The 288358-nt window shown below is 42.5% G+C and overlaps 1 protein-coding gene across 1 annotated transcript; it reads left to right on the top strand.

Moving 5' to 3' along the window:
- The first annotated feature begins 7648 nt into the window (after positions 1–7648).
- Positions 7649–203860, top strand: COL4A1 (collagen type IV alpha 1 chain). The gene is made up of 52 exons (XM_090047161.1): positions 7649–8074; positions 80798–80848; positions 105027–105116; positions 106159–106203; positions 108326–108370; positions 108484–108546; positions 108644–108697; positions 108831–108857; positions 110406–110486; positions 110590–110652; positions 111819–111854; positions 113689–113730; positions 116675–116764; positions 119401–119436; positions 119575–119634; positions 125215–125259; positions 125592–125645; positions 126064–126105; positions 127167–127260; positions 128222–128248; positions 131637–131798; positions 137287–137385; positions 139735–139818; positions 141313–141383; positions 149862–150053; positions 150347–150515; positions 151122–151214; positions 151326–151430; positions 151842–151939; positions 152305–152455; positions 152833–152946; positions 154357–154524; positions 156260–156349; positions 157376–157528; positions 159952–160050; positions 160143–160232; positions 170674–170813; positions 171379–171509; positions 171614–171690; positions 172461–172559; positions 175036–175086; positions 178543–178728; positions 179593–179726; positions 185057–185129; positions 187125–187196; positions 187548–187676; positions 188953–189051; positions 194199–194411; positions 195577–195754; positions 198369–198483; positions 199617–199789; positions 202371–203860. Exons 1-52 carry the CDS (start codon positions 7649–7651, stop codon positions 202450–202452), a joined length of 5361 nt encoding a protein of 1786 aa, XP_089903287.1. The 3' UTR covers positions 202453–203860.
- Positions 203861–288358: the final 84498 nt, after the last annotated feature.

Consider the following 288358-nt stretch of genomic DNA (forward strand, 5'->3'; position numbering starts at 1 on the left):
AGACTAGACATCAAGAGGCACTTCTTCACTGTCAGGGCAGCTAGGATCTGGAACCAACTTCCAAGAGAAGTGGTGCTGGCACCTACCCTGGGGGCCTTTAAGAGGAGGTTAGATGAACACCTTGCTGGGGTCGTTTGACCGCAGTACTCTTTCCTGCCATGGCAGGGGGTCGGACTCAATGATCTGCTCAGGTCCCTTCCGACCCTACCAACTATGAAACTATGAAACTATGAAACCATGGAATAATTTGTCCAGGGGAGCTGTGCAATCTCCTTCACTGGAGATTTTCAAGAAGAGCCTAAATAAGCATATGCTTGGGATGGTTTAGGAATAGTGCATCCTGTACAAGGGGTTGAACTAAGTGATTCTTGAAGTACCTTTCAATTCTATGATTTTCATGTTGCATCACCCACCACGAAATAATTGATTACAAGAGTCTACCATGACAGGTAGTTCAAATAATTAAAGAAACAAAGCTACTTACCGGCAAAGAACATGAAAGTGTAAAGTTCTCATCCTTGCTCCCTCTCCCATATTCTGCAAGGCTGGAGTCAGAAATGCTGCCATGTGCCACGGCATGTCTTTTAAAAAAATGAGAGAGAAATAAGTCTAAGCCACATTTCATTTTCATGCCATTTACCTTAAGGATAACATGCATATTATTTACATGAACATTTGAGTATCACTGTTTGTATGTAGTTTTTATCACTTTTATAGCTGTATGAAACTGTTTGAGACAATTTTGTTAAAATACTCTGATGACTGGAAGCTTGGGGTGAAGTGAACCACCAAGTCTAGGGACAGACATTACACATAAACTCATTTAAGTAATCAGAAACTAATTTAAACCTGTAACAGTTTAAAAACAGCTGAAACCGGCTTGAGATAAATCTGGTTGAATATAGTATCAGATTTAACTGAGTTGGGTCAACCCTGTTTATGCAATGTGTGTCCCAGACCCTTTGCTGGTTTAAGATGAACCAGAGCCCCCCAGCATCCTGGCATGCTCTTGGGTTGTGCAGGGCTCTCTGCTCCACAGCAGGGCTGGCCCCTCCCCTCTGCTTCCTAGTGGGAGCTCTGGCACAGACTGAGAGATGCTCCTCTCCCTCCCACTCCCTGCTAAGCAGGAATTCTCCCTCCCCTTTGCCTTGCAGAGAGGGGTCTGTGTATTAGCTAGCATGGCTAGGGTCCTTGCTGAATCAACAGGTAGAATCAAAAGGCAGAAGCAATAGATAGCTGGTAATGTTGCTCTGTTGTTTTCATTAAGTTAGGGAGTGATAAGCACTGTTATAAATTCCCTGCTGGGCTAATCAGATTGCCCTGTCCAGGTCTGGCCATGCCCTGCCCCCAGCTCAGTGCTGTAGAAGGGATGGGAGGGCTGCTATAGCACCCCCTAGCTTCTAGCCTGACCCACTGCAGGCATGTGCCTGCATATCTGGGATGTCTGTGCAGTTACAAACTAGTTCAGACTAGCCAGGTTAGACTAACCCGCAAAAATTGAATCAATTCAGGTTCAGGCTTTTGAATGCCTGTCCCTAGCCCAACAGGTATATTTGAGAGAGGGTGCTTAAGTGAATTATCCCCAAATTGCTCAAGGTCAGATTTCGCTAAATAGTGCTGCATTCTACTGTGGCGAGGATTAGTGGGTAAGGGCAAGATATTGCAGTCTTCTTAGAGAGATAATGACCTAGTTTGGGCCTGTTGTACCATTTAGGCCTCTGTACAGGAGGAGAAAAGAAAGAGAATCTATACAGAAGTGTCTCCTTATTGATGAAAATATTTGGTTTAAGTCCTACTTACTATTGATTCTTCTCTTAAAGAGCAGTGGTCTGATAGAGGCTGCTTTTAAGTAGCTTAGGATTTCTTTAAAAAAGCATTCAGTTTCAACCTAAACCAGCCCACTACAAGAAGTTAGATTATTCTTGTGGGGAGGGACGGGGAAGGGGTCAATCACTATACCACTCGCTACTGAATCATCATTCAGTCTCCCATGACATTCTCATTAACAAGCTAAGGGCATAAAGACTAGATGAAAGTACTGTAAGGTAACTGGCTGGATCATTGTGCTCAATGACTAGTCATCAATAGCTCAATGTCTAATTGGGAGGATATATGAAGTGGGGTTCCCCAAGGGTCAGTCCTGGGTCTGGTATTCTTAGAATCATAGAAAATAGGTTTGGAAGGGACCTCAGGAGGGCTATTTAATATCTTCATTAATGCTTTAAATGATTGAATTGAGTGCAAGCTTAACAAATATAAAGGTGACACCAAGTTGGGTGGAGTTGAGAACACTGTAGGGCAGAGAGAAGATATCGAATGACCTGGATAGACTAGATAAATAGTATGCAATCAACTAGATGAAATACAAGAAGGACAAATGCAAAGTACAAATAATTGCAGGTACAAATACAGACTGGGGAATGACTGGTGACAGTATTGCATAGTAGGACCTGGGGGTTGCAGTAGATCTTAGCTGACTATGAGCCAACAGTGTTCTCTCATTGCAAATAAAAAGCCAACATCCAACTACGCTGTATTAACAGGAGTATTGTCACCTGGAAATTAAGGGAAGTGATTCAGCACTGGTGAGGCTTCACCTGGAAGACTCTGTTCAGTTTTGTGCCCCACACTTCAAGAAGGATGCAGACAGATGGGCAAATGTTGAGCAGAGAATGACAAAAATGAACAGAGGCATGAAACGCATGACTTACGTTGAAAGGCTGAAAGAGCTAGGGTTATTTAGTTTGGAGAAAAGATGACTGAGGCAGCATTTGATAACAACCTGCAAATAGCTGAAGAGTGATTACAGAGAGGATGGAGATGGGCTTTTCTCTGTGGCTGTGGGAGAAGACTAGGAGCAATGGCCTGAAGCTATGAGAGAGTAAATTTAGGTTGGAAATTAAGAGGAATCTTCTGACTGGGTGGCGAAGCATTGGAACAGCTTACCTAGAGAAGTTGTGGAAACTCGATCCCTAGAAATTTTCAAGAGTAGGCTAGGTAAGCACTTGGTTGGAATTGTTTAGTCAGGAATGATGCTATCCTGAGCAGGAGGCTGGAGTAGATAGTTTCATAGTTGGTAGGGTTGGAAGGGACCTGAGCAGGTCATCTAGTCCAACCCCCTGCCATGGCAGGAAAGAGTACTGGGGTCAAACGACCCCGGCAAGGTGTTCATCTAGTCTCCTCTTAAAGGCCCCCAGGGTAGGAGCCAGCACCACTTCTCTTGGAAGTTGGTTCCAGATCCTAGCCGCCCTGACAGTGAAGTAGCGCCTCCCGATATCTAGTCTGAATCTACCCTCTGCCAGCTTGTGACTATTATTTCTAGTGCTCGGGAGAACAGGGACTCCCCCAATGCCTGCAGGTCCCCTCTGACTAGTTTGTAACAGGCCACTAGATCCCCCCTCAGCCTTCTCTTGTGGAGGCTGAACAGGTTCAGGTCCCTTAGCCTCTCTTCGTAGGGCTTGCCCTGCTGCCCCCTGATCATGAGAGTGGCCCTCCTCTGGACCCCTCTCCATGTTGTCCACATCCCTCTTGAAGTGCGGTGCCCAGAACTGGACTCAGTACTCCAACTGCGGTCTGACCAGTGCCGCATAGAGGGGGAGTATCACCTCCTTGGACCTGCTTGAGATGCATCTGTGGTTGCATGACAAGGTATGGTTGGCCTTCCTGACTGCTTGCCCACACTGCCTGCCCATGTTCATTTTGGCATCAATTGTAACTACAAGATCCTTTTCTGCCTCTGCACAGATGAGAAGGGAGTTCCCCAGTCTGTAGGTATGGTGCTTGTTCTTCCCCCCCCATATGTAGTACCTTGCACCATATGTAGTACCTTGCACTTGTCAGTGCTGAAACCCATCCTGTTCTCATCTGCCCACCTCTGTAACCTGTCTAGCTCTGATTGCAGCCTATTCCTCCCTTCTAGCGTGCCCACATCCCCCCACATCTTAGTGTCATCAGCAAATTCAAACAGGGTGCTTTTTACCCCCTCATCCAAGTCACTGATGAAGATGTTGAACAGTGTGGGTCCGAAGTCTGAGCCCTGGGGGACCCCACTTGATGACCTTGTGGGGTTCCTTCCAGTCCTACTTTCCTTTGATCTTACATTTTGATACCTAGTCTATGTGCCTGGGTGGAACAGGCCTCTAAGTGCCACAAGGGTGCCAAGTGCTGAAAGCAGAACCTCTGGGACCCAGCATTAGACATGAGTTAATTAATCAATAACCCCAGAATTACCATGAGTGCATATCTAAATGTTCAGGAACATGCAGAATGCACAGGGCTTGTACTTTATAACACCAGTTAACCCATAACACCAGATAATGAAAGGGTGAGAACGCTTCAGCCTCCATATAGAGGCCGGAAAAACTCTTAGAGAAACCTGTTGTTAAGAGAGCCATGACCTCTAAATGAATAGATCATGTCAGGCTGAGTGAAGTTCAAAGGGGAACATTATGTAATGAACTGTTACTGATCAAATTTTTGTTTGTAGAGCAGCAGGAACTCCATTATAACTGGCTTATAAAAAGGATGTCTGGAAGGAAGAGGAAAGGCAGATAACTAAGAAGGCCTGTTAGACCAGGGGTGGGCAAAATATGGTCTGCAGGCTGGATTTGGCCCACCAGGGACTTTGATCCCACCTGTGGGCACCCACCAACCCACCAACTAATTGTACCCTGCCCAGCCTGCTCACCTCACTCCCACCCTCATGTGCAAAAGGATATGGGCAGCCAGCTTGCAGCTTTTGGGTGGGGCTGCTGCTCCCACTGCTGCAGCTGCTGACAGACCTGCTTGGCTTCCCTGGCATCCTGCTCAGTCCAAGCACCAGGTAGGGAAGTGGCAGGGGTGGGAGCTGCAGCTGGGTGGAAACATGAAGCATAGGGCTGCAGCCTTGTGCTAGTGTCGAGCACGTGCCCACGGAGGTGGTGGAAATGTGGAGCTCAGGTGGGCAGGGTGTGGGTGAGAGGGAGGGCAGGGGCATTTGGGGACCACCCATACACTCCACCCCATGATGCACAGCTCCTGCCATCAGGGGCAGCAGCAGCAGCAGGCTTCAGGCGCTTGGGGCACTTGTGGCCTGAGCAGGCACTGCTGCCTAGTGGTGCATGGCTCCAGCCAGTGCTACACATGGGGGCAAAGAGTGCAGCTTAGCTGGCCCGTCTCTATCATGCAGGGCTCTGTGCAGTACATGTGCAGCTCCTGTACTTGAGCGCCACTGGAGGAAGCCCATGTAATGGAGCTGGCTGCCTTTGCTGCTCCCTGCCATGCAGGTCCCAGGATTCTGCTGGGAAGCAGGAGGCGAGCCTCCCCTCCATTTCTGGTGGAGTACCGGGCCCTGCGCGACAGGGGGCAGGGAAGGTAGCCAGCTTCATCGCGCGGGGTTTCTTTCAGTGACATACAAGTGAGGGAGCTGCTCATACACCATGTGGAGCTCTGTGTGATAGAGGCAGGCCAGCCAGGCTGTGCTCCTTGCCCTCACATGCAGCTCTGGCTGAAGCCGTGTGCTGCCGGGTGGCAGCACCTGTGCAAGTGCTCACCACCTGCTGCAAGTGGCAGGGGGTGTGCGACATGGGGAGGAGAGTGTGTGGGGGGGTCCCCACACCCCCCACCCTTCCTCACACACCACAAATGCCATGCACCCACATCCTGCCCCCAAGTATACACCTCAAAATACCCTATTGCCCCCTTACCCATGCATCCACACCCCCACACACATCCTTCACACCCCACCATATGCACACACCCATCCCCAACCACACCTCCCACTCTCCACCCCACATTTCCCCCACACTCTATATACAAGAGTAAGACTTTATTTTTGAGTTATTATGCAACCACCCCTATACACAGTATGCAAACTCAGATCATGACAAAAATATTTGTGTAATAAAGTTACAATGTATTATAGTAGGTATTTGACTTTTAGCACATGATTTGGGGTTTTTTCTGTTTCCAAGATGGCAACCCTCCCCTCCAAAAGGAGCACTTCTGAGGGGGAAGGGGAGGGATTTCTGGAGACAAAGGTCAAGGGTTAGGGGTGGGATGGCACCTGCCAAGATGGTGACCAGAGGGCAGGGCACCTGTCAAGGTTCAGGGCCCTCAACAGCTTGCCAAAACTCGTTAAGCACCCCTCTAGCCAAAATTATTTCCTGCCCCTGTGTTATACCCCCTCTGGTATCCCCAGCTCCTAACACTCTTTTGTGGTATCCTTAAAAAATATCTCAGGAGATGCAAAGCTCTGACAAAGCAAGTTGCTGTGGCACAGAATGGCTATGTATGGCCAATCAAAAAGCCCGAGGCTGAATTGATTCAGTCTTTGCAGGTTAGTCTAAACTGCAGAGATTAAACTGAGAAACAACTGGACACACATTCACTTTTGATTCAGGAAATTGCAGCCATATTCCTGCAATGACTCATGCCAGAAACCAGGGGGTGCTAAAGCATGGCTCCCTGGCATGTACCCAGCATGGGCTGTGTGTTCACTTCCTCTCCTTGCTGCCCCCATGGTCTCAGGGATTTGCAGTCCAGAACTACAACAACAGGACTCTGCAGTCATCATTTCCTCTTCCTGCTTCTAGGCACCCCTGGGATTTGTAGTCCACAGTTGCAGCCAGCAGTAACTTTCAGTAAGTTTAGCAGGGCAGGACAGCTCTGTACTCAGGGGAGTGGTGTTTAACAAGGGGAAAAGAGGTTTTAACCCCCTTCCCTGGCCCCAGACCTTAGCCAGGTTTTGCCTGGGGGTGGGGGTAGTCCCTATGTTTTCCCCCTCCCCCCAACACTTTTCTGCTGGATCAGACAGCCCAGCCCAGCCCAGGGTTGGAAAGCATGCTGGGATGTTGGAGACTCTGATTTAACTTGAGCCAGGAAGGGGTCTGGCACAGAAGTTTCATAAACTGGTTTGACCCAAATGAGTTATGTCCGGTACTACATCCTACCAGGTTCACTTTAAACCAGTTTCAGCCATTTTGAAACTAGTTTCTGTGCACTGAACTTCTGTTCTGCTACAGGTGTAAACCAATTTCTGATGACATCAACCAGTCTGTGTGTAACTTCTGCCCCTATTCAATGTGGTTTGCTTGGAAACTTCCAATAGAAGGGGGAGCATGCTGCTGGGACTGGAAAGACATCCAGACCACTCCTTCCAGCAGAGAAGTGATCATCCATTCCTGCATCCTTATAGTATGATACCGAACCATTTGATTCGGGGGGATTCATTCATACTTGCGGAACAGAAAGACTGCCTGCCAAAACAAGGCTGGGAGAGCCAGGGAATTCTTGCTACAGGATTGTTCACCGGGCTCTCTAATCCAGCGGGCTTTCTTTCCGGGTGTGCTCCGGGAAGATTGCTCTCCAGGCTGGCAGATGAGGTGTACATCACTCGGTTCAGACACTGATGGCCAGTGGCAGCAGTACCGAATCTCATAGCCCGGGGGTGTCAATCCCCCCTCCTTGCGGGCCGGGTCCGGCTAGAGGACTGGGCAGCGGGGCGAGTGGCACCGGGGTTCACGCAGGCGCCCCCGCGGGGCGCTGAGCCCCAGAGCGTGGTGGTGGGCGCCGCTCCCCCTCCTTCCAAAGCCCCGGCTCCTCTGCCCGCCGCAGGGGCTGGATCCAGCCGAGGGGCGGTAGTTTTGACAGCCCTGCCCCGAGGACCCGCATGCTTCCCGTGCCTGGAAACAAGGCGCCCGCGCCCGCGCCCCGCACTCACCCTCCCGCTGCCTCCGCCGAGCCGAGCCCCGCGCCAGGCGCCCGGGCGCTGTGTGCGGGGCGAGGCAGGAGCCGGGCCCCCAGGCAGAGGAGGAGGAGGCGCAGGAGGAGGAGGAGGGAAGCAGCAGCAGCCCTGAGTGCAGAGGGGCCGCGCCCCCCGCCCCCTCATTCCTGGCTGCTGGGCGGGCGGAGCCCTCGGCTTCCCCGCCGGCCAGGCCAGGCGCAGAGGCAGCCGCCCGGCGCGGAGGGCGGACGACGCGACGGGACGGGACGGGCCCCGCGCTGCAGCAGGATGAGGCCGCGGCGGGGCGCGGGGCTGGCGCTGGCCGCGCTGCTGCTGCTGCTGAGCCGGGAGCCGGCCGGGGTGTCCGCCGCGGTGAGTACCTGCGAGGCCAGGGGCGATGCTGGGGCCTCTGGCCCTGCCCTGGCGGTGGCGCCCAGCCGCGCGGCGCTGGGAGGCGCTACGCGACCCCCCGGCTTGGGCGAGCCTTGTGTCGCGAGCGGCATCCCCCGGCCGGCAGGACCCCAGTGCTGCTGAGCCGCCTCGATAGACAACCTGAGGGTTTCTCTGCGGCTTCGTTGACAAAGAAATCCAGCGCCGTTTGAAATAAGTCCGAAATATAGCCCTGATTGACCCAAATGTGCTCGTGGTTGGCAGCAGACAGAGCCTGAGAGAGAGAGAGTCAAAGTAGTATATCTTCTCAGTCAGTCTATCATTTAGTATTTACTGTTGCCCTGGGCTTTTATTGCCCTGATCTTTACTATGTAAGGCAGGAGTGGACAATTATTTGGACTGGGTGGCCACATTGGGAGTTTTGATGAGCAGCTGCGAGCCAGGTCAGCATCCCTGCTGCAGCCCACCAAAACTTCTCACCTGGGATGGGCTGCAGGCAGGCCGGGAGCAGGGTGGGCAGGCGAGGCCAGGGTCATTGGGTGGGGACACAGGGTGGTGACAGCAGGGGGCAGGGCCCCTCACATCCTGGGCCCTGGCCCTGGGTGCAGCTCCCCACTGGCTCAGCCATGGGCCCTATCTGCACAGCTCCCAACTGGTCTGCATGGGCACCCTGGGCCAGGGCTGAGGCAGAGCCACAATCTGCTTGGGGCCTGCCTATGCCCTGTGGGTGGTGTGCAGGGGGTATATGCGTGTGTGTGTGTGTGGGGGGGCTGCCAGGGTCTTAGGTCCTGGGAGCTGGCTGGGGTTGAGGGGAAGAAGGTGGGGAGGTATGTGCAGCACAGCTCACCCAGGACCCTGTGTGGTCCATGGCTACCCCCACTACACTCTGCATGGGGCCAAGCAGTGCCCCCTCCTGCTGGGACAGCCTACACCAAGCTCCTACCCATGCCCGCCAGCCCAGCCCTGGTCAGCATGCACAGGTTATTGGTTGGGCTCTCCCAGTGCAGCTGCAGCTGCCCAGGTGATGTTTATCTTTCCTCGCCTGCAGCAGCAGCTCCACCCCCTCCTGCCCCTGCCCCTGCCCCTGCCGCGCAACTCTGGAGGGGGGGAAACTTCAGCTGGGCGGCTTCTGCTCCAGTGCACAGGGCTCTGACTCCAGCTTCTGGCCACCTTCCATCCGTTTTATCCGCCTGCAGATGGTTGCTTATTGCACCTGGTAGGTAGAGAGCATGGAAGGGAGTTGGAAGTGTAGCCCTGTGTGCTGGGGCAGGAGCTGGGCAGCTGCAGCTTTTCTCCTGCCTAAAGTGGCACAGCAGGAACAGGGGCAGGAACAGAAAAAGGAGTTGCTGCTGCTGGAGGTGAGGGGAGCTGAGCAGCACCTGGGTGGCTGCAGCTGCATTGGGAACAGCCCCACTGTCTGAACCGGGTGGGGATCAGCCCCATGTGGAATGCTGTGGGCAGCAGCTGCCAGGATGGATCCAGTCAATTGGCAGGCGCCCCGCACTGGCCAGATCCAATCAGTTGGTGGGTCAGATCCAGCCTGTGGGCTGTATTTTGGCGCCCCCTGATTTAAGGTACTTATAGTTTTCGTATCTAAGCAATGTCTGCTCCCCGCACCTGGGCCAGTGTCATTTTACTCTGGGATGGAATGGAGGTAAGTTGTACCTGGGGTGGTGGAGTGGGGGGAGGGGTGGCATAGATGAGCTAGAGAAGGTCCAAAGTGGGGCAACCAGGCTGGTGAGCGATGCAGAGGAAGAAACACTAGGTTGGTTCAGAAAAAGAAGCTGAGGGGGATGGGGGAAAGGGGAGGATATTGGGGGCGGGGTACAGAGAAGGGTTTCTACAAAACTGTAGGGTGAAGGAAGAGTAAGACAGGATGTATTTGTTACCTTCCCTCTCACCAGACAAGAATGAGTAGGGTGACATGAACCTAGTCCATTGAAAACTAACAGGAAACAGTTCTTTTTCATGCCCTGGGTCATTCCAGTATGGATCTCACTGCCCCCAGATGTTGGGGGGAGGTGAGAGTTTAGCCTGATTCCAGAAAAAAAGGGGATGGGAGATCTTGAAGGAAAGAGGCAGTGTGAGTTACTGAGTAGGGGAGGGAGGGACACAGCTTTGGCACTGCCTAGACCAATGCTGGAGGCTTCAAGTGACAGAGGAGCACTGAGGAAAAAAACCCAAACACTGGTCATCCCCAGTTTACTCTCCCCTTCAGCATCTACTCTGCTGTGTTACACAGGAGACTGGGCAAGATGGATTATAGTCTGAGCTAGTAAATGGTAATCCTTATGGTCTGTATGTTCTTACAATTGGCCACTCTCTAAAACAGCTGCAGATGGCTTTTCCCCTCTGGCTGGTCCAGTAGCCTTCCTGCCAGGGGAAATGTTCAGGTACTCCTTTGCTGGGGCATCTGTGCATGTGTGTAAGTACTGACGGAATACATTCCTCCTTCCACTTCCTTTTTTAGGAGTCTCTGTGCCAGTGAGAGTTCATGTCACTCAGGAGATCTGGGTGGCAATGTACTACCATATTGCAGTTCATAGCTATGTGCTGAAGCCTGTCAATGCTGCAGCCAGGATGTGTGAGACTTTGCAGGCTACACTGTCTCCAGCTCTCTTCTTGTCCTCCCCAGGCTCCCGCATTATGCTCTTCCCTGTGATCTAGTGCCTGGGGTGGACCATGCCAGAGCAAAAACAAGGGGCCTCACACTGCAATTTCTATTGAAATCATAGTAGTTTTGCTTTTCCAGGCATGACCATGCATTGAAACCGTGATTTTTTAAAAAAAAGAACTAGCTTACCCCAATTTCTATACAGGCTTCTATTATCTCCTGTCATGAGCAGTATTCTGAAGACTTCAGACTGAAGAGCCAGTCCGAGGGAAGAGGCTCTAGTATCTTAAGATTTTTGAGCCTTCACCTATGAAAACAAGTTCCAGCTACCAAGGATGACATTTGTTGTTAAAGTTTCTCCCAATGCAATTAGTTTTTCCCAGATGTTTATCTTGTGTTAGTCATAAAATATGCTGAGTTTTGCAGCATTTTTGAAAAGTTTGCCTAGGTACTTGAGACTGAAATAATTTGATTCTGTTTGTAAAAATCTAGATGTCTTGGTTCAGAAATAATACCTTCTATTAGACTAGCTAGTGTACCAAATACATCCTTGATTCTCTTTCAGCACTTACCAGTTATATTTATTTCAAATAGTACCCTTTGAAAAGAGAACTTTTTATTGCCTCCTTGGTTTCTTGCATTAATTTTAGGTTTATTTTGTAGTAGTCGAGTAGTTTATTACAGAAGGTGACAGACTTTTGATTTTTGGATGTGGGCAGATAAATGAATCATTATTTTTCAGATTTCCTAGGAATTTAGATTTGGTACTTTAAAAAAAACACTTTTGTGCTTCCTTTCTGATTAACTTAAGCAAATTTGATTTGTTAAAAATATTGACCTAAAGATACAACAATCATAGAAGACTTGTATTTAGTCAAGGCAAAACAAAAGCTCTGTACAACCCCAGTAAATTCTCCCTGTGCCTGAAGAAGAGTGCTGTGCTGGAAAGCTTGCAAAGAACGATTTTCCCAACTATTTAGAAATTTTAAATTTCTTCCTATTTCCATTCTTGCTGACATCCTGTCAGTTACACTTTTAGCTTCTCTCATTACTTGGAGTGTCAGAACAGCAGAGACTTCCTATATCTGAAGAAGGGTGATTGTGCCTGATAGCTTGCTAAGAACTTTTTTCCAACTGCTGAATTAGTTTAATCACATCTACTCAAAGAACCTTGCCTCGTGTTAAGTAGAACACTGTGAGTAAATTGTTCCTTTGAAATTTATCTACAATGTACAGATACTTGTTTCTACTAAAACTACGAATCTGGATGAGAATTAAGGCTAATCATGATTTTGTTTTCATTTGTTAACCAGCTTTTCTTTCTGTTTTGCATTAACTCAGCTAGACTGATTTCCAAGCATCATGCCATAAGGCAACAAAAGCATGCTTTGGAAATGAGAATTGCTGCATTTCTGTGAACATAGATAAACTTCAAGCCTTCTATAGGTATTCTTTCTTAAGCCAGCTTGCTGTATCGGTATCCCACCTCCCCCTGCAAGACTCCTGACAGCAAGTACAGCAATAATCATAACATCTGTGAACATCCCTGAAGACTTTCAGCATTGACTTGACAATCGATTGGGTCCTCTTTGGTGGTCATTGTGGTTGACTGCTGTTTGTTTACTGCATCCATAGGGAGAGGTTTACTTGTGGTGGTAGAGAGTTGGTACAAATAGCTCATAAATTGAAATGCTTGCATGGGATTTAGAGCCATCCAAGGAGCGGAACTTTGCTGTAGAGATGACTGCAAAGTTGACAGGGTGATCCCTATTTATTATTTCCTAATATGTTCAATTTGCAAGATTTTTTTCCCCGCTGTAAACTCAGCGTAGGCTCTGGGAGTCATGCTTGGCTGCTGCTAATTTATATAACAAACAGTAAAAGCTGTCCTGTAGAATAATATTGGTCACAGTCTGATTGGATTTGGCTCATGCTTTCAAGGACACTTGTAGAATCCCATTACTTTATATAGAGAGGCACAGATGGGTAGGCTTGTCTCTTGGTTTCCATCCAGGGCCACAACAGTCAGATGCTGCCTTGTTCTGTTCACAGCATCAGAACAGTCTCGCTCATTACACTGTGTGCTCACGACTTATATACCTGTTTTGCCAATTCCTCCACTGTGGTCTTTACTGTTGTACTTTGCAGTCTTTTAGTCCTTTGGCTCAGAAGTTCTAGTTTTTTTGGCAGCCAGACTACAGTTATATAGTTCCTGCCCTTCTCCACTGAGGGGATCCTGAAAGGGGCAGGCTTTTTAAGGCCTCAAGGGATAATCCATCTACTGCTACCCACGTGGTTTTGCAAAGGGCAAGGAGAATCCGTCCATCCATTCCTTCCTTTACTTCCTTCCGTTACAAGTTGTAATTGATTGGAACGGTAATCAGTTCTGTTGATGGGGCAGAAAATGTAGCAAAATCTTGTTCACATTAATTTAGCTATATTATTTCTGTAGGATAGTAGGAATTAAAGAGTCAAAACTCATTCTTTTCCTTCAAGGACTAGAAGATGTGACTGAATACACACAGAGAGAACATCTTCTGAGTGGGATGTTGTTGCTCTTATAAAGAGCCATATAACTTAAATCAGGATAACGTGCCTCAAACCAGCAAAATGAAACACCCCTTGACAGCTTCTGTTGATGACTGTCAGGTATTAGTTTGGCATTACTAAATGTACTTATTTATAGCTTTATACAAACTCATTGTAATTTAGAAGTATAATTGGCAATATTTTTTAGTTACTGTTAGATTTTGATTCCAAAACTTGTAAGTACACTGAAGTGAAAACAAAGGGCAATTTTGTGTTCACATCAGGCTGAGGGACTGTTCCCTTGAGTTAAGTTACATAGGAAACTTGTTTTATGGAACTCTGCAGGAGTTGTCATTTCCAGCACCCTTAAGGCTGTGGTTTACTTTGAAGTAAATCTCTAGTTCTTTGAACTGGAATTACTTAGCAAAGAGGACAAAATGCTGTAAAAATCTTAGCTAGTGTTTTGATATCTTGTCTGTGCCACAGCAGTTGGATCATAAAATTCTCCATGCTCTTTGAACTAGAACATATCTTTAAAGTATGTTTAAATGGTAGGATGATTTGACACTGATATAGGAAGATTTAACAGTGCTGATCTTCAGTGATGTGAAAGAGATGCCCCTATATTTCAGCTGCATTTAGCATTCTCTTTGAGATCCAAATACACCTCTCATTTGAGTTCAGTGGAAGTTTTGCTATTGAAATAATGGAAGTGAGAGAGAGAACAATTACTATTTAACCTGACAAGAAAGGTGGGCCAGAAAAATAATAAACAAGCACAACATTTTATCATATAGTGCTATTGCCAGTTTCTAGTGCCGTTTCAGTTAAACCAAAGTGATGCTAACTCACTTTTGTGAATGATTTTATTCATTTATAAAAAAAAATTATTCTGGTTGCACTTATGGGAAAAACCTAGCTTTAGAGCATCCTCATGGTCCAAACCAATTTTAAAGATTTTTCTTTTCTATTACAGATTTATTGATAATAAAGAGTGTAATGTAACTAAGTACTATAGCATTCAGTGCATAAATCAAATAAGAAGTGCATGATTTATAGAACTACTGTGATATCTAGTTATAGCTTTCACCCATGCTAAATAATTCTCAGTGTTGTATATATTAATATATGTATTGTTTATGGCTTATTGTAGACACTCATTTTATCTGAATGTAGAGATTGTAACTGAGAGGAGTTTATGTAAAAACAAAACAAAACAATTAAACCCCGGTCTTGGATAACCTCAAACATGCCATTTCTTGTGAATACACTCCATCATGAATATTGTTCCTTTTGTGAGAATAGACTAAACAAAGGAGGATTTAAAAACCTCAACCAAAAAGGGAGAGAGAGAAAGAGAAATTGCCTTCCCAGTGTTTAAAAGTTCTGTACCGCTGCTTTCTCAGAATTTCTGCTGAAATTCCCATAAGCAAGTTCTTAGCATCTTGCAGCGTCTGGAGTAAAGTGAAACATTTGAGGATGGTCTGTTGTCTGGCTAACTTTAGGCAGTAACCACTATGGAAAACTTACTGGACACAGATCACATTGGTAGGAACTTCATTTCCATTTTTGAGAGGATGTCATTGAATGTTTCTGGGCTGAATGCTGCATGTAATTACATATTACTAATTTTTCTTGAGTTGTTATTCTGTAGAGGTGTACAACCTTATGGCCCTGTAGGCCAGATGAACAGTTCAGGCCCAGTCTGAAGTCCAGATCAGGCCCTGGGACTTGGCACTATGTCCTCCTATCCCAGAGGACTAGGATTGGGCCTTGAGGGCCTGGCACCAACCCCTGATTGGACCCCCAATCCCAGCATCCAGGGCCAGGTGGAGACAGCATAGAGCCCCAGTGCTACCTCTTCCATCCCTGTGTGTTGAGATTGGGTCCCAGGGGCTTGGTGCTGTCCCTTCCTGGCTCCCATGCACAGGGATTTGGTCCCTGGGGCTTGGTGCAACCCCCTCTTTCCCCCACAAGCTGGGACTGGGCCCTGGGGCCCTATGCTGTCTCCACCTGGCCCTGGATGCTGGGATTGGAGGCCCAATCAAGAATGTAGGGCATGGGGCTTCCCATGGGTCCATAAATTTGGCAGCAGGGGAGCGGTACCATCCATGGGCTGGGGTTTAAGCACTCTTGTTACAGTGCAATACCTTACACCAAGGGTGCTCAATGTCTGGCCCATGGGCCAGATATGGCTTGCAGAATCATTGCACTAGGCCTGCAGGGCTCCTCATGAGTCATAAAATTGGGCAGCTGAGGAGCAGTGGCTATTAATATGGCTACCCTTCTCCCTGCCAAATTCCCAAAGCCCAAGTCCCATGCAGCCGGATGGGGCCAAGCTGGGCCCCAACCCCTTCTCCTGCAGGGCTGGATCATGCCTCTACCCTCCTGGGGACAGACTGGGGCCTAGCCACGCTTCCCTATGGGGCCAGGCTATGCCTTCTTCCTTCTTTTCTGGGACCAGGTTGGGGCTGGGCCATTCCCCCTTCCCCTTGCAAGGCTGGGGCACACCCTCTACTCTTGGATCAGAGTCATGTTTCTTTTTCCTGCAGGCCTATGTTGGGGCCAGCTTACTCCCCACGCTCCTCTGTGCAGCCAGATGGTGACTGCTGTTCCTACAGGGGTGCCAGATCAGGAGCATCAGCTGGATCCAGCACATGGATGGACCCGGCCCTGCCAGTCTGGTCCACTGGGCAAAAAGGTTGAGCACCACTGCCTTAGACTTTAAAATAGAGCAAACATACATTCAGCAGGTTTTAGCCTAGTCAGTATTTGTCACTTAATACTATACTTATCTTTCATTTAATCTTCTTTCTCTTGTTAGCTTTAAATCTGTCACATACTCATTTCAGCAGGTGTCCCTTAGTTCTAGCATTCTGGGATTTGGTGAACAACAGTTCCACACCCTTCATGATTTTATAGACTTTTATCATATTCCTCCTCAGCCTTCTTTTCAAACTGAAAAGTCCTAGCCATTTTAGTTCCTGTCTTTCTCTGTACCTTTTCTAGTTCTAGTACATCCTTTTTAAGATGTTGGGACCAAAACTTTGCACAGTATTCAAGATATATGCACACTATGGATTCGTATAATGGCATGATGATGTTCTTTGTTTTGTTTTCAGTTCCTTTCATAATGATGTCCAGACAGCAAATTCCCACTGTTCACACAGGTTCCTATCCTGTGTACAGGACTTCCACCTGATGCAGGAGATACCTGGTCCCACTAGGGGGAATGCCTTACTGGACCTGGTATTGGCAACAAGGGATAACATGATAGGGGACCTACAGATCAGTAGTCACCTGGGGGACAGTGGCCACCAAATAATAGAAATCATCATAAGGCATAGAGTGGGTAAGGTAACTAGTAGGGTGGAAGTTCTAGACTTCAGGAAGGCCAACTTCAGTGAACTCAGGTGTTTAGTCAATGACGCGCTGCGGAGTAGCAGATTTGGTGAGATGGGAGCCCAGGAAGGGTGGCTGTGCCTTAAGGAAACAGTCCTTTGGGCACAGAGGGAGACTGTTTCAATGCGGTGGGGAAAGAGCTAAGAGGCTTCCTTGGCTGACCAGAGAAATCCAGACTAAGGGCAAAAAGGGGGACATATAAGCAGTGGAAACAGGGAGAGATTACTAAAGAGGAGTATGTCTCCTCAGCTCGCAATTGTAGGGAGGCAGTTAGAAAGGCCAAAGCTACCATGGAGCTGAGGATGGCATCCCAAGTTAAGGATAACAAAAAATTGGTTTTCAGATATATAGGGAGTAAAAGGAAGGCCTAGGGTGGAATAGGACCACTACTGAAGGGGCAAAAGCAATTGGTGACAGACAGGGAGGACAAGGCTGAACTCCTCAATGAGTTCTTTGCCTCAGGCTTACTAAACGAGGGGCAAGACAAGTCTCACATGGTAGAGAGGCAACAGCTAGGCACCAGACTACCAAGCATTGACCCTGAGATGTTGCAGAGTCACTTGAAAGGACTGGATGTATTTAAGATGAACATGAGTTGACAGTGTGATGAAGTCATCAGAAAAGCTAACTGCACTTTATTGTGCATCAGCAGATACATGTCAAACAGAACCAAGGAGGTGATACTTCCCCTCTATCGGGTGTTGGTCAGACTGCAGTTGGAGTACTGCATGCAGTTTTGGGTGCCACACTTCAAGAGTGATGTGGTTAACCTGGAGAGGGTCCAGAGGAGGGCCACTCATATGGTTAAGGGCTTGTAGGCCAAGCCCTAGGAGGAGAGACTAGGGCACCTGGACCTCTTCAGCCTCCGGAAGAGAAGGTTGAGAGGTGACTTTGTGGCTGCCTATAAATTCATCATGGGGGCGCAGAAGGGGATTGGTGAGGCTCTACTCACCAAGGCACCCCTGGGGGTCACAAGAAATAATGACCATAAGCTAGCAGAGAGCAGATTTCGACTGGACATTAGGAGGAACTTCTTCACAGTTAGAGTGGCCAAGGTCTGGAATGGGCTCCCAAGGGAGATGGTGCTCTCCCCTACCCTAGGGGTCTTCAAGTGGAGGTTGGATGGGCATTTGGCTGGGGTCATCTGAACCCAGCACTATCCTGTCTATGCAGGGGGTCGGACTCAATCTATTGAGGTCCCTTCTGACCCTAACATCTATGAAACTATGAATTTTGTTGGCTTTTTTTAAAGTTGCCAGTGCACATTGAGCTGATGTTCTTAGAGAACTATCTGTGAGGACTCCAGGGTCTCTTTCTCAAGGCATAATGGCTTGTTCAGAACCTAGCATTGTTTACATATGGTTGAGGTTATTTTACCCCACCTGCATTACTTTGCAGTTGTCAGTGAAGTTCATCTGCCATTTTTTTTTGCCCACTTGCTTAGCTTGGTGAGAACTATTTGTAGCTATTCTTCATCAGTTTGGGACTTGGCTGCCTGGAATAATTTGGTCTCATCTGCAAACTTCGAGATTTCACAGGTCATTGATGAAAATAGACAAAATAGGGCGTGACAGAGCCCTTCAGGACTCTACTTTTGATCTCCCTTCATCCTGAACCGAGCCTATTTAGCCTTACCCTTTGCTTTCTATCTTTTAACCAGTTCTCAGTCCACAAAAGAACCTTCCCTTCATTCCTGTGGCAACAGTTCATTTAGAGACCTTTGGTGAGGGATCTTGTTGAATATTTTTTGGACAACTGTTATGTCCCATTCTAAGGCTGTCATGCATCTGTGAAAGAGGAAGGATGAAATAAAGGATGCAGCAATGGTCTTTCCTTCGTTTTTCCATATTCAGCACTAACTTCCCAAGTGTAAATTGATGCATTAGGGGAAGCTGTGATTGCGTATATCAGTGGTTGACAGCCTGTGGAATGGGCAGCCTCTGTGTGTGGCATGCAACAGACTGGAGAGGGTAAAGACCACACAGTAGCAGATAGGGAAAGGAGCAGAAAACAGAGCAGCAGATCAGACAGGGAGAACAGGGCAGGAAGCAGAGCATCTGATCAAGCAGGGGAAGGGATTCTGAGTTGTACTTAGGGAGGGTGCAAGGATAATTTATGGCACACCTGCGAAAAAGATTGGCCCCCGCAGGTGTATGTTATTCCATCCCCAGGATTGCCCTGAAATGAACAGCTGTGCATTTCCACTCATTGAAAACTGGCTAAATCTCACAATCTTGCACATGGTGAATTGTGTATGATGTATCATATATATTCCGTATTTTGAAATGGTTAGGGCTAGTAGAATAATGTCTTATATTAGCATTAATTTCTTAAAAGAGCGAGGTCTGTCAAGTTTACCCAAATGTAATACCACCTTACTTCCCCATGTAGAATTGGATTATTTGTGTAGTAATACAAATCAGAAAGATGGCATTACAGATCCCACAGAATGATTGCTATAGACGATATGATACTATACTATACTATACAGAACATAATAATTTACGTTAAGGCTTTGAACTCTCACATTAGTGACCATGCAGTAGCATTTGAATAGCATAAAAAAATCTTGTGTTCAGTTGAATCATGATACTCAGCCTAGCCTGTAAACTGTATACTTAGATGTTTCCATGTACACTCAGGAAGAAGATATTCAGACAGATTATATTTTCCCATAGAACATAAGGGTTTGAATAGGTGTTTTACTGTAGACTAAACACAACCTTAAAGTATATACAACCTTAGCAGTTTAGAATAATGGTTTAGAAAATGAAACAGAAATATGAACACATTATTGAAAGTTTCTGCTATCTATAATATCCTTATCTGCTATCGGGATAACTGAAACGGTATTAAGATCTCTTGATTTGAATCTTAAGAGACTTGTAGTGAATACAAAAGGCAAATGTAGTCTATATAAATAATGTATACAAAATGCCTAGCAAGTTAATTTGTTCTTCCATTATACTTTGACACATACAAATGGATAACGTATGAAAAGTGATTTAAGGAGACAGAGAACTGGTCTTTGCTTTTTTAACTTTAAGCTTCTATTTAACATTAAAGGAAAGACGTATGTATTACCAGTAAACATAATGATCAAATTTATATTTTGCCTCTACAGTGTCTTTGCTTTAGACTTGGGTACCTTGCTCAGGAGAGCTGTGTTTATTCCACCTTTAAGGCATCTATCTAGGTAATTGAGTGCATTCCTCCAGAGGCTGATCCTGTTCCATTATATAGAGAGGCATAATTCTTCCATTCTAGAGTTAGGCAGAAGGTAATCTTTGCACTTCCAGAGAGTGAACTTGTTTTGCCCCTGGGAGACCTACTGGGATTTACTGGGTTCTTGGCTACCCTCACCCAGAAGGGTTTGGTTTGAACTGACATCTGCTGTGACAGGGCCCTGACCAGCAGGCTGTGGCCTAGGCAAAGCAGATGGCATTCTCCATTCTTCTGGTTACATTTGATCATGGGCAGCACAGACCCATTGTCTCATGAAAAGGTCAACATATTGCCATTATGTAATTCACTATGTTTTCTTGTCATTATGTAATATTGTGTTGCTGCCTAACTTTTTTGGAAAATTACGGATTTTTGTACAAAGAAAGGATTCTCTTGAAATTTAAATTTTTTAAAATGTGGATCCAAGATTAGGAATACCAAATATCCTTAGGTCCACTCCTTTCCCCTCCCCCTGCTTTCTCTGTACATAGTTCTGCTTATTTCATTTTTGTTCTTCATGTTACTGGCAAAAAGCCTCTTGCAAAGCTGAAGGAAGGGTGTACATCATTAATAGAACAATGAAACGGGGAACGTAATAAGTGATGTCAAGTACACAAAGTAAACACATGAAAGAGAAAGAGGCCTTTAAATATGTCTTTCAATTATTGTGATTTAGTTAAAATCAGAACCGTAACTAAGTTTGGTGCCCACAGTGGCAGCCTGCCCTCACCCTGTGCACAGATCTGGGGGACATGCCTTCCCCCCATGGTTGCCTAGGAGTGTGTGCAGCAGTGGGAGCCATTCTTCCCCCATTCCTGCACCCCCCCCCCCCCAAATGAACTACTCGTGGCTCCATCCCATGCTCCGCTCTCTAGCTGGGCAGTGCTTGCTGGCACCCCTTCACTTTGGTGCCTGGGGCAGTTGCCCTGCTTGCCCGTTTCCCTCCCTCCGGCTTTGCTATGTTACTGGTTAAAATTGCAGGTACAGCATCTCTAGATGACACTTTCTGAGTTGGCTAAAAGATCATAGGATCATAGAAAATTAGGGTTGGAAGGGACCTCAGGAGGTCATCTGGTCTAACCCCCTGCTGAAAGCAGAACCAACCCCAACTAGATGATTCCAGTTAGGGCTTTGTCAAGCTGGGCCTTAAACACCTTCAAGGATGGAGATTCCAGCACCTCTCTAGGTGACTTGTTCCAGTGTTTCACCACCCTCTACATGAGAGAGTTTTTTCTAATATCTGACTTAAACCTCCCTTGCTGCAACTTGAGACCATTGCTCCTTGTTCTGTCATCTGTCACCACTCGGAACAGCATAGCTCAGGGGTGGGCAGTTATTTTGATCTGCAGGCCATAGAGGCAGTTCTGGGGAGCTGCCCTCTGGGTACCCCACCCTCAGCAACAGCCTGGAGCCTATGTGCCCTGCGGCACCACCGCAACAATGCACAGCCCCAGTCCTCTCTCCCTGGCCTGCCTTGCACCTGCTCTGGACTCACCTCAGCTGGAGCAGACCAGCCAGAACCCACACACACAGCCCTGCCTCCAGCCCACTCCATGCTTGCTCCGGACTGCCCGCCTATGCTGAGCAGAAACAGTGACCAGGCTGAAGCTGCTGCTTGGTGAAGGGGAAAAGTGTCACCTCCCCTTCACCACTATCAGGCCCTTCTGCTTGCAGCTGCCTAGAGCTCATGCCCGGGCTACCCTGCAGCTCTTCTCTGCTACCATTGCCACTGCCTCCAGTTCACCCAGCAGGGCAGTGGTGGTAGTGCAGAGTATCTGCATGGCAGCGCAGGTGTGGGCTCTGGGCGGCAGCAGTAAGAAGGGCCCAGCAGCAGTGAGGGGGAGGGGCTGCTTTTCCCCCACTCTGAGCAGCAGCTTCTGCCCAACCGCTGCTGCTGCTGCTGCTAAGCATGGGTGGGTGAGTCTGGAGCAGGTGTGGGGTAGGTCAGGGTCAAGGCTTTGTGCAGGGGTAGCAGCTAGTTTGGAGCTGCTCTGCTTCATCAGGCTGAGTCCAGAGCCGGTGTTGGGTAGGGTGGGATTGGGGCTATGTGCTTGGTTCCCCACCAGTACCATGGGGCTGGGACCAGTGGCAGCAGCATGTGCAAGGAGCCACCATAACCTCGGCTGCCTAGAAAGGCAGCAGTTCAGCTGGGGAGCTGCCCCCCCGCAGTGTGCCCAGGGGGCAGCAGGATGTGCCATGGTCCGGATGGCACCTGGGCCAGGCAGGACCAAGGGGCCACTGAGGACTGGAGAAAGTCCCTTCATAGGCTGGATCTGCCCCACAGGCCATATTTTGCCCACCCCTGGTCTAGCCCTTTGGAATCACCCATCTGGTAGATAATGGCTGATATCAAATCCCCTTTCAGTCTTCTCTTCTGCAGACTAAATAAACCCAGTTCCCTCAGCCTCTCCTCATAAATCATGTGCTTCAGCCCCAGAACCATTTTTGTTGCTCTCCATTGGACTCTCTCTAACGTGTCCATATCCTTTCTGTAGTGGGGGCCCAAAACTAGACACAGTACTCCAGATGTGTCCTCACTAGTGCAGAATAGAGTGGAATAATTACTTCCATTGATTTGATCGCAATGGTCCTACTAATGCAGCCCAGTATACTGTTAGCCACCTTGGCAACAAGGGCACACTGCTCCATCTTATTGTCCATTGTAACCCCTCAGTCCTTTTCTGCAAATATGCTGCTTAGCCAGTAAGTCCCCAGGCTGTAGCGGTGCATGGAATTGTTCTGTCTCAACTGTGGGACTTTGCACTTATCCTTATTGGACCTCATGAGATTTTTTTTGGCTCAATCCTCCAATTTGTCTAGGTCACTCTGAATCCTAACCCTACCCTCTGGCATATCTACTACACCACCCAGCTTGGTGTCATCCACAAACTTTGGACTATATGACCTCTTGAGGTCCCTTCCAACCATAACTTTCTATGATTCTGTGAACTTGCTGAGGGCACAATCCATCCCATCTTCCAGATCGTTAACGAAGATATTGAACACTTGATAGCGGCATTTCGCTTGATACCGATTGCCAGTGAGACATTGAGCCATTGATTACTACTCATTGAGCCCAACAACTTGCCACCCACTTCTACATTTCCCACTAATTCTTTCCTGTTTGTGTGCAGTGGGTCAAGAAGAAGAGCATGACCCCTAGTTGGTTTCTCCCACCACAGCATCACCCCTGTTGCTTTCCCCTCTGACCTATACTCAGAGTCTTTCAACAGGACTATATCCAAGTTCATACTGGAGCTCTGAATGATCATACGGCTCTTTTGCATACAGCACAACTCCTCCTCCTCTTCTCCCCTGCCTGTCCTTCCTGAACGATTTGTACCCATCCATGACAGTCAACCTATCCCAAGAAGCCTCTGTTGTTCCGGTCATGTCATAGTTCCTTGAATGTGTGAGGACTTCCAGTTTCTCCTGATGATGATAATAAATAAAAAGAAGTTATTTTACAGTACAAGCTGCCTTAACCAGCACCTTACAAGAAGGCATGCTTTATTAACTGGCATGCCGGTGTGTAAGGTAAAAGTGAAACTGGAAGTGCCTACTGTGGCACTTCCAGTTTTGCCAAGTCCCCATGGCCTGAGGCAAAGCAGCCTGTGCTGCAGAGCCCCCAGGGCCCGGGGCATAGCAGCTTGCGTGGGGCCCCCCTCCCTGTCCCTTGGGGCCTGTGGGAGGGTTGGCGATGCTCCTGATGCGGTGGGAGAAGCGGTGGCCTGAACAGGCAAAGATACCTGCTCAGGCCTCTCAATTAACCGGCATACTTTGTTATCCGGCACTCCCCATTCCCCATGGGTGCTGGATAACAAAGCTTTTGCTGTATATAGAAAGAATAGCTAAAGCAGGAGGCCAGAAAGATGGGGAAAAAAAGGAAGTGAAACTATTGCAATTAAACTATTTTTAAAATCATCTTTCACCATGGGATGTTGGGAATTGTAAAAAAAAAACAAAAAAAAAACCCCACAACAAAAAACCCAAAACCAAAAAGCAAAAACACTTTATAATAAAACTGAAAACTGGTTAGAAAGTTAGATGCCAAAAATAGATTAACAGTTTAAAGAATATCAGGTTCCAGATCCAGATAGTAAATTTTCAAGAGCTCTTGAGGAACTTAAGAATGGAGAGATGCTTACAAAATTATAGAAAAGGTTAGTAAAATCAGTTACTCTACCAGAAGACTGTAGTGTAGTATATTTACATTTTTAAAAGGTGTTCTGAAGATTCTGCTGGTCATTGACCTGTGAAGCTTACTTTAATATATTCCAGATTGTAAAAACTGAGATTAAAATTAGGTATGCAAACATGTTATGACAAGGGAGAAACCAGCACTACTTATGTAAAGAAAAATTGTGCCTTTATAAAGGTATTTTTGAACATATTACAGAAGAAGGAATAAGAGGCAGCTACTGTGATTTTGTAGAACATGGAAAAAACAATTTTGTTTTTTTGGACAGGTGAGGGACTGAAAACTCAAATAATACTCTGTATGTGTTTTATTTTTGCCTGGGGGAAAAGCCAGCTTTTAATGAGAAATGTGCCCCCCAGATTTGTGCATGGGGTGGAGGTGGTCTGCCGCTGCGTGCTGGGCTCTGCACCCTGCTGCCTTTTCCCCAGGAACTGCATGCTGGCTGTGCTATGTCCCTTGCCTGCTCGGTGGCGGGAGGCATAGCATGGCGTTGCACAGCTCTCATAGTAACAGCAGCAGGATGCAGAGCCCGGCACGCAGCAGAAGCTGGCCTCTGCCTCACACACAAATCTTGGAGGCATGTGTCCCCCATGCCTCCCCTCAGAGTGTGCACAGTAGCTGGAGTGTGTCCCTGGATCAGCCATCGCTGTGTCCCATGACCTGCTCCAGCCCTGGGGCCCCATTCACCCTAGCCCCTGTCCCTACCTGTGTCCCACTCCCGCCTTCATTGTGGTGGCTTTGATCTGCTCCCATGCCCCTTCCCTCCCTTTTGCCTTTCCTCCCCCAACACTTATCTGCTAGTCAGTGTCTGTGTGTGTGTCTGTGCGTGTGTGTCTGTCTGCCTCTGACTTGAAAGCCACAGCCTTCCCACCCCTGCTGTTGCCCCTCCCTCCTGACCCACAGTACCCCACATCCTGCCAGGTTATGCGGGAACCCCCCTCCCTGGGCTCCAAATCCCACACACACACACCCACAGCCCCCCACACCTTCATAAATCCTGCCCTGCACACCCCCCCAACCATACAAAGTACCTACATAATTTTGCATAACTTTGAGTTTTTCCATGCATAATTGAGGTTTTTTGCTGTGTGATTAAAATGGTGATTAGTTGTCCCAAATGTTTTAATTACACAACTAACCATGATCAATTTCTTAAATTGTTTTGACAGCACTAGTTTAAACAGTCTAAAATTAAAAATTAAAAAAATATTTTTTCAAAGAGATGATCAAGAAAACAACCTGATCCTGAGGTGAGCACTGCCAGGAATTAAAAAAAATTGTGAAAAGACTAATGCAGAGGTGAAAAGACTAACACAGAGGTTAGGGACAAATTAATTTTCACCATGGCAAAAGTTGTCCTAGAGTCTAAACTGGACTGGTAGCATTTACTAGATTTATTAATATCTGAAAAAGAGGAATAAATAGTAAAATTGTAAAAGGTTTAGGTGACACAAATTAAGTGAATTAGTGAAATATTGAGAGGAGATGTAACAGATAGAGTTTGGATAGCTAGGTGAATGAATAACATAATGACAGGTGGAAGTAGTACTTTGGGCTACTTATGTACATTGCTGGATTCTTGGATGACAGTCACCATTTTTGGGGTGGGGGTGGGTGCGACTTAAACCATTTTGCAGTGGTGTTCTATCCTACAGCAGAGTTTCATAGATTCACAGTTAATTCAGTGTGCCCTAATACAGACGGTGATGCTAGTTAGTCAGCTCTGCAGTAAAGCACATGTGTAGATGCATTCACAGTGTAGAATATTGTGAGTTCTACAGTGGGAAAGCATCATACAAATGCAAGGTATTATTTTTTCTTGTTGGAACAATTTTAACTCATTCTGAATAATACTTTCCATATATGGAGTTTTTACATGTGACAACTTTAAAATGTGTACCGATATTAACAATTAATCCTTAAAGCACGATGTGAGGCAGCATCTTGCAGGTAGAATACAGTAAAATATTCAACAAAACCCAGCAAATGGTTGGAAGGAAAGGAAAATATTGACTCCAGTAGAAACTGCAGGAGGAACTTGGTGTCTGAAGCATATGATCCAGAGTTGGTAACAAAATATTGGATTAGGTATCCTTAGCCTTGAAGAAAAAGGAAAGGGTTGTGGGATCTCAGATGACTGAAATGGACCATTGCCTTTGTTTCAAAACTCATCCACAAACACCACCTCCAGCAGTACAATATTATACTGGCATCTTCTTTCAATACTGACTCAAAGGGAAAATATGTCACCAAGTTGAATCAGTAATGTATCTTCCTACAGCATCTAAGTTGTCTGTGGTGCCTTCTCATTTAGGACTTGCCTAAACTCAGTTTGGCTTAATTTGGGGAAACGAGGATTACCAACAAGGTAATGGATATTCAGAGAAATGTAACAATCCTGCAAAACAATCTTGTTTTGAAATTCTTAAAGGAGTAGAAACAACCTTCCCCCCACCCTAAGCCGTACATACCGCGTCATTTCAAGAATCAGTTTCTAGAATCTAGCTACTGCTGATGGAGTTGAGTGAACAAGTTGAGAATGTATGAGACTAAGTAGGTGCCTAAATCCATTTTGAAAAACCTAGTCCTCTATGTGCTTTTATAATTACTGCCCTTCTACCACAACAAGCACTGCTACTTTTACTACTATATTCCATTAGGTAAAAGCATCCTGATGATTTACCTTACTTTGCTGCTATTAGGCTGTATTGTATTATCTGAAAGGGAAAGTCACAAATAAAGTTCTCATTTAGTAGGCATATCTTTCAGTGAGGGTAAAAGTAGATATGTAGGACCTTAAGTTCATTTAAAAATTAACTTGTATAAGCAGAGTTGGAAATTATGTTTTAGGGGAAAAAAAAATGTACTCTGTCCTTATGAGCTAATTGAGGTGAAGTGAGTAACAAATAACGGGTTCTTTGTATTCTTGAGGGAGAAAAAGCAAAGAAGGCAATGGAAGGAATTGAGATGCAGCTTGCACCAATGCTTTATAAGCACCCTTGCTAGTTCTGACCTAATGAAGTTTTTTATTTCAGTGTCAATAGTGAAAGAAGTCGGAGGTGAAGAGCTTTGCCAGTTTTTAATATAAATAAAGTAAAGGAAGAAGCATGCTGAAAGATTAATGCTTTGATGAGACTATGATCCATATCTGAACTGAGAGTTCTTGGAAACCTTGAATTAGTTGTAAATTGAGGGTGTTTATATATGTGCTCCAGGAGTGGGGGAAGGGGGCACTTCAAGTAGAACAGCTCCTAGCGCCACTCCAATTAAAGTGCTGGAAACATCTTGTGTTTCAGTGCCTCCGTGCTTAAAAAATGGTTGCAGGGGAGCTTTAACTAAAGTTTGTCAAATGAGCTTTAGTTAAAAATGGTGGCAGGGGCTCTTTAAGTTTGGGGATGCTGATACACATGACAGTGGAGTCTGCTGGAGCATGGAGATTACCATGCTGCAGCAGATTGAGTCTGCTCCGACATGCTGCAATCATAACACCTTGGAGCAGCCTCTCTGCTCATGTATAGGCACACTTAATGATGAACTTTTAAAATGTGCCTGAAGTCTGGCATTCCTCTTCAATATATGAAGCATCTTTAGGTACATGGCAACTAGTGGTCTAAGAAAAGAACAGTTCATTCTGGGGCTTTGCTTTGTCTCTGATTTTCATCAGTGCAACCTCATTGGAGTTTATAATCCTCTCTCACTACATGGGAAGTCTGGATTTTCAGTGGTACCATCATACCTGTGACACAGGCTGGCACTGGATGCTGTCAGGTACACCTTTTGAGAGACACTCCTGAGGTGTTCTCACAGTTTCAGGGGTTCTCTTCAGGCCCCAAACCCTCTCCACCTTTTTCTGCTTGACCACCAAGAACAGACTAAGATGCTATGTAGCATCCCTGAGTAATGGAGCTACAGCTTTACCGACCTCACCTAGGTCTTGCCTGCTCTTAGCAGAGAGGATCTTGCCTGGCTAGAAGAATTTCACCCTTATATTAGTGTGCACTCAGAAAAGAGAGATCCCTTTTCCTTGGACAAGACCTGCCTGTATGGTTCTTAAATCAGTTGTCACTGAAAATGAGTTGTAAAAGATAACAAATATATTTATAATAAAAACAAGAACAAGCATTAGAAATCAGAAGCCATATGTTGAGATACAGACAATCCAAGAACAATCCAACAGAAAATGCCATAACAATAATCTGATTTGACCCTGCATCTTAAGCCCAACAATGCAGCTTCTATTCAGCCTGTCAGCTGACGGCCTAAGATCATTTCAGTTTCCCCAGGCATAGGAGGTCTAAAAAATGAAAACTAAAACCCCTGCTGTCATGGCAAGACTTAAGTTGGGTTTCTTATTTAGTCATTTCCATATAGTATCCAGTGGATTCTTGGGGATCCCATACTATGCATAAAACTCCGTGCTCCCCAGGAAATGTGGGTTCACTAGATGAGAAGTCTTTTCTGGTATGGTTATGACCAGGAGAATATTTGCATCCTTTCAAAGAAAATGAAAACATGCAGTCACTTCATTTTCCCCACTGTCAATAGCTTGTTCACAGGTGATGCACATGCTAGAGTCTCTCCTTTAAAAATGTAAATTCCTCATTGTCTGGAAGGACCTGGCTCATGGTATGCCTTGAAGCAGGGTCTCTTTCAGGGTCTATTTGTCAGGCTGTTTGACATGCCCATGATAGATACTAATTTTCTGTGGTTACTTTCTTCAGCCATTTAGGTTTTGAACCTCCCCCAGGTGTGAAGGAAATTCGTTGTTTATGGAATGACACTTGAAAATCATTATCGGGCTTTGCAATCCCAGTCTTAATATAACCTATAAGAAATGCATCACATCTGAAATAACCATAGTGCATATAAATGTAAGGATGATATAGCTGAACCCAGCTTAATGGGAAGTTAGGTATTAGGAAAAACCTCTCAGTAGGAGGGTGGTAAAGCACTGGAACAGGCTACCCAGAGAGGTTTTGGGATCACCATCCTTGGAGGTTAAGACCCAGCAAGATAAAACTTTGGCTAGGGTGATATACTTGGGAATAGTCCTGCTTTGAGCAGTGGGTTGGACAAGATCAAGGGCTCCCAAACTGTGATATGCATACCCTGGGGGTACACAAGACATCTCAGGAGGGTACACAGGAGAAACTGTGATGGCAGATTCAATTTTCACTATAATAACAATTGGCATTTAAGGGGTTAAAATATAAAAATGTATGCTGGTAGCTGATAAATCTGGAAGGGGGTAGGCAATAAGAAAATCTCTGTGAACTTCTGTACTAGATGACCTCCTGAAGTCCCTTCCAACCCTAATTTTCTAGGATTCTATAGTGCCATATCAGTAAAACAAATTGGAGGTGATATCAAAATATTGTGGGGATAGTGATAATACCTTTTTTCTAGCCAGTATGCTTTCCAGTTATGGCCTTCCTCTGTATTATGACAGTGCATTGATGTTGAACCACTAGCATCAGAGTTTACTGGGTAGAAGTATCTTAATTTACCAAAACATTTTAGTCTTTTTTCATGGGAGGATTATTTATATGACTCTTTAGGATAGGATTTTCAGAATTGCTCGGGGGGGTGGGGAATGGTTTTGCTGGGAGCAGAGTTAAGCCAATTCTAAGCACTTTAAAATCTCTCTCGTTTCATGCAATAACAATTCATTTTGCTTCCCAAAAGGAGTATGGTTGTTATTTCTGCAGCTCAGTACAATGTATAGTGCTTAACTCAGAACAAAGCAGCTAACATGGTTTGTACCGTTAGAATATGGGTGTTCCAGACATTTGAATGTTTCAATTACAACTGTCATATAAGAAGTTTGACTTTCTGCCAATTTGTGTAAATATTTTAGTCTGATGAACCCATTATCTAGTTGAAGAAAATCTCTTTTCTAACTTGTTTTTAGTGACAGTCTACAATAGTCTAGAGACATTTGTTTCTCAAGACTGAAGACAGTAATGAAACCCAAATAGAGCTGTGCAAATATATTGCTATAGATTCAAGAGACATTAGGCAATTGGAACAGGACTGTTTGGGAGTTTGAAGAAGAATTGAATGTATTAATCAATTGCGCAAACAGTTTATATGCTAAAGGAAAAATAGGCCGAGAGAGAGAGAAGGCTCAAACATCCTAGGAATTTTCAGATTGTGCCGTGTCCCTTTTATGGCAATGACAACTCTGGTATCTGTTAGTGCAGCGGTTTGCAAACTCTGACAGATTGCACACCACCAATTTAAAGGGATACAACCTTCTGTACCACCAGCAAATTTTTGTTATATAAAATAATGATAATAAATCTGTTAACACATACCATTGACAGGTTGTACCATTGGTGGTACCCGTACCACAGATGGGGAACCGCTGTGTTAGTGGAATAAGAAGAAACAGTTCTGGCTACCTTGCAATATATGGATGCATATGTAAGTAAGTAATTCACACCATAAACTCAGAAATGTTGCACTAAAAGTGCAAGTGTTTGTTGGGGGATGAGACGAGGTTTAGTTAAAATGTTTGAAGTCTTACAATCCAACCTGAGTAACTAATATGATTCTTTTCTTCTGGAACTAAAATAAACAGGATGTATAAAACCAAGAGACAAAGCTTAAGACAGCACTTCACAGGATTATATCACTTAGTTTCTGGGTAGCAGAGGCCTGTGTGTGATATCAGGGATCCTGGTTTTCTCTATTTAAAAATAGCAAATTCTCCGTTTAAAACTCCCCAAAAATGATGTTTTTTCTGCAATGAAAATGAAACACCACCCTATAGATAGGTATCAGTTGAACACAGTGTTTTATTGATCTATTTTACAATTTTAAAGCAATTTGTAAATCAATCAGTGCCTCAAACACTATAATACAATACATTCTAAATATAAATTTGGCATTTGTTTATGGGTTTTTTATTATGGGGAAAAAAAAAAATCAGAGTTTTCCCTGTCTCTTTTGCTCACCAGGACGTGGGTCTAGTTGCAGCTGTCCCCTGCTCCTAGGGCTGTGCCCTCCCATTAGTGCTGTGCGAAGCTTTGGTTGCTGATTTGATTTGGCAGAGATTTTGCCCAATCTGGTGGCCGAATCTCTGAATCTGTATTTAATCAAGAGACCCTTTAATCTCTCTAACTTGAATTGGAACTCTCCAGATCAATTCGGAGAGATTTGTAAAGATTCAACAATTTGGACATAGATACAGTTTTAATTTTTTTTTTCTACATACCTCAGGCGACTCATGAACGCTGCAATGGCGGGGTGGATGGAGTATCCCACAGGAGCACAGGGGATCCTCAGCGCACTCGGTGATGGGCCCGGGAGTGGGTCAGAAGCACTTTCGGTCCACTTCCAGGTCCGCTGAGGAACACACAGGAAACCATTCCTCCGCCCTCGGGCCCGGTGCCTGGTGCCTCCTGGGTCTGGGGGGGTGGCATGTCACGGGATGGGGTCCTGCAGGATGGCCGTGATCTCCCCAAGGTCCCCTTACCTTGGCAAGTTGGCCCAATGGGCACCCTCTATTTTCGCCTGCCACATTTTTGATGGAATGTTTAATAGTCCCTTTAAGTCCTCTTGGGCATGGTTTTGATTGGTTCTGTGGACCCCATAGGTTCCCAGACCCCTGGTGCGTCCCACTTCAAAATAGAGGTCACGATGGGTGTTTCGGGGCACCCTAGCCTTATGGGCTACGCGTGGCTCCAGCCACCCCTTTACCATGCCCCAAGCCTAATGTTTCATAGACCTGGAAGGGACCTCGGAAGATCATCGAGCCCAGCCCCCTGCCTGAGGGGCAGGAAGTCAGCTGGGGTCATAGGATCCCAGCAAGATAAGCATCCAATTTTCTCTTGAAGGTGTTCAATGGCCTGATTTGCACACCCCTGCTGGCCATGCCATTGCCCCTCACTCCCAAGTCACAGATGGTACCGACATTGTTTTGTCTAGACCTTGTTGTAATTTGGCCTCCTTGTCCTCCCTGGGCTCTCTGCAGCCCTGTCTTGCTCAGTACCCCACTGGTGCCTGGGGTCTGTGCACCCCAAATGCCACGCCCTCTCTGTTGCCGGGGTCCCTAACACTGCTGTGGGTCCCCTAGGAGGCCTCCTCCATCACCCAAGCCACCAGTCTTATACAACAGTAAACAAAACACAAGCCCCTGGGCTGTAACATAAATTCAAGCTACCCGACTACAACGTTATTCAAGCCACACCAGGGTACTCCGCCTCTTAACAGTATCAAAAGCTGTACCTGTAGCCTGGCCTCTCCCCTTTGCTTGTTCTGGGAAAGCACTGTTCCCCTTGGCTGCTGGCAGGAAATTGCCTTCTTGGCCTCAGCCCTGGGTTTTATGTATGAGCCAGGCCCTGCCCCTTCCAGTCAGCTGACCGCTGGCAGGTGTGTGCCACTAGCTCGTTCTGGCTGCCCTGGTAACCAGCAGCTGGGGCTTCCAACTCACTGCCAGGGCTCTTCCCCTAGCAGTTTTAGCTCTTTAAAGGAGCAGGGCACCCAGAGTTCCCCCTCACCCAGTTGCAGAGGTGGGGGAGCTTCCTCAGTGTGCTTAGCAGTGGACCTGAAGTACTTCCAGTCTACTTCCAGGTCCTCCACTGAGCATGTGGGCCCCGCCCCACACACTTCTTTTGGATGCTCCATCTGCCCCACCAATGCAGTGTTCATGAACTGCACCTGGTACCTTGAGGTATATAGAAAAAACATTTAAATCTGTGTCTATGACTGAATTGCTGATTCTCTGAATTAACGTCAAATCTTCAGATTCAGATTCGGCCAAATCGAATTGGGGACAGTGATCCAAATCAGTGAATCGAATCACTGTCCCTCGATTTAGGCTGAATCCAAATCCAAATTGAATATGGCCTGATTTGCACACCCCTACTGGCCATGCCATTGCCCCTCACTCCCAAGTCACAGCACCCCTACCCCTGTTGGTGCCCCTCACTCCCCACCCACAGCCCTTTGGCCCTACTGATGGCCCTCACTCCCCACCTGCACCCTCCTACCCTCCAGCTTTGGTGGAGGGGGGGCCCCTAGCTGCCAGGAATATAGGGCCAGGGACCTAGGTCTGCAGCCCCCTGCCCTCAGCAGTGATTGAGTCCTGGCTGCTGCCCACTGGAGGTGGTGGCTGCTGCAGCCCAAGTAGAGACTGGCTCCCTCACCCACATGAAGCATGACTGGAGTGGAGCCCATTGTGAGGTGTTGATGCTGGCTGGCCATTGCAGGCTTGCAGTCCCTGCCCTGCTGCTTTTCCCCTGGGGCCTCTGTGGAGCAGCAAGTGGGACCTGGTGTGGGAGGCCAGAGTACAGCTGGGCAGGGAGGCTCCTTGCCACTACTGGGAGCCCTGTGCCACCATGGCGAGGTAACCCTGCCCATTAACGGGGGCAGGGGGGGGCACAACTCTAAAAACAGAAAATCTAGGTTTTTCTCCTTAAAATGAGAAAATCCACTTTTTACTGCGTTTTTCTGTGGCAGATGGAAAACCCAGATCCCTGGTAATGATCTAGGATAGGAGGCCCTTTCTAATGCTATGTCTTAAATCTTATGTGGAAGGTAAAAGGCAAGGTAGAAGTATGCACACTGCTTGTGGAAGGTAATCTTGCCTAGTATAGAATTTATGTCTGTTCAGTTTCAGCTGAGTATGGCATGCAGTCTTACTTTTGTTGTAGCCCATGTATCCTTCTGAGCCAGAATGGACTTCTGCAGCAGTCAAATATGTAGTTTTTGTATATGTTAGTAAAAGTTTGGTCCACTGACTGTTTTGATTTAATTTGTTATTAAAATGATTTATGTGTAATACTCATTTAGCACAAGAGCAAGCAAAGTTCTTGGCGACCTCTGTTTCTGTTAGCTTCAAATAGTTGAAGGTGCTTGATACCTTGCAGGATTGAACCTTTAAGCAGTACTTTGTTGACATAAATTCTCACTTGTTATGATAGAGTGTGAGCAAAGAATGAAGAGCTCTAGAGTTCTCCTTTTGCACGTAGTAAAGTACATTCCATTTTTACAATGTTAATGTGCAATTACATGGCAAGGGTTTTCACATTGAGGAGTGTGTATGCTGTCTAAAGGAAATGTATGAAATCAATTGACATGGTACTATTCATTTGTGATTAGGTCATGTCTTGTATTGTTTTCAGTTACTGTCCCAAATTTCAGATAAATGTGGTTCAGCTGTCTTAAAAGCCATGAAAAAATTTGAAACATAGATGTTATATGTAATGGTTATGTAAGACATAAATGGATCCCCTGTGAAATTTCACTTTGAAAATATTCATTTTGGAATATGCTACTGAGAAGAAACAAACATTGAACTGTACATAAAATACCATTATCAGTGTGAACATCTTGCATGCTTTGCTATATGTGAAAACAACAAAACTTTTTAGAACGTTATTTGTAGTTTGAGTGGTATCTTGGTAGTACTTAGGGGGCATGTCTACATGTGCAATTAATGTGAAGCAATAAACTCTGGAGTGTATTGCTCCTGGGTGTGAACACGCACCCAGGACTACAGCATACTGAGCCAGGTCTGAGCAGCCCCAGGCGGCAGGGGACTCTAGGGGTCAGCCTGCCACCTTAGAGCTGTTCCCCCCTGTTCAGTGCAGCACAGAGGGGAAGGCTGGGGCACAAAGGTGCTACATTATGGGGCTAGCTGGCAGACAGCCCCAGCACTGGAAAACCCTCATGTGCCAGCTAGCTGGGGTAGCATCTATATGTGCAGTGCTGCGGAGTAAATTAGTTTAATCCATCCTAATAGGGGTGCATGTATAGATGTGTGATGTTTACTGTGGAGTTAATTAACCTACTCCACAGTAAATGTCTCGTAGACATGCCCATTGTGCCTCTTCATATGGCATGAACTTTTCTTCAAGTTACTGATTTTTTGCATTGTAAATTATGTAGTATTCTTGCATATGTAGATCTGGAAACTGCATGGATGCTGCCAACATAGTTTCTTCTCAAAATCAACTTATGGTTAAAAGCTGAAATCTTACACTTCATAATTAAGCAAGTCTATGGACTTCTTTTCCTAATGAAAACTATAAGCCTACTATACCCAAACAAGTAGTATGGCTAATGGTACTTTTCCATACTTACTTACTTCAACGTTTTACCGGTATGAAAATCATCTACTTCCCTCCCCTCTTACAGGAAGAACTGAAGTAATAGTTTACTATGAAGCTTATTCATATATCCTATTTTACAGTTAAGTTGTACTTATTATTTGAAAATACATACTCAGGCTTAGTATCGGAATAATTTCATTGAATATACTCAAACCCAATGGGAGTCAGGCCATTCTGATGAAAAACTATGAACTAGACACAAAAATGTAAGGAAAGACTTTTAAACTTCCCTGAAAACAAACTTTTCTTTCAGGGCCTTGTTGATCTCAGAAATATAGACATCCATAAAGCAAGTAATCCCAGCCACTTGCACCAGGGCAAGAGAGAGAGGAAAAACCCCCAAACCAAGCTTTAAAAAAAAGCCAAATCTATGGTACAGTAAATTTTCTATAGAAAAAAATTGCTTCCGAGCAGCTCTTCAAAGAGACATCCTGAATCATACTAGAAACTGCCACTACCCATCAGTGGCAGGCTCCTGTGAAGGATTTTCACTGTCTCAGTTCTGGATTTGGAGCATATGGAGAATTAGTGGATTGGTGGAAGTGGGAGAGTGAGGAGGGGAGGAGCATACAGAGCACAAGCAAATGGGCAGGGGGGGTAGGCAGTAGGCAGGGGAGAGGTGATGGGACCTTATTTCCAGGCAGCAGCCTTCAAAATGGGGTAGAGCAAGTGTAGACTGTAAAGTCACTCCAGTGGCAAACCAGTACTGAATTTTCCCCTTGCTGACTGTCACAAGTCTGTCCACTTGCTCAAGAGAGTGAGGTCAGAGTCTCAGGTGGTCAGTAGGGGCAGCAGGATTTGAATAACGGTGGAGCTTGGGGTGAGCAGCACCCCCCCCATAAGAGAGGAGAACTCCCTCACGGGCCTGTCAGCCCCGCTTTTCTCTCCTCCCCCTCAACAACCCAGAGCCCATGTGCCACTGTGCAGAGCCCTTGGCCCACCCTGTGTCATTCTAAGCAGCCCAGGTGACAGCAGCTCCGTCTGGCTGCCACCACCACTGGCCCCAGCCCTGCGGTACTAGCAGGGACCCATGCACGCAGCCCCAACCCTGGACAATTTTTTTTGTAGACCCCGCCAAGAGTCAAAGTGTAATTTGAATCCTGAGGGGCAGAGATGTTCCTACTCTCTTTTGACTGTCTTTCTATGTTGCTAAGACATGCAGATAAGCCATGTTCAGCTGTCAGAATGGGAGCCTTTCAGGAGAACCTTCCTCCTACCTTTGGACAAAAGAATGCCTGGCTAAATGCTTTGCATCCTATGCCCCTATTGTGACTATTGAAGCTTGATTCTAGTGCGGGTTAGCAGTCTATATTTGAAATATTGCTTAGTCTCTGGGATCAGTGTGGATCGGCTTTTGAAGTTTAATGTGTCTGACTGCAGTGATTGAAACTTATGTCATTATGATTTCAACAGTTTACTTATTTCTTTAAAGAATGAAATGATGTCCAGGAGAAAAAAACATGGAAAATGCCAGTAACATTCTCTCTGTCTCTAATAGAAAATAGTAATATTGGCCCAGAAATTTAGAAATTGTGATATGTTATTTAAGAATTTCCTCTTGAATTAAAGTATATTAGTAGTCTACTCACACTGTTCTTGGGGCAAAATACTGAGTTTTTCAGCCTGATTGTTTGTGGATTTCTTTTTAATAATACACATAGAAAAAAAGGATGACATTCCCTTTAAAGTTGTGCTGTTATGATGAGTGTTATGTTTCTGAGGGAGTTTTTTGTTTTGTATAATTTGTGCAGGTAATTAAACTGGTAATGGCAGACTGACATCTGCTTAAATGTTAATTAAACTGTAGAAGGCAAGTTTAAAATATATGGTAGTATCTTTATTATTTAACATGAAGAAAGCATAAAACCTCTGAATGTTTTGACATCTGAGAGAACGTGTAGGAAGTGGTCAGAGTACACTAGCAGAACATGAAGATTACCTTACGAGGTTTTAACAAAAGCTGATTAATTTTATTGTTGCAAATAAAGGCTCCTCTTCCTTGATTACTGAAGAAGTGAGACATTTTCTATCTACCTTTCATAGGACTTCTTATAAGCCCCACCACTCTGTCACTTGTGCATTTAATAGTAACTTTTAAACACTGACCTATGAGAAGCTGAGTGAACTGGGTTCATTTAGTCTGGGGAAGAGAAGACTGAGGAGGAATTCAGGGAGCTGCAGACCAGTCAACCTTACCTCAGAGGGTAACAGTCAATGGCTTGATGTCTGGTTGGCAGCTGTTATCAAGTGGAGTGCCCCAGGGCCTTTAGCTACCTGAAGACTGGTTTAAAAAAAGATGGAACTGGACTGTTCTCAGTGGTAGCAGATGACAGAACAAGGAGCAATGGTCTCAAGTTGCAGCAAGACAAGGTAGGTTAGATATTAGGAAGAATGTTTTCACTGGAGGGTAGTAAAGCACGAGGACAAGTTACTCAGAGACGCTGTGGAATTACCATCCTTGGAAGTTTTTTAGACCCAACTAGACAAAGCCTTGGCTGGGTTGATATAGCGGATGGTCCTGCTTTGAGCAAGGGGTTGGACTAGACGACCTCCTGAGGTCCCTTCCAACCCTAATTTGCTATGATTCTATAACTGTAGAGCAGACTCTGCGTCACTCCATCCCTTTTGTGCCTCACAGATAGGTGCAGACTTAGGAGAGCTATCAGCAGGCAGGAGTCTTGTAGCCATCACAGGAGCAAAAATGTGAAGTGGTCCAGGTCACTGACAACTAACACAAATTAGGGCATCCTAAGAACAACTCAAACTTGCATCAGGACCCAAGGATGGATAAGAAGGAGGAAGCCAGGAAATATAGTAATCTCTTACTGGTCTTTTAAGGGCTGCTTAAAAAAACACTATGAATGAAACTTCCCCAAGATCTCATGTCTTAATGGACATTAAGATGGCAGATGGCTCATTTTTCAAGCAAAATAAAAGTCTTTTTATTTAATTCATGCAAGCTAAGTACAACCAGTCTAAAAGCCTGAGGCTAAACTGATTCAGCCTTTGCAGGTTAATTTAAGCTGCAGAGGTTGAACTAATCAGCAAATAAACACACATTGACTTTTGATTCAGAAAATGCAGGACAGAAGCCCCTAACCCTCCCCCGGCTTCTGGCTTGAGCCACTGCAGGCAAGTGGTTGCTTTTCCTGAATCAAAGGTAAATGGCTGTTTACTTCTGTTTCATAGATTTCATAGACATTAGGGCTGGAAGGGACCTCGGAAGATCATCGAGTCCAGCCCCCCGCCCGAGGGGCAGGAAGTCAGCTGGGGTCATAGGATCCCAGCAAGATAAGCATCCAATTTTCTCTTGAAGGTGTTCAATGTAGGTGCTTGAACCACCTCCAGTGGCAGGCTATTCCAGACCTTGGGGGCTTGGACAGTAAAGAAATTCTTCCTTATGTCCAGCCTGAAACGGTATTGCAGTAGTTTATAACCGTTCGACCTTGTCATCCCTTGGGGCGCTCTGGTGAACAAATGTTCCCCCAGGTACTGGTGGTCACCCCTGAAAGCTTATAGGTGGCCATCAGATCACCCCTGAGCCTGCGCTGTTCCAGGCTAAAGAGCCCCATAGCTCTCAGCCTGATGTAAGATCTGTTTTTCTGACCTCTGATCATGCGCATGGCTCTTCTGTGGACTCTGTCAATCTTCTCCATATCCTTTTTGAATTATGGGGCCCAAAACTGGATGCAATACTCCAGCTGTGGCCTCACCAAGACTGAGTACAAGGGGAGAATGATGCCCTGGGATTTGCTTGAGAACCATCTATGGATGCAAGCCAGCGTTTTGCTCACTTTACTAGCTGCAGCATTGCATTGAAGGCTCATGTTCATCATGTGGTCAATGATGACCCCAAGTCTCTTTCTTTCATAGTGCTAGCCAGTGTAGCACACTGGCGAGCCTATAAGAATGCTGCAGGTTTTTCCTCCCAAGGTGGAAAACCTTGCATTTTTCAGCATTAAACACAATCAAGTTCATGTCTGCCCATTTGCCGAGCCTGTCTAGGTCAGCCTGGATCGCCCTCCTGTTTTCAGGTGTGGATGCTTTGCCCCAAAGTTTGGTGTCATTGGCAAACTTGGCCAGTCTGCTTCTGACTCCAATGTCCACATCATTAATGAAGATGTTGAACAATATGGGTTCAAGCTTTGGGGGACCCCACTGGTCACAGGGTACCATGACAATTTACTTCCATCAATTACCACCCTCTGGGTCCGACCACGGAGCCAATTTCCCAGCCAGCGGATTGTGGTGGACCCAAGGCCACAATTGGCCAGTTTCACCAAGAGGTGATCATGGGATACCAGATCGAAGGCTTTTTTGAAGTCAAGATATATGACATCAATCTCTTCTCCCTTGTCCAGGTGATAGGTTACCTGGTCATAAAAGGTAATGAGATTGGTCAAGCAAGACCTACCTGCAACAAACCCATGCTGGCTATCCCTCAGGATGTTGGCATTGGCTAGTCCATTAAGGATGGCCTCTTTAATAAACTTTTCTAAGACCTTCCCTGGGATAGAGGTCGGGCTGATGGGTCTGTAGCTTGCTGGATCTACTTTCCTCCCTTTCTTGAAGATCGGCACCACATTGGCCTTCTTCCAGTCTTTGAGCACTACACCAGAGTGCCAGGAGTTCTCAAAGATCCATGCCAGGGGCTGGGCTATGATGCTCGCCAGCTCCTTGTGTACCCTGGGGTGTAGATTGTCAGGGCTAGCTGACTTGAAGGTGTCCAGCCTCTCAAGGTGTTCCTTCATGAGGTCAGCATTGATGGAGGGCAGGGGATCTCCCTCACCTGGACCTCAATTTATGCAGCTTAGACTAACCTGCAAAGATTGAATTGATTCAGCTGCAAGCTTTTTGTCTGTACCTAGCCTTTGACTGTCTGTATCTACTCCTGGTGATATTCAGGATTCTTGTTTTCTATTCCAGGCTGGTGGAAGGAAGTACATTCTAATGGGTGCAGATTCTTTTACCCATTCCTATTAAGTGTAACTTGATTTTGAGACCCCGTTTCCCATTTACTCAAACTCAGTTTCCCCTTCACATACTGGCAGTGCAGCTAGGCCCAATCTAGCATAATGAAGTGTGGTTATGAAGTTTCCAGTTCTAAAACATCTGAATACTTTACTGTTTAAACTTTGATAGACCAGTACTTCAGTGTTCACAGATTACGTAACTTTGACGTACCCGTTACAGCATTAGTAGCTTATCTGTGTTTTTATTAGTATTCTAGTCTTTCTATTGGATAAAATATTGCCAGACACATATTTTTATGTCTGTAAATATGGAAAGATTTGATGGAACAGTTTTTCCCCCCCTGGAAATTTTCCAGTCAATTCTAATTTTAGCACTGCACAGTTTTGCTTTTATTCTTATCATCTCCAGTGCTTAACATTTAGCATAATAGAACAGAAAAATCAAATTATTCAGGCCTTCCATGTGGAGCAGCTTTGCATCCCATCAATATGAAATTGTTAAAATTAGCTAAATGCTTTGTTGAAACAGCTGAAGAATGATAGAATCACTGAATGCAGCTAAAGAAACAGCAGAACTGCAACAGTGTTTTTTTTTTCTTGAATAGAGGGAGACAGATTTTTTTGCAACTTGTTTCATGATATTTATAGTAATAGAACAGTAGTTGCTACTAAAAGTATAGAACTTCAAAAAGAATTATCTCAGATGCCTTTTGGATTTATTTCTTTTTTCTTTCACTGTGTCAGCACTACAGCAAAACACATTTATTTTTAATAACAGGCCTTGTGAATTATTGGCAAAATGTAGCCTGTGATATCTGCTGCACATAGTCTGTCATTTAGTACATCAAGAATTGAGTATAAACTGTGATTTCCTCCTATCATGGAAATGCTGTTGAGATACTTTGTGCTTTCTGTTTCATCAAAAGAGAAAGTATTTACAATTAAATCGCATCTTGGCACATAATAATAAACATCACAGAACTGGTCCGATGCAGAGACAGTACAGAAGTAATAAGGAACACAGAGGGCACGTCTATATGTGTGCTTTAATGTGCAGTAGTTTATTTTATCGTGCATTAAAGTGCCACATAAAAAACTGTGCAGTTATGCTAATGCACAGTAAAATAAGCTACTGCATGTTAAGCACCAATTAAAAAAAGTGTGCACTTTTGGTACTGCACTTTAGGGTAGTCTAATGCGCATTTATTTAGTACCTCACACTGGAGGTACTAAATTTAATGTGTATTAGGAAAAGTGCATTAATGTAGATGTAGGTCTACCCAGAGTACTCTTAAGTAAATAATTAAAAGAAAAAAATACTTTGCGTGACAAAGTAGTGCTTATTTATCATTGAAAACAAAAAGGAGGTAAGTGATTTTCAAAATGATCATTTTATTTTACTGCCTAACAAATTTTCTTATATGTAGAGTCAAATTATTATGCGGTCTGATCCAGACATAATTGGAGTTTCAAAGCTTTATAAATAAACTCTAATGTATTACATTTAGGCTGTAGTTTCACTATTCAGGGGTTTTGGAACTGAAGTTTGTTACAGAAACTTAACCTGTAGTTAAGCATGACAGTATGAAAAACTGAAACAAAAATCTATGTATGTGAAAGGAATTCCAACTGATCTTAGTACACATTTTAAGCTTATCCAGATCATAACATATCAGCTCCATAGAGTAAGTGTCATTATAGAATGGTAGAATTAAAGAGTTTGTCTTGGGTATTTAGTAATTATTCGAGTCAGTTAGTTGCAATGTGATACACCCTGAGCAAACAGCATAATACGACTAGTAGAGAAATTGATAATTTTTGCCAGTTTGAAGATGGTAAAACAAAAGGAAAAATAACATGATTTAAAAATATGATTTTATACACTAAAAAACAGTTTGGAAGTTTTTAAACACTGAAAAAATATTGGAGGGGGAGGAAAAGGAGGCTAAGGGTAATGATTAATCATATTCCAATGATACAATATTTTTATTTGTGTTAAATATAAGAAGTAAATCCTGCTAAAGGTATACATGAACACATGTAATATACAGGACACACAGGATTTCAAGACCATGTTTTTGCAGGAACTCTCTTTAAGTAGAAGGATATTTGATAAGTTTTTGAGAGGTGATGTGGATAGCTGATTTGACTGCTACAAGAAATGGAACAAGAACCAGTACAAACAAGTGTTTTTTTGAATGTAGACGAATGTTAGACTAGAACACACTCTCTGAATATTTATGAGTGTTATGACTTCTTTACATGGAAAGTGATCAACTAAAAAAATGCTTTCTGAGCAAGGAAGTTTAAAATTCTCATTGTTGGTATTTCATTTTTTAAAGGAATATTTCTTTTTCTATAAGTGGGATATTGTTTTACATTTTCAAAGAAATAATAATGACATTGTGTTGAATTCTAGATAGTTCAGATTTTAGGAATGTGACTTTTATTTTAAGGTTGCATGGGATCTCCCAAAGGCATTTCACTTATGACCTTTAGATGAAATTAATGGATGTTCGTTTTTTGTGGAATGGACACAGTCTGCTAGTCTAGAGTAAAGGCATTTTTTTGTTCAGCACAAAGCCTAGCTGTATGTGAAGAATTAGATAAACAGATTAAATAACAGTATTAAAATGCACTAATGACAAACATGTTCCCTTAAATAAGTTTAGATCTTGTCCCAGATCATCATTAGTTATTTATTTCAGTGTTTCATTAGCTTTGCCTTTAACTCTTTATTTTACTCCTAATATCACATTCATAATTTCATGGCAACAAAGTTTGAAAGCTTAGCTCTCTCATCTTCAAAAGCAGATGAACCTACCACTAAACTAAGTAGAATATGAATTAGGAACTCTAGATCTGTAGAGCTGAGCAGTCTTGATCACATCTAGAAAAGGGTGAAGGTGCAGAGAGAGGCTCAAGAGCCAGGTCATGAAGGGCCTGATTATATCTAACACTTGCATGTGATCTGTGGAGAAAGGGAAAATGCGAAGACACTGAAAGGTGTTGAGAAACTGGTAGTAGTAAGAGTAGTGCCCTCACTGCTTCGTTTTACATTTGGCTAATGAAGTAAGTCCTACATACAAATTAAATACCCTGGAAAGCCTTTTTAAACCCTTCATTTCAGATCTGCATATGGGTAGTTTGTGGAGGGATCCCTGAAGCTCAGTCTTCTCCTGGAATAGGGGAAAGCCCTGCTGGTCAGTCTGGTTCACTAAGTTAATGTCTCAGTTTCACCTTAAAATGAAGATTCCCATGGACGATCTTACCGTCTACTGAATAAAACAAGACTTTGAATCAGGATTTAGAACCTCATTCCTTGACCTCCTGTGTGACTTAAGCTAGGAGCAGATGTTTAATTTTTCCCTGGATGGCTTGTGCTTGTGTTTGTCTCAGAACAGAAATATTCCAAAACTGGCTTGTATATGCATCACCCTTTTAATCTGGGTTTAGTGAGCAGGTGAATGTACTGCTTTTCTTCTATTGATGCAATGATGCAGCCCCAGGATAACTATTTAGACACATTTTGTGATGTCTCAGAATAAACTGTTAGCACTTCTTTTCCCATGAACCTTTTTTAGGATTTATTCCAGGACAATGGACATGGCTGTTTGAACAATTGCACTTGGTTTTGGGATAAAATGGTTTATCCCGAATCAGATGCAGCAGCTGTTTTAACCTAATGATTAAATGTTTTAATGTATATGCTAATTTTTGGTGGTGCACTTGTAACAATTAGTTTATACAGAAGCATGAAGCACCCAAAAATCCAGCGGACTTCAATGGTGATTGTAAGTACCAGTTCATGCACTAGGCATGTCAGTCTGGCCAGGTGAAAATTAAAGCAGCCAGATTTGGTAGACATTGGTTAAATTTGGGCCTTTCTTTTATTATAGTACATGCTTGTCATGTACGTGTTCTCATATCCTTTCCCCAGAGAAAAGTACACGTACAGTGGTACATTTTTGGTTTAGGTTTTTTATAGTTGTTGCCTTCCTGTGGCCTGGGGCAGCCGTGATGCCACCCCTTGGTAGCCATGCAGCCCCTCTCTGGCTCCAACTTGACTGCAGCCCTTCCCTTGGATCACTTGCCTTTTTGGAGGTTATATAAGGGAGGCTGCTCGTGGGCTCTGAGCATGCCTGAGCCTGTGCCAATCACCACTGGGCCCCTTCTAGATCCCTTAGTCACCGTCCTGCACCCTCAGGCTAGTAGACCCTCTCGGTCTGTCTGCACCTCTTCCCGGCACCTTTTACCTTAAGGGCTCATTGTGTGGCTCTGTACCTCCCCTACATCACGCCTAAAGCCTTCTGGGTGTTTTTTCTCTGTGATGTTGTTTATTTACATATTTAGCCCCCCTTGGGCCATTGGATCCCCCTTTGGTCCCCTACACAGTCTCTTCCTGAACTTCTGCCTCCCCCCCTCCAGTCCCTCACACCACTCCTTCTCCAGACTCCCGGCCTCCTTATCCTGCACACCACACTTCTCTGGGCTAAGGGACTCTTTGAGGGTTGAAAATAAAACAAAGGCCACTTGCCTGTAAAACACTGACTTCCTCTGCATAGGGACTTGCCTGTGCTCCCTAGCCTGCAGGGTAGTTTATATTAACTTGAGTCCCTTCAGGAGCCCTTTTGCCAGGAGCTCCTCACCTTGTGGGTGCCAGGGAAAGATTGCCTGACCAGCTCAGGCTCTGGGTTTACGTAGCTCCAACCTGAGCCCTCTTCTGGTCAGGTGAGTCTCTCATTAGCCCCCTTTGCCACTTGCAAGCAGCCTTGTAGCCTGCTAGCTCCCTTAAAGGAGCAGGCACACCCCATTGCCCTGCTACAACAGTGTGCGTCTGTGTATGTATGTGTGTATAAATATAATTTATATATTTATATGCGGTCCTATATGTTTATATTAGAGAAGGTAAGATCAAGAAAATGCACTTTACACCAGGAGCAGAAGGTTATGAAGTTTGCTGTGATGGTCCTCGGTTTCTGGAGGAGTTGATTCCACAATGTTGGACTAAGTTCCTATCTTGTCATGGCTTCACAACTGTAGGGTGTAGCTGCACAATTTCTAAACACTTTCAACTTGAGAGTAATGGTGGAAAACCATTGGTTTTTAATTTTATTCCCATGGTTAGCAATGCAATATGCAGCTGAGAGCTGCAAGGCATTTGGATCAGCACTCATACCAGCCTCCGCCTTCCCACTCCCCAACAGGTACTACATGTCTGCAGTGCCTGACCAAATCCTGTTCCCAAAGAGAAGGCAGGTAAAGGAAAAAGGCAGACCCGCTAGCTACAAGGTTAACAGTGTTAGTAGTCACATGACTGTCACAGCCCATCAGATTTTTTGGCCATGGAAAGAATATATTTTCCAAGAAGTCTTTGCTCTAATGACAGCAAGGCTTCAATGGATTGTAATTACACAGTTATAAAAGCAATAGAAATGATCAAGCTATGTACATCATCTAAAATTTGTGCAGCTAAAATCTGCACTAACAATGTAAGGGTTACTTTCTTGGTCTTTAATCTACAATAAATAATAACAAAAGATAATTGTGTTCCTCCTTATTGTGTTTATTGTTCAGCCAAAACCTAAGATCAGAAGTAGCCCAAAATATGAAGTTCCATTTTTAGTAACTTTGTTTATATCTAAAAGATACACGCTTTAGGAGAGAGGTTGGAAAAATAAACTATTGAGGAAGCTATCAAATATGTTTCTAATTTTTGTTCTGAATAACCTGCTAACATTTTTGTATTAAAATGACAGATGGTCAGTCTGTTTACCAGGAGACTTATCACCAGGGATCTTGGTTTTCCGTTTCCCACAGAAAAACAGAGAAAACCACAGATTTCCCATTTTTATCAGAGAAAGCATGGATTTCCCCCTTGTGCAAAGAGCTCTGCAGGCTGGCAGAGTTCCAGCCTCTAGGAGCTGTTTGCAAAAGGGGCAGGGAAACCCTCAACCCTGCTGGGAGGGGAAGGAAGTGGGGAAGGGCAGGTCCCGACACACACACTTACCGGAGGCTGCTTCAGGCTCACCCCTCCCAACTGAAATGCCTGGCCAGCTGCAAACCCTGGTCACAAAAGCTGTGCTCCCTGCCTTGCTGTCCTCTCCCAGGCTCTCCAGAGTGCAGCATGTGTGACTGGTGCAGCAGGGCAGAGTGGGACCATGCACGAAAGCTACCTGCTGCTGCAAGCTCCATGCTGCCCTGGCCACACTTCCTTTGTGTGCATGGGGACAGTGCACATCTGCCCTGCCTCCACCCCCCCCCCACAGATCTAGGGGTTGCAGGTCCCCGCAGACCCGGTTCCCTGGCCCCACAGCTCTGGCAGCTGGGAACCCCCTCCAGCAGGGTTGGGGGGCAGGGGCTGTGGTGGGGGGAAAAGGAACAAGCAGGGTTGGAGGGCTGGGGCTGGGGAGTGAGGGAGTCCAGGAGGGCTGTGGGGGTGCATTTAATTTTAACCACCAATTTTGGGATTTTTATCAGAGAATTTGCAATTTTTTATCAGAGAATTTGTGATTTTTTTTATCACAGAAAACCAGGATCACTGGTAAAGCGCCATGAGTTAGAGCCCTTCCAGACCAGCTGCCTGCACTTTTGTACATGCCCACAGATATTATTTAACCATCCAAACAAGGGTTTCTATGGAAAAAGAGGGCCTTCTAGAATTCTCTTAGGGTATTTGGTGGTCATAAAAGATCTACTTTTCGTATTTTAATTTAAAGTTCTTTATTGAGCTATGGTGCTTACCAGTCTGGTTTCGGAGTGCTCCTTGCAATCTGGTTTCAAAATCCTCTCCTTCTTGCCTCTGCTCCCCGACCTCCTGACCCCAGTTGTAGAATTAGGCAATTCAGTTAAGATTTAAAGATCTAAGACCAAATTCTAAAACAAATGTAGGTTGCCTAATTTTATAGTACTACTAAACACAGTGGCCTGAAACATTTTAATGGTAGAACAGCTGCACATACATAAAATAGAATTAGAGTTTTGTATAAGATAAGGGAACTGCAGATACAGGATTAGTAAAGGAACAAAAGAAAGGACATAAGAAATAGTATCCCATTATGTGGTGTATTGGAGTACCTTTTGACTTAAGGTAAAGTAGGAAAAACCTATATTTATGATAAAATTCTAACCATCTAGACTTATTTGAATTATAGATGTGTGGGCTCTGGAGTTTTCCTATTCCACCAGCAAGCTAACAGCACACCTGTAGGAACAACAAGGTGGAAACTTGGAAAATTCAGATTTGCAGAGTGTCCTGTTCTTAACAGGTAGGGATGGAAGTTGCACATAAACTGGTTTAAGTGATCAGAAACTGGTTTAAACCTATAACAGATCATAAGTGTCGTGAGTATAAACCAGTTTCAAAATGGCTGAAACTGGTTTAAGATGTACTGGATTGAAGATAGTATCAGACTTCAAACTTCACTTCATAAATCTACTGGATAAAAAAAATTACGGACTCAGTATAGACATTGGTTTTATGACACATTATAACCTGCCTGACATCTGATTCACCAGGTATCTGTCTGACCTTACCATTTACACTTTTCTTTCCCCTTCTTCCTCCCCTCTCCCCCTCTTCTACTCTTTGTCTTCCTAATTTCCAGCAATTTACTTTTTCACAGACTGCCTCTTTTCTGCCTTGGAAAACTCAGCTACAGATGAGTCTTCCTTACTTACCTTTGGCGTTATTTCCCCCTCGTTTCCCCCTCTCCCTTCTCTACCCTTTGTTTTCCTAATTTCTACCAATTTACATTCTCACTGACCTCCTGGCACACTTTTAGCTTCTTTCATTCCTTGAAGATCTCAGAACAACAGCAGAGACTCCGTTTGCCTGAAAGTGGAGTTCTTGTGCCTGAAAGCTTGCAAAGCACTTTTTTTCCAGGCCATGGGGGAGGGCGGAGAGGCTGGGGAACCAGACGGGTCCTCTGCCACCTGTAAGCACAGAGCCAAGCCCTGCAGGACCAGTCTGAGAGGTGGGAGGTGTTGCCAAAGACCTGACACAATCAGCACGTATATGTGCTGGAGACGGATCTAAGGGAACAGGAGAGGGTTGCAGGTAGCTTGAGCTAGTGAGACAAAAGAATGCAGAGAACTACATTTACATTATAAAGCCTAAGCTGTAAAAGGTGGGAGACTGTAATACCTAAGCAAGGACTTGTCTTTCTGGTTTATTACATTTCATTTTAAGTTAGACTAAGCAGAGTGCATGCTCAGTGTTTTATTGGGCTGTATCTTAGGTGAAGGTTATTGGTTGCTCTGTCATGTGCTTGAGGTTGCATAGTGGCTGTGTTCAATACATGCTTGCTTCAGAGAAAGGACTACAGTATAACCTCATAAATTTGGTTATCAAATGTCTGGAATTCTCAAAAATCTGGCACTTTTTAAAAGTGCACTAGATTGGGGGGTAGCAGCAGCTGGTCCTGGAGCAGTGGAGGAAAAAGCTTGCACGTGGTGACTGTCGCCACCATCCACCATCCCACACCACTGCTCTGCATCTGGGAGCTGCTCTGGGACTAGCCAGTGCTGCCCTCCCCCCACTCTCACCTGCTCTGGGACCAGCTCCCACTCTGGTTTAAAAAATCCCGAGTTTTCAAATTTCCAGCAGGTGCTCGGTCCCAAGCATGCAGGATTCATGAGGTTATACTGTGTTCTTATTCAAGCTTTTATGAATTCAATGCTGCTACCTTTTCCTCCTCTCCCCCCTCCTCAGTCTGGTAGTGGCTACCCCTGCCCAAGTGGCAGTGGGGGTGGGCAGAAGCCTGGCAGGCCCCCCAGCTGAGGCAGAGCCTGGAGTCCCGTGAGGGCCAGGGAGGGGATTTAAACCCCCACCCCAGCATGCTAGCCCTCAATTGGTGTCTGGACATGCCCCCTCCACTCAAGCAGGGAGGGTGGAAAAGTCTTTCTCTTCTCCCTCCCCTTTGGCAGTGGCTGGCTGGCAGGCATGCTCTAACACCCCCCAGTTTCTTGCTTGAGCCATTACAGGGATGTGGCTGCATTTCCTGAATCAAAAGCTATTGTTTGTCCATTTGGTAATTGGTTAAAGTTGTGCGTCTTAGACTAACCTGCAAAGACTGAATCGATTCAGCCTCAGACTTTTTGACTGTCTGTATGTAGACAACAGAAGGAAAAGCTCATATAGGTGATATGCCACAGCACTGTGAATCAGTAGGGTTCAAAATACAATTTCCCATTTCACAGAAATTATGAGTTTAGCAACTTCCCACTGCACTAAATTATGTTGGCAGCATAAAACATTCTTAAGTTATTTAGAGTATTTAACCACTCTAATGTTATGATTGTGAAAAAGGCAGAAAGAGATAGAGACCATAAAAGGAGAGAAATGGTAGTTATGAAAAGCAGAGCTATGTACTAGATAAATATAGGCAAAAAGTAATTTTCACTTTTTTATACATTCTAATCTTTAAATCTGTAGTGTCTGTCTGTGACTTAAAACCAAACAAAACATTGTAATGGTGTGTGTTTGTGTGCGCATATGTGCATGCTTGTATGATCTTTATGATCATGTAGTTTCAGTATGTCCATAGTAATACCACTTGATTGGAAATTTTGGATGGCTAAGGAATGCAGGATAAGCCTCTTAATGTATTGCAAATACCAAATTTCACATCTAATACTTTAGGGTTACTGAGAAGGTTGGTCAAGAGGGACTTTTCCCCTTAGGCCTTTCCTGTACTACCTGTCAAACATTAATCTATATTGGTTAAATATACAACTTGATTGATGGAGCACAAAACTGCTTCAATAAATGAAAAAGTACATAGTCCTATACTTGTAGCTTACAGTAATGTCTTGCTTTTCTTTTCTGAGTTAATAAGTTAGTATGAGAGTTATTGGGTTAATATGGAATACTTGAACACCTGGGTGTTTTGTTGCATCAGGACAGAGGGGGTAGCAATTGCCCAGCCAAGCCAGTGATACTTTTGTAGGGTAGTTGATGGCACTTGCTTTGACTTTATATCTCAAAATGCTCTTGAGGTATGTTAGTGTAAGAGTGATGTCATAGTCATGAGAAATTCTTGCCTCTTGAGGTATCATATTAATAACAGCTTCTAGTCCATAGTGGCTGATTGCTATTTTTGCAGACTCAATAGCATAATGATCAGTCTTAAGGCATTAGACGCAATGATTACTTTGTTGGTTTCAAAAGATGTGTTCAGAAGTGTATCTTTTGTGTTTAAGCTGTGCAGTTGTTAGCCAGTGCTTGCTACTTTGGGGAAATCTTAGAGAACATACTGTACCCATGTGTGAGCCATGGCTCATTTATTTTCAGTGAGATGTTCTAAATGCACTATTGAGAGACCATTGTCATCTTTGTGTAAAATGGAAAAATATAACAGGTCAAAGACGATGAATAAATCCCCTCAGTATTGAAAATATGCACGTTGTTCTGGGGTTCTTTTTAAGGCCAAATATATATCTGGTTTGGAAAATCTGATGATTGTCAAAGGGGGCTTATACTACAGAATAAATCAGCTTGAAAATACTGACTCCTTGGCTGACTACAATGACATTTTTCCATCTTGTGTCAAAGGAAAAGTTTTTTAGCTTAAAAGTGATTAGTATTATGCATCTACTTCATTACTTGAATTGAATAATTTACCAATTGATTATATTTTTTTGAGAAATTCTGTGTTTACTGTAGCTTCCCATGTTTTCAGTAGCTCCCTATTAATTTTTGTAGATACTGTCTAATATTTGATTGGTGAAAGACACTAACTGACAACTTATTCAGAAATTATTCTTTTCATTTAGTCCACAGTAAAAGCACACTAATATCAGTCAATCACAATGACTTCAGTAAATGCTATAATTTATAGTTCTTGAGATTTGCTGTAACACCAATCCTATAGTATCTTGCACTGAGGGGAAAACAAGCCTGACAATAAGAATAGCCTTTTGCCACAGAGAGAAAAATTATACTTTTTATTATGGAAGTAGGTTGATACCACCCAGATGATTTTATTTTCGGTTTTTCAGTAATTAAGCTTATAGGATAAGAATATCTTAAAATAACTTCTGTATGATAATCTTTCTTTAAATTTAAGGTTATATGGTGGGAGGGATGAAAATGTTCTGAGAAGTACTGTTTTGCCTTAGTAATTTACAACTTTCCCAAGTAATTCAATAGTAGTGCCTGACTAAGTTTTTAAAAATACTTCAATTATAAATGCTTCATTGCTTCTACAGTTATAAGCTGAATTCCACCATGGTAATAGAAAAGTCCAGCTCCCATTCATTTGATCCTACAGCCCAAAACCAACCCCATGTTTAGATGGGTATTTGGCATTGCAGACCATTAGCACAGGTCAGACATCCTACTCTACCAAAGAAGGGGCGTAACTCCATTTAAATCACAAAAACCAGAGGAGGAGGGTCCTCCTACCTTTTAACTCATGATGCCAGTGGGACTTCCCAGGGAGTGGGAAACCCAAGTTTTAGCCCTTCCTTTCTCACTTGTATTTCTACTTCCTGGAAAAGTACCCTAAATATCAGGCCATGGGGCTGACAGGTTCAAGAACAACAGTGTTTCTGCATTTTGCATTTCAAAGTCATTGGATTAAATTGATACACAGTAGTGGGCCGACTGGGAGTTGAATTTTGGCCCTGCATAGTTAAAGCACTCTCATAACACTTGTTAGTGCAGTGTCTTTTGGCTGAGTGCAATCCTAATAGTTTACTGCAGCTTGCTGTACAGATTACAATATATCATATAAATTTTGTATGCTTTTTCAGAACGAGTGAGAGAGTCTAATTCCTCTCCAGTTTTTCAGTAACATAAGCAGTGATATCTTCGTGGAAGCAGAAAAATTTGAACTAACAGACGGCAGCATGCTGTTGTTGCCCATCATGACAATAATCACAAGGTTTTACAATACTGTACTCATACATACATATTTCTCTCAGTCTGTTTTCCTCTTGAAACCTTTATATTATTTAGGATTGCACGTATTAATGTGTATCCTGTAAAACTGGAATGCAAAATAAAGAAAACAAAAGGTATAACTTGAGAAGAAACATGAATCTTTTCTAAATCTCACAGTCCATCAGAGTCAAATATATTATACTACCAAAAATCCGTATAGGTTTAGTGGAGTTACAGAGATGAGAAAAAAAAATTAGGTTTTGGTTGTTTGGATTATGGAGTGAGACATGGCCAATATGAATGCCAGTCACTTTTGTCACTTTGGGCTTTTGGCTGCACAGACTGGTATACCATGCCATAGTCTGAATGCCTGCTGGGTTGAGACAGTTCATAATCCCAACCCAACTTAAGTCCAGTGAATACTCAGAAAACAAATTAAACTTTTTCAAGTGTTCCACATAGTCCTCTGCTTTTGTAGATGCACATATGCTTTAAACAGGATGCCAGAGATGAATTCTCTTTAAACATTCACTTTTTTTTGGCTCTGGAGAATTTCCTGGTTTTAAAAGATCATAGAGTCATGGAAAACTAGGGTTGGAAGGGACCTCAGGAAGTCATGTAGTCAAAGTAAGAACATCCCTAACTAGATCATTCCAGTCATGGCTTTGTTGAGCCAGGCCTTAAAAACATCCAAGGATGGAGATTTCACCACCTCTCTAGGTAACCCATTTTAGTACTTCACCACCCTTCTAGTGAGAGAGTTTTTACTAATATCCAACATAAACTTCCCTTGCAACAACTTGAGACCGTCGCTTATTGTTCTGTCATCTGCCACTACTGAGAACAGTCCAGCTCCATCTTCTTTGGTACCACCCTTCAGTTAGTTAAAGGCTGCTATCAAATCCCCCATCAGTTTTCTCTTCTGCAGACTAAATAAGCCCAGTTTCCTCAGCCTTTTCTCGTAAGTCATGTGCCCCAGCCCCTCCCTCCCTCCCCCCACCCCCAAACTGTATTTCCTAGGCTCCCAATTCAGTTGTGAGCCATTATATATTTTTTTATTTTGAAATGTAAGGCTTTGTGACTTCAGCCACAGGTGCTGACAGCCATGTTCCCTTTGAGGTTGTTCATTTACATATAAAATGTTCAATCTAAGAACAAAGAAGCTTAGTATTGCAAATCTGTAATGGTATTACAGGCAGGGTAAGGATGCTGCTATCAATGGACAATTTTTGTTACTAGACCTTGTTTTCAGTTGTTTCTAATCTTGCCAAACTTAAATTGTTTTGACTGATTCTTTTTTTTTTTCTTTTAGAAAATATGTACAAAAATGTTTTAGTTATTTTTTCAGAACCAGATGAAGTGCGTGTGTCACTGGGGGTGGGGGGCTGGAGGGGGTAAGCATTGGCTTGCAGCTAGTAAAGAGAGAAACAGCTTGACTTCAATGCAGGAGAGGAGAAGACTGGTTGGGAGCATATGGGTGGTGAAGAGGGAGACTAGGACAAAGAGCTGTCTCTCAGGATAGGGACTAAAATAGTTGTGGAGTTGACAGGGAATTTGAATTAGGCACCAGGATTTGGGGGATACAGGATAAGGATGCAGAGTCAGAGTGGGGATTGAAAACGCTAGAGCACAATTCTCAGAATCTGGGATCCAACTCCAATCTCAATATTCCTGCATCAGTAAACACTGGAAAGTGTCTCTCTCATCTTCCCCCTGTGACTATATAACAGGTTAAGAGGGACTTGCATTAAAGGCAGCATTTGAGCTTTGACCTTGCAGTGAAGATGAGCTTTGAACGAGCAGCTATGAATTCCATCCCTATTCAGCATAAGCTGATAATTTTAGCAGTCAGCCATAGCACTATCAAGTGCAAATAACATTTTGCCATAACTTTAGTCCTTAACGCAGTTGACACCTGTCTGCTATTGTCTCATTAAATCAAGAGCTGGCCTAATCATTTAAGGAAACACTGGTAAGATGATTCTAAGAGGTGCATCTGAACTTGAGTGAATAACTAATTGTTAAAATAACAATACTAATAACAATCCTTGACTATAAGATGCTTAGATTTCCTTTGAATCTTGTGCTCCAGATGTGGAGTCCAGCTGCTTTTTCTTTTTGACCCTTGATTTACATTTTCAAAATAATCTCAGCAAGCAAAAGAGAGCCACTTTTTACAGTTTTAAACAAAATAAAAATGAAAATTATGTTTCATGAGAAAAACAAGAGGGTTCACACAAGACCCTTTTATTCACCAGTGCATGCCACTCTTTTTTGTAGCTATATTTGTTGCTTTTCAGAGTCTAGTCACTCTACATCCTTGTGAATTATTATTTTTAATGGGGAGTTTGCAAGGGAGTTATAAGGAAGTGAAAAAAATTCATGAAGGAAACTGAATTGAGTAAAGACCTAGTTTGGAATAAAAGGAAGCCTAATGACATTTGAGAACACTGGAACATTTCTTACTAAATGGATGTATGTAGTTAACCTTCAAACTGATTTGAAGCAGTAACTCCAGTATCTTTTAACAGACTTTTACCTCACTCTCTTTCCTTTTCTTTCTCTCTCACACAGTTTCTCAACATTGCATACTTTTTACAGAACACATAAGCAATTTAGCCAATATATTGCTGTTTTCTTGATATCTCATTTATTATCTGACTGTGCGCATATCAGTAATATGGTTTACATTAAATTACATTAATGTATAATAAGTTACTCTACCTATTTAGAGAGAAATTTATTTTTGATAAAGCTAATACTATTGGGAAAAGGGAAATTTCATGATCTCATTAACATGTCTTTGTAATTTGAGGTGATAGATTTCTATGCAAAGCTGACACTCAGTGTGTACTTTACAATAGTCATGATTTTCTAAACAGTAGAATAAAATTAATTGTTCAGCTTGTTATTACTTTTTCTTTGCCATTTAAGCATTAAACAACTTTGCTTGTTTCCCTTCTGTGTATTTGTATATTTGTGTCTCTAACTTGTATATACTAGTGTCTCTAACTTGAGACCCTGAACCAAAAGGTCTAGTAAGTCTGAAGAAGAAAAGGGGTTTTTGCATCTCCACAATTCTTGGAGACCCATTTTGCACAATCTGTCCAATCTGTGTAATCATTAATGTAGTACGCTCTTGTGCAAGGAACATAGAAATCTCTGTAATTAGGGGCTCTTATTCCTTGAAATGTCAGCACTAAGTTTGGTAATTGTAACTTTATTTCAGTTACCAATTATTTTCAGCTGACGTGTATTATATTCTAAAGTTAGATTTTTAAGTATGGTGGTAAAAGCTTTTGTAGCTGTTGCCTTACCACTATTAAAATTAGATAAATGTCTTTTGAGGATAAACTCAGTAAGCAAAATTTTTCCCTAAAATAACCTCTTCCAATGACATTAATATCTGCTTTCCAGCTTAAATTTTGGCGTTCTCAACAAAAAGTTATATTAAAGGCATTTTTTCCTAATCTGAATAGTCTTTTCATGATTTTATACTTACTCCAGAAGCTAAATACAAATATGGTTCCCATTAGAAGAGTGTTAAGTATTCAGAGTTGATTAACTTGACCTGGTTGATGACATGAATCCTTAAAAAAGATGTTTCTCATGAAATTCAAACATAGGTCCTGGGTCATAAAGCTGCATAGACTAACTGATTGATCACAGTTAAGAAAATTGCGGTGTTATTTGAACAAATATGGTTAATGATGTGCACAGTTTACAACAATCTTCTGTTTTCAGTGCCTTGTAAGTTAATCTTAATCTTTTTTGGTTTAGAGTACCTGCATTTTGGGAGATAAAATCATACCTAAGGAGTAATTGAAAAAAGAAAATACAAAATGACTCAGCCATTTTTGTGACAATAAAATGCAGAGTACAATGTTTGCTGCTTTGATGGTTAACATTTGTTGATACCACAACATTTTAATCAGTCAAAAATGTTCATTTTTGACAAAAATGTTCTTTTGGACAAGTGGTCGCTGTTTACACTCCTCTAGAAATCCTGGGTTTTTTTTCCACTAACGATAATCATTTTAAGACTAATGTCCAATTCCAAAAAGTATTAGCTTCCTAACTCTTCCTTATAGTAGGTAATGTAGCTCCCATTACTTTCAGTAAAAATTATAAGTGAGATGCCTTTTTGGATATGGCCACAAGACTTTGTAGCAAAATCTTTTTCTATAACTGGTAACACTATCCCCTAAAAATCAAAAACAAAGGTCAAGTTAAGAATTCCCAAACTGACCTGTGAAGTGTAAGGGTTTTTTGAAAGTCCATAGTTTGTATTAGTGTAAAATCTAATATGCCCATGTGTGACAGGGCACTTGGCAATCTTGTCACTCAAAGAGGAAAGTCTGTGGGAGAAGCAGCCTGCAGTTGTAGCAGGGAAAATTTGAAAGTCACCAGAACAGAAGGGGTCTGGGCTTGAGGCATATAAGCCCAGGCCTGAGTTGGTCATGGAATATAGCCCTGGCAGGCACAGAGAGAGGAGCTCCTTGCAGCAGGGCTGCAGCAGGGCTTCTAGCAGAACAGCTGGGCTGGGATAAGCAGCACAGAGCCTGGGAACAGGGCAGAGAGGGCCAGAAGTCTGGGAGCAGTGTTTGAAGCCTGAGTCCAGGGCAAACCTGGGAACAGGGCATAGAGGGCAAGATGCTTGAGAGCAAGGCTGCAGCCAGGAATAGGGCAAAGGAGCCCAGAGATCAGGGCCAGAGGTCCATACCCTGGAGAAGGGCAGAGCTAGGGCAAAGAGGCCCAGGGATATAGGCAGAGGAGCCTGAAGATCTGGGCCAGGGACCTGAAGCCCAGCAGGGGCACAGGCAGGAACCCAAAAGGGCAGAACATGGTGCCCAGGAGTAGCTTAGAGATGAAGTGCCCAGGTGAGGAACTCAGGCTGGGATGCTGCACTCAGGAGTCACTGTAGAAAGGAAGATCCCAAGTGGAAAAGATTAGCATAGAAACTGCACCTGGGAGTAGCTAAGCTAGGCAAAGTTCACAGTAGTGAATACAGGCAGGAAGACTGCACCCAGGAGTAGCTCTGAGAAGTGAAATGCCTGAGAGAAGCAGGGAAACCTAGAAAACACACCAGGGAGTAGCCAAAGTGAGTGAAGTCTGCAGGCAGGGAGGCCTAGTCATAGGGGTGGACACAAATCTTTTGTTTTGCATATTGATAACTGAAATCTATAGATTGGGAGGCAGGGGAATGTTACATGCTGATAATTGAAATATACAGATTGGAAGGAGAGGAATTAACTTTTTCTGACATTTTTAATTAACATTTTATTATTTTTTTCATTAGACCTTGAACAATTTATGAAACAGTTTGCAGATTATGCAGAACAAGAACTTTAAGCCTGCTGTCGTAAGGTTATAATGACATATAACCTTACAACTGGAAGGAGGTGAAAAAAAAATGGTAACTTCCAAGAGAAGTGGTGCTGGCTCCTACCCTGGGGGTCTTTAAGAGGAGGCTAGATGTACACCTTGCTGGGGTCCTTTCACCGCAGTACTTTTTTCTGCCATGGCAGGGGGTCAGACTAGATGATCTGCTCAGGTCCCTTCTGACCCTAGAAACTATGAAACTATAAAACTAAAGGGAGCGGTCCAGTATCCTTAACGAGGAAAACAGAATCTTCTGTGATGCTTTAATTCCTGATTGTTCCAGCTTCCCACAGATTCTATTTTTATGCTTATGTTTTCCAGTAGATTAAATGTGGATTCCATGTCCCCCAAAATGTCATGAGTTAGTGTTTTATCAGACCAATACTTTTGGTCATAGAAACACAGCAGCCTTAATGTTTAATACAGACCAAAGATTTTTGGGGGCAGATATTTAAATCTCTCCTGTGACCTCATGCTAGTCAACTAATTTCAGGGGGAAAAACCTCATATTGTTACTACCTTAAATGGCAGCCCTTAGAATTTGGTCTTGATTACATGGATTCTTTCAAAATATCTCTTTGGTGTGGATGTCATTTTTAGGGAGAGTTATTTAGCATTTTTTACATGTTAGATATAAAATTACTATATTCAATCTGTATCGGGGGCGGGCAATTATTTTGAGCGGAGGGTCACTTACTGAGTTTTGGCAAGCCATCGAGGGCCACATGGCAGGCAGCCAGGGGCAGATAAATATTAATTTTCTTAATTTTGGGAAGCGCAGTGGGCTGTATAGAATGGCCTGGCGGGCCGCATCCAGCCTCCGGGCCACATTTGCCCACCCCAATCTATATTAAGTACTATAGGAATAAGTAAGATGATAAAGTAGAGATCCTGTAGTGAGGATTTAGGGACTACAAAACAATTTCCTTTTTTGGTTTCCTTCTGTTATGTCCTTGTTACATTCCTTATCATTTATTCAAACCATTTGCTGAAAAAAATTGGATGACATAAAGTTATGAAAATTAGGTGGCCAAAGGTAACACCTGAAATCTGAATTTAGGCACTGAAATAAGTGCCTTCATTTTTCAGACCTACTCAGCAGCTCCCCTTAATGTCAATGAGTCCTCCTGGGTCCTCAGAAGTCTTGCAAATCAAATAACTTATGACAGTGTCTAAAATTGGATGTATTTGAGTCTAACTTAAGGCCTGTATTTTTATAAGAATTTTGGCCAGTGTCTTTTCCTGTCCTACAGCATTGTTTTGGACATTTCCTTCTGCCTCTCAAGGTATCTTTCCACTCTGTGAATATTCTTGTTTAGCTTGCCAAGACTTGTTGAATGTTCAAAACTCTGTGGAGTCTTCTGAGCTTGTAGTTAATAAAAAAATGTGCTAGCTATTCCTTTTTTGGGGTGAAAGGAAGAATTCAGATAATGTTTAAGAGCTGACTCATTTAAATTATGGGTATATAAAAACTATGTTTTTAAAACATAGTTACAAGAAATTGCATAGACATCTCTGAACACATTTCAATCTCATTTGAATTTTGCCACCAATCAAGCATTTATCCCATTGCTGTTAAGTTTTTTAATTCATTTTAGGATGACTGTATTGCAAAAAGTGATATGTAAATATATAGGCATGTGAGTCAAGCTGGTGGAAAGTACGTCACTGACTCCTTGAACTCTGCCTTGAATAATATCAAAAGAGTTCTAATCTTTGGCTGGGAGGAAAGGAACAAGAACACATGCCGCACAACATAAAAAAACAAACAAACCAGAACCATAATCCTGATCCTCTAGGGAAGCCTAGAAAAACTGTAAACTTCAGGCCAGATCCACATTTTTCTCATAGGTGGCTACTCTTAGGTATTGGAAGACCTAAAAACTAGAGGCCTAGTCCCAAAAGGGCCATCTAAATTCACAGGCTTAAACACCATGGAGACAAATGTCTCCAAAAAGCAATTCAGAATGCCTAGGTACTAATCAGGGAAGTGCCTAGAGCTAGCCAGCAGGAATTGCTAGGTATGTGTCTGAACTTCTGTTCTTCATCAGAATTAGGTGCCTGAGTCAGGGCTGCACAAAAGATAGCTCCCTCAAAGGGGATGCTTAATTGATTAGGATGTCTAACACAGACAGCAGCACTGAATTCAGTACCAAGAGCAGGACTGCATGGTTATTCATATAGTAGTGTAACTGGAGGAGTATGAGGGGGCAATATGGACAACTGGGCACCCTGGGCACTGACCTGGGGGAGGGGATGTGAAAAAAATGGCTGCTGTTGGCAGCTACGCATTCATGATTGTGAACCTGAAGTTGCCACTTCTGCTTTGCCTTGGGTGCCTGGCCATGTCCCTACACTGCTGCTCTAATATGCAGTGTATATGTGGTGGTGCCCATTTTTTGCACAGTGGGCTGATAGTTAGATCATCTATTTGGGAAGTGGGAAGTCTAATTCAGCCTGAAGGGACTCAGAGCCATCTCTCAATTTTCTGCGGAATGGCCTAACCACTAACCTATAGTATAGTCTGGGTGGGGATGTGCAACCCTGCTGTTTGAAGTTAGGTTAGCGGAAGGCAATGAAAATGGTTAGGGGGCTGGGGAACATGACATATGAGGGGAGGCTGAGTGAACTGAGCTTATTTAGTCTGGACAAGAGAAAAACAAGGAGGGATTCAGGGACCGATCAACCTCACCTTAGTCCCTGGAAAAATCATGGAGCAGGTTGTCAAGGAATCCATTTCTAAGCTTTTGGAGGGGAAGGAGGTGATTAGGAACCGTCAGAATGGATTCACTGGGGCAAGTCATATGTGACTAACCAGATTGCCTTCTATGATGAGATGACTGGCTCTGTGAATGCAGGAAGAGCAGTGGCTTGACTTTAGCAAGGCTTTTGATATGGTCTCCCACAACAGTTTTGCAAGCAAGCTAAGGAAGTATGGGTTGGATTAATGGTGTGTAAAGTGGGTACAAAACTGGCTGGATCATTGGGCTCAGAAGGTAGTAGTGAATGGCTTGATGTTTGGTTGGCAGCTGTTATCAAGTGGAGTGCCCTACAGGTCGATTCTGGGACTGGTTTTGTTCAGTATTTTCATCAGTGACCAGGAAGTTGGGGTGGAGAGAAAACTTGCAGTTTGCAGCTCAAGTTTGCAATCAAGTTTGCAGCTGGGGAGAATAGTAGATATGCTCGAGGGTAGGGCTGGGACTCAGAGAGAACTCGACAAATTGGATGATTGACCAAAAGAAATTTCATGAGGTTCAGTAAGACTGGGCTTATTTAGTGTGGAAAAGAGCAGACTGATGGGGGATTTAATAGCAGCCTTCAACTACCTGAATGCTGGTTCCAAAGAAGATGGAACTGGACTGTTCTCAGTGGTACAGATGACAGAAAAAGGAGCAATGGTTTCAAGTTGCAGCAAGGGGAGTTTAGGTTAGATGGTAGGAAGAATGTTTTCACTAGGAGGGTAGTAAAACACTGGAACAGGTTACTCAGAGAGGTTGTAGAATTATCGTCCGTGGAGTTTTTTCAGACTCGGCTAGACAAAGCCTTTGCTGAGTTGATATAGTTAGGGATGGTCCTGCTTTGACCAAGGGGTTGGACTAAATGACCTCCTGAAGTTCCTTCCAACCCTAATTTTCTATGATTTTATAACCAACAGTGCAAGATGTGAGCACGCATATAAGCATGTATGGAAACTGACATCAAGGTGTATACTTTTAAAGCAGACCATTATAATTGCTATACTTCCCCTTCAAGATGGGTGAAAAATGGGAATTTATTATGAAATATTCAATAAAAAGTGTCCTCCTTTGGTGCATGGGAGTTCCTGGTTCTCTTACAGGGTTTCTCAAGCTATTACGCCTATTTTTAAGGTGTAATAGCTTGAGAAACACCTATATAAAATATACTGGGTCTGTTTTTAAAACAGAAATGTGGTGTTCTCAAATCCACCAAGTGTTAAGAAAAATAGCTAATTTTACGTGACTCATGATAAAGTCAGAGTTGACAATACTTCTTGGTTATATTAGTTACATGCTTAAATTTATGCATGTGCTTTGTGGGATTGGAGCCCTTTTTGTTAATTTAATGAATTACTCTTCTTCATGAGCAGATACAGTGATTTAGAATATTTTTATATTATTGTGGAGCTGTTCTTTTATTCTTGATATAAGGTAAATTCAGAGTTTAAAAATATCAATAGATTCCTAATTTAAAAGTGTGTTTTGTTTTAGAGAGCAAATTGGGAATACATCTGGTGCATTCAAATTGTTGCCATGAGAATGAGATGTTCTGAACTTTTAATTTTTGTACGACTTTTGCAGATGTGCTGGCATTGAAAATGAGTCTCGTGATATATTTGTGGGTGGTTTGTTTTATAACTATCCCTTTAGCTCCTGTTCTTTTTAAATATACACATGCTAAATTGTCCATATTTGTTTTGCTTTTTCTAGCAAAAATGGATAAAATGCTACATTTTAAATTAATGCACTTAAAATGTTTTAAAACCTTAAGATAAAACTAGATTTTGTAAACAAATTTACAATTGGCACTGATATACAAGGTGCTTCCCATTTAGTGGTTATTAAATTCTTTCACATTTCCTTCAGGTATAGAAATGTGCTGTTCTGTTAATTGTATACAGTTCCTATGTATTTATACAGAGAGGGAGACGGGACACAAATTTAATGGAACCACCTGAAGGACTTGCTTTTTTGATGATAGGAATCTACTTAAAAGGCGTTAAAGGCTTATGGAACTAAGGGTCAGTTATACTAATGGTGATTATATCATTGACTTGCTTTGAGACCTTGAGTAAGTAGTTTAATTTTTGGTTCTTCCATTTTCCCATCTATAAAATAAATATAATATGCTTTACTTCTCAGGATGGTTGTTAAGGTAATGATTCTAAGACAGTAACCCAGTGATTCTGAAACTTTTTAGACTCAAGGCATCCCTCCAACACTTTTCTGAATTTAATGGCACACCTGTTGAGAACCACTGTTGTGCTACCTCAGCTTAACTCAACTGGCGTCCTGCTACTGCAGCCGCATGAAAGTGCCCAATGCTTCTTGTGTGGAGCTAAATTGGGAAGCAGGTGCAGCAGGACCTGACACTCCTGCCTGCATTGTTTTATCTGATAAACATGCTGCAGTTCTTCCTAGGCTGACCCTGTGTGCTCCTCCTGGGAAGAGGCGCATAGTACAATTTCATATGGTGGATCCAGGAAGGGCTGTAGCAGGTGTGCTGTCTTCTGCCGCAGCCACTTCTTGATCTGGCTCAGCACAAAGTATGTGGGGCAGTTTCACTTAGTGACGGTGCTGCTGCAACACTCCTGAACAAATCTCATGGCACCCCAGGGTGCTGTGCCTCTACAGTTGAGAACCACTGAATTAACTCTTGCAGAGATGGATTAAGCAATAGCACTTGCTCCCACACTTTCAGATTGTCAGAAGCTGGGAAAGGAGGTCATTAAATAAAATTGCTGCTCTTATTCTGAAATGGATGACTGTTTATACCTGGCTGTAGATTTTAGGGCCAGAGATACCTTTATGATCATTTAATCCACAGACGGTCAAATTTCTTACCCCTTCTAGCTGCAAACTAGGACATAGCTCAGAATGCCAGGACTCAAAGCTTTTGAAATGAGCAATCTTTGCAGCATAGATTGCAGAGCATAAGTTCAGCAATCTGTGCTGAACTTATGTTCTGCTATAGGTATAGTTATAGACTGGTGTCCTATCACTTGTACCAGTAAAAGTGTAAAATACCTGACCTAAATTATGTCTTAGAATAAATAATAAGAAAAATGAAGAAAATAAAAAAGTAAAAGAATAATTAATCAGACAAATAGGTATGATTTTATTTAACTATGTCTCTTTTTCCAGGATCCATATTTACATTGCCGAAGAGCTATGTGCATTTTGTGGGCAACAAGTTGCCCACCCCTGATTAAGTTTGTCCTGATTAGGACAGGCTACAGCAGTTGCAGTAATCAATTCCTAGTTCAAATCCAAAAGTTGTTCTTGAATGCTAACATTTACTTGTTTTTTTGGGGGAGAACAGCGGTGGGGAGGGAAACATCCGCTTATGATTTAAACCTATCCAGTGATAAGGAATCACAACAACCCTAATGGAGTTGCTTCCAGAGTACCCTTCTAGTTAAAAAAAATAATTTCTTATTCTGGATTTGTCTAGTTTCTACTTCTAGCTATTGGATCTCTTTATAACTAGGCCTGCTTGATTGGCTATATCAAATATCTGTTATCTACCTATAGACTGTGAAGGTGAATCCCTTAATTTTCTCTTTTATAAGTTAAATAAACTGAGTTCCAAGAGTCTCGATATGTTTTCCAACCCTGTAATCATTCTCTGAAAAGGCTCCCCTTTCTCAACATCTTCCTTGAACTGTACTTACTGGAACTGTGTGCAGTATTCTAATAGTAGACCACTGTTGCCAAATACTGAAATGACTCCTGCTAAACATTCTCTTGAATAGCAGGGCACTGTTGGTGCCTGTCACTTTAAGAGCGGTTTCAAGCAGTCAGCAGGTGCTTGATTGCAGTGGCTATTTTAGAACTCTGGCTGCCCATATAAACAGGGCAGTTTGCTGTTGGCAGGTGAGGCAGTAACATTGTCTGGCTGCAAGGCTCCATAATATCCTGGAGGTAAGGGTAGGAGCTGCAGGGGATGGTTTGGAGGCTCCTGGTCCTGGGCATGACCTAAAACTGCACCCTCCCCAGAGTGGGTGGCCTGATGGGGCTCTCAGTGGTGTGGGAGCACACAGAAAATGGTGAAAGGTGGGTAGGGGTGCCTTAACTCTAGCCCTTATCCTTGGATGGGTCAAGTAACACCGGAGGTAGTTGGGGACCAGGCATGGCTGTGACCACCTGAGCCCTGTGGGGTGTAGGACCCTGAGGAAAGGTAGTTGGGGCCAGGCACGGCTACTGCCACCTGATCCCACTGGGGAGGGAAGCCATGTGGCCCCAAGTGAAGGGGCAGAGATGTGGAGCCCCAACTGAAGAGGGTGGCTCCATGTGAGGGAAGTAGGCCAAGGTGCCTGAGGCTGTAGTTTGGGCCAGAGGCCAAGTAAGGGGGCTCAGTCTGGGAGATAGGGGTGAGTCCTGACCCCATTAAGTCCTCCACCATTGGAAGGCCGAGTGTGGGTTGAAAAGAAGAGCTAGATTAGAGCACAATGACATGCTGCTCCAGGGAGGAGTGAGAGTCTCCATGAGACCCCGTAACACCAGTCATGGTTTGAGTTATTCCAGCTCCCACAACCGGGTGGGTTAACCCCTAGTAAGGGCAAGAAGATGGACCCAAGAGGGTAAGGGGGCTAGTGGCAGAGGCCTGATGTAAAGTACTCTCAATTGGTCAATGCTGGGGCCAGGACCAGAACGGTCAAAAGGACCAGGGGCCCATCATGGAGGACATCCAGAGCTGAGGGCCTGGGGTTCTGACTGGCCTTGGAGGGGAGGCTAGGGCCTGTGTGGCCCAAGATCCCGGGGGAGGGGGGGCACCACACTCGAGAGGGGAAATAGTTTTAGGGCACTAGGTAGCCCGAATGAAGGCAGAGTAAGCCTCCGAAGTGGAAGGATCCAGTAGTGGTCCGGACTGAAGGATTCTGGGGCCCAGTGTGGGGCTGGTGAGATTATCATCCATGGATGCCATCTGTAAGGCTTGGGCTGCAGTGTAGGGGAGAAACGGAGCTGCAGATAGCACCCCCTGGCATCAGGGCAAGAATGGGCAGCCTCATGCCCTAATTAACATCCTAGTTAATTAAGAACAAGGCATGGCAGGAGAGACAGGTGGGTGATATGCCCAAAGGCAAGTGAGGAAACTAGCACTGTGGCTAGTCAGGGAGCCTCACCTTGCCACATCTTGTTTATGCATCCAAAATAATATTAACTCGTATATAACTGATTATCCACCAAGACCCTCAAGTTGTTTTCAGAGTCACTGCCTCCCAGGCTACATTCCTTCAAGTTTTTAATACGGGATATGTTTCTTGTTCTTAATTACATTTGGCCAAATAGAAACCCATAATGTGATTTTTATTCAGCTTATGTTCTTAGTTGTTGTGCTCTTCCCTTTTTAACAGCTTCCCAATCATTATTTCACTTGAAAATATTATTTATTGGTAGTAATGTTTTCTTCTGAGATATTGATAAAGATACTAAATAGCATGGTACTAACAACCAGTTCCTCTGACACCTACTCAATTATTTTGTTTACAATTATATTTGAGACCTATTAGTTAGCTAGTTTTGAATCCATTGTATGTCTGTGATGTTGATTTTGTATCATACTTGGTTTTTAATCAAAATAACTGGCAATTTCAAATCAAACACTTTATTAAATCCATACCTTTACTAACAAAACATAATCTTGTCAAAAATACCAAGTTCAGTAAGATATACTACCCATAAAATTGTTAATTGGCATTAATTCCATTTGTTATTTTAATTCTTTATCTGAGTTCCATATCAGCTGTTCCATTATGTTGCAGGGATGTAGTCAAGGTGATAATAGTTTGTATTTATTCAGGTCATCCTATTTGGCCTTTTAAAGTATTGGCATAGTGTTATTTTTCCTTCCAGTTCTGTGAAATATTTCTAGAGAATATTCTTAGTGTTCAAAGATTTTTTAAAACAATATTATTGGGCCAGTAAGCTTCTTGGCCATCAGTTATTAAACTCATACATGTAAGTTACCTAGACTTACAAATTTAAAAATGTTTAACTTTGGTACCAGCTGTTTAATGTCCTTCTTCAGTTACTAGTGAAATTAAAACTATTTTTGTCATCAGCCTAAGATGTGAATGCATTACCTGGCTTTTTCTTGAAGACACAGAAGAAATATTTATGGAATTTTTGCACAGATTTTGTATTACCATTGAAGGTTGTACCATATTTGTAGAATGATGGACACTGTTCCAAACTTCAATTTGGCTTTTTTTTGTTCCTGATAAACTTATATTTAAGAAGCATTGTTGTCAGTACCAGTATGCACTGGTGTCAGTACATTCTCACCTGACACAACACTGTCCAGATTTGCAGTCACATCTCAATTGACTTTGGTCAGTGTGGTCTTCTGAAAAGGATATAGAGCAAGTCAACACATCCTGACAGCATAACCCGCCCCCCCCCAAACAATTAAAATAGTAGTGAAAGAAATAATGAAGCAGTAAAATGCAGTCAGGATAGACAGGTATAAGCTCTGTGTCCTGTTAGTCTAATGTCAAAAGTGTATTGGTAGAGGTCAGTGGAAGTAGAATTAACCTTCATACTTAGTGTCAAATGAGAATCTGTCCCATAATAATTGCTTTAAAGTGTGATAATTTGTGGAGCTCAGTATCCTTCCTTTCAGGCATGGGGGTGGGGTGAGAGGAGGGAGGGGCAAGGGACATGGGCAGCCTCTGTGTGTCGCGCATGGCAAATTGGGTAGGGAGCAGGCAACAGAGTGGGAAACAGGGTAGGTAGCATACAGCATAGCAGCAGATCAGGCTGGCGAAGAGGATTGGAGTGGCACTCAGAGGCTGGGGAGGGGGCACTGGAACTATCTTTAAAAAAGATATTGAAAGGTATTATAGGCTCATTGGCCTACCATAACTACTTGCATACTGTATCTGTGTATGTCAGTGCTAAGAGATGAAGATGATACATGCCTTAGGCAATAAAGTATTTTTTTCCTGTGGTAAATTGTGATGTAAAGGATTGAAACAAGATCACAGCTGACTTTCTTTAAACTTGCTTCTCCTGGGTAGCGGAGACATGGAGGTAAAAACATTTCTGAAAGAAAGTAGTGATGCTTCTGGCTCACACTTGGGTTAGGGGCAGAAGTTACTCATAAACTGGTTTAAATGAGCAGACACAGGTTTAAATCAGTGGCAGAATAGAAATCCAGTGCATTTAAACTGCTTTCACAATGTCCAGAACTGGTTTAAGATAAACCTGGCTGGATGTAGTAACAGACTTAATTGATTTTGGGTTAAATTGGTGTATTGAACTTCTGTCCCCAACTCCTTCCAGATTCAAGTTAACTCAGTCCCCCAGCAACCCAAGAAGCTTTGTATCTCCCCCACAAACCTCCGCCCCCCACCCCCCACAGGGTGGACCAGCTAGCTTTGGCCTAAGGTGCCTGTTCCAGCTAAGCAGCGAGACATGCTCTAGTGCCCTTCCCCCCCACACTTGCTTCTAGCCTGGGCCACTGCAGGCATGTGGCTGCATTTCAGTAATCAAAAGTGAATGTCTGTTCACTTGCTTATCGGTTCAATCTATGCAGTTTAGAGAAACCTGAAAAGATTGAAACAATTCATCCTTGAGCTTTTTGACTGTCTGTACTTAGCCTGGAGGTACATATTTTTGAGTGACACATAGCTGGTATGTGTTTACCTGAAATAAAAATGTTTCCCATATTTTCTTAATATAGTAAAGACAATTTGCATTCTATGCAAATCAAAAAATAGAAGACTCTATATAAACTTTATTTCTTTGCTGGATAAATCCTCACAATATCCTATAGGGTAGGTATCCATCCTCCTCTAATGGAAAAACTAGAGCAGAGAGATAAAACACCTTGGCTAGACGAGATTTAGAGTTCAGGTCTTCAGGGTCCTGTTTCCAAAATTATACCATTTATCTCTTCAGAGCAGAGATTTTTTTCTTCTTAATTGTTTGAGACACAGTAAGTTCACTTTTACTGCCATACAAATAGATAATAGTCTTCTTGCTGGCAGAGTATTTTCTGCATCAGGGCTCTGGAATTGTTATCCCTTTCTCTCAAAAAGTCCCGATACACATATTGCAGGGCCTATTTTATTTCTTGTCATCCTAGATAACGGATTAGGGTGCTAGTATTTAGTTATGAGCTGTTACTTGATAGATGGACTGAGCTGACTGTAAAACGTATGTTTTGTAATTCTAAATAATTTATGGGGAGCACATGAGGCTATGTAGGGCTATTTTATTATTTATAAACAGAAAGGCATAAAATAGTTGCACGTTTCAGAACTTTTGTGTTTGTTTTCTTAAAATAAATGACATAGAAAAATATTTATGTCCATACTGTTACCTTGATCAGTGTGTTCACTAGGGCTGTGTGAAATTTTGCTGGCAGTTTCATTTTGATGTTGTTTTGAGCTTGAAACGGCAATACTGAAACAAAACATAGAGCTTCGAAACAGCTTCAAAATGGAATGAGGCAAGTGAACTTTTTGAAATGATAAAAAATCTTTCTAGTTTCAAAGCTCAAGCTGGGCTTGCCTGCAGGGAAACAGACACTAAATTAAGGGCAGGGCGGCGGGGGCGGGGAAGGAGTGCTCTCATTATTGACTGTGGAGCTGGCCAGTGACTGTCACCCTTCCCTGAGAGCTCTTGCAATCCCAGTGCTCTGGGAAAGGGATGGAAAACCTGCATAAAAGCAGCATTGTTTGAACTGGGCTGCTTTCTACCTTGCTGTTAGTTACTGAGCTGTGTTTTCCCTGTTAGGGTCCCAGAACTCAGACTCCCCCTGCACCTATCTCCTTGACTGCTGGCAGGCTTCGTGGCCACAGCAGGGCCTAGGAGGCCTGCAGTGTTCACCCTGCTGTGCCCTAAGACAGACACAGTCAGTTGCACAAGCACCCATGTCACAAGTTTTGCCTGTCAGCAGTCAGTGGTGCAGGGCCCCAGAACCCAGAAGCCCCTGCTCCTATCTCCTTGACATTTGGCAGGTTTCATGATTTCAGAAGAGGCTACCATTCCTGCAGGTTTCATCCAAATCAGGCTAGAAATGACAAAGTTATAGGCTGTTTTGAGCTTCCCCATTATAGCCTATGGTCAAAATGTCAAAACGGCGTCAAAACAGAACAGTGGTTTTGAATCAGAATGAAATTTGAAATGAAACACCGTTCTGTCAAAACACAAGTTGAAACAGAACGGTGCCATTTTGCACAGCCCTAGCGTTCACTGGCACTGATCTCTGTATGTTCAATGCAGGCTCAGACAAATGATGGTTTTTACCTAACTCTCTTTTCCTGCCAATCACAGACCTGCTGTAGAAAAGAATTATTTTTAGTCACAGTTTTGAATGGACTGTTGTTTTGGCTTGTTCCATAAAAAATATTTAAACTTAATTTTGTTTAAACTTTTTAGCATGTTGTTTTTTTTGTAAACCAGATATTATTAAATATTTCCTTGGTTGATTATGAAACATGTTTTAATTTACCAAACATGATGACCAGCTCAACGAGAATAATAAAAGTTTTACTTTTTTTTTTTTCAAGGGGAAAAGGTCAGATTTTGCCAGCTTCCTGTCTAGTCAACAAAGGAACATGAAAGAACAGGGGCGATTGACAATTTCGTTTCCTTTAACCTCTGGCAAATGTTATTCACTAAAATAAGATTTCCTATGACAGTTTCACTCCACCCTGGTTATATTTTAACTTCTAAATCATTATTGAAACTCAGTTTTCAAAATTTGGGTTTTGAGGAAAAGGTCTTTTGAGAAAAATGTGGATGTTTTTACTTTTGACTAGATTCATAGAGGTATAACATAGATAATATTTGAGCTACTGGATAAATGGAGTAGGGGAGGGGGTGCAGAGAAAAGAGGGGAACATAGTGTGGCACTGTCCTGGCTGGGCCTGGATAGCCTTCAGTTACCAGCCACCTTCTCCCATCACTCTGTCCCTTGCCCTGAGTCCAAGTGGGTACCACACTGTGTTCCTGTGTACTGTTTGGGACCCACATGGGCATAGCTCCTGCCTGACCCAGCCATGTTTTGGGGACTCAAGATGAGGGAGGGGGTACAGGGAGAAGGGGTGAACAAAGCTTAGGTTCCCCAACCCAGGGATAGGCAATTATTTGGGCTGGAGGGCCACTTAGGGAGTTTTGGTGAGCTATTGCAGGGTGGGAGGGGGGTGGGGGGCATGCTTATTAGGGCTGTGTGAAGGTTCAGGTGCTGATTTGATTTGGAGGAGATTTGGCCTGATTCGATGGCCGAATCTAAATCAAATCGGGGAACCAGTTAAAAGGCCTGAATCAATTTGAAGCTCTCTGAATTGATTTGGAAAAGATCTGGAGAGCTTTGGCGATTTGGGCAGCCCCTGCCTGCTGAAGCAGGGAGCTGGATCCGGACTTGGAGCTGGTAAGTAGCAGGCAGGGGAAGGGAGGCTGAGTAGGGGGGAGGGGATCATGGGGGGACCCCTGCCAGGAACCATCCCCTACCTGCTTCCCCAGCTCCCCGACTCATGCCTGCTCCCCATGCTTTAAAAAAAGCCCCCACTCATCAGGTGCTGCCAGGTGGGGCAGGCAATCCCCGCTGCCCCCCACTGGCCCATGCTGTGTATGGGGCTCTGCTATGATCCCCCCAACCCCTGCCTGCTTCCTTAGCCCCCCCCATGGCTGCCCCGCCCACCCCAGCTTCAGCCTTTTAAGAAAAAAACAAAAAAACCCTGGTCTCACCAGCTGCTGCAGAAGCCTCAGGGCTTCTGGGGACTTGTGCAGAGCCCCCCTCATCAGTGGGGAGCAGCAGGGATTGCCCCCCACTGCGCAGGACCCAGTGAATCCAGAGTTTCTTTGGGGTTTTTTTCCCTTAAAGGGCTGGAGCTGGGGTGGGTGGGGCAGCCATAGGGGGGGCTGGGAGAGCGGGGATGGGGTCCAGGGGTTGTGGCAGAGCCCCCCACACCACGCAGGGCAGTGGGAGGGAGCAGGGATCAACCCCCCACTGGGCAGCACCCGGTGAGTGTGGCCTTTTTTTTTTTCTTCCAAGTGCCAGGGGCTGGGGTGTGCAGGGGAGCCATTGCCAAGGCTGGGAGAGCAGGCAGGGGGTAGGGCCTCTGCGATTCAGAGATTCGCCTGATTCAGCAGCAGCCAGATCTCCGAATCAAATTCGGCCAGATTGATTCGGGATAGTGATTCAAATCACCAAATTGAATCACTGCCCCCCAAATCAGGTGAATCAAAGTGAATACTAGCCATTTTGCACAGGCCTAATGCTCATCCAACCTGTGACAGCTCACCAAAACTCCCTAAGTGGGCTTTCAGCCCAAATAATTTCCCACCCCAATCCTAAGCCCTTTTTTAAAGGCTACAGTCCTCTGAGGCAAACCTTAAAGAGCTACATCTCACCTTGTGCCCTTTGGGGGAGGAGAAGTGGGGGTCAAATACCCACATCTGTCTCAAGCATTATTGATGGTTCCTATGACTCTATCAGGAAACTAAATGCAAAGTTAATGTTTTTTTAAATTTATCTATATAGGAAAGATTCTGTTGCCAGCGTAGTCTGTCTGATGCTACAGGAATTGAAGCACAGGGTTTTGCAGTAACTAGTCTGTAACAAATATTTCATTGTATTATGTTACTACTGTTCTTTTATTGTAACAATAGCAGTTCATAAGATGAACCCATTTGGAAGTACTCTGAGCTGTGCATGAAAAAAATAGGTTTATAAAATGAAAATTACTCTTTTAGTGGATTTTGGCTGGTGAGTGAAGTAGTCTAAACACACTACTTCCCTTTTAAGGCCAATGTTTGACAAGAAAGTTAAACTGTTCAGGTTGCTACTGCTATTACCAGTATACCTTATAATTCTTCTGCCAGAATGCATTAATTGCTAATAAGTCTTTCCGTATTTTATTTAGTTTCATGGTTAGAGTATTACTGAGGACATGGTACCAACTGTATGTAGTAGTAGTACCAACATTTAACAATGTTTTAATTATTTTTTAAATGTCACTTAATTAAAAATACAAACACCTTTTGGCTGATTTGAACAAATGGGGCTATAGGCGAGAAATGTATTGTCTTAAAATAAATCCTTTAAACCAGTTTATTGTCCTTTTGTAAGTAGGAGTTCGTCCGAGTGTTTCATGAAAGCTTTTAAGAGAAAATCCTATGATCTTTAAGCAGGTCAATAGGAGTTCCCTTTACACACACAGATTCACAGAAGTTTAAGGCTGGGAGGGACCTCGTGAACATAAGAGCTGTAGAATTTGTCATTTAGGGTCAAATGCTGGAACACAAAATGAATCCATGTGTCTAGGCTATTTGCTTGGAATTGCTACATTCCATGATCACTGCTGCAATCTCTGTATCTAGTAGCTCCCTCAAGGTTGGGATCATCTATCCATAGAGTGTGACCAAAGGTAAACCAGGATCACCTGACATGATTTTAAACACAGATGTTCTTGTCTTTATTGAATTTCATGTATATTCAGCATCATTGTGGTTAGTTTGTCCCATCCCCTTGGATGACAGCACAGGTTACTACACCCTGATTACCTGGGGCTAGTTTTTTATATCTGAAAACTGGGGATTTTTTTTAAATCAGAGAAAACCAGGATCCCTGCTGATTACTATAGGTTGACCTTCTACTAATTTACAGCAGCCCACCAGAAAGATTCTGCTTTGTCATCCAGCATACTTAGTCTCTGTGAAAGATTGCTTAGGAGAAACCCACTATTTCAGGGCATAGGTTGGGATCTCATGTTTCCTTTAGATTTATTCCTAGGCTATTTATTAATATCGTGCGGTTAAAAAATAAATCTCAGGTAAATGAGCTTTGTGAGAACACTCAAAAAACTTGCCATTTGGACTGATAATGTGCTATTCCTGACATGCATCATACTGACCAATATTTTCTCATTGTTTTGTTTTGTTTCCCTATTCCTTCTGTATCTATCTGTAGTCTTTGTACTTAGACTGTAAATAATCTGGGTTAGTTACTGTCTTTTTGTTCTGTGTTTGTACAGTACCTACCATTGGTGAGGCCTTGTATGTGATGAGAGCTCTGGGCTTTGGTAATAAAAATAAAAAGAATGTTAGCTGACATACTGATTGGGCTTGACAAAATTGAGATTACACCCTCTGAGAACAATAGTAATGTTTATGGTCTACAACCTTAAACTGGCATTCAATAGACCCTAGCTGGGGTTGGGGGCAGGGGAGCAGCAGTGATACCATTGTGACTTTAGGATAGCATCCAAAACTGGACAGTAGGCATTGTATGAATAGTCTCTATGATTCAGCAGCCACAGAAACCACTGTCTCCAAAAGGGAATATGAAAAAAAAAACCAACCCAAAACCTTGTGAGTTATCTCTATGGGCAGGTTTGTGTTGCAAAACAATATAATTAACACTTAGGACAGTAGCTGTTTGTTCATGTGGTGTAACCATTGTGATAAACCACAAAGTGGGAACCTCTTTGAATGCTGCTTGGGATTATCTTTGTGTGAGACATTTCCCTAGGGAATTAGTACAAACATTTGACAGTAATTACTATTGTGGTATGCCCAGTTTGAGACCCTGTGGGCACATCTACACATGCATTTAATGCAATTCAGTAAACTCTGATGCAGCCCAGTCAGCCTTCCAGCAAGGGGCTTCTCCAGCCCAGCTCAGTGTGCTGCAGAGGGTCTGTCTGGGTCACCAGGGTGCTCCAGTGTGAGGCTAGCCCCATCACCATCTACACATGCATTTCACTGCACATGTTTACTCAGGTGTAGGATAGTACTTATGTTGGACAGTAGAGTTAATTCATTTACTGTGGCCTAATAGTGTTGCATGTGTGGAGAGCGATGCGTTATTGCAGAGCTAATTAGTCTGCTCTGCAGTAAAGCATCTTGTTTAGATACACTCTGTGTGCCAGAGTTTCAAGTGGTGCTGTGCACTTGTCATTTACTTTGAGTCCAGCTGAGATTGCATGTATGCGGTGCTACAGAAAATCAGGGCAAGAGTGTCTCAAGTTTAACACAAAAGGCCAGTCTTGACAAAGACCTTGTTTTCTACTAACCGCCAGTAGAAAGATGGATTTAAGCAGTTTGCACCTATATTCCCAACAATTGCATAGACAATTGCCTAGGTGCGGGCAATTATTTCAGACAGAAGGCCGCTTACTGAGTTTTGGCAAGCCATCGAGGGCCGCACGAAAGGCAGCCGGGGGTGGATAAAAAATTTAGAAAATGAATATTTAAGGGCCTCACAGGCTGGATAGAATGACCTGGTAGGCCTCATCTGGCCCATGGGCCACATTTAGCCCACCCCTGGCATAGAGGAAACTTTGTACAGATCCTGTATGGGCTAGGAGAAAAGTAGTCTCAGACTCAAATAACCAATTTCAAAGGCTATAAGCTGTCTTTTTTCATGAAAAAAATGGAACTTGACACTTATTCTCCCCTCAGTTCATGTGCATAGACACTTGTAATGCTAATTATACTTAAAAGCATATATAGGAGGTAGAATATTCTAGTTCATGTCACATAGGAAAAGGAACAAATTGCTTTTTGGTTCTAGGATAATGAAGCAAACTGAGGATGGTAGTGCTTACTGTAGTCAATAATTTTGCAACACAGCAGCTTGCATACAGGCTATTGGGAACTACATAGGTTAGATTATGACTTGAACTCCTCATCTGTGTTAAGTAAATGAGTTTGCATTTGATTTAACACTAGTTAATAGTTAACTTCAATTACAAAAGGTATGTGCCCTATCAAATGAATTTATGAAAGTGATTTTAATTACTAGAAAGTTATATTTCTTTAGTAGATTTTATAAAGTAGAGTCTAATTCTGAATTGTTGGTGAAGAAAAGTTGCTACTCAGTATCTACATGATCCTATAATCTATTGACATTCAGGATTTTTCACATCTCCTTTGGAAATATAACTGAAACTGGAGTTCTCAAAAAGGAAATAAGATTGAAAACAAGTGGATAAACAGACCAGTGGCAACCATAATCTTCTTTGCTTGTCCATCTAAAATAATCTTACATTCTGTAGGAATGAGTCTGTGTGCATATTCAGTGGTACTTATTTTACATTTCTTGAAAGTATTAATTTTAATAGTGTTAGACAACATAATATTTAGTAAATCAACCAATTGTCTTGAGCTGTGTTTGAGAAACAGGAGGCAGGTATTCTCTCATATTCTGAAATTTTCGGTAAATATTTTAATTTATGAATTATTGCTAGAATTGACCAAATAGCAGGGATTCTATCTGTAGGAAATGTCATTAAAAAAATTGATTTCAATCTGAGTTACGCCATGCAACCTTTCTGGTTTTGGCAAAGGTCCTTAGACCTGCCACCAACTGCTGAATGATTTTTTTCCTTGTTGTTACTTTCTTTATTTTTTAATATTAAACTAAGTTTAACTTGAGCAACTGCAAGGAGTTTCCAGGGTATCAGATGCACAGAAATCTGATAAAACCTCAATGAACCAGAGATGTTTTGAACAAAACATTTTGGTCTTAACAAACTGACATTTTTCAAGAACACTTTATCAGAAAATTTCTGGCCAACTTTAATTATTACAGAAAATTCAATTTTTTGTAAATTATCTTATGATCATTAACCCCCCCCCCATTCTTTACCCAAATGGCCAAATTAGTAATAACACAAGAGCTCTCTTATAGAAGAGCTCTCTTCTGTCTAGACTTCTGGGAACATCTGTAGAATTCTATGATGAGGATTAGAATTTTCTATTATATTAGATGGGACAATAAAAAATTAAACCATAAAAAGGTTATTTTTCACTAAATTCCATAGAACTTATTCATAAGAGTAATCAGTTTGTTTTATACATAAGAGTAATCAGCTGGAGACCCCCTTGGAGTCACTAGGAACAGTGGCCACAAGCTGAGGGAGGATAGGTTTAGGTTGGATATTAGGAAGAACTACTTCACTGTAAGGGTAGTCAGAGCCTGGAATAGGCTTCTCAGAGGGGTGGTGCTTTCACCTTCCCTGGAGATCTTCAAGAGGAGACTGGATAGGCACCTGGCTGGGGTCTTATGACTCCTGCCACCCCCAGTGCTCCTTCCTGCCCATGGCGGGGGGTTGGACTAGATGCTCTGTCTAGGTCCCTTCCAACTCATTGATTCTATGATTCTGAAAACTGGACCAAAACTGTAAATAATCAAAGCTGTGCAAAGGATTTAACATTTACCCTACATAAGAAAGTTTTCTGATAATATTTTTAATTACATGCCATCTTTCCCAGGTATATTCTTTGTGTTAAATTAGGATTGGATGTGGATAGAGTGCCTTTATATGCCTTAAACTCATAGACAGGAGAGGTACTAAACTGACAGCACTGAAAAATGTAGTTCCCTGTTTGTCCAGAATACTATCCCATCTATTGAATGTTTGCTTCTAGTCTAAACATAACACTAGGAAATGCAGTCTAGAGAACAATCCTGTATTAGCAAGGTCATTTGGTCATTACTGAAAATAGCAGGTAATTTTCAGGTAATTACTGAAAATAGCAGTGACGTCCCCCCGATGTACATCAAACTTGATTGACAGAGGTCATCTCCAGGAGAAAGAAGGGTGTCCATTCTCTTTATCTATCTGATTCTTAACTTCTGAGATTGCCAGCTGATGTTAGCCACAATTCTGGGGGTGTGGGAAGGTGGCAGGGAAAAGGGTTACAGTTAGGGTTAGGTGTGTGGGGGAGGGCAGGGACAGCATAATTCTTTCAAGTTACGTGAACACTGAACCCACAAAGAATGGAAGTGGAGCAATCTTGCTTATTTTTTTTAAACATTATTATGTGAAATTAACTGTTAGTTATCACTGACTAAATCTGAACTTAATGATCTAGAAGTGAATGTTATAAAGAATCCCTTGGTTCAAGCAGTTCCCCAAACAGCAATAATTAATATTAACCATAGTTAGCTGGAAAGCACACAAATGAAAATGAATTGTCAGCATTTTTATGCTGTGGGAAGAAAAAAAGGAAATGGTCAATCTGTTGATATTAACAAAAAACAAAAAAAATCCCATTTCCTCTGTTTATTATTTATTGGCCCATAGACTTCTCAGACTGATCATTCTGAAAAAAATAAATTAGATTAGTGCTATTTTTTCCCCTCAACTTCCAGTCCTTTCTCAGTTGGGAGTACTGTGGTAGGGAATGCCTGGTCTAAATTCCTTTTCCCCAGCCATCTTGAGCACTGGAGTTGAAATTTACTGACCCTGCAAAAGGTCCAAGTAAATGGGTTTTGTATGGGAGCCCAAGGGGATCGAGGAAGAGGCTGGAATTCTCACATTCAGTATACAAGCAAGTCCTAGTGCTGAAATGCAGCCTTTGTGCTGTTCAGCCAAGCCCTAGAATAACAGCCACTGGTTTTCCTCAGCCCAGCGCAGAATATCATGGAGACTGATACACAACATTTTATCACCTAGTCCTCTTCTATTTTCATACCTTACGGCATAAAATGTACCAATTCCCTGCTTTAAGCTTTTGTGCACACAGCCTACCACAGCTTCTGTGCAATGTTTATGTTATGCCATTTGAATTCTCCTCCTTGCTGTAATTGATGTTGAAATGTGCCATGCATGGCGGCGTAGTTCCAACAGGAGACACTGAGAGCAATCTATCTCTTCATACCTACAGCTAGCATTATGATCAGGACACTAGCTTGGGAGGTAGAGATTTAAATCTAATGGTCTCAGGCAGAGAAAGGATTTGAATCTAGGTCACCCCTGTTTTTGCTGAAACTCTTCATTCAACAATAAATAAAAGTGTGTTTTTTAGTGGATCCTGTTTTCCTCCACCTCAGAAGAAATTGGGTTGATTTTAGCTGACAAATCAATTTATTTGTGCAGCCAGATTCTTAAGAAACATGACTGTATGCAGGGCAAATTGTTCCCCCTAGACTTCATCTTAACGGATAGCATGTAAATGCACTTTTAATCCTGCCTATACTAATGTTTTAAAATGCATTTGTGAAAAAATGTTCAATAACCTATATTAATAGTATGCCTGTTGTCCTTGACAGTACACAGTTGCAGACTCATGAGTATGTTCCACTTTGATCTTCTTGGAGAACTAAACTACAGATTTCCTATCTGTCTCAGTTCAAGATTTAACCCTCTATACATATATGCACTATGGTGACATATAGAAACAAGTAGGTTGTCCTGCTTGAATGTTTATTGGTGGAATGATTATTTCTGCCTCAACATAGTAAAATGTTTCCAAAATTCAAAAGAAATATAAATAACCATAGAACAACTGATCTTTGTGATTTCCTGTAGCAAGGTTTTTTTTCTGTGCTACTTTTTGTGGTTGGTATCTAAGGAGAAAGGTTTGCAACTATATAAAAAGGTAATGGATTAACAAATTAAGAAAAATATTCAAACATTGGTAGTTTTAAGTTGGCTGTCTATCCCAGGGATCCTCTCTCATAATGCTTTTCTTTTATGAAGGGGAATTGTTCAGCTAATTTCAGTTCATCTAAAGGATACAGGCTAGATCAGTACTATTTTTACACATGCTCTGGGAGGCATGTGGGAGGGATGTGCTTTAATTAGTGAGCCACACTAATTAAAAGCATCTGAGTGTCACGTGCATCAGTGTCCCCCGTGCTGATAAATGGTGGTGGGGCACTTTGAACTAAAGCTCATTGAACAAGCTTTAGTTCAAAGTGCCCAGCCACCATTTTTTCAGTGCAGGGACACTGATACATGTGATACTAGAATCTGCTGGAACACAGAAATGTCCAGCAAATTGGAGCAGGCTCCATGCCTGTGTATAGGAGCCCACGGTCAGGAAACTTTTGACATTTTGAGTAGAAAAGGGAATGTGAATGGAATTTAGGAGGTAAGACATCCTTTGGTTGGCAGCAGTTCCATATTGTCCTATTTGGTGGGAAGTGAAATGCAGGGTGCTTACCAAAGTTATAAAGGGCACCACAATTACACTGTAACTTTTTGTGTTTTATACAAGGCTCTTAAGTTACAGCATCATTGAAACTTAACATACGTGCAGCTCCCGTGCACGAGGGCTTAGTGCCTCCATGCACTGACGGAGGCACTGCCGCTTGCTTTGTAAATCAGCCAGGGCTCTGGAAGCCCTACACTGGCTGTCGGTGTGAGTGGGGGTGCTCTGGGAGATTCTGCACCCCCAGAGCCTGCTGGTGAAAGCAGGCGCTGGGGATCCTATCCCTAAAGAGGGGACCTGGCTAGTGCCCCCCAAACCCTGATTGCTGGCTTGATTGCTTGGCTTGCTTGCATGGAGGCAGCCAGCTGGATGTTTGAGTCTCCTTGAACTGTCTGCCTCCTCCCTGTGGCAGACCAGGTGCATGACACTTATTCCTCACAGGGAACTGTATAGACGTTCCCTATGGTCTCTTATTTAGAGCGCCTTCATTTACTACCTGATTTAAGGAGTGTATTTTTGCATGATCAGCCATTTAAAAGTGGTCTGCAGCCACGTGTGTTATGCCATGGCTGTAGAGTGCTTTTAGGGTCCTAGTTGCAAAAAAAATGCCACTTCTGTCTTCACCTTCACAGACAAGCCCTGTGATGCAGGTTGACTGAAAATCACACGCTGTAAATCTACCTTATACACCTGTGTACAAGAAGGTAAAACAGCATCATATTTTGTGTTAAAGTAGATCTGACTTCTCTCTCCAAAGGGACTCAGGGAAAGTTAAGAGATGCATACATAAAACTTTTATTCTTTTACAAATAGCTGAACAAATCAAATAACTATATGATTTTAAATTACAGCAACTACTGTAAATAGACATGATTCTAAATTATTTTTTTGCCCTGGACAATTTAAAGAGTTGGAATAAAAACCTAAATTTCTAATTGGAGTAGCTAGATCTCCATGCAGCTAGATGGCTTTAGTTTACAGGAGATCATGCAACACACTCTGTTTTATTCTGAGAGAACTTTAATGGTTTGTTAGAAATGAGCTGTGCCCAGGTTCAGAATAAAAAAGAAGGGGAGGACCAACTACCTTCTACATAGTTCTTATTCCAAACCATGTATTAGCTTATGTCCCTGAAAATGCTATCTGATAATAGATAGTGAGATGAGATTATAATGATTTTTTCTACTAACTGAATGAATTAGGCAGCAATTAATAGATGTAAAAAATCTATCATTATTTAATAGATGTAAAAATCTATCATTATTTGTTACCCACCCACATTCAAGCCTATTTATTTCAGCCATATGCAGTAGCATGTCTTTCAGAACATGGACCATAATTCACAGTAAATTTCACTGGCCTCAGTAGGAGTAGATTTAAGCCAACACTAAATTCTTTTAAAAATGTCACTATATATGTTTTGTGCTAAGGTTACACAACACAATTTTTTCTGGTAAAAGCACTAAAGCATAATTAACCTCCCCCCCCCTTATATTGGGATGAAGGACAAAACAAGGAGGAAGTAGGGGCATGAAGTTACATACCTACATTAACTTAGTGTTATCAGATTACCTGAGTTAATTGCTTAGTGTCCTCAACATGAATCGCTTTTTGGGAACTTGTGTTTTTAATGTAGGATACTGAAGAAATCCTTATTTCATAATCAACAATTTGTTTTGTGTTGAAAATATCATCTAACTGTAGAATTTAATTCTTTTCCTCTTTAATTTACAGGGATGTAGTGGCTGTGGAAAATGTGACTGCAGTGGAGTAAAAGGGCAAAAAGTGAGTACCTAACATCTGACTAAACACTTTTGTCAGTGATGTGATACAAAATTTTAAAAAGCTAATAAGATGCAGTTGGAAATGTTTTCATAGCAACCAGTTTAGTGTATTTGTTTACATTCAGGCATTCCTACTTAAACAAGCTGCAATATAATTTTGGGGGTGTCTTAGTTATTGTAGCGCTTCAAGCAATTTCCAAGCCCTTGAAGAGTACTGAAGGCTACATCTGGAGTGTGGAGTTATATCATCTGGGCCATGGGGCTGCCTACAGGGCCAGAAATTTGGTGACAGGAGGAGTGGTTACTGCCATACCACAGTTCTGGGAGCTGTAGTAATTAATGCTGCCCACAAATTGCAGCCCCATGGGCCAAATGACATAGCTTTGTGCTCCAGATCCAGCCCATGGACTTTCCCACACCACTCGCATGTTCTGTGGGTCCAGATGAGTGTGGCACCACTCCTCTAAAGCAGTGGTCTCCAAAGTGGGGTGTGCTCACCCCAGGGGGTGTGCAAGAAAATCCATTGGGGTGCAGGAAGAAAATATTAGAACTTCTATTTCTATTTATATAAATATACATATATTGGGGGTGCGTGCTCAAAAATTTTTTACTGATGGGGGTGCACAATCAAAAGAGTTTGGAGACCACTGATCTAAAGGGATGTAAAAACCCAGAATCTGGGAGGCATTTTATTTCAGTTGTGTAGACACAAGGCTCTTCTGTACTTTCAGTTAGCTTAATTACATAGCCCTTGCACTTGCTGGCTGTGAATCCTACTTTTCACTGCAGGAACACACAAGCCTCCCATCCATTTCAATGGACAGCACTTACGCCCTTGACAGAGATTGCATTTGTTATGTGATTAATATGACTTTTGCGCCTTAAATTATAACCTGCCAGATATTAAAGCAATTTGTCGTTTGATAAAAATGGCAAACCTGCCTCAAAGAAGTTACTCATTGAAAGTGAACTTCTGTGTGGTGTGTAAGTATCCCACATCAATTTTGACACCTGGCATGTTACTTAGACCCTCCACTATTTCACAGTGATCTGCTCTCTCCTACCTGCCTCCAAGGGAGAGAGAAGGAAGAAAAGCAGCTAGCTCCCTGACAGCCCACCCAGCAGTGAACTGTAAAGCAGATTTGCACACAGCCTGTTGCCCAGGTGGAAATGGGGACAGGGTAACCACGGCAGCCACAGGGACTGGGTGACAACTCCCCTCCTCTAGGTCAGCCCATACCACCTGCTTAGGCCTCTTGTAAGCAGTTCTAGGCCTAGGCTTTCTATCCTCCCTTTAAACTCCTGGTGCATGAGCAGCCTGGGACAGGAGAGCCAGTGCTTGGTTCTGGGTCATGTTTCCCAAGAGGTCTCTGCTGCATGAAGAAATATTGTAAGGAGGGCTGCCACTCAGTTGGAGTTGGTGGAGTGCTGTGTGTGAAGATAGCTGCATTTTTCCTTGAATGTTGTTTACGTAGTTTTCCAGTGACTCTGTGATATAAATGCACAACAAAATTAGATCCACAACTCCCTTCTTCTCTGCTGGGGCAACATCCTCTTCCCTGGGCCAAAGAGTCAGGGTCTCCTTGCTTAGCTGCCCCATGGTTGTAGGTTTAAGAAGAAGACACCCTGTGCTGCTTGGTCTGTCACCTAGTGATTTAGGTTTTTGCCTTGTGTTGTGGGACATTAAGATTCACATTCTGTTCAGGGGGAGGTAAACCTAGAGCCCCCCTATGTCTCCCTTGTCATAGGTAGGTCTGTATCCTTGGCAGAGTTGCAGTGGAGCACAGATGGATATAAGTGACTCTGAATCAGGTCTAAATTGCCTGCAGTCATGCAGTGTCAGGACCATCATGCACATTGGATAGAACTGTAAGTGTTATTCAGGTGTCAAGTGAAACAGGATGCTGTTAGGTTACTTGGACGTTTAACAACTGTGTAAGTTAAATGTGTTTTAACAAGGAAAGAGTTCTCCTGTAATACTCAGTCATGTTGATAATATCTATCTTAATATAATTTTGGGGTGAAATCTTCTGTATAAAACGAGAGGGCATTTATACACAGGCTTGCACCATAGCACTGACACCTTTAAAAGCACCTGGTGCTGCGGTACATGCAGTTGTATAAGTGGTGAAATGCACTTGAGCTCTGAGAAAATGGTGGCGCTGTGCTTTTGAATTAAAATGCATCAAAGGTGTGTAAGTTCAAAGTTTAAAAGAGCACCACTGCCATTTTCTGCATGCTGACATGCAATTCGCCACTTATACAACTACATACGACGCAGCACAGTGCGTGTCAGCCCGTGTGCACAGCAGACTCGATTAATCAAGTCTGCTATGACCTGCAGATCTCCAGTGCATTGTGGGATGAAAAGGTATGGCTATAAATGCCCAGAGTTACTAGAATCTTTGTAGAACAGTGTGGGTAGTTAGAATGTAATTGAAAGCAAGTGTCAAAGGTATGTATCTACAACCCAGACCCTTCATTGCTGCTTTACTTGTCTGTGAGTTCCTTAGCATTGCAAATGATTACGTGTCATTCTCTATCCCCATTCTCTCTTTCTTCTTCTCTTTCAGTTTCTGCTATGCAGATTTTAACATATACTTTGCCTGTTTGTATATGTGTGCAGTGTGACTAACAAATGTAAGTTGGTGCAATTAAAAGGTTTTCTCTTTATGAATTGGGGATGGGCCCATTTTACAAGAATGTGTGTGTAACGGAATGCTACTAAAGCTATTTTGGTATAGCACATCAATCCTGTATTCTGTTCTATGCTGCATGCTATGAAACAGGGCCTTAAGGATATTTTGGAGAGTTTTAAACTTGTCTTTTAAGGCTCTACTAGGTTTTTTTTTCCTAAGGGAAAGCCAAACCTTCCATGGAAGTCAAGATCTGGTGAGTCAAAGATAATTTTGTTGAAAAGAAACAGAGATCAAACAACACAGGGGTAAATAAATGGTTTCAAAGCATCTTCTGAAGGGGAGTCTGCTATTTTTTTTCAACCAACAAGTAGCAGAGAACCAAGTCAGACAGGCATTTAAGTAAAAAAAAGCTCTCCGGTCTTGAGCTGGCAGGGGGCACCGGGGTCAGGCCTGGGCTCTAGGAGGTGGGAGAAGAGTGGGGAGGAGCTGTCCAGCCTCAGGGACAACTGCCTCTCAGCCCTGTACCCCAATTGGCAGGGATGGGGCCTGGGAAACAGACCCTGCAGTTGCCTGTCTCCCAACCCCTGCTCTCATTTGCAAATCAGGGTGAGGGCTGGGACATGTTCATTGGGCCAGGGCAGATGCCTGTTTTCCCAGCCCCAGCTCTGATCTGTGGATTGGAGCAGGGACAGCAGAGCAGGCAGCTGCCCAGGACAGGGGACAGTGTCCCAGCCCCACCTGAGCAGAGCCAGTCCCCTTACCCTTTGCTGCCTACATGTGAGCTACTGCATAGTAGCTACTTCGCAGTAAATCTGTTACCTGTATCTACAGGTAGTAGCCAACTGCACAGTACAGTAATTCATCACACAGTAAATACAGTTCACATGTAGATGGTGATGTTTTACTGCACAGTAGATTAGTATACTGCGCAGAGTGGCATCTCATGTAGATATGCCCATTGTGTAGTGGAGTTAAACAAACTTTCGAATGCACGGCATTCTTCACCATAGATGAATGAATATCTGTACCTAAATGAAAATTTTTTTAAAAAGTTTAAAAATGTAGTAAGGTTCTATAAAATGTACACTAAATATTCCTTATTTTATTAAAAGCAAAACAAGAGAATATGAATATAAAAATTTGAGTGAATACCCACTTTTTTGGAACTGGTTCAGGCTAGCTCTGCTTTTTAGTCTTAGTTTTCTAATGATTAAGACTTATCTAGGGCCATATATTTTTAACTTTAATTCCAAGCCTGGTGTGCTTGAGAAATTATGCAGGAGGAATGAGGAAAGCTACTTTCACAAGAGCTGCATAGCCACCTGAGGGAGGCTAGCTCAACCCGATGACTGAATCAGCTTTTTTTTGGACATGGCCCCCCTGTTAGAAAGAGGACTTGAAAATTCTTTTTGTCTGTTACCCTTAGCTTCATCCTCACTCTACATATGAAACCCTGTTGATCTGCCTTCCATTCCAGACCAGTGTACAAGCTGTAAAACTCCAAATCCACCCATTTTTATATACTGCAGCCACATGAGTCTGCTGCTGTGGGAGCTTTGGCTGCTGCGGAAGTGGGTGCTGGGTTTGTCCTTTTAATGCCTTAATTCATAGCATCTGGAATTATATTTTTCACAACAGTGTGGGAAGAGTTTTTCTGTTCTAGAATTTTTGTTTTTGTTATAAATTAACATTCAGATTGCCAAATCATTGCATTAATGATCTTGCCATACAAATGCAAATTAAGGAAGAGCTTGTAATGTACCGTATGAAATGTTACTTTACCACATTTTCAAACTGAGAAATATATGTATTGGAATAACTGTTTTTCATTCATTGTATGAGAATCTTTTTATCACATTGGTCACTTCGTATTGCCATATTTAGAATGTGTTCAAGTACACTAAATAAAATCTCTCACTGGACTACATCCAATGTAAATTGCATTTCTATGCCAAAATCCTTTAAGCTGAATCATACTTTGTCATGGACACATTATTGACAAAGCCTTAGTTTAATTTTTTCCCCAGATATCAGAAATGAATTTCACTTAAACACATAGTTCCTAATATATAAAATCTTTGTTATTCAATTGAGCTGCAGTATATAATAGCGTATAGTTGACTGTAAGTTAATGGCAAGTATGAGTTATTTATAAGGTACAATAGTTTTAGATCACCATAGTATTCTGAATAAAGTAACAGCTTACTATTCTCTATTAGGTTGGATCTTTGTTTGCTCTTTCTTATTCCATTAGTTTGGCCTTGTACACAGTAACTTATTATTTTTTAACCTTGCAATAGTGTAGGATCTGTTTAAACTGATTAGAATTTTGAACACTTGCCTACATTTAATATGATTACTCACAAATAGAAGCTGTGTTCTTCTTTTCATGCTAACCTGGATTTAAGATTCATTTGGGAACATCTGGAGAGGTAAGAACCTGCTGGGAATTATTACTGGATAAAAAGGGCATTGTAAGCATTTGATTATTACTTAGGGCAAACTCTTAGAAGAGATTAATAAAGCTCCTTGTGGAACCAAGAAATCTTCCGAATACCTTTAGTCTCTTAGGTGAAAATACTCATGATGATTTGCTATCATTTTACTGGTTTTTTTTAGCATTCTACTTCAAAGTTTAGTATAATTTCTGGCCAAACTTCCATAAAAACTTAAGACCAACCTTTTAAGGCCAAAACTTCAACCCAATCCCAAGTATTTGTGGTATGGCCATCATGTATTAAATCCCTTGCAGTTTATGTGGAATGTGGAAAGGTGAAAAAAAAATAAAAAATGAGGATAGTTTAATTGCTGCATAGTGGCTGGGGAACTGGCTCTGTGGTTGGACCCGGGGAGGGGATAGTTGATGGAACTGGATCTGCAATGCTACACTCACCAGACAAGGGAAGACAAGGTCTAATGGTCACAAACTGCTGGAAGACCATTTTAGACTGGACATAAGGAAAAAAACTTCTTTACCGTGACTCTCCGGAGTATGGAATAGACTACCCTAAAAGTGGTGCAAGACCTATTCTGGATACCTTTAAGAAATGCTGGGATGCTTATCTTGTTGGGGTGGTCTGACCCCAGCTGACTTCCTGCCCCTTAAGCAGGGGATTGGATCCAATGATCTCATGAGGTCCCTTCCAGCCCTAATGTCTATGAAATCTATAATTATGATGTTTGTCAATTTAGCAAATTGGAGTGAATGGTGCAAAACATTTTTTCTCAGCATGTTTTTATTCCCATAATTTGAAAGTTTATCTTCTCTTCTTATACCAATTTCTGTATAGTTAGAAAATGGACTTTCCAGACAGTAAGGGCCAGTCAAGGCTGTTACTGTCATTTTAATTATCTAGTGATAAAGTATAATATTTAAAGAATAAAAACAATGTAGAAACAATGCAGTTTGATATAATATGTTTATTGGTTTTGAGTGCAATTCCAACACTGCCAGCTGCAACAGTAATGGATTTGGTAATGGATGTGAATGGATTGGTAATTAATACTAAGTGATCAAATTAATGCTATTCTTACTATTAATTGCATGTCAGAACACATTTATTTCATGCTAAGCACTCTACTATTGTGCACAGCTAATTCTATACTCTCTTCATGGTCTTTTCATGGGGGGAAAATAAAAATTATACCCAGAATTTTAATTTAGTTATCTATTCCATGGGTTTGTTTATCAAAAGTTGGGGTTTTGCAAAATTTCCTGGTGTTTCTATTAACAATAGCTGTTGCTTAGATGAATCTTGATCCACAAGACACTTCAACTATGGTCTTAGGATCCATGGTTCTGAAGAAATTAGGGGAAGTTAAATATGTGGCTGTACCTCAAGGACCAAAGCCCATACAGTTGACCTGTACTGTGATTTTGGTTATGGGAGGAGATAGTGGTTTGGTAACATTGTCAATTAGTCACCAAAAGCCTTTCCCAGACGTTAAACATGGTATGATGATTATTGACAGGGCAAGTACCTATTTCACAGGGCAAATACACAAGTAGTATTTTGGGTTCCTGAACTTTACCTTCTTATAAAAGGTCATTAGAACCATTTTCTACTAAACCACTCTTCTACCCCAATCAACTTCAAGTTTTATTTATTTGGCGTATGCAGTGCCAGCCATCTTAAGGGAATATCATCACCAGTGTGAAGAGCTTGAAGGCCACCAGGTAGCATTGTACATGGACATGAGTCAACAATGCGGAACATGGTTTGAACTTATCCACAAAGGCATTTGCTGTCATTGTAAAGGCCCCATTGGTATAGACCTGAGGAACAGTGGCTCTGTCCAGTTTGAAAATGGTTGAGAAGTACCCAATAACGGTGTGGCCAGTTAAATTCTGATTGACTGTAGAGTCAGAGATAATATGGTGATTGATTGGTGCTTGTGCTGACCGTTCTTCATGCCATTAAGTAAGTAAGCTTCAAGTAGGACAAAATGTCTCCTGCAAAAAAGAATAATGTAATAAGATACATTCTTACATTAGGCATATTAACTTTGGTTATGCTTTGTTATGACAAACAAGGGATTCAAAGTCATGTCCAATTTAATTTAAATATTTCTATGGAGAGCCTTCCATATAAGCAAACATCTCAGAGTCCCCAAGTAATGCAATATCTTTGTACAGAATTCTAATGTTTTTCACATAATGTTATTCCATTTGGCATTACATAGCTTTCTTAAACAGCTGCTGCCAGTTGCTTACTTGCAAGACTTTGCTTGTATAGGTTTTTGTATGATATTCTCAGACTTTTCATTGTGGAGTACAACATGCCACATACCCATGTAGAGTTCAGTTTCACTGTTGTTTAACTGCTGCTAGTGTAGTGGTTCTGTATAGCCAATTCTGATGTCATCTCTCTATAAATACAGATCAGTAGAGTTTCAGAAATATAAAACCAATGTAAGATCAAAACAGGCATGTAACATCTTCACTCTACTCACCTAATAAAGACATAATCCTTCTTTCCCAATGTAACATCAGCGTTAAGTGACTTTTAAGTGGCATTACTTCAGGTGTAAAATTATTTCATTTCAAATAGACCAAGAATATTAAAGGCATGTAAGAACATACAGCTTTTTCTATATCTTGTTATATGTATGGCAGCCCCTCTACACTGATTCTGTTTTTCTTAATGTGCATTACTGCCTGAACTTATACACTAATTCCCCATGCCATATAGACTATGTAGCACGCGCACACAGATAAAGAGGCTGGCAGAGAGCATATATTGGGAACAGCAGCCACATTCTATTGCTTTTCTTTTAGGCTGCTTTAAATTGTTCTTTCAGCTAATTTACACATTTTTTTTTCTGGTAATCTCATAGACGTCAGGGCAAGTTAGCCATTATAAATGGTGTTTCTGTTTGCCAGTTTCCCACACAGGGATTTAGAGGTGTTTGCTGCAATTAATCATTCATCTCCGCCTACACTTTTCTCTACAACAGTGGAGAAAAACCTGGAATGAATAACCCATTATTAAGATACCATATTAATGCTGTAATCACTTTACATTTTTTATTGGTCCTTTTGCCTTTCAAGTGCATGAAACTAAAAGAAGATACAAAACTGCTGCAGTATCATATTTGGTAAAGGTACCAAGTCAGTATTTTTTATTCCTTGTTAGCCTTTATGTTTATTTTTCTACTTCACTATGTAGACTCCTAGAGACTTTAACTCTTTCCTGTGCTCTTTCTGCCTCCTGTTTCCCTTTTTTATATTTCTCTGTAATGTTAGGTAATGCAGAACAACCTTTTCCTTAGAAGAATGTTATCCCTCCTTCTCTTCTGAGTTTGGGCCTTTAATTTTATTGTCATCGATTTTTTAAAAATTTGTCATTGACATATGGGATAATGGTTCTTATCAAAAGTCACCATTGATATGATCAGCCCCAGGTATATATTGGCTTAAAGTATTGGGACATTCCCAACAGCGTGGCGGTTGAGCTCAAAAAAACCCTTGTCTTTCTACATGTATTTGGAAAACTTTTTAGTAGTTTTCTTGTTTTGCCAATTCATTGCAACTAATGTGCATGACTGAGAATTTGCCACAGATCGTCCTACTGATGAGACGAACAGCAGGAAAAAACCCCCGAACTTTACTCCATCACTGTGTCAAAATCACCACTAATGCAACAATGTGTCATTGTGGTCTCAGGAGAAATTCACAGAGGGCCTGAACAAGGCCTGTGCATGATACAAGCCCCACACAAATCCTACATATGACTTATATGGGACATAACTGGTGCATACTGTATGCTGGGTCCCTCTCTTTAGAAGGATTGCATCATGGTGTGCTATAGTTTTCAGTAGAGCTTTCCATTTATAATAGACTAAACACCTTCAAGGTGCTGGAAATTGCACCTTGACATGGCAGGAAGGTTCGTGTGCTCCAGTAACCATGAGAACTAAGTTTAATTTCTGTTAAGCCAAATCAGAAATATAAAGGGCCAGACTACGGGCAGTCTGTTCATCCTCCAAGTTGGGGTTTTTTGGGCAGTATGTCTATAATTTATTATCATGTGGTTATAAAAGTAAGTTATAAAAGTACATTCTGCCATCTGAGCAAATGATATGACGAATTGAATTGACCCTGCCTTGGCAGAAATGATGAGTCTTGCTGACAAAGAATCTGAGAAGTTCTTTAGTGAAAAAAAGGGAGTTTCTGGAATATTAAAAGAATGGCTGTAAACACAAAAACCTGTTCAAGCAATGAAATATATGGACAAATATAATATCTAAATCCTTGGAGTAAACATATATTAGTAGCCATGAGCTATTAAAATCATAATATACTTATAATATAGTATAATAATATGCTTATAACATGTCTGGAAAGACATACATACATATCATACAGATATACAAGCAGTAATTATAATCTTAAATGAGGAAAAATGGCATATATACCTAAAGCCGTTTGACAGCCAGTTGCTTCAAATTTGAAACACCATACACGAAGATGAATATTATAAAATGATATGTCCCATCAAGCACTTGTGATGATGAGATCAAAAAGCCTTCATATAATTGGCTACAGACTTTGACAATATCCTCTGATATAATATCTGATTGGTAATGGGGAACTCAGTATCCAGGCTGTGCATGAAAACGGTGAGATTAAGAATGAAAGGCATTTATACACATGCTCCAGGAGTGGGCAGGAAAGGCGGGGATGCTCAGAAAGCCACTCTAATTAAAGCGCCCAGAGCATCTCATATATCAGAGTCCCTGCACTTAAAAATGGTGGGGGGGTGCTTTAGCTAAAGCTTATTTACCAAAATTTAACTAAAGCACCTCCACCGCCATTTTCAAGCAGTGGGACACTGATACATGAGACACTTGATTCTGCTGGAGCATGGTAATTACTACGCTCCAGCAGACTCAATTAATTGTGTCTGCTCCAATGCATTGTAATTAAATCTCATTGGAGCAGCCTTGTTACTTATGTATAGGCACCCAGATCCATGGAAGACTACAAGAACTACTTACAAAGGGACAACTCATCTGTCTTAATATAAAGGACATGCATAGATCAGCCCAGGATAGAAAATGACAATAGAATCTTGTTTGTGCCTTATGCAAGGTTTGATGATACAGATTCAGAAAAGGCAAAAAGTCTTAGTTACTGCTTGTGCTACTGACTAGAATTAGCTGTAACAGAAGGGATAATAGTTGTTATATTTGGATCCAATAGTTTTCTATCCAGTTTTCATTCAAATAAATTAGTTACTCTAATGGTTGATTCATTTTTCTGGAAAGTGACAATACCGGTTACACATTTATATTTATATTTATGTTTTTTCCCCACTTTTGACCCAAAGGAAGATGTTAATGAAACGTTAGCAAAGGATCAAGTTCTGTCTGCTGTCCAGCATTGTGTTTGACTTGTTCCTTCTACATACCAACAAGAAAATGCTCTTTGTTTGCCATTATTATTAACAGAGATTGTTGCAGCTTTACTGAAAACTCATAGTTGCCTATTAGGGCTGTGAGAAACAGCACTGTTCCACTTTGACTTCTGTTTTGATGTTTCAACAGAACAGGATTTTGTTTTGAGTTTTGTTTAATTTAGAAAGCAGTGTTTAATTTCATTTTGTCAAAACTGTTTTGATGCTGTTTTGATGTTTTACCCATAGGCCTCCTGGGATCTGGCAGGCAGATCAGGGGCCCACACCCCCCAGGAGGAGTCCAGCACAGCCCCCGCAGCCCTCCCGGGGATGTGGGCAAGCCCCTGATCTGCCTGTCGGATGGTAGGAGGCTGGTGCTGTTGGCTGGGGCCAGCAGCAGAACCAATCTTTCCAGCACGAGCTGTGCCCTGTGCCAGTCCCAAGCACCAGCCTTCTGTGATCCAGCAGGCCAATCGGGTGGGGGAGAGGGCAGCACCCCCAAGAGGAGTTGGCAGAGCCCCGTAGCCCTCCTGGGGGTGCTGGAGGCCCCTGTTTGGCCTGCCGGATCACAGAAGGCTGGTGCTGCCACCTGGGATGGTGCTGGGTGCAGCCTGCACCCAGTGCCAGGAAGATCGGTGTTGCTGCTGACCCCAGTCGGCAGCACCAACCTCCTGTCATCTGGCAGGCAGATTGGGGGCCCACCTGCACCCCCCTGGAGGGCTGCGGGGGCTGTGCTGGACTGCTTCTGGGGGTGTGGCCCCTGATTTGCCTGCTGGATGACAGGAGGCTGGCTCTTGCAGGGACCCACTTCTGCCCTGGGATTAGGGCAGTGGTGGGTTCCCGCATGTGCTGATTTGCCCTGGGCCCCGCACCAGAGCTGACTCGATCTTCCCGGTGCTGGGTGCAGGACTGATCTTCCCGGCAGTGTTGGTTGTGCCCAGCACTGTCCCAGGTGGCAGCACCAGCCTCCTGTGATCCAGCAGGCCGATTGGGGGGCCCCCTGCACCCCTGGTGAAGGCTGCGGGTCCCTGCCAACTCCTCCCGGGGGTGCGGAGGCCCTTGATCTGCCTGCCAGATCACAGGAGGCTGGTGCTGCTGTCTGGGACTGGCACTGGGTGCAGACCATGCCAGGAAGATCAGTGCTGCTGCTGACCCCAGCTGGCAGCACCAGCCTTCTGTCATCTGGCAGGCAGATCGGGGGCTGTCCCACACCTCCGGGAGGGCTGTGGGGTCTGTGCCGGACTCCTTCCAGGGGTGTAGGCCCCTGATCTGCCTGCCAGATCACAGGAAGTTGGTGCTGCCAGGTAGGGCCAGCGGCAACACCAGTCTTCCTAGTGCTGGGTGCAGGTTGTGCCCAGTGCCAGTCCCAGCCAGCAGCAGCAGCCTCCTGTCATCTGGCAGGCAGATCGGGGGCCCACACCCCTGGGAGGGTCCAGCACAGCCCTGTAGCCCTCCTGGGGGTGCGTGTAAGCCCCCAGTCTGCCTGCCAAATGACAGGAGGCTGCTGCTGCCAGCTGGGACTGGCACTGAAGCCAAGTAAACCTGGCTTCAAAACATTTAGAGTGACCTTGTTTCATTTTGAAGCTGTTTCAAAGGCTTTTGTTTTGTTTTGATTTCACTGTTTTGAGCTCAAAACGCATCGGAACAGCTTTGAAACGAAACACTGGATGAAATTTCACACAGCCCTGTTGCCCATGGTAGGTTATTGTCAGGTGTCCTATAGGCATCACACTTAATAGCCTTCTGTGTAGTTGCTGTCTTCCACTGCTTCTGCTTGGCTTAGCAGGATCTACAGATGAAACCCTGACTTAAAGTTTGAGGCATAACACTGTTTACTTTGAGATACTTTAAGACTGAAAAAGCAGGATATTTGCTATAGTTATATCCAGAAGCTGCTATCTTGCTGCTCGGCAACTATAAAAAAAATTTGAAATGGTATTTCATCCAAGCCTAAAAGAACAAATGAGTTATCTAGACTAACAGTATCTATCTGTTATGTAGCCTTAAAGATAAGAAATTTTATTTTGTGAGAACTTATTGAAGTTTGCAGTTTCTAGGATGAGCAGTCCATGTTTTTTTTACTATTTATGATAAATATTTATTTTCTATAAATATATATATGAAGTCACATGTCATTCCAGGTCTGACACCTTAATAATAGTGATAATGGTGGTGGTGATGGTCATCCTTAAAATACAAATTGTTTTTATGCATATATTTTTGAAATATGATGAGTATTTAAGATATACCAAATCCAGACATATGCAAGTTGTGTTCAGTAATTAAGGAGGAAGGGAACATTTTCTCCCCCTACTTACTGGCTCTTCAACATTGCAAAGTGTTTTTAACACAATGTACAATGAAAAAGAGGAAGAATTACTCAGCGCTAATGAACTAAACAGATGATCTCCCCAGGAAAAACAGCACCCTTTCATTTAATTTCTCTTCAGCAGATGGAATTTCCTTTTTCACATTGCTTTTACCTTTGCCCTTCCTCTTGCCAATGTTCTTTAAACTCTTCTTGGACCTATGGAGGGTGCTCCCGAGGCATGAGGATTTAATCAAGAACCCAAGTATGGTTTAGACACGCATAATGTGTACCTTTTTATTACTTATCCTCAGAGGTAAAAGGGTTACTCCCTGTCAGAATGGCTTGTAATCACATATCCGTCAACCAGCATAAGTCTTAAAGATAAATTGGAGAAAATGTACCTAGATCTTCAAGTTCCCTATCCTTTCTTAAGTAGGCCCAAAATACTGAATTTAAAAAAGCAAGATAAATATTCTCACCTTTCTAAAACTGTACTTCTGTCAGCTTTTGTCTGTTAAACGCGTCTTTCTATTCCTAATTTGTTGTGCGTCAGTCTTATACTACTGTTCTGATTCGTTATGTGCTGGAGGTCTTCAGCTGTAATTTTTTTTTTAACAAGTTTGATATGACCGTACCAGGTAACCTCTGTAGTAATATTTTGACAAGAAGGTTGTCATGCTCTTCTCACGTACAGGTCCCATTTGCTGGCTCAAGAATGTTCCAGTTTTGTTTAGTAGACACAGAATATACCAAATGCAGAATAATTCAAAGGTTTGTGCTGGAGTTTCCACTGTGCAGTTTCAGGACCTAAACTTAATATGTAAAATGGAACAGCACTGTAGTTAAAACTGTACCCTGTTTTCTTCATTGTTAGAAGCTTAGAATCCTTTGATAGAATAGAATAACCACATTTAATAGGTTCAGTAGTGGCTCCTTACTTAATAGAGAAAATAAGCAGGGCAGGAAACAGGTCAGACTAGATTAACATAATTGTCCCTTCTAGTCTTAATAGCTGTGAAACTGTGCATAGCTGTACAAGCAAGTTACCATGAAATAAACTGGGGTGTAGACTTAAAGCACATCCTGTATTCCATACTAATGACCCATGTGCATGCTTTTAACCTTGGATGTGTGTAAGATAAGGTATCCATTTTAATGAGGGTCAGGCTACATTACATACTATGAAGTAAGAGTGCACGTGAAGGAAATGACCTTGCTCTGATCAGATATTCGTGCCTGGCAATGAACTGTTAAACAATGATCTGGCAACCTGAAATCTATCTGAATTGGCTATCTTGGGAATTCCCTGGCGTGTAGAGTGAGTGTAGTATAGTGCCTTTACACCAGTCTCAACATGGCCCCTGGTGGATATTCTTCAGCATCCAGGAATAACTATAACAGTTCCTTGGTGCCATAGGCTTCTGGGCACAACTTATACCCTGAGAATGCTGTAAGCCAGCGGTTGCTAACCTTTTTAGATTGGGGGTCAGAATGACCCAGTTTGGGTCAGGGGCAGGCAGGCAGGCAGGAACACTGCTGCTACCATCATTTCTCCTAGGCATGGCAAGAGGGAACTGCCTGTTGCTACTGCTTTACCCCACCATGGTGTGGGACAGAGGTGGGCAAAATGCAGCCTGCGGGCCAGATGCGGCCCACCAGGCCATTCTATCCGGCCTGTAGGGCCCCTAAAAAATTTAGAAAATGAAGTTTTTAGTTATCTGTCCCTGGCTGCCTGTCACGCAGCCCTTGATGGCTTGCCAAAACTCAGTAAGTGGCCCTCCAACCAAAATGATTGCCTGCCCCTGGTATGGGAGGATGCCCTACCATCAAATAGAGCTGAAGTGTAGCTGAATGCTGCCATAACCCTGCGTCCACAACTGGATCCAAAAGCTCCAAGGCTGGGATTTGGCTTGTGGGCTATAGATTGCCAACCTAAGTCATGCAGAAGGCTGCCTAAGATTATGGAACTGCCCAGGTCATGCAAGGCCACCTTGCTTGCTTCCCTCTTCAAACTTCAGTTAGTGTAGCTTGGCCATTTCAGAAATACTGAGCCAGATTTCTATTTGCAGCAGTTTCTTCAGGATCTTCTTTTTGAGGAAAAGACATAGATCTGTGCCACCCACAAACTGGCAGGGGGTCAGCTCCAGATTCCGCTCTGTGGTTTATGTAGTGCTCCTGCACAACTGTTTCACATATATTTAACACTGCCATTTCTGTAACTTACACAAGTCCATAAATTCCAGCTTTGGGAAACAGACAGTCTAAAGCTCATCATGTTTTGCATTTTAAGTGTCTTTAAATACCCTTGTTGTGTGAATACATAGGAGTAACAATAATTACTTCTTTATGAGTGATCCTGTACTTTACATTTTCAGTAAATACTGTAAGAGATGGGTGCAGTTAAGGACAAGCAGCTGAAATTTATTTATTTATTTTTAATCTGGAAAGATGTTCAGTCATAGCTCTCCCTCTTGTGGATGAAAAAATAAAACCATCTAAATTGAACTGTTTTCAACACCTGTTCTTTGCTGGAGTTATTCTAAGCCACTGGTGGAAAACGTGCCTAAGAGGATGGCAAATGAAGGCCAGTAATTCGACAAGTGTCTAACTCAGTACTGAGACCAGAGCATAGTCTTAACCTATAAGCTCTATATTGTGAGACGTGTTAGTCCACTGAAAAGCATTTAGATCATAGATTACCAGTTTATTAGAGTGTATACAGGTAAATCAACTGGATGCAGGTACACAGGGTTAAATTAAACTTTTATATGCAGCTTGCTGACTCTATTGAGTTTTACAAGGCTCTACTGTAACTCTGTAGGTTCTATAACACAGACCCTAGAGCTAAGCAGGATTATAGTACTGTTAATTCTGAAAGGTTTCAGCATATAAGGATTTTTAGTAGTTTAATAATTGCACTTAAGCCGAAAATGAGATCCACCAAAACCAACATATTCTTAAAATAGAATTAAGGGAAATAAAAATTACAATTAAGTACTAAAAAGAATTCATAGCACCTTCTTTTTTAAATACTCATCTCAAAATAGGTTAATCAATTTTGCATAAAACATTCCAGGAAAAAAATGCTATGTTGGTATAGATGCTGCCCTGTTATGTTTCAAGTAGGTCAGTTTAGCGTTAGTGGAAATGTCTGTGTAAAAGAGAGAGAGAAAAAATGGTTTACTATGGAATTATACAGGAAACCCTCACTATTTACGGGTTCGACATTTGCAGTTTCAAATATTCGCGAATGCTGAACCTGCTTCTTAAATGCACTTAAAGGAGTGCCTCAGGAGCTCCATGCTTGCTCCCACTGCTGCCACGCTCCTGCCACCGCTGCAGCCGCATTTCCACCATTGCCAGAGCGGCCATGTCCTCCCTCCTCACAGCCACCAGGGGCACTGGGTTCATGAACGCAGATGGTGATCATGAATGCAGTGCCTTATTCTTAGGGGCTATTCGCAGGGGTTGTGAGAACGTATTCCCCGCGAATGGCGAGGGTCACCTATACTACATTTCGGTTTTGATTCAAGCTGCTATCGTCTCTACATCAAACTCAAATGTTTAGCAGTGCATTTTTTTCAGCACCTTCAGTGATAGTATTACAATTGTATTTGGGAGCCTTTGCTTGGCCTTGATCAGGACTTGCATGATAATCCTCTGTGCAGAAAGTAGGAGTAAACACAGAGTAAGTGCTCACCTGATGGGCTTCACAATCTGGACTACAGTAACTGCAGGCTATAGCTACTCTTCTGATTAAATAGTTAACATTCAGATGTTTGCTAGGGAAAATGCAGTGCCTGTAGGTGAAATCATTTGAGTAGTGTAACCCTCAAGGCTTATGGTAAATAATTTGTTTCCATTAAGGTTTTTTGTTGTCCTTCTCAGGAATTGCTTGCTAAGTAATCAGTGTATTCAAAATCTGTTTTTATTGTGAAAGGACTTAAAAATATATTTATTCTGTGGCATGTACTGATTTATTGTGAATGAAGAAATGAGTAGTGATTCATGTTGCTATCATTCCTGCTTTCCAATAATTGCTTTTTTCATCACCTAAATCAGAGATGAGAGGCCCTTGACTTTGGCCTTTATTATTTTATGTAGCAGATTCTTTTAATCTAGAAGATATGGATTTTTAGAATTCTAGCTAGCTAAACAAAAAGAAGACAAAAGATAAGATTAACATGCTTCAAGACAGTTACAATATTAATAAAATATCTATGAATATGTGATTGTATTTCATTTTTTTGAGTCCACAGGGGGACATAAATCTATCAATTATTTTGGGATCCTACTGGATGAAAGATTCCATATAAATCTGAATGTTTTTGTACACTTCTTACCTCTTCCTGCAGGTCAACCGACATCCCTTCTCTTCCAAAACATTAATAATATTTCATTAAAAATAAACAATACTTATTAGAGAAATGGGAATTGATAAAATTAGCTACTCTCTAAGCATCAGTTAAAGTAGGCATCCAAATGGTAGAAAGTACAATATCTTAGCCAGGTATGTCTACACATCGTTGCAATCTCACCACACTGCAGTGTAAACATAACCTAAATCTCTAGTAAGTATTAATAGGCATGTCTCTTGCAAATCAAGAGGAGTTATTTCACCACTGTATTCAGCACTGGTTAGGTCTCACTTGGAGTATTGTTTTAGACCCCTTGCTTTAAGAAAGATGTTGACAGAATGGGCAGAGTCTATCAGAGAGCAGGCTAAATGAACTAGGGGTATTTAATCTGTAGAAGAAAAAACTGAGGGGAAGTTGGTTACAGTCTTAAAATACTGTAAAGGTGATTTATAGAGTGGAAGGAGATATACTTTTATGTGTCTAGGGCAGTAGCCTCTGACTTTTTTACGGTGGAAGTCACTTCTTAGAAGTAAAGGTTACCCCAGGATCTACTGCGACCCCACCCTGCCCCACTACCCCATGCACCCATGGGCCGAGGAGTGTCCCAGACCTGGCCAGGCTGGGACCAGATCCCGCCCTGTGCCGCAGCTACACTGAGCTATGCCCACCCAGCAGCCAGAGGACTGTGGCATTGGGCCAGAGCCCGGCCAGGTCTGGAAGACTCCGTGGTCCAGGGGTGTGTGGGAGGGGGGCCTTCCACCCCTAGGAGCACCTGGCAAAGGCCTGGGGGCCAGTGCCCCCCAACCTGTGCTCAGGACAAGGTGACTGCTGCTGCAGACTGTCTGCTGTGCCATAAGCACAGGTGGGGGGGCATGGTCCCCAGGGCCTCTGTTTAAACACACTTTAAACAGCACTTTTATACTTATTTATATATAGTATAAACTGGGCATGTCTATGCATGCAATTAATATGCCTGAATTTTCTTTACAGAAATTTCAGGCTCATTAAAGCACTTTATGGTGCATGTCTACATGTGCGCCTCCATTGGAAGCAAATTGTACATGACAGGAGAAGCCCAGTCCAGGTCTGCTCTTACCCTGCTCTGGCCCAGCAGAAGCCATAATGACCCCTTATATTTGAATAAGCCTGGTACTTACTGCATGCAACTATCTTGAATAATGATCTACAGTTGTTTTATGTATGAAACACTGTTTCACGGCTGATTTGGAAGGGATCGTGCCAGTCAGCTCAACCTGTGTGGTTCTAGTCTTAATGTGCTTACTTCTCTCTAGAGGGCTGTTAATTTGCTTATAATTTTGACTTTCTACATTTGCCAGTGTTGCAAGGACATGCTGATGTATTGTGCAAGGGCTGGGCTATAAAAACTTGTCAGTCAGTTTCATCCAACATGTAACAAGTACTTATTTTTTTTAAGCAGCCTCTCACTACTCTTAATACAAAGTTTATGCTTTCTGTCTAAATTTCTTCTCTTGAGTTTTTCTCTTCCTTCCTCTGGTATACATTGAAACAATAGAGATACAGATAGATGATTACATGGTGTTGGTTGCATCTATTTTAATTTTTGAGCTTTATGAATTTCATTCTTGGTAGCAAAAGCCAACTAAGTGTTACTTTTGAAGATTTTGCAGCTGTATATGTTGGAACTGGAACAACTGTATATGTAACCATTAAACTCAGATCCTTGTGCCCTTTGTACATAGTCACTAGAGATCTGAATACTTAAGAGAAAATAAGCGGGAGAGCAGCAGTCATCTGGTGCTTGCCAAGTTATATAGTGTCGATACTTGTTGTGTCACTTCTTGTTCCAGTTCTCAGGATAAATGTATATGAGTTAGATGTCGAGCTATTTGTTTGAACAAAGAAATAGAACAGAAAATTATGGAAAGGTTTTAAGCATTTTGTTGTAACGTAAGTTGTTTACTTTCTGAAAACTCTTATTTATTGAGAATGGTGACACTATAGTGTAGGTTAACCAGAGCTAGCTCTGAGTGAGACAGGTCAGATCAAAGAACCAATATTGTTAGGGCAGAGCTGTGTGTGGGATAAATTACCCTGCTAAGAAAAGAGTAAATTCCTTTATGAAGACCTTGATGTTAACATGGTTGTAGTGATCCTCCTGGTCCCTGAGATACATAGGTGAAGCATAGGGGGTGCACGTGCACTCCCTGAGAGCACTGGTGCACCCCCTGAGAGTGAGCGCTCAGGCAGTGGGTAGGCAGACCTATAGTGCTCCCCTCCTCCACCCCTCCTGAGAAGTGTTGCTGGCACTTCCAGGCTCGGCGTTTGGCTATGGGGAGGGCAATTGGCCACGGGGGGACCCTCTCCACACCGCCAACACCAAAGCAACTGCTTGTGGACAGTCCCTGCTTGGTCCACCCTCGCTGCCGATGCCCATGTTGCCACCTGTGGGCGGTCGCCCAGCCTCAGGAGGCACCCGTCGCCTATGCTGAGATACCTGAGCTAGTTCTAAACAAGCTATCTTTTTGCCGCCCAACAATGTGTATCTGTAGACGGACTGAATAGAACTTTACGTTGTGGGTGGGTCCATTGAGCCAACGGTCTACAAAAAGTATTGGGAGCTTTCCCAGTGTGTTCCTTAGGGACACTACTTCACTTGGAATTCCTTGGTATACTGCTCATATACAATCTGAACACAAGTGCTTCATTTTTTAACTTTTATTTAAGAGGAAGTGGGATCAACTAGGGCAGGGGGTAGGATGGCAAACCTCCTGAGCTGCATGGATTCACTAGTAATTAGATTGTCCCCAATTTTGCTTGGCTGCACAGGAAAGTGTAAGGTGCCCTTAACTCACTGCCTGGTCCTGCCTAGATGACTGCAGTCATTGGGAGAAGCTGGGAGGGAGGATTTGGGGTTCCTTACTCAGTATTTCCTTTGACAGAAAGTGGGTAGGGAGGGACAAAATGAGGAAGCCCTGGCACTTCTACTACTCGCTGCTTCAGGCAAAAGGGTGAGCCAACTTACTCCTGGCTCACCCACTTACTCCCAAACCTCTGAGAGTGGGATCAAGGTTGAAATTTTGACTGAGTCACAAGTCTCTGACCTTTCCTGGGTCATTACAGCACATTTACTTTACACAGAGCAGATTGGAAAGTGGCAATATAGCCTTGGATGAGATGAAGCACTGGAAAGGAGCCATTAAGAGGGTCTTAATATAAATGGAAATTAATCCTATAATCATTCAGTGCAACTGGGAGCTGGGGAGATGGCAGGCTCTAGTGCGGGGCTTCACCTGCTGCAAGGGCTGGAGCTATAGGCACAGGGAACAGAGCCTTGAGGATAAGGCAAGCTCCACTCCCTCCTCCATGCAGCACTGGCCAGAGCCATGCCTGCATCAGGCACAAGTGCCCTGCCCTCCCTGCCTCCTGCTGCTGCCGCTGCCAGGGAATGGGGGCTGCATGCCACGGGAGAGTGTGTGGGGATCCCTATACCCCTCAGCCTCCCTCACACACCCACACCCTGCCCAGCTGAGCTCTGTGCTTCCGCTGCCCCTCTGGGAGGAAGAGGAGGGGGAAGAGTTCTCTCCAGCCTGCTTCTGTCCTGGGGGATAGGGAGAAGTGGGGGGAAGAGTCCCTGTCTGGGGCTGGGCGGCATCCCATACAGCCCCTTCCTCCCCTTCCCTCCCTACCCCACCCTACCCCACCCCACAGTGATGGGGGAGAAACTGGGGGAAGAGTCCCCCTCTGGGGTGAGCCAGCCTCACAGAGCCCCCCTCCCCATCCCCAAACAGGACCCTCCTCCCAGCCCCATAGCAGTGGGGGAAAGGTGGGGGGGAGTTCCCCTCTGGGGCTGAGCAGCCCTTGCACTTGCAAGCCAGTTCACTCTCTGCAGGTTAGACTAACCTGCAAAGATTGAATTAATTCAGGCTCAGGCTTTTTGAATGTCTGTCCCTACCCTTGGTGTCAAAGTGTCTAGTTTTCTTCTTGTTGCACATTATATTTTTCATGAGCAATGGTGAACCGTGTCATCTGTCTCTCCTCTCCATCTCCAAGCAGGTCATGGGAGCAAATATCTAGGATTCCATGTAAAATCCTGTTCTTAAATTATACTATATCTGTTTTTATAGATAGACTTGTTACTAGAGTACCAGTAAGGCAGCCAGTTTTAGAACTGTGGTAATCTATTTAACATTTCAGATATCCTCCAAAGATTTTAAAATAATTACTTCCACATTTCTTCGGAAGTCTCTTCTTGGATCGTGACCCTTTTTTCATTAAAAAAAAAAAGTGTTTTCCAAATCAGTCTTAGAGTTCAGATTTTATAGTTTTTGACTGGAGACTTTCTTGTTTTGTTTTTGTTTTCTTTTCTCTTTTGTGTATATAATCTTTTACCTTCCCTGAGATTCTAGCAACCGACAGCCTTGAGCAAGCATGCTGGGTAATAGTAGTGACCATTACATTTAAGCATTTACTGAAAGAAAAAAAGACTTTTTATCAGAGGATTAGTTTTTTGATTAAATAATGCTGGTTTGTGTACTTTTCAGGGAAATTTTTTCTTTTTGAGAAAGTAAATATATTGTCCAAAATTAAGTATTTTTATTTAGAAATACTGCCTAGATGTCTCATACCCTTTGATATGTCATGGCCAGAGGTCCCAAGATGTAGTGCCTTCCATATTCAGAATGATACATGATTGTGGGTGCTGTCCAATCAGGAGACCTGGCCTCCTGAAAATAAATGGAATCAGAAGTACAATTTCTATGAGCACTGCTTGTGAATTTCTAATTAAATATTTTCTAATTTCTAATGCAAATATTTTGGTGAAGAACAGAATTTTTTTCCAGGCACATGCCCCATTTTCAAGTACCAGTATGTCAGGGAAGAGGATTTTTTCACTGCTTTTTTAAAAAAAAATTCCTCTTAAAGGGAGGAGTAAGGGGCAGGACTTTGACTACAACACATCCAACTTTCATGAGGACCCTTTGGACATAGGTCCACAGGATGGCATCTCTTTGGGAGTACTGGGTCTCTACACATTCATAAATGCACTGTAGTTACTGTGCATTAAGTTTAGTACTTGTATAACCAAGTACTAAACTTAACACACAGTAACTGGTGCTACTGTGCAGTAGTGTTGGTGCATGACTTTTTAGGGATGCTAACTGCACAGTAGTGTATTAACATGGGTTTTGCCTTGCACGGTATTACGCAGTAGAATTAGGTTACTGCATTGCTATCACCTCATGTAGATACATCCACTGAAACCCTTCCCCTTAGCATGTGGGTTTGGGGGAGAAAGGAAATTCCCGGAAGATTCCATCCTGTAGGCCAGAGGACCTCCTGCTATAGGAATAGACATGGAAAGCATCACTTTTCAGAACCCTTGGCCATCAGGCTGGTTTTTATACTTTTCTCTCTCCTGCCTGTGATGACTGCTTTAATCCTCTTATGGCCCCTCTTTCATGTCCTCACCACCTCAGTTTGATTCTACCTGACCCTCATATTCTACTCCCTCTCTTCCCCGTCTTTTCTCTGGCCATGTTGCTTCTATGCCCTTCTCTTCTCTTTCACCTTTCCATGTAGCTGATACCCTCCTTGTAGAACTCAACACAGACAATTAATCCTCCCCCAAACACCAACCTTTTCCCTCAAAAAAAATGTGCAGCTAACGTGACATCTGTCAGTTACCCCTTAGTTCATTGTATATCTGTTTTTTTCCCTTTTCTTGCCCTCTGTATTCCCCATCTACTTGGATTGTAAATTCTCTGAGATTGGGGTAGGCTCTTACTCTGTGGGTGCAATGTCTAATATTATAAATCAATGTTTTTGGTTGGCCCTGAGGTGCTACCAAAGAATAAATAATTAAATAAATAATCCTTATGCAGAGCAAGCAGTGTGGGGTGTCTTTGCTCTTCTACCTAAGCTGTGCACCTACAAAAAAGTCTAGTTCCAATTTGGTTGTATGTCAGTTTAAGTCATGTAGTACTTTACAGTTTCTCATTTTGCAGTTTCAGTTTTGTTGATTGCATTTATCTGTGTGTGTGCACACGCGTACATGCAAGCACGCTTTGAAAATATGACATTTTCAGTGTCTGCTTGGCTTTCAGTTGTCTATAGTGAGGCGCATTTTCCTTTGCCTTTTTGCATATCATAATTGTTTTTCTTCTCAAATGTACTGCAATTTCTCCCTACTTTACATGGTAGTTTAAAAGGAACAGTATATTCTGTGTGGTTATGCTTCCTCTTGTCAGTTGTAGACATACCAATATATTTTTCTTTTCCTTCTGTGTAAATTCTGCAATCCTTGATCAGGTAAAGCTGCTAATGATTTCATTAGTGACATGACAGTTTCCATTAAGCAGTATTACCTGTTGCTTAATGGAAATAATGTCTGCCAGGGGCAATGGAGTTCTAATTCAGTGAAAATTTAAGTAGCTAGAGCATTAGTCCAGAAAGTGATATAGATTTAGTTTTAAATCTGTTAACAGAAGATTTACCTGATTTAAATAAATATAGAGCTGTACCCATCATTAGGAGAAAAAAGAAATCTTCAAGCCCAAAGGTTGTGAAAGTCCATCTTTTGGCCCATATTGCAGGAAAGATTCCAAAGGGTGAAAAGGTTTGTGTACCGAGACACTTGGGAGGTGATTTATCACAAACTTTCCTGGAGTTTAGCTCCACATTACCTGCTCATGCCTAACTGGCAAAGTCTATAGCCCCAAAAGCTGCTGGAATAACTTGTTTATAAGAGAAGTGATGGTGATAGTTCTAAACACAGACCCCCATCTGCAGCTTTTCATCTTCTTTTTACTGGGTTTGGGTATTTAAATTACTATTCAATTTAGTAATAGCTGCATAGGTCTACAGTTAGGTCAGGATGGAGGGGTACATACGGATGGACTATAAAGTCTTAGGGTAAACGGATATAGACACTTCAGTGGTTAGAAGTGCTAGAAAAAGTGTCCGATGGCTGATGTATCCTTTTTCTTCATAGGGTGAAAGAGGTTTGCCTGGACTTCAAGGTCTGATAGGGTTTCCTGGAATGCAAGGACCTGAAGGTCCTGCTGGGCCGCCAGGTTTTAAGGTAAGTTGTATTTAATATTTTTGTGTATGTCAACACTGCACAGGTCAGTCCCATGCAGCGATACCCTGAGATCTGCAAGGGGTACTTCTATTAGTGCAGCTGTATTAGCGCAGCCCAATCTAATAAACCCTGTTTCTCATTAGAGCTAATTCACCCAGCTGCAGCACTGTGCTGATATGGCTGTGCCAGTTGTGCTTAACCTCCCATCCAGGGATCCATGTTATTTGGCTCACAGGGCTTCTCATAGGTGTAGAAATTTGACAGCGGGGGAGTAGTGGCAGCGTTAATTGCTGCAGCCCTGGGAGCAATTAACTGCCACTGCCAAATTCCTGGACCTGTGGGGAGCTCCATGGACCAGATGACATGGCCCTACATGCCAGATCATGTCAGCATGTGCTTGTACCATGGCTGGATCCAGTGCTTGGGGTTCAGCCAGTGCACAGTGTTGTGCGACAGCCAGGTCCAGCATGTGGGCTTGTGTTGTGGACCAACCCCACGCACAGGGGCATGCCAGATCAGCCCTGTAGACCAGCTCCACATGTTGACCAGCCTCATGCTGATCTAGCTTGCAGATCAGCCTCACACCACTTATCTAAGTAATGGGTTTGGAGAGGTTGAGCGCCACTAAGTTGAGCACCCCTGGGTTATACTGTTTCCAATTCCAGAGCTAGCACGTGGAGAGCTAGCAAGGGTGTCTTATACATGGCACTGGCTTGTGCCATATAGTCACACCTTTATATGATCAGACTTCTTCAAAGCAGGGGTTGACAACTTACAGCCTGGGGGCCAGATCTGGCCTGTGAAGAGATTGGATCCGGCCCGTAGCAGTTCAGTGAAATGGCAGCTTGCTCCAACCACAGTGGCAGAGGAGGCATCCTCAGGATTCTAGTGGCTGCCTTTTTCTATACAGTTCTCTTGCAGCATCTGCTAACAGCTGAGGAATGTGGGTTGTCAGCAGTTGCCCTTAGTGATAAAAAGGTTGCCAACCCTTCATCTAAACCATTGTTGCCGTGAAAGACAAATGCATTTGATTTTCTTGCAGGGTGATACTGGAGAACCAGGGCTGCCAGGAACAAAGGGAACACGAGTGAGTACCTGCTTGTATTTGTTTAATAGTTTGTAAGAAAGCTTTCTAGGAGATGACATCAAGTGAGGTTCCCCAGGGGAACTGAAATCTGTTCTGGGTCCAGCATTGTTCAATTATCTTCATTAGTAATTTAGAGAATGGAATTGAGTATTCACTTAGTAAATTTGCTGATGACAGCAAGCTGAGTGAGGTGACAGACAATTTAGAGAACACACTTAAGATTCAGAATTACCTTGATAAATTAGAAAAATTGTCTGAAATGAACTATATTCAGGAAGGATAAGTGACAAGTAGTGCATTCAGGGTGGAAAAACTAGATGCACAAAATGGAGAACACATGGCTAGATTGCAGTACTGGGGATTTACAGTGGATTGCAAGTGCTTACAAGTCAACAGTAATATCTTTGAAAAATAGTTAAAAGCATACTGGAGTGTCTTAACAGAAGTTCTATACTCAAGTCATGGGAAGTGGTTCTTCCACTCAGTTCAGCATTGGCAAAGTCTAAAGTAATGTGTCTGGTTTTTGGCACTGCATTTCAATTTGTCTACATATTTATTGGAAAGAATCCAGGTTAGAGCAACAAAAAAAATTTAGAGGTCTAGAAAACATGACATAAAATGAAAAGAACTGGAATTATTTAGTCTGAAGAAGACGTAGGAGGGCTTAGAATACAAAAAAGGGTTGTTACAAAGAAGACAACAGTCAATTGCTCTCAAGTGTTCACAGGGGACAGGGTAAGAAATAATGGGCTTAACTTGCAACAAGGAAGTTTTGATTTAGGTGTGAGGTAGATCTTTCTACTCTGAGGGTGCTCTAACACTGGAATAGGCTACCCAGAGAAATGGCAGAATCCACATGATTAGTAGTTTTTAAGTGCTGGCTAGGCCAAAAATTATCTGGGATGGTTTAGACAGCTTATCCTGTCTTGAACAGAGATATTGTTTAGATGGCCTCTTCTCCAGTCTTGTTTTTCTCTGCAGTCCTGGTCTTCTGCTACTATCATGGTGTTTATCATTCCACCAATAATACCAATGGCCCCTGGCCTTGCTACTCACTTTGCATCCACAGGAAGAGCCCTCCTTAAACTGTATCACCAAGCTGCCTCTATTACCTTATTTAAAACCACCTTGCACTTCTATCAAAACACCAAGGCCCATTTTAGGTATTCCTATGATATTGCAGCTGTCATTCTTGCTATTGTCAATTCTGTATGATTGTGACACATCTTACATTTTTGTTGCTTGAAAGAGAACCTGAGATGTTTTTCTGCTGAAGGCTATCTTGCTTTGCATTTTGCAAAAATCTACATACAAGAATTCTGCTGACACATTTTGTGGCCCTCCATCCCTCTCTAGTGGCTCTACTCTATAGAGGTTGATAATCAGTTGTAGGCTGTGAACTAAGGGAGTCTTAAGCTATCAAGAGATCCACAATTCAATCCCTGCTAATGCTAATAATAAATCTAGTGTTATGCTGATTTGGATGCATTTTACGACTCTGCATGTTCACCACCACTGACAGCTTGTTCTTTTACTAGTACTAAGAAGTTTCAGGATAAAACTGTATCACCTAAGCTAGAGTGAGCACATGTATCTTTCTGGTTTGCTAGGACTTAAGTTTGATAACATTAGAAGACTAAATAAGTCAGTAGCATGAGAAGGACGCCATCAGACAAAATTCTGATTTGTTAAACCAGCGACTGTTTGGTAAAAAAAGAATATAATCATTTAAATTCTGCAATTGTTAGAGTAATCAGAATGAAATAGCTAAATTAACATGACTTATGTGAGATGAGGAAGCAACTGCAGTAGTGTATTACCATCATCTTTTATTGCATAAAGATAAATTTATAGTAGATTTCATAGTATGAGCGACTGTGGTGAATGTGCAAAACTAGAACTGCTTAGTTTTATTACCTGTGCTTTAAAGTTTTTATCGAGTCCCTATTGTAGAAAACAGAAAAATAAGGTTTTTCAAAATTAAAGAAAAAGCCAAATTTATTTATTTATTTTAATTTGCCTATTAAATAACATAGTTAAAATTTTGGGCTAATTTTGTGATTCTGTCTTATAATTTTGAAATGTTTATGTTCTCCTCTTTATACGTTTTCATTAATTACAGGGCCCACCAGGTTCGTCAGGATATCCAGGAAACCCCGGCCTTCCGGTACGTATGAAGCATATATATATTTACAAAGAATGTCAAAGAACATCAAAAATTACATCCTGCCTGGATCAACATTGCCTTGGTAACTGTTTCTGCTTTTGTCCTAACTGCAGGGTATCCCTGGACAAGATGGTCCACTTGGTCCACCTGGTATCCCAGGTTGCAATGGCACAAAGGTTGCAATTTACATTTTTAACTATAATTTTCTTGTGTATAATTATAAACCCCAAGAATGCATTTTTTCAACAGAGTCATTCTTTTTGCTCTCTTTAGGGTGAAAGAGGTCCCCTTGGTCCTCCAGGCTTACCTGGATTGACTGGGAGCATAGTAAGCAAATATTTTGATGCATACTTCACCCCTTCCGCCTGTGATTCTTTAAATTTTAAATATTGTGAAACTTGTATAGCAATAACAATGTATGCTTCAAAAAGGGAGTAATTTTAAAGTATTTCTTTTGCAGGGACCCCCAGGACCTCCTGGAATTAAGGTAAATTTTGTTCTTAAAAATGAACGCACTCATATCAGAAGTAAAAATTCAGATTACCTATGCCTACTAAAATTAGCAGCCCTTAGTTTTTGGGCTGCAACGTTTTTACACATAAAATAATTCCATTGCTCACAAAAAACTCAGATTATGTTCCTGTGCATAAAGTTAAGCACATGCAGAAATCCTATGTATAGAATAAATATTATAGCTGGGCTACAGTGACAGAGCATAAAGTAAATCCTTTTCAGTATGTATAACCAGCCTGATGCTCACCCTGTAGCACAGAAATCCTTAACTTCATTTTAAGATTGAAGCATATATGTATTTTGAAGTTATCAGGATAACTTCAGCATTTCACCTGCTGAGTCAGTTTTCCACAGAGATTTTCTTGAGATACAGCTTGACAGCCAGAAACATCAGCCAGGTCTTTTACCTATTAAGTAAACAATTGAATTTTAGTATATATGAAAACCGACTGTATAGATAGCTAAGTATGTGTTACATTCTCTTTCATTCTAAAAAATAAAATATTAAATCAAAAGGGTAGTATTTCATACTTGGGCCATGTCTACACAAGTGTGGACATTTGTCCAACACCTTGTACTGCTGCAACTTGTCCCCAAGGACCACCTGTGACAAGCACCCTCTAGTGGACTGCAGTTTACCCCAGGCGGGGTAGGGGAGACTGGGGCCAGCACTGGGCCTGCCCTAGCAGCCTTACCTGGGGTCCTGGGAGCCTCCATGACTCCAGCTGGTTGGGTTTTGATTTTAAGTGGCATACACTGTCCCCATTGTGCACCGTCCTGCTTTTTTGTGCAGGTTTTTTTGACCCAAGGAGATCTACCTTGCAGTGCAGAAAACACCCGAATGTGTGATATGTGGTGCCACAGACGTGTCTGTGGTGTCACATACTGCACAGCTACGCTTGTCAGGATGTAGACTTGGGTATAAAATAAATGGGTACCTTTTGAAATGGCAATCAGATGTAAATCGTAAGTGTAATCACAATTTTGTAGTGACAAGACTATTATCTCTTTCTCTCATATGGAAACAAATGGCTCATAGTAATATAACATTTTGGCACTTTGGTGGGGTTTTCCCCCCATGCATATGCAGAAGATACAACTGAAAGAATATGACTTAATCATAAAGTTTTGTGACCTATTCAGAATATATGAAAATTACATTTATTTGATACCAGAAGAGTTAATGAAAGATGTGAATTAATTCTGGGAAATGCTATTGTTTTATTTTGGTTGTATGTTATTTAGGGAGGGGGAAATAGACCATTTTTTCCCATAGCCTGTTTAATTTTGAACTTATGTTCTCAGATGGGGTGAGGTAGTATATTCTAACAATAGAAAGGTTTTCTCAAAGTCTAATCTAACTTTACTTTGCTATCATTTAAAACAGTCTTCCCCAATGATTCTGGATTTCCATGTACATGCTATATTTTGTACTTTACTTCAGGTTTAACATCAGTGCTTTGAATGCTTTATTTGTGTGCCTGTAAATGTTTTACCTTTATTTTATGTTCTTCAATCATAGGGAGATCCAGGCGAAGTAATCAGCATCAGACCACCTACCCTAAAGGGTGAAAAAGGCTTTCCTGGCCATCCTGGACTACCAGTAAGTCTTAACTAAAGAACAGTCAGTCTTAAACTAGATAAGCAACGTTATATTACCTAATATGCACCTTCTTATTAATGGCTTCTTTTTTTTTGTTATACAGGGTATACCAGGATTTCCAGGAATCCAAGGGCCCACTGGGCCACCTGGGATTCAAGGAGAACCAGTAAGTATTCTTTTATGATGATTTATGCTATTCTGCTATATGGAAAAGGTCTGCAAGGAAGGGTGGTCTAGCAATTAGAAAGCACTAGCCTACAATTCTCAAGGCTCTGATTCCATTCCTTGCTCTGCCAGACTTCACTGTGATGTTACAGTAAAAGGGAATAATTTTACTTTATCAGTAAACTCATAACTCCTACTTACTCCAATGCTAGTTAGAATCTACCCTTCTTTTTTCATTTTTAAAATAAACTCTTAGAGTTTCTCCCATCTTGAACCCCTGTATAATATATTGCTGGCTTTGCAGCCTAACCTGAATCAGAATGCTTGCTGAGGTTGTTATTAGATATACCATTAGGAACAACTGCAAAAGGAACTCCAATTTATGTAAAAAGTCTCCTATTGTGTTAAAAGTTCAAAGCATTTAAATGCTGACAGGTATAGTAGATGTTGAAATTCTGGGTTTTTACGTTTTACGGACACATATAACATCAGGTAGGAACTAATTAATCTCATCTTTTTAAGTCAGCATACTTTATTATAATGATCTGTGTTCAGGCCAATCTCTTTTATGATTCCAGTCCTCTGGATCTCGTGCTGTAAAATTATTAGGAAACCCTGGTAAAGTGGATCTGTTCCTGCAGTAATGTAATGATGGTAGAGTTTGGTCATGGCCATTGGTTACACTTCTTGCATTAACAAGGATTTATCCAAACAAAGAAAATATGAGATTACTCAGTCAGTTCAAGTGGCCTGCAGTTTTATATCTGATTTGAAAAAAATGACACTTTCCATGGTACAGTTGTCATAAGACTGGACTTTCAAGAATGACTTGAATGAACAAACACTGGCTTCCAAATCGCTAGCACCGCTTCCTACATGTTAGGTTTCCAACACTTCTTCCAACACTTCTTCACTGTGAAGTGGCAGTCTCATGCTTCTTGTGGCATATTATAGACAAATAGTACTCGCTTTTTATTATTTGCATTAATTCATGAGCTGAAGCAAATAACGGATCTAATTGCCATTTAAAAGTGTTGAGAAAAAAAAATATATTTTTCTCACTCCGCTAAATGAACTTGTGAAGGGCTAGCATTTGCACTGGCCAACATCAGTTAAAAAGTATCAAATGTGATATGCAGAACTAAATTAAAATGTCCTTTCTTACAGGGTCCGCCAGGGCCACCGGGACCTCCAGGAGAGAAGGTGAGAATTTTCTCAGATAGAATTATCACTGCAAACATTTATGCTATTATTTTTACAAATCAGTTTCCAGATAGGCTGAAAACTAAGTTCCCAAAGAGGACAGATAAATTGCTTGCCTTCTGGTGTTTTTTTTTTTCTAAATTAAAAGTATATATTAATTAACAGTACCTACAAAGGGGCATTGTTTATACTGCTCTTGAAGTCTGTTCTCTTATGTGACCAAAACACCACTAAATTTTACATTCTATGACCATTTTGGGGAACAAATTGAAATTGTCAATATTGGACACTGTCAAACTTTGGGAACGTTTTACTATATTAACATGTATTTTTCATCCTATTTTGATTACTCTTATTTTTTTATATTATTATTTCAAGAGTCCTAAGAACTCACTTGAGAATATTTGGACCTTCACTGACCTTATACATTTTTATTGAAAAAAACCATAACCTCTCCTAAAGACCTTTCAATGTAAGTTATTGATAAGAAGTGACAGGTAGATTAAAACAATAAATGGGCTTGTGGAGGGGAGAGGTGGATAGTGAGGTATTAGTAAAATTATTATGAAATGGTATAATGGCCATTAGTCATAATTTGACATCTGCCATATTGCATTTTGTTGCTGAATTATTTTGGTCAGAATCTGTGGAACGGTTGAAAGGCAACTCCCGCTTTCTACTTAAACAGTTTGCATGAATATTTTAAAATGTGAATTTCAGCAGTCTGCAGCCACTTATGCCCTAAGCAAACTCTGGATGACCTATGTTTGTTCTTATTCTCCTGATGGTGGCCAGGAGTGGCCAATGCAGAGTATGAAGGAGAATTCTGTCATAGACTGCTGCCGCCTCAGGCTTTACAATGAGAATTGTTATTTCTTTCTTTTACTTCTCTATGCAGTTCCCTTCTTCCATACTTTCTGTCACCTTTGATACACCTTGTTCTGCCCACTTTGGGGGATTATCTGTTCCTTTGCATCTCTCATGGGTATTTGTAGTCTCCACCTTGAATCACCCCTTTTCTTTCCTCCTGAGTTGCAGTGGCTCCTCATGGTTGTTTGCAAAAGTGGCAGAAGCTGCAGCATCGTCTGGTATCTAGTGGGAAGAAAAAAAAACATTTGCATAATTTACCAGTCCTAGCTGCCAGAGGGTAATAAGAGCAGAGGAAAAGAATGTGGGACTGTCACGATCCAAAAAGTACTGCTGCAGATATTCTTGGAGCTACTACACAGGCGAAAGGGACCTGGTGTCCAGTGTTTGTTCCTGACATTTATTTGGAGGCAAAATATACATGCTAGCTCTGATCCCACCATTACCATGTTTGTTAAGTTGAACTTGTCAGTGAGCTAAAGACAAAAGACATTGATAAATATTACAGTAAGGCTATAGAATCATTTGGGATTGGTTGTACATCTGTATATTTACATCTCAAAAAAGATAAGCATGAGAAGAAATGTATTTGACTGACAAAAACTTCCTACCCACGTATGCATGTGCTATATTTTAAAATTTTTATTATATGCATATTATCATTGTAAAGTCATTTTACCTGTCAGTTTTTCTCTTCCCTTATGTCCCATGTCTTCTGTTTGCTTTTTAAAAAAATTATCCAGTCTCATTATTGTCATATGTGCTTTTTATGTTTGGAAAATGCCTAATACAATGCAGGCACTACAAGAAATTAATAATAAAAATTGGGGTTTGTGAGTAACTAATTTAAGTCGGAAAAACAGTGTGGGTTAGATGAGTTTCCATATATTTATATAGAGTAGTTTCTATTTCAGACAAAATATACATTTAAATAAATGTTGCTAAATCAATAGCATTTTTTTTTCAGGGTCATATGGGCTTGAGCTTTCAAGGACCAAAAGGTGAAAAGGTAACTCCCTCTTTTTTGGAATCTTATAAAATACAACTGCTAGCAATGTCTTTGGGACTGTGCTAATTTTAAAGACTGGCTGTTGTGGTGATTTCTTTATGTTTTAGAAAATTTAAATCACCACCTAATAAGTAAATTAATTACTATAAAGGTTCACAGAATATGATTTGCCTGAAATAGGTTCTGACATTCATCAAGTCCAGTGCTGTCTAAAACAGCATTTAGTATCAGGTGTTTCAGAGAAAATTATAAAGACCTTCCAGTAGGCACAAATGCCTTGAATGTTATGTCACATCTCAACCATGAAGTTTACTATCCCTTTCTAATTTATGATAAATTACTGGTATGGTGTATCTAGTCTCCTTTTGGATGTTGCTTCATTCTTCCCTTCAACAGCTTCCTATGGTAATGAGTTCTACACTGTTTGGAAAAATATTTCCTTTGAACAGCTAGCTTTTCATTTTCTACCTTTTTAATTTCTTTGAAGGTCTCCTTGTTTCGTTTCCGATTCTCTAGGCCACTTATTATTGTATATACTGTTTGTCTCCTTTCTAAGGTAAACAGTAATAGCTTATTCAGTTCTGCCTCATGAGAGGCTTTTGATCATTTTCTTTGTGTGTTTCTGAATCTAATTCTGAAATTTCCTTTTTGTGTTATAGTGACAAAAACTGTTTCACAAGAGACTGCAACATGGAGTTATATACTGGCATTGTAATGTTTCTCTGTATTAATTGCCATTTCATTCCTTGTACACCTTGACATCTTATTTGCTTTATTGACTGGAGCTACACTTGAAACAGCTGCATTCCATGTAGGCAACTCATTGACACCAATGTCCTTCCCTTGAATTGATGCACCTTTAAAGTGAATGAGGATTTACATTTTTCCATACTGTCAGGATTTTGCTTTTATCAGCACTGAATTTCATTAGCCATTGTATTGTCCATTCATCTAACTTGCTTGGGTCCATCTAACCTGCTTTCCTAAAAGAAAGCCCATGGTCAGGTATCATTTCCAGGTAGAATGATTCTTGCACATGACAAATTGTGCTCCTTCCAGGTTATAATGTGTTGTTTTTCCTCTTATGTTTCTAGCAGTAAAAAAAATTCATTTTTGTTTTAGTCAGATTGGCATTCCATTGGTTTTTGATGTAGTAGTCGGAGCCCAGAGAGCACTGATATTAACAAAGCTTTGACTTGAGAGGTCAGCGATTTGGGTGGTGATACATAAGTCATCCATATAGATAAAACTTCTTGTCCTGGGAGGGACTAGTTGATTATTCATGTAGATGTTTTTTTCTATAGGTCCTTTATGGTATGCTATTTCATTTTCTGCAGTCAGCTATGCTTGTCCACAGTTTTTTTTAGAATCTCCATTTTTTGGAATGATCTCTTGTCATTCTGCATATTTTTGGTAAGGAATCTCTGGTTGTTGATTATCAGATGCTGCTGACAAGTCTGGTGGGAGGACAATACAGCAGTGTGAAGGCAACCCAGGGAGTTTATGGAGAGTGTCAGGGACAACTTCCTGGTGCAGGTGCTGAAGCAGCCAGTTAGGGGCCATGGTCTTCTTGACCTGATGCTCACAAACAGGGAATAATTGGTAGGGAATGTAATAGTAGATGGCAACTTGGGCTGCAGTGACCACAAGATGATTGAGTTCAGGATCCTGAGGAAAGGAAGGAAGGAAAGTAGCAGAGTAAGGAAGGAAAGTAGCAGAGTAAGGATCTTGAACTTCAGAACAGCAGACTTTGACTCACACAGGGAACTCACGGGCAGGTTCCCTTGGGAAGCCTGTAACAGGAGGAAGATTAGGGAAAGTATGGGTCCCTTACTGAATGGGGGAGGCAACCTAGTGACAGAGACTGCAGAAAGGCTGATATACTTGATGCCTTTTTCACCTCAGTCTTCACAGTCAAGGTCAGCTCGCAGACTACTGCACCTAGAAGCAAAATTTGGGAAAGAGGTGAGCAGTCAACTGTGGCAAAAGAACAGGTTAGGGGCTACTTGGAAAAGCTTGACATATACAAGTCCATGGAGCTGGATGGGATGCACCCAAGGGTGCTGAGGGAGCTGGCTGATGTGATTGCAGTCACCAGCCTGATTGCCTTCTATGATGAACTGATGTGCTCTGTAGACACAGGGAGACCAGTAGATGTGGTATACCTTGATTTTGGCAAGGCTTTTGTTACAGTCTTCCACAACATTGTACCAGGTCAGCTAAGGAAATATGGGTTGGATGAATGGACTGTAATGTGGATAGAAAACTGGTTGGATCATCAGGCTCATAGGGTTGTAGTCAATGGCTCGATGTCCAGTTGGCAGCCTGTATCAAGTGAAGTGTCCTAGGGGTTGGTTTTGGGGCTGGTTTTGTTCAACATCTTTATCAATGACCTGGAAGATGGCATAGAGTGCACCGTCAGCAAGTTTGCAGATGACACCAACTGTGGGGAGTATTAGATGTGCTGAAGGGTAGGGTTCAGATTCAGAGTACCCTAGACAAATTGGAGGATTGGAACAAAGGAACTCTCTTGAGGCTTCAGTAAGGGCAAGTGCCAAATCCTGCACTTAGGATGGAATAAACCCATGCACCATGGGTTCTCATTCTGAGGGAGATGCTCAAACCATTTTGTATTCTTTCAGAAATAACAAGATGGGCCTCCATTATGAATCAGTACTAATTACTCAGCAATTTTGGAAGGTTTGTCTCCTTCTCTGAGAATAATGGAGAGATGTCTTAGACTGCCACCCTGTTACATGATTGCTTCTTTTGCAATTAGATATGTAGTCTTTAGGGTTATTTGATGATTAGTTTTGCTAAAGTAATATTCTGTCACTTCTTAAACAGTAAATGGTAGTCCCACATTATATTGTTGTTTTTTATTTATAATTGTTTTCAGAGTAAACATTATTTCTAATTATAATTTTCCATTTTGTTTTACTAGGGTGAACAAGGAGTTACAGGTCCTCCAGGTCCACAAGGACCTGACTCGCAACGGAAAGAGAAAGGGAGTACAGTCATATATGGAGAAAAGGTGAGAAAAAGAATATTTGAAGCTAAACCCAGTTTTGTCACTTGGGCTAGGGACAGACATTACATACAAACCGGTTTCAATGATCAGAAACTGGTTTAAACCTGTAACAGAACAGACATTCCATGCACAACAGCCAGTTTGAAAATAACTAAAACTGGTTTGAGATAAACCTGGCTGAATATAGTATCAGACTTTACTGACTTGAGTCAAACTGGTTTATGCAATGTCTGTCCCAGGCCCTTTACTGGTTTAAGTTAAATCAGAGTCCCCCAGCATCCTGCCATGCTCTCTGCCTGGCCGGGGTTCTCTGCTCTACAGCAGAGCTGGTCCCTCCCCTCTGCTCCCTAGCAACAGCTCCAGCAGAGACTGCAGGCACAGAAGAGTCTGCATGGCTTCCCTGTGGCCCCACCCCTCCCCCACCACTCTCTGGTTAAGCAGGGATCCCTTTCTTCTCTCTCACACAGCATGGACCATAGCCAGCATGTGGTATGCTAGCTAATGCTGAGAGGTGTCTGTGTAAGGCAAATAGGACAGTGACCACTTAGGGCTTTTCGGAACTAAACAACAGGTCAGCTGGTAATGTCTCTACATTCCTTTCTTTGGAAAAAGTTGTTTAAATAGAGCTTGAGCTAATGAGCAAAGCTGTGTTTTCTGATGGGGTGCTAAATGCTGATAACAGAGCTGACAAATGCTCTGTTATCAAGGGGGAGTGGGGGGGGGGCTCCCTAATCACAGCGTTCTGTTGGAGCCTGGCCATACCTGCCTCAGCTCAGCACTTTAGAGGGGAAGGGAGGGCTCCCCTAGTACTCTCCGACATCTATCCTGAGCCACTGCAGGCATGAGCTGGCTTTTTTTCAGTCCAGAGGGGATGTATGGTTACGAACTGATTTAGCCTAGCCAGGTTAGATTAACCTGCAAAGATTGAATCAATTTAGGCTCAGGCTTTTTAAATGTCTATCTCTAGGCTTGGGCTTCAGAATGGATCCTGGAGAAATGAGCTCAAATTTTAGGCAGAGTGACTGGTTTTAAGTACCTAGGATGTCAAACAGTTAATGGTCCAAACTGTACGTCAGAAAGGAAGAGTTGCAACATTTGAAGTGCTTTAGCTGTGGACAGATGACAGACCCTTGCTATCTCACCTGGCTGGAGTCCTTCAGAATCCCTGTGGCTGCAGATGACTCTGCATGCTTTCCAACCAGGAAGCATGATAGGGGGCTTTTGTATCCTGTAGCTCTGCTTTTTTTCTCCCCTCCACATGAATACACAGGTTTTGACTATGCTCAGTGCAGTTGGTGTGAGTGAGATATGCATGGAATATGCATAATGGATCAGGCCTGTCTTAGGAGTTTAGATGTCTTTCTAGCACCCATATTGAAAGAACTTAGGTAGGCAACAGGCAGTTAGGTGTTGGATCACGCCCATGCATAAACAGAAGCCCAGGTGTAGGCATTTATGAAACTTTGCTGTCTAAAATGTAGGTACCAGATAGACTTAGTTGCCTGAAGTGTTTTGGGGCTGCAACCTGGATGCTTCTTTGGAAATTAGTCACCTAAGTTCTAATAAATTTCCTCCTCTAGGCATAAATAACCAATTAAGATGTGGCCCATATAGTACTATTATTGAATTTTTTAATTACAGAATACTGAGTGGTGATCAAGGTAACTAATGAAAGAGAAGTGAAATAGTAATGAGCAATCTACATCTGATCATACAAATTTAATCCACGTGCTTTGCTTAATAATTGTTGGTTGGGGTTTTGTCGATATTTTGCATATGGTAATACTTCATGAAAAGTCACATATATCTCTAGCAAAAAACTTCAGTAACATGTTCACACATTAAAGAATGTCCTCTTAGACCTATTTCAATTTGGATGAAATATCACGGTAGAAAAAAGAGGGGCAGTCCAAAAACGGACCAGTTCAGTTGTTGTAGCCTCATCTTCACATCATATTCCTTTCCATACCTCCTTTTTCTGCACATCGTAGATTGTAAAAGATGGGTGCAGTAAGGGCACTAGTAGTAGCATTACATGGGAAATACCCCTGTCGCCAGAGAGATCAGATGACTCTGGAGGTACAGTTAAAATCTGCAGAGCTGGAAACTTTTTTAACACAGAACTCCCCATTCCCTGCATCCTGTCCTGTCAGTAGCCACAATCTGTGGATATTGAGTAGGAAGTTACGGTTAAAATATTGTGGCAGAAATGCTGTACCTCTTACTGAATAACACTTCACCATCTCATGATTTTTTCCTGAAGGAAGGAAGTGATCAGGGTTTTTTTCCCCCTGGTCAATTGCAAATGTATTAAAGTTGAACAATTCATGCATATTGAATTTCTCACCATTAATGGAATCATCTCTACTGATGTAAGTACTAGTTAATTTTGTATTTTTTAAAATCAGAGCTCATAAAGAACAGTTATTAGTACAGTGAATTGTATGTGAATGTTAGTATGACATTTTAAATTTAAATAGTTACCTTTCCCTATATATCTAATAAGGCTTAAAGGAAACCAGAGAACTAGGAAACAAATGATATATTTGACATGAGAAAATCAATGATCTATGGCATAAATTGATTCTTATAGATAGTATTCCCATATATTAATCAACATTATTTTCTAATTTCACTAGGGAGAACCAGGTGAAAAAGGAGATCCTGGATTGCCAGTAAGTATTATGTAATCATTTGATAACATTAAAGTGATCAAAATCAAGTGATGCACATACCTTAAATGAGTATATTAATAGCTAATAACTAAAATCAAATTTATATTGAGAACAATTATTGCTCTGTTTTCTTTTAAGGGACAGTCAGGGTCAAGTATCAAAGGGGAAAAGGGTGAACGTGGAAAACCTGGCCCACGGGTAAGTATATATTTTTTGGATAAAACCTGTGTACCGTTATATATTTTTTTTAAACTGAGTAGCTGTCAGTGAGATATAAAATAGAGAGGAAACATGGAGGTTTTGCTACTGTCTAATCTAAGTTTAACATGTGGTTCATGATGCTTAAAATTTGCAGTAATTTCTAAAATCTTCAGAAGTAATGTACAGCCAGGATCAGGAACCTATGGTCCATGGGCTAGATGTAGCCTGAAGAGCGGTGGGGCTTTGGCAGTGTTCTGGTGATGGGAGGGTGCAGGGGGGTCTCTTGTCTGCATCACAGCTGGGTAGCAGGGAGCTTCACCACAGCTGGTCAGTGGAGTAAAGCAGCAGCAGTGGCTAGGTCTTAACATTGGGCTGACTTGGACCTAAACAGAGTCTAGAACACTGCTAACTGCTAGTCTAGAGTATATTTTAGGTCTGATCTGAGTTCCACAAAAATCAATGGAAGAACTCCCATTGATTCAATTGAACTTGAATAACACAGAGCAAAGCAGAATATAAACCAATTTAAATGAATAAAAAGTTTGTTTCATAGTTTGAAATACAGTTCAGTCAGCCTGTTAGTGGCAACATGCAATAACCCTGCCAACATACGATAACCCTACTGCTATGTTGTTCCTACACGGCTCTTGCTATAAGAAGTCTATTGCTTGAATACATGGTAAAAATAAATCTTCTCAGGGGAAATACTGGAAAATAGAAGTTGTGCTAACCAGGTGTTAATGCAAACAGATGTCATCTGTATTCACATTAAGTTTGGTGAGCTTATGTATAACTTTTCTTCTAAGAGGGAGGAAATGGACAGAAAACTTTACTTAACTGACATGTTACCGTGTTTATTTTGCATTTGTCCTAGATTCTTCAATTTTAATGCCAGAATGGAAAATTATGAATAACTAGTCTGACATCAGCAAGGTTCCTGGTTTTCTCTGATAAAAAAATCCCCTATTTTCAGATTTAAAAAGGTAACTCAAAATCCATATTTTTCCATGATTAAAATGAAATGCCACTAGTATATAGACACTAGCCAATTGCCCACCAAGAATGATCAGTTTGTGGGGGAGGGAGTGATGGAGCAGCACCATCCAACTTCCTGTGCTGCCGCCGCTTTGCCTCTGGCCCATGCCCCCCCACACTCCAGAGGGCCTGATGCTTTTCCTCACCTAGCTCCACCACTAATTAATTGCACCCCCTGCATCCCGCCTTGTGCATCAGAGCAGGTGGGAGAGGCCAGTGGTGCTGGCCACTCCTACCTGCTCTGGGTCCTCAGTCCCCACCATCATCAGGGGAGCGGGGTGGGTGGGGACTGAGCCCCACGTCTGGGCCTGCACCCACTTCTCGTTCAGCTCCATTCTCCCCTGTTCACCCTTCCCTCCCTGCCACATCAGGTCTGGGCCCATTTCCCACTCCCATCCCCTTCTGCCTCCAAGGAGCAGGGCCGGGGAAGGGGGTGAGGCCAGTGCTGATGGCCTAACCCTCCTGCTCTGGCCCTGTTGGGGGATAGTGGGGACAGCACTGCCATGACAGCAGGGACTGAGAGGCTGGAGCAGAAGAGGGATGAGGCCAGCGGTACTGGGCTGGCCCCCCAGCCATGGCCCTGATCCTTGGAGGCAAAGGGGGATGGCAGGGATGGCGTCCCCTGCTCAGTCCCTGCTACCACGGCAGTGCCATCTCCATTGTCTCCCTCTGCCTGCATGGACCAGGGCTGCAGTGGGGGGTGGGGATGAGGCCAGCACTGCTGGACTCATCCCCCGTTTCATGACCCTCACTCCTCACTGTTACGGTGGCCCTTCTGTCTGTGCTGAGTACTCTGATTGGTTGTTTCAGTAAGCATTGTGATTGGCTGCTGAGACAACCAATCAGAGTGAGAATAAAGCATGATGGACGGACAGTCAGACAGACTAAGGCTTTTATAATATTAGAATATATATATAGTGGCGTTTCATTTTAATAATGGAATTTTGGGTTATTTTTTTAAATCCAAAAATTGGGGATTCTTTTTTTATCAGAGAAAACCAGGATCCCTGAACATCGGTACCACAGGCCATGTAACCTCACCTTAGTCATATTTTTACCTAGTCCTTAACTTCTGTCTTTTATAATTCACCGATATGGTAGGCTTTATTGACAATTTTATAAAGAAAATAAAACCTGACTTTCTCATTCTCCACACATTTTACTCCTTTAAGTAATTGGTCAAACTCTCAAACTATGTAGAAATATATTATATAGCCTTGTCACTATTAACAGGGAAACATTTTGCTTTTTTTTTTTCTAAATGTAAAGGGGGATGTGTGCATTATTTTACTGTGAATAAGGAGTTATCACACTGGAAAGGCTAAGGAACATAGATCTAGAGGTTGCCAAAGAAATCAGAGTATCAAGGTATGGATTGTTAAAAGAAGTTCCTCAAATTTCACCACCGTATCTTGTACAAAATTTCCAGACTGGTAAATGATCATGATTTCCATTGCACCTGTAGTTATGAAAATTCTTGAGAGAAATGTTATCAAATACATCTTTAAAATATGAATCTTTTAGTTTTATGAAATGATGAATCAGAGGGACTAGTTATAAACCCTGCTTACACACATGGGGAAAAATAAGCATTGCTTCACTTTTAGCTTGGTCCTTCCTCTGCACTGAGTACAGCTTATGCCTAGAGGAGGCATCGTGTTAGTTTAATCTGGCTCACCAAACAGCTGAATAGATGGTGTGCTTTAGTGGGGCTTTTTGGCACTTTTATCTAATAGCTGATTCAATCAGCTATTAGATAAAAGTGCCAAAAAGCCCCGCAGGAACTGCCAGTCTATTGAGATGCTGGGGAGCTGGGTCAAACTGATGTGCGGCTTCTTTTGGTAAACCTCTGGGGGGTTTTTTGAACATCTGTCAGCAGCCTTAGTTACTTTTTACTAATTTGTTTTGGGTTTACTGTTGTTAATTTTTGTTTTATTAATATTACACTTTCAACAATTAATAATAGCAACCTGTTATAGGATGCCACTGTGATTAATTGGACAGCTTATTCTCCTTCATTAATGTGATTCAGAGTTGCATATTCAATTGGTTGTATTTTGCTTAAATTATTTTGTGTGCTATTTCTTGTTCTGTCAATCTGCCATGTTTTAATGTTCTGGTTTGGATGTAGTTTTTGTATTATTTTTATGGAATTAATCTTTTACTTTTTACTGGGTTGCATACATTGCTGGTTTACGTGCACCCTAATTTTGAAAATGGTCTTCAAGCTTTCTTGTATTGATGCCCTTTCAATTCTGTGCTAATCTTTTAAATTAAAGAACATATAAAGGATTTTCAAAATATATAGAGCGAACATTTTATAAAAGAAACCCTTAATACTACTCAGTCATTACTAATGTTCTAATTTTATTTGTTTACCGACTATAACCGTTTAAAAAGATTTATAAAAATCTTGCACATTAAGATAAAACTATTACCTTACAGCCCTAGAATAGAATGCATAAACAAAAAAATACCTTTCCCCTGAAATAACAATAAAATATTATGCATTAGTCATAAATACCTTTGGTAGTCCAAAGTTAGCTAATAGGTAATACTTGAATTGATAACAATGAATGTACATTTACTTTCAATATGTTACAATAACAGGAAATAAAATTTTAAAATCCCAAGCTTCCTTAGAACACATGTAAAATGTGAGATAATGAAGATGAGTATTTCTCATAGCCAGATATAGCTAATTTAGTAAAATATAATATTAAGTCACTCTTAGGTTCATTTTTGCATTCCTAACCCATTCTAACCATTAGACAACTGATGGTATTGAAGCATTTTACTCATGAATATGTTTGGAAAATACTCCACCTGTTTTAAAAAGACCCCAAAACCTTTTAATATTCAATGAAATAGGTATAACAAAAGGATCCACAAAGAGGCCTAAATCCATATTCAAAGAAAAAACTTGTGGTGAGGTAAAAACATTACATTATCTGGAAGAGTAAAATGCAAATGTGATATGCAGAAATCCTAAAGGAAAGAAATAAGGGCCTTGTTACATGTTGCATTGTGAGCTGTTCAAATGTTGATCAATGTTAGTGCTAGCTTGAGTTTGGAGCAGTCACACCTTAAGGCTAAAAACCTTTTCTGACTGTCCCCTGCCTACATAGTTGTGTTTTGCCACTAGACAAGTGGTTCCCAAACTGTGGGTCGCAGCCCCAAATAGGGTCACAGAAACAGCAGATGGGGTCATGAGAAATAAAATCACTGTAATCCAGGGCTAGGCAAAATGTGGCCTGTGGACCAGATCCAGCCCACCATGCAATTTCATCTGGCCTGCAGGCACCCACCAACTAATTGTGCCCCACCCAGCCCACATGGCTCACTCCCACCCTGTGCATGGATGGGCCCAATCAATACACAGCTTCTGGGTGGGGTGGCTGCTGCTACTGCTGCAGCTGCTGGGGGACCTGATTAGCTTTCCCAGCATCCTGCTTGCTCCAGGCACCAGGTAGGGAGGCAGCAGGAGTGGGTGGATGGGGAGCTGCAGCTGGGCAGGGAGCATGGGGCTGGGGCTAGCGGCAATATGGAGAGTGCGCCCAGGGGGGCAATGGGACAGCAGAGCTCTGGTAGGCAGGGGGTGGGTGGGAGGAAGGATAGGGGGGTATTGTGACCCCTCCACACACTCCCCACTATGGTGCACAGCCCCTGCCACTGGCAGCAGCAGCAGAAGGCAGCGGGTACTCAGAGCACTCATGGCTTATGCAGGCACTGCTGCCCGGTGGCGCATAGCTCCAGCCAGCACTGCATGTGATGGCAAGGAGCACAGCCAGGCTGGCTCACCTCTATTGCGCGGGGCTGTGCACGGCACATGTGCAGCTCCCATCACAAGCACACCACCGGGGGAAGCCCTGCGCAATGGAGCTGGTTGCCTTCCTCACCCCTGCCGTGCAGGTCTCTGGACTCCATTGGGAGTGGAGGGGAGCCTTGCCCCCTGCTCTAGGTGGGGGGGTGTGAGAGACGGGTTGGAGGCGAGGTATGGGAACATGAAGCTGGGAGGTGGAAAGTTAATGGGATGGGGGTGGGTAATGAAATGGGCAGTGGGAAGGAAATGGGGGTGGGGGGAGTGTGGTGAAATGAAGTCAGTCAGCCACTGAAGGATAAGTAAATTAAATAAGGTCTCATATTCTAATAAATTGGTATTTGGGTTTAGAGTTTGGGGGCTCCTGGTTGTACTTTGAGGAGTGGCTAGAAGGTGGAAACAGTGAGGGAAGGTGCTTTTTGGGGGGAGGTGCTGCCCTTAACCTCACAAAAAAGAATGTTAATCCTCTACTAAAGGTCCTTCCAAAAGATCAGTATGAATTTAACAATGTGGGATGCTCTGCAGGTCTACATTTTACTAGGTAAGCTGTTATGTCAAGTAATATATGCATTCAGTGGTCTTAGTTTCGTCACTTCCATACACTGTACATTTCTAGCTGTGAGAGGAGGACTTATGAGCTCTGTTGTAATGTTAAATTTAGGGTTCTGTCAGATGTTCCCTGTGATTGTCTGTTTGATAGAATGGAATTTTGTGTTCTACAGGGAAAACCTGGAAAAGATGGCGAGGAAGGACCAAAAGGAGAACGGGTATGTGTTTCACTTGATTTTTCATAAATTGCCATTATTAGATAGGACTCTATTACTGGACGGGCCTATTAAATTGTACATTTCCAGACAATCGTTTACCTAAGAAATCCCATAAATCACCACTTCAGACAACTCACTTCACACAACTACAAAGCATGATTTTCAGAAGACCAATAAAAACCTATAACATGCCATAGATAAGGGAGAAGAGGTCTGTAACAATGCCCCACTAGGGTGTCTGGGGAGACTGGGTGCAGCTGGGGAAGCTGCCACTATTAAGGTCCGGCTGTATTCATTTGTTTTCTTTGTTTGTTTTTCTAATATGCATGCAGGGACCATTGGGCGAGCACGGATTTCCAGGGCCACCGGGTAGCCCTGGGCCTAAGGTAATTAGTTCATTTTTACCACAGTGGGGCAGAAATCATAGCAAAAAATTTACATACATTTTGACGGTAATCAGTAATAGTTTTCAAAATATAAAGTTTAGTCCTAAAGTATTAAACAAAATTTGGCAAAATTATAAAGGAGCTTGAGCATGAGAAATGCTGGCCAACTATACTAAGAGGAGTATACACTAAAGTATACACTCAAGGAAAGCAATTGTAAAATATAACATGGTACAAAACGGTATCATTTAGTCATTTAGAAAAAAAGCATCGAGCAGTGCAGAGTTTGCATTTTCAAAGTAGATTCTAGTAAATAAAACTCTCCATATGTAAGAAAACCAAACTGAATGCAATGCCTAGAACAGTTTGTGTTTGCACAAGGGTTCAGCTTAAAAATGTGAATTATTTTTTTGTTCAGGGGGATAAGGGAGAACAAGGTTTTCCAGGACCTCCAGGAGCAGTAAGTAAAGTAAAATTTTGTTTATAATAAGCAGGCATAAAGTAACTGTTGAAAGAAATAAGCAACACGGAATCCAAAGCCATCTCAATGTTTGTAAAAAAGCTCTTGATAGGTTCTGATCGAAATGCAATCAATAGGAACACAACTTTTTAAATGAAAATAAAGGGTGGGTGCCCAAGTATATTTGACATTTGTAAAAGGGGGGTCCTTGGAACAGTTGGTATTGTTTGAGTTTTAAATGTTTTAGTTTGTGACATTAAAATAAGGCCATTGCCTTTATTATTTTAAAGCAGTCCAGCTTTTTTAACAGTGTACCAATAAGTACTTCAGAACGAGTCTAATGATTTTACAGTATACTTCTGTTTTGGTTTTTTTTACCCTAGATTTAAAAGTGGGTTGATATTAGTCAGGAGTATCCTAGGGAGATGCACTTATAGTGTTTATCTTTTATATGGGATAATGTAAACAGCCAGGCTTTTACATAATAATGTATAATTGTATAATAATGTCAGCAAATAACGTATAATTCCTGAATGCATTTTTCTGTATATAAATTCCTGATTTATATAAAAAATTCAGGATTCAAAAAGATGTAATTCCTAAATACACACACACGCATGCCACACACACACACACGCACGCATATGTATATAAGTATATATGTATATAATTCCTGTAAATTTAGGGTACTGTTTGTCAGGCAGAATTCTGTATTAACAAAAGTCACAAGCTGTAGTAAAATAAAATATAGTGAATACTCTGATTCTGGTCCAGGCTAAGACACTTTAGTACCATCTGTTAACCGGAGATGAATTAAAGCTGTCTAGTCAAGCTCATTCCAGGTAAATGGGGAATATTAGGAATGCAAGAGGTCCCTGTGTTTCAGTGCACCTACTCAGCTGTTACAAGCCAATGCAATTTTCATCAACTGATGAAATTGCACTAAGTTGGTACCATGGGCCAAACTGGCCCTGCCAGCTCCAGATGAGAGACAGTGGAAAGTTTCAGTCCTGAATTTTTACGCTATGAATTTGCCATTATCCTTTTGTTCTGTGGTTCAGATTATAGGCACAGGAACAGTGGATGCCTTTGGTGAAAAAGGAGAGACTGGACCTCCAGGTTTTCCAGGACCAAAGGGTGAAAGAGGTGAAAAAGGTGTGTACTTTCTATTGTCTTTCTTTTTAAGGGAAAATATAATTTCTTAATTATGTGTGTCAGTGTATCTATATGATAATATCTTGACTAAAGTGCTATTGGGTTCTTATAGTCTGCCTCCCTAATTTTAACTGGCTATTATAGGATTCACATTTTATAGTATAACATATTTCACATTTCCATAGTTTTGCTATAATTTTACCCTGCTCCCAGTGCTGCCCGGGGTCTTAGAGTTGACACCTGGGAAGCATGTGGGGCATACTAGATGGCTCTGCACGTGGCCACTCTGGGACTGTGCTGCACTCTGCATCTGCTCCAGCGTGCATCCCAATTATAATTTATCTCTTAAAAGACATATGCATAATTTTAAAACTAATCATATTGGTAGAAAGTTGAATATTTTCCCTTATTTTTCAAAGAAATTTCAAAATGTTTGACACTTTTCAGTTATCTCACTTGTTTCTTATGCACTTAAGCTTCTCACTGACTTCACTAGAGTTTTGGGATTCAGGCTTTTAATGAGTTCTCCCTTTTTCATAGTATAGTTTCATTAACATTAGTTGAACTACTTTTCTTTAAATTAATGCTATTAGCTGACAAACAATACTGGGAATGTTGTGGAATGTACCAGTGATAGACTAGACCCTCTTCAGTAGGGTACATTGCAATGTCTGATCTTCTTAGCCCCAGTACAGTATCTTGCAGAATTGGATTGCAAGATATGCCAAATTTATCCTTTTCAGACTTCTATGCATTTTTATCTAAACTTTGCAAATAAATTTCTACTAAGTCACCTGAGTCTTATCTACCTTTATTTCTTTATTTATTAATATAAGCTTGTTGTGAATGTTTATATAACAAATACTGTGAGACCATTACTGTTGGTATTCATATTTATTTTTATATGTTCATAGGCATTTATTCCATAATTGAAAGCATTTCTTTTTACTATGTTTTCCAGGTCCACCAGGACGCCCAGGTGCTCCAGGTATGAACATACATTTTATTATTTATTTTATTTAGCGTAAGCATTATGTTGTAGCCATGATGGTCCAATTATTATGCAAGAGACAAGGATTTCTTAGGATGATATCGTTTTATCGTTTATTGGATCAACTGTGTAGTTGGGATAGATTTATACCCAACTACACAGTTGTTCCAATAAAAGATATCATCCTAAGAAGTCCTTGCCTCTCACATTAATTTATTTACGTTTTTTCTTTGCTTGGGCCAATCTTGAGATGTGCTGAGCATCTGCCACTTGTAGCCACTAGATTGCTAGATTGGATATCCGTTATTCTCTTGTGGGGATCTGCTTGACCCCTCAAGGTCTGTGTGTGAATTGTCCCCTTCATACCTAAAACAAGGTGGGTATCCATACCTCTGTAACATAATCCTTGATTCCTATGAAGAAGCCTGAGACTGTTAACTTCCACAAGAAGCAGCGTTTGTGCTGGGGCATGTCCGTTAAAATGAAAGGAGATAGGCAGTTGCTCCAGAGGCACAATCTTGTAGAAGAAGCCTGGAAAACATAGCTCTATTGGAACAACACACTACATGGATATCAGAGATGAGAGAAAGTCCTAGAGCTGGGATCCCCAGAATCCCCTCCTGTGAATTTTTCTGTGGAAACCTTGCTTGGTCTGAGGACTTGTCTCTTTATTATCGTATGTGGAATAAGAGAGATGATCCCATTGACACTCGGCAGATGCACCTACATGTGCGCTTAACTACACAGTAGACTAATTTGCTGCTGTGTAAAGCATCACAATCTACACATGTGGCACTACTAGACTGCAGCAAATTGATTTTTGCCCCTGAAATATAGTACTGTTAGAGACAGTACTGGCTTACAGTGGTGAAAATAACTGCACCTAAATACTGATCTGGGCATAAATTGTGTCTGGTCAGCCCAGGCAGCAGAGTGCCAGACTCCTGCCTGCTGCCTAGCCACATGACTCCACTCTTTGGGCACTCACATGCTTCCACCAGTCCCTCTGCTTCCCAACACCATGACCCAGAGCCTGGTGCTGACCCTTCAAACTTGCTGCTAGCCCAGGCTGCTCTGCCTCAGCTCAAATTGCTGTCATTCCAGGCACACATATAGATGCTGCATCTGGGAGCTTTTAACTTTGTTGTGGACTGCACCAGAATTTATCACACCATGTTAATTGAATGCGTAGATGTACCCAGTATATACATATCTTATGTATAGCTGCCACATTTTACTTCCCTAATACAGACACATAACTTTGCTATGCTTTCAATGAAAGTGAAGTGCACAGCTTATGTATCTTCAGCGGTGCACTCTGTAAAATCAAACAACTTGCTCATCCTATTCATTTTAATAGGCAACATTTAAATGCCTCCACAGATCCATCCTCAGTTACTTTGGAATTTGTATCTCTCGCCATTCCAGTAGGAATTTTAACTTATGCTAAGATGCCTTGGTCTACTTTCCTCAGACTTCCCTCTTACTGCATAAAGCATATATGTGCTACCTATATTTTTGGAATTTTTGATGTGAGCAGCTACATATCTGTGTAAGCAGCATCATAACGGTTCCTTTATAAACAACCTAATGGACATGGGAAATCTGGTTTTGACGCCTTCCTCTGCTTCAAATGGCGTGCATCTTCACTTATGTACCTATAGAGTGCTACAATCTCCAAACTATTGGACATACATGGCTTTGAGTACTTTCAATCCTTTCCTCTTGAATCTGGCCTGCTGGGAAGCCAAGAGGGAAATAGCTAAGAGCCAGAAGGAAAAGAAACAAGGAAGAAACTAATTCTGTAGCCTGAGAAGGAGGGCATTAACATAGGAAGGCTGTGAGCTGGGTTCTAGCTCCTGCTCCCAAGGGTCCTTATGCATCTTACCCAATGACTTTTTAAGGCCAAAAGCATCATGTACCCTGATGTCCATTTGGAGCTATGCTGTTGTATATCATGGCACTATCCTAGATTGTATTTAAGTAACAAGGTCAGGCTCAATAGAGTTGCAACAGTAGGAGGGGGCTATGACCTGCCTGTGACCTGAAAATAAAGGAGTCACCAATGCTTAGTTTGTTCAGCCCCTCCAATCTCCCTCAGATGTGTGGTGAGATGTTTAAAAGGAGAAGTATGATAAGAGAGCTGTGTTACAAGACAGGAAGGGCTATTGACAGAGAGATAGAGAAGGCTGAGTATTGTGCATATGTGGTCTACTGTTTGCGAAGAAAATCAGTAACATTGAAGTTTGATCCTACCAATCCATCAAGCTTTCTTTTCCTTTCTCCAAACACAAGCAAACATTACTTTCTTTCAGGGATTCTGGGTCATCTTACAAAAAGTCTCTCCTTCTTGAATAAATATTGTAATGGAGATGGCACTCCACTTTCCAAATAGTACAATCTGGGCATTTATTCCATGGTAAAGGAGTTTTTAGCAAGTGGAACACCATATGGAGAAATCAGCTCTGAGTACCCAATATTGTTTGATCAGTTTTCCCAATGGCTCTATAATGCCAATACATAAACATTAGCAGAAGAAAATGCTTACTTCTCCCCTGCTATGGCAATACTCACCTCCATAGCTATCGTCACACTTCTTGTTGCTTGTTCTTCTGCTTGACAAGATGTTTTTTGGCTGCTGTTTTCCCAGAGAACAAGCCTCAGCGGGAAGGTTCTCTTATTCTTACTTGGCCTGTAGGAGACGCACAGTGGGAGACTGGGTTACCAGCCCCAACTTAGAAGGGCCACATGAAAGGCAGCCACTGCCACTGCTGGTTCTGCTGCTGCAGCCACCACAGGCAGGCTGGCCCCTACCAGGGCTTTTGCTGCCCAGGTTGCACACCCTGGTTGTTATATCGCTGCCTATGGCCTGATGATTAGGTTGCTTTCCTGCGATGTATGTGAGAGGCCAGGTTTGAAATTCTTTCAGGGTAGGTGCACCTGGAACCTAGGTACCTTATGTCTCTTTTCCTAGGTAAGTGCTCTAACTGCTAGACAAAAGTTTACATTTTTAACCATCCCCAGTTATACAGAATGTCTGGGTCCATAGTAGAGTTGAATCACATTAAAGCATTAAGGTATGTGTGCAGAGAAACGCCGAATTGCTTCCAGACAAGTGCAGTAGAGACAGACTCAGTTGCACAAGGCAGAACTGTAGCTGCATAAGGCATTTAGCTGTATCTATGTGAGTCATGTGAGAGGTGAAGTAGAATGTCTTGGGGTGACTTAGATGACTTATATCTGTATAAGTGTGAAATAGAATTGTGTTTCAAGGGCCTAATACTAGCTTTTGTGCCTTAAGCTTGGACACATGACCATTTATCTATTGATGGTGATATCTTTTTGTTTGTAGTTAATGGATATGCTGTTTTTTTTTTTTTCTCAGGTTTACCTACTCCAGGGTTGCAAGGTCCACCTGGCATACCTGGTGACAGAGGTGAAAAGGGTGATCCTGGTCTCTCTGGAATTTCTTTGCCTGGGCCACCTGGGAGAGATGGTTTACAAGGGCCTCCCGGCTCACCAGGCCCTCCGGGCCCACCAGGAAATGGTAATAGGAAGTCAGGATTTTATTTCAGCTCAAAGACATTAACTTTTTAAGTGTCCAAAGAGACAAAGGGAAAAAAAAGATGTTGGGGGAGGGAAAGGGATTAGTATGGAAAGAACATGGAATCTGGAATCATATTTGATTTTCTTATTCTGAAAAATACCTGATCTATTGCCTGACCAGTTGCCTGATTGAAGACTGTGATAGGTTCATGACCACAGTCAAGAATGGCCATGATGCCCCCCAGAGGGCTTGCAGCTCTTGCTTGGATCAGACTCTAATGTCACTCTTCCTAGATTTCTCACCCACCATGTCTTGTTCTTAATATTAAAGGTTGATTAAGGGAGGCTGCCAACAGGCCTTAGAGTAATCCCGGTAGCCTCAATCCAGCAAGCCTGATAGGTCTCTCTTGGCCCGAGTAGGCTCCTGTAGGGCACCTGTAGCCTTAAGGACAAAGTGTGTGGCTACTTTTTCCTCCCCTATACCATGCCCCAAGCCTCATAGATGTTCTCTTTCTCTGATGTAAACTCTTTGTACATTTGGCCCGCTTGGACCTTGGTCACTTATGCCATCACCCTCTGAACTATTGGACCCACACGCAGCCCCTCCTCCAGGCTCTCAGATCCCTGGTCCCATATGGAGTCCCTCCTCCAGGCTCTCGGACCCTGTAGTCTGTCTTAGCTGGCTCTGGGCTCGTGGACCCTCTGGCCCAGCTCAGCCCTTCCCTAGGCCTGTGGACTTTCTGGTCCAGGTCTTAGCCTCTTTCTAGGCTCCTGGACCCCTTACTGAGTCCCAATCTTAGTCTGAGGGCTCCTGGGCTACTGGTTCTCTAAATAGGACTTTGGAGCCTGCCAAAGAAAGGTTCAAGGCTAAGCTGCCAAGGTAACTTAAATAAACAAGAAGCATCTTAGCCTTCTGGCAGATGCTTCAAACCCTCTAGGGGTTTCACATAAACAAAGGCCACTTGATTGTAACCCAGTTTTTCTTTGCGCAGGGAACTTGCCTTTGTTCCCAGGCTGGCAGAATTGTTTAGCTAAATCTAGGTCCCTGCAGGAGCCCTGCTGCTTTGCTACCAGGAGCTCCTCACTAGGTAGGTGCTAGGGAGAGACTACCTGACTGGTGTGGGCTCCAGAGACTACCAGCCAGAGCCCTCTTCCAGTCAGGTGAGTCTCTCATTAGCCCCTTTCATCACCTGCAAGTAGTCTCTCAGGCTACTTTGTCCCTTAAAGGAGTAGGCACATCCCAGTGCTCTGCTATGAAGACAAAGATCATTTCCTGAATAAATGAATATTATTCATTTACTTCAGGAGTTCTCAAACTTTGTGCTACCGCAACCCCAAGTGCTGGATGGAGGTGCCCAGGGACAGGGAGTTTGCACGCGGCAGCCGCTGCCGCCATCCACCACTCCATACCTCTGCCATGCATTGCTTCCCCGTGCTACTGCAGTATCCCCTGAGAAGTTTGCAGCTCCCTTTTAAGTTGCTTGCTACCCCCTGGGGAGTCACAGCCCACAGTTTGAGAGCCCCTGATTTTACTTTATTTTAAAAAGGAAGTGAATTGCTACAGTATACATGATTATTAGCAGGGGGGTTGGGTTTTCTGTTTGCTGTGGGAAATCACAGATTTTCCCCTTTGAAGCAGAAAAACACGGGTTTCATGTTTTGCAAACAGCTCTGCAGGCTGGCAGAGTTCCAGCCTGCAAGAGCTACTTGCAGAAGGGCAGAAAACCCTCAGTCCTGTCTGAAGGAGACAGGGTTGGGGCCTGAGGATCTGAATCTCAGGTGGAGGTGGTATCAGGGTCTATATGTGTGTGTGATGCGCTGGGGGTGACAGTTGCAGGGAAGGGGAGGTATAAGACAGAGTGAGAGATCATGGCGGGGAGGGGGCATGCTCTGGGTAGAAGTGGCTGCCAGAGCCAGGCCTGGCGTACCCCGGCCCCCATAAAGCAGCCTGTGCAGGAGGAAGCTGGCCTGGATTCAACACCGACAAGAGCAAAGTGATGCACCTGGGGAGGAACAACCAGCACCATACCTACAGGCTGGGGAACTCTCTTGTCAGTACAGAGGCAGAAAAGGATCTTGGACTCATCGTTGACTCCAAGATGAATATGGGCTGGCAGTGTGGGGATGCAGTCAGGAAGGCCAACCGTACCTTGTCATGCATCCACAGATGCATCTCAAGCAGGTCCAAGGAGGTGATACTCCCCCTCTATGTGGTACTGGTCAGGCCACAGCTGGAGTACTGCATCCAGTTCTGGGCGCCGCACTTCAAGAGGGATGTGGACAACATGGAGAGGGTCCAGAGGAGGGCCACTCTCATGATCAGGGGGCAGCAGGGCAGGCCCTACGAGGAGAGTCTACGGGACCTGAACCTGTTCAGCCTCCAGAAGAGAAGGCTGAGGGGGGTCTAGTGGCCTGTTGCAAACTAGTCAGGGGGGACCAACAGGCATCGGGGGAGTCCCTGTTCCCCCGAGCATTGCCAGGAGTGACCAGGAATAACGGTCACAAGCTAGCAGAGGGTAGATTTAGGTTAGATATCAGGAGGCGCTAGTTCATTGTCAGGGCGGCTAGGATCTGGAACCAACTTCCAAGAGAAGTGGTGCTGGCTCCTACCCTGGGGGTCTGTAAGAGGAGGCTAAACTACACCTTGCTGGGGTCGTTTGACCCCAGTACTCTTTCCTGCCATGGCAGGGGGTCGGACTAGATGATCTACTCAGGTCCCTTCTGAGGGACCTATGAAACTATGGGGCAGCCTTACCCAGGGGGGCCTCCTGGGTCGCAGTTGGAGCCACTTGGAGCCTGTCTGGCTGCCGGAGCATGGCTTTGGCTGGCCAGACTCCGGTTTTGAGCAGTGTGCACTGCCCCCACATGTGCTGCTGTGCATTTTTTGTGCAGGTTTTTTTGACCAGTCTCTGATGCTGGTGGTCTAGCTCGTCCTAGGTCTTCCTCTTCTTCTTTGTCTGCCCTCAGCACCCTGCAGGATGGTATTGGCAAGGGTGCTGAGCCTTCTTGTTACATGTTCAAACCACTGCATCTTACGATTTTGACTAAGTTCGCATTTGCCAACTTCTTGTCTGATTTGCTCTTTCACAGACTCATTTGTTCAGTGTGCAGTGTAGGGTATGCATACAAGTCCTCTGAAGTATCGCATTTCAGAAGTCTCAATTCACTTCTTGAGTTTCCTAGTGGGTGTCCATGTCTCATAGCCATAGAGAGCTGAAATGACAGCAGCATATATAGTAGTTGGAGTTTCACTTTCATTGTGATGTTACTGCTAGTCCAGATTTTCTTCATCTTTGCTAGTTATCCAGTGGCAATGATCAGTTAATCTTTCACTGGTCCCAAAACTGCTGCAGTTTTATGTGGCAAGTGAGGCAGGATCCAAGGTCCTGAATTTGGCAGTGGTTGCAGAGCCAAGAAAAGGTTTACCTGGCTTTTGGCAGTGACACCTTTACTGAGTGTCTAGAGCTCATGTGCAACATAACTACTGCACATGCTACTTGTGGTCCACTCCTGGTATACATGATCTGAAGTTATTTCTTCACAGTCTCTGAAGCAAGCCCGGGAGTGAATAAGCTACAAATTAGGGAAGATACACAACTTAGGAGTTACACCACTATGCATTATCCAGCCTGAGGATGGTAGTGTGTTGCTCTTAAGGCTGCCGTAGGCTGTTCAGGTACACTCCCAAGCCACCTATGTTGAATAATTTGCAGGCTCAGGATGAAAGTGACAGGACTTCTCTCTTGCCATCACTCTTTTTATAAATTATTGCCATAGTGACTTAAATTGTCAAGTTATTCTTAAATGTCTATGGCTAGGCTCTCCATTGGTGCTATTTGGCAGAGCTCTATTGACTTCAGTAGGACCACATTAGTTTAAAGCAGTTGAGAATATGATTATTTGCTATGAAGAAGCATTTGACTAGGCAGATTGTAATATATGCTAGCACTTCATTTTGAATAATGCATACCAGTCAACATAAAATAAGTAGTAGACCATTGCAAATAAGCAGACATATTTTAGAGTTAATTGCTAACTAGGGACACATTAATAGTTCATTAAGCAAACACTAGTTAAATTTAGACATTTCCACTTGCTTCCTAATTTTCTACTTTATAATTCCATTACTATACTCTTAAGCCATATGTTTTCAGTTAGCTTTTGGCCATCTGTGCCTTCAAATAGTCTTTACAGAAAAATTTGTTCAACATGAAAGTTATATCACTTGCTGGAAGCATTCCCTGTAGTCTTGGAAATGCCTTTGAATTACGGAATTTTAATCATCTGAGCTGAGTTGAACGTGGTTATTTTAACTGAAGAACAATACAGAAATAGAAGAGGAAAAGGTTTAAAAAGATTAAAAACACTGCTTATGTTCTACTTTTCATTTTTAGGCAACCAACATCATTCTGTTTAATTTGCTTTATTGTCAACCTTGTTAGATTGTGCACCTTAAATTAACTTGAGCATTTTATTACATCATATCTAATTTGTAACCTGTGACATAAAGGCAGCAGTTGGTTGATTTATAGTGGTTCATATCTTGAAAATAAATGTACATATCACATATTAATTCATTAACTAATTAGTTAAAGTAATAGAAAAACATCTTATTAAATAGTGGGGGAGAGAAGAGTTACGTAGCTAGTGCCTCCCTTATGTTAAAGTTCTGTATAGATCAATAAAAATTATAACATTCCTATGTTGTGAGTTTTTACTCTGCCTACAGAACTAACTAGAGAATAACATCCCTGCTGCAGTATTCTGGATAGTTTGAAAAAACATATAGAAATTAATCATTCTCTATAAAAATCCTTAACAGAAAAATTAAATTTAAAAAACAATGATGTTTAACAAGAGAAGTATCATTCTGTGTTCAAATCTGAGGTATCCGTGGACTTTCTCACTTGTTATTCTTCCTTGAATTATAAAACACTTTTAAAAATATACATCTGGTATGTGAGTTTTCAGGGATATTTATCAATGTGGAAAATCTGAAAAGTTATTAACAGTCTGCTTTTGATTTAGAAGGGCACCAACACATTTTAGACAAAAATGAAAATTAGAAATGTACATGTAACTGAAGTCTATTTTATGAATTTTCTTCAGATCATTCAGAAACAGTCTTATTGGCCTGAAAGATCAGTTTTAATTCCACACCAATTTTCTAAGATGGGAATATGGAAATAAGCTTTTAAATGAAAGTTATATGCAACTTTAATATGGTGAGACTGGAAGTTGTCCATAATGGCATAGATTTTTAAAGTGACATCTACATAGGGTTAAAATACCTATAGAACCCTATTGGTTTAAGTTGTACAAGAGTGCTGCAAAAATTTTCTACAATAGTAGAGCTGGACAAATAAAACTGCCTACCTAAAGGTATTTTATTATGGATCACAATGATCTAGGTAGCAATGATGTTGACTTGGAACTACCAGGAAATTTGGACTTGGAAATCAATGCTCTTTATTATTTTATTCCACTAGGAAATGGAATCTTGGATTGTGCACCTGGAGAGCGTGGTGATCCTGGTCCTCCTGGGCCTGAGGGACAATCAGGATTCAGAGGAGAGAGAGGACAGAAAGGTAATGCTTTTCAAGTGAGCTAGTAGCTTGTATTTGGTCTATCCAGTGGTTTTGAGTCTTTTCTGCTTTGCACTAGAACTTTGAAACTGTAGGATGCTGAGCATCTGAGGTCTTATTCAAACCATATGAGTAGCCAACTGAAGATAAAGCGATTTTCCAGGTTAGAGACTTGAGTGAGAGGAATAAATGCAATCTTAAATCCAGATATCTGATGCACACTTCAGTTTGTAATTCCAATAGCCTCCACTCAATGCTACAGGGCCTTCTATATATGCAGGTAAAGGCACGATGGGACTTAATGCGTTATCCACACAATCGTTCCTCTGGTCGTGCCACACATGCATGCCAGGGAGGTGTAATTGTGGAATTGCAAATTAGTTCCCATCACACCTTATTGCTAGGGTTAGAGGAGTCCAATCCCAGGCTCCCCCTGCATTGGCAAGAAGCAAGCTTCTGCAGCTGGAAGCCCCTTCAGTTGATGGCACTCCCTACCATGGGGGTGGGGGGTTCTCCATGCAACCCATGGCTGGCAGACCACAGCTTATGCAATCTCCCAGCCATGGGGTTCATGAGAAGCCCTGTCAGCTGGGAGTTTCCAGGCTTGGGGGTGCACATGTTGCCTCCCCCCACAGCTGGGAGCTGCAATCACCTGACAGGGCTCCTAGTCATAGAGGCCCCTAGCCGAAAGTTCAAATAATGTCATGATCGGAATCAGCTACAATTTTGTGGAATAACTTTGTAGCTTATTCCTCTTTTTATCACACCATTAATTGATTGAATGTGACCCCTTGAGGCATGATTAACTGGTTAATCACACTTTAGGTGGGCAGATGGGGCCCTAGTGATAAAGAATGTCATGAGGGGGTGGATTTGGGAGAAAAGATGGGGAATTCAATTTTGCCTGTTTAAATGGATGTTGGTCCAGCAGATGTTAGAGAGGCTGATAAGCTAAATCAGGTTCTGAAAGCTGATTCTACTTGGCCTGCAGTAAAGTTAGGCATACACAGAATTTAAAATGATCCCAGAGGCTTGAACAGAAAAGCCTAATAGTACCCCTCCCAGAAACTGTGAGATCTCAGCATCTTCAGAATCAGGTCTGAAGTCACAAAGCTTACAATAACACTTTTAATTAATGAGGGTCATGGAATATTTTGAAAAATTTAGAGTTTTTTTATATTCTTGTTTTTGAAAAGCTAGGAGACTTGCGGGGGGCACACTATTTTCTTGGGAAATCAAACAGGAATTTCCTTAATAGTGCTCTAGGAAGTGTATATATTTTTACTAGTAAGACAAAGCACGAACTGACAGTAAAGTCAAGTTGAATTCACTAACCCTCCAACTTCATGTCTGTATCTGCTACCTTACCTATTCTTTATTTTACCAGTTTGCTGCTTTGGGTTTTGTTCAAGTGTGTTTGGGTATACTCAGTCTGGTTTAGTGGGGGACTTTTTTTAAGAGGGATTTTCTTTTCAAGAGAGATTTCAAAATAAATATTTTATTCCATTTTAATCTATGCCACATTGATTATTTTACAGGCTGTAACTAGCAACAGGAATAGTTAAAACATTTTTTGGTCTTTCCTGAAGCACTGCTCTAACTTCATGCTCGTCTCAATTGTAGTTTTCTCTTTCAGGTTCCCTACCTATAAAACTAACTGTCATCAGGTCATAGCAATCTTTCATTCTCAAATCCATTGATGTGTGCAAATCTGTTTATCTCTTAAGTATAAAATGTTACTACTTAGGCTGAACATGTCTACTGTCCTTCCTTGGAAAGGGAAGCTAACACAGCATCCCATAATTTCTTCTTTTTGGTCTTTTTCTTCATTTCAATTAAAACATGTATAACTAGGCCTAGCTGCATGGATTTCAGTAGTGTTGACAAAAGTATGCAAAAAACAAAGCAATACCAAGACCCCATGCTACTGAAATGAATAGCTTTGCATTTGTTTACATTTGTTATATTTATGTCTTTCAAATCTGTTTCCATTGTTGTTGTCCACAACTGCAAAATTTAAATGGAGTTAAGACTTCCCATTTTCCCTTTCATCTTCAATTTGTTAATCCAGTATAGATCTCTCTAGTTCTTATGCCTCCATTTCAGTCACATTTTGTCTTTTCTCCCATTCACATAACTCTAAACATATTTTCCCAAATACTTTGTTTTTTTTAATACCTTTAAAGTTTTTATTTAAAGAATTATAAATAAGTATTCTAATGCATTCTCATTTAAGCATTTGACTAATGTAACAAATTTGCTATCAGTGTTGTACGTCACAGTATATGAGACCCTTATTATGTTAGAGTTTGTTTAATTTTTATTTTTCTTTCTTTTTCTGTTTGTTTTCAGGTGATAAAGGTGACACTTGCACCACATGCGATGCGTTAATACTTCCTGGACTCCCAGGATTACAAGGGCCACCTGGACCCAAAGGTAAATTCCCAAAGCAAAACAAACAACTCCAGAAGTGGAACAAAACTCTGCATTAGGTGTTCTCAGACAATGCCATATATTTTCCATTAATCAAATCATCTTGTAGGCATTAAAAGAATGGGATTTTCTCACTGTTAGACTAACTCTACTCACACTGGAGTGACAAAAGTTTTACTATTTGTTTCAAAGGAAGTACAAGCAGGCAAACACTGAATGCTTTTGAAAAGGATTGCTTAAATGTTGTTTTTACAGATGATGAACATGGAGAGGCTCTTCAGTAATTATCAGTTCTGTCTAGGGAGTTGTTTTCTTCATTAGTCACTCTCTCTATGGTTAGAGTATGCTTTTCAGTGTGAGTTAATCATCCTATTTTGAAGCCTGTGATCTAAAAATATCATTTTATATATGCGTATATATCTATATCTATAGATGTATAGATATAAATGAAACAGCCCTAATACATCAATATATATTAGGGATGTTTCATTTTAACTAAGCAAAAAAGTGGATTTTGGGTTACTTTTTTAATCTGAAAATTGGGGATTTACTTTATCAGAGAAAACCAGGATCCCAGCTGATGAAAAATGCCTTGCATTCAAAAGCTTGTCTAACTCTATCTCAATGACATAGTTTTACCAATAAAAGAAATCCCTGCCTCCCATGTATCCTTTCTCTGACAGACAGCATTTTGACAACAGTCAAAACTGGAGTTAGAAATGTGCTTTGAAACTAAAATGCTTAGATTTATCATGCAGAACAAATTAATTGATATATGAATTGTGAATTTGGGCCTATAAATTTAACTTCAGTGTGGAATAATCAATGTGCTTGAAATAAACTTTAAAATACACTCACAAATATAATACTTTAAAAACTTTAAAGGCAAGCAATGTGCTTTTCAAGAAAAATGAAACACAACTATATATCTCTCTCTATAGTACTGGTGTTTCATTTTAAACCCAGAAAAATGTGGATTTTGGCATACTTTATAAATCCTAAAATTGGGGATTTTTTAATCAGAGAAAACCGGGATCCTTGTTCATCAGGCAGACACTGTAATATCATATATGTGCACCATATAAGTGCTTCGTAGTTGGTGAAGTAGAATGACAATGAGGCCGTTCAATTTATTGCAGAGTTTAAATAGCCGTTTCAGTTATTAGGCAGGATATGCTGCCCATCCCTTGATATTAAGGGATCATATAAAATATATGTGTATCATTTCCTATACTCCTGGGACTGAGATAAGCTACTCTATTCACTTCCTTCTACTGGGCAGGCAACAAACCTGGAAATGAAGGTGGTGAAGCCATCCTGAGAGCATTCCCTACCACAACTCTTGACCTCTCTGTCTCTGGCATTCTTGAGACCAGTTAGGAGGCTACCCCAAAAGTGGTCCCAGGACCTTATTTCAGGTTTTTGCATGTGTGGAGAGGACAGCTATTTTAGAAGAAGTAGATCTATAATAAACCTGTTTTTCATTTTCTTCACAAGGCTTTCCAGGACAGACAGGTGCCAAAGGGGATAGGGGCTTGCCTGGACTCAATGGTATTCAAGGAGTGCCTGTAAGTAAACCTTTCCTGGTTCTGAGGACTGGAACAATAGAAATAGAAGTATATGTAGTAGTACAAAGTGCAGTGTCATGCAACAGGGGACTAGACATGTTCAACTGTAAGTTAGTTCATTCACTGGAATTGACTGAGGTTGAGAAGCTCCTGGTTATGCACACAGAAAGACTGTGAGACAGTAGTGTGATACAACTGTATATGTGTTTGTATGTATGATTATACTGGGTGACTTCTTGCAGTGCATTGTTGCTTCATTGGCCAGAATATCTCCTTCAGTTTCCCTCCATTTCACTGCAGCAGTGCAGGGTTCTGTCCCATTTTCTGTCCTCATCTGCCTGAGGCCTACCTTTTAATTCTCCTTCCTCCATTGGCTGCCTCTGTAGAAGGTAAGAACTGGTAGTCTCTAACTCTTTCTTCACCAGAGGAAACTACTTTGCCACTTCACAGTGATCTTAGGATACCCATGTAGTGGCATATCCAGGAGAGATAAGGGAGTGATAGTGTCCCTGTAACAAGGCCCTGGTGAGTCCTCATCTGGAATACTGTGTACAGTGCTGGTTACCCATGTTCAAGAACAAGGAACTAAAACTAGAACACATGCCAAATAGGACTACTAAGATGATCGAGGGAATGGTTCTATCTTACAAGAAGAGACTAGAAGAGCTTTGCTTCTTTAATACAGCACAACAAAAACTAAGCAGGGATATGACTGTTCTCTATAAATGCATATGGGGGGTAAACACCATAAAAGGAAAAGAACAGAACTTAAGGAAAATATTAGCAGAAGAGCAAATGGACTTAAACTAATCATGAATAAATTTAAGCTGAAAGTTGGAAGGTTCCTAATTACTAGAGTAACCTAGTTCCGGAATAACCTTCCAGCCAATGTAATGGGGATAAAAATACTGCATACCTTTAAGATAGAGTGAGACAAGTTTCTAGAAGGACTTGCAGTTTCTGACAAGCAGGGGTCTGCATTGATGACCCAGAAGGTCCCTTCCAGGTCCATGTTCCTATATTTATTTTCCATTACATAGGTCACTGGAAACACTCAGTGCTATTGTACAATAGCTCTGTTTCAAAATAGACCAGCAATACAGTAAATTAGCTGATGCTAAGGCACCAGAGATATGTATTAAAATTTTTAAAAAATTAGGAGGCAGTGGAAATGCCTACACATGCAACTAATGCATATGAATAACCTCCAGAGCTTATTGCTTTGGAGTTTATTCATGTGCAGCATATTGAGCCTGACTGGAGACCAGGGCTGCTCTGACTGGGCTCAATGTCTGGTGGAGAGGTTGGCTGGGGCAAAAGGGTATTTCAGTACAGGGCTAGCTGGCTGGGCGCCCCCACACTGAAGCACCCTTGTGTCCCAGCCAGGTAGGCAGTGCGTACACATGCTCTGCTAGCTTGCTCTGGAGTTCATTAGTTTGGTGTACCCTAATAGGGGGACATGCGTAGACACAGAGACATTTACAGCAGAGCTAATTAGGCAGCTCCACAGTAAACATTTCATGTAGATGTGATCAGTGTAATCTAACTATGAAGGGGAAGAAAATTTTAGAAGTGGATTGTCATAAAATTTATCAGTTTTCCACTGTGACTGCAAGCAAAGATACTTGATCATGAGTCTCAGTTAGATAAATGGTAAAGTTGGGTAAGAAACAGGATCTTACTTGAAGCAAATGTGGAATCTGAAATGGTTGTACTTTTCATCTCACAAAGGATGTTTGTAAGAACCATTTGCTATGTTCTCTGTATAGATATAGTTGTATGTATACAGTGCTGTCTAGCATAGTTTTATTGCAGATAAAATACCTTGTTTACTTGAATATGTGATGACCCTGAATATAAAATGACCTGCTAATAATGTAATTCTATATATAGAAAAATTGTAAATGTGTTACAATTTTCCAGGTATGGAATCTAATTATTGGAGGTTTGCCCCTCTCACTGTTACAGCAGGAAAAGTAAATCTGTGGGAATCAGGTGACCCTCTTGCCCTCTGTCCCCCACCAGTTTCTCCCCTTTAGCCCTCCCTCCCCTTGACTATCAGACCCTGTTCAACCCTTATCACGTGGAATTGAGGGCCAAATTTGAAAACAGTGATTTTATGCTGTGGATACCCATAGACTTAGTTCATCCAGAATTGCTGTGTTTTACCATTTTTGAAACTGCTGCAAGCTTTAGTACAGGTACTCCATAAACATACCTTTAAGCAGCTTACATTTTTTACAGCTTTGTGTTTACTTCTATATAGCATAAAGTATGATGATATTAGCCCAAAGCTGAAAGGCTTACCGTATAGATCATTGGGCTGGGCTCCAGCAGAGTCAACAGTGTTATATAGCCATGGTAGACTCACATCTCAGCATTGCTCTGTATGTGTGTGTACTCCAGATACCTGGCCCATATAGGATCCATGTGCTAATTAGCCTCCAGTCATGACTGGAACTGGGTGTTCTTGTCAAGAGTCCTGGGATCCTCTCAAAAATTATATGCAGATGAAGTGCAGGGCAATCTGGTCTGGCTCCACCTCATGGAGAGCAGGGTCACATTAAGCATATGTGTTGGGTTGAGAGAAGGGGCAGCAGAGATTCTGGCTGAACTGTTTGGTACCCTGTTTGGTGATGTTTGCCAGATCTTTAAGGCTGGTAAAGAAACAGGAATAATTGGAAATGGGAAAGAAAGGCACAGCTGAGCTGTCGGAATGAAGACAAAGTTGAAATATATTAAATATAGTGGCTTACCATGACTTGGAAAAGAGTTGGTGTTGAGGGGGAGCAAATGCAATGGGCACTTCCATGTATTTTATTCAGGTGGGTTTGATTAATCTGTCCTTGTGGTAGGTTCACATTAGTATGTTTGGCCAATATGGGCCGTGTGTTTTATGGTCATATTCTGTGTTGGCTGCATTTTAATCAACCTCATACTTGGTTTACATTAATGAGCACATGCTGCTTTTGGCCACAGTTTAATGATAGACAGTATATTTATTGAGTTTTCCTTGTATGTGAATGTAAGATGAGGAGCCTTTTTCCTCAAGCTGATTGTGGGCAAAAAGCTCATCTTATATTTGAGTAAACATGGTATATAACTACGGAAAATAATTTAGCAATTTGTCTAAACTAGGGTAAGTGTGTGGTATATTACCTCAAGTGGAATGTTTAGATAACTACAAGATATAATTTACAAGATTCACAATAACAGAAGGTTACAAAAGTAAATAGTAGAGGTGCACTGATACATAGGTCCAATATTGGATTGGTACCAATATAAAGAAAATTGGCTGTATCAGGAATTCATAGTTTCATAGTTTCTAGGGTCAGAAGGGACCTGAGTAGATCATCTAGTCCAACCCCCCGCCATAGCAGGAAATAATACTGGGGTCAAACGACCCCAGCAAGAGGATCCAACCTCCTCTTAAAAACCCCCAGGGTAGGAGCCAGCACCACTTCTCTTGGAAGTTGGTTCCAGATCCTAGCCGCCCTGACCGTGGAGTAGCGCTTCTTGTTATCTAGCCTAAACCTGCCCTCTGCCAGCTTGTGACTGTTATTCCTGGTCACTCCTGGCAGTGCACGGGTGAATAGTGATTCCCCCAATGCCTGCTGGTCCCCTCTGACTAGTTTATAACAGGGCACTAGATCCCCACTCAGCCTTCTCTTCTGGAGGCTGAACAGGTTCAGGTCCCGTAGACTCTCCTCGTAGGGCCTGCCCTGCTGCCCCCTGATCATGAGCGTGGCCCTCCTCTGGACCCTCTCCATGTTGTCCACATCCCTCTTGAAGTGCGGCGCCCAGAACTGGATGCAGTACTCCATCTGCGGCCTGACCAGTACCACATAGAGGGGGAGTATCACCTCTTTGGACCTGCTTGAGATGCATCTGTGGATGCATGACAAGGTACAGTTGGCCTTCCTGATTAGGCCCCCCCACACTGCCGGCCCATGTTCATCTTGGAGTCAATGATGACTCCAAGAACCTTTTCCGCCTCCATGCTGACAAGAGGGGAGTTCCCCAACCTGTAGGTATGGTGCTGGTTGTTCCTCCCCAGGTGCATCACTTTGCACTTGTCTGTGCTGAATCCCATCCTATTCACATCCGCCCACCCTTGTAACCTGTCTAGGTCTGATTGAAGCCTGATGCTACCTTCTAATGTGCCCACATCCCCCCACATCTTAGTGTCATCAGCAAATTTAAACAGGGTGCTTTTTACCCCCTCATCCAAATCACTGATAAAGATGTTGAACAGTGCGGGCCCGAGGACCGAACCCTGCAGAACCCCACTGCCCACGTCCTTCCAGATTGAGAAGGACCCATCCACTACCACCCTCTGGGTGTGGCCCTCCAGCCAGTTGGCGACCCATTTGACTGTGTGGGCGTCGACACCAGTCCCCCAGTTTCTTAATGAGAACGGTGAGAGACAGTGTCGAATGCCTTCTGGAAGTCCAGGAAGACTATGTCCACTGCTACCCCTGCATCTAATTGGCCCAATGCAGCTGATAATTTGGCTGATAAGTGCTTGTGTGTGCTCACAGCATGCAGGCAGTAAGGAGCAGAGCCTGGCAGCTTGGAGAGCTGTGTGCTAACTGGTAAGTCCATTGTGGTAGAAGGGGGAGGGAGGGGTGGAAAGGGGTGTGTGGGGAGCCTATCAGTGCACCCTGCAATGAGGGAGGGGGCAGGGGCAGGTGCTGCCCAGCTGGGGCAGGGTGGGGCATGGGACAGAGCTGCAGCTTGTGGGGGGGGGGGGGCAGCTCCCACTGCTGCGTGCACCCTGGGAGGACGGGGGCAGGGAGCATGTTTTCTTTGGATCTGTGCAGGGCAGGATGGGTGGGCTTCAGCTGTGGGCTAGGGCTGGGGCTGCATCGGGTTCTTGGTGGGGGTGGGCCTCAGAGTGGGCACTGGCAGCACTGGGAGGGGTCTGTAGTCACCCCAAATTTTGCTGAAGCCCCAGTGCCGCCACCACATGCCTGGCTCAACACCCTGCCTTCCCCAACACACAGGGAAGAGCCAGGTGTGCAGCAGCAGTTCTGGGAGTGGGGCTACAGTGAAATTTTGCAGCCCTCTCTGTAGCCCCTGCCCTGAGTCCATCCCTCAACAAGAAGAGACTGGAATAGCCCCAACCCACAGCTGCAGCCTGCCTGCCCTGCCCCACGCAGATCCAGGGGGCACATGACTTCCCTCCTGGGGTGTGTGCAACAGTGGGAGCTGCCCCCCCAACAAGCCACAGCTCCATCCCATGCCCCACACCCTGTGCTGCCCCAGCTAAGCAGTGCCTACACCTGCCCCTGCCCCCTCCCTCCCACACCGCGGGGGTCATTGATCTGCCCCATTCATGCCCCTTCCCTCCCCCCTCCCCTTTCATTGCAACAGATTTACAGCTGCATGCAGCTGGTATCGGAAATCAGATCGGTATTGGCCAATATGCCTCCCCAAAATATCTATTGGTGCACCCTAGTAAATAGCATTCCAGTTGAACAACATATACCCAGCACAGTGTAATGCCAGGCAGAGAGATGAACAAGCTCTAAATCATCAAGCTCATATACCAGAAACAGGAAACTCATGTTGAAGTGGAAGTATTTTGTCCTGTTTCTCCACAGAGCTCATTAATTGGCGTAGAGCACTGCCTTGCTATACAGCTTCTGGTACTTGGGTTAGCTTGTTTAATTCTAGCTAGGTTATCTTTGCCTAGGTTATCTTTGCCTGCCTGCACCATCATCTTATCCTAAAGACAGAGCCACAAAAAATCAGCAAGGTGGAGGACATGCCCACCTTCTGCATCTACTGGTTTTCAGGGACTTGGGCTGGGTGGAATAGAATCTGGTCCTTTCCTTTTATAATGAGGAATTTAAATGAATATGACATCATTAGGTTATTTAGTTTCATCCACAGTAATGTGAAGTTATGGAAAAGATTGTGGGGAAAGTAATGAGATATTTTCTGCGTTACTTTTGGTCATTTATTGCATAACCCAGGACAAGATTTCACTGCAAATGTTGCCAAAATCTTTACATTTACCCCTTCTCCTGTAATAAGCTTCATTCACTCCTCTCTTCAAGCAAACATTTGCTGGTGTCCTAGATGCTTTTAAATTAGTTTTGCTTGGATATATTAGACTAAGTGCATTAAACATCCAGTGAGTTAGCTCTTAGTTTAGCTTGGAAATGCCATGCCAGGAGGTTATAGCCTGATCCAGCACCTATTAAAGACAGTGGAAAGAGTCCCACTGGCTAGACAGGGTGGTAGGAGGGCACCCTTTCTGGCAAGCCTACCACATGAAGTTGAACAGACAAGCTCTTAGGTTCTGTAGGAAAGATATGTGTATATAAACTTCATACACAGAAATGCTTTAGTTCAAGGGTGTCAGATATGCAACCCATGGAGTCCCATCATCTGGGCCCTGGTGTTGCCTCTGGGTTGACCCATGCAGTGCACGTGGCACATGCTGGACCAGCACCAAACACAGGGCCCAGGACATGAGCTACACATAGTACCCACTTTGGCTGGCCTAGGACCTGAGGTGCATGCAGTGCCTAGCTCAGTTGGTCCGGTACACATGCTGCCCGTGGCACCCATAACAGCTGATCTGGGACCCATGCTTCACACAGTGCCCACCCCAACCAGTTTGGAACATCTACCACTTGCGATGCCTGCTTCAGCTGGTCTGGGACCCACGTTGCATGCAGTACCCAAGCAGGGCTGGTCTGGGAGCATGTTGTGTATGGTGCCTACTCTGGGACATGCTACATGCGGTGTCTACTCCAATTGATCCAGTGCCTGCGCAGCATATAGTGCCTGTTCCAGCTGGTTTGGGACCTATGTTGCACACAGTGCTTGCCCTGGCCAGTTCAGGACCTGTGTATGTACCAGGCCAGCTGTGGCAGGTGTCACTCGTCCCAAATTGGCTGGGATGGGCATGACATGCACTGGATCTGGCATGCATGTGGGGGAGGGGGATCTGTGGGTCCAATCTGGCCCATGGGGCTTATTCCACATCATTCATTTGGCCTGTAGACCAGCTCCACACCACTCTTGTGGCCCATGGGGGGAAAATGAGTTTGGCACCCCTGCTTTAGCTTACTGCATATTATGAATATAGGACTGGAAGGACCATCTTGATTATGGAGTCCAGTGCCTTGCCATAATGGGCAGCCATATAGTAGGCATTAAGCCCAAAAGGGTACGCAAGAACATGCAGTCCACCTTCCCACTTGACACAAAGTACGCTTTACATTTCTAGAACAAACAGGATCTGTTGTACAAAAACCCCAAAGGGCTCAAATGTATGCAAAGAACCTTTAAAAATAAATACAAACAAAAAAAATAAAAAAATGAAATGTCAACATTGGCCATGTTGAGCCTTTGCCACTCCAAAACAAACAGTGAAATGGATTCTGACCTTTCTGCTAAGCAGAAAGAAACAAATTAACCCTCCCCTTTGATCTCACCACGAAATCATCCCCAAATAAGGTATAATGATATATAAATATGCTTATGCAAATAACTTGCTCGGTAAAGGTGCAGTAGTCATTGTTTGTACATTTATTTAAAATTATCCTGGACACAGTGGAGTGTTTTTGTTACACAAGAGCAATGATTTTCAATGTGGGTGTCATGGCAAACATGATTCACAAGATAAACCTAGTGATTTCAAATAGAAATCCACAGTGTTAAAAACATTCTGGCTTCTTGTGGTCTTTGAGTTTGTTGCAACAGGAGAATTGCTGTATTATTTATCTGAAGTCAAATATAAAGTAAACACTAAGAGCAGACATTTTCCAAGGGGTGTATCAAGTCTAGTGAGAAGTGCCTTGAAATGTTGAGAACTACAGCATTAGAGTTAAAAAGTTATAGTTATTACATGACTTGTACTTTCTCTGTTCTGTAGAAATTCGACACATTAAAAAACAAATGGAAGACTAGTAACAAACAAGTTTTAAAACTTTGTTTCATGTACATGAATGTATACTTCACTTATAATTTCTTCTTCAGAAAATATTATTTTTCCTAGTTTTAATTTAAAATACTTAAATAGTAACGATATTCATTGTTAGTTGAAGAAAACTATATTTAAAAATATGAACTGTCTTGACATCAGTGCCACAATAAGTCAAATCTCAATCCTTATGGCCAATTCATGCATGACAAGACTACCTTTTCCATAGATTCATAGACATGGCCTTCAGATTCTCTTTTAAAAGTTCTAGTTGGTATTCATCCATTCACACAAGCATTCAGAACTACAGAATTGTAGTATGTGAAGCTAATTAGAAGAACAATGAGGAAAACATTATTATGATCTTTATCACTTAATTAACATGCTTAGTCTTGGCAAATCCATTCCTGTGATTTACAGTTCAGTGCCTGGATTAAACATGTCAGTGTTTTTTCTTTATTTGTTTTTTCTTCTGGGGAGGGATAGGAAAATCATTCATAGGTGTTTAGTAGTACTCAAATTGTGTATAATTTCAGGGACCTCCAGGTACACCAGGACTGCTTGGTAGCCCAGGGGCAAAGGGAGAGCCTGGAGACATTTACTTTGATACTAGCCTAAAAGGTGAAAAAGGAGCTCCTGGTTTCCGGGGAGCATCAGGATTACCTGGAAGAGAAGGAAGACCAGGAAGAGATGGCACACCAGGTCTCCAGGGTCCTAAAGGGGCCTCGGTATGTATGATATTATATGCTATAGTCCATTAATTTGCTGTTATATATCCTATGAAGTTTTATATTTATTCTTCAACCCAGATTCTCATACTATTACTCACTCCAAGGTACCTTAAGTCAGGAGGAATACCGTTTCTAGGGGACCAACTAGGAGTAAGAGTAGCTGAGTAAAGGCCTTACTAAGAATATTTAAGAACTGTTCCAAGTGGTGAATGGACTTTGAGAATTACCTATTTAGCATTATTATTGTGAGAGGTACTGTAATTACACTATTGCTCTTTCCTTAAAATTAGGGTACAATTGGCTTGAAAGGAGAACGTGGTCCCCCTGGTGCAGGTGGATTTCCAGGAATACGTGGTGACAAAGGCCTTCCTGGACCTCCAGGGATTGGACCTGCTGGGCCACCTGGTGACAAAGGGGAACAGGGCTTTCCAGGAAACCCAGGTTTACCAGGCCTTCCAGGTAACACAGTCTGCTAGGGGAAATGGTGGTATATTCTTACTACCTGAATCAGTTAAAGGTGTATAATTGGGAGCAGAGTTAGCACAGACCACCATGGCTTGTTACCTACAGTATATTTTGCTGTGTTAAAGAATTTCCCAGAACAAAACATAGAGGTCCATAGTCACTTGGGTTAACACAATTCACAGGATCTCCCTGTAAACATCTGCAGAGCCACCTCATTGTGTCCTTTCAGTTGCATCCTAAAAACTCTAATTATCACGAACCCTACAAAACACGAGGCAGCAGTTATGCAGTTGTACTGAGAGTACTGCAAATCATGCTGACCAGCACTGTGTCTTTGAATTCCCCTGTTCAGATCCATTCATTACCCTCTTTTCTTGAAATCAGTGGTTCACCCCAGAATGTGTAAGGGAATCAGCATCTGTCTTTAAAATGCACTGGATGGAGCATATGAATCTTTCCATCTGGGACTCCACCCATTTCCCACCTGCTTATGTGACAAGATCCAACATCTGAAGCAAATGCACAGTGTTAAAAGAAGAAATCTTACAGATGCTCCCCCAACTCCCTTCCTCTTGAACTCATCCCCTTTTACTTTTGTAGGAGCAAAGGGTGAAGCAGGAAAAGCCATTCCTATGCCTGGCCTGCCAGGCCCAGCTGGTCTCCCAGGACCACCTGGATTCCCTGGATCCCAAGGTATGGTGCACTCTTTAATTTTCTCACTGCTGAGCCTAATGGATGCTTTACCCCAAGGGTGAGCTTTGAATAAGTACTTAATGCACTTTGTCTGTCTTTCTACCTGACAAGGTGATAAAGGGAATCCTGGGATCCCAGGAAGAACTGGGCTTCCAGGTGAAAAAGGTGCTCTTGGACAGCCAGGAATAGGATTCCCTGGGCCTCCTGGTCCCAAAGGTAAGGAGACTACACTGTGAAAAGAACACTGCCTAGAAGCAGATCTCTTTTAAAGCAGGAGCTAACCAGTTGTATTCAGGTGTCTTCACAGAGTGTAAGGAAGATAAACCACAGAACACGATTCCAATTCATTCAGGGCTAGCTTGTCATCCAGGCTGATGTAGCTATAAAGGAAAGTGAGAAGTGATCTCATGCTTCCAAAATTGTAATAAAGTCAGAGACTTCGGAGTTTAAAGCACTTTGTAGAAGAAGATCATCTCCTTGAAAAAAATGGCATTAACAAGACTGTAAAGACTTTGATTAATACCCCTGTATATGGCTGTGAGGAGTCATTTAACAAACAGGAGAAGTTCTGAATAAACTTAATGAGATACTTATTGTGTCCAACATACTGTGTTTTTTTTCCTGTAGGTTTCCCAGGTCAGCCTGGCCCACCTGGTCAGCCAGGGGCCCCAGGTCATGCTGGCTTGAATGGTTTACCAGGTACACCAGGTTTTCAGGGTCAAAAAGTAAGTGATGGTAATTTGTGGTGTTCTTTTAAACAACTCTTTGTTGTCATCAGTCTGTACAGAGCTATGGCTTGTACTAAGAAAAGGATGTTAAACTAGAATGTCAAGTGTCCAGGTCATCAATATCTGATGCATTACTACATGCACACAAATGAATTGATGTGAGGTATAGTTGACATGGAAAAACGTCCTGAATGTTACTTACAAACTGATATAATAAAAACAGCATATATTAATCAAGGTCTGCCTTAATATTCTAATCTTAATATTCTGTCTCAGCTACTTATTATACTTTGTAACTATACATTTATAAATACCTGATTTTCAAACACCAACTTTTAATCTGTTGTTTTTTGCCTGGCAAGGGTGAACCTGGATTGGGTCTCCCAGGTCTCAAGGGGCTACCAGGCCCACAGGGCCCAGCTGGCTTCCCTGGACCCAAGGGAGATGCAGGACTGCCTGGTTTACGAGGAGAACAAGGGTTTCCAGGTGTACATGGCCAACCAGGACAGCAAGGTAGCTTAAAAAAAAGTTCTAGCTAAATTATAGCAACATTTCTTTTCTGCATCTTGAAATAAGTCTTAATGGTTGAAATTCACTCCTGTGCAATGAAGCATGCTTATTAAATCCTCATGAAAGAGCCCATTTTCCTCCTGTCTGGCTCTTCCCTGCTCACCTGTTGTTGGGACAGCCCTTCCTTTTTTCCCTTCCCATTTGGACCCTCCAGGAGGGGAGCCCTGGGAACCGCTGGGAACCTGGGACTGGAGCAGTGCCTCTGTTATTGCTGATCTCATGCTTACATAGGGCACCCAGTGCATATGTCTACCATTTGCAGCTAGGATTTAAAAATAGTATTGCAAAATAGTTGATTTATGCTTTATATTTCCACATAGGTCAGCCAGGTCTGCCTGGAATACAAGGTATTCCCGGTCTACCAGGTGAACCAGGAATAGGCCCTCAAGGACCCCCTGGACCAGCAGGACATCCAGGACCCCAAGGACCACCAGGTGATACACAGCATTTTTGCACATACATCTGAAAATGAAATTTATGGCTTATATAGTATTAATGTAGTAGGGAACCATGGTGTTGTTTTTATAATGTTTTCCATACTTTTTAAAATGCAAGATTTAGATCTGTATTTATGAAATATAGGCATGAAAGAGGGAGGAGGGGGGTGGAGTTGTCAGTCTAAAGGATAATCAGATTATTGTATTAGATTACCTTGTGGACTACAGCAATTTAAATGTTCTGGATACAGCAAATCAGTGTTAGTCTACAAAGTCATGCACTTTTGAACTAATACCAAGAACCTTCACTATAGGATAAAATTTCACGGGCTGGAGGCAACAGAGAAAGGGAGGGCCTTCGTTTTACTACTAGACTGTAGCATGTCCAGGAACTGTCAGTGTATCATGGCCATGTAAAAGACTAATGTAAATGCTTTAAGGTGGGGTATTTTAGTGAGTCTAAGGCATTAGTGATCTCTGTTTACAATACTACGTACCGTTCCAGTCATCAGTGGGCGCATCTACACATGCATTTACTCTGGCCTAGATTTACCGTGGTGTAAACTAAGACAGACTAAGGGTTTTTGAGCAGCCGTCTACACATGTGGGGATTAGGGAGCAGATTTTCCTGCAGTCCTGCAGGGAGGCCCTGGCAGCTGCCGGCAGTGCCCAGTGCAGGGGAACAGCACGGGACTAGCAGTTGCATGACAGAAGCTATGCCCCACATCACTTGCAAGTGCAGGGCAGGCTGCTGGGGGCATGCTGCAGGCAGGTGGTGCCAGACCTGCTGCCCAGAAGCTGCCTGCAGGAAGCCCTGGGGGACTGACAGGCCTGGCCAGAGGCTGCAGCAGCCTGCAGCAACCTTCAGCACCCTGGCAGCTGCAGGCAGGCGAGCACAGCTCAACTGTGGCCTGCCCAGGGGGACACACAGGGCCTGCAGAATGCCTGTGGTATGTGCTGCAGCCCAGCCCTGGAGTAGGAGAGGCTCCTGGCCTGCAGCCCTGGGGCTGGCCTTGGGCTTACCCTCTAGTGGCTGAGCAGACCCAAGGAGCAAACTTGGGTCATGTCTACATGTGCACTGCTGCACATTAACTAAACCCATTTAAATTTGCTACTTGCATTTATGTAGACACATCCATTGTTCACAAAAATTAATTTAAGATAGAATACAGATAGCAGAATGGGGAACCTATTTTATGGATCAGTGGCCCAGGAGACCCCTTCTAGTCTTGTTTCTTACGTTTCAAATGAGGATTTTTTCCTATGTTGTCTTATTTTAGTCATAAAGAAATCTGCTTTGTTTCTGCAAGACATAATTTACAGAACATTTCAATACTGTATTTTATATGTTGATTAATCACGTTTCATATAGATGGATTGTTAATTTGTTATCGTTTTGTTTTTTAGGACTTCCTGGGCTAAAGGGAGATAAGGGTTTCCCAGGTGTTCCAGGACTAGATATGCCAGGACCCAAAGGAGATAAGGGTATCCAGGGTCAATCTGGTGTACCTGGTGTGGTAGGTTTGCCTGGTCTCCCCGGTCCACAAGGGAAAGACGGATCTCCAGGTCCTCAAGGTACACATTTTTGCCTTGTTTATTGATAGTTTTTAATGTTAACAATAAATTAAATAATGATGCTACCAAAAAGCAGCCTAAAAGAGTGGAAAAACAGCACCATTTTGTCCATTTGTTTGTGTGCCTGTCAGTGTATACTATGAGCTGAATGTGAAGGCTCTGATCCCACAAAGCGCTTCACCACTTGCTTAGCATTAATTTCACACTTAAGTGATCAGAATCAAACTGTTTGATGCATTAAGCCCTCTGTCTCTAACTAGGGCCTTGCCTTTTTTCTATATTTTATTTTACTGTATATAAGGCCACAGACTGATGGCATGGTGGGATCTGATCTGCTATTTCAAAAGTCACGTGTCCTATCATGCTACACATGCATGACAGGTTGGATGGTTTTGGGATTTGAGATTAGACCCCAATTGTGCCCTACTTGCTAGTACGGGGGAACCTGGGATCATGATTCTGGGCTCCCTCTACACTGGCAAATGTGCCCAATAATCGGCTGATTGTTGGCTGGCTCTGGAGACTCATCAGGCCATTTAGAGCCCCTGGATCTGAACCCTGATCGGGGCAGCATGGGGACCTCACTAGGGCTCAAATGGGGACCAGAAGGGATTATACCATTCAAGGCCCAGCATGATCCACATCCTGCTGCTGATCATTCACACCCCAGTACAGTCCATCTGGCCGCAGATTTGCCTTAAAAATGTTATTGAAACCAGCTACAAAATTATTATATGTTTTAATGTAATATTTTTGTGGCTGGTGTTGCTTTGTTGTTCCATTAATTGCCTGAATGTGCGGACAATTTACACTTTAATATGTGATTAACTAGTTAATTGCATCTGGAGTGCTTTGTGAGATTCATCTCCAAGTTTTTAAGGGCAAGGTTTGATTTCTTAGTAATACTTGTGTAAATTTGGAGCAACAGTATTGTAGCTGCAGCTGAGAGCAGAATCTGACCCTCAGTCTGTAGCTTGGCAGTACTCTGGAACTGTCAAAAATTTTATTAAAAGATTGATCTTGAGTGCCTAATTTTCACAGTATTACTTTGTATGTTTTTACCCTTCCTTTTTCTATTAGTTTGGTCTCAGACCTAATTTGTCTGCCTCGTTAAACTATTTTTTTCAATGAATTTTCCATATATTTGGCATTCTTATGTATTCATCATGTATCTATCAATTCTTATCAATAGGCAAATGCATTCTAACAAGAAGTCCAGAGCTCTGTTAAGTTATTGAGAAACATCAATGGGATGTTAAAAAGTAAATTATGAAAATGCTAATAATATAAAAAGTCCACCTATAATTAATGGCCAGATTATATCATAAAACATCCTTATTACATACCTATGGTTAGCTTATGCTTTGATGATGAGGTTTTATATTCTGAAACATAGGTACCATGTTTTAGACCTATTACATATTAACTTTTTATTAAAGAGGAGTACAATTATAGATGACTTTTCAGTATAATTAGAAAAATATATTTTAACAAGCACACTGGGTAAAATAGTACAACAGATCTGAGACGTTAGAGGCTTTAAATTAATACATTATATTATATAGAAAATTGTATTAATAAATTATGTCTATTTTTTAATCTGTTCATTTTCTTTTTCCATTTCTCTTCAAACAGTTTATGTCCTAATGTATCAAGGGAGTAGGTATTCCATTCCTCTTAATTCTTTTATTCTGATGAGCCATGTTTCTATCCTTTATTTCACTTTGGCTTTTAGGCATCAAGGGAGAAATGGGAGTTATGGGAACTCCTGGAACACCAGGTTTTCCTGGAACCCCTGGAAGTCAAGGATTGCCTGGTGAAAAAGGTAAGAACTCCTAACAAAAGAAGATGCTTTGGGACTTCTTTGAAATAGATTATCTTTGGTTGGGGTGTGAATCTAAAGTAAGGGAAAAAATCCCACTATGACTATGCATGTTTTAGGAGACCAGCATGAATCAGAAGCTGAATGTCAAATGGTGGTCCTTTGGCACAAGGTTGAATCAATTATTTTAGGAATATGGTACAATAATTAGACCCCCCCAAAAAAAAATCAAAAACAAAACAAAAACCCCAAACCCCAAATGTGCAGACACATGCCTAGAGCAATAAAGTCTGAAGTGATAAGCTCTGGAGTTTATTTGAGCACATTAATATGCACATTTAGACACACCCGGTTATCCCAAAATATATAGAATTTTTAAAAAAGTAAATCTTTCCTGTAGATTTTTTTATGACGCTATAGAATTCTATAGGGAAATTCTCTGGGATGATTTTTAAGAAATTCTGTGTCCTGTAGTACTTTCCCATTTGTGGTTACCTCATGTGAAAACTTGGTCCACTGTGGCAGAGGGCATAAAAAGGAACGCCTATCAAAAGCCTCTTTCCACCTTCCCACATTCCCCTGCTCCCTTTCTGTTGTGCTAGGTGAATCTGGACCAGGTAGGCAAAGATGAAAATGAGGGAGAGCCAGACCACCTGACATATATTCTTTTCAGTATTCTTTGAGGCACCATCCTCTGGCAGGGTTGTGGTGATCATAAAGGATCTTGTACTTGGCAGAAAGTGTTCTTCCATAGGCATAAAGCAGATAGAAACTACTTTATCTGATGCCCATGAAGGTAACTTGGACCCCCTGGTATTGGTGTACTGACCCCAGCAGTCTTTCTTGCCCAGAGCAGAGAGGGCTGGACCTGATGCTCTCATGAGGTCTCTTCCATCCTAAACTTCTGTGAATCTGTATGTGAACTCATAGTTTGAATTGGTAATCATTTAGGTTTGTTATTGAGAGAGAGGTGTCTATATAAACACTATATGCTACTGTGATATTCTACACTGTCTTCTCTATCCATAGGTAATCGAGGCTTTCCAGGTTCACAAGGGCCACCAGGTGAAATTGGCTTTAAGGGAGATAAAGGTGAAAGAGGCCTGCGAGGAGAGCCAGGAGCCATGAATAAAACAGACATGGCAAGTCTTAAAGGCCAGAAAGGAGACCAAGGACAGAAAGGTAACCTTAAACCTTAAAATATACATAGTCACTGATTTTTAATCTGTTGCAAGACTGATGATTAGCATCTGTCCTCTTTGTTATAGAAAGGCAAGTTTCTTTGGGTAGATGTGATATCTTTTATTAGACCAACTGAGTTGTTGGAAAAAAGTTCTTTGCAAGCTTTCGGGCACAAGCACCCTTCTTCAGGCATGGGGAGTCTCTGCTGTTGTTCTGAGATCAAGGAATGAAAGAAGCTAAAAGTGTGACAGGAGGTCAGTGAGAATGTAAATTAGTAGAAGTTAGGAAAACAATGGGTAGAGGAAGTGGGGAGAATGAAGGGGAAATAATGGGCGAAGGAATGCAAAAGGTAAGCAAGGGAGACTGTTGTAGTGCCGAGTTCTCTAAGGTAGAAAAGAGGCATTCTGTGAAAAAGTAAGTGGTTAGAAATTAAGAAGACAATTAGGGTAGTGAAGGAGGGTCTGGGAGAGTGTAAATAGTAAGTTCAGGCCTGACCTCATGAACCATATGTCAGGCAGGTTGCAGTGTGTCATAATCCAATGTCTATACTGAGTCCATGATTTTTTGCATCCAGTAGATTTACAAAGTGAAGTTTGTAGGCTTGTCTGTGAAAGGTGTTTTGTAAGTTCCCTTTGAGGAATAGAACTGAGAAGTCAGAGAGGGAGTGATTGTTTTGTGAGAAGTGGGCACCCACAGGTAATCAGATATTTTTGTCTTTGATGGATTTGCTGTGTGCATTCATTCTGGTAGGCAGTCGTTGTTTGGTTTCTCCTACGTATTTTCCTTCAGGGCATTTGGTGCACTGGATGAAATGCAGATATAAGATTCAGAAATGATGGTGGTTCTCTTGTGGGGTGTGGTTGTGGGGAGCTGGGTTGGAGTGGAACTGGGCAGGCCTTGCTGCTTAGCTGCTGGGTCCAGCTGTGAGTTTCCCCTGGGTCTTGCTGTGCCTGGTGCCTGTTATCTTTGACAGGCAGTCAGGTGCAGATAAAAACTAATATTCTAAAAATTTTAGGGGCCTCACAGGCCAGATAGAATGGCCTGGGAGGCTGAATCTGGCCCTTGGACTGTATTCTGCCTGCCCCTGAGTCAGTAGACTAACCAGCTGGCTAACTTCCTTGAACTTTAGTTGACATGATGAATAAGTTAATGCAACATTTTGGGAAAATAATATGTCAAAACATTTTAATGAATAATTTTGTTTCCAAGAGTTGTTTTTCAAACAAATTTTCTTGATGTGAAAAAATTCAATCAGTAACAATAACAGCTGAGATCCAAGATCCTTCATTAAAAGGTGAACCAAATGCAAAGACAAAAAATACATATATTTCAAAATGACTTCCTTCTCTGGGTCTTTCCATGGATGCTTTCTTCTTTCCTTTGGGACTGCATGTTTTGTATCTTCAGGAAGGAAATTACTTAAAAAATAATGGGTATGACTTGGAAGCTTAAACATTATATCTCTACTGCAATGTGCAACAGGTGGACAGCACTGTTTAGGAGATATTCTAAAACAGAGGAACTCAACCTTCCATCTGAGGGCCAGATGCATCCAGCAGAGCCATAGGTTTCCAGCCCACGGGGTCCCCACAAATTGGGAAATTTGGTGGCAGGGGAATGGTGGCATTAAATATGGCCACCTTCCCACACTGACAAATTCCTAAAGCCCAAGTGCTGTACAGAAATTTAGGGCCAAGTCATGCCCTCTGGCCCCGCCCTCTCAGCTGGATGAGGCTGGGCCATGCCCCTTTCCCCCCCGCCTACAGGGCCAGGTCAAGCCCTCTTCCCTCCATGGGGCTGAATTGGGCCTGGGCCTTGCCCCCTTTTCCCCACAGACTATACCACACCTCCTCACTCCTGACGGGTTGGAGCTAGGATGCCCTCTGCCCTCCTCCATGTGGCTGGATTGGACCCTGCTGTGACCGCTCCATGCCAGATTGGGATCTTCAACTGGATCTGGCCCACAGGCAGCCTAGGCATTGCCTGTTTGGCCCACTGGCTAAAAAGATTGAGCACCACTATTTTGAAGTTAGGTAAATCAGGATAGCAGAAGATTTTACATTAGAGATGATACAAAGCATTATGTGGTTGGCTGCTCAGACTAGTGGTCATCTCAGACATTTCAGTCATTCATGTTACAATCTGAGACTTTCTCGTCATACATCACTGGTTTCTTAACAAGAGGCTACTAGCTCACTTCTAGATGTCTCAAATCCATATCTCCATTTTAAAAGCCATAAGTTTCTTTTCATGTTTTTTTCAAAGATATAATTTACCAGCTTTTTTGCACAGATGAACTTCAAAAGGAATAATTCTGCATACTGGCTACAAAGTTGATTATATTGATAGACAAGTAGCTGTTGAAATAGGTAAGTCACTAAAATTGGCCAAATCATTTAAAATCACATTTTTATGGTATTCAGGTGAACTTGGACCATCAGGAGAAAAAGGTATACCAGGGGACTATGGTGACCCAGGCATGCCAGGGAGCGATGGTGAACCTGGTGCCCCTGGACATCCAGGTATGTCTGAATTTTTTAGTGTATGGACCTATCACAGGGCACTTGAGTCTTTGTGAACTAATGGACCTTGTGCTGTTTCACACTGTTTCCAGGGCCAAAAGGTGATGCAGGTCTTCCAGGGTTGCCAGGTGACCCAGGATATCCAGGACAAAAAGGATCAACTGGAGACATGGGCTTGCCAGGTACTGCACACTGAGAACTTTGAGAGGTCACCTTCCTAGAGCAGCCTGTCAAAAGTATCTGGTTGGATAAATAAATAGTAGACAAAGCACCCAGCTTAAAATATTTAGAGCTAGACAGGCTTGATGACCTGAATAGTGGATATGAGTTACATCCCTACTTATGCTGGTTTAGCTCTGCTAGTGAACCCTCTGAAGGAGCAGGCTTTTTCACTATCCATCTGCATGGGTGTGTGAGCATTAGGTGTATGTGCAGTTGCTACTTTCCAAGAATTGAGATATGGGGAGGCTGCATGTGACGTGGAGATTCTGTATTCCTGTCTGACTTCATTCAGGCCAGTTCTGATCCTTAAAATCATGAAGATCGAAATCGTTACTTATTAGTACTTCGCCAAAGAAGATCCCTACCTTAAACAATGCCACTTCTCAGATTTAGACTGCTGTTTACCCAGATTGGGTGACTGAGAGTTCTGATACTCATCCATTGGCATGAAAATACTTGGTCTCAGTTCACTTTTTAGTGGATTAAGTAAAATCCCATGTTGTCTTTCATACTTCTGTTGTTGGGGTTCTGAATAGGGAGATAAAAAAAAAAGGAGTGGTCATGAAAACTTTCACCCTTATAAGTGATTCCTTCAGAGTACGATGGCAATGTTGTGCAGATATAATGTAGCATGTTCACTGTCTGTGCTGGTGGTATTCTAAGGGTAAATTAAGGCACTTATTTGTCAGTCCTCTCCACTTTCAGACACCTTTCATGAGTGCTCCTGTCACTTATTTTTCAAATGAAAAGGGACAGAAAAAGGCTTACATTATATAAGTTGTTCTTTAGTTAATAATAGCATACAATCAGACTTTTACATATGAAAATAAAAGCATTGTCCTGTATTTGCTGAGAAGGCTAAAAGGGAATGCAAACACAAACATTATCCACTTTATGCAAAAAAGCAGAGATTTACAATTTCATTTTCTTTGTCACTGAAGTTCTTGATGAGCATTTTCACTGAGTCAAAACATAATGCACACAAAAACCTTAGTTTTTAGTTTGAAAAATAAATGTTTATCCAGAAAAAGACAACAGCTGAAATAAACAGCAAGGTTAGCCATGTCCATCACTTTAGGGATAACCTCAGAGCAAAGGCCCCCTCTACACACTATATGCATTACACACTTAACTGGTTAATTGCACAATTAATATAGAACAGCTACACATGCAGAGTAACTATCACACCATAAAAAGGTCCATCCACTTATAAATTTAAAGTGAGAAAATGTGCAATAACTTTATACCTAGTTTCTATCTAGCTGTATTTTGCACATGTATCAGGGTCTCCCTTTGTGGCTAGCCCCAATCAGCTGCTGGGGCTCCCAGTTTCAGAGATGCACCATGCACAACCAAGACTAGGAATCCTGCAGCTGTGGACTCTCCATTCCAGAAGTGCCCTCTGGCTCCTGAAATTGAGAGTCAGCAACTGTGGGACTCTCTGTCCTGGCAGCTGTGGGGTGCTGCCACGACTGCGAGTCCTGTCAGCTGTGGGACTCACAGCTGTGGAAGCTTGCTACTTGCTGCTGCAGGGGAAGCCCAGGATGGCAATCCTGGGCTCCTCTGTACTGGCAGTAAGGTTTGATAGGATCTCATGCTGGATTCATGCCTCCTGCCATATACATGTGGATCACACATCAGTTCCTACCTGTCACACCTTTACCTGAATGCCTAGAGGAGCCCTCAGAAACATATAAACTGACTCTTGGGTTCACTGTGTCACTGGACAAAATACCAAGAATCTGATCCTATGAGGGTGACAATCGTTATTGCCCCACTGAGGAACCAAGTGAGATTTGGTGTGAATCAGTGTAGCACCACATGTGAGAAATGCCAGTTTATATGCACTCCAACATATCTTCTTTGGCAGTCAAGGATGGTTGTCTTCTATTATTGTCTTATCTGTTCTAGATAGAAACAATTCTATTATTGTCTTATCTGAAGATGGCTGATGATGCCTATCCGGGATTGACAGACTCTATTGCAGCTCAGATGTGTTTCTGTGTGGGGTGGGTGGGTCTGGAGTTTTGATTTGGTCCACAACATGTTGTTTCTGCTGCTTCCATTTTTCCAGCTTTTGTTATTGTCGTGAGGTTTCAAAGTACTGAGATCCCTGCAGCAGACTCTTCCTCCATTTGGGGTGGTCCTGGGCAACAGTCTCACATGAGTTGACATGGATCTTGCATTTTTTTAAGTTGGTCTTGAGGATGTCCCTGAAGCGCTTGCTCTGCCCTTCTCTTGAGCATACACCTTGTTTTGGGAGTCTGGAGTCAGATATCCAGATGACATGGCCAGTCCAACCAAGTTGATGTCAGATGATCATTGCCTCAATACTCATGGTGTTTGCTTGCAGGAGGACACTAATGTTGGTTCATCTGTCTTCCCACTGGATTTGGAGGATCTTCTGCAGGCAGCATTGATGGTACTTCTCCAACAACTCTGTATGTCTCCTGTATGTTGTCCTTGTCTCAGCTCCATACAGCAAGGCAGGGTTTACGATTGCTTGATAAACCATGACCTTGGTTTTGGATCTGATGTCCCAGTATTTGAACACTTGTTTCTTCAGGTGTCGAAAGGCCTCACTTGCACATTTGAAGCGGTGCTGGATTTCTTTGTCAATGTTAGCCTTCTGCAAGAGATAGCTACCAATGTACCTGAAATACTCAAAGTTCTCCAGGGTCTCACCGTGGATCTGAATTACTAGAGCTGGGTACTGTTCATTAGGAGCTTGTTGATGGATGACCTTAGTCTGCTGAATGTAAAGCATCAGCCCCATTGTCTTGTATGCCTTGTGTTGCAGGGCACTAAGGTGTGCCTGCTCTTTTAAGGGCAGAAACTGCCTAGAGAGAGAGGGCCCTAGGAGCCAGGTAGAACCCCCACAGGTGCAGGTTGCTGTGGTAGCAGGCAAATGAGGGAATTAACCTGCATCTGCACCTAGTCAGCTGACCAGAAAAAGGCAGGGTCCTGGGCACATATAAGCCACAGGGATGGGACTAGCGGGTTAGTTCTCTGGCAGCAGCCAGGGGACAAAGAGCTCTCATAGAGAAAGCTACTTGGAGATGCTTGACTGCATGTTCTGATGCTGGTAGGGTTAAGGGACTATAAGAGCTCATAAGTACTTATGGGTGGGAGGCACATTATACTGAGAGAGGAGCTTGCCTTCTAAAAAGGGATAGAGTATGGACCCCAGGGTTATTTTTGTGTTGTAGCCCAGGGGCTTGTGTTTTTTGTTGTTATTTAAGCTGGTGGACTGAGCAGAGGCTATTGGGGTGGAGGAGGTCTCATTGGGGCACCCTACTATGTCGAGCCCCAGTGCCAGTGGGGCTCAGAGACAGGGGCTGCATAGAGCCCAGTGCCAGTGTGGCGCAGAGACAGGGCTTGTAGAGAGCCCAGCACAGTGAGGGTGCATAGACAGGGCTGCAGGGAGTCCAGCACTAGAGGGTGTAGCGACAGGTGGGATAGAGACACCAGTGCTGGAGAGGGCACTGCTACAGGGGGTGTAGAGACCTCAGCACGAGAGGGCACAGCGTCAAGGGCCCAGGGCCTAGTGACAACAGGAGGCCAAGCTAGATGGAAGTCTCATAAAAAGAGACAATGTTTAATTACCACCTGCGAGGCATGGGGCGTGGTAAAGGGGAGGTTTTGGAGCCATGCATCTAGCCCATAAGGCTTGGGAGGTATTGTAAGGCTTCCTGAGTCTGGGACCCAATAAGGGGTCCAACAACCAACAGGGTTTAGAGGAGTCTGTCAGGACTGTCACTGAGCAGCAACTTGAGGGCAGCCTCCTGATTCATTATTTATATCAGCAAGACATGGCAAATGAGAACACGGTGCCCTGTGGACATCATGACCATCCCTGGTGTAGCCGTATCGTGACACATTGGTGAAGACATTGATTATTGCCTGAAAGTCTGCTTCCAAGTGAGCATGCACTACAGCATCATCAGGATCTCAATGATTGAGGTTGGGGTGGTCTTGCTTTTAGCTCAGAGTTGGCTGAGGTTAAACAGCCTACCATCCATTCAGTAGTTTAGTCCCAATCTGGATGGAAGCTTGTTGGTGATCAGATGTAGAACCATAGAAAGGAATATTGAGAAGCGTGTTGAAGCAATGATGCAGCCTTGCTTAACTCCCATTTCAACCTCCAAGGGATGTGAGACAGATCCATTACTGAGAACTACCACTGGCATACCATCATGGAGCAAGTGGAGGATAGTGGCAAATTTCAGTGGGCATCCATACTTCAGAAGAATCCTCCACACCACTTCTTGGCTGACAGAGTCAAAAGCTTTTGTGAGGTCAAAATAGGGAGGCTTATGTTGTTCCCAGAATTTTTCCTGCAGCCAATGAGCTGTGAAGATCATGTCAGTTGTGCCTCTTGAGACCCCAAACCCTCACTGAGATTCTGGGAGGAGCTTTTCCGCAAGTGAAAGGAGACAGTTCAGGAGGGTTCTTACAATGAGACAGCAAGGCAATTCCTCTGTGGGTTCTATAGTCAGACTTTCATAGATTCATAGACATTTGGGCTGGAAGGGGCCCCAGAGGATCATCGAGTCCAACCCCCTGCCCCAGGGGCAGGAAGTCCTCAGGGATCATAGGATCCCAGCAAGATAAGCATCCAAATGCATCTTGAAGGCGTTCAAAATGGGTGCTTGAACCGCCTCTGCTGGCAGTCTGTTCCAAACCTTGAGGGCTGAAGAAGTTCTTTCGTATGTCCAGCCTGAAATGGTCACAGTGGAGTTTGTGACCATTTGATCTTGTCATCCCTTGGGAGACTCTGGTGAACAGACATTCCCCCAGATCTTGATGAGCACCCCTGATAAACTTATAGGTGGCCCTCAGATCACCCCTGAGCCTGCACTTTTCCAGGCTGAAGAGCCCCATTGCTCTCAGCCTCTCATCATAAGGTCTGTTTTCCTGACCTCTGATCATGCGCATGGCTCTCCTCTGCACCCTCTGAAGCTTCTCCATGTCCTTTTTGAATTGTGGAGCCCAAAACTGGACGAAATACTCCAGCTGCGGCCTCACCAAGACTGAGTACAAGGGGAGAATGACGTCCGGGGATCTGCTTGAGAAGCATCTATGGATGCAAGCCAGCATTTTGCTTGCTTTACTAGCTACAGCATCACACTGAAGGCTCATGTTCATCTTGTGGTCAACCATGACCCCCAAGTCCCTTTCATCTGTAGTGCTAAGCAGTGTAGCACTGCCAAGCTTATAAGCATGGTGCAGGTTTTTCCTCCCAAGGTGGAGAACCTTGCATTTTTCAGTGTTGAACACCATCAGGTTCTCATCCACCCATTTCATGAGTCTGTCCAGATCTGTCTGGATCACCCTGCTATCCTCAGGTGTGGATGCTTTACCCCAGAGTTTGGTGTCATCGGCGAACTTGGCCAGTCCGCTTCTGACACCAACGTCCACATCATTGAAGATGTTAAACAGTGTAGGCCCTAGGACAGAGCCTTGTGGGACCCCACTGGCTCCCATCTGCACCAAGACGATTGGCTCCCGTCGACCACCAGCCTCTGGCTCTTACCATGGAGCCAGTTCCCCAGCCAGTGGATCATAGTAATATCAAGGCCACAGTTAGCCAGTTTAGCCAAGAGGTGATTGTGGGATACCAGATCAAAGGCTTTTTTAAAGTCAAGGTATATGATGGTGATCTCTTTCCCCTTGTCCAGGTGATAAGTCACCTGGTCATAAAAGGAAATGAGATTGGTCAAGCAAGACCTAGCCGTAACAAACCCATGCTGGGTATCCCTCAGGATATTGCCTTCAGCTAGTCTGTTAAGGATGGCCTCCTTGATAATCTTTTCCAAGACCTTCCCCAGGATAGAGGTCAGGTTGATGAGCCTGTAGTTTGCCAGATCTACTTTCCTCCCTTTCTTGAAGATTGGCATGACATTGGCCCTCTTCCAATTATTGACTTGTCTCCTTTCTTGAAGACTCTTGCAGTCATTGCTTCCCTGAGGTTATCTGGGATTTCCTCATTGTTTCATATCCTTAAATTGAGAGCAAGAAGCTGTAATATGAGCTCCTCTCTCCCCTGCTTAAAGATTTCCAGGGGGATTCCATCCGCTCCAAATGTCTTGTTCTTCATCTGCTTGACAGCTTTCCTCACCGTGCCAAGGACTGAAGGGATTCTGAGATCGTTTCTGACTGCGTGTTGTGGGAGAACACGCTCGTCATTAGCACAGTTTTGGTTGAGAAGGTCTTTGAAATGCTCCTTCCAATGGGCATTGATGGCTCCCCTTTCCTTAATCAGGTCTTCTCTATTGTTAGGTCTCAAGGGGTTGGTCCCTGAGTGCTCAGTCCGCAGATAGCTTTGGTGGCACTAAAGAAATTGTGTATATTGTGGATGTTAGCAAGGTGTTGAATCTCTCCTTAGCCTTGTCTTCCTTCCATTTGTTCTTCATATTGCGGATCCCTCCTTGTTCTTCATATTGCATGGACCTTTGCCTTGTCTTGATGGAGATTCAGTTTCTTTTGCTAGGAGTTGTCATTTTGACAAGTACAAAGGCTTTGCACTTGCCATTGATTAACTCTTAAATATCCTGGTCATTCTCATCAAACCAGTCTTGATGTTCCTGGTAGAGAATCCAAGTGTCTTTTCACAGAGGCTGATAATGGTGGCCTTGAGAGCACCCCACATGCTGTTGACATTCCCCAGCTGTTGATTGGAATTCTACAGTTTTTCATTGTGATACTGGTGGAAGAGGTCTCATTTACTTGGGTCCCTGAGTCTTTCAGTTTTAATCTGCCATTGGCATTGCTTCTGCTGCAGCTGTCATTTGGGAGCCAATTTGAATGACATAACCAAGTGGATGAGTTGGTGACCAGTCCAGAAATCATCAGGTCCTAACATAGCTCGGGTGATGTGGACATTTTTGCAATCCTGGGCACAGACGAGGACACACTTAATCACATGCCAATGATTAGATCATGGGTATTGCCATGAAGTGTTGTGCCTGTTTTCTGGTGAAACAGGGTGTGGATGATGATGAGTCTATGTTCTGTGCATTTGGTCAAAAGGAGGATGCCATTATAGTTGTTATTTCCTACTCCTACTTTGCTGATGATTCCAACCTCCCTTGCTGCAGCTTAGATCATTGCTCCCTGTTCTGTCATGTACCACCACTGAAAACAGTTTATCTCCATCCTTTTTGGAACCACCCTTCAGTTAATTTAAATGCTGCTATCAAATCTTCCCTCAGTCTTCCCTTCTGCAGTCTAAATAAGCTCAGTTCCCTCAGTCTCGCCTCAGAAGTCATGTGCCCCAGCCCCCTAAACATTTTTATTGCCCTTCACTGGACTTTCTTCAACTTGTCCACATCCTTTTGGTAGTGGAGGGCCCAAAAATGGACACAGTACTCTGGATGTGGCTCATTAGTGCAGAGTAAAGGGGAATAATTACTTCCCTCAATCTGCTGACAGTACTCCTACTCATGTAGCTGAGAATGCTGTTAGTCTTCTTAGCAACAAGCAGGCACGGCTGGTGAACTCAGACTGGTGAGGCAGTGGAGCATCCCATGGGAATGTGGGGGAGAGGGGTTGTAGAGGGCTGGCGGTGGGGGAGGGTGGGGTTTGCAGCCAGCGGGGAGCCGGAGCGTTTGCAGCCTCCTCGCTCCTGGCTGGAGTGCCCAGCTGGCTGCAAACCTCCTCTGCTCCCGTGGGATGCTCCACCGTCGCACCAGTCTGAGTTCACCAGCCATGCCTGGAAACAAGGGCACACTGTTGACTCATATCCAACTTATTGTCCACTGTAACCCCCCAGATCCTTTTCTGCAGAGCTGTGTCTTAGCCAGTTTGTCCCAAGCCTATAGCAATGCATGCGATTCTTCTGTCCTAAGTGCAGGACTTTGTACTTGTCCTTGTTGAACCTCATGATGTTTCTTTTGTCCCAATCCTCCAACTTGTCTAGGTCACTCCGAATCCTAGCTCTACCCTCCAAGTATATCTACTACACCCCCCAGCTTGGTATCATGCATGATCTTCCTGTGGGAGCATTGCATCCCATCTTCCAAGTCGTTGATGAAGATATTGAACAAAACCAGCCCCAGGACCAAGCCTTGGGGCATTCCACTTGATACTGGCTGCCAACTAGACATTGAGCCATTGACTACTACCTGTTGAGACTGATGATCCAACCAGCTTTCTGTCCACTTTATAGTTCATTCATCCAACCCATACTTCTTTAGCCTTCTGTCAAGAATGCTGTGGGGGACCAGATCAAAAGCCTTGCTAAAGTCAAGGTATATCACACCCCTCATCCACAGAGTCAGTCATTTCCATCGTAGAAGGCAATCAAGTTGGTCAGGCATGACTTGTGCTGAGTGAATCCACGCTGACTTCCTAATCATTTTCTTCTCCAGAAGAAGGTATAGCTACCTCCATTTTCTTTGAGCTTGCAGGGTTTCATTCAGTGCAGCTACACTGATGTTGTATTGCCTGAATTCTTGGGCCACAATTGCAGTGCAGTGCTCTAGGAATTCGTTATTAGGGTTGCCCATGAATGTTTTGATGTTCTAGGTCCCAAAAACAATGGTGCATCTTTGCTGGTGTCTTCAACCACAGTAAAGATGATCCCACCGGATGTGGTTACCCAGTCAGGAAGAAATATAGAATACTGTATTAGACATGTAATTTTTAGGGCACCTTTTCTAGCCCCCTCCCCATGTGGGGAGAGCAGAGCAGAGCAGATCCTGAAGACAGCTGCCTCAGTCACAGTTACAGCCACCAAATCACACTCCTGTCTTGTCCAAGTGCTAGAAAACTATTTTGAAACTGCTGCCTTCATGCCAGTTCATAATTAGAAGCTTCCAAACCTCACAGTCCTGCTTCTGTCACCATTAGGTGGTTGCCAAAGCACTTGAAGAATGTGCTGGAAAAGTCATTTTCATGGAAGATACTTTTGCATGACTTCTTTAATTATGAAGAGGCTGTTGCACATCAGCTTCTGCACAGCTCTTGACAAAATGAGACTTTGATCTAATGGCAAGGAGACCAAGACAACTGAGGATCTGGTTCCCTTGAAGCTTTCGTCTGCCTTTACAGACATTGAGATGATAACATCTACTTTGGTCTGCTCTACCATTTGAGGACTTGTAGTCTCATGTTTGGGTCTGGGCAGGCTTATAGTGGTGACATGTACTCACCATGCCACAGCACTGTCAAAGGATCTATGTGGCTTTTCAGGAGGGAAAGCATTCCAGCATATACACAGATTTTAATAATGGATTAAAAAAATTCTGCTTTCAAATTTCATATTTATGTCTACAAATAAATCATTACATTGCAGTTTTAGAATTGCACATGCAGTTCAGACAGCCAGTTTTGCAAACTTTGTATACCTTTGTTTACAGTTTTTTTCTTTTCCATAACATTGTTGATATTGTGTACAGCTCCCTTAAGAATGTAGCTTCCACTGATTTTCAAAATTGCTGCATATGGTACATGGACTGCAAATCCTAGTGCAACAGTTCCCAAACTCTGACAGATTGCGCACTGACAATTTAAAATAATACAACCTTAAGTACCACCAGCAAATTTTGGTCATATAAGGTAATTATAATAAATCTGTTAATGCATACCACTGCCAGGTTGTCTGTGTACCACTGGTGGTATCCATACCACAGAGTGGGAACTGCTGTCCTAGTACTTTGTTAACCATCTGTGATGTTTTTGGTAAATAAAAGAATGTAAGGAATGCATCTTTAAGGTGGAATTCCTTAGAGGTGGCTATCTGTACTTAACCTATTTGAAAAATCAAAAGACAAAAGATTAGAGATAAAAAAAATTAATTACCTTATGGTTTGCTCTAACGACCTGTTTCTGTTGATTATACATTATTTGTATCAGTTTCAATTGTTAGTCAGAATGGTTTTTAGCATTCTTAAGCAATGAAAAGAAAAGTTATTATCATACTGAATACCACCCCTTTACATCTGGGGCCAATTCTACAAATTTCTTCTACTGAGTAGCACATTATTCATTTAGCTAGTCTCACTGACCTTCTTATCCGAGGGCTATTTTAATTACTTTGTTATGGTGAAACCTGTGAATAATGCTGGTCCCACTGATCCAGCAAGCACATTACAAGTTGCATTTGTCGGGTACTCTATATTTCTGCTTTCTAAATGATGGGAACCTGAGCATCTTTTTGCTTTTGATTGTGTGCATGGCTAAATCCCATGCACACTTATCCTCATGTATATACACTAAAACTAGAGAGGCAACAAAAAAATAATGTCTTTAGATGGCCAGGTTCTGGCTTATATGCTACAGAGTAATGAAGTAGTTCTAACATTCACATTATTGTGTGGACATCATTGCAGTAACAGACCTTTGCCTATATTGTTATGGTACCCATGTTTTAAAATGCTTTAATTTTGTTATTATTAGGAACACCAGGAGTAAAAGGTGTGCAAGGTGTTGCGGGTTTACCAGGTAGGCCAGGATTCCCAGGAGAGAAAGGTGAAAAAGGAGACAAGGGCCAGGCTGGTTTTCCAGGGACTGGAATTCCAGGGACTCCTGGTGACAAGGTATTTATAATCCCAAATAATAAATTGCTTCATTTCTATAGCTGCCTGTTTCTAAAAGACTCATTTGGGCATAATCTATTCCTGTAGTAGTGTTTGGAGACTGCATATTAGATTTTGAGAACCTCAATTAACCTCAAATAAGTATTATGCATGGATGGAATTCATGCCCCCCCGCAATTATTTCTTCTTTTGGACTCTATTATTTAATAGCAAATGGAGATGTGAAAGAATTCTGTGGATTACAACAATCTGAATTTTAAATAATACAGGACAAGAATAAACATACTTTGAGGCTAACTTGCCGAAAATGTACTGGTAGAACAAATTGATAAATGGCTCCCAACAAAGTTCCTGTTCTCTGAGTACTGCATACTTCAAATGAATGAAGATTTTTAGAAAAATCAGTGTTTATGAGACTTCATTGAATTTCATGTTATAGGAACAAGAGGATGAGATTCTTTGTTTTCCTGATAGATAAAATGGGGGTAAACTCTCTTAAGATTGCCAATTACGAAATACCTTCTTATAAGTAAGAGGAGTTTGTGGTGTGCTCTTTTTCTCCTAGGGAGAACAAGGAAGAACAGGTGATCCAGGCATACCTGGGACAAAAGGTGAAAAAGGTAGCAGTGGAATGCCAGGACTGCCTGGTACCCCTGGTCCAAAAGGATCACCTGGTATTGAAGGGTATCCAGGCAAGTGGGCTTTCTCCTTTAAAAAAAAATAAAAATAAAAAAAAGGAATGTAAAATTGATAGCAAAAGTTTGAATTATTGACTGCAATACTTTTGCTTTTTCAGGTAGCCCAGGTAGCCATGGGGAGAAGGGTGAAAAAGGACTCCCTGGCTTGCATGGCATCTCAGGCTTGAAAGGACAGCAAGGTAGGAGGTGGAGGGGAGAAACCATCTCTTTTTTTAAAAGTCTTATTTCTGAAAACTGACTCAGATTGTCATTATAAGCTCTGTATTTATTTTGCCAAAAAGATCCTTGGTCACATTTGTTTATTTTGCAAGTGAAAAGTCTGAGGCTTTTTGCAGGCTGAAACAGTAATTTGAATCCAGAGTCTGCAGGGCTGTTGATAGAACCGTTGTTCTCATCTTGCTCCAGGACCATCTGCAACTACAATAATGAGTTTCATCTGTGCCTAGAGCATTTAAAAACCTCAATGTAGCACCTGCATGCATGCATGTCCATTCCATTCCATGTTGATTTTATGTTGGGATAATTGTACTATAAAATTATCAGTGTAATATAGTTAACCTATACTAAAACTAGTATTATGGAATGGAGGTGAGTGTGTGAATTGTTGTGGCCCTGCACATTTCAGTAAGACACAGACATCTTGGTTTAAATGGGAGATACTGTGGACTGATTCCCATACTCTAACTTTAATAAGGTACAGAATTAGTGGCTTTGAAATAAACTCCCTAGGCTGATTATTCTATAACAGTAGTGTAAATAAGGAATCATGCCACTGCAGTTATACCACTGTATCACCAGTGTATGGACAAAGCAGAATCACAACCAGCATGTAAATCTCATTTGATTCTTGTGGGAGAATTATAAATGGGTTTTCATTAAGAGATGTCTGTGGAAAAATGAGATGGCTCTTAGTTGTTTTATTAAATATCAACAATGACTGATTTTATAGGTGACCCTGGCCTGCCAGGTTCTCCCGGTGCTAGTGGAAAGAAAGGTGAACCAGGTTATGAGGGAATCCCAGGTGTGCCTGGTATCAAGGGTGATCAAGGTAATGTATGTATGTTAGTATATATATAAGCTATAGGACTTGTTGGTTTTAGGTGTTTTTTTCTGGAACCATAAAAACGAAGTTAGTATAATGTCTTGTAAACCACTGATTGCAGCATGTTGCAATAAAGGAGATGATATTGGCAGAAAGCATCTTAGGAAAACAGTGGAAATGTTTAGAATGACATTTTTTCCCACGACAAATTTCTAACAACCAGCTAATTAAGGCCACATGATTTGCCTTGACTATAACTAATTATTTATGACGATAGATGGGTTTGATATAATCTTCAATGGAAAGAGTGAGAAGGCTGTGATAGTGCTGGGCACTGGATCAAGTTCTGTATCTCCTCTTTAATTTTCTCCTTTTGCAAATAAATAATAGTACTACTTTCTCTTCTTACAGAAGCTCCTTCCACCTGCTTATTGTTTTTGTTGCCCTTTTCTGGATTTCTCAGTGAGACAGAACTCACTCTGGATGTCAGTGACAGTTGTACCTAGATGTGGAGTGCAGGCTCAGACTCTTAATGTCAGTGTGTCTATTTCTAACACAATAGATTTTTCAAATCTATGATCCCAAACAGTTGGAAATTTGAAAGAAAAGAGTTTGTGTACAGCTAGTACAGTTGGGACCAAATGGCAGATCGTTATGCATAGCCTCCTCCTGTTACTCCCACTCCCCACTGCACCTTTTCCCTCACAGCAAGGCCCTCCCCCTGCCTCAATGGGATTAGGCTGCACATTTTTTTGCAACAAAAAGTGGACCAAATGTGTTGCTCTGGGCCACTGAGGCAACAGTCTATAAGGTGGAAAATGGACAGCGGATCCTAAAGGCTTAAGCCCATTCAGGGCATGTGGGGGAAGAAGAGTTTCAGCCTCTGGTGATATGGTGTTTTTGTTGCTGACAAGCATTTCCTACTCAGCCCCGGGAGAGCTACATGCTTTTGTACTTTCAACTTTTTGTGTTTAATATTTGTATAATAGAGTTTTAAAGAGTGAAAAAAAAATCAAAAGAAATTTGCCTGAATTAAAGACCCCATGGTTTGGCTTTTTATGACTTGAAATGAGCCTTTTGAATTTTCAAGATTTTTAACCTGCCAACAACTAATTGTCCACAATGAGTAAATGCTCACTGTGGACAATTAGTTGTTAGCAGGTTAAAAATCTTAAACCTTTGGATTTTCTCATTGTGGATAATTAGTTGTTAGCAGGTTAAAAATCTTGAATTGTATTAAATCACATGCTGAATGAATGCCTGGCACCAACCATCACTACTTAATTTGCAGTGTTAAGAATCTCTACCAATAAGTCAATATTTTAAGTTTGTCTTTACCTCAGATGGAAGGCACTGCAGCCACTTTGATTTAGACCAGGGATGTCAAACATATGGCCTGTGAGCTGGATCCAGCCCCTGGGACAGCTCTATGTAGCCTGCCAGGGATGTGGGTTTTGGTTCCTCTGGCCATGGTCATCAGTGGCAAGTTTGGCTTTGAGCTGCTGTCCTTGGTCTGTTACTGCAGAGCCTTCCCACCACTGGTGGACCCTTGTGTCCGGATCCCTCAACACTGGCAGAATCACTGCCATCACTCTAGTGGCCACTGGTGTGCACCAGCCAGCTCTGGCCCACTAGAGCCCTATCGTCCAGATCCAGCCTAGGGCCTCAGGTGAGTTTGACACCCCTGATTTAACACTGTTAATAATTTAATTGTGCATCAGTGTTAGTCTGAAAGAAAAACTGCTCCAAAGGCTCATAGTGGTTTAATGGTTTGATACATTTTGATTTTTTTTCCACACAATAAGGGTGAAGTTACACATTACACTTAGGGCATTTCACATGAGAGTATCTGCATGCTATAGTTAGTTAACACATGCTAAATGTCCTCTGAGAGTCTCAAAATTATATCACTTCAAGCAAGGGTTAACTCTGGGCCATGCTACCTAGCTCATGTTAGGGTAACTTGAGTGAGCTCCACATAAATAAAATTAGCAAAATTGGAGTCCCTGGATGCACTGCTTTCAGCTCCCCCACACTCCCAGTCAGAGCAAGAATAGAGCCCCTGTATCCTGGTTCCTAGTCTCACCCCTCCTCTCTAGCCCTATATTGGCAAGTCAGATCTGTGCAGGCAACAAATGATACTAACCCTTAACATGTGACTGCTCACAATGCATGCTATCTCTAACACTGCTTAAACTTCCACAAATTTAGTATGGTCTATGTGCAATGTGTAACTTCACCATAAGTCAGCAGTGAAATAGTGTAGTAGGGCTGCCTTGCCTTTAAATGTGTATTGTGGTAGCACCCAGCAAGAAGCTTGAGCTACTGTGCTACACAGTTAAAAGAAATGCAGTGTCATAACAAGTTTCTGCATAACCTCTTATTTTCAAATACTGGTACTTTTTACTAATAAATTTTGATTAGTTGTAGATAATTGCAACTACTGTCTCATCCTTTCATTATTATTGCTTTCACCTTGTAGGTCTTCCAGGGAGAGGACTTCCAGGAAGTTCAGGTGCAAAGGGAGATAAAGGTAATATTAGTAGAAAGAAAACAAAACATTCGTGCATGATTTTTATAGACTGAACTCTGTAATAATTGAAACAGGTTTTTAACTCTATTTTTATACATGTACTATTCAGATGTGCCAGAAAATTCTCTGAGAGGCTTAAATACCAATTTCTATTACAGTGGCAGTATCTCAGACATGAGTTAGATATGCCTGAAAATAGGTAATTATCTTAGCGTGAAAATTACTGCAAGATGTGTTGTGATAAGATAATACCAATTACTCCTGTGTTGTGTGGTATGCATTAGAATTTGAAGTAATTCTGTTTCCTTACTAATTTGGTAAAAATCAGTCTCCAGTGAGATTTCAGTGCACTGGGGATTTGAGATCCAGGGGTACATCCACACGTACACTTTACTGAAGAGTTGTCTACACGTGTGTCTGTATTAGGGCAGAGTAAACTAATTCACTCTGTTGTATGATAGTGTGTCCAGGGCAAGTACTGTCCTACACTGGAGTCATTTAGTGTACCGTAATGCACATGTAGACAGTGACTGGGGCTGGCTGGGACACACGGGTGCTGCAGTGCAGGGGCTGCCTTCTGGCATATTGACCTGAGGCAGAGCAGTCCTGCTCTGCAGGCTGAACCCCTCCTTCCCCCCGTCCCCCGCCCCTGGGCTCCCTGCCAGCCCAGGGCTGCGCCATCCAAGCTCAAAATGCTGCCATCCCAGGCACACATGTAAACGCTGCACCCAGAAGCAATAAACTTTGGTGTGAACTGTGCCAGAGTTTATTGCTATGTGCTAACTGCACATGTAAATGCACCTGGTGATAAGCAGTTAGTGTCCAAGAGTGCTTGCTTTGCTAGGAAGGTCCTGTTCTTCCGTCAGCCTGGAGATAAGAACATAAGAAGTGCCATAGCTGGTTAGACCAGTATTCAGTTTCTGACGGTATCAGGAGTGGATGCTTTAGAGAGAAAGAACAGAGCCAGGTATATGTCTAGAGTGATCTTATTCTCTGTTCATTACCCTCCCTAGCATCCACCATCATTGGTTTAGAGATGCCAGAGAATGCTAGTGTGTTATTTCATACAATGAGGATTACCAAAGAATCACAACAGATATAGTGCTAAAGAGAAAACAAACCATTTCTGACAGAGAATATTAAGAAATTCTAATTCCAATCTCTCCTTCTCCCAATCCATGTATAAAATATGAGTGTGTATAACTGTGAGGAGACAAACTAATCTGCAGTATAAAATACTTGCATTTTCTATTTGCTACTTTCTTCTGTAAATTGAAAAGAACTGCATACAATATTGTTTAAAATCTTTGGTTCCTTACTATTGAATATCTTTTTTTCTCATTAACAGGCATGAAATGACAGGGGAAAGCAACTTTTAGAAGCAAAGCTCAGTGGTGCAAATTTAACATCAGATTATTAGTGTGCTTTTCACCCCAGTCCCTCTAATTTTTTGGGCACAATTTGTGTCATTCCTGTGTTTGGCTACCTGATCAAAGAAAACTGATGTACCTAATTGACACTATATACACCCAAAAATACTTAATACAAAGAGAGAACTCAGGTTTTAAACATCTGGCTCTGTGTGTGAAAGACGACAGGAACACCATTTTTTACTTTTTTAATATTGTGTTTTTTCATACATATTTACACCAGCTAATTTACTTTGCAGTGACTGAGCCAAACCAATTCTAAAATTCTGTTTAAAGCTTATTGACTTGTAGTAGTCAACAGTCAGTCCTCTGGATCATGTACACATAAGAGGTCTAGTCAGATGCCTGATGAATCTGTTTGTACAAATTGGGAAAGAAACACTAAACATTTTAAATGTAAATCTTGGTAAAGATATCCTCTGACTTGGAATTATACCTTGTTATCATTATTTAGGCAAAACATCCTCTAAGTGGAAATCAGTAGAAAATGTGACAGGTTTTTTAGTTTATTAAAACTGAAAATTGGGGATTGTTTTTATCAGAGAAAACCAGGATCCCTGCTGATTTAAGGACTTAAGGATTTTGCCCTTAGAAATTCTTAGGGCTAGGGGCGTATGCATAGGTGAGCTTGCATGTACAGGTGAATGCAGCAGAGGAAGAGTGATGGATAGTGAGTCAGAACCAGTTTAACAGATAAGATCTCCTGAAGCTACCCATCAAAAAGCTGGGAGACTGTGGTGTCGATGCCCACACGGTCAAATGGGTCACCAACTGGTTGGAGGGCCGCACCCAGAGGGTGGTAGTGGATGGGTCCTTCTCGACCTGGAAGGACGTGGGCAGTGGGGTTCCGCAGGGCTCGGTCCTCGGGCCCGCACTGTTCAACATCTTCATCAGTGACTTGGATGAGGGGGTAGAAAGCACCCTGTTCAAGTTTGCTGATGACACTAAGATGTGGGGGGATGTGGGTGCACTAGAAGGGTGCAATAGGCTACAAGCTGACCTTGACAGGTTGCAACGGTGGGCGGATGAGAATAGGATGGGGTTTAACACTGACAAGTGCAAGGTGTTGCACATGGGGAGGAAGAACCGGCACCACACTTACAGGTTGGGGAACTCCCCTCTTGCCAGCACGGAGACGGAAAAGGATCTTGGAGTCGTCATTGACTCCACGATGAACATGGGCCGGCAGTGTGGGGAGGCAGTCAAGAAGGCCAACCGTACCCTGTCATGCATCCACAGATGCATCTCGAGCAGCTCCAAAGAGGTGATCCTCCCCCTCTATGCGGCACTGGTCAGGCCGCAGCTGGAGTACTGCGTCCAGTTCTGGGCACCACACTTCAAGAGGGACATGGACGATATGGAAAGAGTTCAGAGGAGGGCCACTCGTATGATCAGGGGTCAGCAGGGCAAGCCTTATGAGGAGAGGCTACGGGACCTGAACCTGTTTAGCCTCCACAAGAGAAGGTTAAGGGGGGACCTTGTGGCCTGCTACAAACTGGTCAGGGGGGATCAGCAGGTATTGGGGGAGTCCCTGTTCCCCCGTGCGCTGCCAGGAGTGACCAGGAATAACAGTCACAAGCTGGCGGAGGGTAGGTTTAGATTAGATATTAGGAGGCGCTACTTCACAGTCAGGGCGGCTAGGGCCTGGAACCGGCTTCCAGGGGAAGTGGTGTAGGCTCCTAGCCTAGGGATTTTTAAAAGGAAGTTAGATGAGCACCTTGCCGGGGTCATCTGACCCCGGTGCTCTTTCCTGCCAAGGCAGGGGGTCGGACTAGATGATCTTCCTAGGTCCCTTCCGACTCTAGCTACTATGAAACTATGAAACTATTCTTTGTATGTCAGTTCTGAAGATCTGGTAACAAATAGTACTTTCCAGAAAGAATGGCATTTCAAGATTGATGTCTAAAAGAATATATCAATACATTTTTATTAGAATAAAGCTTATTGTCAGCATATAACAGTGCAAAATGATTTGGTAATGTTTTTCCTTTTATCTGACAACTGTGGGGGTTGTTTTACATCTTAGGTGCAAAAGGTGATGTGGGTTTTCCAGGATCCCCAGGAAGCCCAGGGATCCCAGGCTCAAAAGGAGAACCAGGATTTGTTGGCCCACAGGGTCCTCATGGTCAACCAGGTCTTCCTGGACTCCCAGGCAGACCAATGGAAGGCCCTAAAGGAGACAGAGGACCCCAAGGCCAACCTGGATTACCAGGTATTTGTCTTTATTGCTAGTCAGCATTATTGGCATTTATCTTAAATACTTTACATTGAGGATATAATTAATATGGCTTAGGATTAAGTCTTTATTGGATCTCTTATCTCTGTATAAATACTTTTTTAATGTAAAAAGAAATATCAGCTTCTTTTTCTTAAATGGTAGTGCATGCCGGAGTAGGTTGGATTAATATTCTCTGGTAGTTTACGCCACGTGACCTTTCTGGGGCCAAAGCATGTTACCTGCAGCTTCAGTGTGCTCCATCCTGAGTTTTATTATTGGCTTTCTGCACCTCTGGATGGAGATATCTATTGCTGATGTTGCTGTATCCTGACCAGTGAATGTGGTTTTAAAATTGAGGTCAAGGCCTTGGATTAGCAGGATAAGTTGATTGGAAACGATTGGAGTACAGAAGTATCAGAGCAGGTTGTATAGTTACATTTTGCAAGCAGGATTCTTTGCATTGCTTCCACTTTGAGCCCCAAATGCAGTGAACTGCCATAATTCAAATAGTGTGGCTGCCACATGGATCACTGTGGCAGTCTTTGCACAGTGAACAAGTGAAACCTCCTAACTCATGTAATCAAAGGAGAAACAAGATCTGTTTTATAGGAATAGATTTTGCAGGACTCCAAGGCTTGGATTCTGCAGGACTCCATCAAAGCTTTTTGATCTGAAAATTAATCCATTTATAAAAAAGGAGAATTCCATGTTACTAGCTATATCTTTGAAGCATTTTCACTTTTTGCCATCACTACTTTGGCTTTGTCTATCTTCACTTGAACCAACTGGTCTTCATCCAGATACTAATCACAGAGAAATGATTTTGCCAATAAATTCTTTTTCATCTCTCCATTTTAGGTCTACCTGGTCCAGCGGGATCCCCAGGACTCCCAGGACTGGAAGGTGCCAAAGGAGAAAAAGGAGCCTATGGTTGGCCTGGACCTCCTGGAAGACCTGGAGTCAAAGGTGATCAGGGATTTCAAGGAATGCCTGTAAGTTATTTTAAACATATTCTCCAGCATGGCTCAAAACTGGTGCTTCTGGTTAATGAATGTATTAATCATAGGTCTTTTACTTTCAAACTAATAATACTTTTTACCCAAAATGCCTTTGGACTTATTGCTGACTGTGTAAAATCTATTTCAAAATATGTTAATTATCTATTTTAAGGGCTGCCTACCAATAAGCCCCAGTGACTTAAAGAACTTAACTAGAAATTTATAGATAGCGAATGGTAGCTTACAACATGCTGTATATAATTTACAGAGTATTAACAGTACAGAATGGCTGCAGCATATCAATAAATCCTACAAATGCATTAGTACTTGCTTTTAAAGGAACATAGTTCAAAATAAATTGCATACTGAAAATGCTTCGGGTCTTTGGGTAAGATATGAAGCCTTTCAAATAAGTGCAAATAAAGTGCACTTGCAGTATTGTCAGTGAAATATAGCTGCTGTTACAGAAAAACAAACACGTAATGATTTTAATGCATTATTGGCATGTATCACTCCCCTTTTACTATCCAAAAAATTCTTTTCTTTGGATCTGTGCATTTCCATGTATAAGGGAAGAAAAGTGCAAATCTTTAAACCTACCAGAATTTTCAAAATTGTGTATCCTTTTTCATAGTATTTCTGTACCCCCATTTTTTGTAGCACGGCACTGTCCATGCTTTAATTTTTTATTCTAGAAGTAAAAATGTAATGAAATAAGTCTGGATTTTGAGATTTTTTTAAATCTGGATCTTTCTTGCGTGCTAGGTTTTAGCACGCAGAACAACTGCATAGTAGTACTAACTATGTGAGAGAGAGGTTTTCAATGCACATTTTCAGGCAGATCAGTATGTACATTCCAGCATAACCTTCCATATATTAAATGCCAGAGAGCTTTTAAGCAGAGCTTAGCCAAAATCATGTCTATACTTTGGGAGATTTCATTATTTCAACATGTTTTGATTCACATTCAGGACAAAGAGTTGAAATACCCCACAATTTCATAGAATGAATAACTCTGGAAAATTGATGTTTTTAAAAATGATGAAACATTTCATTTCAGCATTTCCATTCAAAATGAACTCTTTCAAAATACCTTAGTCAAAATATTTAGTTTTAGTTTGTTAAACTGTCATCAGGTCCTGAAATTTCAACAGGTAAGATTAAGGTTGGATATTAGGAAGACCTGTCTCAGTTGGAGGGTAAACATTGGATCAGGCTTACTATGGAAGAAGGTTGGGGAATCATTGTTCTTGGAAGTTTTTAAGAGCAGGTTTAGTGAACACTTGTCTGGGATGCATTAGATAGATAGGGATGATCCTGTCCCTGGTTGGACTAGATGATATCTGAGGTCCCTGTTTTTCTATGATGCTATAAAACGTTATGTTTAGAGTTACTTTAGTATGTTAAATGGCTTTTTTCTGTAGTGGTATTTTGCCTCATGGAACTTTATGCCAGGTTTCTGATCTCTAGCCAAAATACATCTCCCATTGAATGTTCGATTACAGAGTGACTGGTGCATCATGGAAGTTGTTGAGACAGGTAACTTGGCTCACAAGAGAAATGTGAGCATTGGGCAGCTGAAATATAAGTCCCAGGAATTAAGCAACTCTGGTTAAACTTAATCAAGATGAAGCAAAATTGTTCAATGGAATAAACTGAAGTATTTCTATTCCAAACTTCCCTGCCAGCCTGTAACATCTATGAACCTATGAAACAAACAGACTACAAACTAAATCATCCATTCAGGTTTATCAAATGGAGGCAGATAATAAAAAAGTATATTTTCAATTAAAAAGCTATTTTTTGCTTCAAAAGGGACACTGAGACTTTTTGTCCCACACTTGTATTCTCAGTCAATCCTGGCCTTCTTTTTGACGCTATGGAGGCCTTTGTATTAGCCAAGTATCATTTAGAATATTCAGAGAACACTCCTTTTTAAAAAAATAGATCATGAATATAATATGCTGTGTGACTACAAGCAAATAGATCATTTTACCTTGGGAATACATCCCATATCCTTCCTGATACCCTTTTCCCACCTTGCTGTGTCTTAACTCTTTGGAAAGTTCCTAGGAGCAGAGACTATGTCTTCTTTCAGAATATATGCAAATGTTATGTAATTAAAATGGGTCATGTCTGCTGTGGTGTTTAAGACATGGGTTGACAGCTTCTTGTAGGAAGAATCTCTAAGGTAATCTTTAGATACTTGCTCCAGATCAGCTGGAAATGGAGACAAGAACTATCTTGTAGTGAAATGTGCTAGCAGTAACTTTCACTGAGTGACTAAGGAATGTTTGTTATACTTTACATTTCCTAGGCCTGAGTTTCTGGGCCTTAATGTATACTAGGGGCACTCAACCCCTGACCTGTGGGCCAGATCTACCTGATGGAGCAATGAAATCTGACACACAGGTCTTTCCAAAGGTCCAAAAATTTGGCAGTACTGGAATAGTGCCAATGAACACTGCTACTACTTCCTCACCACCAAATGTTCAAGCGGCATGGAACTGGATCAGCCCCAACCAAGCCAATCCCACACACAGGGTTTCAACCACTAAGCCAGGGCCCAATCCAGCCAGATGGAAATGGCTCAGCCAGGGCCTTATGCCACTATGGGCCACTGTCTGAGACCTGATCCAACTATGTGAGATCTGGCCCTGGGCAGGCTCTTTTCACGTGGCCAGTGGGGCTCATGGATGGGATCCAGAGGCCCATGGATGGACCTGGGACCGCTCATCTTACCCTCTGGGCACCACTGATTAACAGACCACTGTGAAGGTTGTTTAATTGATTTCAGTAGTTGTATAGGACAGGAGAATTATGCTTTACATTAATCTCATTTCACTGCTGTGGGATAGTCCAAGTTCTCTTCAAGTGAACTTGAAGACACTGAGCACCTTTGATCTCTTTTAACCTGTTGGTGCAGAGGCCTAAATCTCTTTGCAACCTCAGGGTTCCCTTTCTATCTACATGGACATTACTAGGGGCCAGCAACCTGAGTCTGGCCCCTAGTAGGCCCCTAGTGTCCTATTCAGAAATATGTGCACCCCAAGTGGTATTTTTTTTATGTGTCTTTTCCCAGGTTCAAGACCACGGATCAATGGTCTATGATGATCAATGGTTAGATATGACCCGCACAGGTCTAATTCAGTGTTCAGGGGGAAGTTCCCAATTTAAAGGAGCTGCATTCAAGCTGCTATGTAAAGGGACTGTGTTAAAACGTTTACTTAAAGCTTCCTGTCTTTGCCACTGAATTTGCCATTTCAATATGGCTTTTGGCAGCACCCAAAGCAGGGAGGGGATCAGAGCAGCAGGGAGCAGAGTATTGGTGGGGTATTGCCAGCCCATAGTGGCAGCTGGGTTGCGAGTGCCCAGCCTGATGCTCTTAAAGTTTGCCAAGCCTTGCACAAGACCATTTTATTAGCTACACTCACATTGAACTACCATATTTTAACCTAGTGTATTTGTAGGGTAAAATATAGCATAGCCTACATAAAAAGAAGGATGCAGTGAACACTTTTCATCTGAAAAATGTAACATTAGAAAAGAACTATCTTGGGATGGAATGGTTCATGCGATTTACATAATTGCCTGCTTGAGCATTTTACACCATTTCCAAACATTGCATGGTAGTGGAAATCTCGAGGATAACTCTGGCAGGCCTTCAGTCAGCGCAGATGTAGCTGGGGGTCTTCTGGAAGGACTAGACATTTTTAAATCTGCAGGTCCAGATGCCCTCCACCCAAGGGTGTTGAGGTAGCTGGCAGGGGTCATCGTGGAGCCCTTGGCCTGGCTATATGAGCATTTGTAGTCATCTGGCCAGGTGCTGGGGGGGTTGGAAACTGGCTAATGTGGTCCCAATTTTCAAGAAAGGGAGGAAGGAAGACCCAAGTAACTATAGGCCTGTAAGCCTCACCTTGGTGCTCGGGAAGATCTTGGAGAGAATCATCGAGGAGCACATCTGTGGGGGGCCATTAGGGGAGATCATGCTCAGGGGCAATCAGCATGGGTTCATCAAAGGCAGGTCCTGCCTGACCAACCTGATTGCCTTTTATGACCAAGTAACTAAATCCTTGGATGATGGTGTCGCCGTGGATGTAGTCTTTCTAGACTTTAAGAAGGCCTTTGACACTGTCTCTTACCCCATCCTCATCAATAAATTAAGCAACTGTGGCATTGATGCCTACACAGTTGGATGGGTAAAAAATTGGCTGATGGGGCGCACCCAGAGCGTAGTGGTGGACGGGTTGTACTCAACCTGGTGAGAAGTGAGCAGTGAGGTACTCCAGGGCTCGGTCCTCAGGCCTGCACATTTTAACATCTTCATCAGCGACTTGGACGAGGGGGTAGAAGGCACACTGTCCAAGTTTGCTGATGACACTAAGATATGGGGTGAGGCGGACACACTTGAAGGGAGAGAGAGGCTGCAAATAAATTTAGACAGACTACAAAAGTGGGCAGATGAGAATAGGATGAGGTACAACGTAGATAAATGCAGGGTGCTGCACCTTGGGAGAAGGAATCCACAGCATACATACAGGCTGGGGAGTTCCCCTCTTGAAAGCACAGAGGCGGAAAGGGATCTTGGAGTCATTATTGACTCCAGGATGAACATAAGCTGCCAATGCCAGACTGCAGCCAGCAAATCCAGCCATACCTTGTCATGCATCCAAAGATGCATCTCAAGCGGGTCCAGAGAAGTGATACTCCCCCTCTGTGCGACTTTGGTCAGGCCGCAATTGGAGTACTGCATCCAGTACTGGGCGCACACTTTAAAAAGGATGTGGCCAGCCTGGAGAGGGTTCAGACGAGGGCCACCTGCTTGGTGAGAGGGCAGCGGGAGAGGCCCTATGAGGAGAGACTGAGGGACCAGAACCCGTTCAGCCTCAGCAAGAGGAGGCTGAGGGGGGACCTGGTGGCTGCCTACAAACTCATCAGGGGAGATCAACGGCAAATAAGTAGAGCCCTCTTCTCCCCAGCACCACCTGGGATGACGAGGAACAATGGTAATAAGCTGATGGAGAATAGGTTCAGGTTAGAGATCAGAAGGCAATATTTTACAGTTAGAGTGGCCAGAATTTGGAACCAGCTTCCCCAGGAAGTGGTCCTCACCCCTACCTTGGGCAAATTCAAGAGAAGGTCGGATGATCACCTGTCTGGGGTCTTGTGAACCCAGCATTCATTCCTGCCTGTGGAAGAGGATCAGGCTAGATGATGTGTTCAGGTCCCTCCTGACCCTAGCTACTACAAAACTATGATTATTTGAGAGACATGTCACAGCATATCTAGTACTATATAATTCACATATGGGTTCTTTCCAACAGGGTAGTCCTGGTTTACCAGGCATTCTTGGTCAAAAGGGTGATATGGGACCTCAAGGCGTTCCAGGACATCCAGGTGAGGAGAAAATGTATAATTCATCTATTATTACAAAATTCTTGTCTTTTTACTTTTTGCAAATTAGAGAAAGGTCAAGCTATTTTATGAGAGACTTAAAAAGCTTGGCTTGTTTAATTTAGCAAAATGAAGGCTGAGAGGGAGATATGATTACTTTTTATAGATACATTTGCAGAGTTATTATCAGGGAGGGAGAAGAGCTATTTAAAGAATGATACTGGCACTAGGTCAAATGGTTACAAAATTCTTGTGAACAAACTGAGACTGGAAATTAGAAGGAGGTTTCCAATGATTAGATGAGTGAAGTTCTGGAAGAGTCTTCCAAACAAAGTAGTAGGAGAAAAATAACTTAATCATTTCAACGTGGAGCTTGACAACTTAATGGAAGGAATTAGCGGTGCACCAATACATCAATCCCATATCGGATCAGCACCAAAATGAGAAAAATTGACAGTGTTGGCAATTGGCTTTTTTTGTCTGATGTGGCTGATAATGTGGCTGATAAATGCCGCATGCTTGCACGCAGCTGGCTAGGAGTGCAGCCTGACAGTTTGGAGCACAGCTGGGTAGGGCTGGTAAGTCTGTTGTGGGGGAAGGGGCATAGGGAGGGAAGGAGCGTGGGGGGTAGATTGAGGCCCCTGCAGTGAGGGATGGAGAGAGTGGGAGTGGGAGTGGGGCTGGGGTGGGCAGGTGTTGCCCAGCTAGGGTGGGGCAGGGGGGAGCACAGGACAGAGCCATGGTTTATGCAGTGGGGGCGGCTCCCACTGCTATGCGCAGCCTGGGAGGGCACAGTGGGGGGCCATGCTCCCCAGATCGGTGCATAGGGGAGGGCAAGCTGCTGCTATGGGCTGGGGCTGGGGTGGCGCCAGCTCTTCCTGGCAGGGGGCTGGGCCCAGCTGTGCTCAGAGCGGGCAGTGGTGATGCTAGGAGTGGGTTGGGGAGCTGCAGCTACCCCAAAATTCACCATAGACCCTGCTCCCAGCACTGCTGCCACATGCCCCAAGTGAAGCCCAGCCCATCCCCCTGCTGGGAAGAACCCGGTGCCGACCCTGGCCTTAGCCCTCCGTGGCAGCCTGTCCTCCCCCACGTGCAGATCTGGAGGCCAGGCCCCCCTGTGCCCTCCTGGGGTGCATGTAGAAGCAGAAGCTGCCTTCATAGTGTCACCTAAACATATATTAACTTAGCAACATCTCTGCCTTTGCAGAGTTAGGACATTAGCAGTGGCCTTGTTTCCCCTCCTTCTGACCAATGGCCCACTGTACAGGGGTTTGTTTGTTTTTTTAATGTGCTTTTATGACTGTAGTATGTGAGAGGGGTTAGGGTAGATGATTTTTTTAGGGACATGGATAAATGCTGCCCTGTCAGCTTAGGGAATTGGGAGGTTCATTCCAGTCCCACATTTTTATAGGGTTTTTTTTCCTTTGTTAAAGAAAGTTAATCTGTTATTCCACTGATTCTGTAACCTTAAATTCAGAGCTACTTCAGAAAGCACACAACAAAAACAGCATTAGTTTCTCAACATTTTTTTCCCTTTTCTGCCTTTGAAGTTTGTACAATTCATATTTTCTTTAGAAGGTCAGGGTCTAGATATTCCAAGAATAGTTCAAATTTTCTTTGAGATGTTGGAAGACAGGTACTTTATTTAAGGCTACTTGCAGGCTTGCATGCATTATCATCTTTAGGTGTACTTAAGTATTAAGTGTAAGAAAGTAAGCTGTCAACACAAATTTTAAATTTATCTGAATTTAGGAATCTCAAGGGAGTGTCAATTTTCCTTTAGTCATCTCTTATCTGGCAACTGATTGCTATGTTATGAAGTCACCTCATGCGCCCTGTTCCTGTGAACTGAAATCAGTGGAACTACTCATATGGATAAAGTTATTAATATGCCTAACTGTTCTCAGGGTAGACCATTTATTGACTGGTTAAAACACACAGATGTAAAATAAAATACAATTGCTTAAATGTTCATGTAAAGTTTTTCTTTGTCTCCAGGTGTGAAAGGATCTCCTGGCTTCCCAGGTCTCAAAGGAGAACATGGTGACCAGGGTCTTCCTGGATCAAAAGGTATGGAAGCCTTACATTTTTTCTGGTTTTGTTATTTTTAGAATAGTTATTTATGATCTTGTATCACCTTTCCTATTTTGTAGGATGTAAAAATTGTAGCATACAACAGCAAATTAATAGAATGGCAATATTGAATGTTCAGATTATACAAGATAAACTATCATTAAATTTAAGATTCTTAGACCAGAGATTAAATACATCATAGAGCTCTTAAAAAACCTCTCTGCTTTTACAGAGCTTCATACAATAAGACCCCATTTTATAGTGCTAATGGACTAAAATTGGTAATTAGCATTTATGTTGCATAATAGTTAACACTTTCTTTTTCATTTACTTTATTAATGTTGGCAGGTTTACAAGGTCCACCTGGTCCTCCAGGTCTTTTTCAGTTGATTAAAGGGGATCAAGGTGTACCTGGCCCTATGGGACCTGTTGGTCCTAAAGGATTCCCCGGCCCTCAGGGTCCAAAAGGACAGCAAGGTGAGAAGAAATTTTAGTTCCTGATATATTGTGAATAATGTGAGAATATAACACAATATGGGCATTAAAAAACTATTGTGTAAAAAACTATTGTGTAGCTTAAACTTCTCCAAATGTTTCTCCAGCCAGTCCTGAAGGGGGTGTGTTGTATACATGTTTCAATATATTTATATGAAGAGAACTTAAGCTCCAAGGAATACATTTCACCCTTGCAGTAGATGATAGTGAGATTGGTGACAGTTTGTTTTGCATGTCTCAAGCTGCTTTTTTTTAGCACAACCATTGTGTATCACTTGGCAAAATTAAATTGACTTAAAACAGACTTGGGAGGTGCAAACATTCTTTGTTATTAAGAGAGCAAAGGGGCAGGACAGTCAAGGGTGTCAGGTAAGTGAAGGGTTGGCTGAAGAAAGGGAAAGTGTAGTATTTTGGTTACCAGATGGAGGTTAGGGAAGTACAGGTGTAATTGACTGAGAGCTCTGGAGAAATTCTCATTGCCAGCAATGATAGTTTGGTGCAGGTATGATTAAATTTATTTGCAATGAAGTGGTACAGTATTTAAATAAGAGTAAAAATACACAAGCGGTCAAAAAGTTCTTCTGAGTCTACAGAGCTCAGCTAAAAAAGACTACAGTTTCCACAGCTAGCAGCACACAAAGAAATGATGTGGCTGGCATCACATCCAACTGCTGCTGATTTTCCAGCTTGAATGACCAGGCAACCTTTTACAGCTGAGTCAGCTGGGTGAAGTTTGAGGTACAAAGCAAAACTCAGACTTGCAGTCAAGAGTGATGGTGAGACACCTTAGCCATTGTGAAGTTTGAGGTACAAAGCAAAACTCAAACTTGCAGTCAAGAGTGATAGTGAGACACCTTAGCCATTGTAAAGTATACACAGAAACACAGAAAAAAGAAAAATGACATAATGTGTAGAATGAAAATTAATTTGGGAGAAGCCCAGTAAGGTTGTGAATTTCCCACTATTGCTTACCCATTTATCTCTTGTTATGGCATTTTACCTAGACTCATTCAGTCGTGAACTCCTCCAAATGTAGATTAAGAAGAAAGCAAAAGAGGCTTGTCTTTTCTCCTCACTGTCTGTACAGAAGATATGCACCTTCACTTTGTGTGTTCTTTATCACCACTCCGCCTCAGGCAATCAGTCTGTCTGGTCTGGATATCTCCATTGTATCTAAGTGGGATAGCATTGTCCCTTAATGCAGAAAGGAAGAAGAAATATGGTTCTGTGTTGAGGTTAAATATTTCTTATCTAATAGGAGTCACAGGACCTGAAGGTATACATGGTTCACCTGGTGTCCCAGGGTTTGATGGCAACCCTGGTCAGAAAGGGGAAACTGGTCCTTTTGGTCCTCCAGGTAGGTGCATGTATTCTTTTCCTGCTATAAAACTAATCGAAAAAAGTGTTGAGAAGGTTTGCGGAAAAAAAGAAGACAGCAATAAGAACTTTTAGGGTACATGCTAGTGTTACATTTAGATCAGTCTAACCAAGGTTAGGTCAGTCTAAGTGCTTAGTCATGCAGGCTCTCACAGGGCTTAAATTCATATAAAGATGGTGCATCTGCTCTAATTAACTCATCTCTGAGGCCTCTGCAGGACACGCTAGGAAATCTGGTCGCTGCACCAGACAGCAAAGCTAACTTATTTAAGAATTTCTTTGCCTCCATTTTTCTGAACAGGGACCAGGTCACCCCCCCGCCCCAACTGGGACCCCCGTAGGTGCCAGGGGAGGTGCACCCAGGTCTAGGGTCACTGAGGACCTAGTCAGGGAACTTCTGGAGGGACTGGACGTATTTAAATCAGCAGGTCCTGATAATCTCCACCCCAGAGTGCTGAGGGAATTAGCTGAGGTCATTGCAGGACCCCTGGCATGGCTTTCAAGCACTCATGGTGCTCTTTCATGGTGCCAGAGGACTGGAAAAGGACCAGTGTGGTCCCCATTTTCAAAAAAGGAAGGAAGGAGGACCCAGGAAACTATAGGCCAGTCAGTCTTACCTTGGTCCTGGGTAAACTTTTTGAGAGAGTTATCCTGGCGCATGTCCGTGAGGGACCAGCAGGGGAGATTATGCTTAGGGGCAACCAACATGGGTTCATTAGAGGCAGGTCCTGTCAGACGAACCTGGTGGCCTTCTATGACCAGGTCACCAAATTCTTAGAAGCAGGTGTAGCAGTGGACATAGTCTTTCTGAACTTTAGGAAGGCCTTCAACACTGTCTCTCACCCCATTCTCATTAAAAAACTAGGAGATTGTGGCATTGACACCTACACAGTCAAATGGGTCACTAGTTGGCTGAAGGGCCGCACCCAGAGAGTGGTGGTGGACGGGTCATTTTTGACCTGGAGGGATGTGTGCAGTGGGGTCCCCCAGGGCTCAGTCCTTGGGCCTGCACTGTTCAACATCTTCATCAGTGACTTGGACAAGGAGGTAAAAAGCACCCTGTTCAAATTACCAGACGACACAAAGATGGGGGAAGTGGGCACGCTAGAAGGGAGGAATAGGCTGAATCAGACCTAGACAGGTTACAGGGGTGGGCCGATGGGAACAGGATGGGTTTCAACACTGACAAGTGCAAGGTGCTGCACCTGGGAAGGAAGAACCAGCACCATACCTACAGGCTGGGGAACTCGCTTCTCGTCAGGGCAGAGGCAGAAAAGGATTTTGGAGTCATTATTGATGCCAAAATGAACATGGGCTGGCAGTGTGGGGATGCAGTCAGGAAGGCCAACCGCACCTTGTCATGCATCCACAGATGCATCTCAAGCAGGTCCAAGGAGGTGATACTCCCCCTCTATGCGGCACTGGTTAGGCCACAGCTGGAGTACTGCATCCAGTTCTGGGCGTTGCACTTCGGGAGGGATGTGGACAACGTGGAGAGGGTCCAGAGAAGGGCCACTTGCATGATCAGGGGGCAGCAGGGCAGGCCCTATGAGGACAGGCTACAGGACCTGAACCTGTTCAGACTCCACAAGAGACGGCTGAGGGGGGATCTAGTGGCCTGTTACAAACTAGCCAGAGGGGACCAGCAGGCACTGGGGGAGTCCCTGTTCCCCCAAGCACTCCCAGGAGTCACAAGAAATAATGGTCACAAGCTGGCAGAGGGTAGATTCAGGCTAGATATCAGGAGGCGCTAGTTCATTGTCAGGGCGGCTAGGATCTGGAACCGGCTTCCAAGAGAAGTGGTGCTGGCTCCTACCCTGGGAGTCTTTAAGAGGAGGTTAGATGAACACCTTGCTGGGGTCGTTTGACCGCAGTACTCTTTCCTGCCATGACAGGGGCTCAGACTTGATGACCTGCTCAGGTCCCTTCTGATCCTACAAACTATGAAACCTCAGGAGCTAAGTTTAGACTGCCCCGGGTTAAACCAATCTAGGAGTTAACCTAGCCTAACAAACACCTGCACATCTTTACAGCACAGCTCTGGGGTTGGGAAAGCCAAGCCAGTCACCCCAGCCCAAGGGCTGTGCTGTTTGCAGACTCACCAGGCCGCCTCCCCTCAAACATGCTCACATCTCTCCCTGGATCCACCAGCCCCCAAATCCTGTTATTCCCTCCCCCTCTGACTTACCTCCGACTGCCCAGACAAACACCTGCTTGTAGCAGAACCTGACTCACCTTGAATTGGGTGATTTGAATGCTTGTTTACACGCTTAGATCAATGATATAAAGATTGTACAAGAAGCTAAGACAATAAAAAAAAACATTCAGAGCATTTAAAAACATGAGATTACTGAAGAAATGGCTGAAGCCTCCATGAGAATTTTGGGGTGACTTGCTGACCAGAAAGGACATTAGAGAAAATGTTGTGGTGTTTGTTAATCTCCTTGTAAAGGACTGACTGGTAAAGATTTCCACCAGGATTTAACAAAAGACAAGTTAATCTGCTACTTTTGAGAGTTCAGTGCTTCTATATATATTTCCTGGAAAACCTAAAACCTAAGTGAGCTTTCTTGTGTTATAGAAATGCATCGTTACATTGGAAAGAATCCTAAACCCTCATAAATTGTTAGCAGCAAAAAAATAAATAGAGTTTTTGAATAAAAAGGGAAATTGTTACATCACCGCACAGGAAGAATTATGAATGAAGTCACAAACTGGAATACTGTCCTTAGTGATGGATTTCTTGTAACAATAATATTAGAGCTGGAAAGGGTACTACAGAGGCTAAGTAGAGTGATTCAATTTTTTGTTGAATTGGCTATAAAAAAAGACAAAGAAACTAAGTTTGCATTTTTGGAAAGGAAGAAACTTCTCGGTTGTGACAGAAATGGAAAACAATAGTGACTTGTTTTCAAAAATGAGGGACAGGGACTGATATTAAGGAAGGTCTAGACTCATAGGAGTCTATGCAGAATTTCATTAGAGATTAGTAGGTGGTAGACCACATGTGGAATTTTCTGTAACAACAGGAACAGGTTAATTTGGTCTGAAGGAAGAGTTAGACAAGTATTTGAAGGGGAAAATATGACATAAGAATGAGAACATTACAAAGGATGAGACAGATGTAGAACACTTACTAACACCTACAGTGTGTTCCTTTTATATAAAACATCACTCAGTAAGAAAAAAGATCATGTTTGTGTTTTATTAGAAACAAAATTTGCTTTGGACAAAGGGCTTGAAAAAGTTTGCTGCTTTACATAGGTTTATTTTTCCTCAATGGCCAACTGATCCCATCAAAAGTTACACCTTCTAGATAAAAATTTCATTAGCTCCATAAGAAATGAGTCCAAAATAACTTTGTTCTTCTAAACCATAAAGGCTTTATGGGCCATAGTTTCTGTAGAACAATAGAGAACATATCTGGGTGTGGGTGTCCCTGTGACAAGGATCCTGCAAGAACCATTGAGGCAGCCTGAAGAACTTGCATTCTTAAGGGAAGATCCTTCAGGACAGTATGACCTTTTTTTCCAGTACATCCAACCTATGTTGTCGGTGGGATAGAGATTAAGACTGTGAAATTTCGACAAGCATTTTGTTTCGTAGCTGTTTTGATGCGTTTTGAGCTTGAAACAGCAAAATCGAAAGGAAACAAAAAGCTTTGAAACAGCTTCGAAAGGAAACGAGGGCACCCAAAACATTTGGAAGCAGCCCAGTGGCAGGAGGCGGGTGAGCCAGGGCTGTGCTCTGAGCGGCTTCGCAGTGTCATGGAACTCAGCCTGGCAGCAGGAGGTGCAAAGCAGCCCTGGCTTTGCCCACCTCCCGCCACCGGGCTGCACTCTGAGTGTCTCCACAGCCCCATGGAGCTTAGCCAAGTGGTGGGAGGCAGAGTGCAGCCCTGCCTCTGCCCTGCCTCCTGCCACCAGGCCTGATGACAGGAGATTGCCACTGCTGCCTGGGGCCAGCAGCAGCCTGGTACTGGGCGTGGGCTGTCCCAGGTGGCAGTGGCAGCTTCCTGTCATCTAGTGCAGATCCAGGGGCCTGCACCCCCCCCGGATCTGCACGCCAGATGACAGGAGGCTGCCGCTGCCAGCAAGTGTCACAAGTTTTGCTCTTTAAAGTTTTAGGTGCAGGTTCTGAGAAACCTCTGCACCTATCTCCTTGAAACTTGGCAGGCTTCATGCCCTCAGAAGGGACTACCATCCGTGCAATTTTCATCCAAATCAGGCAAGAAATAACAAAGTTTTAGGTATTTTCATCATTCCCCATTTTAGCCTATGGGCAAAGCGCCGAAATGCGTCAAAACAGCGAAACCGTTTCAACGAAACGAAACAGGACAATGCTTTGAAATGTAATGAAATGTAATACTGTCCCTTTGAAATGGCGAAACAGACGTCAAAATAAAATGATGGTGTTTTGCGCAGCCCTAATAGAGATGAGCCATATACCCTCCTCCTTGGCCCTTCCTGCAATATTTTAAGTGATACTGTACACACAAATTTAAAACTTCCATTGTATTATTTTTTAAGTTGAAAAATACAAACAAGGCACACAATGTGTCCACATAATCATTGCAGGAAAAACATTTCCTTTTTGAAACTCTATTTTCATAACACTAATATTGTATTAAAACATTTTTTCATTTAATATGTATTGCAATTTGCTGCAAATAATTCAGTTCCTTAATAATGATTAACAGGCAGACAGAAGTTCTCTGGGTGCCATTAATTTCAGCGTTATCTGAAGTTGGAACTTTTTTCTGTAGACATTCTGCAAAACATTTAATAAGCAGAGTACTTTGTTTTCACTTTCACTGCTTGAATTATTTTACAGTATATGTGAGAGTGGAAGGAGTTAGGGAACAAACAGTACCGAACAAAGTCCACCTAGCTCCCTTCTCCTCCCGCCTCCCCTCCCACACTTCATTCTATTTTAAGATTAAATGCAAAACATTTTCCCAAGCTTGGTTTCCTGATAGTTTTAAAAGTTATCATTGACGGTCTGCACAGCAGAGTACAGTATCAATATAGTAGCTACATAAATTGATTATAGATATGAAATTGACTCAGGGACTAGTTAACATTTTTAGAGACAAAATGTGGTAAAATGTGAATTTCTCTGTTGCAGGCCCAAGAGGATACCCAGGCCCACCAGGCCCTGATGGTTTACCTGGGGCAATGGGTTTACCAGGTGCAGCATCTGTTGCTCATGGTTTCCTTGTTACTAGACACAGTCAAACCACTGAGGAACCAGCATGTCCATTTGGAACTAAACTCATGTACTATGGTTACTCCTTGCTTTATGTACAAGGCAATGAAAGGGCACATGGTCAGGATTTGGGTAAGAGAATAAAGAATGAATCATTTCAGATGTTTGCATACACTGCCAATGACTGTGCTGTACAGTTTTATTCCACTCCAAGCTAAACAAATGCAGCTTCTATAAATATACTTGTATTTCAGGGACAGGATAGATGACACCATTGCATTTAGCACTCCTAGCGCTTTATACTATTGTTGTATTATACAAATGTGTATTAATACACAGGGGAAACACTGAATTTTTTTATTAGGAAGCCTCAGAAATGTAAGAATGGCCTTTTCCTTGCTTTGCCCTGATGTTCTGAGGCTGCTGTTGGCAATATTTGAATGGGAAAAACTGTGCTTCTGTAACACAGTTCCACATGGTATCATCAAAATTATGGCATTTGAGAGCTCAGATACATGCATAGAATTCCAGTTGACTTTGGTGGGAAACAGGTAGAAGCCAAAAGCATACAAGGTTATATTAATAGGAGCATCAACTGCAAATGAAGGGAAGTGATTCTGCTGCTCTATTCAGCACTGGTGAGTCCTTACCTAGAATATTGTGTCCAGTTTTGGGCCCATCACTTCAAGAAGGGTGTGAAGAGATTGGAAAGAGTCCAACAGTGATACAAAGGAATAGAATCCCAGAAAGCATGACTTGTGAGGAAAGACTGAAAAAACTAGGGCCCAGAGAAGAGAAGACTAATGGGAGAAGGGGGCGGGGGAGGGATTTGATAACACTCTTCAAATACCTAAAGAATGATAGAGACGATGGAGATAAGACTATTCTCAAGCTGCAGCTGAAGGAATTTAGGTTGGATATTAAGAAGAAATTTATGACTATGAAGGTAGTCAGGCATTGGAACAGGCAACCTCAAGAAGTTGCAGAATTATCATCCCTGAAAATTTTCAAAGGAGGGTTAGACAAACACTTAATCCTTTCCAGACCTATTTCCCTATGAAAAGGGTCATATTGCTATGATCCTATGCTGCCCCTTAGCTCACGATCTAGAACCTAGTGGCATTTTACTTTGAGTTAGGGAATTTAATTAAGTCATGTAACGAGTTTCAGAATTAAGGGTGCAATTTAGCACCTTAAATGTTACAGAATGTGACCACAGTTCATTAATTGAAATATGCCGGATGCCACTTTTTAGTAGAAGGGAGTTAACATGTGAATCATTTATTTGTACCTTCAGGCACAGCAGGAAGCTGTCTTCGTAAATTTAGCACAATGCCTTTCTTATTTTGCAACATCAACAATGTATGCAACTTTGCATCAAGGAATGACTATTCCTACTGGCTGTCTACTCCTGAACCCATGCCAATGAGTATGGCTCCTATCACAGGTGACAATATCAAGCCATTCATCAGTCGGTAAGTACTGCTTCTATTGAAGTTGCTGAAGACCTATTAAAAATGCAGTGACTGGAAAAATTTTCTTCAACATATATTTTAATAGAAAATGGTTTTAAAGAACTATAAAAGAAATGTCAGAAAAAAATCTTTATTCAGAACATCCTTACTCAGAATTTTCTATTTTTTTTATAAGGAACTATTTAAATGGATTTTTTCCCTTTCACTGGAATTGGATGAAAATGAAAATGCGTGCTTGCTTGCTTTCTTCTCAAAACAGTAGGGCAAATCCAAAACAGGAAATATTATTTTGATACAAACTGAAATATAAATTTTATTTAATACATTAAAAATTCTGCAAAAAATTGAGTTAAACAATAACCAATTTGAATTGTATTCAAAATTTATTTTGCAAGTTATTCCTGTGTTTTCATCAATCAGATAGCTTTTCAAGGTTCAGTTTCTTTTCCTGTTTGAATTGTTCCACATCAGCTTTATTTGTCAAGCCATATGCTTCCACACTTTGTTCATTACTTTGAATATTGCTTTGATGCTTCAATATAACCATTGTTGTCTGTTGTAAAGCACACTATATTGCAGTGGTACCCAGTTGCAGTATATATACTAATCATCTTTTTCTTGTAGAGATTATCAGCTGTCAAAAATAGATATCACGCCATTGAAAATAATTGACATAGGTTAACACCATCAGAGGATTTGGCCCTACATTTTTTAATCATTTCCTCTGTTCCTTCTATAATTAATTTCTTCCTCTTGTAAAATGCTAACAAACTATGGGCCAGTTCTTGTAAATATATGTGACAGTATAACTTCCCCAGACAAGCTGTATAGCTGGACCCTGCTTATATGTGCTATTTCTTTATTTAATTCTATTTTTGGTGCCTATTTTAGTGAACATCAAAATGTAGGTTCACCCAATATTTTCTAATGTATAGCATGATTCTGGCTGTTTGTGTTTCGGACATGCTTTAAAACAGCCTGGTTTTCCAGAAAGGCCTGAATGCCCACCTTCTGAAAGTTAAGCCACTTACAATGTTGTCAATCAGGCACCCAAAATCATCTTGACTAACTTTAGAAATCTTGACCTTTAAAAGCCAGTATTGAGTATTTGCCTTAAATTATCCACTGCCTTCTGCGTACGGCGCACCTTCCTTAGATGCTATACAGTGTTGTTGGACCCTGGATACTAAAGGATCAAAGTGGGAATAGCACAGGATGAGATGATTTTAATGTGCTTTTTTATGTCTGCACATGCTGAGTGTAATTTCAAAGCAGAAGGCTTTGTGTTCTTTCAGGTTCTTTTTTTTAAGACCGTTAAACCACCAATATCCTGTATCGAGAAATTGAAAAGATGTAGAAGTGTCACTTGTCCATCTAGATTCAAGGGACTTTTTTGTTCTGAGGTCCTTCGCTGATGCATCAGGAATCTTTTGAAGTAATACAGAGACAACTTTTACATTTTTCTGTTTCTCCCCCTACTTCTCTTCCTTTGTGGTGTTTCCTAAAATAAAAATCCATAACTACCCTGCCGTTTCTTAAAATAACCATGCAGCCTTTGTGCTAGAGTTGAAGGCAGCATACATATCCATGTAAGACAGAAGACATTCACTCTGAATATCTTTGCTTTTGTGGATTTATCAGAATCCAACTTAATCCTTGTTGCACTCACTCACTTTACCATTCTGATGATAGGATCCAGTTACTCACTTTTTAGTTACCTTGAACCAAGAGGTCAATGCTTACTACAAGGAACTATTTTAGGATTGTACAAGCAAGGAACTGGTTGTCCTAATCCAATGCCAAATATATCAACCCACTGAATTGTAATTGCAGTCACAATTGTCATTTATTATTACCTTTTTGGCAGTTTAAGAAAAAGAGAGAGAGACAGAGACAACCAGCCCCCAAAGAATGACTAGACTTTGTGTTTACTTTATGTCCCAATAGTTCAGAAATACAATATTCTTACCACACTTAAAAGGATAATTGTTTGCAAATCTCTGAAGGTTTGTATTTCAAGTTCAGGGCTCTAGTTGGTTGGCTAGTTGTCCTTTACTCAGAGATAAGGACCACAGACTTAAACAAAAGGCACTTGTGCAGGGAATGCATACAAAAGATTCTCTTTACATCTTTGATTGGTTTCCAAAATAAGTTTTAGTTCCTGCAAGAGTGCTGGTACACTCTTTAGAAGTCGCATGAGGTCAAGGTGTCGCTGTCATTTGGTCCTGTCTTAAACAGACTTTTTCTTGTCATGATTGCTTGAGGGCTTTCATGTTTGATCATTTCACCTCCTGGGTGAAACAACAATATGGTACAAATGCCACCTTTGAAAAATGTAATTATAGAGAAAAATGGGATAATTAAACTTACTTAAATAATCAGTTTATACTTTTTGGGTGAAGACAGTAAAAATAATGAAACTTGGGTATTCAACTGTTCCTAATTAATAGGGAAAAATTACTGTATTGCTGGTATTCCTGTTGAAATAGTCTGCTTTGGTTCTGTTATTTGACATATTATGATAAAAAATTTCTTATTGCAATAATTCTTGAAAGGAGACACAAAGAGTTATTATCAAAGTACATAGAGTTTCTTTATGTCCCATTCTTAATAGATGCTCTGTATGCGAGGCTCCTGCCATGGTAATAGCAGTTCACAGTCAAACAGTTCAAATACCATTGTGCCCTGAAGGCTGGAGTTCACTTTGGATTGGTTACTCCTTTGTAATGGTAAGTGTACTGTGATATAACCTGGGTTGTTTGATAGATTTATTGCATCTAGGCCACTTCAGAGAAATGAGGAGGTAGAATAGGTCTCTGCTTTTTCTGGTGACTTTAAAAGGACGTTTATTACTCAGTTGCTATGTTAGAATAATTTAGTAATAATTCTTGCTGCAATGCCTTGCTACATAGTTTGCCTCACAAAACTTACCATTCTTACATCATTCATAGGTTTAGTACAGTTACAAAGGACCAAATGAACACTGAGACTAACATGCCTTACAATTACTTCACTGTATCCAGGCTGTAGCACTTTCCTAGAGCAATATAAACCTAATGCTTGGACTATTCCTCCTTTCTTTATTTAAAGAATATAAAATTTTAAGCTTGGGTCCAATCTCTGTTGTTCTAGGGCACCAAATACTGTATTGAGTTTGACTGCAGCTGAGGCTGGCATACCTGATCTAGCTTTAATCTAGTTAGCTCAGATACTGGAAGTAGTCATGGAGCTCAGTGAGAGCTGCAAAAGTTACCTGGGAGCTTGAGTAAAAACTGAGTAAGCTAGGCTATGCTGAGTGCTGTACTGCTCAGCCTAGCCTAGCACTGGTACTAGTTACCAGTACCTTAGCTAGCTCTTAGAGCTGTGCGAAGCTTTGGTCCCTGTTTTGATTCGGCCGAACTCAGTGGCTGAACCTCCAAATCCGAATTGAATCAGGAGACCCTTTAATCTCTCTGAATCAAATGGGAACCCTCCGAATCCAAATCAAATACTGCCTGTTTCACACACCCCTACTAGCTAGTGTCAAATTAGGCCGGCATTGGTTGCAATGACACTTTTGATTGATATGCTCCCTTTCTTATGAACAGCTCTCTGGACCCTAGCTTACTGCACTTTCCCTAGTTGCCTTCAACTTCATGCTCCTTCCAAGGCCCACTATAGCCTTCCCTTGTTATCCCATTCATTGATTCCTCCCAACCTTCCTAGAATCCCTTCTCCCCACATTGGTGAAACATTTTTTCAGAGCAGGAGAAAAACAGCAGGACATTCTCTCCCACTTCACAGAAAAGATGGAAGGAAATATACTACTGTAATTAAAGAATTAGCTATTTCTAATCTAATTGCATTTTTTGCATTTCCTCAGCATACCAGCGCTGGTGCCGAGGGCTCTGGGCAGGCTCTGGCATCTCCAGGTTCTTGTTTAGAGGAGTTCCGCAGCGCTCCTTTTATAGAATGCCATGGTCGGGGAACTTGTAACTACTACGCAAATGCTTACAGCTTCTGGCTTGCCACTGTAGAGAGAAACGAGATGTTCAGGTAAGTTATGGCTGATTTCTCCTTTAAAGAAAATCAATATTTGTGGTTCGGTGCACATTTGTAAGAGCAACAATCTGAGATTAGTTTCAGAATAATAAGAGCAGTGTTCTAGAGCAGTGGTTCTCAACCTTCTTAGACTCAAGTACCCCCTCAGAAAATGTCGGCTCTTTGCTTTCATTTGTTTCTTGACTAGAAATATAATAGAGCAATTCTTCTGCTGAAAAGAACTCAGAAAGACCACAGCAGTCCAGAAATGTTTTTAACACTACTGTTCCTATTTGAAATCTCAAGGCTTATCTTGTTTGCACACCTAACAGTGCTAATATTGTGTGGCACCGCAACGCACCCTTGAAAGAATCTCAAGGTACCCCAGTGTGCCATGGCACCATGGTGGAGAATCATTGTCTTATAGTTTAATAATAATAGTCCAGTTATTGGCTGAAGTCCATCTGGATGTATTCAGTTATCATTTTTATAAAAATGATATTACAAAATCTCTTTGAGGAGGAATAGTATATTTTGCAGTATCTACAGCATGTAATGTTTGCAGTATTTCTTTCAAAAGTATCTAAGAGTGTTCCTGGCTTCCACTCCAGCTGACTTTCACCTGTGTGACCTCAGTCTTTGTTGGCATAGATTAATGTCTTGATTAAAATTAACTTAGAGCACACCTCATTGCTATATGTTATCACATAAATTAGGGCAGATATTAGCACATATTAGAACAACTACAAATTAGAACACAAATTAAATTTTGTTTAAAGACAGGAAACTTACAGAGCTTGAACAATGATTTACTGTCCACCCGTGCAAAGAATGACTTCGCTGGAGGAAGTCTCTTGCTGTATAATGGTCCAGAAATTATGAAAGAGAGTAGGATTTCTTAGGGTGATATCTTTTACTGAATTGACTATGTAGTTTGGGATAAACCTAGATCAAGAATAAACAGAAATGCTGCTGTCAGTGGTTCCCACAGTAGGCAGCTATTATGGTGTCTCACTGCTAGGTAGTTAAGAAGCAATTCATAACCTGCTTGTCAATAGCAAACAGCAACTGTAGAATGGACACAGACAGATGTAACTTATTTTATTAGTATTTTACCTTTGATTCTTTAAAGCAGGGGTGGGCAAAATGTGGACCGGGGGCCGGATGCGGCCTGCCAGGCCATTCTATCTGGCCTGCAGGGCCTCTAAAAATTTAGAAAATTAATATTTATCTGCCCTGGGCTGCCTGTCATCTGGCCCTTGATGGCTTGCCAAAACTCAGTAAGTGGCCTTCTGCCCAAAATAATTGCCCGCCCCTGCTTTAAAGGGTAATTTTCTACCAGGTTGGTTAAAGCTTTTTCAGTTTAGGGATTTCTGTCATCTGCTACTTTTTCATACAGGTATTATGCTGAGTACACTAGCGTAAATGGGTCTTCTGTCGAAACTCTGGGTGAAATTCATCCTTTTGCAAAGGAACCTGTTCACAGTGTCAGTGCCATTTAGGTTCTAAATGGGGTGGGGGTGGGGGGCACAAGCCTTGTGCAACCCTTCCCCCACCATGTTTGAATAAATATCTCAGCACCACTCACAGTTTGACCCATGTAGTCCTTAATAATTCAAATATACAGAATAAATATATGTCCCCAAGTTTTCTTTAAGCAAGTTTTCAGATTTGAAGAACAGGCAAAACTGATATTCCATGCTAGGGTAAAAATTGATCCTTAATAAAGAATAAGCCTATTCAGAAGAAAATATAGAAAAGCCAGCAGTTGCACTTGTATGCATGGTGTCTCACACAGAGCTTCATTCATATGCATGGTTTATGGATGGTTTCTCCCTCTACTAAAACAGTACAGCACTGACTAAGGGACCAGCCCTGCGACTCTGACTCACCTCCAGCCATTACTAAACTGAAGGGATGTAACTGTTTTGAAAAAAATGCACATCTGTTTCAAAATATTTTACCTCTGCTTTTTATGAGTACCTCCTTGCAGCTAAGCTTACTATAGAGACCAAAAAACCCTGAACCCCAAAACATCATTTATTTGACTTCACTTGATGCATTGTCATTTAAGCAAGTGTTTCACACAGGATCAGTGAGGGAGAAGCATCTTAAAAATAATAACATGTTTCTTGTAGAACCAGAGATATTAATAGGGGGACCCATGGGAAGTCTGTTACCTTAAACTACTTGTGATATTAAAAAAAGACAAAACAAAAAGCCAAGCAATTAAGAAGAAAACTAAGAAGAAGAAAAAATATCCTGCCAAATAACAGTTTATATATTTCTAAGACTACAGATTAAACAAGTAGTATTTCCCAGTTTAAGAAAAAACTCCAATCATTAGATGACTCTGAACAACACTGCACCAGTTGGAAATCACCAATTATTATAACTGATTTTCCAGCAGAAGTGGTCAGATGTCTGAAGTGAGCCAGCCACTTGAAAGTGAAGGTGTTGAGGGGACGGAAATAGGAGTATTTAACTCCATTCCAAACTTAACCACCATCTTGCGATATTGCCTCCTTCACAATAAGTTTGCAAACTGGTGTTTTGGTACTACCTATCACTGAGAGTTCTTTTCTTTTCTCAATAGGAAACCTGCTCCTTCAACTCTGAAAGCGGGGGATCTACTCTCAAACGTTAGCCGTTGTCAAGTCTGTATGAGGAAAACATAATGACTAGAATTTCAATTAATTTCACACAACATGGTGCTATTTGTTTAACAGCAATGAAGCCTAGACATGTATCATATGTACCTCATTGTTGTCCCATATGAAAACAGTAAAGTGCCTTTTAGGAACTTGCGTAACTAACACACACTGCTTTACTGGCCCTGTACTCGCTAAAGAAGAAAAGAGACAACAAAGATAAGTTTCAAATGTTGACATGCCAAATGGCACTTTTGATCAAATAAATTTTTTATATAAATGCAGTGCACTGATAGTATAAAATGCCAGAGTTCATCCAGAAAAACACAAAGGTGCTAGGAGGTATGCAGTTCAGTTTTATACTGTTTGACTCCCTTTCTAATTCTTGTATTATATAGATCAATTTTTCTCCCCCAGATATACTTCTTGTTACCAATGTCTAACTGTCCCAAAATTTCAGATTCTTGGGCATGTATGTATTGTTCCTGTACAAAGTAATACTGATGTAAAGAAGAGTTTTGGGATTACAGGCTATGGGTAAGCAGCAAGTATCCCTGTTTTCAAAACAAAGGGTGCCATTTTTCTGTTGATATTTCCCACCCCTACCTTTGTCCTGCTGTATTAAGTGGGGCTAGAGGTAAAAGGAACGGTTTGCCAAACTGGTTCTGTAAATGGGCAATTAAATGTTTCTGCTATGTTTGGTACTATGCAGCTTCTTCATGTGGCAGTAGAACAAACTCCTGTGGAATAAAGAATGGTCCAATAGTGGGTCAGAAAAAAAATATAAATATATATATATATATTAGTAATTTATATAGATGTCAACAGTTAGGCAAATCAAGCTTTGTTTGTTATAATTTGAAAAAGAAGCTTACGTAAGTTTTCCTCTTTTTTAGTGTCAGTGTTAAATGTCAACATACCTAAAGTGAAATATCTTTGTCACATAGCTCTTTGCAGTACCGAAGTCTGTAAATTGCAGAGAATGAACACAGGTTAATAGCTATTTGTGTTTATTTTAGTAAGACGTGCTTTAAGCTTACAGTGTTTATTCGGTATTTCAAATATTCAGGGTTTTAAATGCTAATCACACTGAATGACTTGATTTTGGAAATTTTAAAAGGCCTTACTTTTGTTAATGTTGTTTTAAAAACCCTATTCAAAGTGGTCTAATAAATAGGTCTATTGAATTCTATGAAAATATAGTGAGGTTTCAGCACATCTGTGTCTAAGATTTTTTTATAGAACATGATCATACAGATACCAAAATGCCAAGGCCTTTTATGTAATTTCTTTAATGTGTATTTCTTAAGAATTCAAGTTTGTAATAAAACTATTTGTGTAAAAAAAAGTTTTACCTATTTGTTACTAGTGCTTATCCAGCAACAAAAGCATTATTTCTTTCTCAGTCACTAATAAATGCATTAGCTTGGTACAATCCCAGATCATTTTTGTTTTGCACCTCATGCAGCTGTCGGCAGTATCTTTGTTATGAGGAACTACAGGTACAGCATTGGCCATGTCAACTGTTAACTTTTCAAGGGACTGTCATCTTATTTTAAGTAGGCAAAAATAGAACTTGATTTAAAATTTCAGGTTTATATTTTTGTCCCACTCTTACAAAGAGTGATTACAGAAAGTAATATCTGGTGAATCTGAATGAAAACTGGCCACTTGCTTCAGGAGCAGCGGAAGTTTTGCCAGACTGTCATTTCCCTTATAAATACCACCAAATGGCGCACACAGTCTTCACACTACTGTATTTTCTTGGAGACCAAATAGAAAATTCGCTTTGTTTTTGGAAGGCAGAATGTAGAAAAAGAATTTTTTTTTCCAGAGTCCAGTGAAGTCCTGGAAACACAGTGTCCAGGAACTGTGGCAATGTAGGAGTCACTGTGGGTGAGCTAGCAGGAGCTTCGTGCTGTGCTGTGGTAGGAAAGCAACAAGGCTAAGTCCCAGCCCCTTGCAAATAGTAGGAATTAGGGTTACCATACATCCAGGTTTTCCCAGACATGTCCTCTTTTTGGCTCTTCTCATCTCCATCTGGGCAATTCCTTAAAACATCTGCAAATGTCCGGGATTTTGCTTTGCCTCTGCATTCCCAGCACTTCCCAGTTTACCCTAGCAAGAAGCTGCTTGTGGTTGGCTGGGGAGAGCAGGGGAAGGCAATTGGAGGCCAGGGCATTATGTGCCCTGACAGCTGCACGCAGATGAGAGAGAGAGCGAGTGAGTGTGTGTGTATCGGCATGCAAGGGGGGGGGGGTGCCTATTGGCACTGGAGCTGCTGGGAGGTGGGGGAAGAGGGGCAGGGGATTCTTAGGGGCAGCAGGGAGCTGTATGGGCAAAGGGGCAGGCAGCTGCGGGTCAGGAGGCAGGGGCACTGGCAGGGCAGGGTGGGGGCTGTGGCTTGGGAATGACAGGCACCAGGGGGGCAGGGGGCTGTAGTTGGGACGGCAGGCCACAGGCAGGGCCAGGGAGCTGCGGGTCTGGAGTAAAGGGTATCAGCAAGGACAGGGGGGGCTACAGGTTGGGAGTGAGGGGCAGGGTCAAGGCATGGGCATATCACTGCCTTCCACCCCAATCATATACCCGCCCCCCCCCCAATAGGTGCCCTCTTTTTTTAAACGAAAATATGATAATCCTACTACAGGCTGCATGAGGCAGCTCATGTACTCTGAGCCAGCACATTGTAACTGTGCCACCAGCAGTTGTGAAAGGGCTAACGCTGGTCCAGCTTGCTGCCTCAAGGGAAAATGGTAGTTAATTTTTCAGGCATTTTAGCCTGAAAATTCCTCTATGCCTCCCAGCTTCTAATCCAGTGAAAAAAAACCCAAACAGGTTCTCCACTTTAAGACATGCACTCCATACACCCCTGGCTTATGATCTATGAATTTGGCGGTTTGATTTTAGGGGGAAAGGTGCAGGTGGCAAGTAAATATGGTATGCTGCAGAGAGTATGTATATTATTAGCCTGATCTATGTTTTCCCCAAGTGCTATATTATATACTGTCTGAATAAAACGAGAAAAGGCAGTAAACTGATGGACTGAGTGGATAAATTGTCCATTTATTTATTCCTTGTAGTACCTGTCTGTAAGGAAAGCAAAGCAGAAGTTCAGATTTCTTTTTCAGAGTCTGGGTAAATAGGCTGGTTGGTCAGGCTTTTAAATTATACTTAGCAGCTTATCTAAGAATTAATTTTGCTTGGCTTTGGTTGTTCTAAACAAGCATACACTTGGATATTTTTAACTGTTTATGTGGTAAAATCTTTTACATGAGTAAACAAATCCCTTTTTGCCTATGGAGAGCAGTTTGAAAGCAAGGTCCTTTTAAATTAAAGTTTTAGGAGAACGATTAAATTACAGTTCAATATTTTATATTTCTACATATTATTATTTATTCAGTCATTCACATCTGGTGAAGCACTCCAGCCCTTGGTTTTGCCCCAACTGCCGTTTGTACTAAGGCCAGTAGGTATAGGAGTTAGTGGCTGCAAGCCTGGCATAGTACGTAAGATAACTCTTTATTTTGATACCCTGTCTGAAGATGAGCAGCTGCATGTATGCTAAGACAAAGCAAAAAGTGCTGTCTTTTCAGTAACACATCAGAAAAATATGATATGTAGTAGACACATATTCAGGCACGCACGTTCAGCATTATTGCTACAACCCTACCGATTTTGTGAACAGGGAAGCATCAGCAGGAAAAATGTTCAAATATAGTTGTCTTCCATGAATCTGAATTGCAGGATATTGTTTTCTTAATAAAAATGTGGCTTGTTTTGTTCACCTGGCATTCAGAGTAGGCAGTACTTGAAGGACAACCTCCATGCTCTCAATAAATATATTTTTGAAACTGCAGATGGCACACTTGCTTACTGTATGTGATACAGTAAGAAGACTAGTGCTTACATTTTGGGCTAGAAATGCCTTTTCTTGCCCTAGACTCTAATCCACTAAAATGTTAAACAGGGTTGCAGTTATGTATTCATATTCCCAAGCCTCCGTCTTAATTCTGACACTTACTAATCACCAGCTATTTTCCTTTTTCAAATAGCAAATGAAATGCTCTTCTGCATAAACGGGTCATAAGTTTAGGTTCTTACACTTCTATGCAAAAATTCAATGCAATTAAAATATTCCAAAATTGATTTTGATCTAAAATCATAATGGTTTTACTAAGAATATTTTAGTCTACATATTTTTTAATCATTTGTGTGAGCTTAGCTTCACATTATACAATTTATCATTTGGTAAAGTGATAAATGTATTTTCATACCAAACAGTCTTGGAGAGCCAATATTTCTTTTGTAGGCTGCCTGAAAAATGATTGGCTGAACATGGGCTTTTTCTTTTAAAATAAGCATCTAACCAGTTGTGTGATTTTTCTGAAAAAAACTTCTTTATTAACTTTTATATTTTACAGATTCTGCTAAATCCAGAATTAACATACAGGTTGTTAGTGTCTATAAAACACAGAGTCATAGGCATCTAGAGAAACTTGAAAAAAGTGGCATTTCACAGAATCCAAATAAATGAAAAATCTCAGTATTCAGATGTTGCTGTATGTGTCTGCTCTCCCTCTACCTGTACCCTGGAAAAGAAATTGAGCTGTGATTTATGATATCTGTACCTTGAAAATTCACAAGGACGTACTATAATGACACCTTTTCTCAGATTGCAGATTTACATTTGTGTCAATCTTGTGTCAGGTGTTATATTTCCACTTACTGTACAGAAAACTATCAAGGTAAAGCCCTGCGGCCCAAGGAGTGTAGATTCTTATTTAGATAACGTAAGAAAAAAGAAAGATTAGCATTGATTTTTAAATGAATCTTTAAATCAGATGCACACTAATAGCAGCGTTTTGATGTTCTGCCATCGTGGTACATAGATTTCATAGACGTTAGGGTTGGAAGGGACCTTGGAAGATCGTCGGGTCCAGCCCCCTGCCCAAGGGGCAGGAAGTCAGCTGGGGTCAAAGGATCCCAGCAAGATAAACATCTAAATGTCTCTTAAAGGAATCCAAAGTGCTTGCACCACCTCTGGCGACAGTCTGTTTCAGGCCTTGGGGGGCTCAGACACTAAAGAAGTTCTTCCTTATTTCCAGCCTGAAACGGTCTTGGAGGAGTTTGTGACCATATGAACTTGCTGTCCCTTGGGACACCCTGATCCTGATGTACATCCCTTACAAACTTATAGGCAGCCACCAGGTCTTCCTGAGCCTGTGCTTTTCCAGGATGAAGAGTCCTATGGCTCTCATGCCCTCTGATCATGTGCATGGCTCTCCCTTAGACTCTCTCAAGCTTCTCCATATCCTTTTTAAATTGTGAAGCCCAGAATTGGATGCAGTACTCCAGCTGCGGCCTCATCAAGGCTGAGTACAACAGGAGGATGACATCCTGAGATTTGCTTGAGAAGCATCTATGGATGCAAACCAGAGTTTTGCTCAGTTTACCAGCTGTGACATGATGTGATGTGGTGGCTCATATTTATCTTGTGGTCAGTCATGACCGCCAAGTACCTTTTGGCCATGGTGCTAGTAAGCATAGCACTGCCGAGCCTATAAGCATGCTGCAGGTTTTTTTCGCCAAGGTGGAGTATCTTACATTTGTCAATGTTGAACACCAAGTTTTCACCCGCCCACTTTCTGAGCCTGTCTAGGTCAGCCTGGATCACCATCCTATCCTCAGGTGTGGATGCTTTACCCCAAACTTTGGTGTCATTAGCGAACTTGGCCAGTCCGCTTCTGATACCAATGTCCACATCATTAATAAAGACGTTAAAGAGAACTGGTCCAATGTCAGAGCCTTGGGAGACCCCACTGGTCATGGTGCACCACGATGATTTACTTCCATCAATTACCACTCTCTGGACCTGACCTCAGAGCCAATTCCCCAGCCATCGGACTGTGATGTAGCTGAGGCCACAGTTGGCCAATTTTTCCATGAGGAGATCATGGGATACCAGATCAAAGACTTTTTAAAAATCAAAATATATGAAATCAATCTCTACACCCTTGTCCAAGTGATATGTCACCTGGTCATAGAAGGAGATGAGATTGGTCAGGCAAGACCTACCTGCAACAAACCCGTTCTGGCTATCCCTCAGGAGGTTGCCATCAGCCAGTTTGTCAAGAATGGTCTCTTTGATAATTTTTTCCAAGATCTTCCCCGGGATAGAGGTCAGACTGCTAGGCCTATAGTTCCCTGGATCTACTTTCCTCCCTTTCTTGAAGATAGGCACCACATTGGCCTTCTTCCGAGCTTCAGGCACTTCACCAGAGCGCCAGGAGTTCTCGAAGTTCCGTGCCTGTGGCTGAGCTATGATGCCTGCCAGCTCCTTAAGTGCCCTGGGGTGTAAATTGTCAAGGCCAGCTGACTTGAAGGTGTCCAGCCTCTCATGGTGTTCCTTCACATGGTCTACATTGATGTAGAGTAACAATTCTCCCTCACTCTGGCCATCCCATACCGTATTGAGCCATTCCTTGGGGCTGGTGAAAAACCGACGCAATATAGCCATTAAGCAGGCATTAAGACATTGTCTGATAGGCATCGTATAAGAATCTGCATAGAAAAATCTTTTCTACCCACTCGTGTTTAGAATGAATGTAATGTGATATTGTAAACTACCACAGGACCACTTAGCAACCAGAAAAACTGTTTTATCAATAACAGTTCAGCAAGCAGTATCATGCATTTTATTCTGCTTGTAGAGGATGAGCAAATAAAGTGGTTGATGTATGTCCCTGGCACTCCCATGGAGGGACTTTCTGAAGTATGACCTTTCTGTAGCACCACTGCATTTCGGGGTTGGATGCACATGAATTGGAGGAGGAAGGGGATATTATATGTTTACAAGCATCCATCCCCAAGAACACCAGGAATATGGTGTAGGCTTATCCAGAAAGGTCTAAGTGAACAAACAATCTTGCAAAAATGGCTATTGTAAATCAAGTTGTCTTTTTTAAATCTATTTCTTTCTATCCAGGAGAAACAAGTGCGTGTGTGTAAGAGGAGTTGGGTTGTTTTAAGAAAGAAACATGTCCACTCTGAGGCATTCATATCTATGAGAAAATATAGGTCCCAGATAGATCTCGGGCAGAACCTCTTCATAACACTTCACAGCAAAGATAATCCATCCTATTGGTCATATTTATAATATTTTCCATGTTCACACTACACCTGCCCTGAAGGAAATGCTATGCTATGTTGAACTTTCCTAGGTATATAATGTTCTTTATCTCAATAAATGTGCCCTTCACCATCATTTTATTGACTTCAAAGGAATCAAGTGCTCTTTTACGGTGTTAAAAAAAAAAGTATGCAAATCTGTCTCAATATTTCGAGTTTAATTTTGTTACAAAATGTTCCCTTTTTCCCTTTCTGGTTATATGCAGTCAGGTGTATTTATTGTACTTGGTGTGTAAGGGACATGATACTGACAGAGTGAAAGCTATATATGGGGCATGATCATTTGATGCTCTGTCAACTTGTCTTGCAAAAGAAGCATGTTGCATTCATGCACGATTTCAGCAGGCATCATCTGTCATCTTGGTTCCATGAATCTTTGATTTAGAGCATCGTAAAAAGGCATGTAAAACAGTCTGGACAAGGGGAAAAGCCCTTGTAAAATGCTTTAAAGAGCTTTTTGATCAAGTCTGCTTAGTCAAATTCCTACCGTGCAGTTATTGGACTAGCATAATTTACCACACATTCTCTCTCAAGTGTACCTACCAGTCCCACACTTGTGTTGGTCCTTCTCCCCATAAGTTCATGAAAGCCCATGCCCCTTCATAGCTTTAGGCAGACCTTGCTTTCCCTGAGGATGTGGAAGCAGGCAGTGGAAGATCTTCCTTCTTCTTTGTACAGTCTAAATTACCATAGCATTATGTGTTGCAGTTTTTCCCATTTACTTTGGACTGTGGTGACAAAGTCCTTCATAGATTCTGAAATTAAAGTGGAAGCCAAATCACAGGAACTGCAAATCAAGTTGAAAAATTGCACATCCTGTGCTGTGCTTCCCTCTCAGGCTAGGGACAGACATTACACACACACCTGTAACAGAACAGATGTTCAGTGCACAGAAACCAGTTTGAAAATGGCTGAAATCAGTTTGGGATAAAGCTGGTTGCATGTAGTATCAGATTTAACTGATTTGGGTCAAACTGGTTTATGCAATGTCTGTCCCAGACCCCTTGCTGGTTTAAATTAAATCAGAGTCCTGCAGCATCCCGCATGCTCTCTGGGCCGGGCAGGGCTCTCTGCTCCACAGCAGGGTTGGACCCTCCCCTCTGCTCTCTGCCTGGAGCTTGGCACAGACTTGCAGGCGCAGCGGGGTCTGCTGGCTTCCCTGTGCCCTCCTCTACCCCTACCCCTCCCCACACCATTTGCTGCTTAAGCAGAGATCCCTTCCTCCTCTCTGCCACACCAGGGCATCAAGCTCCTAAGACAGGTTCCATACCAACTAAGATCTTACTAGGCATCTCTCCGTTTGTACAGATATTTTCATTCTAAGCATTGACAACATGGTGCAATTTTTGCGTGGACTTTCTCAGTCTAGCATGGAGATGTACAGTGAAGGAGGAGGTGAAGACAAAGCCAATAGAAAGAAAAAACTTGTCATCATCAGCATAACATACCCTGTCCTGGGCAAAGCAGATTTGTTGGCCATGTTACAAGGGAGATGTTCTATCATTCTTTAAATGGTTTCTAAATCACCTTGTATTATCACAGCTGGCCACTGTCTGACCCTCAGGCAACACTACTCTCTGGATATCAGCCTCAGAAGCCAGGACCACCTCAGAGTTGCTGTTCAGGCCTCCAAGCATTGTGCCTTAGCCAGAAAAAAGATCCTAGCCCAGCAGTTCCCAATTATGCACCACCAATTTAAAACGACACAACTTTAAGCATCACCAGCAAATTTTTCAGTTCAACCTTGAGTACCACCAGCAAATTTTTGTCATATAAAGTAATTATAATAAATTATAAATTACATAAACAACCTGTTAACATGTACCACTGACAAGTTGTCTGTGTACTGCTGGTGGTACGCGTACGACAGATTGGGAACCGCTGTCCTAGCCCAAGATGAGACGAAGGCATTCCTCACTATCTGCAACCCTCCATCCAACCCAAGAAAAGAAAAGAGAATATTGACACCCTGTAAGAAATAAAACCAAAGCAGAATCTTTCCTATCTCTTAACAAGATTGATCATTCTCTCCCTCAAGGGAAGGTGGTAAAACTCTTATCTGGAATGGGGAAAAATAAACATGAAAATCTCAGATTATTTCTTTCACTAAATGTACTTGTCATGTGGCCAGAAGCCAAAAAAAGGGGAGCCTGAGCATTCATGAAGGCCAAAGAGGAGGAAAATGTATGTAGCTATGTGTTTCCCTTTAGGTTACAAGAAAAAGTCAGAAATCTCTCTTAATAAAGTTATGAAATAAAACTGGGGAAAGACACAAAAAGTCAGCAAACTAAAATGTGCACACCGACTCATAGATTCTAAAAAGAAATGTGTGTTGGTACCAAAGTTCAGTACAGTTCTAATGGAACATGTCAAAGGTGCATTCTTCTCTAAAGAAAAATAATTTGTTTCAAGGACCACTGAGGCTACATGCCCTACAGAATGAAAGGTTGAAATCATATTCAAGGAAAACCAAGACAACGGGCTACATTCTTCGGGTTTCATCAGTATCCATTTGCTTTGTCAGAGGAAATACTTGGATCTGAAGAAATGAGGGAACAGTCCCTGTTAAAGCCTGAGACCCTCTGAAATGGAGACAATAGGAAAAGAACTGATCTGCCACATCAAAGTATTGCTTTATTGAGATATAAGGAGGTGAAAATTCTGAGTAGGTTTCTTATCAGCAAGCGGAGTCACTCTGCTGCAACCGACTAAAGTTGTGGAAATGTACTTGACTTGTATAAATTAACAACTATTAGCACTGTTTAGGGAAAATAAAATACAATAGGAATTCTTTAAGGTTTTTTCCTTCTGTTTCCAGGCAAACTGTAAAGTGCATCCGAGAGACAGATTTTGTAGTTGCTTGTTTGCTTTTGCAAGGCACTGAACATGACCCCTTAGGAATGTGTAGGAGAGGAAATGAAAAGCAGACGTGGGAAGCTGAAAAAGCAGCACTTCTCCTCTATCATTAAGCATATAATAACGTAGATTGCATCAGCTGTTGGCATATCCTCTCTGGTGAACAGGTGCCATAGATACAGTACTGTCTGATTAATTATTAACTCATCATGTGGCAGTAAATTAAAAACACTAACTGAAGAACAGTGTGACATGTAACAGATCTTCATCCTGCTTTTACATGCAACCAACTCTTTCCTGAGACTCCAAGGTTCAGTGAAGGACATTCTTGTCATTTTCTACACAGAATCTAGTTTTACATGGTTGGGTAGGCTGGTGACAACCAACGTTTTTGTTCTTGTGGTGAACCGTGTACTGGAATGCACAGCCTACCTTTTCTTGCATTAGTATAGCTACATACAAACATCTGCCAATTCAGACAAGTTCCATTAACAGTGCATTTGCAGAAATAGTACTGAAACGCATCTATAACAGATTGATATAGTGTCAAATATACTTGCACTGAATTAATATTGGCTCTTTTAAAGTTTTTTTTGTGCACCGATTTCAAGATTTGAAAACTAGATTTATACAGTGTTAAATGTATTGTCCACATTAAATTAATCATAATTCTTTTATGAATTTCTATGCATACATTTTGATTTTTTTCCAATGGGAATTAAGCATTATTATCCTAATTTTACAGGCAGGGAAAAATGAGGTCCTGGAAATGAATTGCCAAAAATCAAAGAGGAAGCCAGGTGCCCTGAGGACCGTACCATGTTGGCTCCCAAACGGTCTGGAGGTTCTGACATAATATACCGAAAGTCAGAAATACTTTTCTTTCCAATTACAGATCCTGCTCTATGTAGGATTAAGAAGCCTTTGTGTTTTAGGCAGAAGCAGGGTTCCTAGTGATAATAATGAAATCCTTTCAAATCCTCTGCATTTCCTTGTTGGAGTGTATAGACAGCCCCCAGAGCCAAGTATACAGCTACTATATCTTGGAATTCAAATAGAGGAAAAGTCAGGTAGCACAGATTTCTCTTCCTGTACTCAAAGAGCTTGTCTGTTTCAGTGAAGTATTTTGATTATGCTGTCTTCTAGAGCAACCATCTGGCACCAACTCAACATTTAAGCTACAACTTTGGATGCAAAATAGGGAAATTTAGAAATAAGTGCATGAACTTTTATAATACTAATATGTTACCAACATATAACGTATTATGCCAACCCTGCAGTCCCAGAAACTGGCACAAGAAGCAAGGGGGAGTTCTCACTTTTATATAAAAAATCATAGGGGTTAGGGTCACAAGCCAGTGGGCCAAAATAGGGGAACAGGTAAGTGGTAAAGAAACAACACTGTGGTAACCCATACTCAGCACCTTAATTTGCCTCCCACACCTTTGGAGGTGCCCCCAAACAAGCCTTTACTCAACCAGCAGCCTGCAGCTGCCCCCAAGTCTGAGTCTAGCTCCTTCAGTCTGCAGTCCTGGCTGACTAAGCCATTGCAACCTCCAACTCCACTATGCACTCCTCTGTGTAGGGAGCTCCCTATGAAGGCTGCTTTCTCTTCCCTTACTCCAGTACCAAGCTTCCTTTTTCCCTTGCCTCCCAGACTCTGGGGGTTTCTGGGAGTTGTAGTCCATATTAACAGTCAGCACAGTTCTGCAAACTGCCTCCCGGTTCCTCCCGCTGTTACATACATTACATTGACACTACAATATTTCCTCTCTTTTGTGTGACATCTCCATTGGGATTAGGAAGAATAACTACAGGAACAAAAGCTATGACCAGTTGTCCTAACATGCTAAATCTTCTAATAACTTTCTCTGTTATTTTCTCCCCTTTTTATACTCCATAGAATATCTCTATCCAGTCTATATTCAGAAAACAGTTTAGCTTCCTCTACTGTTCGCTGTGCAGATAGCAGTGCAGCCTGTGTAAAACTGTGCAGATGAATAAAAACACTGTGTTTAAAGGATGAAGAAGGCTGTCAAATAGGATTAATCTTGATAAATTGCTGGATTGGGGGTTTTTTAAAGCCTCTTTCTATTGTACAACTATTTCATATTTGTTGTTGAAGAGGCAGAGGCTGTGCTACAGACTGTGCTACAGGCTTGTGCTACAGAGAAGTATACTTTCAATCACTTCCTAAAATCACTTCACTTTTGAAAGACATGTGGCATTCCCCTGGGCAACTTAGGAAGGACAATGAAGAAGAGTTTATAAGGTTCTTATTCTTCTGAGGCTCTGGTGACAGGAATTTAATGCTCCCAGGGAGAGGAAAAGTCTGACATTGAGAGCAGTCTACGTAATCTTGGTGAACTTGTGATCCTTATTCTTATTTCATGCTAAAGGAGTTCAGTGAATTGATCTGGATTTTTTTAAAATAGATATATCTATCATCAATGGGTCAAGAAGGTCTAATTACAGTAAAAGAAATACGTTAAAGGTATATTCTTTTATGCTCGGGCAAGAAGCTGCTAAGATCCATACCCAGAAAAGAGATTCTACTGTAGTACGTTGGAACTGGTGGGACAAGTTTAAGCTCTTAATCCTTTTGCTGCTCCTGTTATAACAATTCCTAGAATATAGCAACACTAACAGGATGTTTTTCATAGGGATTAAAAATGGATTAGTCGTTTTTGTGAACTCATCCATGACTCATCTCCAGCCAGCCCATTGTGAAAAACTGTGGTTGATTGCACTAGCCTGAACAAACAACATGTTTTCCTGATGGAAGGAAAGCAAACAGTAAAAAGCCCTGTTCATTTTATGTCACAGTTTTTGACCTTTGTCTCCATTATCATTAACAATAATTTTGGAGCCCCAACTAAGTTGTATTCTTTTGAGTGCCTTTTATGCAGTAACTTAGGGATTCTGGCTGTGCCCATCCTTTCCTCCTTGTCAGTCATCTGGAGTCGCTCTTTTGAAAAATATCTAAGCAAATGATGGGGATGCAAGATACTAGGTGATCTATTTTCCTGACTGACTTAGCTTTGAGCTACATTATCTCAGCCTGGATGTATGCAAAGTATGCATGGTACAGCGAAGCCTCCTTCTTCCTCCACTTGGTCCTACTCAATTTATGTGCATGGACAACAGGCAACAAACTGACAGGGTGGAGTGAGAAATGCAACCAAAGTAGTTGACTGGGAGCACAGTCATGAGTAGGGATCATGGTTTTTTCTGATAAAAAAAATCCCCAATTTTTGGATTAAAAAGAGTAACCCAATATCCACATTTTTCTATGATCAAAATAGATAGATAGATTACTGGTGTTTCATTTAGATCACAGAAAAATGTGGATGTTGGGTTACTTTTTTAATCCAAAAGGTGGCAATGTTTTTTAATTAGAGAAAACTGGAATCCCTGGTCATGAGTAAATTACTCCGCAAGAAGAAGTGAAGAAATAACTTAGTTCTCTAGTTGTTTCTTAAACCAAAGGTAGCAAGGGAAGGACCATTGTGTTGAATTAGTTATGTCTTTCCTCCCTTCCAGGGTGATGCATCTCCACAGGGCAATGTCACAACCTAGTCTGTTCTATCTTATCATGTTCTACTGTCAGTCTGCTAAGGAAGAATTTAAAAATGAGAGAAAATACCATAAGCAAAGACCTGTTTTAAGAATGGCCCATACCTTACCTTGTCTGAGGTAATTAATATTAATATTAATTTTCCTACCAGAGTTAAACTTCTTTCTCCCTATTACCCTATTTTGACTGTTTCCGTTGGTCTCATTGTTAGAAACTCTTTGCTTAAAATGTTTGGGCCACCTTTCTAGTTGAAGCTGTCATTTCACTTTCTAGGTATTCCTTAAGGGTTACCTTTCAAAGCTATCCCAGCTTCATTCTGTTTCTATACCTATTCACTAAATGCACATTTTTCCTCTGAAAGCCTTTTGAAGATATGGACCTTCAATTCAAATACATCAGTGAAACTTTATTGAGCAAGTGCTCTAAATAACTAATGGTATGGAGTAATAAAAGCAATTTCTCTGAATTATGAACAATATCCACTAAGGTATATACCAAAATTCCTTTGATGTATTGTTCTGTGACATAGCAAGTGTATGTGCATGGGTCTCCTGAAATCTTTTAAATGAGTGCACGCTGCCATCTGTCTGTGCTGAGAATGCTCACTCAGACTTCTTTCCTGTCACACTTGCCCTCCTTTGGTACTGGCATTGATGTGCCAGGTGAAAATGTCAGTCTTTTGCACCTGCCTATAATGCTTTCTATTCTTGGACTGCAAAGTGCTTTAGAGGGTGAGGCTTTAAGTAGCTTAACCAAAGTCACAAGTCAGTGACAGAGACAACTAGAGCACAGATCTCCACTAGAAGCTCTTCTTCTAACTAGTAGGTTAAACTGGTCATCCGTATTAAATATAGTTGAAGTAATAACAACAACAAAACTAATATTAAAACCATCACTTGTCCTTCACTTGCTTCCTTTGTGCCAAGGTAGCTTAATGCTTCTAGAGTTCATGATCTAACATACCTTATCTTGTTAATGTATATAGGTCATTGAGAGTACATTAGAAAGGCAGTGACATCTATAATTTAAATACCCATATTGACCAAGCCCCAGGTAATGGTAATTATTTCACAAATGACTTCTGTCATTAATATATCCCAGGCTGGTATCGTCAACAAAAGTGATCTGGGTTGGTTTGTTTTTAGCATCTATAAATCTCAATAAGCCATCATTCTATGTTAGTGCTTTGCTAAAGTACTAAAGTGCTAAAACCCATCCCTGTTACCTTTCTATATGCACTATCTGGCATAGGGTCTCCTTACATCAGGAGGAAAGTAGAAGGTGACATTGATCAGCAGGTACAAGAGTCAGATGACTACCACCCACTGTAAGGACATCAACCAGCAAACTGTTATCTGTGATCAAGAAATAGCTTTTTGTCCTCTACCATACTATTAACCACATCACTGGAATCACCCAGAACTAACCCCTGGCAAAAGGAATGGGACAAACTAGGTTGCAAAGCTGCTGAATGGAGCTGGTGAGGAATTCCCCACCCCCCTCCTCCCCTCCCAGTAAGAAGTTAGCATCCAGCTTCAATTACAAATGGCACACATGGTGGAGCCTGAACAGCTTGAGATTGGGTCTCAGCAGATGTAACTTTCTCATGAAGTCATGGGGCCTCTACACAATTGACAATTGAAGTAAACTATGGACCATCTTCTGACATGCCCTGTAGCACCACAGTGCACCCACAAGAACACCAGCAGCTGTGGACTGTGCAGAATATTGGGAACAGACCATATAGAAAGGACTGGAGACACGGCAAAGAAGAAATACTTTGCTAAAGGTGACCTTGGGTTTTCTATAACGGTTATCCTTATAGACCTTCAGCAAAGGGATGCAAAGAACTTCAAGTATTGGATGGGGCTGAAGATGTAAGGCAGGAAAGCTCTGGCCTGGAGTAACACAGCTCAAAGAAGCAGTTTATGGAGTTCTAAAAGATGCAGAAACAACATGAATTCATTTTTTCTTAGAAGCTCTGTATTTCAATCCTTCACTGCAGGTTTCTGGGGACTGAGAAACATCAAGGTATTTCAGTACTCAGTAGAACTTGAAAAGGCTGTCATGGTCAGTGGTGATGGTAAGGAGATTGCATTTCAGCTAATGGTGTTGCCCAGAAGCCCATGGAAGAGTTCATGAGTCTTTGCCATGTATCTGAATTCCATCTATCAAAGCCATGGCACTGTCCTAAAATCAGCATAAAACAGAGAAATGTCTTAAAATCAGAACAAGTATGAGTCTGCTGAAAAAAGGAATCTTCTTCAGAAGCAACATGTTTGTAGACCTCTAATGAAGGCTCAGTTATCATTTCAGTCAGTGAGTGGAAGAGTATGCAATCAGCCAGGATTTAGACATAAATAGCTTTCCTGGATAAACGGATGCTTCCAAAATTTTAGTATCTGACTTAGAAATGAGGCTGCCATCCACTGAAAAGTAAATTCTCTTTGATCAAAATTTCTGAGTGTTTTCAGTTTGCCAATGTAAGCAGCTACAATTGGTGATATGTAGTCCATATTAGAGCCACACCCATGACAAACTATTGAATAGAGATCGGGGAGTTGACAAATCAGTCTGGAAATTGTGCCTCTGTTTATTGTATTCATAGGTACTATAAATATATCCCAGCCAATTATGAAATTTGTCAGAACATTCTAATATGGGTGGAAAGAGAAGGTCATTTTGAAAATAGCTCCTATTTATTTGTCTGTCAGTGCACACAAGGAATTGTACAAATACACCATGTGCTGGACTAGCCATGCCCTTTGTTCATAACAGGCAATTAAAACAAAAACAAGAATGTCCAAGTAGTGTAGTATTAATAATCCAAAAGATTAACAACTAATCCAAAGCATAATGAATTTTCCATCAGTGTGACTTGTATGTCACTGTCACTATAAATCTAGCCTCACAAAGTCCAGTGCCCAAGACAACACATGCAAAACAAATAGAGTTCAGTATTAACTCTGCATGAGAAAATAAACCCTTGATTTGAAGACCCAGTAAGATAGTCTCTAGCTGGCACTGAATTCAAGTCAACCATGATTCAGACTTACAAGGGGGAGAGTACCTTACTGGAGATAAACATTAATCATCATTTCCACTTAGTTCACTTTCTGTTCTCTTTAATGCTAATGAAACACAATCTCTGTGCCACATGGCTGGCTTTGGAGTCACTGTCTTTAATTGTTGTTTTGCTAATATCTTGTGAATGACTGCTTGGTGTGCTGGATGAAAAGAGGATGGAGTTTGCTTTACTGCCTAATCCCTAGACAAGATGGCTCCAGCTCTACATAACTATCTAAGGGCACAGATGCCCAGGCAGTGACGTGAATGTATGTGCATCTGCCTGAGGGGAAAGAACATTTTGACAGTGTGGACTTGTCTGGTTAAGGGATGGTGAGCAGATAGAAAATATCACAAAGGCACTGAAAAGTAGTGTTTCTAACTTGTGGGTGATACATAGGGCTATACCTGAAGCCAAACCATGGCCAAAGCTGTGATCCAGAACATCCTGCACAGTTGCTGCCTCATGAATAGTGTCCAGTGAGTTTAGTTGCTTTCTTGTTTAGTTCTTTAGGTGCCTAGAGATAAGTGCCCTCACTTTCAGGTTATATTAGGGTTGACTGGGCTAGAGCACTATGCAGGAAAAATTCAAGATTAGTTGGGACTGAGAAAGAACGAAAGAAGATACATGATGCTGTCACCTGGTGATCATAGCAGTCAACTGGGGTGGGGGAAGAGACTCCTAGGTTTTGGTCACTGATTCTATGTTATGCATTAAGCAATAACTGGTTAAAATACATAAACAGGTTTGGGTATGCTGATGAAAATACATGTGCCCCTCTACAGGTCAGAGCCCTTATCACTAGCCTACAGAGCCAGAATTCCTCTGTGTTCTTTCATTAATGTAATGAATTCTTTCCCGCTCAGTGGCATGCTTTGGCAAGAAAAGTGAAAAGCGTTTCCACCCACAATCACCCATAACCTGATGATTAGGGTATTCTTTGGAGAGATGGGAGATGTGGATTTGACTCCCTTCTGGATGAAGAAGGAATTAAAGCCAGGTCTCTTACTTTCTGGATGAGTGCACTAACCACTGGGATATTGCATAAAAATAGGCATTAACAAACCTACACACTTCTCTGAAAGAACAGCTGTTGGCACCTACTCCTGGGAGAGGGTTCCAATGTGGACTACAAGTGGATGGAAATATCATGAATGAAATATCCTGGAGCCCTGAATGAGTTGCCTAACCCCAGGGGAACAGAATTTCAGAAGCAGTCCTGTGCTTAACATCCCTTTTAAGCTAGCTCCAGGAAGAGCCATGCTCAGCGTGCTGACTTTTTTGGATCCACACTGTGGAGCCTATCTTTCCTTGTGCATTGTTTGGATACCCCAGGCATCTAAATAGGGTTCTGGATTCCACCTGGATATCAGGATCCTGATATAAATCCCACTGAGATAATTGGGAGTTTTTCTGCTGATAGCTGTGGGAGCTGGGCCAGGTCCCTGGGTGCCTACAGTGCCTTTAGATACCCAAGTCCTTAACAGCGTCTAGTCCTTGGAGCCTCGTTGTCACAAAGGGCTAAAACCTATTTATTCTTCACATGTCTAAGTGCAGTGCTTGGGGGGGGGAGGGGGGAGCAGTCCCAAAGCAAAGGGGTGCCAACAGGAGCTGGCCAGCCAGGGTGGGGTGTGGGATGGAGCTGCAAGCAGCTAATTTGGGGAACGGGGTGCAGGGACAGGAGGAGGGCAGCTCCTGCCACTTCGTGCACTTCTGGGCATGTGACCCTCAGTCTGTGCATGAGGTGAGGGTGGGTTGCCGCTGCGGGCTTTGCCCTGGGCATTAAACTTCCTTGCCATGGTACTGCCTAAGTGACATGTACACAGCTATGTAACTGCAATGTTTAGCACTTGCATACGTATTGGGAGTCTGTTACCCCTTGGGGCAAAACAAGGGTTTTAACTTTTTTGTCTTTTTAAGTCTTTATTAAAAAATATAAAAAACCAAAAATGATGGAAATACAAAAAATGTGTAGCCCTCCCAGGGACTGAGCATGAAACACTTGTCAGCAACAAAAACCTCACGTCACCAGATATTCAAACTCTCTCCCACCATGCTCTTCATGGGGTTACACATATAAAACCAGCTATCTTGTCTTTCACCTTCCAGGGTGTTCCCTTGATGGGCCCAATGTGACACAAACTGGCCTACATTTTGTCCAAACTCAGAAGTGACACAGGCCAGAAACAGTTACATTTCAGGGATGATTACGGTATCCAGGCCTCACAGGGAAAGTGGACAAAAAAGAAAAACAGGCAAGAGATGGGTACAAAAGACAGAAATCAGCGTATGGAAAACACAGCAAACATTTGGCTTCTTATTGAATTGTTCAGTCAGCTATTACTAAATAATCATATTCTGGCAGTGTTCACAATAATATGCCTGGAGATGAAGTAAGCATAACTGGAGATGAAGTAACCATGACAAGAAGTGTTTTTTACTGGTTTCTTGGTTCAAACAAAACATTGGATCAATAGGGAGGCGGAAGTTCCAGTTTTAGACAGTTAGCAGAAATGACAATGGTGGAATTGAAGGAACAATTTAAACAGTGTTTATGATCTTCTGTATGATCAAAGGGTTCATCAGTATGGAAGAAACACCGGAAATTTTATCAGCAATTAAAGAAAAACAAATGTTTTTACTTTTACCCATTTTGGTTGCTTTTATCTTCTATGAAGATCAAAGATTATTTGTTCTTTTTAAATGTTTTTTACAATTCTTGATGCTGTCATTGGTATCTACATTTAGAAAATCACTAAAAATCTCATTCATTATTGTTTGGGCTGTGACCCAGTGTTTTTCAATATTTTCAGGTTGTTGACCCCTTATATGAAGGTAAAAAAGTTTATGACCTTCCTTTAGGTTTACAATTAAAATAAGAGTAATAAATAGATCTGTAGCAATTATAAACCTATGTAATTTACTTGCATGTATGTAACCTGCAAGAGAGCAGGACTAATGGGTCTCGGGGTGCAGGTGGTGTTTTCTTCAATTCTCCCAGTCTCCGGCTATGAGCTCAGGAGGGAGAGGAGGATCCAGGTAGTGAACCAAAGACTGCAGTGCTGGTGTCACAGTCTGCTCTTTGGTGAGAGAGGCAGTGAGCTGCTGGGAAGGCCTCCACCTCTCTCCCCTGGGGAGGAGGCTCTTCTCAGCCAAACTGGCTGACCTGCTTCACTGGGCTTTAAACTAAGCCTGGCGGGGGACGGGGGAACTACTGCCACTAATGGCCCACTGAGCAACCCTTGCAAAGCCAGTGGGCCTAGGCACTTAAGGGATCCCACCCCTGCCCCAGGCCTGGGTCAATCTATGGGCAAGGCAAGGGCCCAAGGGGACACTTGCCTGCCTGTACATGAATGCCAGGAGCTTGGGGAATAAGCAGGAGGAACTTGTCCTCCTGCTTAACACAAATAATTATGACATCATAGGAATAACGGAGACCTGGTGGGACTCCACCCATGACTGGACTATGGGTATAGACAGCTATACATTGTACAAGAGAGATCAAGTGGACAAAAGGGGCGGGGGTTTAGCTCTCTATGTCAAGGTGACCAGGATGGATGACTGAAGACTGTCTGGGTTAAAATCTGTGGGGAACACGGCACAGGGGATACAATGGTGGGAGTCTACTACAGACCTCCCACCCAAAGTCAAGAGCTTGACCAGGAGTTTGCCAGGGAATTGGCTGAGGCCTCATGCTCCAGATCCATGGTTGTCATGGGAGACTTCAACTACCCGGACATCTCATGGGAAGAGTGCTCGGCTAAATCCGAGTGGTCGCAAAGCTTCCTTTCGTACATGGATGACCTCTATCTGACTCAAGAAGTCTATGGGGCAACGAGAGGTAAAGCATTGCTCAACCTGGTACTGGTAACTGGGGACGACCTAATCAGTGACCTAACGATCGATGGGAAGCTGGGCGACAGTGACCATGAGCTGATCACCTTCACCATCCATCGTAAAGCTGGCAAGTCAGACAGCAATACAGAAGTCCTTGACTTTAGGAAAGCTGACTTTGACAAGCTCAGGAGTCTTGTCAGTGAGGCCCTCAGGGACCACAACCCTAAGGGGAGGGGAGTTCAGGAAGAGTGGTTGCTCCTCAAGGGAATGATCCTCAATGCACAAGCTCAGGCTATTCTGTCTCAGAGGAAAGGCAGCAAAAGGGCACAGCAGCTCCCTTGGCTCTCCAGGGACCTAGCAGACCTCCTGCATCTAGAAAGAAAGGCATACAAAGGATGGAGGTTGGGATCCACCTCCAAGGAGGAATATTCTGCACTGGTCCAGACCTGCAGGGAGCGAAACAGGAAAGCTAAGGCTGCAACAGAATTCCAGCTACCTACAAGTATCACAGACAATAAAAAGTCCTTTTTCAGATATGTGGGGAGCCAGAGGAAAAGCAAGGGCAACATTGGACCCCTGCTAAACCAGATGGGCAAACTGACAACTGACGCCCAGGAAAAAGCTAACCTATTAAATGGGTACTTTGCGTCAGTCTTTCATCAGTCCCACAGGACACCCATGCCTATTACAGGACAGGGAGGCCTGCCCTCCATCAATGCTGACCTCATGAAGGAACACCTTGAGAGGCTGGACACCTTCAAGTCAGCCGGCCATGAAAATCTACACCCCAGGGTACTCAGGGAGCTGGCTAGCATCATAGCTCAGCCCCTGGCATGGATCTTCCAGGACTCCTGGCACTCTGGCGAAGTGCCCAAAGATTGGAAGAAGGCCAATGTGGTGCATACCTTCAAGAAAGGAAGGAAAGTATATCCAGCAAACTACAGGCCCATCAGCCTGACCTCTATCCTGGGCAAAGTCTTGGAAATGATTATCAAGGAGACCAACCTTAACAGACTAGCTGATGGCAATATCCTGACTGATACCCAGCATGGGTCTGTTGCAGATAGATCTTGCTTGACCAATCTCATTTCCTTCTATGACCAGGTGACCTACCACCTGGACAAGGGAGAAGAGATTGATGTCATATATTTTGACTTCAAAAAAGCCTTCGATCTGGTATCCCATGATCACCTCTTGGCAAAACTGGCCAACTGTGGCCTTGGGTCCACTATGATCCACTGGATGAGGAATTGGCTCTGTGGTTAGACCAGAGGGTGGTGGTTGATGGAAGTCAATTGTCATGGTGCCCTGTAACCAGTGGGGTCTCCCAAGGCTCTGTCCTTGGACCTGTATTGTTCAACATGTTCATTAATGATATGAACATTGGTGTCAGAAGCGGACTGGCCAAGTTCGCCAATGATACCAACCTCTGGGGTAAAGCATCCACACCAGAAGACAGGAGGGCGATCCAGGCTGACCTTGACAGACTCAGGAAATGAATGGATAAGAACCTGATAGTGTTTAACACCAAAAAATGCAAGGTTTTCCACCTTGAGAGGAAAGACCTGCAGCATCCTTATAGGCTCAGCAGTGCTATGCTGGCTAGCACTATGGATGAAAAAGACTTGGGGGGTCATGATTGACCACAAGATGAACATGAGCCTTCAATGCGATGCTGCAGCTAGTAATGCAAGCAAAACGCTGGCGTGCATCCATAGATGCTTCTCAAGTAAATCCCAAGACATCATTCTCCCGCTGTACTTGTCCTTGGTGAGGCCGCAGCTGGAGTACTGCATCCAGTTTTGGGCTCCACAATTCAAAAAGGATGTGGAGAAGCTTGAGAGAGTCCAGAGAAGAGCCACGCACCTGATCAAAGGTCAGGAAAAGAGACCTTATGATGACAGGCTGAGAGCTATGGGTCTCTTTAGCCTGGAAAAGCACAGGCTCAGGGGTGATTTGATGGTTACCTATAAGTTTATCAGGGGTGTTCACCAGAGCTCCCCAACGGATGACAAGGTTGAATGGTTATAAACTCCAGCAAGCCCATTTCAGGCTGGATATAAGGAAGAATTTCTTTACTGTCTGAGCCCACAAGGTCTGGAATAGCCTGCCATCGGAGGTGGTTCAAGCAACCACATTGAATGCCTTCAAGAGAAATTTGGATGCTTATTTTGTTGGGATCCTATGACCCCAGCTGACTTCCTGCCCTTTGGGCAGGAGGCTGGACTCGATGATCTTCTGAGGTCCTTTCCAGCCCTAATGTCTAATGTCTATGAAATCTATGAAACCTTGAAGGGTGGAAGAGCAAACAAGATTTTCTTTACTTCAGATTATAATAGCACAGTGGTTTTTAACACTTTTTTCATTTGCAGATTCCTAAAATATTTCTAATGAAGGTGCAGACCCCTTTAGAGATTTCAAATGAATGTGCAGACTAGGGCTGTGTGAAGTTTCAGTTGCTGATTCAATTCCAAGGAGATTTAGCCTGTTTTGGTGGCCGTATGTCCAAATCCAAATCAAATCAGGAGACTCATTAATCTCTCCAAATCAAATTGGAAGTATCCAATTCAATTTGGAGAGCTTCAATGATTCAGCCATAGACATACCTTTGTATGTTTTTCTACATACCTCAAGGCACCAGGCATGGCTCATGAACGCTGAGATGGTGGGAGATGAATCATGGGAGTGCGGGGGTGAGAGGGGGTCCCTCTTGCACTCAGTGACAGATCTGGAAGTAGACCAGAAGTACTTCTGGTCCACTTCCAGCTTCAGCGTGCAGTGTGCAGGGGACCCTGCCCTGCCCCCTAGCTCAACAACTAGTGCCTCCAGGGTCAGGGGGACCACCCAGGGTCCCCCTGCAGCTGACTGCTGAGCTGGGGGAGTACAGGGGGTGCACGTCGGGTCCCCCATGTGCTCAGTGGTGGACGGTAAGTGGACCAGAAGTACTTCCAGTCCACTTCTGGGTCCGCCGCTGAGCATGAGGTGGGACTCCCCCATACTTCCACGGGATACTCCATCCACCCCACCATCTCTGCATTCATGAGCCATGCCTGGTACCTTGAGGTACGTAGAAAAAACAAAGTTGTGTCTAGGGCTGAATTGCCAATTTTCTAAATCAGAATCGAATCTTCAGATTCAGGATTGACCAAATCAAATCAAGACAGTGATCCAAACCAGCAAATCAAATCACTGTCCCCTGAATTGGGCCAAATCTGAATTGAATACTGTGTGCTTTGCACACCTCTAGTGCAGACCCCTTTGAATTATAAGTGCGGGTATTCACATACTTTTGATTGATCATAGTCAGATTTTGCAGACCCCTTAGATATAGTCTGCACACTCCTAGGGGTCCATGGACCACAGGTTGAAAACCACTGTAATAGCATTTTTAGTACAATAGTTTACCACCATGACTGCCTTTTGTTACTCCAGGTGGCCCATAGGTTGAGAAACATGCTACTAAGTATTTTACAATGCACTGCTTTGGTACATCTAGCACTTGTGGCCAATCATTTATTTTTATTTCCTCTAGTTTCATAGATTTCATAGACATTAGGGCTGGGAGGGACCTCGGAAGATCATTGAGTCCAGCCTCCTGCCCAAAGGGCAGGAAGTCAGCTGGGGTCATAGGATCCCAGCAAGATATACATCCAAATGTCTCTTGAAGGCGTTCAAGGTAGGACCTTGAACTACCTCCAGTGGCAGTCTATTCCAAACCTTGGGGGCTCGGACAGTAAAGAAGTTCTTCCTTACGTCCAGCCTGAAATGGTTACGGAGGAGTTTGTGACCATTTGATCTTGTCATCCCTGGGTGCGCTTTGGTGAACAGATGTTCCCCCAGATCCTGGTGAGCACCGCTGATAAATTTAAAGGTGGCCACCAGATCACCCCTGAGCCTGTGCTTTTCCAGGCTAAAGACCCCCATGGCTCTCAGCCTGTTGTCGTAAGGTCTGTTTTTCTGACCTCTGATCATGTGTGTGGCTCTTCTCTGGAGTGGCTCTTCTCTGGACTCTCTCGAGCTTCTCTACATCCTTTTTGAATTGTGGAGCCCAAAACTGGATGTAGTACTCCAGCTGCAGCCTCACCAAGGCCGAGTACAAGGGGAGAATGATGTCCTGGGATTTACTTGAGAAGCATCTATGGATGCAAGCCAGCATTTTGCTTGCTTTACTAGCTGCAGCATCGCATTGAAGGCTCATGTTCATCTTGTGATCAATCATGACCCCCAAGTCCCTTTCGTCCGAAGTGCTAGCCAGTGTAGCACTGCTGAGTCTATAAGCATGGTGTGGGTTTTTCCTCCCAAGGTGGAGAACCTTGCATTTTTGGTGTTAAATGCCATCAGGTTCTTGTCTTTCCATTTCTTGAGTCAGTCTTGGATTGCCTCCTGTCCTCAGGTGTGGATGCTTTACCCCAAAATTTGGTGTCACCAGTGAACTTGGCCAGTCCATTTCTGACACCAATGTCCACATCATTAATGAAGATGTTGAACAATATAGGCCCAAGGACAGAGCCTTCAGGGACCCCACTGGTCACAGGGTACCACAACGATTGACTTCCATCAACCACCACTCTCTGGGTCCGACCTGTTCAATTGTTGCAGCAGTAGACAATTGGGGCCAGAGACTGAACTGTGTCTTCTGAGACTAAGCTGAGGTAGGGATGATGTGGATTAAATGATGATTCAGGTTTGAAACAACCCTGTGTATAAGCTAAAGCACCCCCAGGAACTGCTGCAGTCTCTCTAGCATTACCTACTAGCTGTTGTGCAGCCCAGAATTTCCCATAGTGTAGTTATTTCCCCATTCCATCTCTGAGACATCAGAGGTGGGCCTTGGAGCATAGAATTGCTTTCATTGGCCCTATGCTGTCCCTGTACCAGAGGACTTCTCACTTTGAATCATGTATTAATTCTCTAACCATTACTGAATTGAACTGGGAGGGAAGAATATTGGTCCCCTCAAGTTTTTTCACATTTTTATATAAAATTAGTAACTCTTTGACAATAGCAGCTATAAACAGCAGGAGCATTTGGGGAGCTGCTTAGCTGCTGAAGAGCTCCACTTGGTGCAGTAACAATGATGAAGGAAGAGGGTCTACAGGTTAACAAAGGGCACAGAGAGAAGTGCAGCCCCCCACTGTATCTCAGGGTGCTTCCAGGAAGCACCATGAGTTACAGCTATCCCCAGGTCCCAACAGACATTCAGTGTTGGTCTTGGGGGTTGGGAGATAAGCTTCTGTTTAGAGCAGCTTTGTCTTTGCAGCCACTCTGCTCTATCCCTGTCCCTCCTCCCTCCAAGCCCTGGCTCTGCCTTCAGAATGGGAGGAGGGGAGAGGAAGCAAAGAAGCTCATTTTGGGGGTTGCCCAGCCAGTGCTGGAGGGGGAGCAGGTGGATTGGAGACCCCTCACTTTGGCCACACACAACAGCTACCTCAGGGAGGCTTCAATCCAACTGCATTGCCCCCACCCCTAATGCCAGCTGGGCAACCCCCAGAATGAGCTCCCTCTGCTCCCTTCCTCTCTTCCCATTCTGAAGACATCACAGGGAGCACTGACAGATGTGAATCAAGGTACTTTGCTTTTGAGTGCCTTCATCTGAACCCTCTTATAATGAAGGTTTACATTGTTGTGTGACTAGGCATTTTTAAGTGCTCTGCAGCCATGCACTTCTGGCAGTACATGGCTGTACAGCACTTTCAGTGGCCAATTGTGCAACAAACTGTCATGTCTGTCAGCCCCTGAGGAATCAGCTGTCAGACGTCAATACTGCAATTCCATTTAACAGCAATTCTGAATGTGGACTCAAGGGTGTGTGCACGAAGATGGACTAAAGGATGTACTTTAAGGCACTAAAGGAGTGGCTGAGCAGGTGGCAGGAGTTAAAGTGGGCTTCATTTTCACATGATAACCTGGTTCTTGCCTTCCATCTCATGAATTTTACCTCATTCAAAATGCTTTGTGCTCTTCTGTGTGGGCAGCAGTCAATGTGGTTATAATCCCCGTGGGTCTTAGTGGAGACTGGTCACCATTTCTAGATAGCACTAAGCTTCTCAGATAAACTCCTATGCTCACACATGGGTAAGAACAGGGGCAGATCCAGAGGAGCAACACAGTCATAATTCCCTTTGGCTATGCCACACACAAGTTCTCAGCACGGGGTCTGGCCAGAGCCCCAGGTTTTTTGTGGCTCCAGAGCCCAGGGTGTGAGTGCTGCTGCTACCAGTCATCCCTTTCATCCCTCTGCTGATGAATTTAGGGGAGAGAGGGAGGGCTGGCAAGGGTGAATAGCAGCAGGGAGCCTGGTTTTCTCTGATAAAAATTCCCCAATTTTCGGTTTAAAAAAAGTAACCCAACATCCACATTTCTCCACAATTAAAATGAAACACCACTATATGTATATTTTGGATTCCTTTTTTTAATCCAAAAATTGGGGATTGGTTTTTCTGTCAGGGGAAACCTAGGCAAATCAGCCAGAGCTCATTGTATATGCCAAAGTTGGGGATGGTGAATTCCCCTTGCCCTGTTCCTGTATCCACTACTGGGTGAGAAAAACGGATACTGAGGTCAGTTCTCTGAGTGCAGGTTAAGTCTACAAGGCTGGTATTGTAGGACAAGTAGGGGAGAATTTAACTGTAAGCTGAGGAAATGTGATATAGAATTAGTGAAGGATAGTGAACACGAATCTCCATGCTGTCATATTTTGAGCCAGCTTTCAAAGTAGAATCACAGTTTAACTGGAAGGGAAAGTTGCCCCCTCAGCACATGGATGTGTGAAGGACAAATGGCTACTTGCATATGAAAGCAGTATCTATTGCAAAATAAATATGCACACATCAAAACAGTAAAGTGAAAACAAACACTCTGTGTCGTTTACTTTCACTAAGTAACATATGCTAAATCTTACACAGAGGATGCATTTTTAATGAATGAATGCATTTTTTATGTATTTGTCCCTTCCCCTCATTCAGCAAATATAATCCTCTCTTTTACAGGCTGTGAAAGGAGATAACCCAGACACTGATTCTCAAATAAGCTATATATACCATGATGTGGTTCTGAACTCTTGTGCTGTATCTTCTTGTCATTAAAAAGATATGAAATGACAGTATAAAATAGCTGCTTGGGAATGGAGTTTTACTAAGTGTCAGTGCTGATTTACAGTGCAGCAGAGATGAGTTGGTGCTCTAAACACTGAATCCAACAAGCTGCCACACACTAAAATGATTTCTGGAGTTCAAGAGGGCAGTCGGCACATGCAAATGTATAGTGTTTCCAAAAGATTTCCACTGAAATTATGTGGTAGGAAGGGAAACAGCTGTCATCTCCTTTGGCTTTAATTTCTTGTGTATCTTGAAAGTGTTTTGAGTTTACTAGAGAAGGACATGTTTACTGAGTTTTTAAAAGCTGAGGAATAGAAGAATGATAACTGACAGAACACGAATGAACAAAACTCTAGCCATCCAACTGATTGCCCTCACAGAATTGGCCCTTCTCTTTGCTTATGATGGGGTGAATGTGCACAAGACCCTTGAATTTCTGCAACAGTAGACATTTAGGCTCCTCTTCGGACTTTTTCAGACAAATAATGTTGGACTGGGAAAAAGTGGATAAATTTGATGAGAACAATAATAATATATCATGGCAGACATTAGTGGCCAATGCAGAAATACAAAAAGCAAAGCTATTTCTGAGTTCCTTCCCTCTGCCATTCACCTTCTGCAAAGCAAATATGCTGCTTCTGTTATGGAACCATAGACACAATCTCTGATATGAGCAGCTGGTGAACCCAACCATTGAGGGTTCCCTTAGCCAAGGCTAACACTTCTCTCAACTTTGGAAAGATACAATACAAAATTAATTAATGGAAATTACAAAGTTTGCTCCAGTCTTTAAGTATGTGGTTGATGGCATGTGCAGGCCATTATTGGGAAAGAATGGGTAAGTCTTATATCTAGAAGGAAGTTCTGCTAACAATTGTAGGGACATTCTGATAGGGGAAGTTACATGAGTGAAATGGGTCAACTAATTAATGAACAAGTTTGAGTATGCCTGTACTGTAGTAAAAAATGTGACTACAGCTGTGTATCTACTCTTAATTTTAAAAGGCCTTGCAAAGAACAGCAAGCATTACCCATATGCAGTTGCCTGTAGGATCTGTAAGGAACTTTTTGTAGCATATTGGGGACAATCGCTAGGAAACTGCTAGAAATACCTGATGGTACTCTGGTGTCTGTAGTAGGGAAAATCAAACCATTTTGCTAGGAGATGTCTGACATGAAAAAGGTGGATCTTGGTGACCTAAAGGAAGGGAGAAAACAGGTATGTAAGCCATAACATAAGAAGTAAGAGATAAAAGAGATAAAATCCATGTTGGATTTTTCTCCCAAAGAAGGTACAGGTTCATTATTTGGTCAGAAGACTAAATCTTTCTATCTATTTTTATTTGATTTGATTTATATGCTGCCCTTCCTAATGATGGCTCAGGGTGGCTTCCAGTAAGATGACAGAATAATTTTTAAAACAGGTAAATAAACAGATAACCAAAAGAGGTAGAAGATGTGGTAAAAGTGTAATTATGGAAATAATCCCTCTCAAGAGGTAATGACTTTAGGTCAAAGTAGAGCAGAACAAAGAACAGTTAAAGAAGAAGTTGATGGTAAATAGCTAAGAGAACTGGGAAGGTACAGAAGAGCCAGAAAAGAAAGAAATGATCAAGAGAATTGACCACTGTTGAAATAGCACATCATAGATCATCATCATCTATCCTCTTTGTTAGCATGGGCGACTGGTACCTCCCGAGTCCAGGGGGCACCAGATCGCTGATGGTGGGGGTCCCCCACGGCTGATCACTGACTGGGGTGGGGGGCAGGAAGTGGCCAATCACCGAGCCAGCAGCAAAACCAGAAGTGCACTTCTGCTGGCACTTGTAGGGGATTCACAGCTGATCTCACGGGGTGCATGTGCACCTGTGTACCCTCTATGCATCACCAATGTTTGTTAGGTTATCTGTCTTAGACAAAGGAAAACAAAAGTTGGATTGACAGAGAGAGAGTTGGAGAACAGAATATCTAGGCATAAGGGAAAGAGAGCATCTTTGAGGATCCTGGAGACCAAGTTGAAGGAGAAGCAAACTGAAGCATCACTATAATGGAAACATGAACGTGCCTGAAAAGAGCTAAGTCAGTCAGCAGGATAGAGACAAGGGCTAGGGACAGAAGTTACACATAAACCGGTTTAAGTGATCAGAAACTGGTTTAAACTTGTAACAGGACAGGTGTTTACTGCATATAAACTGGTTTGAAAATGGCTGAAACAATTTTGCAATAAATCTGGTTGAATGTAGTATCAAATTTAAATGATTTGGGTCAAACTGGTTTACACAATGTTTGTCCCAGACTCCTTCCTGGTTTAACTTAAACCAGTCTCCCAGCATCCCAGATGCTTTGCACCCCTGGGCTAGACTGTCTGCTCCACAGCAGGGTTGGCCCCAGCCCCCTGCTTCCTGGCTGGAGCTCAAGTAGGGATTCCCACCCCTCTCCTCTCCCACAGCATGGGCTGTAGCCAGCATGTGATATGTTAGCTAATGCTGAGAGGTGTCTCTGTAAAGCAGATAGGACAAAGGGAGACAGAACAGTATCCACTTAGGCCTTTTTGGAGCTAATCAACAGGTCAGCTGGTAATGTGTGTCATGTCCCCCCCACACAGTTCCTTCCTAAAAAGGAATTCCTGTCCAGTCTTAGAACGCAGACCCTAATGGCCAGTGGTACTGCTGAGTATGAGAAGCTGCAGAAAGCACTTGTAACAGCATATGTCAGACTATGTGGTGTAGTGCTGGTACAGCATATTCTTAGCAACTAGTATCAGTTAAAGGGAGAGCTCTCAGGACAGAACAATATTTTATTTAAAGCCTACAGGGTAGTGATTTCTAAGATGTTAGAGAAAAAATGTTAAAAGAATACATAAAGTTTATTTGAGTGTTGACAAGTTTAGGGGAAAGGTCAGAGATAGTCTATATTTTATATTTAAAGATAGATAGATAGATTTTTATTCTGTTCTCACTCCATAAGGACACTGAGGAATCTGTTAAGACTTGTTGCATATGCCAAAAATACAGGCCAAGTGAAGGGAAAGAGCTCATGTTGATATTGCAGTAAAATTGGATCCCTGAAGCAAAGTATTGGGTTTGTTTAAAGGAGTAGTCTTTCTGTTGGCTTGAAAAAGCTCTGTATTTGTCATAGACTATTATTCTCACTACAATGAGATTGCATTACTAGAAGATGCTACTGCCAAACAGGTGACTGTATACTAGATGTAGTGTACTTGAAATAGTGATGTATGATAATGGACCATAGATTAGTGGACATGTGTTAAAGCAGTTAGCCCTGCTGTAGAGGTTACATTGCTAATCTTAGGTATAATGAACCTAACCCTAGCTGGAAAGGATTCTTCCCCAGACCTAAGATGGAAGTGATCAGGGAAGAAGCTGAATTATTCACAAGGGCTGCAGCAAGAATCACTGTCCTGGCCACTTAGACTTTTATTAGCCAACAGTAGGTTTGGGCAGCAGACTGCCTTGCTCTGCCCCAGCCTACGTGAAACTCCTCACCTAACCTTGACTTTGGATTTTGATTTTGGCTTCTGACTTCAGCATTCAGATCTTGGCTTCTGACTTCAGTTTTGCACACCTAACTCTGGTTCCTGACCTGTATCCTGACCTGACTTCCCTGGACTCCATAATCAAAAGAGTTGTTCTGACTTGGTTCCTGACTCGGGACTTAGTCCCTACTCTCATCACACAGGCAACTTACCTTGACTGCACCCTTGGTCCTTACACTAGGTTGGTAGAAAACCCAGGTGACAAATGGTAGGAAAATAAAAAAGCACCTACAAACAAGACCTCATAGTCAAACTCTGATTTTTATTTATAACTGTTACTTCATAAAAGAGTATCAGAGAAGCTGCTGACATTTTATTCAAAAGAAAAATGAAAACAAGAATGTCTTCACTGTTTTATGTCTGAACCACTGAGGATATGGAGATATATAAAGAGACAGAAGAGGCAAAATGAAAAGAGAGTGATGTGGTGTCTCAGGAGTGGCTACCACTTCATAAAAGTGAAACTGTGCATGTCTGTGATTGGGCACAGAGGTTGTAAACCGCACTGGTTTCACAAGATGTTGTCACCCCATGCAGCAACAGCCCCACCCAGAAGCTGCATGCTGGCTGAGCTGCATAAGGGTATCACCCCAGGTGGACATATCAAAAGGCTTATAGGTGGACATCTACTATGGATAAGTAGTCAAACCTTCAACAAATTCTAGAATGGGATGATAAGGGGAATTGAGATGGCTGTTTTACCAAAGGAAGTCTCACACATGAATAACATACAATGGACAAGGACATGACGCACCCAAAATGAATGGACTTACTGACTTCTGCCTGCAGTCTTTTTCATTTTTTTATTTATTATATTAATATCTGACTCAATTCAAAAGGCTTAGCATGACTTACAAAACCCCCCCCAAAAAACCCCACCAAGAGGGTTTCTTCAAACAACAAGACCTTCAGCTCCCCCAGGCCCCGACCAGCACTTCTCTAACCAAACTCTCACACAAACAAACCCTCCTTCCAATTCCACCCACACCTCCTAACCTCTACTCACATCCAGTTACAAGACTTTCTCACACTGTCCCCTATGCCCTGCCCTCACACTCCCATCATTCTGCCTCAACCCCTGGAGAGATTCCCCTCAAAGTCCCATCCTAGCTTGTGCCCCCATCTCCAAGAGAGGGGCCACAACTGTAACTTCCCACAAAAAACCCTCCAGTTTTCCATGCACCTGCCACCACTACTTTTCCCTGTGTTGGCATGGGGAAAACATCCGTTACTGGCATGGGGAAGGCATTGCTGACAACATGGGGAAGGTGCCTACCTTGATTGCTTTTCTTCACCACTGTTCCCTGCACTGGTTTGGGGAAAGTGACTGCTGCCTAGGGGCTCTTGTACACAGGGGTTTAGCCCCTAAATTGCAACAGTGGCTTTAATTGTGATGATTAAAAACTCACGGTTTCAAATTAGGGGCTTCCATCATTTTTACGGCAAGGGGCCTGATCCTTTCTTTCTTTTCATGGAACATGCCTGGATCTCCTGCAGCCAGGGTGTGAGCTGCTGCTGGGCTGAGTGGCCCCTTAGGTGCAGGGGGCCCTGGTCCTTCCATCCACAGTGGCAGTGCCCCCCAGGGCTGCCCGGGCTGAGCTGTTAGCAGACCAGATGCTGCCCCAGCTCAGGCTTGGAGAACAGTTGGACCAGCTAGGTGCTGCCTCCGAGCTCGGGCTGCACCTGCCCACTTGCCACCCACCTGGGCAGACCCAAGGGGGTGCCGCTGTCATGAAGGGAAGGACTGGGGCCCCCCACAACTCAGGTTCCACTGGCAGCTCACTCCCCGGCCACGGAGACGTGGGCAGGCTCTGCAAACAATAAAAAGGATTTGGCCCCTCACCATTTTTTTTTTTCTGGCAAAGCCTGCCTGCATGACCTGCCAATGGGCCGAGTGCTCTCTGAGCTGTGAGTTACTCCAGTCCTTTTCTCTGCAGTGGTGGCGCCCTCGGGGGACTGCATGGGTAGAGTGCTAGTGGGCCGTGGCCTGCCCCAGCTTGGAAACAGCACCCTGCCAGATCCAACTCTTCCCTGATCCTGCCTGGGGAACAGTGCCCAGCAGGCTTCCAGCAGGGTGCTGCCTCTGAGCTGGAGCAAACCCTGGCCTACTAGCACATCGCCCAAGCAACCCAAGCAGTGCGCTGTCACTGTGGAAGGAAGGACCAGGGCCCCCTGCAGCTCAGGCGCTGGTCGGCCTCCTCCAACAGCTCGCCTTCCAGCCATAGAAGACATGGACAGGTTCTGTGAAGAAAAAAAAAAAGGATCGGGGGGGAGCTGTCAAAAGGCTGCAATATTGCAAATAGCTATGTTGCAAACTAAATTACATGCAAATGTGATTTAGTTTGCAACATAACAAACTCATTTGAATCACAAAAACCCCCCCGAACGTGTACACCATGACACAATTAAACTGCAAAAACAGGCAATTTTCATCACATGTACAAGTGTCCCAGGATACAACCAGTTATGATTTACCTAGACTAAACCCTAGGGATTATGCAGAACAATTAAGAGGCAAATACCTGCTATCAGTACCCTTGTTAAATGCTTCAGCTTAAAAGAAATCATTGATAAGTACATTAGTGAATTTGTGAACATTCAGGGTAATAGGAAATAAATGCCCACAAGCTAATAAAGTCTAGTGCAGGTAAATCTTTCAGTTGCTCCATCACTGACAGTATTCTCAGTCTTATGGCATGAAGGCGCAAGTCGCATCATCCACATGTGATACCTGTACTGCTTTTGAGTAACCCGTGTTTGTTTTTCCTTTTCCTTTGAGATTTTTGTCCTTTCGGTTCCAGCCTCTCTTCATTTCTCTGTTCAGTCTCATCCAATAAAGTCTTTGGGTTCAGAATTTGATTTTTAAACTGGTTGCTTACTCTACAACAATCTCCCTCCAGTTTCTTTTTTCTGGCTCCAAGCCTATATTTCAGTGCTTGTTTATACTTGCATTGGATACAAACCCTACACTGTGTTTGCTAGTTTCACATAGCTTCATAGCCAATGAGGCTGCTTAGAAGCCTCTGTCTTTCTTGTGTAGTAAATTTTTCAAGTTTAGTAAGGCATGGGAGTTTTCTGAGGGAATATTTAGTCTGGTTTCTCAGTCTATTTCTAGTCTGATATAAACAGTCCTGTCCATGATAGTTGAAATATCATTGGCAGGTCTGCCTTCCTTTGTATATGTATGTGTGTATACATATAAGTCAAATTCTTGGTTAGGACTAATGGAAATAATATTGCCCTTTCTGACAGGAGAGAAGTCTCCATGGCTTGGTTGGAGGTGCTGGCTGAATCCCGGTCACTTTTTTCAGAGACTGCATTTCATAATCCCACCTTAGGAAACAGTTATGATCACACCACTCTCATAAGAGAATGGTCAGCTTATGGTGTTGACCAGACTAATCAACCATAACATGTGAATGCCACAGTTCACAGTCATAATGAATTGATACCCCTGGGAAAGAAGAGATCCAGGTTAACAGAACACCAATAACTTAGCTTGTTATGAATAACGTTTACAATAACTTCACAAGTAAAACAGTCTTTCTGTGCTGAAAACTTTTAAGAGTTGTGAAGTCACAACTACTTGTAAAGAGAATTAAATGCAGTTCTACTCATACAGACTGACTAGAAATAGCTAATATGGTCATCTCAATTTATCCCGTTTAATCTGCAGTTGCTCAGCATTATGGATCCGTATTGCTGGCTACTCTTCTGCATGCCAGGGACAGATCTCACTGTTTTCAAGTTGCTTTCTTTAATCTGTGGTTCAAGGGATATGAAAAACACTTTACAGACCACTGGAAGATGAGCCCCTGCCCAATATGTACAATATCTAAGGCTGTAAACATAACATGTGTAGTTTTTTTTTACTTTGATGAAAGCATTCAAGTGACTAAAGTTATTTACATGCTTTAAGGGGTTCCTATACACATGCTCCAATGCATTCTAATTAGAAAGCGCTCGGGCATGCCGGGATGAAATTAGGAAGACCAAAGCACAACTGGAGTTGCAGCTAGCAAGGGATGTGAAAGATAACAAGGGTTTCTACAAGTATGTTAGCAACAAGAGGAAGGTCAGGGAAAGTGTAGGTCCCTTACAGAATGAGGGAAACAACCCAGTGACAGATGAGGAAAAGACTGACGTACTCAAGACCTTTTTCACCTGAGTCTTCAAAAACAGTGTCAGCTCCCAGACTACTGCACTCGGCAGGACAGTTTGGAGAGAAGGTGAGCAGCCCTCAGAGAAAGAAGGGACTATTGAGAAAAGCTGGAGGTGTAAAAGTCCATGGGGTCAGATGCAATGCACCCAAGGGTGCTGAGTGAGTTGACTGATGTGACAGCAGAGCCACTGGCCATTATCTCTGAAAACTTGTGATGATCAGGGGAGGTCCCAGACAACTGGAAAGGGAAAATATAGTCCACCTTTAAGAAATGGAAGGAGGATCCAGGGAACTACAGAGCAGTCAGCTTCACCTCAGTCCCTGGAAAAATGATGGCGCAGGTCCTTAAGAAATCCATTTCTAAGCATTTGGAGATGAAAGAAAGTGATCAGGAACAGTCAGCATGGATTCACCCAGCACAAGTCATGCCTGACCGGCCTGATTGCCTTCTACGATGAGATGCCTGTCTCTGTGGATGTGGGGAAAGCAGTGGATGTGGTATAATACCTCGACTTCAGCAAGGCTTTTGCTACTGTCTTTAGTTAAAGCACCCTCATGGCCATTTTGAAATGTGGGATACAGAATAGACATGACACTGTAGTCTTTTAAATAGAGCAGCTGTCCAGGAGTCACTCTAATTAAAAGCCTCCCTCCCTCCTGACCCAAAGGACCTATATAGACACCCTATGTCCTTAGTGTGATGTAGCAGAGACTCATAAGTATTCCCTGTCCATCAGCTCCAGAGTGCATGCTGAAATGCAGTGGTGAAGACACTTCAGGGTCATCTTTGGGTGTTGCTTTCAAGCATGTTAGAAACCACAATCTTAAGACTACATGGGCATTTTTACACATGCTCTGGGGGGTTGAATGAGCTTTAGTTGAAGTGCCTCCACTGCCATTTTGAAGTGCAGGGATGCTGATACATGAGATGCAGAGGCTGCTGGAGCATGATAATTAGCACGCTCCAGCAGACTCAATTAATCTGTAATTACAGTGAGTTGGAGCAGCCTCCTGACAAGTATACAGGCACCCTATGGTTTCAGGATTAGGTCACACTTAACGAGGTATAACAAAACAAAGAAAGGGTATTAGAGGAAAGACAAAGGTAATAACAGTGAAAGTCTATTTGCTAAGTTTCTGGTATAAATGTATGGCTACTAAACTACTGCGTAAGGTTTTTAGATATTTTGGCTTATTATAAATCATCAATTTGATAGTTAGAGTGACCTAAGTCCAGCATGTAACAATGACCAATGGAATGGGGGCCAGATTTGTATGGCTACTCAAAAGAAATGAGTATTGAAGTGTGATTTGGAAAAAAACCTAAGAATATCTCAGACTGGAGGAGCTTCCTGGCAACTGGGAATATTGTGAAAGATACATAGCTTCCTTCTACCACAGTGGCAGTATGTTCCAACACCAGAGGGTCTGATAACTTTCCACCCAACTGGGTCCACTGACATCCTCCAGAACTGGAATTTTGCCTATGAGGTTTGCTCTGGACTTGTTTCCAGCTAGGACAAGCACATTTTCATCTCTGGCAGGGGTGGGCAATTATTTTGGTTGGAGGGCCGCTTAATGAATTTTGGTGAGCTGTCAAGGGCTGCAATGTTAGCCCCATCCCTTGACAGATGCCCCACCCCCTGGTTGCCATCTGGGGACTGGAAGTCCCACCCCTTAACCCCTGACCTTTGCCACTGTAAATCCTACCCCTTCCCCTAGATACTCCTTTTGGGAACGGGGGGTTGCCATCTTGAAACGAGGGAAAAAACCCCAAGCCATATACTAAAAGTCAAACATCTACTATAACATATTTTAATTTTATTTCAAAAAATATTTTTGTCCTGATTTATGTGTGTTTCTGTAGTCCTTAGAGAGGTGATTGTGATATAGGTCAAAAATAGTCTTAGTCTTGTATATTGTGTGTGGGGAATGTGTGGGATGTAGTTGGGGTAGTGAGAGTATGTGTACGGTGGCATGTGTGTGGGGGGGTGTTGGCGAGGTTGTGAGGGGATGTGGTTGTGTATGTTGGGGGTGTTGGATATGTTCAGGGGTGTGGGCTTCTGTATATGTGGGAGGGCTGTGCATATGTGTGGGTGTGTGGGTTTGTGGGGTGTGAGGGAAGGTAGGGGGTGTGGCCCCCCCTGCATGTCCCCTCCATTGCACACAGCTCCTGGTGCCAGTGGCGGCGGCAGCAGCAGCAGGTGGTGGTATTCAAGATGTTGTGGCCCACAAAGGCACAGCCACCCACATCCACACCCTGCCCAACTGAGCACATGCTCCTGCCAGCTGCAGCCTTTTGCTCCATGTTCCCACCCAGCTGCAGTTTTCCTATCTGGTGCTTGGAGCAAGTGCTGCAGTAGGGACACTGAAGGAGGTGCTGGAAACTGGGGAAGCTGAGCAGGTCCCCTGATGACTGCAGCAGTGGCAATAGGAGCCCCTCTTGAAAGCTGTGCATGCTGCCTGGGGCTGAAACTGAGGATGGGGCCAGGGGCCTCCCATGCAAGAGGAAGGGAGTGAAGTTTGCAGGTTGGTTGGGTACAGTTCATTGGTGGGTGCCCGTGGGATGGATGAAACCTCCTGGCTGGCTGGATCCAGCCCATGGGCTGTATTTTGCCTGCCCTTGGCTTAAGGTAATGAAGTATATGATGTTTGAATATGACGTTTGGACCAGTAGTAGAGTATCCACTGACTTTCACATTGTCTGAGTATTGACACTTTTGTGAAGTAAATGCTTCATAAGCGTAAACTGCTATCATTGTGCTCTGAAACCATTTTACATCAATATCGCACAGGTATCACTGACTCTCAATTACTTTTCAGTTTATGTAATTAGGCCCTTTTGTAGGGATAGAGTTCTGAATGAGACATTTGAATTGATGCTGAAGGATACCATATTTTCTCACATGCAACACACCCCAGAATATCATTAGTATCTTGTTTCTGAAAGAATGAGAAAAAATTTCCAGAGTGACAGCTGCATAGAACAGGGTCAGAGCCTTATCTTCACTTGACTCACCTTTCATTTCCTGCTTAACTAAATCAGAACCCATAGATGCTGCTGTAGGGTCTTTGTGGGTATATCTGTGATTCTAAAAAGAAGTAGAGAGTCTCTAGGGCTGTGAAATAGCAGGAGAGAGATGAAAACAGCTAGCAGACAGCATAATTGCCCCCCCCCCAAAATTTAGCTTGATTAATGGAATGCTAAACCATAAGAAGGAGAGACAATTATTAACACCTGTGGAATGAAGAACAATGAGACATTAAATCATTTATTGCCCTCCTCTGTCTGAATATTAATGCCACAGCTGCTGCACTGTGGAGCAGGAATCAAAGCTTTTATCCTAAGCAGAATATCAGCTTCCTCCCTTAATACATGCACCTTAGTTTTAGGGTATTGATTTGGGGGGAAAAGGTCTATGCAAGAAAATATGGTAAGACTAAGCACAGCAGCTCAGATTTGCGTGTGATAAGATGTGCCCAAAGAAGCAAGCAGGGAATATTATTTTAGCAGCAGCAAGGGGAATAATGAGAGAATTAGGGAGGCCAAAGAAAGGAAGCCTGTAATAACCAACATGAGAGCTGATGAGGGCATGCATCTGGGTTTTCATAGTAGAAATGGAAATATTTCTGTTGTATCTCCATGGTGCACTGGGGGTGCACTGCTAAGAAGCACACTCCACCTACTTGTTCCCATTTAGTATCTAATAAAACTCAGAAATCTGGTAGTGTAGCCAGCATTTTTACATGTGCTCTGGAATGTGGCACTGGGCACTTTAATTCATGAGCCATGCTAATTAGAAATGCCCACACATCACATGTATCAGCATCCTCACATGTCCCCGCACTAAAAAAATGGTGGTGGAGCCAGCGCAGAGATGCATGGGGATGCTGATACATGTGACATGGAAGGCTGCTGGAGCACATCAATTTCCATCCTCCAGCAGACTTGATTAATCAAATTTGCTCTGATGCATTGGATTTCCAGTGCATCAGAGCAGGCTCCTCGCACATCTGTAGGAAAAATGTAATATGCTTTAGGAAAAGTACATTAATGAATGTGTAGATGTGCCCAATGGAAGGAAAAGGAAAGAGCAATTGATGATAATATTAATGTTATAGTAAGGTTTCTCTGATGGTCCAGGAAATGTATGAGAGGTAATAAATTTCTGTGATATCTTTTATTGGACCAAAAGTATAGATGGGAGGTTTCGTGGACAAACTTTCAGGCATCAAGTACTCTCCCTCAAGTCACCATGAAGAGATGTGAGGAAGGGTGTTTGACTCCCGAAAGCTTTTTCACAGCTCTCGCACCTATGCAGTTGTTCCAATATTAATGTAAGTCCACAGAGAAGGAAAGTTAGTAGACTCTTGAACAATGATAATGAAGGAAGTAGAACTTAAATAAGTAATAGAGATTATAAAATCCTTGCTCCAGTTACCTTGTTTTAGAATTACTTGCATTTTTATACTCACTAGTTGATCTTTCTATGATGTACCTTCTATCTGATATGAATTATTTCAATGTCTGAACTGTTAGTTTGAATACATTGCTTAATTCATTTCCACTTATAAAAAAAAATATTTCAAGCACTCAAAAATGTTTAGAAATCAATTTACACTCATAAAACATAAAAACCATTGCAACTTCCTATAGTAGGAAATGCTGCTGATTTTTGAGATGTGCAGTGTGTTTGAAAATCACTAATGTATTTAACTTAAAATGGAAGCGTATAAATGATAATTTAAAAAAATCTATTTAAGTTGGTCCACAGATTTCCATTTTAAAAGACCAACCTTTTCCTTATTGCTTCCAACATTGCAGTAGGCTCCACTCTGTCACATTACTCACATAAGTAATCCTATTGTTGACTTGAATAACCCTAAGCATATTAGTAATGTAATGTGTGTAATGGTGTTTGCAGGCTCAGGCCATTGCTTCTAGTAACCTTGAGCTGCACATATTGCAAATTAAGTTTATTCATTTTTTCTAAAGGTGATGTGGACTGGAGCTGGGATGAACAGTAGTGGCATAAAACATTTAAATAACATACATGCCTATCTGAAAATTATTCTTGTAGGGGAAAAATGGTATGTTGTATTATCAAAGAAGAATTTCATAGATTTTCATAGACATTAGGGCTGGAAGGGACCTCGGGAGATCATCGAGTCCAGCCCCCTGCCCAAAGGGCAGGAAGTCAGCTGGGGTCATAGGATCCCAGCAAGATAAGCATCCAATTTACTCTTGAAGGTGTTCAATGTAGGTGCTTGAACCACCTCCGCTGGCAGACTGTTCCAGACCTTGGGGGCTCAGACAGTAAAGAAATTCTTCCTTATGTCCAGCCTGAAACGGTCTTGCAGGAGTTTGTGACCGTTCGACCTAGTCATCCCTTGGGGCGCTCTGGTGAACAGACGTTCCCCCAGATCCTGGTGGTCACCCCGATAAACTTATAGGTGGCCATCAGATCACCCCTGAGCCTGCGCTTTTCTAGGCTAAAGAGTCCCATGGCTCTCAGCCTGTCATCGTAAGATCTGTTTTCCTGACCTTTGATCATGCACGTGGCTCTTCTCTGGACTCTCTCAAGCTTCTCCACATCCTTTTTGAATTGTGGAGCCCAAAACTGGACGCAGTACTCCAGCTGCGGCCTCACCAAGGCCGAGTACAAGGGGAGAATGACGTCCCGGGATTTGCTCGAGAAGCATCTATGGATGCAAGCCAGCATTTTGGTCGCTTTACTAGCCGCAGCATTGCATTGGAGGCTCATGTTCATCTTGTAGTCAATGATGACCCCCAAGTCTTTTTCTTCTGTAGTGCTAACCAACGTAGCACTGCCGAGCCTATAAGGGTGCTGCAGGTTTTTCCTCCCAAGGTGGAGAACCTTGCATTTTTCGGTGTTAAACACCATCAGGTTCTCGTCTGCCCATTTGCTGAGCTTGTCCAGGTCAGCCTGGATCACCCGCCTATCTTCTGGCGTGGATGCTTTGCCCCAAAGTTTGGTGTCATCGGCGAACTTGGCCAGTCCACTCCTAACTTCAATGTCCACATCGTTAATGAAGATGTTGAACAGTATGGGTCCCAGGACAGAGCCTTGAGGGACCCCACTGGTTACAGGGCACCATGATGAGTGACTGCCATCAATCACAACCCTCTGGGTCTGACCACAAAGCCAATTTCCCAGCCAGCGGATAGTGGTGGAGCCAAGGCCACAACTGGGCAGTTTGGCCAAGAGGTGATCATGGGATACCAGATCAAAAGCTTTTTTGAAGTCAAGATATATGACATCAATCTCTTCTCCCTTGTCCAGGTGATAGGTCACCTGGTCATAGAAGGAAATGAGATTGGTCAAACAAGACCTACCCGCAACAAACCCGTGCTGGCTGTCCCTTAGGATGTTACCCTGGGCCAGTCCCTCAAGGATGGCCTCCTTAATAAACTTTTCTAAGATCTTCCCCAGGATAGAAGTCAGGCTAATGGGCCTGTAGTTAGCCGGATCCACTCTCCTCCCTTTCTTGAAGATCGGCACCACATTGGCCTTCTTCCAGTCTTCTGGCACTACACCAGAGCACCAGGAGTTTTCAAAGATCCGTTCCAGGGGCTGGGCTATGACGCTCGCCAGCTCCTTGCGTACCCTGGGGTGCAGGTTGTCAGGGCCAGCTGACTTGAAGGTATCCAGCTTCTCAAGGTGTTCCTTCACGAGGTCAGCATTGATGGAGGGTAGGGGATTCCCCTCACCCAGATTTCCCTGTCCCATAGCAGGCATGGGCATCCCGTGTGACTGATGAAAGACTGACGCAAAGTACCTATTTAATAGGTTGGCTTTTTCCTGGGCATCAGTTGTCAGTTGCCCCATCTGGTTTAGCAGGGGTCCAACATTGCCCTTGCTTTTCCTCCGGCTCCCCACATATCTGAAAAAGGACTTTTTGTTGTCCTTGATGCCTGAAGCTAGTTGGAGTTCAGTTGCAGCTTTGGCTTTCCTGGTTTGCTCCCTGCAGGACCGGACCAGCGTGGAGTAATCCTCCTTGGAGGTGAATCCCATCCTCCATCCTTTGTAGGCTTTCCTTTTTAGCCACAGTAGGTCCGCTAGGTCTCTGGAGAGCCAGGAGGGCTGCTGTGCCTTCTTGCTGCCTTTCCTCCGTGTTGGAATAGATTTAGCTTGTGCACTGAGGATCGCTTCCTTGAGAAGCAACCACTCTTCTTGAACTCCCATCTCCCTGGGGTCATGGTCCCTGAGGGCCTGACCGACTAGCCTCTTGAGCTTGTCAAAGTCGGCTTTTCTGAAGTCAAGGACTTCTGTGTTGCTGACTGACTTGCCAGCTTTACGGCGGATGGTGAAGGTGATCAGCTTGTGGTCGCTTTCACCCAACTTCCCATCAATCACTAGGTCACCGATTAGGTCATCCCCCGTAGCCAGTACCAGGTCAAGCAGCGCTTTGCCTCTTGTTGGCCCATAGACTTCTTGAGTCAGGTAGAGGTCATCCACACATGAGAGAAAGCTTTGCGCCCGCTCAGTTTTAGCTGAGTGATCTTCCCATGAGATGTCCGGGTAATTGAAGTAACCCATGACAACCAAGGTCCTGGAGCAAGCGGCCTCAGTCAGTTCCCGGGCGAACTCCTGGTCAAGCTTGGGACTTTGAGTGGGAGGTCTGTAGTAGACTCCCAGCGTTGTGTCCCCTGTGCCGAATTCCCCACGAATTTTTACCCAGAGGGTCTCTAGCTGTCCATGCCGGTCGCCATCATTAGCTTGCAGGGACATGTAGCTTTTCTTCACATAGAGAGCTACACCCCCGCCCCTTTTGTCAACACGATCCCTCCTGTATAGGGTATAGCCCTTTATACCCATGGTCCAGTCATGGGTGGAGTCCCACCAGGTCTCCGTTATCCCAATGACATCATATTTCTTTGCACTGAGCAGGAGGACGAGCTCGTCCTGCTTGTTGCCCAGGCTCCTGGCATTAGTGTACAAGCAGGCAAGTGTGCCCTTGGGGGCTCTTGCCTTGCCCACAGATTGTGCCAGGGCTGGGGCAGGAGTGGTCTCCCTTAAGTGCCCCCTTAAGTGCCTTGGTCCGCTGGCTTTGGAAGGGGCGTTCAGCGGGCCAGCAGGGGCAGTAGTCCCCCCATCCCCCAGCGGGCTTAGTTTAAAGCCCGGTGGAGCAGGTCAGCCAGCCTGGCTGAGAAGAGCCTTCTCCCCAGGGGAGAGAGGTGGAGGCCATCTCTTCCCAGCAGCTTGCTGCCTCTCCCTCCAAAGAGCGGGCTGTGGTCATGGAAGCCAAAGCCTTCCCGATAACACCAGCGCCGCAGTCTTTGGTTCACCGCGTGGATCCTCCTCTCCCTCCTCAGCCCATAGCCCGAGACTGGGAGGATCGAGGAAAACACCACCTGAGCTCCCAGACCCCTAAGCCCCGCTCCCAACTCCCTGTAGTGCCTCATTACCTGGCTGGGGGTGCTCCGAGCCGTGTTGTTGGTGCCCACATGAATAAGGAGCATGGGGTAGTGGTCTGTGGGCCGGAGGAGCTGCAGGATCCTCTCCGCAATGTCTCGGATGCGGGCCCCCGGGAAGCAGCAGACTTCCCGGGCTAAGGGGTCGGGGCGGCAGATTGCCTCCTCAGTGCCCCGCAGGATGGAGTCTCCCACAACAAACACCTTATGCTTTGTCTTGGGGAGAGTGGGGCCAGTAGCTGCGGTCGAGCCTGGGTTACCTGCGGGAGCTGGCAACTGCGTGGGCTCTGCTGGGGCTGCAAGAGGTGTGAACTTGTTGCTAAGCTCTGGCGGGCCAGGGGCCTTGGTGCGGCAGGCCTTGGGGCCCTTGACCACCTTGGTCCATGCCCCTAATTGGGCAGAGCGGGAGGTCCCAGAGTCCTCCTTAGTCGCTGAGGGAGACAGAGCTCTCCCCTGCGGCTCCCGGGGGAGAAGGGCCTGGCAGTAGGAGTCTATCTCCTGCTCACAGTCCCTGATGGCACGCAGTCTCTGGACTGTGGCCTGGAGCTTCTCCAGCTGGTGTGCCAGAGACCCCAGTAGGGAGCAGACCCTGCAAGGGGAGGGGGCCATGCTCCTGGGCCCCAGAGCCTGAAAAAGGGACAAGCAGCCCCCGTAGACAAGAGCCAGGGGCTCTGTCTGCGTGGAGCCCGGAACCATGGGCTCCGTCTGGGTGGCCGTCTCTGAGGTGCCTGATGGGGGGGCCGCAGAGCCCTCAGGGACCCTCGGGGTGTGGCGCGTGCCCATCCGTGTCATGCCTCTGGTAGGCTGGCTACGGCTGGGGCTGGCTATGGCTGGGGGGGGTCGCAGGCAGGGTCTCGTGCCCTCCCACACCCTCCCCCGTGCGAACTCCGCGCTAACTCGAGCGCCTGTTTACGCAGCCTGTTCGCGTGGCTCCGGTCGCGTGGCTCCCTGGAGGGCTGGGCCAAGTAGGGGCCTGGGCGGGGGCTTGACCTGGCCTGGCACCAGGCAGTGGCCTCCTCCCAGCAAGCGAGGAGTTAACCCCTTCCCACCACGAGCCCGCTTACCTCCAGCTGTGCTGGGGGTCGGCAGGGGGCTCGGCGGCTGCTGAGGGAGTGTCTGGGGGGCTTCGGGGGATTGGGGGCGCAGCTTTATTTTAATGTATGTACAAACAAGGGCAGAGTTGTGTTTTTTATAAAAGGTAACTTTTCTTTCCCTTGACTTGTGACTGCTTAACCATGCGATATTAACATTTTATTAATATGGGTTTTTCATATTTATTTTCCTAAATGCAAAAATCATTCAACCTACTGACTCCTAGGGAACATTTGAATCATATTTTATCATTTTAAAAGATAACATTATGAATACATTGGAAACTTATGTCACCCTTACCAAAGGATGCATTGTATAGAGCTTTAAGATATTCTAGTGTTGTTTGTTTTTGCTGGCTATCATTTAAAATAGATGTCACTGCACAAATTCATGACTGAGGCTTCAGTGTCAAAGATATAACAGAATTGTCCTATGACAATCTGGTTTTGTTTTTAATAGAGCAAATTCATTGTCTGAACATATTTTAAATACAATTGTTTTCATGTGCAAATTGGAAATCTGTTTTTCTTACCCTGAATAAAAATTGTAAGCTGTAGTTGCACTTTTTAAAAATAAGTTTCACTGTACAAATGTTTGAATTTATATCATGTGATTATGTAAATGGTTGTCTGATAAATTCTGTTATTCTTTCAAATGACTGTGGAACTCCACAAATTGACCTGATAACCTGGAACCCAAGAATTGTTAATAGCCATATCGTTAAATATTGATACATGCCAGTAGACCCTTATGGCATAAACAATCTCACTGACATGAAGTGGAATACTTGTGAAATAAGGTAGTACCCATTGGGCATGTCTACACATGCATTTACCGTGCAGTAAACTTACTGCACAGTAAGTTATTGAGCAGTAAGTAAATTTAGTCTGGAGTCTACATGTGCAGGTATTAAAGCGCACTAATGCTGTGTTTAGACTGACTTGGGAGTAAAGTTAGTCCTAAGTCAGTACACACACAGTGTTACTGTGCAGTGATGTGTCTACATGTGCATTACTGCTCAGTAACTAATCAGGCATAAATTTTCTACCTGTATCATGCAGGTAGCAAATTTATGCCTAAGTTGGCATAAATTGCCATAGTTAGTGTGCAGTACGGGTGTAAGCACATGTAAGCACGCACCTATACTGCACAGTAAATGTGCACATGTAGACATGCCCATTGATAACCAGGGATCTTGGTTTTCTCTGATAAAAAATCCCCAAATTTCCAGATTAAAAAAGTAACCCAAAATCCATATTTTTCTGTGGTTAAAATGAAACACTAATCTCTCTCCCTCTCTCTCTGTGTATAGTGCGTGTGTGTGTGTGTGTGTGTGTGTGTGTGTATATATATATATATGTGGTGTTTCATTTTAATCAGAAGCGTGGATTTTGGGTTACGTTTTCTGAAAATTGGGGTTTTTTTATCAGAGAAAACGAGGATTCCTGCTGATAAGGTGGTACTAAAGTAAAAGTGTCAGACATACACTGCCTTATATTCAGTTATAACAAAAAAGGAGTGTATTTCAAGTGCCTAAAAAAAACTGACCAAAAAAGAGCAGGTGGTATAACATATTGTTATCATATTTGGTCCCAGTGGGATGTATAGAAGCTTGTTTATAAACATCTGGAAGAGATCATAGTTCTTATAAAGCCTTTTAGCAAAATTTACATTTTGAGTAAGTAAAAGCTAAGTCAAGGAATTTATTGCTCTTTCAAGAATGGTTGTAGCTTATTTTTCTGCTGAAAAGGCTCCCTCCAAACAAATACCATTTTTGTGTTTGAAACAGAACTAATGATGTAAAAAGAAGCTTGTTGTTTCAGATATAGGCATCTTTAATATTCCTGTAAAGCTACAACTAGGCAGTAAGTCTAAGCAGAAAAACCTCCTGTGTTATATTTTGATAGTGGCATGTCACTGAGTTCTGACAGTTACATAGATGGCTTAAAAATAAATGTTACACTGTGTTCCATTTATATTTACACTATCATGTTAGACAGCCGAAGGCTACAAGCCTTGATCCAACAATCTGATTAATGTGGGCAGAGCTCCATCAGGAATCCTATTGAAATCAACGGGCTTTTGATTTATCACCATTTAGACCAGTTTGCCAGATGGAAGGCATAGTTTATAAGGCGGTGATTTTTTTTTTTAAATTAAAATTGTTATAGTTCATTACTCTGCAACTATTTTTCTCCCAATATTTATGATGTGTTTTTTTAAAGATTATTAGGAGCAACTTTAGAATCCCTAAAGTCCAAACAGAATGCAGACACTTTTCACATTTATATGGGTATAGTTTATATCAGTTTCTACATTGACATAAATTACATCAGGATCTAGAGCAGACACATGGCCAGTTTATCTGGAAGTAGCAGACCTTAGACTGCTGTTGTAGCATTTCTTTACTAGGTGGTTGGGGGTTAGGTAAGAGCTGGAGGTGGCTTTCCTGGGATGAGACTGACTGGAGTTACATTTGTAAGTGGCTTATACAAGTACAACTTACCTCAGGGTAAAGCTGTTACAATTTTTGGTGGGGTAATTTTATCCTGGAGTAGCGTGACTTGCACCAGGGTATACTGAGTGTCTACTCTGCTTCTACCCCAAAGTAAAATCACATTAGTGTAGAGCAAAAAATGGCATGTTGCAGCACTCAATAATGACCTGAAGAGTTTTCTGTTGGAAAGTAGGGAAATCTTCCTGGAGTTTATAAAACACATGGAAATTATGTGAATATAAATATCTGAACAGAGCAGATAACAAAGTGTTTATTCATATGATAGCAGTGATTAGAGCAGGGGTGGGCAAAATACTGCCCATGGGCTGTCTGGCTTACCAAGTGATTCTATCCAGCCTGTGGGTGGGCAGTGCAAGTGCTGGCTCTGACTCTGGCTTCTGCTGGTGCTAAAGGGGATGCTGGGCAGAAGCAGCCCCACTTGCCCACATGCCCAGTACTGCATGACAGGCCCTGGGTGAACCACGCTTGGACCCCGGCGCCTCCAGCTCTGGCTTCTGCTGGTGCTGTGGGGATGCTGGGTGGAAGCAGCTCTGCCTTCCCACTTGCCTGCTCACCTAGCTCCTTGCTGCAGGCCCTGAGCTAGCTGCGCTTGGGCCTCAGCACCCCCGCTTGGGCTGGGCTTGTGGTGCCCCACCTACCTGTGGCTCTGGAGCCTGTGGCAGTGCAGAGAGCACTCGTAGAGAGGCTGCCCCAAATTCCCAGAGCCTGAATTGGAAATGAGCTCATCAAAGAAGAGGAAAGTAAATACTGACTGCCAAATATTCAAGAAAGAATGGACTTCTAAATATGTTTTTACCGATAAGAGTGGAAAAGCCAATGTACTTAATTTGCAAAGAAAGTATGGCAGTGTTCAAAGAATACAATTTGAATTGGCATTTGGAGAGCAAGCATGAATCCAAATATAAGAACTTGTCTGCTGAAGAAAAAGCAAAGAAAGCTGAGGAGATGGTTGCTCGAATGAAGAAGCAAAGTTTCATAAAACTATCAGTGGCACCAGGTGGAACTGTGAGAACGAGCTGCTTGATTGTACACAAAATAGCCAAGAACAGCAAACCATTCTCTAAAGGAGAATTTATAAAGGAATGTATGATTGACTCTGTCACAATTTTTTGCCCGGACAGGAAAGAGCAGTTCAAGAACATTTGCTTGTCAAGGTGAAATATTGTGAGATGTGCCGATGATATCTGTTAAGAAACTGGACCTACAGTTGAAAAGTAAGATAAACAATTTTTACTATTTTGCATTGGCACTCAATGAGAGTTGTGATATCAGACACCGCCTATTTGCTGATTTTCATTCTGGGTATCACCCAAAAGGCTGAGCTTACAGAAGAATTGGCATCAGCGCAGTCAATGAAGGATACAACAAGTGAAAAAGATTTATTGGAGGCAGTAGATCAATGCATGTCAAAATTAAGAGTGGAGTGGCAAAAACTGGTGGGTCTGATCACTGAAGAAGTCAAAATCTGACAGGCAAACATACTGGATTGATGAAAAGAATTCAAGACTAAATCAAGGGAAAAAATCCAGAACAGAAAATTATTTTTCTACATTGCATTATTCATCAAGTGGCCTCTGTAAAAGTGTTCTGAAACTAAGCCCTGGCATGGACACAGTTATAAAAATAGACAACTACATTTGAGTGAGAAGATTAAACCATGGGCAATTTGTAACTCTGCTTGAGGAAACTGAATCCAAACACGCAGACATTCTGTATCATACCAATGTAAGATGGCTTAGTTTGGGTAGTGTTTGAAAAGAGTGTGGGAACTGAGAGCCAAGATTGGGTTGTTTTTGAACATGAAAGAAAAAGATTTGGATTTCCCACAGCTGAATGATATGGACTGGCTCTCTGATTTTGCATCTGCTGCTGATATCACGGGCCACATGAACAAGCTGAATTCAAGACTGCAAGACAAGGGCCTTCTTGCTCATGAATTGTTTCAGTGTCAAATTTAGATAAAGCTACTCTTATTCTCCCATCAGAAAAGAAACAAGGCGCTCACCCGCTTTCCTACATTGTGGCAGATTACTGTTCATGATCAAAACCTGAAAAAATACACATTGCCACTACTTGACTTGCATGGTGAATATTCTCACTGATTCGAGGATTGTTAAATGATAGAAAGTAACCTGTCTTTGGACTCCACATTTCATTTTTGATGTTGACAGTGCTCCATGTGACCTCTAACTGGAGCTTATTGACCTGCAATGTGATGCATTGCTTGTGGAGCAATTCAAATCAGTGCCGCTTCATAGGTTTTACACCTCTCTTAATGAACAGAACTTTCCAAAGAAATGGAAGATGCTTGTGCCATTTGTATCAACATATATATGTGAATAGATGTTTTATATGATGAAATTTAATAAATCAGAACAGATATTTGATGAGCAATAACCACCTTGCAGCAGTGCTCCACACTGAAAAAACAGAGATGATGCCTGACTATGATTCTCTAGTTAACACATATCAGAGGCTTCACTCTTCCCATTGAGGTTGTTTTTCTTTAACCTAATTTTCAATATATAAGAGTAAGACTTTATTTTGAGCTATTATCTAATTGCCTCTGTATACACTAATCAAAAAACATAAATGAGGACAAAAAATATTTTTGAAATAGAATTAAAATATTTGATAATAGATGTTTGATTTTTAGCATATGATTTAGTTTTTTTACCTATAATTTGTTAAAATGATACCTTCACCACTAATTTTATGCGTGTGGCCCTCGACAGCTCACCAACACTTGTTAAGTGGTTCTTCAGCCAAAATAATTGCCCATTCCTAGATTAGAGTAATAGCTCTGTGCTGCTGTCAATGTGAATTAGGAAACCTGGGCAAGTCAGCACCTCCCTTCTGGTTTTTCTGAAATGAGGAAGGCAGTTCCCTTGTAGCCCTCAGCCAAGTGCCACATGCAGCCGCCAGGTGGACATTTGGTGCCTAATTTTTAGGTGTTTCTATGCTTAAGCAGAAATGCCTTCAGAACCATTTGGTTCTGGCCCTTAGTCCCAAGCAATTATGCCAAAATATACTTAAGGAGCTGGGCTTATATTCATGATTGGCAGCTCTACCTGGTGTTCTAGGCATGTAGTTTCTACACAACGAGAGGTGCTTTCTGAGGCATGTGGAGTGAAATACATTCAGCTTTCTGTTAAGATCACTTGAATAACTGTAATTAAATCATAAGAAATAGTTTTGATCATTGTCATAATAAAATTACCTGCCGTAATTAAAATTGTTTGTTTGTGACATATTATTCACACAATGCATAACAACCTTTCTGGAATTAATTGGTATCACAAATTAGCTACTGACGAGACTTCCATATGCACACAGAATAAATTGACTTGTAAGTACTGAATATTCTCCAGATTTCTCCCATTTAAACTCTGCTTTCCTTGGAAGTAGTGTGAATGGAGCTGGCTTGCAGAATGAAGACCATATATTAGGCACCTGAACTCTTAAGAAGTCATACAGGGACATACAGGAACACCAGGTGCCTTTAGGGTGATGTTGACTGGAGTCAGACAGAGAGATAAAACTTTTTGAAATCCAGTGTCTTAGCTCTGCTAACCTCATGCTTTCCCAGTGTCGGTTTCATAATTCTATCATATCATGATCACTTCCTCCTAAATTTCCTATCACCTTCACATTCTCCACTACTTCTTCCCCATTGGCCAGTACAAGATCCAAGACAGATGGCCCCCAAGCTGATCCTTGACATAAACGTTACTGTCTGTGCCAAATTCAGATGCCTGATGCAAAACAAGGAATCTCAGAACATCTTAAAGTTGCCATTTTCTTAACATGGGCAATGTATTTTTTTTCCTAACCTCATTCTCATAAGAAGCCAGGTGTCTTGTCTGAAATTCCATAAAAATGCAAATCCTTCATGCAAGTTCTAAAGAAATGCAAGTCCTTCATGCAAGATAGGAATTTGCTTGACGTGTTAATACCACATCTCAGCCACAGATTTATTTCCATGATACAATCATCTCTGTTAGGGTCCTTACTTCCTACAGGGAGGATTGATGAGAATACCCTTGTATTTCAAGATCCTTAATCCATCTGCCAAGAGCCTCTTAGCCTCCTCTGATATGCACATTGTCATTTGTGGCAGTATTGTTGGTGCTTACATGGCCACTCAGGAAAGGGTAGTTTTGAGGGATGGATGAACCTGGGCAATCTTTCTGTGATATCCTAAACAGAGGATCCAGGCAGAAAGCACATATCCTGGAACTCCAAAATTGGTAATTCTGTCCCCCACAGAAGGAAGGTACCAAACACCATTATCCTACTCGTTCTTCTTAGTGCAATGGTCTTAGAGCTCCCACCTCTGGGTCCCTGCACTTACTGTTTTCTAGGCTGCTGAGTCCTCTGCATCTTGCCTGCTGATGACTTCACCTCTGCCTTTTTCCCAGCTGTTCCACTGCGGAGTGCTTGTAAGTGCCTTTTGACTTTAGTCTGTTCTTCTAGAGCTCTGGGGGCCCTTCCTCTAGTAGTCACATACTCCTGCTTCTCTTCTTTTCCCCTTGATCCCTCCAGCACCAGCTTCTCATAACTTCTGTCCAATAAGTCTTCTTTTATTTTCCCTGATAGCGCCAGCTTGGATACTTGTGCTTCCAGCCCTTTGAACTTTTCTTCCAAGATGGAAACCAGCTTATACTTGATACAGCTGAAGTGGTTCTGACCCTCTGGGAAGAACATGAACATTGGGCATTCTATACAAGTAAAAACTGCTGATACAGTCTCCATTTATGTCTCCTATGCTCCCTGAATAACACTGAGGCTGTAGAAAACAAAGCAAAGGGGGAAAACAAACACATGTGCACACACGCATATCCAGGCAGGAACATGCACACACAGAATGTCCTGCTCTCTTGCTCCCTCCTGCCAGGGAGACATTTAATATATCTTTTTCCCCCATCAACTTTCAAACACACCTGTGTTCCCCATCAACAGGGGGGAACCCATTACCTAACTAGTCAGTTGAATAGATTAAACCAGGGATCAGTATTCTACAGCCCATGGATTTGATGTGGCTTGTCAAATTATGTTACCTGACCCGAAAAGCTGGAACATTGGTGGCAATTTGGCGGTGGAGCAAGTGGTGGCAGTAGTTGCTGGGCTGCAAGCATTACCTGCTTGTGAACTGAGCTTGGTTAATTCTTCCCATCTCTCTTAAAACGTTGGTGGCCCTTGAACTAAACAAGAACAATGTATGGGACTTGAACCAATGTGTCCTCCTGCTGTAATTGTAATTTGGCTTTCTGCTAAATTTCCCGGGGTAATGTCGGCAGCTGGTAATGCATCTCAGACAAGAAGATCTAACTGTTCAGTTGCCCTTTTATGACTGAGCACACAATGTTCCTATATACCTGGTGAGAAAGGATAGTCCATACTCTTTACCTGGCTTATTTTAGTTCTACTCATCAGGCTTCTCATCCCTGCCCCAGTCTCCTTGCCCAATCAGTCATAGTCTCAGTCTCCAGACTCCTTTCTCAGTCCTACTCTCTGATCACTACACACAATTCCAGTTTCCTTATCCACTCACTCCAACTTCAGCTTCCCAGATCATCATTTGATATGTCTGTTTTCTCCCATTGACTCCAGGCACAACTATGGTTCTTATCAACACTTGGTCTCAATCCAAGTCTTTCTCCTCATGCTCATCTGATCTCTCCCAGTTCCTTATGCCTCTTTTTGCTCAGTCATCAGTCTGCATCTTAATAACCAAGTATCCTGGTTTTGTCTAATTTACAATCCCACCCCAATTTTCAGTTAAAAAAAAAAAACCAAATCCACATTTTTCCATGATTAAAATGAACTTTCCTTTCCCTGCCAGCCTTCAGTCCCATTCTTCTCTTACCTTATCATCTGCTTTCTCCACTCCAAGTCCAGCTCTTACCTTCCTCCCTCCCCTCTGTTACAGTAATTCTGGTTAAAGGTCTGCTTTGCACTAGCAGCCTCAGGCTGGAACATGGTCAGTGAGGATGGGATTTGGAAGGATACAGTAACCCAAAGATCCTTGACATAAAGGTTACCTCCTGTGCTAAATTCTGACCTCTGATCCAAAACATGGGATCTCATAACATCTCAAGTTTGTCATTTTCTTAATATGGGCAATGCATTTTTTCCCTAATCTCAACTTCATAAAAAGCCAAAGTGCCTTGTCTGAAATTTTCCATAAAAATTCAGCATGAGGTAGACAGTAGTCATGGAAATTTTTTTGCCAAACAGTTAACATTTGCAAATTTATAAGCAACTGAAAGTGGAGTTTTATACTGGGAACTGTTGGGCAATCTTAATAATAGGAGGTACTACCAATCCCTCCTATGTTATATATAAAAATAAATCTATCATGTATTCCCTGCAAAATGCCAATGAATACAATTCTAATAAAAATATATTAGACTGACATGTTGTCTCAGGACATGGTTCAAAGCTTAATGAAGTCAATTGAAAGGCTCCTGTTGACTGCACTGAGATCTGGGTGAACAAAAAAAGTGTTTCAAAGGATGAGAGAGATAACATACGTGGACAGTTTATTACACGGTTTAAAAAAATCTGTGTGAGGGTTGCTTTTCCTTTTTCATCATGGGGAAGAGGAAACATTAAAATAAAGCAAGAGACCCCTCTAGGAAAGAACTATTTAAATTGCACCACTGTTGAGGTAGGTAATTTTTTTAGGTATACAAGCTTGACAGCTTCCCTTTTAGATTTGAAAAAATACAGAATGCAGAAACAAAATGAAACCTTGTGTATGATGGATTGAGCTAATGCGCAGCAGCTTTGTGTGTGGGAAAACCAGAGCAGTGATTAGGCTATTTTTATGGCTTTAGCTGGAGAGACTGGAGACTGCTGTTATAACTAGTCACATGGGTATAATTAGTAGGCCATTTGCTAACAAAATATATAGCTTTAAAGGTAGGTACCATTTGGGATTTAAGCTATTTGACAGTGTCCCATTAATTTGTAAAGAGATGGAATTTTGTGCCATAGTTCTAGTTGTTTTCCTGGATCTCATACAGTTAGCCTTGGTTGTACAAGGAGGCCTTTGCCATGCAAAGGTCTAGACAGTAATTGCAGAATCCCAGAGGCCTGTCCAGCTGACATGGCTAGTCTGTGAATAGCTTGGCAGGCTTGACAACAGGGTGTGTACAGTAAGCAGCCAGCTGTGCAAGGTGCCAAAAAAATTTTAAAACTCAGTTCAGTAGCTGGGAGAGGTTTTGTGAAAGCAAAAGAGGAGCCAAGCTTCTATCACATCCATAGTAAGGCAGGTGTTTAAAAACAGGGTTGTGCAGAAGGCACTCATAGTCCCAGAAAGTTAGTTATTTGAGGTGATTCTGAACTTCTACTATTTGGTAAGAACTTAACACTGTGTGGATGCTGAATTCCTTTCTTCATACCATTCTTGATAGCCTCTCCTCTTCCCAGGTCAGTTCAGGTAGGTAGGTACCCTTTGTTCCTAAGATCTAGTTGCTCATCCATTGAAGTTAGAACCTATTCAAGTTAGTGGGGGCTCCAGCTGCTCAATGTCTCTTGGTAGTTGATCCTTAACAATTAAAGGCCAGAATCTCATTCTATTCTAACTGTTTGTATCTCACTAGTGGTACAAAGTCACACTTAAACCAGCAACTTGGTCTCGTGGAAGTGATTCTTGAGTTGATAAGTCGTTGGGCTGTATCTCTAGCAAACTATGTTTAAATATAACATAACAGTAGTTGAGTTGTCGTGGCATGGATAAGTTGCATTATAGAAGTAAGATGGAGTTACTGGAATTGTTGCATCACTATGTGTGTGGCATATCATTGTATGTGTGATACACATCCATGAGGTAGCTCTTCTCAGAAGTTGATGTATTTCCAACCTACAGTAAAAATGTTTTGGAATAAGAAAAACCAGCAGCAGGAGGGAAGTTGCTTCTGTTCTCCATTTCCTTAAGTGATACATGTTTTTGTATTTACTGAAGTCTTGATTGCTTTGTCATTCCAAGGACTCTACCTACTATGCTAACCTATCAAAAGAGAGACCATGAGTGAAGATAAAAATTATCCTACTTAGGATCATTCAGACCTTAGAAATTGGAGTAGGAAGGGAGTAGGAAGGAAGATCATTTAGACCTTAGAAGTTGGGTTGGAAGGGATCTCCATAGTCATCTAGTCTAACCCCCTGCCTGAGGCAGGATTATCCTTATCCAAACTATCCTAACAGTGAAGAAGTTTTTTCTGGATATCCAGCCTAAACTTACTTTGCTGGAACTTCAAGCCAATGGTCTGTGTCCTCCTCTCTGCATCAAGAAAGAAAAGGTGTTTTCCTTCTTCTCTATGGAAGCCTGTTAAGTATTTGAAGACTGCTATCATGTCCCCTCTTTGGCTTTTCTGAATATGCTGAACATGCCTCGCTCCTTCAGCCTCTCCTCATGTGGCTTACCTTCCAAGCCCTTTATCATTTTTGTTGCTACCTCTGAACTCTCTGTAAGTTCTCCATGTCCTTTTTAAAATGTGGAGTCCAGAACTCAACACACTATTCCAGTTGAAGCCTAACCAGTGTCAAGTAGAGAGGCACTATCACCTCTCGTGTCTTCTATTGATGCATCCCAAAAGTGTATTTGCCTTTTGTGTGACTATCATACTACAGACTCATACTGAGTTCGTGATCTAGCAAGACTCCTAAGTCCTTTTCCATAGTGCTGCCATCCAGCCAGTCATCCATTTTATATTTGTGTTTTTGATTATTCTTCCCAAGCTGTAACCGTTTGCTTTTGGCAGCATTGACTTTAATCCTTTTAGCTCTAGCCCAGCTTTCCAATTTGTCAAGATCCCTCTGAATTGTGCTTGCATCTTTCAATGTGCTCATAGTCCTTTTCAGTTTCATGTCATCTGCAAACTTGCTTGTGAAACTTTCTATGCCAGAATCTAAATGGTTAATAAACATGTTGAACAGCACCAGGCCCAGGACTCTCATGTGGGCTCCGCTAAAAACTTCCTGTCATTCTGACATGGACCTATTAATAATGTTCTCTTTGCATGTGACCATTAGGCCAGTTATCTCTCCACCTTGTAGTAGTTTTATCCATCCCACATTTCTCCAATGTGTTTATGTGAAGGTCATGCAGGACCTTGTCAAAAGCCTCCATGAATTCCAGATACACTATATCCATAGCATCCCCTTCATTCACCTTAACAGTTACTTTGTCAAAGAAGGATATCAAGATTGTTTGACATGACTTGTTTTTCATAAACCTATGCTGGCTGCTTATGATCACCCTTTCCTCCTCCAGATCCAACATCCTTCCTTAGGATACATTCTAGTAACTTTCCAAGTATCGAGGTAAGGCTAACCAGTCTGTAGTTCCCTGGGTCCTCCTTTTTGACTTTTTTAGAGAGGAGCACTACACTGGCCCTTTTCCAGTCCTGTGGTACCTGTCCTGTTTCCCATGACTTCATGAAGATCATTGCCAAGGGCTCCAAGATCTCCTCTGTCAGTTCCTTTAGGACTCTGAGATGAAGTTCATCTGTCCCTAATGACTTGAGTTCATTTCGACCCAGCAAAAGCTCTCTGGCTATCTCTTGTTATTTACTCCCTCCATTTGCCCCCTTCCTGATCTAGATAATCCTTATTTAGTGCATGGCTGCGGCTTAATTTTTTATTAATACTGAGGCAAAGTAGCTGTTGAGTAGGTCCACCTTCTTTGCATCTTCAATTAGGAGTTCCTCCTGGCTTGTTAACAGAGGACCCACAGCTTCCTTAGTCTTTCTTTCCTGGCCAGCATACTTATAGAACCTCTTCTTGTTGTCCTTAACCTCCTTTGCCAGGTGCAACTTGTTCTTTATTTTCACCTTCCTGATTTTGTCCCTCCAGTTCCTTCCTATTTCCTGGTAAGCTTCCTTGGTGACCTGCCCATTCTTCCAAGGTGGGTATGTGAGCCCTAAGTACTTATTTTCCCTCAGACTTTCTGATGCTGTAATTTACATGTCAAGGAGCAAGAAGGAAGTTACATTTACTTAGATTCCTTTCATATCTATAGAGTCCACCCCCTATAGAGTAGGGGTGTCCACTCTATACATCCTGTTCTATATTTGTACAGCACCCAATGAATAGTGAAACCTGGATCCCAAATGGGGCCTCTGCATGCTTCCACAATCTAATTTTTCCTAAGGATAATTTATAACAGTTAAGGATATTTTACAAGGATATTTTATTTGGCTAAGGATAATTTATATCAGCTTATGCATCACTTCTGTTTTTGGCTCCTAAAGGTCGTCTTCTTCCTGAAGATGATCTGCTACTAAGTGACCAAGTTCCTTAATAAAGGAATTCATATTCTGTTGAACTGGTAACAGTAGAGAGGAAGAGAACAGGCCACACTGAAAGCAGAAGAGTTAGACCTTGTACTAATGCTGTAAGATTATTTAGTGTTGGACAAGAGCCCAAAGCTTGTAGCATAAGCCAAAATCTAAAATAACTCTTTCTTTGAGTTAAACCCCAGAGTCTCTTTTTTTCCTTGGTGTGCTTTGAGTGGAAAACCTCTTGACTCTCTGGACTGCTGAGAGGGGGGTTGATTGTAGTGGGCACTTCAGATCAAAAAAGTTACAGGAAGGGGAGAGCTGGAGGGATTGTGGGAGTAGGAAAAAAGGGAAAGAGACACAGGAGAAAGTAGACAAGAGGTAAATGATAGAAGGGGCACCTGCAGCTTGAGAAGAAGGATGTCAAAAGGTTTTCTTTGAAAGTTAGGGCCAAGAATATAGCAAGAACAATGTAAAATCTGTATTGATTCTGAAGCCCTGGTGAGTAAGGTATTAATAGAAATCAGAGTGTGCACATGTAAACCTCTACCAGCCAGGGGCTTAGTGCTCTCCATTGGGAAATGTATCCATTATTCATGTGGTAGAGGTGGTAACATTTTTTTCTGGTAACAGTTATGAAATAAAATATGTGTTTTGGTTTATAAAACAAGATAATGGCATATGACCTAGAGTGAAAGGTTGGGATATTCATTCATTACATTCATTACAAACTCCCTTTACTCTCTTTATAGTATTAGCAGCTAATTGCAGCCTTGTTATTTTTTCAGATAAGGCACAATTTAGTAATAGATTGTAACAATACATCTCAAACAAAACAATCTTTATCCATTGTCTTAGTGGGCTTTACATTACTATACTTATATTCATAGACAAAGTCTATGGCAATAATTGAAATCATGTTTATACCTATCTCATAGGGACATCAGTGTTATAAAGATTCATCTCTTCATACTCTTGAAAGTTTTATACATCTAAATGCTAAAGTTTGACTCATATGTGTTCTAGACATACCTACAGGCATAGATGTGTATATATATACCCATATACTAAACGTTGCAAATGTAGGTTTTCATTATCACTCACTGGTATACATTAAAAACAGGAAAATTACTAATTATATCAATGTAAAATTATTTCTAACATGCTGTTCTTGTACTGTGTGTGCTTGATTATAAGTTAAATGCCTTCTTCCTTCTATTCACTACAAAGCAATTCCTGCTTACAACTGGAACCTTAATAAGGCTGAATCCAATAAGATAAATCTATCTGCTTGAAAGCTCATGCTATTTATAAATCATTGGACTTCATACAAACGTGCAGCATACATTGGTATCTGACCTCAGCTGAAACCAAATCTAAAGGGGATTAAAATTTACACAGTAATTATACCACTTTTCACACAATATCATATTTAAAACAAGTTCTCAAAAGCCTCTCAAGTGAATATGGCTCATGTCAAAACATTTAGCTTAATTTATCATAGCCTTAAATATACACCTTACTTAAGTGTGAATGACTTTGGCAGAAAATAGAATGGATGCAGAATCCTCCAGAGGGAAACTGTATTTATGTGTTTCAAATGTAACCTAAAAAAAGACTCTGGAGACCTGAATCTGTAACCTTTCCTAGTATTCAGTAGTGCTTAGACAAGTAGTCTCATTGACTTTCCTGTTTTATTTTGATTTGATCAATACTGGAGTGCTGGGGTAGCAATTTCCTTTACTTTTCTTTATTTCAGAACTAAGAAGTTCAGTGCCTGCAGTACAATTCAGAGATGGTATGGTATATTTGTTTAATATGAAGTTTTTGAGGCTGATCATGTTTTCACAAAAGCCTGTGGCAGAACAATTCAGCGTGGACACTCCATTGCTGACCTCAGGACTTGCTGTTCTCAGACAACAAAAAATTTAAAACGAGTTTAAACAGGAAACTGAGAAACAAGAAATCAGCCATTAACTAGACTGCATTAAGTATGATTTAAATAGGGATTATGGCTTCTTATCTCATTACCTAGATATTTTTGTGACCCTTTTTGTCCTATGAGTTTACTGCTCATTTGCTTTTCTCTTGTAGCACTGCCCCCTCCTTCCTATCTCTCGCTCTCCCCCTGCCACTTCCTGTTGTCTATTGTATTTTAATTTCTTTCTCCTTATACTCTGCTTTCTACACATCCTTTCATAACATCTGATGAACTGGACTTTGGTTCACAAAAGCTTGTCCTCTATTCAGTTAGTGTATAAAGGTGCATATCTATCCTACCTTCTGGCTGACTTCACATTAGCACGGCTAACTACCTCTCTCTCTTAACCATAGCCCAAACATGCAGTTGATCTAATAGAAGATGTCACACACAGGAATGCTTCCCTCTCAATTATTTTTTTAATGCTTATTTTTCTAAAGTATTGTGGTTTCATTCAGGATGAAGAATACTCAGGGAATGAAAATGAAACATATCATTTGTCTATACTAGCCTCTTGAGGACAGCACGGTGCCACTGCCGTTCCCTCCCATTCCCACTCCACATATAACAAACCTGAAAATACAGCGAGAAGAATCCTGCGGTGGCACCCCCATCATCATTAGTCTTGATATCTTAATAGCAGTGGGGGCTGACACCACTGGGGTGCCTAAGTGTCTCAGTTCCAGGTTTGGAGTGTGTGAAGCAGGAGTGGGTGGATTATTTTTTAGCAACAGTCTCAAAAGCAGCCCAGACCCAGGATAGACACCCACAGAGATGAAAGCATCTAAGAGCCTATTAATGGCCTTTACAATATTTGGCCTAAACTTTTATATAAGAGGAAACAGTGAAAGAGCAGTTAAGCTATTGAAAGGAAGTTATAGGGATGATAGAAAGGAACAGAAAATTGATTCTCCACTGCAATGTCTTCTATCCGTTTGCAAGGTCTTCAGGTCTGTCACGCATATTATGAAGCCCAGCTGTTGAGCTAATCATGTACATAGACTATTGAGATTTCAGCCACTATAGTTACAGTACCTTGAGTTGAATAATACATCGAGTGGAACAGTGGCAGGGTTTGTTGAACTGATTCTCCGTGCTCTGCATGCTTTCACTTGCCCTGTTCAAAGTAAGAACAAACTGGATGCAACACTATCAAAACTGAAGGGTAGGATTTTACACTGACCTTTTTCAGGGATAGATGGCTATACCAGGGGCAAAGCCATGGAGTTTGTGTTTACCATTTGGCAAAAATAAGTTACAGACGACTTCTTTATCCTGTGACCTGATCTATTCTCCATATTTAGGAGTAGCTGGTAACTGGTAAAACTCTAAAAAGATAAAACATCAGTGTTGGACTCATAAATACCCAGAGAGACCTAAAAATTCAGTAAAATATAGATCCTTTTTATGTAACCACATTCAAACCTGACACAGTCTAAATTTTTTTCTGTCTTGTCTTTAGTTTTTATCTCACACCAGCAGGTACTAGCTAAAAGATAAACACGTAAAAATAGAGGTCCAAAAGGATTCAAACAACTGTATGAGAACTGTGGTGTGTGCTGTGTGACTTGCTGAATATGGAATCATAGTACCAAGTATGTTTTTTAAATACCAGAAAGGTTCAGGTTTCACAATTTTTATCTGTAAACAAAGAAAACATCATGTTTTAAACATTTTAAAAGTGTATCAGAAGAAAAAAAATCCCTGCAAAAAATGGAACATCTTCTTGTAAGGAAAGGGAAGTTGCATATGTTGTTGCCCAAAGAATCTCTGAGGTGTCTGGGGACAGGAAATTATGATTCTAGTGAGATAGTTGATATCTCCCTCTGTGTAGACAGGAGAACCAGCATGGTAGATGTTTGGTAGGCATGATCCGAGCCTTTTGTACTATGTGAATTTGAGTATGGATTACTGTATTCTGTTGACACATACCAAGCCACTGGGAGTAATGCCTTATGCTTCTAAAGCCAAGTGACATCAGGAGGCGCTACTTCACTGTCAGGGCGGCTAGGATCTGGAACCAACTTCCAAGCGAAGTGGTGCTGGCTCCTACCCTGTGGGTCTTTAAGACAAGGCTAGACAATCACCTTGCTGGGGTCATTTGACCCAGTACTCTTTCCTGCCATGGCAGGGGGTCAAATTTGATGATCTGCTCAGGTCCCTTCTGTCTCTACCAACTATGAAACTATGAAACTGCATGCTCTTCCTTTACAGTATATCCATCTCCTCTCTTTTGTATATTTTCTTATTGTTTACCCACTCTCATCCTTTATTACTGCTTCATTTAGGCACTGCCTTCCCCCAGCAGTATCTTTCCAATTTCTACCTTCCCTCCCAAGTTCTTAACTCATTGATATTCTTGCCATCTGCTGTCTGATGAATCTTACTTTTGACTTTCTTCTTCCCATTGTTGTTTTGCCTCCCTGTCACTCAGCTGTATTCCTAAACCTCATTTTATACGGTTGCTTTTTCTCTCTTTGTATTCACAGTGAATTTAATTCTGAAGTCTTGTTATTGCAACCACCTTGCCTTTATTTCATAATTTAGTCATCTGTGTTTTTTCATCTTGACTCTCAACAGGCTTCAAATGTGGAACTCCTACTTAGCCATGCCATACCGGTGAGAATTTTGCTGAGATTCAAAGTGACCAAAACCGGATACAAGAAACAGAGAATTTTTTAAATTTTAGACCTAAATGCTTACATTCTCTTTCAATTTTGCACCACTAAGTACCATTTCTAAGCTGTAGAAGACTTTTTGAATGGATCCCTGGACATCTGAAATCATTGGATTCTAAGGGACAGATTCTACTGTCAAATACACATTCTGAAAGTTAGATTTACTCCCTTCGTTGAAGCCCCTAAGAAAAGTAGGTCTTTCAAAAATGTGTGGATACCTACCATCTGAAACACATGGCTTAGGATGCTAGTTTTATTTAATGTTGATCCTGACAGGAGTTGTTACTGCACAGTCATTTAATACTTGCATACCCAAGTACTAAATAACTGCACAGTAACTGGTGTGACTGCACAGTAGCATCTCCACATGGCTCTGTGGTGATGCTGACTGCGCAGTAGCTCATTACTACTGCACAGTAGCTTGTTACTGCTGTGCTGCAGGTCCTTGCTACTGTGCAATAGTGTTGCATCATGGTTCATGCTTCATGATGCTACTGTGCAGTAGTAATGAGCTACTGCACAGTAAGCATCTCATATAGACACAACCAATAACTGTATAATCATATTACACATGTAAACATGTGACTATATATATATGTATTAGTCAACTGAGCTTCAAGTACAAAATTCAGCACATCAGGACATTATGTGAGTTTGTAACATTGTCTGTGGTTCTCGACTTTCTTAGATCAAGGGTGCACCTCTGTAAGGTGTCATAATTTAGCAGCACCCAATTTAAAAATGAATATTATATATATATATAATAGAGATTATAATAGAAACATTATCACTGGGTACAAATATTTGGAGAGGTTAGGAGAAGTTTAGATCCAGTTAAAAATGGCCACCCAATTTAAGGTAAGTCAGGATGGGGGGCTAACAAGGGGGCTTGTTAGGAACATTGGGGCTTGTGGGGTTGGCACGGGTGCTTGTGGGGGATGAGAAGGCTATCTCCCCCACCCTCTGAGATCAGGGATTATTTATAGCCTTCTAATCCCTTTGACCCCCCAAGATGAACAACCTCCCCCCAGAACATCTACCCCTCAGGCCTCCTCTGGCTGAGTCTTACTTCCTCAGATCCTGACATACGTAAACACTGATAAAAACAGGACTGGGATTGGCTTCCCAGATGGGGAGGTTTGGTGGCCTTGGGGTGTGGGGGTTGTCTGTCTGGATGTGGGAGGGGCCAGTAGGCTGGGGCCAGTGGTTGGACTTTTACAGCCCTGGGATCACACTGGGAACTGTACAGAAGTTTGGGACAATTAGATTGGTCTAAAAATGGCCAACCCTATCTAAGTAGGACTACTTTGGAGGTATGGTTAACTTAGATTGGGTCAGTCATTTTTCAACTGATCTAACCTTCCTGGAACCTTTGTACAGTTCACACTTAGATTGATGGAACTAGTAATCTAAATGTAAGGTCCACATGTGGGCAAACAAATTTAGAGCAGGCGGCCATTTCTTATGTGATCTAACCTCCCTGAACATTGGTATGCACCCTATTATGAATTAAAATAATATTGCATAATCTCATTATATTAAAATATAAAATAAACATAAGATATAATATTCACCCCTTCAGATGGCTGCAAGGCAGAGGGGCTCCCCCTTCTTTTCCTGACCCTATGCACATTTGCTCCCAGGATAAGGTGGACTTCCCACACAAGTGGCCAGGTTACCAGTGAGGACCAGGAACCAGTGAGCCATTTTCTGCCCTTCGTTACTCCAGGGTGATCCCCTCTGAACTCCAGCTATGGGGCTGTAATGAACAAAGTCTAGAAGGGAAGAAGTACTGGCCCTAGTCTGTGTTGAAGCAGATAAGTGCAGTCACACCTCTGCAGCTGTTTCTTTGGGAACTTGCACACTAGCGACTGGAGCCACCTGCCACAGAGAAGAGCAGGACTACTGTTCATCAAGGCCACATCTACATGACAAAGTTATCATGCCTGGCAGTGTTGCCCTAAACCAGAGGCAGCATAGCAAAGTCTGCACTGGGTGTATCTACACATTTTAACACAATGCAATAAACTCTGGCAGAGTTTGCACTGGAGTCAGCTGCCCATGAGTGCAGTATCATCATGCATTCCTGGGACAGAAGCAGTTTGAGCTGGGCTGGCAGCAGGCTCATGGGGTCAGCCTCAGGCTCTAGGTGGCAGAGTCAGTGGGCAGAGGCTGGTTGGGCACAAGAGTGCTAAAGTGCAGAGCTGCGCTACAGATTGCCTTTCACACTTTAGCAGCTACGTGCCCCAGCCAGGCCCTGTCATGTTCTACATGTGCATTTTGTAGCACTTAATAATTCTGCCTTAAGATACTACTGTCCCTGACATTACTATCCTATGGAGTTAATTAATTTACTGTGCCCTAATCTGGCTCACTTTACTGTGGAGCTAATTAGTCAACTCCATGGTCAACTAAACATGTAGATACACTCACTCTATCTGCATAGCCCCTGTACTAATTAGCTCACCTACAAGACCACACAAAATTGGTGCTACACAACTGCTAGTTTAAGGAGCTCTTAAACTGTCCTCTGGGGCAGTGCAATATGTTGGAGGATGGATGCTGCTGGGTAAGTTTGCTGTGGCAGGATGGCTTGAGACACAAGCTCTCCAGGAGCAGCTTCAAGAGCAGTGTGGTTCTATGGTGCCTTAATTTTTGTACTGTTCTTGGATATGCCCACAGTACTTGCATACACCTCTCACACATCCCCACCAAAAATGTAATGAGGCTGCATCTACAAAGGAGAGTACTTGAGCTGCAAAAAATTAGCCATCTAAACTCATATTTAAGCATATAGATTTTGACAACCAGGTTTGCAGTTGTATAGCCTACTGCAGAGAAGCCTGATTTGCTGTCACTCTTGGGTGTTTTTCTCTTCTATTTCTGGAGCACTAGGGAGCGTGTTTTGTTTGGCATTTATTTTCTTTCACAGCCATGAAGCAGTGATGTTGTTGTTCATCTTCTCTATTTGAAGAAATTAAGCGAACATGCTTTTTCCTGTCAATCTGGCAAATGGGAAGAAAGAAGAAAGAACAAATACGACATCACGGGATGCTAAGAAAATAACTTCTATTTATAGCTTCATACATTTTCAGACATGTAAACACCTCTGTTAATCACAGACCCTGCAGCAGTGCTCTAGGGATTATTGAATTGCTTGGAAAGCTGGCAGCCATATATGGCATACCAGTGAAAGACCTGACAAACCTAATTGTGTTCCAAGTTATTTTCAACACCAGTGGGAAAAGAGGTCTGTGTCCTGCATGTACTGTACAAACCAAGTAATAACAGACTCAGGGTGAAGGGTGGGAGCTGCATAAAGGTAACAGGATCCATAAGCACATGATATTTCACTCACACATTTGACCTCAGGAATTTGCAAAGCAATAGCATATTTTAGGGAGTGAGATGTCTTATGGAGAGTGCCTTTGTATGCATTGGAAAGTTGGATTGGAGGTTAGAACTTATGTACCTTCCTCCCAACCTCCCTTCTCTGAAACAGTAAATCAGTAGTTATTAATTCCTTCCATAGCTGTGGCATTTTTCTATCCCAGATAAATGATTTTTCCCCTGTAGCTAATATTGCTAAAATCTATATCCATCAGATGTTGTAAGTTCCTTGAATGAGATTGCAAGATTGTCCTTTCTCTGCAATGTCTTGTAATGGCAAATAGTTTGACATAAGTATTTATTTAAGTCTGTATTTCCATTAAATCTCTTACCTAAATAAGAGGTAAGAGATCCTTCAGAAGGATCGTCTCCTTCAAAAGATGTTCTTGAAGGAGCACTTTATTCAAAGCCTGGGCAAGCAGGTGAAGTATCAGCAGTATTGCAGCTGCATACCTCAGATCTAAAAAAAAGATTCTGTTCCTAAGAAGCAGTATACTTACAGAAATTACTTTACAGCAGTGGTCTCCAACCTTTTTGGGTAAGAGATCACTTTTTTAATTAAAAAGCAACACAAGATCTACCCTGTGCCACCCCACCCCCAGGTCAGTCTGTAGGGAGGGAAGGGGGTGTAGATCAAGGCCCCAGCAGCAAGAGAGGGAACAGGGAAGAGGCAGAAGCAGGGGCTAGGAGGAGAGGGGCCAGGCCAAGTGTGGGACAAGAGGAGGCCCGGGTGAGGCACATGTCCTCCAGGCCTCCACTTGTCCTCCAATACCCACAGCCCCTGCTCCTGCCTGTTCCATGCTCCCTCCCTCCCTGCTGGGGCCTTGATCTGCCCCTCTCCCCCCAGCAGTGAGTGAGGGAGTGTGGCTGGCTCAGGAGCTACACAGGGATGGTACAGGACAGAGCCATGAGAGACTCATCCTGGCAACGTGGGGTGGGGACATGCATCCCAGGAGGGCATGGTGGTGCATGCCCCTGGATCTGCCTGTGTGGCAGGGTGGCGCTGGGCTCTTTCCAGCATGGGTGTTTGGGCCAGGCAGTGGTGGCAGTGCTGGAAGCGGGTTGGGGGGAGCTAAGGTGACTTTTTGGGTGCCTGCAGCCTCCTTTGTACCCCAGCTCCCAGTGCCGTCAACACTACCTGGCCTGAACACTTGCAATGGGAAGAGGCCAGTGCCACTGTGGCCCCAGCCTGCCCCACCCTGCGTGAAGATCTGGGGGCATATGCCTCCCATGCCCTCCCGGGTTGCATGCTTCCTCTCTCCGTGCTCCCTGGATGAGCCGCTCGCAGCTCCATTGCATGCCTTGTCTCAGCTGTGCAGCACCTGCACCAGCCCCGCTCCCCTCTTCACTGCTGCATGCACGCCACTCCCCACCACTGCTGCAGCCACGATTGCAAGGGGCATGGAGGGGGATTATCCCACTCACCTGGTCTGGCCCCCGTGGCAAGGGGCGTCGCCACTCTGGATCACAAAGCCTCGGACAGTTAATCTCCGTCTGACTGAGATCGACTGAGATCAACTGTTAGATTGAGACTGAGATAGATTGTCAGGGGCTCCCTGACCAACCACTAGATCAGGTTTGACTGGTTGGTGACCACTGCCTTACAGCATTGGTAATGCATTCACCATCCATTTATGTGCCTTCCTGGATTCTGGTGGGAGGAGAAAGATAGCCCTTTATGACTCAGAGCTCCCAGAAAACTAGTTTGCTTGGTGTGCTGGAGGAACAGACAGCATATAAAAATACCTCACTGAGACATTTAACAACATGTTTTCTATTTTTATTAGCACAGCTATAGACTGTAAGTGTTTTGGTTTGAATGAATTAAGTAGAGAGTCTCTTGCCCTCTTTTGCATATCTTTAGGTATCCTCTTGCAAAATATTTACTCCTCCATGACACATCTCCATCTTTCCTCTTACATAAATGGAAGGGCAGGGTGGACGCTTAGAGGTGAGTCTTTAAGGTATCCCCTTCCCCTTCCTTCTGCCTGATCTCACACTAACATGACTAATTACTTCTTTCCTCCCCTTATATGATGCCAGTTTGATGTTAATTTGTGACTACAGCTGTTTTCTGAGTTAGAAGGAACAGTGCCTTGACCTCAGACATAACTGTCTATTTGCCTTTTAAAGCAGGAAATGAAAATGTAATCTTGACTAGAGATGGTTGGCATCATGTGAATGAATAGTTTGCCTATCTGTACAGTATAAGACAGTGTCTCTGGCTCAGTAAAAATAGGTGAATTAGGTATAACTTACAGTTGAGGGCAGGAAGTCTGGGGACTGCAGGAAGGGTAGGAAGGTAGGCTCTGTGTTCTCTGGCTCTGTGCAAACAGAGCAAATTGGATTGCTAACCTCACAAGAGGACTATCTTTACCACATGAAGAACTTAATTACATGGTCCATATGCAGACTGAGGAATACTTAAAGCTTATTTTGATAACTTTGGAAGGGATAGAAGGTGTTGACTTGACTGGAGGAAAAATCACTTCAATGATCCAACAGTACTTAGACCCTAAAGTTCACCAGCAGGAAACAGCTGGGTTACTAGACTGAAAAAACTGAGGCAATTTCCTGAACAGAAGCCAAGACCATCTTGCCACAGTGACACATTTTAGTTGAGTCACTTTTTAGCCCAGAAAGGAATCTAAATATCTCCAAATATGTATAGTAACACATAGTGTCAGGGCTGTAGCCTCATCCCAAGTGCTAGGTGAAGCATGCCTAAAGCCTCCATCAGTTCCCCAGAATTTCCTCACTCTCTGGTCCCTAAGTGGGTGGCTCATATCAGCTGACCCATCACTTCCTCTATTTAAGGATTATACTGAGTGAAAAACTGGAAATATCTGGGCAACAATGTTCCTTTTGATTCTAGACTTATACTCTGGTAATACTAAGCTCTTGACTTTCTGCTTTCCCGACTCAGCTTAATTGTGGACCTCACTTGCTTCTTGATCTCCTGGATTCCTAGACTCTGCTTGCCCACTCCAAGTTCAGCTTTGACAGCACAGTCTTCCCATACAGTAACCCTGATTCCTGGTTGGCCTTCACATGGTGGCGCATGTTCCACCACTGAAAATAGGTTTGCCTGTGCTCTCTGTTGTTTCTAGCATGAATAAAAATACATGGCTCTTATAAACTGCCACTATGTACTATGGAGAAATTAACACACAAATGTTGAAATAACTTGGTTTCTTAATATTAGGTTGAATTTGTCAAGGAAATAGGCAGAACTTAATTCTTTACAGACCCCCATGATTGAAGCTGTAACTCTTTAGCCCAAGAGCTTCAACAATAACCCCTTATATGTCAGCAGAAAATGACAGTATTTGCCAAAGAACAAGATGCTGCTCCACTGCAAAAGGACTCAGACTCAAATGCCATCTGTGTCCTGCAGGGATCTATGTCCCATGTGACTAATTAGCTGCCTTATGTGAAAGAAAGGATTGTTCAATCTTGGGTTCTTCAGAGTTGAAGTTATTTATACTGGATTTTTATTAAGAAAATATAATTTAATTATTAATTATAAGGCACTATTAATATACAGTACTGTGCTGTATGAACTGGACAGCTAAAAAACATAGGGCCTGCACTAAAGAGCTTATCTAATTCAGACAGACAGAGGAAATGGCAGGAAGTGGGACTGGGCAAAAGTTTTCCATTAGAGGTGTAAAATGTGTCTTAAAAAATTCATCAGAGGTATCTGTTTTCTATGGAAATGATGCTTAATTTTCTGATCCAACCCCAAGAAATTTCTATTCAAATATGTTGCTGCTTCTTGCCTTATAGGAGCTGTAGTTACATGGCCTTGTGTGCCCATTCTCGTTCCTGGGTTAACACTGCCCCTCCCAAGATGGGGCACAACCATAGCATTCCAACAATGTAATTAATGTCTTTCCTGTCCAAAAGGGAGAAAGTGGTGTATCATGGTGAATGTCCAATCAGAGAACCCATTTTATAGGAGCATGCAGCACCCAGCCCATCATTCCTAGAGTATCATGTTGACAGTTCAGAAACAAAATATTTGACAAAAATCATTTTTATTTGGCAGGGGGGAGGGTCAGTTTTTGTCTTCAGAAGATCCTCATTATCCAGCCAACCCTAAACAACCCTTAACAAATATCAGAAGTGTGGAGGTTTTACTCAGGTAGAGATCAATTTAGGAAAGATAGGAAAGCTTTGGATTAAAAGAAGGCTTTGAAGGAGAAAGAGAAGATGGTTTGATGCATAAGCAGGAAAACAAGATGCAAAGTTGTCTGGAACAGGAGAAGACACAGCCCAGGCACCTTCCTAGGGATTGGAAAAAGAGCTTTGAAACCTTTGACATACATATGTGCTGCCTGAAGCATATGAATTTATTGTGTGTACAGCACCTAGCACAGGGGAATCCTCATTCCTGAATGGGGCTTCTAGGCACAGTTGCATTAGAGATAAAGTTTGATGAACAAGTCTGAAAAGATAAAGCAATCTTTAGGTGGGATGAAATAGATAGATGGTACTTCTTCTTGCTTTCTACCCCATAGAGTTATACCAATTCTTCCTTTTCTTGGTCTTGTGACTATATTTAGCAGAATTGAATCTGACTTGGCCACACCATGAGCACTTCTGCTATGGCATCAATCTTTCAACCTCTGCACTGTCAGCTATGCACCTTAGTGCCTGCACCACCCCAGCCCTCAGCTAGATCAGTGATCAGGCCTAGTAATTCTATGAATCTCCTCAGCCAAATTCCAAGGCCATTTATAGTTCCAAGGATGTTATGTTTTTCAAGCTTTAATCTGGACTACAGCCATCACTATATACATGTGGATGCCTATATAGTCTGAATTAAAATTGGCTCCAGTCCAAAATAACTAATCTTCATTGAATGAGGATTAAAGGGTGTAGACAGAAGTGGCAATTTTTGCCTGATCTGGCCACAGAAAGAAGTTTATGGCTGCGACCAAGTACACATGTACAACAGCAAACAGTTTAAAAAATGGCCGATTGGGTGAAAATCTTATCCCTCATTGCATGAGGTATTAGATAAAGATGTTTCAAAATCTAGCGTGTTTTGTAACTTGTGTCTGCTGAGCTTCGAGCCTGTAGCTATTTTCAGATTGGGAGAAGGGAAAGGGAGCAGAGGGAGTTCAGTCTCGGGGGGTTGCAGCCCCCCTGAAGGATGGGGCAGGTGTATTGCAGCACCCCCAGGTGGGGGGAGCTCTAATTCACCCATGCCACCCTTCAGCACCAGCTGGGGAGCCCCAAGAATGAGCTTCCTCTGTTGCCTTCCCCCCCTGCCATTCCGAAAACAGCAAGAACTGGCAGACAGCCCTGGGCATTGCTAAGGGACCTGGCTGCAGGCTTCCAGCCCCAGCTAGATTCACCACCTCCCTCTGCCTCCCCCTTCCCCCCCCAACCAACAGTAATCTTCTGTTTGGTTTGGGGTAATGTTGTGACTCAGAGCACTTCGCAAAAATCATTCTGGTTACAGCTGGGATCTGCACTTCTCACTACACCCAAAGTTAATGCAGGCAAGGGCAGCCTGAATTAGGCAATTTAAATTGTATTAAGTAACATTATCATGTTGCTTTTAGAAAAAAACAGTGCTTAGGAACTCAGATAAGAATTCCTTAGGAATGCAGATAAGCATTGCAACTTGGGTTTTTACAACAAAAAAAGGCTATTCCCCCTTCCCCCACCCATCCCACAGCCTTTACATAGTCAGATGTGCCAAGAACACCTCACTATACCTAAGTAGCAGTATCCTGATAAGCCCCTAGGTCTGACCAAGCATATGGGCAGTATGCTGGTCTGTGAAGAAGGAGGCAAACTCCCTTGAATATCTATTAACCCTTAATTCAAACTGAAATTTGATTTAAAAATGGTGAGCACATCTAAAATGGCCCAAATGTGCAGAAATTGCCTTTTACCCATTATCAGTGATTCACTTTTAGGGCCATACCCGGAGAGAGCTTGGCAGCCTCAGAGCAGTTCTGAAAACTCTTGAACTTAGTAAAGGTAGCCTAAACATTAGTTTTGCCCTTGTCTTTCCTGTGCTCTTCCTATGACATACTGTATACTGACATACTTTGGGACATCAAAGATATGGCCTTTGCCCTCAGAGTCCTGTCATCCAGCCAGTGACACACCTAGCCTCCAGGAGGCCCTGGGCAAATTTTTAGTTTTGGGCCCCACCTTTGCCAGAGATAATGATAATAATAATTGGACAATGGAAAAAAAACCAAAACATTTTCAGGTCCCCTTTCTGTCTGGCCCCCAGGCAACTGCTTGGTTTGCCCATGCCTGTGTTCAGTCTTGTATCCAGCCCATGATGCTGCCCTTGGATCTTGGATGGGACCGGCATGCTGAATCAGTATGCCCTGAACCAGCCTGCATGCTGCATTCAGCTCACACTGTCTCTGGACCCAGCCTCATGTGCTACATGTGACATGTGAGCCAGTCTGGCACATGCTGCACAAAGCATAGAGGGCTGGGGTTGGGATCTGTGTGTGTGCAGTGCTGAAACAAACATATGCTATGGATACAGTCTGTGGGGCTTGTCTGGAGTGTGTGTGCTGGATCTCGCGTGTGGGACCAATCTCTAGGCCTGATCTGGCCCGTTGACTGACCCTGTATCACTTATGTTACCCATAGGGCCTATTGAGTTTCATACCCCTGCTGTAGGCTTCTGTTTATCAGGTTTTTGTGTCTGTGGTGTGCAAGATCTGGAATGGATGTTATCGTTTTTCCTTTTTCACAAATAGTTATTACATGGTGATTGCAGGGGACTAGTCTCAGTGGTCCAGGAAATTCTTTCCAGTCCTATATTAGAGCAAGCAAAGCAAGCTAAATACCCTCTTTGGCACTGTTTGATGTCACATCAGTGTATAATAGCTGGACTTTCAGATACTGCTTATTACATTAAAAATATAATAATTCTATAATTGGACACTGCAGCAAGCTCTCATTGGGGGCAGTAAATCTAAGTGTATTTGCCAGATTTCTTACACAGGCTTACTATATATTGATACTTCAGCTTTTTTGGGCATTTTTGTTTCTTTGCCCATAAGAACCACTCCTTAAAATGGCCTCTTTCCCTGGCACTGGCAATGAAACTAGAACAGCTTGTGCTGGCAACTGTTGCTAGTCTACAACAATTGTATGTATAAAAAATTTGGTTTTCCTCATTCCTTCTCAGCAAAAATCAGTTAGTCACAACCTTTATTTAGTGTGTGTACCGTTCATATTTGACATTGACCTAAGTAAAGGAAATTGGCCAGCAGATTATGTATACAATTGTAGGGCTCACATATTTTAAAAAGTGCCATATGCTTTTATGTTGTTTTACCTTTTATCTCCAGCAGTTAGTCATTATTCAGGGTTTTGAAGATCATGTCTGTCATGAGAAGAATCTAATGATGAAGTCAAATATTCTTTGATGCAATTTTGTTTATATAGAAGAAACATACGCCGAGTCTTGCTTCCCTGAACGCAGTTGGAATGAAACAAAAGGAAGCAGTTTCTTTTGTTCATAGTTCCAAACCTCTTTCCAGTCTACACTGCATCCCAAAAGTTTTTTCTCTATGCTTTCTCTTAAGGCTGTCTTCTGAGTATTTCAAAATGTTTCCTTAGTGTTCTGGCTGCCTGTCTCTTCCCTTTTCTTTGGTTCTTCTGTTCATAGGCATGCACACCTCCATCAAGCAAAACCTAGCCTAGTGTGTTTGCATGCAGTCCCCAATTTTTAACAAGGGTTTTTAATGAGACAGTAGGCCCATTTGGAGTAGAGAGCAGTGTCAACATACTCAGAGATAAGCAGCTCTAGCTACAGAATTCAGCACAACCCATTCAGTGCAACTTGTACCATGGGGAGGCAGGGGGAGGCAGCACCTCCTGAAGCAAGCATGACACAGAAAGCATAGGAATTTCTGTATTTGCCTTCAGTTAGCTTTCAGATGGCAGCAGAAGCTTCCTCTGCTTGTCAGAGGTGAAGTGACTCTGCTTGAAGGAGGCAAAGGATTTACAGGTCCTGAGGAGCAGCATTCTGCTGGCACAAGAGCAGTGTGCAGCACCCTCTGCCTGATTCACACCAAGACAGAGGGTTAAGTAGCTGAAGTTGCTATCAGGCAAAGTATAAAGCAGGTCTTTGATTAACTAATTGCTTCTTCATGAAGTCTTGAAATACAAGGCAGCCTTAATCAGGTCCTAACAGGGTGGCATAGGTTTGAGCTCACCCTGGTCTAGAAGGAAATAGCAGGCATGCTTAATTCATTTTAGGCAGTGCCTTTCATATGGAAATCAACAGGATTTGGCAAATGGTTTGCACCATTTATGTGACTGAAATGGTTGCTGTACTGCCTGTGGGGCACCTTAAGCAGCTTGCCTTATGGGCATATTTGCATGCAAGCAGTTTTATGTATTTGCTATTTACTTCTGCATGTACCTTTTAGGTACCTGTGCATGTAAGTACCTAAAGTGCATATACCAATCTCTTTTAGGTGCTGAAATTGCTTTTTGAATATGTATAATCAAAGTATCTCTGCATAGGCCTTTAAAATGTTTTCCATTTACCACTTTGTGTCTGTTCTACTCATCTATAAAGAAACTAATAATTCCCAGCTTTCTAAGTTGCTCTGGTATACTGTTCTGTCCTGTGCTGTGTTAATGCAAACTATTATCCTTCACATGAAGGAATCAGAATCAATTCATTTACCAATAGCACTGGTATTTATGTCTTTGAAGGTATCTATGACACAGAAGAGATGTGGGTTAGCATATAGTAATATAGAGATGTGATGTTTTTGTTGATTTTCTTGGTTGGAGGGTTAATCCTGTGTTATAATCCAAAATAATTGCTGTATTCTTAAGGGAGTCCAAAAAAAAAAATTAGTCAAACTATTTTGGAGTAATTACTTTAATGCTCATTAAAGTGAGAAATTAACAGCAGTGGCTACAGCCAAACAAAAGGCAAGCAAGAACTATGCCAATTTACTCCAGTCCTGATGTGAAGTTCCTTTGCTCTTATACAAAGCCCACTGAAACCAATGGAAAGTCTCCATTGACTGTGATAGGCTTCGGACTTGGGCCTTAGTCCTAGGCTTTCACTGAACTGGTATTATGTGTTCTGACACACAGACTTTTCATTTTAAAATAATAATAATTTAAAAAATTGGGAGTGGAAAATATGCCTGATTTTTATATGGCACTTCAAGCACAAATTTAACCCTTCCCTCACATCAAGCAGGATATTGACAAGTATTAAGGCGTCAGAGAAGCACCAAAAAGTTCTTGACATAGCATTGTCTTTCTTTTCAGTGCATTTGAAGACTAACAGCTGAAAAAAAATATCAACATGATATTCATTCGGTAGGGCTGTGTGGGAAGTCTGGGCTACATTGACCAAAATGGAGTTACAACCTTTAAAATACAGATGTGAAATTCACTGCACTCCCTGGGCCAGTTACAGACTACAGGGCTCCTCGTGGGCTGAATCTGCACATGACAGTGGGATAAGCAGTGGTGGAGATTAACACAATCGTTGCTCATCCCTCAACATGCATCATGCCCAACAGAACTCCATGCCCCAGATTTAGGTGGCCCACCCCAAATTTCTGGCCCCTCTACCAGGCCCAGAACCCACATGACATGGGCCTGTAGGGCATAAGTTTGAAACCCCTAGTTTAGAAGTTTGCATTAGCCTATGGGCTATATGTTTCTCCATAGTTGTAGCTGGTTAATCTTTGTAAAGTGAATCTCTGTAAAGAGTTTTGCTTTTTGGGCTTTTTTGCTTTCAAACTTTTTTTTACTTGGAGTGAAATAAAAAATGATAATAAAAAATTAAGTAGCCTGACATTACACTTGAAGAGAAGAATCTTTTTCTGTTAACACTTATGCTCCTTAGCCATTTCTTTTGCCCCTCCCTTCAAGACCCTGCACAGTTTCTTGTGAAGAATCCCTGTAATATATTCTGGTGTAGTTATCAAAAAAAAAAAATTGGACTAAATTTCATGGAAAAAAATCAGGAAGGTAGCTGCTTTCCCTGGAACTTCCATACAATTAAAGACTGAAGTAATTTAAGGTAAATGTGTTTTCTATCACAGTAAGATAATGCATGAATGATATTGGTTTATTACACTGCATATAAGTTTATAGAAAAATAACTTCTAAAATACCTGCTTTTTCTATTTCCTACATTCACTCCATGAAAGTCAAGGTATAATCTATAGTTGAATCCTTTTGACATGTAGAACACAGTCTAAAATATGGAACCCAATAACACCTCCCTCTATTTTTATCCTGTACCCATCTCCATGGTACCTGAATTCATAATAAAATTATAAAAATAAAAATATGTACAGGTTAGATAATTTCTTCTTGCTATCTGCATTCCTTGGATAGTTTTTTTTTCTTCTCTATTCCCCTCCGCTGAATGAATGTGCTGTCTTTCTGCAGCAGATATGCAGTATCTTATTATTACGGAAGTGATACTTTGAAAGCATTAATAGGAAGCTGCGTTCTGCAGGTCTCTTGAAAGCATTGGTATTCAGGGCTATCCTGAATTTTTGGCAAAAGCATTACACAGCTGGAGATCTGCCACTAAGAAAGTTCTCTCCCACCTTCTGCATACACAACTGAATACAATGGGAGCTTTACTACTAGGTTAAGTGCTCCACAAATAGTCAAGCTCATGGTGGAGTCATCCAGATAAGCATAGCTTTATGGCTCCATCTTTGTTGTGGAGGAATCTGTTCTCTGAAAGAATTTGTGAGATGATACCTCAAAGCTTCTTGCAAAGGAAGGTGACTGTTGACAGTGTCTGCAGAGGGAACTTCAGATGATACCTTGTGCTTCACACTGACAAGCAAGTTAACAAACAGGATTGAAATTCTATGAACAGCCCAGGAGGGTTAGAATAAGAACTTAAAAAACCCCCAGATGATTAAAAGAACAAACTGTTATAGTCTGATGTAATTTTAGTAATTTTGTAATTGGGAACTCTCCACCCACTAATCATGAAAGGAAAAGTACACAGAGTCCTGCCACCCTATTATGTACTTACTCTTTCCTTAATAGTAGCTGGCACTTTAGCTGTGTGAAGGTTGCTCTGGGACTTCTTGCTGAGCCTCCATTATTGCTTGCCGGCTCACTAATGTGTCATTCATTGTTACAGTTACAAAGTAGAAAATATATTTTTGATGATTGTTAGCATGCCTAATTAGAAAAAGGGGAACTTTGAGGTAAAAGAAGTAAATCAGCTACTTTGACTTTTCCAATGAAGAAAAATAAGTTTATTGGAATAAAAAGGTTGGATAGTTGACAATTGATTTCACTCCCATCTAAAATGGGAGCTGCCTTTTTTGAATGAATTACAGATGTGAACTGAGGTAATGTTTTAATTCCTCTGAATGTAATCTTTTATCTTTTTAAATATATTTTATATAAACCCAGATTAGTTACAGGGAGAACAACAATCACTGTAGTCTGAATTAGGCTTGAGTATTCCAGCTGGTAATTATACATGCACACTGCCTAGAAACCTTCCCTTCCCTTTTCTTGAACTGAACTCCAATGAAACATATTAAAGTTCAGAAATACTTATCTATTTTTAAAGCAAAAGTATTATAATACCATGAAAAACTATCTGGATATAAAAATGCTTGAAATGTCACAATCAAGTCTATTGTTATGAGCTTTGTACAGGGTCAGACTCACAAATGTGGTAGAGCAGTTGCATCCCCTTTTGATTCTTGCTCCACCCAGACTTGAAACCAACTGTTTGGGAGAGATGATAGCATTTTTATTGAGTTAGGTCCCCACATGCAGGGGCTTGCACTTGCAGTGGCACAAAAAGTAGCAGCATAAATTTGTGCCACTACTTTTTGCCACTGTGCATGCCCCTAAACATGCACTGCAGCATGGAGCAAAATGCTCTGCTTTGGACAAACTGCCTGTTCCCCACTTCTCCCAGCTCCTGGAGTGCTGAAGGAGCCAGGGAGGACCTAGAAGAGGGGAGACTCTCTGGTCAATAGCCGGAGCATCTCCCTGGAGGACCCAGCTTCCGGTTGATCCAGCTTCTAGGATGTGTGCTACGCCACTTGTTGCTGTGTTTTTTCATACTGGGAGTTCCCAGTATAAATTTTGGCACCATGCTGCAAATTTGCAGCACGGCAAACAATTCATGTCTACCATATGTGGTTTTCAGTACCTCAAACAGGTTTGGGGTACTGCAAACCGCACATCTGCTCATCTGGGGGCACCCAGGGAGTCAACTGACTTTATGTCTCATTATATCTACTTCTTGCTAATCTCTCTTCACTCCACCAGCATTAATGATGCTCTCTCCTTTTTAACCATGTTGATTATGTCCTTGATGTTCCATTATTCAAGCTGTTCTTTCTTCTGTAAGTTTGCTGTTATTCAGGCATTTGTAGTAAAGTCTCCCTTCTGTTTCACAGCCCTGCAAACTGTTTTTGCCACTAGCTAAAACCTTAACTCCTGTGCGGTAATATTAACTTAGGTGAACATTATCTCAGGTATGAAAATGACTGACAGTGAAGTATTGGATGAATTGTCACAACACTCAAGAAGGCTAAATTTTGTTTTATGAATTTGAATAAGATGTACATTTGACTGTAATGACTATAGGACTACTGAAAAATATATTTTGACTATATTTGCCTGGTTTGTTGTGTTTTTTAAATTAAATATATAATTTAGCAGGTTAGCAGATATTCCTATAAAATTATATGTTTTCGCTTTGCTCTTAAACTGAATTATATAACACTGCCCCCTAGTATATTAGTAAATCTAGTTTTTCTTTAACTGGAGAAAAATATGTGTTATATGTGGTCACTTGCACCCTACTTTACAAAAGTGTAGATACTCCTATGGATTTGCACATGAATTTTTCAAGATCGTTAGGTTCAACTGTTTCTTCATATAAAGCTGTGGCTATGGCCGAATTGTCAAATCTCTCCGAATCAATTTGGAGGCTTCCGATTTGATTTGGAGAGATTAAAGGGTCTCCTGATTCGATTCAGATTTGGAGATTTGGCTGCCAAATTGGGCCGAATCTCCTCCGAATCGAATCAGTAACTGAAGCTTTGCACAGCCCTATATCCTAGCAGAACTTATCAAGGTGATGAAGAAAAGGTTTGGAAGTTTAGAGTAATCTTTTAAAAGAAGTGGAAAAAGTAATGATTCACCATTGCTTAAAACATCATGCCCATTTAAACATAAGCAGAAATGTACTCCTGCAGGTGCTGCCAAGATGAAGATGGTGATGCATTCCAGAGTATGGAATCAGCCTAGAAGGTATAGTGGTAACTGGCAGGCTCAGTTTTCATTAAAAGACTGTTATTTCCATTATGACTCAGACATTTTAATACCCTGCTAGCTGAAAATTGCTACATAAAGTTCAGATGTTGTCTTTCCTCTATATTGAAGTAAAGACATTGTAAGTGATTAAATGCTGGTTTTTAGATCCAAAGGACGAGGTACAAATATGGACTTAGGATCATAGGGAAGTAGGGGTGGAAGAGGCCTCACAAGATCATCTAGTACAGCCCCTTGCAAAGGGCTTCCCTATCTAAACCATCCCAGCCAACTGATTATGTCTAAGTCACTTAAGTTTTAGGTGTCTGGTTACTGGAGTTGAATCCAAAGCCCAGCATCACCTAGGCATCCTGCCACCTAGGCGACCTGTGCCAATGGCTATATAGTTCATAGGCTAAAATACAACCATCCTGGGAGCGTGGACTGAAACCCAGAACTGCACCCCTACAGGTGAGTGCTCTACCCTAAAGGAGTACAGAGTCATGCTCACTGTTGCTCTCTCTCTAGCTTACTTGTGAATCTTTAATCCTTCCATGTACAGTGGAATGGTTTTAGCAGAAAAGTCAGAGTGCCATCATCCCTGAATTTCCTAAGGTTTCCAGTGAGTGCTGTCACTGCTGAGCTCTTAGATTAAGAGAGAGCACTGGAATTCCCTCCTAGAGCCCCAAGAGAGTTGATCCACAGGAAAATAGCTTTGACCACCCATCTCCCCCTACACACCTCTGGATTGGCCCATGGGAATGCATGGATTGGGGGTTATTCTCCTGCAGCAGGAACTGGGAGGGTTACTACCAAAAGAGAATGGACTACCCTATCCTATCAGTCAGCTGATTGGGGGGGGCATTGTCCCAGGGCTGGAACCCTCCTGGGCTGCCCCTTTCCCAGCCAGTGGACAATGTTGGCTGTGAATCAGTGGGCTCCCTTAAGGGTGGGATGACCCATGGAGCAGCCCTCTAGTGACCTCTGTCTGGAACACATATTAGCTCTAGCTCCTGGGCTATTTTTCTAGTGATAATTTCTCTGGAATTCTTACCTCTAGAAATGAACACCTGTCTGTGGCCTTTGAAATTTCTAAATATGTAAAAGGAATATCTTATAGAATGTCCAGTTGCTCCATGATCCATTTTGGGCATAAGTAGTTTCTATCACTATCATATGGCCAAAAAGGCTGTTGTGGAACTAAGGAAAACCTGCTTAAGTGTGTTTATGGCATCCCCTACTGAGGATTTTATTAAGCTTACATATCTGAAGTGCTAAAAAGATGCAAAATGGTTTGTAAGTGCTAAATAGTAATATAAATTCAATACCGTATCTGGAGAAAAAAATTCCAAAGAGTCAAACATTTTGCAAAAATTCTCCTTTTAAAGTTAATGTTATCAGATGTCGGGCTAGTTTTACCAAGAACACCCACTGGTACTAGGCTCCATCTTTCTGTGCTGGTCACTTGATCACAGAAGCCAACTGTCACTATGTATTTATTTCATTCAAACAAGAATTTAAGACCTTATCAGAGAGCTCAGACAGCAGAAGCTTAGCAAAACATGCTTTAAAATGCAGAAATAAGCAAGAGCAGATACTAGTGCTATTTCAAAATACACATCTGTGGCACAATTCACAGATTTATGCACTCTAATCTTATTAATGCAAATACAACGATAATGATGATGATATGATGAAAAATGTTGTCCTTAGTTTTCTTCAAGCATCTTTTCTTCAAGCAATATAGTACCCATCTTTAACAAAGGGAAGAAAGAAGATTGGGGGATATACAGAACAATCAGCCTTACCTCAGTCACTGGAAAAATCATGAAGCAGGTCCTCAAGGAATTCAGTTTGAAAGACAAGGTGGAGAACAAGATGATTAGGAACAGGCAGTGTGGATTCACCAAGGGCAGGTCATGCCTGGCCAAGATTGCCTTCTATGATGGGATGACTGGTTCTGAGGATATAGGGAGAACAAGTAGATGTGATATCCCTCGACTTTAGCAAGAATTTTGATATACTCTCCCACAACATTCTTGCAAGCAAGCTAAGGAAATAGGGGTTGGGTGAATAGACTGTAAGGTGGATAGAAAACTTGCTGGATTGTGAGGCTTAAAGGGTAATAATCAATGATTCAATGTCTAGCTGGCTGCTGGTATCAAGGGCCGGTTTTATTCAATATCTTCATCAACGACCTGGAAGATGGGATGGATTGCATTGTTGGCAAGTTTGTGGATGATGCCAAACTGGGGGGAGTAGTAGATATGCCGAAGGGTATGGCTATGATTCAGAGAGACCTCCACAAGTTGGAGGATTGAACCAAAAGAAACCTCATGGGGTTCAATAAGAACAAGTGCAGAGTTCTGCACTTAGGTTGGAGGACTTCCATGCACTGCTACAGGCTGGGGACTAACTAGCTAAGTAGCAGCGCTGCAGAAAAGGACCTGGGGGTTACAGTGGACAATACACTGAATGTAAGCCAACAATGCGTCCTTATTGTGAAGAAAGCTAATGGCATACTGGTCTGAATTAGTAGGAGCATTGCTAGCAGATCATGGAAAATGATTATTCTCCTCTATGCAGCACTGGTGAGGTCACATCTGGGGTAGTGTGTCCAGTTTTGCCCCCTGCCCCCTCTGAAATGATGTAGTCAAATTGGACAGATTTCAGTGGAAGGCAATGAAAATGGTGAGGGGTCTGGGGCACATGACTTATGAGGAGAGGCTGAGGGAACAAGGTTTATTTAGTCTGCAGGAGAGAAGACTGAGAAGTGATTTAACAGCAGCCTTCAACTACCTGAAGGGTGGTTTCAAAGAAGATGGAGCTAGACTGTTCTCAGTAGTGGCAGATGACAGAACAAGGAGCAATGTTCTCAAGTTGCAGCACAGGAAGTTTAAGTTAGATAGTAGGAAAAAACTTTCCAGTAAAACACTGGAACAGTTTACCCAGAAAAATTGTGAACTCTTCATCCTTGGAGGTTTTTAAGACCTGGCTAGACAAAACCTTGGCTGGGATGATATACTTGGGGATGTCCTGCTTTGAGCAGGAGTTTGAACTAGTTGACCTCCTGAGGTCCTTTTCAACACTAATTTTCTATGATTCTGTGATCTCTTGGGTCTGTTCAGCAGACATGAATAGCTTGGTTGCTTCACGTGGATAAGAGCTGGCAGGTTGTGGTAGACAAAAAACATTTTGCAGAATACTGTGCTGTTTGGGAGTGCATCATAGTGCTTCTTTCTCTGATGGGTGGCTTTTCACTAATTCGAAGTGTCATTTGGTTTAAAATACTTGAACAAATATAGTCAACAAGTAAGAAACTGCATGACTTGCAGCGGGGGGCACAACAAAACCCAAACAAAACAGGAAGGAAAGGAAGCTTTTTTTTTTTTGCAACATTTCATAACCCTTTATTTATGTGTACATTCCAAATAGAAAGAGACTCATAAAAATGTGTTCTTCCTTGTGTCTGGTTTAGTGATGCCTTTTTCAGAGTTGATTTCAGCAGCATTTTTATGGGGTTACCATCCACATCTCAAATGGCACATACCTGTGAGTTAACATAGCACTGAATATATTGCACAGGCATACTGGGAGGCACCAAATCAGTTGCACTTGATTCCTAAATGTCTCGAAGGGCCAGAAAACCCTACACCGTGTAGTTTTTTCATTAAATTAATTTATCTGGATATATATACAAAGGAAGTGAATAACTTCATATATAAATTACTACATATAGCTGCATAACTTTTGCAAAAATACTAATGATATTACAATAATTTTAAGGATTTTACTACATTTTTGAAATCTTATACATGATTCAAGGAGTAAATGTCGAGCTTCTTAATGCATCTGTTTGCATAATTCTGAGCTTCATGCCACTTTGGTATGAACAGCAAATTATATGGGATGGTCATAGGGAAAAGGTCAGGGTAGAGAATTTGCTAGAGAAACCATGCCTAATAAAGATACTATTTCCTTAAAGGATGACTAAAAAGAAGACCCTATAGGTTCTAAAAAGGTTGCTTAATGGCTTAAATAAGCTTTTATTACCATTTTTACAGCATCTAATTCTCACTCTCTGGAGATTCCAGATGTTGTGAGAAAAGGAAATGGACAGTTCACATGCAAAGAGGAGTGAGGTGGTTATGTGGATGGAAATCTAACCTTGAGTGAAAAAGTTATGCCTACTTGTGTAGAAGAGGAAGTAACCATTTAGCATACACTCTCTGATTCACTCTAGGGTTCACTGAAGAGAAATAAGGGCTCCCTCGGCTTTCTTCAGCGTGACTTTGAATTCTTTTTCAGAGGTCTGCTAGTAAATAGAACTGATTACGTTCTGCCCTCAGTTGTACCTGGCTGCCCTTGAGATTGCTGTGGCTGAGTTCCCTAATGCTGCTCTAATATGACTGAAGACAGAATTTGTTCCAAATTGCTCACCATCTTCTAGCTGTAATGACCCCCATCAATCTGGTGCAAACCTGAGTGAGAAGGACTTGGTTGAAACCTACTTCACTTTCCCTCAAGATGAAACCTTTTCTTGTTAGCACCTTTCTTAGTCATTACCAGTGCCCGCTGTCTTGCTCTGATAACCAGTTTCCCATTGTTTTACATACAGTTCTACTTGTACCTACTAGGAGATGCCTCTGTGGAGTGTTTCAAATCAGAGGGATTCAGTACTTTCTCTCCAACAGCTGCACTAAAACCAGCAGCTCATATATGGCTCATAAATTGCTCTGGAGTCTTTTTGATAATTACAGGAACATGCTTATCTACCTTTATGGACAGCAATGAAAGGTGTACTGTCTTGAGATGCAAAGCTTTTCTGATGTGAAGTTAATGCATGTTTTTTTTTCATTAAATGATGCTTATTCAAATTGGTTTAATATGGTTTAATATGGTTATGGTGGTTAAGCTAGTAACTAATGATGATTACTTGCTGTGTCTACATGAGATACTACTGCACAGTAGCTCATTGAGCAATGAGCTATTGTGCAGCAGCTGGTTGCTACTGAGCAGTAGCATTGGGAGGCACTGACTGTGATGTGACGCTACCGTGCAGTAGTAATGAGCTACTGTGCAGTAGCTTGTTGCTACTGCGCAGTAGTGTCAGAAAAAAACCATGTGGGGATGCTACTGTGCAGTAATGCCAGTACTTGGTTATGCACAGTCCGCCCCTCATGTAGATGCGGTCGCTAAGTCCGTTGTTATAACTAATTTATGCAAACACCTCAATGTGCATTGGCTTTTTTTTCTTCCTCACTCTCGCTCTGCTTTTTTGTTTTATTTACCTGTTACATATTATCAAGAACTTATGGCATATCTACTCTGCAGCCCCAGTTGAGACTGCAGCTCACATAGACATACTTTAAACTAACTAGAGAGAGATAGTTACCCAGGTTAGTCTGAAGTCAAGCAGAAGGCAGGATAGAGAGGCACCTTGTAGACTAACTGAATCAGAGATGCATAAACTTCCATGTGCATCCCTGGTTAAACTGGCTCTGGTACCATTAACAGCGTAGCTACAGTAGCACAACTCAGAGTAAGCTAACTGCTTTACCTGGGTTAAACTTTAGTTCAGCTTTAAGTGGCTTTTTCAGTTCTATGTTGCCAAAGTGACACTGTTATCAATATCTGAGCCAGCTAGCTCTGGTATGTATCATAATGCGCTCTGATGTCAAAGTAACTTTGGATGATGAGCTCTCCAGGTAGGGTAGGGGTGTGGGGAGGGTAGGGGCCGTCTTGGTAATTTGTTAGTACAGTGGGGCTTTAATTTTTGGTTGACACCCTCAGGCACTCGTATAATAGAGAAATAATAAAAAATTAATTATAATCGCTGGAACATTTGAAACAAAATTACTGTATAGTACACATTTATTTATAAGTTTAGAATAGGCAATGCAACAAAATGTGCAAGGTTTAATATTGGTTGTTCACTCCAATTTATTGCACATTTTCTTCTGGGGACAAACACAACTTAAAATTAAGGCAAATTCTGTGCATTGGTAGATGGAAAAAATCTCTTTGACTTAAAATCTCCACTTAAAATGGCTTTGTTTATTAATCCCTGTATTGCTTTAGTTAACATTAATGCAATACTGATAAAGTATGTGAAGACAGGCAAATGTTGCTTGTGTTATTTTTCCAAAATATAATTATGAAATGTCAGAACTGGGTATGCTCTGTCCTCCTGTTAGTATTTCTATGTTCTCTTGGCAGAAATGCATTGCCGTCATTCAGTCTTTGGACCCAGAACAGCTAGGTGGAGCTGTTTCCTCTATAAATAACATGAAACTGTCTTTAAAAAATAATTAAAAATACTAGCCACAACTCTGCCAAGCCTTATTTTTGCAGTGCTTTTGCTTCAGTTGAATTAATTCTGAGTAAGACTGTTGACCTGAAGAAAAGTTTGTTAAGATTGGCCCAAAAGGTTTATAGAGGAAAAATGTTAGCACATGACCAACAACTTGATAGTTACTTTTTCAGTGCACAGAGTCTGTGCATAGAGAAAATGAGATAAATGTGGGTTAGTTGTAACTTAAAAGTAATCTGTCAGAGGGCATCAGTATAATTTGCGTGTAGGGGATTGCACTAGATGATCTTATGGTCCATTTTGGCTTTAGACTCCAGGAATCTAGACAGATATAAGCTATATGTATTGGTCTGTTATATTAGCTAACTTGCTGCTTGTAACAGATATGTTGAAACGAGTCAGATAGTGACAAAAGGATCTTTGATAGAACCATTAAGACAAGATTAAACATTCACATTATATCTCTGTTTAAATGAGGTATGGCAGACAGGGAATCACTGACACTCAAATGTCAGTTACTTCTGTTTAATTAGAGAGCTTTTGTAGTAGTACAGAAGTTTAGGGTAGCTGCTATTTCCTGTCCTGTCTGATTTATTTAAATA

The sequence above is a fragment of the Crocodylus siamensis genome, chromosome 1, assembly GCF_052110815.1.
Source record: "Crocodylus siamensis isolate JL-2025a chromosome 1, ASM5211081v1, whole genome shotgun sequence".
NCBI classification, from domain to species: Eukaryota; Metazoa; Chordata; order Crocodylia; family Crocodylidae; genus Crocodylus; species Crocodylus siamensis.

What these genes read in the sequence shown, in the direction of transcription:
- COL4A1 (XM_090047161.1), top strand. Translation starts at nt 7,649, where the DNA reads ATGCTTCCCGTGCCTGGAAACAAGGCGCCCGCGCCCGCGCCCCGCACT. An exon ending in AGGGTCCTAAAGGGGCCTCG is followed by an intron (nt 150,054 to 150,346) that starts GTATGTATGATA and finishes CCTTAAAATTAG; the next exon opens with GGTACAATTGGCTTGAAAGG. An exon ending in AGGACCCCAAGGACCACCAG is followed by an intron (nt 152,947 to 154,356) that starts GTGATACACAGC and finishes TTTGTTTTTTAG; the next exon opens with GACTTCCTGGGCTAAAGGGA.